This window comes from Eschrichtius robustus, chromosome X (assembly GCF_028021215.1).
Source record: "Eschrichtius robustus isolate mEscRob2 chromosome X, mEscRob2.pri, whole genome shotgun sequence".
NCBI lineage: Eukaryota > Metazoa > Chordata > Mammalia > Artiodactyla > Eschrichtiidae > Eschrichtius > Eschrichtius robustus.
In genome coordinates this window covers 46,556,065-46,844,422 of record NC_090845.1, presented here as the reverse complement: position 1 = coordinate 46,844,422, position 288,358 = coordinate 46,556,065, and the positions used below count along the sequence as shown (strand labels likewise).

Sequence of the window (288,358 nt, the reverse complement as noted above, 5' to 3'; positions counted from 1 at the left end):
AAGACCTATACCCTGAAAACTATAAAGCACTGATGAAGATATGAAACCATAAAACTCCTAGAAGAGAACATAGGCAGAACACTCTTTGACATAAATTGTAGCAATATTTTTTGATCAGTCTCCTCAAGCAAAATAAACAACAGCAAAAATAGACAAATGGGATCTAATTAAAAGTAGCACAGCAAAGGAAACCATTGAGAAAATGAAAAGACAGCCCACGGAATGGGAGAATATAATTTGTAAATGATATGACCAATAGGGGTTAATGTCCAAAATATATAACCAGCTCATACAAATATCAAAAGTATTAAAATATCAAAAAACCCAGACAACCTGATTAAAAGATGGGCAAAAGACCTGAATAGGCATTTCCCCAAAGAAGACATACAGGTGGTCAACAGGCACATGAAAAAATGCTCAACATCGCTAACCATCAGAGAAATGCAAATCAATACCACAATGAGATATCACTTCACACCTGTCAAAATGGCTATCATCAGAAAGAACACAAATAGGTTGCTTCCATGTCCTGGCTATTGTAAATAAAGCTGCAATGAACATTTTGGTACATGACTCTTTTTGAATTATGGTTTTCTCAGGGTATATGCCCAGTAGTGGGATTGCTGGGTCATATGGTACTTCTATTTTTAGTTTTTCAAGGAACCTCCATACTGCTCTTCATAGTGGCTGTATCAATTTACATTCCCACCAACAGTGCAAGAGGGTTCCCTTTTCTCCACACCCTCTCCAGCATTTATTGTTTGTAGATTTTTTGATGATGGCCATTCTGACCGGTGTGAGATGATATCTCATTGTAGTTTTGATTTGCATTTCTCTAATGATTAATGATGTTGAGCATTCTTTCATGTGTTTGTTGGCAATCTGTATATCTTCTTTGGAGAAATGTCTATTTAGGTCTTCTGCCCATTTGTGTATTGGGTTGTTTGTTTTTTTGATATTGAGCTGCAAGGGCTGCTTGTAAATTTTGGAGATTAATCCTTTGTCCATTGCTTCATAGCAAATATTTTCTCCCATTCTGAGGGTTGTCTTTTTGTCTTGCTTATGGTTTCCTTTGCTGTGCAAAAGCTTTTAAGTTTCATTAGGTCTCATTTGTTTATTTTTGTTTTTTTTTTCCATTTCCTTAGGAGGTGGGTCAAAAAGGATGAATGGATAAAGAAGATGTGGCACATATATACAATGGAATATTACTCAGCCATAAAAAAATGAAATTGAGTTATTTGTAGTGAGGTGGATGGACCTAGAGTCTGTCATACAGAGTGAAGTAAGTCAGAAAGAGAAAAACAAATACAGTATGCTAACACATATATACGGAATCTAAGGGAAAAAAAAAAAAGGCCATGAAGAACCTAGTGGCAAGACGGGAATAAAGACACAGACCTACTAGAGAATGGACTTGAGGATATGGGGAGGGGGTGGGGTGAGATGTGACAGGGTAAGAGAGTGTCATGGACATATATACACTACCAAATGTAAAATAGATAACTAGTGGGAAGCAGCCGCATAGCACAGGGAGATCAGCTCGGTGCTTTGTGACCACCTAGAGGGGTGGGATGGGGAGGGTGGGAGGGAGGGAGATGCAAGAGGGAAGAGAAATGGGAACATATTGTATATGTATAACTGATTCACTTTGTTATAAAGCAGAAGCTAACACACCATTGTAAGGCAATTATACTTCAATAAAGATGTTTAAAAAAAAAAAAAAAAGACACAGACCTACTAGAGAATGAACTTGAGGATACGGGGAGGGGGAAGGGTAAGCTGGGACAAAGTGAGAGAGTGGCATGGACATATATACACTACCAAATGTAAAATAGATAGCTAGTGGAAAGCAGCTGCATAGCACAGGGAGATCAGCTCAGTGCTTTGTGACCACCTAGAGGGGTGGGATAGGGAGGGTGGGAGAGAGGGAGATACAAGAGGGAAGAGACATGGGGACATATGTATATGTATAACTGATTCACTTTGTTATAAAGCAGAAACTAACACACCATTGTAAAGCAATTATACTCCAATAAAGATGTTAAAAAAAAAGATGTTAAAAAAACAAAAAAGAAAGAAAGAACACAAATAACAAATGTTGGCGAGGATGTGAAGAAAAGGGAACCTTTGTACACTGTTAATGGGAGTGTAAATTGGTGCAGCCACTATGGAAAACAGTATGGAGGTTCCGCAAAAAAGTAAAAATAGGACTGCCATATGACCCAGCAATTCCACTCCTGCGTATAATATATCTGAAGAAAACAAAAACACTAATACATGCACTCCAATGTTCATAGCAGCACTATTTACAGTTGCTAAGATATGGAAGCAACCTAAGTGTCCATCAATGGGTGAATGGATAAAGAAGATGTGGCACATATATACAATGGAATATTACTCAGCCATGAAAAGAATGGAATTCTGCCATTTACAACAATGTGGATGGACCTAGAGAGTGTTGTGCTTAGTGAAATAAGTCAGACAGAGAAAGACAAATACTCTGTGATCACTTATATGTAGACTCTAAAAGATAAAACAAACGAATGTATATAACAAAACAGAAACAGAGTCACAAGACATAGAGAACAAGCTAGCGGTTAACAGTGGGGAAAGGGAAGGGGGAGGGGCAATATAGGGGTAGGAGATTAAGAGACAAACTATTTAAAATAAATAAGCAACAAGGGTATATTGTACAGCACAGGGAAATATAACCTTTATTTTGTAACAACTTTAAATGGAATATAATCTATAAAAATATTGTACACCTGAAACTAAAATAATACTGTAAATCAAGTATGCTTCAATTAAGAAAAGAAAAGCTGGTAAAAATCCCCAGGGAGAGATCTTGGGGCAAAAAAAGAATAAGGGAGTATAATAGCCAGATCCAACTTGGGAAATGATTATAAAAATGTTTGGGAACTTTGTTGAGAACTGCAGTGGGTTGTCAAAAACAGATGTCAATCTTTCAGACTATCCACTCATCAGATCCTGAAGTAGGCCCCCCAAACTCAGAAGGCCTTTCTTCTTTAGTAGGAGGGTGTATGCTCTTTGAGAAAAACCTGTACTCATTCACTCATTCATACCTATATTCACTGAATGAATATTTATTAACTACCTGATATGTGTCAGTTCTCAGTGTGGAGGACATAAAAGAGAACAATACTGATAGTGTCCCTGTCCTCGTGAAGTTTACAGTCAAGTAGGGGAGATAGATAGTGTGTAGACATCTTCAAAATATGAATAAATATTTCAAATTGTAATGGAGTGCTAAGAAGAAAAATTATGGGCCCCGGGAGTGTAATTCAGGGAGAGATGAAGGTGTGATGGAAGAGCCAATTTAGTCAGATGGGTCCAGGAAGGTTCATGCAAGGAAGCGACATTCAAGTTGAGACATAAAGGTTAAGTAGGAGCTCACCAGGTAAAAATTTGCGGAAAGAATGTTCCAGGAAGAAGATTCATCAATATAAAGAGTTTGAGGCAAAAACAAAACAAAACAAAACAAAAACCACCCGGGTGTCCTCAAGGAATGAAAGAAGGCAAGTTTGGCATGAGCATAGAACATAAAATGAGGCTGGAGAATTCAGCAGTGGCCAAACCATGCAGTCGCCATTTAGACTATATCAATTATTTTGTATTTGGGAAAGGAAGGTATCAAGAATAGTTGAATTCTGGTATGCTTCACTGGAGGAATGGTGTTCTTTTTACTGAGTTACAGAGCACTGGAAAATGAGCAAGTTTGAACAAGAGGGAAGATAATGAGTTTGATTTTGGATATTAATGATTTCGGATGCATGTCAAGTAAGTGATTGAATATACTATTTTGAAGTTTAGAAGAGAAATCTAGAAATACTGGGAGTTGTTGGCATATATGTTATTATTGAAGACATGGGGCTGGTTGAGCTCATCTGGAGGAGAAAGTACAGAGTGAGAAAAGGAGAGGGTCTAGGGTGAAACTTAGACGATTCCAACATTTTAAGATTAAGTAGAAGTTAAGAGGTCCGAAGAGGCAGGAAGAGAGCCAGGAAAAGGCTGAACCCAGAAGCTAAAGAAAGATAATATTTCAAGAAGGAAATAATGAACTGTATTGAATTATGCACAGAAGTAAAGAATATGAGAACAAACAAGTGATCATCAGATTTAGCATCAAGGTCATTGACAACCTTAGTGAGAGCTGTGTTTGGTGAAGTAATGGTAGCACTAATCTGATTGTATTGGGTTGGGGAGTGAACAGGAGGTGAGACAATAAAAATGTGAGACTAGAAATTCTTTTCAGAAGTGTGGTTGTAAAGGAGAAAAAAGAAATAAAGTGATAGCTAGAGGAATGTGTGGGATCCAGGAAGTTTTTTTAATGGGAGAAACTCATAAGTGCTGATGGGAAAGTATCATGTACCAACTCTATTTTTCAGGCTCCAAGGACCATAAATTAGTCAAGGTCAGACCATAGATAGAATGCTTGGGCCCACTGCCAACAAAAGCAGATTCCCTTGGGGTGTCCTGAGCAGACACAACTGCACTGCTCTCAGCTGCTTTTAAATAAGCTATACTTTAATTTTTCTGATGACACCTATAAAGGAAGAAGGGTTTTCCTGTAACTTTTATAGGCTAAGGACCTATTTTTCACTTGGATGATATCTTGAAGCTGTCTTTCTCCACTATCTTCAAGACAAAGTCCCAAACTCCTCAGAATGACAAGCAAGTCCCTTTCTGATCTGACCTGTAACTATTTCTCAGGTCTCATCTATATTCACATGCACATTTGCATCTTGCACTTCATTTAAGCTCAAGAACTTACAGTTCTTGGAATCAGGCAAGCTCTCCCTTAATTCCCCCATCTTTTCTCATGTTGTTCCCCTTGCCTAGAATGCCTTCAGCTGAGGTGCTCAACAAAAATTGTTAAATAAATGAATAAGTGAATGAATGAATGAATGTGTTTATCTCAGTTTCCTTGGCCATTTTTGAGAGCGGCTACATGGCTGTGCATGATCATGAGTGGGGTATTTATTTGGGGAAGTTGGAGGATATTTACATGGTAGGATTTCAGGGAATCATTGAGATCCTCACTGCATTAAACCATCACTCCTGTTAGCTTATCACTGGACCTTATCCCATGAGCTTTATTTCCCTGAACAAAGGCTTAGTGTTACTGGAAGTCTCTGAGGGAGGGAGGAGTGCTAAAAAAGAAAGAGGGGGCCAGACAGAGAAATTGGAAGTGGGAAGCAGCTGATGGGAAAAGCTAACAGTACCACTTTGCCCAGAACAGATATTGTTGTGATGACACTGGAGCAGAAACAAGCCAATCTGAAATATAACAAAGTGCAAGGGGAAAAAATTGACTTAGAGCCTAAAATATACTGTGGGCAATTTTAATCATCCTGTTGTTGACCTAAAAGGCAGATTAAAATCACGTATACTCCTAATCCCAGATACCTAAGGTAGAGAGCTAGGTGGAATGCAGCAGGGTTTTGGGCCATTTCCGGAGACAGATCATTTTCAGTAGAGCCCTTTGGGCTTGAGAAGGAACGGCATGGGGCATGGGTGGGTTAGGATCCCCTAGCAAAGCCAAGTCCATTAGACAAACAGCTCTAAAAAACCACAGGCTTTTCATAGTCCCTGTGGAGGGACAGGAGAGGCCTGGATCGCAGATATCAAAAACCTGGTGAAAGACCAAGATATGTCCTCTTCTGGTCACTTTCAGGCCTACCCAAAAGAAGATCAAACTCATCTAGTCTACTAGGCTTTTCTGGGATGGCTAGGATTGATGTTTATGGGAGTCCAGTATCCCAGGTCAAAAGATTTCTACCCTTTTCCAAGAGTCTGGACTGGAATAGTAGGTGAGAAATGAGAGAATCAAATCAAGCTCCATTGTACTTTCCCTCTATACTCTGCTCCCTGTCAACTACTAAGCATAACTTCCTTCCATTGGTGAATTTTATTAGTTCTTTGAAGAAACAGGAAATTGGAGAATTGAATAGGAGATAACACTTGGGAAAACATAGGATACAAATGAGCATTCCGGGCCTGGTTAAATAAAGGTCCCATAGAAGTTGTCCCATAGAGGGGTAGTGGAAAGCATACAGACCTTGGACTCATTTTGTTCAAATTCCCCTTTGCCAACTTATTTGGTACATAATCTTAGAAAAGCCCCTCATTGAGCCTCAGTTTCTCACCTGTAAAATGAAACTAATAGTACCAACTTTGCCCATATGAAGGTTGAATGCCTGGCACCTAGGTTGTAGTCAATCAATGTTAGTTAATTTTCCCCTATTTGTGGAAAATCGTGGAGTGGTAGGTGAATCTGGTCCTGAGAGACAAGAATTTTGAAATCCTGAGGTCTGGGTTGAGCAGAAAGGGCTTGGCTAAGCACTCAGATCTTATAGATTTGGTATGTAGAGGGGAAGGTCATTGGATGGATGAAGTACAACTCTAGCTGGGAACTATTGTCTGGGTACTTTCTATATGGGTAAGCTGAGTTTGAGGGGTAATATGTAAGTGGATGATGTAATAGGGCGTGTGATACCATAAAATCTGGGCTTCTCATCCTGTCTGGCTCAGCTTTGCACTTGTTGTGTTATCTTGCATAAGCCACTATGTTTTCCCAATTCTAATCACTTTCTCTCCTCTCCTGCCCTCGCTCCCACAGTCAAATCAAGATGTTATATAGAGTAATTATTATTTACAACTATGAAGCTCTGAATTCTCTGTGGAGAAGGATAAAGGAGAAAGGAGGGTAAAAACTGAGAGAGAACAGAAAAAGAGAGAGAGGCAGGGTGTCATCAGTGGAAGAAGGACGTTTAGAGAGGTGCTCTGGAAAGACGTTTTGCGTAAGAAGGAATATGGTTTGGCATTTAACATATGGAATTTGAGACCAGAAGTCATAACTATCTTCATCAAGAGTGGAATTTGATTGATTGGCCCAATTGGAGGGACTTGCTTTGAGCCATGTAAGAAAGAATTTGAGAACATGAATTTATATTGTATGACATGTACATTTTTACAGGATTGGTAAGGGTTTGTGGTGTGAGTAGAGGTGGGGAGGACTGGAAAATAATATTTGCCATGCAATCAATTGGGTGATTTTTAAAAATTGCTCAATCACTTATGTAAGGAACTCTACAAGTAGCCATATTAAACAAGCTTGTCTCTCAATGTTTCTACTCCCTAGAGATATAGTCTGTCTCTTTCCCTCCTTTTGCCATCAAACTTCTGGCTTCATAATACATAATTGTATACTGACTTCTGGTCCTGCTATTCAACCAATACTATTATCTCAGATGTTTCAACAATCTTCACATAGTGTAAATCTCTGTCCTCCTTTTTCGTGATCCTCTAACGCTGCTGATTTCTTCCTCTTTGAAATTATTTTTTCTTCCCCCTAGGCTTCCATGAGCCAGCACACATCAGGTTCTCTTATTACCTTTCTGACAGCTCTTTCTTTGCCTCTCAAGGCTCCATTTTTCCTCTGGCCCACTCAGAGTAAATTTTCCTCATGATTCTCTTCCCAACTCTCTTCTCTTTCTGCAGATTCTTTCTTTGCCATCACATACCCACAACATCAGCTATCCTCTCTGAGTGATTTTGGTCTCCTTATTTCAATCTCAACCTCCAGTTAGTATTTCTAATTGCCAGCTGGGCACCTCTGCCTGAATTTCCTGCTGTCATCTGCTACTCTTGTCCTAACAACACATATCTACTTTCCCAAGCCAGTTCTCCATCATGTATTCCCTTCTCTTATTGCACTACCACTTTCTCTGCCAAAAAAACCCAGTCATCCTTGACTCGTTTCTCTCCTTCAGCCTTCATATTTGGTCCCCACATCCTATTGATTCTACCCCTCAAAAGTATCTTCTCCCCACAGAAATTACAATAACCTCTTTATACATTTCATTACTGTTACAACAACTCATTTCTTCAACAAACATATATTGAGTCAATTACAGGGTGCTGGGCACTGGGTATACCACTGTGTATCTGATCTCAAGGAACATGCAGTCCAGTAGGGAAGGCAGACAACTAAAAAGGAAATAAACACACAGTGATAAGTGTCAGAATAGATGTAAATATAGGAAACTGTGGGACACAGAAGGACAGTTCCTAAGCCATATTGCAGGGTTAAGGAGAGCTTCACAGAGAATTATAAGAGTTTATCTGGCACAGGAGGATTAATGGAACATTCTAAGCAGAGGGGTAAGCACGAGCAAAAGCATGGAAGAGAGAGCACACTTTTGGGAAATGTAACTTATTAGAGATGACTAGAGTGCAGGAAGAGAAGCGGGGCAGGACACTAGACTGATTGGCAGGGGTCAGATCATGAAAGGTCTAGTATCCCTGCTGAGGAGTTTAGAGAGTTTGGGAAACTCAAAATATTTTAATCAAGAGAAGAACAGCATCTGTTTTGTACTTGAAGTTTGTCCTGGCAGTAGTGTGGAGGCTGAATTGGATGAAGGCAATTCCAATGAAAATCCTAATAATAATAATTAGAATCCAGAAAAATACAATTGGAAAAGTAAACCGCAAAATAATTAAGAAAGTTGTACGAAGGGCCAATTAATAAGTGTCAAGGAGGGTGGGCACTAGTAAAATAGTCCCATGGTTAAACCCCCTGTGATGGCTAATTTTGTGTTAACTTGATTGAGCCAAGGGGTACCCAGACACTTGGTCAAACATTATTCTAGGTGTGTTTGTGAGGGTATTTCTGGATACGATTAACATTTGACTTGGTAGACTGAGTAAAGGAGATTGTTTTCCCTAATATGGGTTGGCCTCGTCCAATCTGTTGAAGGCCTGAATAGAACAAAAACGTTGACTATTCTGTGAATAAGAGGGAACTCTTCCTGCCTGAGTGCTTGAGCTAGGACATAGGTCTTTTCCTGCCTTTGGACTCAAATTGAAAAATCAGTTCTTTTGGTGTCTTGAGCCTGCTGGCTCTCAAACTGGAACTTACACCACTGGCTCTCCTGGTTCTCAGGCCTTTGGACCCAGGCTGGAACTACACCATCAGCTCTCCTGGGTCTCCAGCTTGCCTACTGCAGACCTTGGGATATCTCAGCCTCCACAAGCATGTGAGCCAATTCCTTATAATAAATTATATATAAATATAAATATCCTGTTAGTTCTGTTTCTCTGGAGAATGCTGATTAATACAGATTTTGGTAACTAGAAGTAGGGTGCTGATATAACAAGTACCTAAGAATGTGGAAGTGGCTTCAAAATTGGGTAATGGGTAGAGGCTGGAAGAGTTTTGAGGAACATGCTAGAAATATGGATATTAAAGGTGATTCTGGTGAGATCTCAGACAGAAATGAAGAATAGGTTATTGGAAACTGGAGGAAAGGCGATCTTGTTATAATGTGGCAGTGAACTTGGCTGAATTGTGTTCTACTGTTTTGTGGAAGGTAGAAGTTGAGAGTGATGAAATTGAATATTTAGCCAAGGAGATATCTAAGCAAAATATTGAAGATGCAGCTTGGGTCCTCCTTACTTTTTATAGTAAAATGTGAGAGAAGAGAGATGAATTTAAGTAGGAATTGTTAGGTAAAAAGGAAGTAGAACTTGGAGATTTTGAAAATTCTTAGTTTAGCCATATTGCAAAAAAATGAGAAAGGTTGTTCTGAAGAGAACAGAAAGGGTGTGGCTGAACAATCATTTGATAAGGAGATCATGGGCGCAACTCATAAATTTGATCAGTCATCTCAGCAGAAGCTAGGAATAGAGATGGGATTACACCAACAGAAACGCTGCCAGTTGGGTCTAAAGAGGACAGAAAAAATGAAATGAAGGAATTTTGCCTCAGGATAAATTGTACCTCAAGTCTCACCCATATCTTATTTAGATGATATTTAGATGAGACTTTGGACTTTAGACTTTAGAGTGATGCTGGAATGTATTAAGTCTTTTGGGGGCTATTGGAATGGAATGAATGTATTGTGCATGCAATAAGAACAGAAATTTGGGGGGGCAAGTGACAGAATGCCATGAACTGATTTGTGTCCCCCTAGATTCATATGTGGAAGCCCTAATCCCCTGTGTGACTGTATTGGAGATAGAATCTTTAAGGAGATGATTAAGGCAACATGAGTTCGTAAGTGTGAGGCCCTGATCTGATAGAATTGGTATCCTTAGAAAAGAGACTGAATCACCAGAGATATCTCTCTCCACTATGCAAGGACACTGTGAGAAGGCTGCTGTCTGAAGCTCAGGAAGAGAGCTCTCACCAGAAACTGAACTCTGCCAGAACCTTGATCTTTGACTTTTCTGTCTCCAGAACCATAAGAAAATATATTGCTGTTGTTTAAGCCACCCTGTCTATGGTATTTTGTTATAGCAGAGTGAGCAGACTAAGACACCCACAGACTCTGCTGCATTGCTTGAGTTCAAGTCCCAGCTTTATCATTTACTGACTGAGTGAACTTGGAGAACTGACTTGGCTTTCCTGTGTTTTAGTTTCTTCACCTCTAACACATAGTTTCATGTTTCTGCACAGTTTTCGTAACTATCATTTAAAATTTGAATTGCCTTTACCGTGTTGTTGGGTTTTAGGTGTTTTCTGTACTCTTACTATTATAAAAAATATTCATACATTTAGCTTTTTTGTTTTCTATTGAATTTTCCCCTTAGGATTGACTCTCAGGAGTAAAATTACTAGGTCAAAAAATATTTTTATTGCTGCAGATCCATATTGCCAAATTGCTTTCCAAAAGGACCAAACCATTATGGACCGATTTAATAGATATAAAAAACTTCCTATTTATTATTTCACTTCACATTTCCTTTGTTATTAGTGACCTTGAACTTGCCCCCAAATGTTTGTTTACTCTTTATATTTCTTATTTTGTGAATTATCTTCATGTTCTTTGTCTATTTATCCATTCTCAATACCCCATACATGTAGGTAATAATCTTTTACTATCATACTTTATGTACATATTTCCTTAACTATTTATTCCTTACTTTTTAGTTTTGTTCCTTTTCTCTAAACAGAAGATTTAAAATATATAGTAAATTCTACTGAGCTCTACCTTTATAATTTTTAAAAGCAGAATTAAAATGTTAAAACAATTCCAAAGGATATCTAAAAATTATTCCAATCCTCCTTTTTCAAAGTTTCTTATGATTGAGTTTTAAAATGTATTCTTTAATCTACCTTGAATTTACCTTTGTGTACATCATAAGGTTTAAATCTAAATTTTCTATTCCTGATTGTTAAATAATAATTCTAATATCTATAATTAAATATCCTGGGGCTTCCCTGGTGGCACAGTGGTTGAGAATCTGCCTGCCAATGCAGGGGACACGGGTTCGAGCCCTGGTCTGGGAGGATCCCACGTGCCACGGAGCAACTGGGCCCGTGGGCCACAATTGCTGAGCCTGCGCGTCTGGAGCCTGTGCTCCGCAACAGGAGAGGCCGCGATAGTGAGGGGCCCACGCACCGCGATGAAGAGTGGCCCCCGCTTGCCACAACTAGAGAAAGCCCTGGCACAGAAGCGAAGACCCAACACAGCCATAAATAAATAAAATAAAATAAGTTAAAAATAATAAATAATAATAAATAAATATCCTTTCCACACCCCCATTGGTGTATATTTTTTACTTCATCGTATAGGCAATTATGTTAATAATAATTAATATAATAATAATTATATATATTTATGTTCTAGTGATCTGTATTCGGCTAAGAACCACCATATTTGCACAATGGTTACTTTCTTTTTTCATTCCAGTATTATTTATTTAATTTTGATAGTTCTCATATGGTTATTATTTTTTTAACATCTTTATTGCAGTATAATTGATTTACAATGGTGTGTTAGTTTCTGCTGTATAACAAAGTGAATCAGCTATACATATTTCCCCATATCTCCTCCCTCTTGCGTCTCCCTCCCACCCTCCCTATCTCACCCCTCTACGTGGACACAAAGCACCGAGCTGATCTCCCTGTGCTATGCGGCTGCTTCCCACTAGCTATCTATTTTACATTTGGTAGTGTATATATATTTTTGCCACTCTCTCACTTCGTCCCAGCTTAACCTTCCCCTTCCCCGTGTCCTCAAGTCCATTCTCTATGTCTGCATCTTTACTCCTGTCCTGCTCCTAGGTTCTTCGGAACCACTTTTTTTTTTTTTTTAGATTCCATATATATGTGTTAGCATACAGTATTTGTTTTCCTCTTTCTGACTTAATTCACTCTGTATGACAGACCACCTCACTACAAATAATTCAGTTTCGTTTCTTTTTATGGCTGAGTAATAATCCATTGTATATATGTGCCACATTTTCTTTATCCATTCATCTGGTGATGGACACTAAGGTTGCTTCCATGTCTTGGCTATTGTAAATAGAGCTGCAATGAACATTGTAGTACATGACTCTTTGAATTCTGGTTTTCTCAGGGTATATGCCCGGTTGTGGGATTGGTGGGTCGTGTGGTAGTTCTACTTTTAGATTTTTGAGGAACCTCTATACTGTTCTCCATAGTGCTTGTATCAATTTACATTCCCACCAACAGTGCAAGAGGGTTCCCTTTCCTCCACACCCTCTCCAGCATTTATTGTTTGTAGATATTTTGATGATGGCCATTCTGACCGGTTTGAGGTGATACCTCATTGTAGTTTTGATTTGCATTTCTCTAATGTTTAGTGATGTTGAGCATCCTTCCACGTGTTTGTTGACAGTCTGTATGTCTTCTTTGGAGAAATGTCTGTTTAGGTCTTCTGCCCATTTTTGGATTGGGTTGATTGCTTTTTTGATATTGAGCTGCATGAGCTGCTTGTATATTTTGGAGATTAATCCTTTGTCCGTTACTTCATTGGCAAATATTTTCTCCCATTCTGAGGGTTGTCTTTTCGTCTTGTTTATGGTTTCCTTTGCTGTGCAAAAGCTTTTAAGTTTCATTAGGTCCCATTGGTTTATTTTTGCTTTTATTTTCATTTCTCTAGGAGGTGGGTCAAAAAGGATCTTGCTGTGATTTATGTCATAGAGTGTTCTGCCTATGTTTTCCTCTAAGAGTTTTATAGTGTCCAGTCTTACATTTAAGTCTCTAATCCATTTTGAGTTTATTTTTGTGTATATTGTTAGGGAGTGTTCTAATTTCATTCTTTTACATGTAGCTCTCCAGTTTTCCCAGCACCACTTATTGAAGAGACTGTGTTTTCTCCATTGTATAGCCTTGCCTCCTTTTTCATATATTAGTTGACCATATGTGCGTGGGTTTATCTCTGGGCTTTCTATCCTGTTCCATTGATCTATATTTCTGTTTTTGTGCCAGTACCATACTGTCTTGATTACTGTAGCTTTGTAGTATGGTCTGAAGCCAGGGAGTCTGATTCCTCCATCTCCATTTTTCTTTCTCAAGATTGCTTTGGCTATTTGGGGTCTTTTCTGTTTCCATACAAATTGTGAAATTTCTTGTTCTAGTTCAATGAAAAATGCCATTGGTAGTTTGATAGGGATTCCATTGAATCTGTAGATTGCTTTGCGTATTAGAGTCATTTTCACAATGTTGATTCTTCCAATCCAAGAACATGGTATACCTCTCCATCTGTTTGTATCATCTTTAATTTCTTTCATCAGTTTCTTATAGTTTCCTGCATATAGGTCTTTTGTCTCCTTAGGTAGGTTTATTCCTAGGCATTTTATTCTTTTTGTTGCAATGGTAAATGGGAGTGTTTCCTTAATTTCTCTTTCAGATTTTTCATCATTAGTGTATAGGAATGCAAGAGATTTCTGTGCATTCATTTTGTATCCTGCTATTTTACCAAATTCATTGATTATGTCTAGTAGTTTTCTGGTAGAGTCTTTAGGATTCTCTATGTATAGTATCATGTCATCTGCAAACAGTGACAGCTTTACCTCTTCTTTTCCAATTTGGATTCCTTTTATTTCTTTATCTTCTCTGATTGCTGTGGCTAAAACTTCCAAAACTTTGTTGAATAGTAGTGGTGAGAGTGGGCAACCTTGTCTTGTTCCTGATCTTAGTGGAAATGGTTTCAGTTTTTCACCATTAAGGACCATGTTGGCTGTGGGTTTGTCATATATGGCTTTTATTATGTTGAGGTAAGTTCCCTCTATGCCTACTTTCTGAAGAGTTTTTTTCATAAATGGGTGTTGAATTTTGTTGAAAGCTCTTTCTGCATCTATTGAGATGATCATATGGTTTTTATTCTTCAATTTGTTAATATGGTGTATCACATTTATTGATTTGTGTATATTGAAGAGTCCTTGCATTCCTGGTGTAAACCCCACTTGATCGTGGTGTACGATCCTTTTAATGTGCTGTTGGATTCTGTTTGCTAGTATTTTGTTGAGGATTTTTGCATCAATGTTCATCAGTGATATTAGCCTGTAGTTTTCTTTCTTTGTGACATCTTTGTCTGGTTTTGGTATCAGGGTGATGGTGGCCTCGTAGAATGAGTTTGGGAGTGTTCCTCCCTCTGCTATATTTTGGAAGACTTTGAGAAGGATAGGTGTTAGCTCTTCTCTAAATGTTTGATAGAATTTGCCTGTGAAGCCATCAGGTCCTGGGCTTTTGTTTGATGGAAAATTTTTAATCACAGTCTGAATTTCAGTGCTTGTGATTGGTCTGTTTATATTTTCTATTTCTTCCTGCTTCAGTCTCGGAAGGTTGTGCTTTTCTAAGAATTTGTCCATTTCTTCCAGGTTGTCCATTTTATTGGCATATAGTTGCTTGTAGTAATCTGTCATGATCCTTTGTATTTCTGCAGTGTCAGTTGTTACTTCTCCTTTTTCATTTCTAATTCTATTGATTTGAGTCTTCTCCCTTTTTTTTTGATAAATCTGGCTAATGGTTGATCAATTTTGTTTATCTTCCCAAAGAACCAGCTTTTAGTTATTTGATCTTTGCTATCGTTTCCTCCATTTGTTTTTCATTTATTTCTGATCTGATCTTTATGATTTCTTCTCTTCTGCTAACTTTGGGGGTTTTTTGTTCTTCTTTCTCTAATTGCTTTAGGTGTAAGGTTAGGTTGTTTACTTGAGATGGTTCTTGTTTCTTGAGGTAGGATTATATTGCTATAAACGTCCTTCTTATAACTGCTTTTGCTGCATCCCGTACGTTTTGGGTTGTCGTGTTTTCACTGTCATTTGTTTCTAGGTATTTTTTGATTTCCTCTTTGATTTCTTCAGTGATCTCTTGGTTATTTACTAGTGTATTGTGTAGCCTCTATGTGTTTGTATTTTTTACAGAATTTTTCCTGTAATTGATATCTAGTCTGATAGCCTTGTGGTCGGAAAAGATACTTGATATGATTTCAATTTTCTTAAATTTACCAAGGCTTGATTTGTGACCCAAGATATGATCTATCCTGGAGAATGTTCCATGAACACTTGAGAAGAAAGTGTATTCTGTTGTTTTTGGATGGAATGTCCTATAAATATCAATTAAGTCCATCTTGTTTAATGTGTCATTTAAAGCTTGTGTTTCCTTATTTATTTTCATTTTGGATGATCTGTCCATTGGTGAAAGTGGGGTGTTAAAGTCTCTTACTATGATTGTGTTACTGTCGATTTCCACTTTGATGACTGTTAACACTTGCCTTATGTATTGAGGTGCTCCTGTGTTGGGTGCATAAATATTTTCAATTGTTTTATCTTCTTCTTCAATTGATCCCTTGATAATTATATAGTGTCCTTCTTTGTCTCCTGTAAGAGTCTTTATTTTTATGTCTATTTTGTGTGATGTGAATATTGCTACTCCATCTTTCTTTTGATTTCCATTTGCATGGAATATACTTTTCCGTCCCCTCACTTTCAGTCTGTATGTGTCCCTAGGTCTGAAGTGGGTCTCTTGTAGACAGCATGTATATGGGTCTTGTTTTTGTATCTATTCAGCCAGTCTATGTCTTTTGGTGGGAGCATTTAAACCATTTACATTCAAGGTAGTTATCAATATGTATGTTCCTGTCACCACTTTCTTAATTGTTTTGCATTTGTTTTTCTAGGTCTTTTCCTTCTCTTGTGTTTCCTGCCTAGAGAAGTTCCTTTAGCATTTCTTGTAGAGCTGGTTTGGTGGTGCTGAATTCTCTTAGCTTTTGCTTGTCAGTAAAGGTTTTAATTTCTCCATCGAATCTGAATGAGATCCTTGCTGGGTACAGTAATCTTGGTTGTAGTTTTTTCCCTTTCATCACTTTAAATATGTTGTGCCATTCCCTTCTGTCTTGCAGAGTTTCTGCTGAAAGATCAGCTGTTAACCTTATGGGGATTCCTTTGTATGTTATTTGTTGCTTTTCCCTTGCTGCTTTTACTATTTTTTTCTTTGTATTTAATTTTTGATAGTTTGATTAATATGTGTCTTGGCGTGTTTCTCCTTGGATTTATCCTGTATGGGACTCTCTGCGCTTCCTGGACTTGATTATTTTCTTTCCCATATTAGGGAAGTTTTGAACTATAATCTCTTCAAATATTTTCTCAGTCCCTTTTTTTTCTCTTCTTCTTCTGAGACCCCTATAATTTGGATGTTAGTGTGTTTAATGTTGTCCCAGAGGTCTCTGAGATTGTCCTCAATTCTTTTCATTCGTTTTTCTTTATTCTGCTCTGTGGTAGTTATTTCCACTATTTTTTCTTCCAGGTCAGTTTTCTATTCTTCTGCCTCAGTTATTTTGCCATTGATTCCTTCTAGCGAATTTTTAATTTCATTTATTGTGTTTTTCATCATTGTTTGTTTGTTCTTTATTTCCTCTAGTTCCTTGTTAAACACTTCTTATATTTTCTCCACTCTATTTCTAAGATTTTGGATCATCTTTAGTATCATTACTCTGAATTCCTTTTCAGCTTGACTGCCTATTTCCTCTTCATTTGTTTGGTCTGGTGGGTTTTTACTTTGCTCCTTCATCTGCTTTTTATTTCTCTGTCTTCTCATTTTGCTTAAATTACTGTGTTTGGTGTCTCCTTTTCACTGGCTGCACTTTCATAGGTCCCGTTGTTTTTGGCATCTGCTCCCAGTGGGTAAGGTTTGTTCAGTGGGTTGTGTAGGCTTCCTGGTAGCAGGGACTCGTGCCTGTGTTCTGGTGGATGAGGCTGGATCTTGTCTTTCTGGTGGGTAGGACCACGTCTGGTGGTTTGTTTTAGGGTGTCTGTGAACTTGGTATGGTTTTAGGCAGCCTCTCTGCTAATGGGTGGGGTTGTGTTCCTGTCTTGCTAGTTGTTTGGCATAGGGTGTCCAGCACTGTAACTTGCTGGTCTTTGAGTGGAGCTGGGTCTTAGCGTTGAGATGGAGATCTCTGGGAGAGCTTTCGCTGTTTGATATTATGTGGGGCCAGGAGGTCTCTGGTGGACCAATGTCCTGAACTTGGTTCTCCCACCTCAGAGGCTCAGGCCTGACACCTAGGCAGAGCACCAAGACTCTGTCAGCCACACGGCTCAGACGAAAAGGGAGAAGAAAGAAAGAAAGAAAGAAAGCAAGAAAGAAAGAAAGAAAAAATTAAAAAATTAAAAAGTAATAAAAAAAAGAATGAGAGAAAGAAAGAAGAGAGCAACCAAACCAAAAAACAAATCCACCAATGATAACCAGTGCTAAAAACTATACTAAAAAAGAAAAAAAATAAACGGACAGTCAGAACCCTAGGACAAATGGCAAAAGCAAAACTATACAGACAAAATCACACAAAGAAGCATACACATACACACTCACAAAAAGAGAAAAAGGAAAAAAATATATTTATATATATAAAAGGAAGAGAGCAACCAAATCAATAAACAAATCTACCAATGATAATAAGCTCTAAATACTAAACTAAGATAAACCTAAAACCAGAAAGAAATTGGATGCAGAAAGCAAACCCCAAGTCTACAGTTGCTCCCAACGTCCCCTGCCTCAATTTTGGGATGATTCGTTTTCTATTCAGGTATTCCAGAGATGCAGGGTACAACAAGTTGATTGTGGAGATTTAATCCGCTGCTCCTGAGACTGCTGGGAGAAATTTCCCTTTCTCTTCTTTGTTTGCACAGCTCCTGGGGTTCAGCTTTGGATTTGGTCCTGCCTCTGCGTGTAGGTCTGTTCCCTGCCCAGAAAGGACAGGGTTAAAGGAGCAGCTAATTATGGGGCTCTGGCTCACTCAGGCCAGGGGGAGGGAGGGGTACAGAATGTGGGGCGAGCCTGTGGTGGCAGAGGCCAGCATGATGTTGCAACAGCCTGAGGCGTGCCGTGTGTTCTCCTGGGGAAGTTGTCCCTGGATCACGGGACCCTGGCAGTGGCAGGCTGTACAGGCTCCCGGGAGGGGAGGTGTGGATGGTGACCTGTACTTGCACACAGGCTTCTTGGTGGCTGCAGCAGCAGCTTTAACATCTCATGCTCGTCTCTGGTGTCCGTGCTGATAGCCGTGGCTCATGCCTGTCTCTGGAGCTCGTTTAGGCGGTGCTCTGAATCCCCTCTCTTCACGCACCCTGAAACAATGGTCTCTTGCCTCTAGGCAGTTCTAGACTTTTTCCCGGATTCCCTTCCAGCTAGCTGTTGCGCACTAGCCCACTTCGGGCTGTGTTCACGCAGCCAACCCCAGTCCTCTCCCTGGGATCTGACCTCCGAAGCTGGAGCCTCAGCTCCCAGCCCCCACCCACCCCAGCGGGTGAGCAGACAAGCCTCTCGGGCTGGTGAGTGCTGGTCGGCACCGATCCTCTGTGAGGGAGTCTCTCCCCTTTGCCCTCTGCACTCCTGTGGCTGAGCTTTCCTCCATGGCTCTGATGTTTCCCCCCCACCCACCCTCCATCTTTGCCAGTGAAGGGGCTCCCTAGTGTGTGGAAACTTTTCCTCCTTCACAGCTCCCTCCCACTGGTGCAGGTCCCGTCCCTATTCTTTGTCTCTGTTTTTTCTTTTTTCTTTTGCCCTACCCAGGTACGTGGGGAGTTTCTTGCCTTTTTGGAAGTCTGAGGTCTTCTGCCAGCGTTCAGTAGGTGTTCCGTAGGAGTTGTTCCACATGTAGATGTATTTCTGATGTATTTGTGGGGAGGAAGGTGATCTCCACGTCTTACTCCTTGGCCATCTTGAAGGCCCATTATTGTTACTTTATAAGAGGTTTTAATATCTTTTTGGGAGCCTACCTCTCCCCATTATTGCCCTGCCTTTTCCAAACCTTCTTTGATAATATTTCCTGTTTATTTCTCAGTTATATTTTAGAAGTCATCCAGAAGCATAAAGACTGGATCATGGTCCCAGTGCTTTCTTCTATATTCTTCTTCCTCTATGCACTCAATAAACATTTGTGGAATTAATAAAAGATAGAAGAAAGTATACAGCATGGTGTTTGCTGAAGGATGCCAAGGTAAAAACAAGTTTACATCTGCTTCCCGAAAGCCTGACACTTCCAAAAGACACTTGGACTCTAGGATGTGTATTTGAGAAACTCTACTCTGCTGTTGGAGGATTACTGTTTGCTCATGCATGCAACAAATATTTATTAAGCACCTACTTTATCCCCAACATTGTTCTAGATACTGGGGATAGAGCAAATGAACAAAAGAGACAAATAAAATAAACAAATGAATATATTATATAAACCATTTATATATAGTTTATGAATATACTTATATAAGTAAATAAATACACATGCACAAATAAAGTATAAAATAAATATATAATCCAAAGTAAATAACTATATAAAATAAATATTAAATAAAAAATATAACCTCAAGTTGATATAAATGCTCTAAAGTAAAATAAATCAGGGTGAGGACATAGGGAGCGACTGAGTTGGGGATAACATTAGAAGGGACAAAGAAGGTTTCTCAAGAGGTGCCTTTGGGCTAAGACCTGAATAAGAGGAAGGCATGGGAAGACCTGTGGGAAGAGCATTCTAGTCAGAGGGAACAGCAAGCATAAACATTCTTAGTCAGAAATAAACTTTATGATCAAGGAAGGAAAAGATAACTATTGTGGTTAGAGTCTCATAGACAAGAGAAAGACTCTCAGCAGATGTTGCTCAGGTCTGGGTTCCTCTTTGGCCCATAGACTCCCTAGTCCTGAGCTTCTCTTTTGATGGCAAGCTTGCTGGGCTTGAATGAGGAAAGTCCTGGGGAAGGGTTGTTTTTTTCCCATGGTTATAAACCATTCAAGCCACGCTACATGACAAATGTCATGGCTGGCTCTTTCAGGCTGATGTTTGCAAGTCAGCATCTGTTGAGTTATTGGTTTGGAACTATCAGGCCTAGGATCACCAGCCTTTCCCCTGTTCCAGGAGAGGCAAAATCAAAAGTTGCTTTCTGTCATCAAAAAGTCTACAAATAATAAATGCTGACGAGGTTGTGGAGGAAAGGGAACTCTTGTACACTGCTAGTGGGAGTGTAAATTGGTGCAGCCATAGTAGAAAACAGTATGGAGGTTCCTCAAAAAACTAAAACTAGAACTACCATATGACCCAGCAATTCCATTCCTGGGTATATATCCAAAAATAAAACCCCACTAATTCGAAAAGATACATGCACCCCAATGGTCATGGCAGCATTATTTACAATAGCCAAGATATGGAAGCAACCTAAGTATCCACCAATAGATGAAGGGATAAAGATGATGTGATATGTATATCACACACACACACACACCCACCCACACACACTATATATATATGTATAGTGTGTGTGTGTGTGTGATATATATAATGGAATCTAATTCAGTCATAAAAAAGAATGGAATTCTGCCATTTGCAACACGTAGATAGACCTAGAGAGTATTATGCTTAGTGAAATAAGTCAGAAAGAGAAAGATACTCTGTTATCACTTATATGTGGAATCTAAAAAATAAAACAAACCGATGTACATAACAAAACAGAAACAGACTCTTAGATACATAGAACAAACTAGTGGTTACCAAAGTGGAGAGGGAAGGGGGGAGGGGCAATTTAGGGATATTTGATTAAGAGGTACAGACTACTATGTGTAAAACAGAGAAACAACAATGATATATGGTACAGCACAGGGAAATATAACCATTGTTTTGTAATAACTTTAAATGGAGTATAATCTATAAAAATACTGAATCACTATGTTGTATACCTGAAACTAATATAATATTGTAAATCAACTATACTTCAATTAAAAACATGAGTTGTTATTTGGGAGAAGATGGGTTCCCCCTCTCCCCAGTTGTTTCTTTGAGCCTAGATAGAAAAATCAGTGGAACTAGTTTTAACTGTTTTGCTCAGAGTGACTAGTTATCAGCTACCCATAGTCTTTGAGAAATCAACTTCAGATCTCAGAGTTGGTTCTCTCCCTATGGATAAAAGGGAAGCTCCCACCCAGGAGTGCTATGTAAACAAGTAAATATCTGTCTATAATGTAAAAAGACACAATGTAAGTGTCTACAAAAATCCTATTTGTAGAGTGGAAATTCCATTAGAACGTTGCTCAATAGGACTTGCATTCAGATATATCACTTGGCAAGTAATAATGGATGGCATGGGCACACAGCCTAAGAGTTTATAAAGCACTTCCACTCCCATTATTTCATTAAACTTCACAACAAATCCACAAGATGGAGGGCATTTACCTCTGTATTGGTCAGAATATAATAGGTTATGCTGTGGTAACAAACAACCCCAGAATTTAAATCAGTGAAAGCATTTTTTTTTACTCAGTATAGGGGCAGGACAGGAATAAAGACGCAGACGTAGAGAATGGACTTGAGGACATGGGGAGGGGGAAGGGTAAGCTGGGACGAAGTGAGAGAGTGGCATGGACTTATATATACTACCAAATGTAAAATAGATAGGTAGTGGGAAGCAGCCGCATAGCACAGGGAGATCAGCTCAGTGCTTTGTGACCACCTCGAGGGGTGGGATAGGGAGGGTGGGAGGGAGACGCAAGAGGGAGGAGATATGGGGATATATGTATATGTATAGCTGATTCACTTTGTTATAAAGCAGAAACTAACACACCATTGTAAAGCAATTATACTCCAATAAAGATGTTAAAAAATTTTTTTTTAAATAAATATAGAGTGTTTACTCATTCTATATTGCTGTTCAGTGGAGGATTCTGGTCCATGTCATCTTCACACAGAAACCCAGGCCAAAGGAAGCACTACCATTTTGAATGTTGTCCAAGGGGAAGAGAAGACAGCGAATCATGTGATCTCTGAAATGCTTCCACCCTAAAGTGACACACATCACTTCTGCTCCTATTTAATTGGTCAGAGCAAGTCAATGGCCACATTTAACTTAAAGGGGGCAAAGAAGTATAATAACCCCATATTCCTGAAAGTAGAAAGGAAGTGAATAGTGATGACAGTAGTAATTTCCACCACAGCCTCATTTTACAGCCGAGAAATCCAAGACTCAGAGGTATGACATGTTGAGGGAAAGAGTTTGGAATTGTTGACCGAGCTTACAATAAAGGATGTTTAGGTATTGTTACTAAGAGATAGTATGATTTCATTTGAAAGAAGGTTCTCAAAAGTTGAGAATATGAGAACATAGGCTTTGGAGCCTAGGTTCAAACCCCAAATTGTGCCACTCACTAACAGAGTTCCTTAAGCAGGTGATACCACTTCTCTGAACTTCCATTTCCTCATCTATAATATGAGGCTAAAAAATTGAAAAGAAAAGCTTGCAGGGTTGATCGATAATTGGAGTTAATTGGAATTAATGTGGATAAAGTGCCTGAGCCCAAACTCAGTTATTCTAACCCCAAATTTAACCCCCTTGACTCTGCTAGGTGTGCCAGAACATGGAAATCTCATGGAGCAAGTCTTAGTCCAATTCTTCTCTGGCTTTCTATTTCCCATTGTGACATGTGAATAGGTGAGAGGATAGAAATGAAAAGGAAAACGTGAGACAAGAAGGAAGGTCAAAAAATAAAAATTAAAAAAAGAAGGAATATCATTTTTACCAAGAGTTCAGAAATACCGTTTTATACCCCATTCCTTCTCTTTACAATGCCCTCTCCTGTCTCCTTCTTCCAGTCAACCCCTACTTATCCTTCAAGACTTAGGTCAATCCAATCATTTTTCTGGGAGGTGCTCCCAGACTCCCTCATGCTGAATTTGATGCCCCTTGTCCAAACCCCCAAATCACCTTTTGTCTAAGTCTATCTCAGCACTTAGCACACGATGCATAAGTGTTTGGCATATAGCAAGCACTTAATAAACACCTAACTAAGGAATGAATCATATCATTGTGTGGCATAGAAGTATCCTGTTGATTTTTCTGTCTAGTCTCATTTCTCTCTATCCATCTCCTTACCCTGCCTCACCTATTCCTCCCACCAGCACCCCAAACACACACTTGCTATTCCAGAAATACTACACCGTTTACAGACCCTGAATTCCCTCAGAATCCCCAGCCCTCCATCTTTGCACATCCTGCTTCCTTTGCATGGCATGCTCTCTCACCACCTTTCAAACCCTTAATCATCTTTTGGCAGCAGCTGAGGACACGGTAGTTTCTGAAACTAGGCCACCTGTGTTTAAGTTCCAGCTCTGGTTATTAGCTGTGTGACTTCAGGCAAATTATCTAACTTCTCTGGGTCTCTGTTCCCCCATCTATAAAATAGGGCTAATAAAAGTACCTACCTAATAGGCTTGTTATGGAGATTAGATGAGTTACTACATTTGAATTGTTTATAAGCATACCTGGTACACAGTAACCTCTATAGAAGAGCTTACTATTATAATTTAAATCTTAGTATCAATACTACCTCTGTCTATGCTGGGGTCACAAATGGGCAGGTTGCAGGCTATATTTTATTAGGATCACATGGTGTTTACATTTTATATTGCAATGCCCTCCAATTAAGTAGAAACTCTACCACTCCCTGTATCCACCTGTTTGATTCATTTGCCTGGTCTTGGAAGATTTGGGTTTGCAATCTTGAGTAATCACATCTCTTTTCTGACCCCCTTGGACAAACTCCCACAGGTTCAGTGCATACCTCCATTAAAGCAGTTCTACAAATAAGTTCATTTGTATCATTTTTTTTAGATTCCACATATAAGTGATATCATATGATATTTGTCTTTCTCTGTCTGACTTACTTCACTTAATGTGATAATGTTTAGGTTCATCCATATTGCTGCAAATGGCATTATTTCATTCTTTTTTTATGGCTGAGTAATATTCCAATGTATATGTATACCACATCTTCTTTATCCATTCATCTGTTGATGGACATTTAGGTTACTTCCATATCTTAGCCATTTACCAAAGGGGAAATGTTGGGGGAGGGATAAATGAGGAGTTTGGGATTAACATGTACATACTACTATATATAAAATAGATAAACAACAAAGACCTACTGTAAAGCACAGGGAACTCTACTCAATATTCTGTAATAACGTATATGGGAAAAGAATTTGAAAAAGAATGGATATATGTATATGTATAACTGAATCACTTAACTGTACACCTGAAACTAATACAACATTATAAATCGACTATACTCCAATGTAAAATAAAAATTAAATTAAAAAATAAATAAATTACATGTGCCATAAATGAATGTCTGACTTGCACAAAATTATGATAGGTTATACTAATTTTGTGTGGCATATTTGTATTTAGTGATTCTTAAACACAGCATGTAAATGCATATATAGTGGGAAAACTGTGAAAGCATGAGTACTATTCTTTTCAAATAACTCTGTGACACTGATTTCCAATTATTAAAAATGTAGGATATCAAATTAATAGTAGTTAGAGAGAAGTTTTACACTGCTGACTAAGTTGGGAATCTTCATCTACACCTTATTTTTAATCTCACAAATTATTAATTACCTAGAGTATAGTTTAGATGCATTCTTTCTGTAAGACTGTTTAAAAGAACCGCATGACTGTAAATAGGGTCTGACACAATCATCACTGTGCAATAAGCCAGACAGTGTAATAAACTTACCTTGTCATTTCAAACAAACAAACAAAAAAGCAGTTCTACAGCCTTCTGATTATTTTCTTGTCTCAGTCTTCACTCCACTGTGATCTTCTTGAGCAGAGGGATGGTGATCTCAGTATTGCTAGTACCTAGAATTTTGCCTTACACAAAGAATTGCTCAATAGACACTTATTGAATGACTGACTGAATGAATGAAATGAAATGAATAGTTGACGTAGCCCCTATTGTCACTTAAGAACAGGCTTCTGGAGAGAGTTATGGGGTTTCTTTGCAGGCAAACCTAAACTTTAGAAGCCATCTGCAGAGAGCTTTCTGGTCCTGCCTGGCTGATTTAAAGAGCTCTCTTTAACTCCTTTCCTCCAAGGCCTCATCTTCTCTGACAGTCATTAATGGGATCAAACTAATGAGACTTAGCCACAAAGGCAAAAGAGGCACAACACAGCACAACTCCCTTTGGCTTTGTAAATAACTTGGAATTTGTCAGGATAAGAGCTGAGGTCTCCTAAAATGAAAAGACATGCATCCTTTTTTTTTTGGAAGATAACAAGCTCAGGGTTTGCACAAAATTGTCCCTAAACAGCATTCCATCTTTAGAAGTGGTGAATTGTTTTTTCTAAGTTAAGAAAGTGGGGATGTGTCCATATGTCATTTGGCTAGGACCCTAGGCTGTGTGACCCAGGCCACAGGTTTACAGGCAGAGCAGCCTTCATGGATTTACTCTACTCTGTGCTTGGGAAATGCACCTTTAATAGGTGTACATACATTTGGGAGTAGTAGGACTGGATGTCATGCATCCCTAGTGGCTACAGTGTGATCCAGTGGAAAGATCACTGGATTTGGAATCAGACAAAGCTGGATTGGAGTCTATGGCAAACAGACATTAATGTGGCAACCATAACCTCCACTTCTGGCACTGATATGCCTGTGTAATGCCCTCCCCTTGAGTAGGGGTGTAACCTGTGATTTGCTCCTAACCAATAGAATATGGCAAAGGTGATGAAATATCTCTCTCATGATTATATTATGTTACACAGTCGTCCCTCAGTATCTGTGGGGGATTGGTTCCAGGACTGCCTGCAGACACCAAAATCTGGATGCTCAAGGCCCTTATACAAAACGGTGTAGTTTTGGCATAAAACCTATGTAATCTTCTTGTATACTTTAAATCATCTGTAGATTACTTATAATACCTAATAAAATGTAAATGCTATGTAAATAGTTGTAAATACAATGTAAATAGTTGCCAGAGCACAGCAAATTCAAGTTTTGCTTTTTGGAATTTTCTGGAATTTTTTTTCTAATAGTTTTGATCCATGGTTGGTTGAATCCATGGATGTGGAACCCACGGATACGGAGGGCCGACTGTTAATGACACCATCTTGCTAGCCAACTCATTCTCCCCTTGCTGGCTTTGAAAAACAAGCCGCCGTAAATCCTACAAGGAACTGAATGCTGACAACAACCACATAAGTGGGGAAGCAGATTGTTCCTTAGTTGAATCTCCAGACGAGAACCCAGCCCTGGCCAGCACTTTGATTGTGGCCTTGCAAGACCCTAAGCAGAGAACTCATCTAAGCCATTCCCAGAGTTCTAACAAAATAAATTATGAGACAATAAATGTTTGGTGTTTTAAGCTGCTAAGTTTGTGGTAATTTGTTACACAGTACAGCAAACCAATACAGAGTTGTACCCCTACCACTCCACCACATGACTCTGGGCATGTGCCTTCCCCTTTCTTGGCCTCTATTTGCTCATCTGTAAAATAGGAAATGATAACCATGCAAATGCTTACCCTGCCCCCTCTCCAGGGGACTTTAGAATCCAATGAATGTGGGAGCTCTTTGTAAATCATAAAGCCTGATACAAATGTGAGGCATGCCTGTTATTTTTCTTTGCAGACTCTCCAGGGCATAGCAGCTCAAGTAGGTGACCTTGAAAAAAGAGAAAATGGGAAACAAATAACAAAAAAACTGCCCTGGCCTTAAAATTGACACTGGCTTATCTGGCCCATGTTGGAATATATGATTTTATGAAAAACAATCCCTGTGGGTAGACTGAAACATCTCAAACTGTTTGGAAGACATCCTAGCTAGATCCTTAAGGTGTCTGGCTCCTTTGGCTTCAGACTACCCAGCAGCCAGGTGCAATGTCCCATCTGTTTTCTCTCCATCCACCCCACTCCCAGATCCTCACTTTACAGACATCAGCTCCAAAAGCTGTCGTCCAATAGCCTCATTACTTCTAGGTCACTGCCTGAGGCCATGGAGGTTATATGGGGATGCGACAGCCTGAAGCTCTTGCCAGATGGAGCAGAAAGCTGCTGACAACCGAGGGAGGGTTGAGTTCCTTTCTTTTTTTTTTTAATAAATTTATTTTTTTTATTTTTGGCTGCATTGGGTCTTCATTGCTGTGCATGGGCTTTCTCTAGTTGCGGTGAGTGTTGCGCAGGCTTCTCATTGCGGTGACTTCTCTTGTTGCGGAGCACGGGCTCTAGGCGCGCGGGCTTCAGTAGCTGTGGCACTCGGGCTCAGTAGTTGTGGCTCGCAGGCTCTAGAGCGCAGGCTCAGTAGTTGTGGCGCACGGGCTTAGTTGCTCCGCGGCATGTGGGATCTTCCCGGACCAGGGCTTGAACCCGTGTCCCCTGCACTGGCAGGCGGATTCTTAACCACTGCGCCACCAGGGAAGTCCCTGAGTTCCTTTCAAAACAGACCAGCAGTTCATAAGGCCACTCACAGCCATTCAATCTTGTGAACCTGAGCTAGGGAAAAAGGTTTGCTGCATGCTGGGGGCACTAGACCACATGTACAGGTTGATCACCCGGCCTGCTCTTCCTTGAAATAGCAGAAATGTAGGTGTTGGTCAACCACTTCTTCAGAGACCCTGCTCCAAACCCATTCTGCCACATCGCTTGGCATAATGCATGGCATTCAAGGCACTGAATGATCTGGCCCCTGCCTGTCTCTTCTTGGTCCTCCTTCCAGACATCCTCTGGCTCTTTCTCAAACACTGGTTTAGGGCCTTCTCTTAGCCATTGGGACTCTGCCATAGAACAGAGAAAGCACCCCCTCTGCCACCACCACCACCAGTAATAATAACAATAATAGCATCTAACATTCATGTGCTTCGTAAGTTTATTGCATATATTAATCCATTCATCACCACAACAATCCTGTGAGGAATATGCTGATATTACCATCTCCATTTTATGGATGAGGATATCAAGGTGTAGGCCCTACTGCTAATATGTAGTGGTGCGATTTGAACCCAGATACATTGAGCAGGAAAGTATGTTCTTAATCATCATGCTATGCTTTGCTTTTGTTTACTTGACTATCTCTCCCACCAGACTGTGTGCTCCTTATGAGCAGCAATTTTGTGCCCAGTTCCCAGTACATTGTCTGTCACACAGTAGTGTTTAAAAAAATGTTTATTGGATGAGTGGATAAATGAATACACAGTGAAAAGAGCACAGAATTTGGAGTCAGAAAGCCTAGTGTCCAGCCTAGTAATCTATCTTCTAATGATTTTTGTGGCTTTGAGCAAGTGGGTTAACCTTTCTAAATCCAAATAGCATAGTGTTCACACATGTGGGCTCTGGAGCCAGGATGCCTATGTTCAAAATGAGGCACCACCACTTACCGGCTGTGTGACCTTGAGCAAGTCCCTTAGCCTTTCTGAGCCTCAGTTTCCTAAACTTTAAAATTAGATAATTGTAATAATGAGGTCATGGGTTGTTGTGAGGGAAATATGAGTTAATACATACACAGTGCCTAGAACACTACCTGGGATGTAGCAAGTGCTTGATGCATGTTGGTCATTAATGTTATTATCACTCTTTAATAGTTTCACATATGAAAATGGGGATGAGAATATTTGTCTCACCAGGTTGTCGTGAGGATCATATGAGGCAAAAGACGTGGAAATGCCCTGTCATCTTAATAGCACAGTGTAGATACTACAACTAAACTTAGAAAACATCCCAAATCAGTTCAGGACCTGAAGCTCAGATTCTGTGTAGCTTAATTTCACACTCACAGGTGAATGGCAACCCCCCAAAAGTTTGGATAAAGACACTAGTGTTGGTCTTGCCAGTGGCCTACAACTCCCAGATTATGTGTGAGCATGGTGTTATATAAATAGAGACCTTCCCTCGTGTAAATCGTGGGCCAGAAAGTCTTCCAGATATGTGGCATTTACCCCTATAAGAGGCCAGGAGGTGGTCAGAGTTTGGCAGGAAGAGTGACATGACAAGAAGAAAGGACCTGTGAAGCCTTAGAAAAGTTTCCACCCTCTGCACCATCTCCACTGAGAGAGGGGAATGACCAAGGCACAGAGCCAATGAGGGGCTTGGGTTAGATCAATGTGTCTCAGTCCAGGCTACACACCGTCTACCGTGGACACCATGAGTGAGAGAGAGAAGTTGTCAAGAGGACAAGGAGTCAAGCAGTGGTCCAGCAACCCTGGTTCCCAAGAAGAAAAGGAGCAGGGAGGGAAATAACCACACATTGCTCTAAAACATCCTGGGCTAGTGCGTAAGAAGGGCCCAAGAAGATGATTACAGTTTCCACGTGTTAAGATTCCCAGAGACAAGGGTGGCTAGATGTTGCTCAGGCTGTGACCCTCTTTGGTCTGCCTAAGACAAGGGCCTCATCCACCCAGCCTCACTGAGGGCAAGAGGGATCTAATAACTTCAAGTGAGCAAAACACATTTTTCAACAATGAGGCAAAGGTGAAGTGTCTGGAAAAAATCCCCATTTGGGTTCTCAAAGCCCCTTACTGCTGGCAGCTGCCGATTGAGATTTGAGTGGGAGGGTACAAAGGAGAGGGAAAGGAGTGAGAGATTTATGCCCAGACTAGACTGAGGGACTGATCTAAAGGAGGCTGCGTTAAGTATAAGAAAGTATAGACACAATGCTTGGACTGGAACCAGAGGGACAACAGTGAGTGAAGGTTGCAGACATTTTTCCTGCGTGGAGGCTGGAGCAGATCTTGTAGTATTTTCCTCTTGCTTTGTAATGCCTGCACTGACTAGAATAGGAAAGAACACACAAACAGCTGACTGACTGTTTAATAGAAGAGGGGCTGCTGAGGGGGGCCTTAGTGAGGTTTGGAAAGCATAGGAGACCTCAGACTGGATGTGAGTGTTCTGCTATACATCTACAATTTTAATGTGGTTTCCACAAAAACATACAGCTCCAACTATGTGGCTACCTGCTTGACTGGCTTGTACTACATCCACTGCTCAGCAACTGGATTTTAATCTGGATTTCCTGAGCACTTCATTGGGGCCTAGTCTCAGGAGAAGGGGATTATAGTAGATACAAAAAGGCTAAGACTTAGTCTTTGCTATCTAGTTGGGAAGATAAAACAAACCCTTGGGTTCCATTATAAAATATACCAAAGGGTCAAATGAGTGAGCTCAGAGACCCCTGGAAGGCAAAATCGACTGAGCTGCTGGATCTTGAAGAATGGTTAGATTTGTGAAAGGAGAAAAGGGAAAAGACAAGAAGGGAAGGGAAGAGAAACTCCCGGCAAGGTAACAACTTGAGTAAAGACTTGGAGGTTGGAATGAGCATAGTCTGTTCCAGATACACAATCTTCATGTGATATAACACGACTCATATTCAAGACACTTCCTCCACTCTTTGATCAAACACAGCTTTGGCTATGTAGATAGATAGATAGATGTTAGATATAGATAGATGATAGATAGATAGTTAGATAGATAGATAGATAGATAGATAGGTAGGTAGTCCGGGGCCAAGAAACAGAACCATGTTTAAATATTCTGGGTTTATCATCAATTCACTATATACTAATTCAATAATTCACCATGACTTTGGACACGTCATTTATTCTCTGTGACCTCTGCTCTCCTCTCTGCAACAGAATGGGGGCAGGCACCCAGAGTCTTATCCTGAAGGAGATTCACCCTCTAACTAGCCTCTCCATCATCCACACACTCTTTACAATGCTCCCAGGAACTCCCAGGAACCCAGAGAATAACTGTGAAGTGAACAGTGTTTCCCAGATCTAATCAGAGGCAATGACACCAAGAGCCAAAACCCATGAGAGCCTGAGTCCTTTCTATTCTCCTGTTCCCAGGGTTAAACTTTATTTATTTATTTATTTTTTTTTTTAAACTTTAGATTCAGGGTGCTGGGCGGGAGAAGGGACCCCAGTGTGGACGTGGGGCCTGCATGGCTGCAGAAGAAACAGCCCTGTGTCTTTGGGAGGCAGAAGTTTCAGTCTCCCATCTTGAACCTCAAAGGCTCCCCCTTGGTCACCCTGAAAACAGGTGGGGTTGAAACTGGGCAGACAAGAGACAGAGCTGAAGCAAGGCACCCGAGTGTCAGGTACAGAAGGGGCCTGGGGTCCATCTGTCCCACTTCATCAGTCCTCCTCCCTCCAGGCCCTCATCAGACTCGGGCTAGAAACTCTTTCAGCTCACCTGCTCCCACCCTCTCTACCTGGCGGAGGACTCCTCTCCTCAGCCTTCCTGCCAAGCGTCCCCACCCAGTTTCCAAGTGACCCGGGACAGACCTGGAAGCTCCCTGCCTCGGCGGGCACAGGATTCCACTTGACAGAATGTTCTTCCTGCTGGTGAGCCAATCCTGCTCCCCTGTAACTTCCTTCCACACACCCACGTTCTGCCCTCAGGACAACCAACCAGACAGGACAGCGCCTTAATTCTCAGGAATGTCTTTCACATATTTGAACACAGCTACCTCTGCCATTCTTCCTCCCTAGCCAGGCTTCTCTTTCCCAAGGTAAATACCCCCATCTCTTTCAGTCACTCCTTATTGATGCCAAAGGAGGTGATGCTTATCTTGATGCCTGAGTGAGGCAGCTAAATGCCCAATTTGTGCAAATTGGGTTTGATTTACATTTGTGAAACTTTGGGTAAGTCACTTTGCCTCTCTAAGACTCATTTCCCCCATATGTATATTGGTTTTCTTTGTGGTAATGGAATGTATTTACATTCCATGCCAGAGCTTGTGGGACATAATGGCCGGATTACACCTGACTAATCATATTTTTTTCCCTAGGTATCTCAATGTGGTGTTAATAGGTGAGGCTGCCCATATACTAAAAGAAATTCAGTGATTGGTTCATCTTGGCTAACATTTAGCTAACAAGGTGTTCGTGTCGTGTCATTTGTCATGTCATTGGCTATAGTCTTAATTTTGCATGTTTCATGGTTACCATTTTGCATTTTCTCTCTAATCCTCCAAATTATTAATGGCTCAAAAGTGGTTTATTCAAGTACAAAATCAGTGATGAAAAACCACAGTAGCTCAAGGTAACTTTAAAAACATAAATAATGAACTTGACTTTGGGATAAATATAGAATGTGAAAATATGTGCATTAGGACAAGTAATGTGAAAATATGATGATTTGATGTAGCAGGCAAAAAAACTTTTAATTTACAATGCTACTTTTCATAATTAATAAGATTAATATGTGGCTTCTCTATGATAAAAAAAAAACAATTTCTGCTAATATAGCAACAGAAATTTGGAAACACTGGCTTTTGTGGAGATCATAGTGTTAGGAAACTTGATCCAATGATGCCACCAAAGCCTTCATAACATTTTCATAGAAAGCACAGTGACCATTCTGGTAACCAGTCATATGTTTCCAGAAAAAGCAGAAAATAATACTTTCTAATACTAGATTGATGAATATTATTACTAACAAGAAATAAGAGGCCCAAACTACAATGGCATCAACAAAAATTGCACTGCTTAGAGTATATGCACTACTTTTAACAGTTTTTCTAAGAAACTTATAATACTAACCACAGAGTTTGTGGCAACTATTATATTCATAAACATTCAGAATGAATATTTGGCACAGTTGGCCCGTTACTATCATATGTTGCATAATATTATTGGATGACATAGTGGAAGAACAATTTCTAATTTGTGAACATATTACAAGACATTTTCAGTTGGCATATTGATATACATATTCAAGAAAAGTGCTGGTTAACTTTTGTTCCATTAATCACTGAAAAATAAGCCTTCAAGAGAAGATAATATTCATTTACTTAAAGATCATTTTGTGATGTATGATTAAGAACTGAAAACAATAGAGCTAAAATCAAAATTGACAAAGCAGCAGTTATGCATGCAACAAGGAAGGACCCCGCGGCCACATGAATAAAAGAACTTGCACCTGAATGTCAATTCACACTTAGAAGTATTCAAAGAAAATTAGTGGTCAACAATATACCTCTTGATTTTGATTCAGTGTTGAAGAAAACAGTCAAGATTGGGATTATGATAACATACCTCCCATTGAGTGTTCATCTTTTCACGATGCTAAGTGAAGAAATGGGCAGTAAGTACACAAGTCTATCTTTCCACAGTGATTTATGAGGACTATCAAGGGGAAAAATATTCTCCCAAGTTTTTTGAGGAATGAAACATAAAGCATTTCTTCATGACAGTGATAACACCAAAGAAAATCTGTATTATTTCAATAGAATTGTTCAGGTGGTATATCTCAGCAATATATTTTGCATTTTGAACAGCCTGAGGCTTATCACTTCAGGGCTTAGATATTACCATTTTATGGTATCAGGATTTCTTTAGATGACTTAAATGTGATACAAATGGTTCAATCACCAAGAGTTTGACTTGGTGATTTTCTTCACTCATCGGAGAAAGAAATTCAGCGTATATTAAAACCACATCCACATGCTGTAATGAAATGTGAAAAAGTACCTTTCAGAGATGAATACAACCAAAGAAAGGATTAAATCCATTTGCTACTATCTTCCAAGTTGAAACATTCACCTTTTCAGCTTTTAAGTGTAAATGCTTATCATCTCCCTGTCTGTCTGATGGAGTGTTGAATGTAGCCCGTAGTGAGAAATTATTTCATAATTTCTAGGTTAATGTTCTATCTGAACATGAATATCCAAAACAATCTGCCAGGGCCACCAAATACTTACTGCCATTCCTAACAACTTTAATTTGTGAATTGTGTTTTTTCTTTTAATCAAAATAAAGGTAAGCAAAGAAACCAAAGAGATGTAGAACCTGACCTATAACTCGAGTCATTATTTATCTGGATATAAGTGTCTTGGTGAAATACTGCAAATAAATTACCATTATTCTCACTATAATAAAATTATTGTCATTGAATTTTAGAATTCAGTTTTCCTGTTTTTAGTTAAGGTTTGTAATGGATATTTGTGTGTGTGTGAGAGAGAGAGAAAAACATGGAGAACCCTAACCTATATAATTTGAATTGGAGGCTGGGAAACATTTCCAACCCAAATATTTCCCCTATGCCTAAATATAGCCCATCAGAGTGTTTTCTTTTTATTTTTTTTCATAATCAAAATGAAAAATCCCACTGGCAGCTAGCACGTTAAGCTTCTATCAGTTATCAATGCCTTATTGCAGAAGAATTTATTAGATCTTTTCCCAATTGATAGATGAGAACAAATTTTGATAGGGAAAAAGGTGAGGCAGGGAAGACAGGCTCAGAGAATAGGATTAGAATCATCATCTAGGAAGCTACGAAACAATACTGATGCCCAAGCTCCACCCTCGACAATTGAATAATAATAATTTTAAAAGTTCCCAGATGATTCCATCATTCAACCAGGGTTGAGAACCACTAGTCCACATGCTTCCAGCCAGTTTTGTTTCATTGGTGGTTGGGGGAAGGGAGTAGATCTTGGGCTCCTGAAAGGGCTGCAAAAAGGGAGATGCTGGGAAGAATCGAGAACATGAACGAAAAGGAAGATAGGATGGGCCCTTTAATAAAACTGGTTTAATTTTCAGTTCAAATTTTATTCAAATTATTTAGTTAAGATGGAATCCATATGGTGTCTTTCAATTTTCTGGAGCACTTTGTAAATAAGGCCATTGTTAAGGGGTTTCTAAAGGGAACCAGCTAGCAAATTTAGCAGTAGCCTCAGCAATGTATGTAAGCAACTCTCTGCTTGAGGCACTCTTGCAGAAGGATGGAATGTGAAGTGAACGCTAATAGGGAAGGAGGAAACACACACACACACACACACACACACACACACAAACTGCCCAAGCAAAATGGCTATAAAACTGTAGGACTGGGGTAAACCTGGTAAGTAAGTGGGGCATTTGGTGTTACTCATGGAAAGAAAGGAAGGAGAAATGTTAGAGGAGAGAGATCACTATTAGTCTTTCTCTCCTACCCCTTTGCCTCCACTTAAGGTGTTCTTTCAGGCTGAGAGAGGGAGAGACAAAATAGGAAGGCAAGTTGGTCTGACAGCTCAGATGAAGGCTAAAGAGATTTTTATGCCAAACAGAGGTGCAGGCTAAACCGCCAGGATAAGCTTTCCTTTCCAAAATGGCAAGGGAAAAAAAATAAAAACAAGAGGAAGGGAACAAAGATGTCTAATTTTATCTAATAACTTTCTTTACAAGCTGCCCTGAAGTACCAACTTTCAAAAGGAAATATTGGTTTCAGTTAATTGTGCTTTTAATTCTTATGGCCTGAGTTCAGAATTCCCATGTAACTCTCCAGAAAGACACATGCCTTTCTACTTACCTTTTGACACTGTGCACAGACCACCCTCGCTCTCTCACTAGCTTCTCCAATGGAGAGACAGCGCTTCAGGCAGCGTGGTATAGCGGATAGCCCATGAGACTTGGGCATCAGACACACCTGCCTTCAGATCCCAGGACTGCTCTCATGAGCTATATGACCTTGGGCAAGGTACTTTGACTTACTGATTTGCAATTTCCTCATTTGTAAAATAAGAAAATAATAGTATCCACTTGTTGGGTTTTTTTGAAGATTAAATGAGATGATGTATATAGTGTGCTAAGCACATAGTACGTGCTTTTATAATTACAATGCCAGGTGTTGAGCTGTATTTTGTCCTTGTTCTTTTTAAAGGTATTGCAAATGTCCTGTGAAAATGGAGCCCAAGGTTAAGGAAGACCAAAAATACAATGTTGAAGTGAGGAACCACAAATATGCCCAATTCACTGCCAAGAGACGAGTTTGCGAAGGTGAGACTTTCTTGGCAGACTATAATTGGTACCACCTTTTTCTTGCATGCATAAAATCTGAACCTAGGCATTCCAAATACATTTTCCTTATTTGAGTAAAAGGGGATTCTTTATGAACTGGATGCTTTAGAAAGAAGGCCAAACTGTTGGTTGCACAAATTTCAGAGAGCATAGCTCTCAACATAGCTCTGTAAGTACCATCTCAGTCCAGGGATATTCAACAGATGGTCTCAACAGAACAAGTTGTTTTGCTCACTGGCTCCATTTCAATTATAAAGACAAATTTCAGCAATAAGGCAGATTATGCAATGAATTGGAAGTATTCCATTTTGAAGCTGTGTTGTTTTTGGAACTACCAAGTGTAGTTTCTCCTCTGGGTACCAGGAAACCATGATGTTTATATATTTGCTGCCTCAGTGTCCAGCACTCATCCTTTTCGACCTAGCAGGCTAGATCCTGTCCATCATACTACAGTGATAGTTAACCAACAATCATTATCTCACTTCGGTATACCTCTATCTATTCGGGCTTCTCTGAGTTCCAGGTAGCCAGCCCAAGGATAGTGTTACCTACAGTTCTGTGCTACTACTTCACACCTGTTCATTAGAGCTGACAGTTAAACTTTCAGGAAGTTTGCAAGTTTGACTGTTAAACACAGTCATCGTTAAAAATTAAATTATATAGACTTACATTTAAAGTAATAAATACTCATTATTCACTAATTATTTTACTACATTTTATTATGATCTATGATTTCAAAGTTATTTATATCTGTTGTATCTATATGGTGGAAATATGATACCATGGTGTGCTACAGAGCATCTCTTCTCAAGTCTGCATTCAATCATGCCACATTGATAGCTTGAACTTGGCCATGGTGGGAGTAGTTACAAGAAGGAAACTGGCAAATGTTACAAATTAAGGTATTTTTTTCCCAGAGAGCTAGTTGTTAAATATTTACCAGCATACCGTTGGACTTACCTCCCTTAAATCTCTAGAGAATCTGATGGCCATCATCTCAAGTGGAACACTAAGACCTCTCTCAATATCTCTGAACCCCAAACAGAATTTCCTTGTACAGTCTTGTAATTGGCTGTTACTCCTCACTGCCTTCTTCTCATTCTCATTCTTCTCCCTCCCTCTCCCCACCTCCCTCTCCCTCTCTCTCTCTCTCTGTCTGTCTGTCTCTCTCTCTGTCTCTCCCCCTCTCTTCTGTCTCCTGTCTTTATAAAAGTATTCTTTTATATCTCTTCTTGGGAACGTACATTGAAATAATTTCTCCCCTTTAAGCCCTTAAAGCCATGAGTTCCAAACCCTTTTAAATGAAAAGAAGGAAAGAACTCTGGTTTCCACTGTAATCAGTGGAGATATGCTGGCAACTTTATCCATTCACTTATTCATACATTCAAGAAACTTTCATCAAGCATTTACTATGTGCCAAGCAGCTAGGTACTGAGACTCCTGAGATAAAATAAGATATGGTTCTGCTCTTAAGGAACTGACAGTCTAGAAGGGAAACAGACAAGTAAATATGGAATAATCAGATAATATGATAAGTGCTGAAACAGAGATGTGTATAGAATATAATGGGAACCTACTGTATAGCACAGGGAACTCTACTCAGTGCTCTGTGGTGACCTAAATGGGAAGGAAATCCAAAAAAGAGGGGATATATGTATACATATAGCTGATTCACTTTGCTGTACAGCAGAAATTAACAAAACATTGTAAAGTAACTATACTCCAATAAAAATTAATAAAAAAAAAAGAATGTTATGGGAAATGAGAAGAGTAAGCAACTAAAGTTTTCTGGTGCGAATGGAGACTGGGGAAGTTTTCACAGAAGAAGAAACATTTGAATTGGGTATTAAAGGATGAGTAGACGTCCTTAAGACCAAGGAGGTCATGGAAGGGCATTCTGAGGATTGGAAACAAGGACTTGATGTAAAGGGGAATGGCAAGCATCATAGTTAAAAATTGTCAGACTTAAGCAAATGGGAACAAATAAAGGAGTTTAATGGAAGATTTGATAAAGGCTTTGGGAGGAAATAAAACAAAATACACATTAGAGTGTTTCTGGGGATCTAGGTAGACAAGAATGGATGTGTGGCCTTTTCAAGGTACCACCATATGGCTGAAGCAGTTCCAACTATTTTCTGTCCTTGAGCTCAAGATTACAATTTCTGAGAGAGGATGTGTTTGGTATACCATGTATCATATACCCATCCATGCCCTGGATAGAGTTGGGCAGAGCACCATGTATGACAGTATCACCAAGACTGCAACAAATGGGAGAGAAGCAGTTCAACAAAAGGTATCCAGCACAGTGTTCTCTAATTCAAGTGGCATCTTGGCTGTAGCTGCGTCTCTTCCTAAGTTCTAGTTTCTGCTGAGGAACCTTCCCTCAATTGTTATAGCTTCTACCTGGCAGCCTCTACAATGAACTTGGCACCTAGGCTATAGTAGAACTGCCTCCTCCCTGTCTTCTTGCAGTCCTCGGGATGATAGGCAGGTTTCTACTATGGCTAACCTCTGGGTTGCCTCACTTTCTCCTGGTTGGTCTCTCAGCTCTCCCACTTCATTCCCCCATTAAATTTCATCTATTGGACACTTGATATAGGCTCTGTTTTCCCGACTAGATTCTTACTGTTGTAGTTTTATTTCTTTTGGCAGGGTAAAAACTGACAACAATCAACACAGGGGACCACTGGGCTCAGAAGAGCCCACATATCAAAGCTGAAAATAAGGCTATTCACATACCTGGACTTTAATCTTTGAATCACTAGTGTTGAGCAAGATTAGCAGAGGAAGCTGAAAAATCACAGCAGTATATCAAGGGCAAAAGAAGTAATAGCTATAAACTGTAACCAAACATTCACTAAGCTGTTGTTTTGTCCTAAACCTCCATGGGGGGTATTTTTAAATGAGTTTTCCATTGACTTAGTTAATTATTATAGGCTTTTTCTTGTGACCTTGTCCCTTTTTTGGAAATAAGTGCTTTGCTGTTGTTGCTTTAGAGTAGAATCATGCTGTGTCTCGGCTCACAGCATGTGTGCAGGGTGTGGTATGTGGACTCTTAGGGGAGCACGTGAGTACAGGGGACTGGGTGTGCATGCCTTCAAGTCTGGTGACTCCAGCTAAGGCTTTTCATCTATACTCTTATAGAGGAGGAAGACACTGACCCTAGACAGTGAGGCTGGAGATTTTTGCTGTCTCATAGGACTGGTCCTTTCCTCCACACTCTCAAGTCCATTTCTGCAAATGATTAGTCATTACTGGTCAAGAAAACTTCGCCTGGCTTGGCATCAAGACAGAGGTAAGGCTTTAAACTCATAATCTCCACTAGTCACTCCTAAAGCTCCCAGAAGAAACATACACTCTAATTCAAAATAGTATTCAAATGCAGTTTCAGAACAAATTTCCTAGATTTTACTTACCCTGCCCATTTACAAACAGAACAATTATTCAAGCTTTTCCTACATGGAAATTCAGGAGCCTCCACTGCCCCAGAACATCTTTTATTTGAGATTCACTTGAATTTCCTTCAGTATCTGAGTTTTGGGTCTATGGCCTTTTGCATGGCTATTAAAACCAGTAGTAACCTTGCCTCTATAGAGTGGGATTAGGCCAAGGTCAGGTCCTAGATTTCATGTGTCCATCCATACATGGTCTGGCTTTACTCAGACTTTGATTCACCTAGGTAAAAGTGCACTAGTATAAGGGCTGTAGAGCCAATGTTGAGTGGCCATGACTGTCTGTCCTCTTTGGGAGCAGTAGAAAAGGGAGACATGAGTGGAGGTCAACTCACCACTGAACTCCTGGTCTGGATTTCTCAAAGAATCCTGACATAGAGATGCCAGAGAGTACCACACATGCTCCAGTTATTGTGCCCCAGGAAATCTTTTAGACCTTACAAGATAAGTTCTCAAAATTGATCTTGCATCAGAATCACCTGGAGGGTTTGTAGGAGCTCTATGCTCCCACAGAAACATCCAAAAGCAAGCAAATCAGACCCAACTTTGTCAGAACTCTGGTAAATAATGAAGGGTTTACAGCCACCAATCGAATGCCTAATCAAGAAAAATGGTGGAAAAGCTTTGCAGCACTTTTACTTGCCTTCTCTCACCTCCTCCTCAGGGCAGCAGCAGACTTAGCCCATATTCCCAGTGTGGGATCCTGGTCCCTGGTTCCAGAGGAAGAAGAGACCTTACTTACATATTATTGAGTATGTCTGTTTTAACCTGTCTGGAGTTACCTGAAGGACTGACACAAGATGCTCATCTCTGTCTAACTAATTTGGAACTCAGGTCGGAAAAGCCTTGGGCACTGCTTGAAAACACAGCCAGCTGAACTAAGAACCCACAGACGCCTGGGGCAAAAGATAACTTTCAAAATAGACAATAGACTGGTCTAAAGCTTGGCAACATAAGCTGACGAGAGTTTCTTTGGGAAATTAGGACATTCAAAAGCACCATGCATACAGGGGAATCTAGAAGGCCACATGCATGCCTAGGGCAAGACACATGCTCAGAAAAGACTTGAGAAAACCCTAAACTTTCACTTCAGGCTGATCCCTAGGCTCTGTGCAAGCTTGGCTAAGAACCAGTTTGCAAAGATTGAAAGAGGTATCTGTCTATTTGTTTTAATCTGTGTTTATTCAAGGAAATCTCTGTCAAAATACTAGCTGAAAACAAGCTAAGGAACAGACACTTCAGTGAACACACGCAACATACCAGAACTTATGGGATACAGCAAAGGCAGTGCTTAGGGGAGAAATTTATAGCTGTAAATACCTATAATTAAAAAGAATAAATATCTAAAATCAATAACCTACTTTACACCTTGAGGAACTAGAAAAAGAAAAGCAAACTAAACCCAAAGCTAGCAGAAGGAAGGACATAATAATGACTAGAGTGGAGAAAAATAAAATAGAGTACAGAAAAGCAATAGAGAGAATCAATGAAATCAAAAGCTGGTTCTTTGAAAAGATCAACAAAATTAACAAATCTTTAGCTATTCTGACAAAGAAAAGAAGAAAAATAAATACATAAAATAAAAATGAAAGTGGGGATTACACTTTACATAAATAAACTAGGATTGTAAAAGAATACTATGAATAATTCTACACAAAAATATTAGATAACCTAGATGAAATGGAATCCTCAAAGTACACAAACTACCTAAGCTGACTCAAGAAGACGAGGAATATTTCAACAGAAATATCAAAAGTAAAGAGATTGAATCAGTAATCAAAAACCTCCCAACAAAGAAAAGTCAAGGACCAGATTTCTTCAATAGTGAATTCTAGCAAATATTTAAAGAATAATGAACACCAATCCTTCTCAAACTCTTCATAAATAGAAGAGGAGGGGACACTTTATAACTCATTCTATGAGTCCAGCATTACCCTGATTCTAAAGCCAGGCAAGACATCACAAGAAAATAACAGATTAATATCCCTTATGAATGTAGAAGCAAAATTGTCAACAAAATACTGGCAAACTGAATCCAACAGCATAGTGAAAGGATTATACACCATGGCCAGGTAGGAATACGAGAGTGATTCAACATAAGAAAATCAATCAATGTAATACACCACATCAATAGCTGGAAGGAAAAATCCACATGATTAACTCCATTGATGCAGAAAAGGCATTTGACAAAATCCAACACCATTTCATGATAAAAGCACTCAGAAAACTAGGAATAGAAGGTAATTTCTTAAACATAATACAGGGCATTTGTGAAAAACCCACAGCTAATAACATCTTCAATGGCTAAAGACTGAAAGCTGTCCCCTTAAGATCAGGAGACAAGACAAGTATGCCCACTCTTACCACTGCTATTCAACATTGCACTGGAAGTTCTAGCCAGGGCAATTAGATAAGAAAAAAAAGGCACCCAAATTTAAAAGAAAGAAGTAAAACTATCTCTACTTGCAGATGATATGTTCCTATACATAGAAAATGCCAAAGAATCCAGAAGAAAGCTACTAGAGCTAATAAAAGATTTCAAGTTGCTGGGTACGAGATCAACACACAAAAATCAGTTGTGTTTCTATACACCTGCAGTGAACAATCTGAAAAAGAAATTTCAAAAGCAATTCCACTTACAATAATGTCTAAAAGAATAAAATAACTAGGAATACAGTTAACCAGAGAGATGAAAAACTTGTACACTGACAACTACAAAACATGGCTGAAAGAAATTAAGGACCTAAATAAAGGGAAAGCCATTCCATGTTCATGTGTAGGAAGACTTAATATTGTTAAAATGTCAATAATACCCAAAATGATCTACAAATTCAACACAATCCCCATCAAAATTCCAACAGCCTTTTTTTTTTCAGAAACGGAAAAGCAGATCACCAAACTCATATAGAATTGTTAAGGGGACTTAAATAGCCAAAACAATATTTAAAAATAAGAAAATAGTTGGAGGACTCACACTTCCAGAGTTCAAATCTTACTAAAAGCCTGCAGTAATCAAAACAGTGTGGTACTGGCATAGGATAGACATATAGACCAATGGAATAGAATTGAGAGTCCAGAAATAAACCCATACATCTATATTCAATTGATTTTTTGACGAGGGTACCAAGCCCGTTCAGTGGGGAAAGAAGAGTCTCCTCAACAAATGATGCTGGGACCACTGGATTTCTACAAGCAAAAGAATGAATTTGAACCCCTATCTCATACCATGTTCAAAAATTCATCAATGACCTAAATATAAGAGTTAGAACTGTAACACTGTTAGAAGAAAACATAAGTGTAAAACTTCATGACCCTGAATTTGGCTATGGATTCTTCAATATGACAACAAAAGTATGAGAAACAAAAGAAAAACTAGCTAAATTTGACTTAAAATTGAAAACATTTTTGCATTAAAGGACATTATTTAGAATGTGAAAAGACAACCTACAGAATGAGAGAAAGCATTTGAAAATCATACATCTGATAAGGGTTTAACATCTAGAATATATAAAGATCTCTTACAATTCAACAACATATAAAGACAAACAACTCAAGTGAAAAATGTGAAAAGGACTTGAGTAGTTTCTTCAAAGAAGACATAAAAATGGCAATAAGCACATAAAAAATGCTTGACATCAGTAGTAATTAGGAAAATACAAATGAAAAACACAATAAGATACCTCTTCATACCTACTGGGATGGCTATAGTGTTTTTAATGAAAAATATTAAGTATTGGCAAGGATATGGTGAAATTGGAACCCACATACATTGCTGGTGGGAATGTAAAATGGTTCAGTCACTGTGAAAAACAGTTTGGCAGTTCCCCAAAAAGCTAAACATAGGATTCCTATTCCTATTCAAAAGAACTGAAAACTAGTTCCAAACAGATACTTGTACACCAATGTTTATTGCAGCATTATTCACAATAGTCAAAAGGTGGAAGCAACCCTGGTGTTCATCAACAGGCTAATGTATAAAAAATGCTGTATATCCATATGATGAAATATTATTCAGCCATGAAAAGGACTGAAGTTCTGACATACGCTACAACTTGGATGCACATAGAAAACAATATGCTAAGTAAAATAAGCCAGACACAAAGAACAAATATTTTATGAAATATCTAAAAGAGGTAAATTCATAGAAACAGAAAGTAGATTAGTAGTTACCTGAGTCTTAGGGGAAAAAAAAATGGAGAATTATTGCTTAATGTTTACAGAGTTTCTGTCTGCAGTGATGAAAAAGTTTTGGAAATAGATACTGGTGATGGTTGCATAACATTTTGAATGTAATTAATGCCACTGAATTGTACATTTAAAAATTGTTAAAATGGCAAATTTTATGCTGTACTATATATTTTACCACAATTAAAAAAAAGAGGGGAGAGGAGGTGGTGAATTGGATGAGAAAAATAACAACAGTAAAAATAACTTCCTAGTTGTGAAAAATAAAAAATAAAAACTTGAAAATTCAAATTAACCTATTGTGTCAGAATTCAGGTTAGTGATTGCCTGGGAAGGAAAATATTACAAAGGGGCAAGAGGAAATTTTGGGGGTGATGGATATAAGCATCATGTTGATTGCAATGATGTTTTCATGATATATACATACATCAGAATTCATTAAATTGTACATTTTTAATATGTGCAGTTTATTGTATGCCAATTATACCTCAACAAAGTAGTTTTTTAAAAATGAAAACTTATTAAGTAACCAGTTTTATTAAAGACTGGATCTGTATAATCAACAAGACAGGCCCAGTCTCTATTGTCATGAAGTTTACACCCTAGTAAGAAGGATAGGTTTTAATCAAATAATCACACAAACCACTGCTTAATTAGAAACTGGGACATATTCTAGGAAGGAAAATTATGGGGAGTTCTGAAAGTGTATTAATATGGGACCTATTCTAGTCTGGGAATGACTAGGGAAGCCTTTCCAAAACAAATGGCCTTTGAGTTGAACGTTGATGGATAAACAGCCATTAATTAAGCATGGATTAATGGAGATGGAGGGATGAGGAGGAGGCAGATTTTTAGTACAGGGGACATCTTATGCAAAGGTCCTGGCATATAAAAGAGCTTGGCATGTTTGAAGAACTAAAAGGCCAGTGTGGTTCAGGCATAGTGAGTAGGAAGAAAGTGGTGGGAGAAAAGACTAAAAAGATAGGCAGGATCAGATCATGCAGCATGATAGAAGCCATAGTAAGGATCTGGATCTTTATCTTAAGAAAAGCGTGAAGTTATTGAACGGTTTTAATTAGAAGGGTAACATGATTGAATTTAAAGGAACACTCTGGCTGCTATGTAAAGAATGAACTGTAGGAGGACAAGAGTAGAATCAGAGAAATCAATCAGGAGGCTCCTATAGTGAATGGTCCAGGGAAGAGATGACAGTGGCTTGGTCCAGGGTGGAAGTAGTGGAGTTTGCAAGAAGTGAACAGATTTGAGATATTTTTTATGAATTGGATAAGAGGATGGGTTTTGAGTAAAAAGGAATGCTCTGCAATAATTCTTATCATCAAACTACAGCCTGCAGGCCATATCTGGCCCACTGCCTGTGTTTGTAAATAAAGTATTATTGGAACACATCCACACTGATTGGTTTATGTATTGTCTAAGGCTGCTTTTGTAATACAATGGCAGAGTTGAGTAGTCGTGACAGAGACTATATGTAGCCCTTGCAGCTTAAAATGTTTACTATCTGGCTCTTTACAGAAAAAGTTTTCTGACTCTTGATCTAGTATGATGCCCTTAGATATCTGGCTTGTATGACTAGATGGATGAATGGATGTAGGGGAAGAAGAAGGCAGAGAGGAATGGAGGAAAGATAGAAGGAGCAACCTCCTGGGGGAAGAAGTCTGTGGTAATATAGGAGAATAGAGGATGTGAGGAGTGGTCCTAGAACAGTACAGCAGAGGTGAGAGGTGAGACCACAGTAACTGCAGGATATATACATGTATGTGCCAGAAGTACATATCCAGATCTGTCAGAGAACTGAATGGAAGGCTGATAAGAAGGAAAAGGGAGATCCCTCTTTGTGCCAACATCATGTTTTCAGTGGCTTCGTTAGGGACATTTACAGAAGACGCAAAGCAGGAAGGGCTATGACTAAATCAGATCATGAGTCAGAATCCAAATCATAACATATATTGAGTTATTACTACATGATAAGCTCTGCTCTAAGTGTGTGACCTACAATGTGATTCCTCACAATAATGCTAAGAGGTAGATTCTCTCATTATAACCATTCTACAGATGAGGAAACTGAGTCGCAGAGAGGTGAAGTTAACAGTAAGTGTCAGGGCTAGAATCTGATCCCAGGCGAGACTCTGCTTTTTTTTTTTTTTATCTTTTTTTTTTTTTAACATCTTTATTGGAGTATAATTGCTTTACAATGGTGTGTTAGTTTCTGCTTTATAACAAAGTGAATCAGCTATACATATACATATATCCCCATATCTCCTCCTTCTTGTGTCTCCCTCCCACCCTCCCTATCCCACCCCTCTAGGTGGTCACCAAGCACCGAGCTAATCTCCCTGTGCTATGCGGCTGCTTCCCACTAGCTATCTATTTTACGTTTGGTAGTGTATATATGTCCCTGCCACTCTCTCACCCTGTCACATCTTACCCCTCCCCCTCCCCATATCCTCAAGTCCATGCTCTAGTAGGTCTGTGTCTTTATTCCCGTCTTGCCCCTAGGTTCTTCATGACCATCTTTTTGTTTGTTTGTTTTTTAGATTCCATATATATGTGTTAGGATACGGTATTTGTTTCTCTTTCTGACTTACTTCACTCTGTATGACAGACTCTAGGTCCATCCACCTCACTACAAATAATTCAATCTCGTTTCTTTTTATGGCTGAGTAATATTCCATTGTATATATGTGCCACATCTTCTTTATCCATTCATCTGTCAATGGACACTTAGGTTGCTTCCATGTCATGGCTATTATAAATAGAGCTGCAATGAACATTTTGGTACATGACTCTTTTTGAATGATGGTTTTCTCAGGGTATATGCCCAGTAGTGGGATTGCTGTGTCGTATGGTAGTTCTATTGTTAGTTTTTTAAGGAACCTCCATACTGTTCTCCATAGTGGCTGTATCAATTTACATTCCCACCAACAGTGCAAGAGTGTTCCCTTTTCTCCACACCCTCTCCAGCATTTATTGTTTCTAGGAGATTCTGCTCTTAATCACATTTTGAAAGCAGATGAAATGGAAGAGAGACCTAGCCTTGGGGAAGGAGACACCTAGTCCTGTCTCCTGTAGAAAAATATCCAATCTACATTTGGGGGTTTCACATTGGAAAGACACCCTTACCTTGTTAGATAGGTCAGGGTTTTCATTAGCAAGTATTCCTAACACAGTGTTCAAGAATTTTGTGAGTAGGCATCAGCATCAGTGAGCATCCGTTCAGAGGTCCGTACAGAGCATCTTATGGTCTCTTGAATACCTGCTCCCAACCCCTCAACACTCAGCCACCAGAGTTGAGCAAGAAGTGAAGCTGCAATACTACCCTCTCTCTTCTCCTTCCAAGCTGCTCCACTGCCTTCTGAGGAGTTATGTTTTTTCTTTGAGTCCCCAGATGCCAGTCATCCTCCTCAGCACACCTGCTGCCTAGCTCGAAAAAGCCTCTGCCTTCCTAACCAGACAGGCTGCCCTCATCACCACATTGGACCCTTAGGTTATCTGCCCTCAGCCTAGGTAGAGCTATGCCCCAGCTGTTTGCACCAGCTGCCTTCTTTCTGCCCACTTTCAGCACAAATGGGAGGTCAGTCAGACAAACGGCAAAAACCCCAACCTTTCAAATAACAAGATTGGAAATACCTTGCTAGTCTGGGTTCCAGGGAAGAAATTCCAGATACCACCTCTGCCCCCATTTACCTGTCCCTGATGCCCACTACTTCACACAATACCATTGGACCAGAAGCCCATTTGCTGTCCTCATTTCAGGGTCATTTTTCTATTTGCCTTCCTCTTCTTCTCAGTTAGATTTCCTGGAATGTGTCTACTTGGCCTGAGGCTCTTTCGGTCCACTTCTGAAGCCTCCTTCCTGGCTGCTGCTCCCAGATCAGCCTCCACCTGGAGAACTGCTTGGAACTAAAATTGGTCTGGCATTGCCACATCTCTGTTCAGATTGAAAGTTTGATCCTTTTTATAGTCTTTCCATCTCCTTCTGTTTCTTCAGGCTATCTCTTCTTCTCTCAATGTGTAGTATATTCTAATTTCATGGTCAAGGGCAAGGCTTAACAGAGCCCCTTCCATTTCTGAGGAGCCAAGGAACAAATGTGGGGGCCAGGTGTCATTGCTGCCATTGCCAGCCCTGCCTGCCTGGCAGCCTTGAAGCCCCTCTAGAATGTCTGGTATGAAGCACACACCCTAATTCAAGGAGCTTAATGATCAACGTGAATCACATTTGTAAATCTAAGATTCTGAACTTAGATTCAAAACACGACCTAGTAGAGGTTATTAAAGGATGATGGAGCTTAACAGCAGCCTGAATAGAAAAGGTTTAAGAGCTTCAATCTCAATCCTCAGCGCAGTGTGGGGTGGTTACTAAAATCAGTGAGGATATAGTCTGCATAACCAGAAGTGCAGTTTCCATAGCAAGGAAGATGACGTTCCTGCTCAGGCCCAACCTCAAGCCAGTACACAATGGGATAGCCATAGTGGTTGTTAAAATATTGAAATCCTTCCATTCTGATTGGTAAATAGCAGTAGCCCGGAAGCCTCCAAGTGCCTCTTCTGTTACCCTAATGATTCCCTGTACCCTTGACCTCTTCGTAGTTCCGAAATTAGTGAGTTATTGCCCAGCCCAACAGAGAGCCTATATATAGGACCTGCTTCAGTGCGGAGGCCACTCTGATGGGTCATGCTTTAATGGGCTACTAAATATATTGAATATCACCTAAAGACTTACATTATCACCCCAGGTCCTGCTCTGCTCCATTCCAATGAGAACATATCAGTTGAAGGTGAGAGCAATGATCAGGAAAATCACTTTGTAAAAAGCAGTAATAAAAGCAAACCCTCTACTAAGTGTTTTATATTCATTAGCTCATTAAAGCCTCATTATTAATCTGTGAAGTTGAAACCAATATTACTATCTTGTATGCTGGGGAAATTGAGTCATAGAGAGGTCAAGTGACTTACACAAATTTCCACAGAGTGTGAATCAAACCCATGTTTCCAACTCCATTTATAAGAAATTTCCAGAATAGACAAATCGATAAAGACATGAAGTAGATTAGTGGCTGCCTAGGCCTCAGGTGCTGGGGAGAAATGGGTTGATAGTAAGTACAAGATTTCTTTTTGATTCTAGTGATGGTTGCCCAACTCTGTGAATAAACTAAAAAGTGTTCAATTGTACACTTTAAATGGATAAAAAATCGTATGGTATGTTATGTTAATTATATATCAATAAAATTGTGTGTGTGAGAGAGAGAGAGAGAGAGAGAAAGGGTCTGGCTAGGGAGGAAGAATGGCAGAGGTAGCTGTGTTCAAATATGTGAAAGACATTCCTGAGAATAAGGAGCTGTCCTGTCTGGTTGGTTGTCCTGAGGGCAGAACGTGGGTGTGTGGAAGGAAGTTACAGGGGAGCAGGATTGGCTCACCAGCAGGAAGAACATTCTGTCAAGTGGAATCCTGTGCCCGCCGAGGCAGGGAGCTTCCAGGTCTGTCCCGGGTCACTTGGAAACTGGGTGGGGACGCTTGGCAGGAAGGCTGAGGAGAGGAGTCCTCCGCCAGGTAGAGAGGGTGGGAGCAGGTGAGCTGAAAGAGTTTCTAGCCCGAGTCTGATGAGGGCCTGGAGGGAGGAGGACTGATGAAGTGGGACAGATGGACCCCAGGCCCCTTCTGTACCTGACACTCGGGTGCCTTGCTTCAGCTCTGTCTCTTGTCTGCCCAGTTTCAACCCCACCTGTTTTCAGGGTGACCAAGGGGGAGCCTTTGAGGTTCAAGATGGGAGACTGAAACTTCTGCCTCCCAAAGACACAGGGCTGTTTCTTCTGCAGCCATGCAGGCCCCACGTCCACACTGGGGTCTCTTCTCCCGCCCAGCACCCTGAATCTAAAGTTTAACCCTGGGAACAGGAGAACAGAAGGGACTCAGAGCACTATCTACACTTGGCAGCCAACACTGGAGAAATGTGAACAGCTGAGCGGACTCACCTTAACCCTTGGCCATTCTCAAACCACAAGACACTTTCTACTTGAAAACCTTCTAGCTTAACTCTACCACATAAGCAAATTTCAATCCCCATATCCAGTGAGCTCTTTGGCTTTAAGTATAAATGCAGCAGCAATAGAACAGCATGACTTAGGATGAGGCCAAGAAGACAGGTATTGCCCGGTTTGCAATTTGGTCAAGACTCTAGTATTAGTGGTGTCATCAGCACACTTTTCCACAGTAGATAGTAGAAGATTTTAGAGACTTATTTAAACCATCTCTTTGTAATACTGTGGTATTGTCTGTATGCCTAATTATAGCTGACAAGAGGATCTCAAGGAATTCAAGAATTCTCTATGTCAGTGCTAAGGGTGGACACTGGATAGATGGCTAAGAATGCTCTCATACAGCTGGTATGCACTGTGATTAAAATTCTCAGGGGTTGGGACTCTCCTGGTGGTCCAATGGTTAAGAATCTGCGCTTCCAGTGGAGGGGGCGCAGGTTCAATCCCTGGTCAGGGAACTAGGATCCCACATGCCACGGGGCACAGCCAAAAAATTTAAAAAATTAAAAAAATTATCTGTGGTTAAAATATTAACATACTTCTGTACTGGTTTGTAAATAGCACTGCCCCAAGCCTCCCAAGTACTCCTTTGGCCCTGACCACTTGAGCCTCCCCCTCCCCAGGCTCCTGCCATGCCTCAACTACGGGGAAATGACTGACATGCAGGGAGCCTTCCAGATCCAGCTCCTGATGAGACCAAAGATAGTTCAACATTTTAAAATATTACCTCTGATTAAGTCTTAGGTCTTTTGTCTGGGAGAGGGGACATGAGACTTGGGGTCAACCACTTCAATGTTGAGAAACCAAATTTGGAAGAATTTTATTGTACTATATATAAAGAGGAAATACAGAGCAACTTAGGTGCTGAAGAAGAGTCATTGAAGGACTGGGTTCTAATTCTCAACATTATGACCTGAGGTCAGACACTTAAGCTCTTTGTAACAAAGTAGATTTAGTGTCATAAAGCTTAATAATATGTTCCAAGAGCTTCTGATGAAGGGCAAGAAAGATTTTCTTTAAATCTAAGTTGGGATTTGTTAATTACTGTCATTGTTCCTCTGATAGTTCTGAGTACAGAAGAGTACACTATTTTTTTTCATAATACAATGATCGTCCTTGAAATATCTGTCACATTTAATAATATCAGCTAACATTTACTAAGCACTTACTCACCCAGACACTATTCTAAGCATTTTATGTGTAGTGTCTAATTTAATACAACTATTCAGGTAGACATCACTATCGTCACTATTTGATGCTGAAGAAACTGAAATCCAGGGATTATTTAACGTGCCCAAGTCACTCAGCTGGTAAGTGGCTGAGCAAGGTTTTGAACTGAGGCAGTCTGACTTCTGAGCCCACATGCCTACCTGCTATGCTATATTGTATATCAACCAAGTCCACTACACCTCATTTAATCCTTGAACATCTATCTTAAGGTAGGCATCATCACCCTCATTTTATAGGCAAGGCAACTAAAGCTCAGAGATGAAACCACTTGCCTAAGTTCACCCAATCAATAATCATCAGAACTGCAGCTCCAACCCAAGCCTTTTATGCCAAAGGCTGTGCTTTCTTGCTTCATGTGCTTTCCCATCTCCCAAATAACTTCCCTTCCTCTAGTACATTTATTCTTCCCTGGCTTTATGTTCTCATGGTCATCTTCAACTTACCAGATTGGTAATTCCCTTCCTGAGACCCCTGGTAACATTCAGCCTTTAACATTGACCCTATAACTAGTCTGTAACCTACTCCTCATTAAAATGTCCCCCAGATTTAGTGTCCATTCATCTTCACCTGAACCAATCTTTACTGTGATGGTTGCAAAATGATGATTTTTCCAACTCTAGCACTCCCATTTTCCAAATCCTGCACAACAGAAATCACAAAGCTGACCCTCTAACTACTTCTTGAGCCAGTCAAGCAAACTTTTTTAATGACTTCTGTTTCAGTTACAGTGCTTTGGGCTGCAACTACAGATATCTGACTAATTCATACTTAGACAATAAAGACTTTTCATGAGCTCACATAATAGGAAGTATGGAACAAAGTAAATTCCCAGATTGCTTAATTCAGCAATTCAGTGATGTCATCAAAGACCCAGGCTCTTTCCATCTTTATGCTCTACCATCCTAGGAGTGTAGTAATGTCTCTCCTTTCTTCAATACCACATATTGTCTAAAACGGAAACAATACAGAGAAGATTACATGGCCCTATATGAAGATACCTGAATTCATGAAGCATGTCATTTTTTTCTCAAATAACTCCTTTTTTTTAACATCTTTATTGGAGTATAATTGCTTTACAATGGTATGTTAGTCTCTGCTTTATAACAAAGTGAATCAGCTATACATAAACATATATTCCCATATGTCCTCCCATTTGCATCTCCCTCCCACCTTCCCTGTCCCACCCCTCTAGGTGCTCACAAGGCACTGTCAAATAACTCCTTTTTAATTGGGCTGTCCTCAAAATCCCTATAAAAAATTACAACCCCATCTCTACATTCCCTCTCTTCTTTCCCTGCTTCACTTTTTCCATATCACTTATCACCATCCAGCATATATTTTATTTATTTTGTTTCCTCTCTCGCACATTAGAATGTAAACTCCATGAAGGCAGAGACTTTTGTTCACTCTTGTATCCCCAGTACCAAGAACATTGCCTGGCACACAGGATGCACTCAATAAATATTTATTGAATTAATGAATGACCACAAGATGACTGCTACAGCATTAACATCACATCCTCAAACAGCAACATTCTAAGGAGCAAACAAGAGTCATGAGACAAAGAGGGTGTTTTCTTTCAAGGCTCACAGTTTTTATTAGAGAGGATATTCTTTCCTAGAAACCCCACAACAGACTTTCCCTAAGGTCTCATTAACCAGAACTGGTCATATGCTCACTAGTAGGTTTCACCAGGCAAATGGGAATGGGATTGCCATGATTGGCTTAATCCAATAATGACACATCTCCTAGGCTGAACAAAGAATGACTCTGGGTTCTTCCTTGAGCATATGGGGTGAGCATGTAAGGCTGTCATTTGAGCAACCTACAATGTTTGCCATAGTAGCTGCACATACTCTTGAGAACATCATCTAATCTCTGTTTTCCTCTCCTTCCCCCATAGCTAAGAAAGCTCTCTTCTATCTGGCCAGCTCCTATTGGACCTTTCTGTCATTCAATTCAACACCTAATGTCCAGATCTTGATCTCTAATACCATTCCCCACTAAAAGAATCAGAGGTCCTTGGAGAAATGGGTGGTCCCAGAGTTGGAACAGAGTAGGTACAAGATGAGCCTGGAACATCTCATTATGCCAGAAAGTAAGGAAGTGCTGGGACTTCTCTGGTGGTCCACTGGTAAAGAATCCACCTTCCAATGTAGGGGACGTGGGTTCGATCCCTGGTCGGGGAACAAAGATCCCACATGCTGCAGGGCAACTAAGCCCACGCGCCACAACTACTGAGCCCACGTGCCTTAACTAGAGAGTCTGTGTGACACAAACTACAGAGCCCACACACCCTGGAGTCTGCACGCCACAACTAGAGAAGAGAAAAACCTACACGCCACACCTAGAGAGAAGCCCGCACGCCGCTGTGAAGAGCTCGCGCGCCACAACGAAAAGATCCCGCATGCCACAACGAAAAGATCCCGCATGCCACAACGAAGATCCCGTGTGCTGCAACTAAGACCCGACGCAGCCAAATAAATAAATAAATAAATAAATAAATATTTTAAAAAAAGAAAGTAAGGAAGTGCTCAAGAAAATAATGGGCACATATCGCAAGGACACAGGAACCAGATATTGAAAGGGTTCCCACTGTCCAAACATAGAACAATTTGGGCACCAAAATAATTAAGAACAGTAATGAATTATAAGCCATTGATGAAAAATAGGAATCCATGAGTTCATAGTGGTAACAGGAAGATAAATAAAGGGGGAGAAGGGAGGGTTCATGCTTATAGTAGAATACTGAGAATTGACTGGTAAATGTGGAGGGAGTGCTAGAGGTGGAAAATAATCATCATTTTGCAACCATCATGCTAAAGATTGGTTCAGGCAGGGATCAATAGATACTAAATATGGGACATTTTAATGAGAAGCAGTTTATTTGCAGGCTATTAATGTGTTTTCCCACAGATGCAAGAGATAAAATAGTAACTATACAATGAAATGATTGGGCAACATCTTGACATGGGTGCCACCTTGTACAATTCCCTAAGAAGGACATAGCATCACCTATGTGATATTCCTGCCTGGAATACATAACCTGAATCTAACCACAAGGAAACATCAGGCAACTAAAATGAAGGACATTACATATTTTTAAAAAGCATAGGGTGGAGAGGACGATATTCTTCAAAAATGTCAATGTCATAAAATATGTACAAAGAAATGCTGTGGAAATGTTCTAAATCAAAAGAGAGTAAAGATACAGGACAGCTAAATTCAATACCTGATCTTAGACTGGATCCTATACTGGCAGAAGCAAACAAAAAATGCTATCAACAGCGGCCAGTTGCCACAACTGGAATATGGAATATCTTACATAAGAAATATGGAAAGTAGATGATATTAAAGTATCATATTGATGTCAAATTTAGTGGTGATAACTGTGCTGTGGTTATGTAAGAGAGTATTGAAGTATTTATGAGGAAAAGGGCCATGATATGTGCAGCATACTCTCAAATGGTTCAGGAAAAATCAACTATGACATACGTATAGATAGATAAATAGATGGTAGATGATAGAGCAAGCAAATGATAAAGCAAATGGGCAAAATGTTGGAAATAGGTGAATCTGAATAAAGGGTACTTGAGTCTTCTTGGTATAATTCTTATTCTTACAACTTTTCTATAACTTTGAAAACATATCCAAATAAAACATTAAAAAATAAAACATTACAGCTCATGATCCATTCCATCTTCTTTCGAAGTCTTCCCTGCTTAGTTTTGTGGGGGCTCTCAGGGCTCCAGGATAGTGAAGGTTGTCACCTGTGGATTTGTGTGTTTGGGAAAATATGAACTCATCCCAGTTATTTGTGGGAAATCTTCCAGAAGAATGATTACTCAAAAAACATTTACTGTGTGCCAAGCACTGTGTTATATATATGCTGGGATAAAAGGTGACTAAAGTCAGCTTCTTGCCCTCAAGAAGTTCATGAATAGACACATAAGGTATGTGTCAAGTACTATAATTAGAGGAATGCACAGGTTCTAGGAGAAGCCAGAAGAGAGATCGCTTATTCAGCTGGGGGCAGGGATCAGAGTTAGCATAGGAATGTGGAGAGGTCAGGGAACTTTTCCCAGAGAAGATTCCTGAGTTAAGCCTTAAAGGGTTTAGCCTGTGGACAATGAGAAGGAGGGAAGGACATTCTTGGCACACAGACAGGAATGAAAGAGGTAGGGTAGTAGTTAAGAACACAGACTCTGGAACCAAAGTGCCTGGGCTCAAATCCCGAATCTGTCACTTATTAACTGCATGACCTTGGGTAAATTAGTTAGCCTCTCTGTCTCAGTTTCTTCATCTGTCACATGGGGATAATGACATTATCTACCACAAAGGATAGTTGCTAATGATTAAATTTTAAAAGATGATATGTCTGGGCCACAACCTGGCACATAATAGGTGCCCAATAAATATGAGCTCAGTTTATGTCCCTTTCAGGAAACTAGAAAGTTTCAGTCAGTAGACTGCAGAGTTCATGTCAGGGAAGGTGGGGAAAAAGGAGGAAGAATGTGATGCCAAGCTAAGAAATTCATAGTTTAGCCTAAAATGGAAAGTTATTGAAGAGTTTTAATAACTTGATCTAATTTGTGGTTTAGAAAGGTCCTTCTGGCTTGGAGAATGAAGCAGGGTAAGAATGGAGGCAAGAAAGCCAGTGGAAAGGTCATTGCATCAGTTCAGATGACAGGAGATGAGAATCTCGGATAGTGTAGTGAGGCAGCGTTATTGAGGAGGGAACATTCAAGAGACTCCATGGGAGTAGAAGTCAAGGTTAACTCCCAGGTGCCTGATTGAACACCAGGATGGATAAAGGCTCCATCCTCTGTGATAGAGAAGAGAGAAAGAGAGCAAGTTTTGGGAGGTAGGGGACAAAGACGATGAGTTCAGTTTTCACCACAGTAAGCTTGAAGGGCCTGTGGGACATCCAAGTGAGAAATCTAATCAAAGGTAAGATATAAAGGCTGGGATTCACTATCACTTAAGACTAGCAAAGCAAATTCTACCCTTTTCTACCTGTGTGGCCTTGGACTAGCTATATGTCTTTGCTGAGCCACCCTTTCCTCCATTATAAAATGACTGTAATGATTAAACTGCCCTATTATAAGTGAAAAGCACGGTATTGAATTATAAAGTATGATACAAATGCCAGATATTTTTCTCTGGGGGAGAGCTAACACACAGAAAAAAAAAAACTTACTTTTTAGATCATCTTTTAGGAAACTTTTCCCTTCTGGGGCAATAAAAAGAGTTTCAAGAAAATACAGGAACAGCCCTGTCTTTCCTAAGCCTGGGTTTTTTCTCCCCTCCTAGTTTATCTAGACTAAAAATGGGCAGGAAATTTGAAAATAAGTCTTCAATGGGCTGGAAGGAACCAAAGTTGAAATGAGGGACTACAGAGGCCAAAACTTGAGATAGAATTCGAGCATTCTGGAGCTAATGTCATCTGTATTGAGATCTGGCCAACTTCCAGACACAATGGCAACATCCAAGACCCTGACTAGAGACAGCCTTGCAAGGCCTTTTGCAAAGAGCTTGGTTCTCATCTACCCTTATGGCGGTAGGTGTGGTTTGGAACTACAGGGACCACACATCAGGTACCCTAATTCTCTGTACCACAAACTAAATTTTGTCTGCAAATCCTTAGGGACTTGTCTGCCAAAATGTACCCTTGGTTCAATGGCCTTGCCTCATAATTTTCCTATGGAAGTCCTCATAAGCCCCCAGATTCTTTTAGAACAGAAGATATAATATTAGCTATTCAGGCTGTGAAACTGACTTCATTTGTAGAATGTGGGAGTATACAGTCTCTCTCTGGGAAGAGAGTATACAGTCTTTCTATTAAGTTCAGCTTGTTCACTTATTAATAGGTATTTTATTGGGCTGGTATTTTTGTTGCATCCCCAGATCTTGTGGCCCTGATCTTTGAGTCAATCATCTTTGAACCTATAGGCCCAATAAATATACCAATTTCTCAAAATCTCTGTTATTCTCTGTGTGGGATAATGAGGAACTTTATTTTCCTCACCTTTAAAATAGAAACATTAATACTTACCTTGCAGGGTTGTTGTGGGGACTAAATGAGATTATACATTGAAAGTGCCTACCCTCCACATTCATTCAAAAATATTTACTGAGAACCTACTATATGCCAGACACTGCTATATGCATTGAGGATAAAGCAATGAACAAAGACAAACATTACTAGCCTCATGGAGATTATATTATACTGAAGGAAGTCTAACAAACACTTAAATAAGTAAAATATATAATATGACAGATTGTGATAAGAGCTATGAAGAAAAATAAGACAGGATAGAGGGCTAGTGAGTGCCAGTCACAGTTGGAGATCGTCACACACAGAAGGTACTTCATCACACACAGAAGGTACTTCATAAATGGTAGATATTTCTAAGTCTCTTTGGTCTCTATACCTCAAGCATTACTTGCATACAGAACCTAAGTGCCTGCAACAGTTCAAAGACACAGATCAAAACCTAACTATGGACCAGGGACTCGCTAGATTTTAGGGGTATAAAGATGAACAAGGCATGATCCATAGCCACACAGATCATTTCAATATACTATAGTAAGTGACTAGACATGGGGCGAGGGGGACAAAGGGTAGAGGAGAGTCAGTTAGCACAGTCAAGGGTCAGGAGAGGCTTTCTGGAGGTGTTGATGCCTAGGCTGAGACTTAAAGGTTGAGAGGAAAGGAATTTAAAAGGGTGAACTTGGTGGAAGAAATGACACCAGCAAAAGTCATGAGGCCCATGGACTAGTGAGGTGAATAAGAAGGAGCTACATTGAAGTTCAGGGGATAGAGAGTGAAAGGAGATGAAGCCAGAGAAGTAGGTACAAGTCAGGAGAACATGGAGAGTCAAGTCACGGACATCACTCAGAGCACAATTATGGAACAACCGGAAGTTCTTGGGTAGAGAAATGATATGGTCAGATTTGCATGTTAGTGGGATTATTTTGTAGAAAAAAAAAGAAAGTAGAAGAAAAGGGATCATGTTGCCTGCAGTTTGTAAGTTAGATTACAAGGAAGTCAAAACTAAAGGCAGAGAATCCAGATAGGACACTACTAGAATAGCCCATGTTGGAGAGAATGAGAGCTTGAATTGCAGGAGACAGAGAGGAAATGATGGATTTCAAAAATATTTAGGAAGGCCTTAGTGGCTGATTCAATTAAGAATGAAAAATCAAGGTGACTCCCAAGTTTCTGGCTTGGGTCGATGGTAGTGCTCTGATGGGAAGTACAGAATGAAGGATGGATTCCCTGGGAAAAGATGACGAATTCTGTTTTGGATCATCCAAACCTTATTCAATAGCTTATTTTCAAAAGATACTCTTTTGGGACCTGGTATACTTTAAGGTTTTGTAGTCAGGCATAGCTGGGTCCAGAATATAATATGGGAGAAATAATAAAAATTTACCTCGTAGCATGATAAGGAAGACAAAATGATATAATGCATATGAATTGCTTAGCACAATGCTGACACATAGTATAGATTTGGTACTAGCTATTATTATCAGCCTCTTTCTTTTCTGGGCTCAGATCCCACCTCCCACTTCTACTCAACTCCGCTAAGTTTGCTTTTAAGGTTTTCTAGCTGACTTGCCTCTGACCTCTTAGCATACTCCTTTGGGGACTGCCCCATGAATTTCTACAATCTGCATTAATCATCCTGTTTACTTTCTAGTTTCTTCACGGTTTTGAAAAGAGCTTCGTCTTTATTCTGCACATGTTTTCCCTGCTGAGTCACCATCTCAGGTTCCCCTTGACCTTCAGATTCATACTGCTTGCTTAGAAGGAATTTTTAACAGGTATGTCTCTCCAGGCACCAATCTACTTGGTATCAGCATGAGCATTAAATGACCCCTTTATCATCTAAATAATTTTGTTACTAGACGAGACTACCCAGTACAGCAATTTTTCTGACAGCTACCATACATTTAACACCTATTAGGCAAGGAGCTTGAAATTTATTCTCCCATTTCATCTCTATGAACCTTCTGAGGTAGGTGCTAGTACTATTCCAATTTTGTAGCCAGAAACTAAGATTTATTTTGCATTTACATGATACCTGGTACAGTGTTAAGCACTTTGCATATGTTAACATATTTAATTCTCACACCATCCCAAAATGTAAGTACCATTATTAGCCCCATTATTCAAATGAACAAACTAAGCCAAAGACAAGTTAAAGTAACACACTTAGGGCCACACAGCTGATGGTGGCAGCTTGGGGATGGAAATATGAATGTGTTTGCTCCTGTGCCCTGCTGCATGCCACAATGGGACAAGAAAAGGAAGGGCTGGGGAGTGGGAGCCAGACTGAGTATGCATATCTGATAGGATGAGTAAGTATGGCTACTGTATATCTTTGTATTGAAAGACAAAATTAAGTCTTTTTCTTAGTTGGCTTTACTTGTAAGGTAATGATTAAGAAATGGAGTTAAGGGGGCTGGCGTTTGAAATTCCTTCTCCAACTCCTTCACACTCCTCACCTCCTACTCAAACACACATTAAAACTTCTAAAGTCAATAATCAAAGACATCGAAGTGGAGAGGAAGAGACTATCATTTGACCCACTGTCCTAATGCAATAATTTTCATTTTCTATAGTCCTTTCTAGGTTGTGTCCATATAAAGACAGTTTGACCTGGTTGTAACTACTTTGTATTTTGCTTTATTCATTTAATATTATAAAGTGAACCTTTTATCTTTCCTATTTCATTTACTGACAGGTCCTAATATACATCAAGTTGTTCAACATTAACATTATTTCCAGCTTCTCATTAGTAAAAATTATACTCATTGACAATCTTTGTGCCTATAGGCTTGTATTTTCCTTCTGCTGAAGTCTGTCCTTAGGATAGAGTCCCCAGGGGGATTGCAGTGTCAAAGGCCAAGAACATAATTATGGCTCTTAATGCAAATTACCAAATTGCTTTCCCAAAGGATCAGACCTATTTGCATTGCAGTTGTGAGAGTGCAAGCTTGTCATTGGTGGATGGGGTTTTTTAGTTGCTATTTTTCTTTCCATGTTTTTAGTTGAGTCTTAAACTTTATTGTTTCAATGATTACATATATACTCAAAATAGTGGGAAGGTGACAGGAAAATAAAAATTACCAATGAGGAATGAAACAACTGGCCACAATTTAATATCCCTTTCAGATGTATTTGTGCCCATGAGGATCTGCTAGCAGGCTGGTGTTTCAGTCATTTTCAGATCCATTTTTTCCATAATGAGATGACAGGTAGAAATATGGCCAACTTGGCAGGAGCCCCAGTTGGGAAGGTTAGATGGAGAGTGGGAGGGACATCAGCCAGTGTTGAGGGGCCTGGTGAGTGGCACATGTAACCAGGACACAGAAGGCAGAATCACAGTTTAAGGATTAACTAAAAATCATCATTGGCATCAAAGTTCTCTCCATTGTGTAATTAACCTGGTAGTGTCTCCCTCATACGGAAACTCATTTGTAGTCATACTAATTAGAATCAAGAAGCAGTGCTGGCAACAAAGAAGGAAAGTCCAGACCAGCTGCCCCTAGGAACAATGCAGAGACAGAATGATAACAACTCTTATTCAGAGCTCCTTCCTTGTGTTCAGTATTGTATGAAATGCTTCCCCCAGCTTAGCTCTAATCATCATAACAACCCTATGAGGTGGGTATAATTAAGCTGATTTTACTGATGAGGAATCTGAGGCTCAGAGAGGTTGAGTTGGCAGGCAGCATGAAGAGGTAGTTAATAGCATGAGTTCTAGAGTGAGAGTGTCTAGGTCGGAATCCTGGCTTCCCCATTTACTAGTTATGTGATCTTAGACGCATTACTTAACTTCTCTGCCCTTCAGTTTCTTCTACTTGTAGAAGAAGATAATAATAGAAGAACCTACCTTGTTTGCAAGGATTGAAGGAAACAATATATGCAAAGTGCTTTGAACAGTGATTGGCACATAGTAAGCACCCAAAAAGTCTGAACTGTGATCATTATTATTACCCAAGATGCCACAGTCTGTAAAGAGGAGAGCTTGGATTCTGGCCCAGATTTGCTGGCCTCCAAATGGCATCCCCTCTTCATTAAATCAAAGAGCCCACTTAGAACTAGTGTATGTTGTTAGCAAACCCTGTTTAGCCACCCAAATTATTTGCTTGTACTCTGATTCTCCTAGGAGCCACATGAGGTGGCAATGCAGGGATTTGAGTCATCTCCTAGCTCTTGTGGAACAACACCTCTTCCCCAAGGGAAAAGACCACTTCTTCCTTCTCTGTATCTATGAGGCTTGGACTAGTGGCTCATTAGGAAATGGTAATTTCCCACTAAGAGAGCCAAGGTCCTAGGTTTTATGTCCAAATACAACTCTGCCAGGGCTAAAAGAAGCTTCTATTCTGTTCTATTTTCTTTTTTTGAAAACCCAGAAGTTGTATTCAGGCTCAATTTTAAACCCCTAACCCAAGGGCATTGCCTCAGGCCAAGTATAATGGTTAAAGTGAAATTTAAGTAGAGAGGAGCTTCTGTGAATAGCTAATCATAAGAGTTAACACTTATTAAGGACTTTAAAATGTTCTAGGTACTATTCTCAGTTCTTTACCATTTTTGTATTTAATCCTCACAACAACCCTCTATGGTAGGTACTATTCTCACTTAACAGAAGAAACTAGACACAGTGGTTAAGTAAACTGGCAGAAGGTCACTTAACTAGTAAATGCAAGTGCTAAGATTTTAATCTAGCGCCCTAGAACCCACACCTACAATCACTATACTCTACTGACTCTCATTAATGGTAAAGGGCTAATTAATAGACAGAGGCTAATCTTAGTCTCTAGCATAGTGCCTGACACAGAGAAGGCATTTATTACATAATTTTGAATGAACCATTCATTATTTATATCTCCTTACCATGCAACATAGTAATAATTGTGCATTTAATTAAATAAATTAGAGTCATGTTATTAATTTGTCTAATTAGCAAATTAAACTATGTGCCTGGATTAGCCTTAGTATGGCTCCATGTAATTTAATCATCCATTCAAAATGCACAGCAAAGTCATTCATCCTTCACTGGTTGAGAATACCTACTAGAAGCCAAGCCCCCATACTGTCTCCTGGGATACAGAGATAAATAGACATAGGAACTCACAGTCTAGTGCAGGAGACAGACATATATGCAAATGCAAATGATACCGTCTGATCAGAGCATTGAAATGGAGAGGAACATGGGAGGACAGAAGAGGAAAACCAAGTGTGAACATATAGTGCTTTTGCTGTCCAACATGTCTTCTTCTGGTAACATATCTCATCCTACTTAGATGGGTGTATCACCCAACTCTGGTGTGATGATTAATTTTAAATGTCAGTTTGACTGGGCTGAGGAATGCCCAGATAGCTGTTAAAACATTATTTCTGGATATGTCTGTGAGTGTGTCTCTGGAAGACATTATCATTTGAATCAGTAGACTGAATAGAGATCACCTTCACCAATGCCAGTGGACATCATCCAAACTGTTGAGGGCCTGAATGGAACAAAAAGGCAGAGGAAGAGCAAATTTGCTGTTTGCTTGATCTGGAATATCCTTGGATATTGGCACTCCTGGTTCTTAGACCATCAGAGTCAGACTGAATCATACCACCAGCTTTCCTGGTTCTCCAACTTGCAGGTGGCAGATCAGGGAACTTCTTAGCCTCCGTAATTGCATGATTCCTATAGTAAACAAACAAATGAATAAACAAACAATTGGTTCTGTTTTTCTGGAGAGCCCTGACTAATACATCTGGTCATTGTTATTAGTTTGGGGATAGACTCAATTCAGAAACTTTTGCTGGGACTATTGAGAAAGTGGGTCTGTGTTTCCACTGGGGTTGCTGAGTGGTAAGATGCAAATCTCTAGCTCTTGGTGGCTATCTTGGCCACCATGAAGAGAGAGCCTACTTGAGAACTGAATCAACATAGAAGAGGTCAGAGCCAAGAGATAGAAACAAATTGCAGATGACATCATTTAAGCACCTGGATCAAGCTATGCCTAAAATTACCTCTGTGCTTTTCCATTACTATCAATAACCCCTTTCTTTTGGCTAAAGCTTATTTGTGCTGTATTTCTGTCACTTTCAAGCAAAAGAGTCGTGATTTATACAACCGTCTATCTATACTCTGTGTGTGTGTGCACATGCCAGCGTATGCACACATATACACTGGTGTGTTGGTTAGTTAGGGAAGGCTTCCTGGAAGAAGTATGGCCTGAGCTAAATCTTATGTTGGTAGGAGTTACCTAAAGCAAAGGGAAATGTATTCAAGGCAGAGAGACAGCATGAGGGGGGTTGGGAGTAAACAGTTTGGTGTGGTGGGAGGGTAAAGTGAGAGTCAGAGGACGAAGAGACAAAGCTAGAGAGCAAGGCAGGGGCCAATTTGTGGAGCATTTGGAATGTCGTGTTAAGGAGATGGCAATTTGTATTTCTTATATGCCTTTTCTACAGCCTAGCCAAATTTTTACATTGCTTCTCTTTGTAATTTTTCTCCAGTAACATGTACCAACAAATAGTATCAAAGTAGAAAGCTCTCTAGGCTTGGAGTTTGGTCAAACTCAGGATCCACTGTGGATTCTGAATCACTAGAGGAGCCTCTTTGTGATGTCCTATTTGTTGGCTGCTCTAGGGGAGGCAATATTTATCTTCCATTCCATGATTAAGAGATATATCAAGACACCAACCAGAATGTTCCTTCCATATGACAAAAAATGCCTTTGGTCTTCCAGGCTCAGCGTCATGTGTTCAGTGATGACTGAGCATCAACCATGTCCATGCCCTGTGCTAGACATTGGGGAGCATATTGAAGAATCAGACATGGTTCCTGCCCTCAAAGAATATCCAGCCCAAGGGAGGAAACAATTACAATAAAATATGATCAGGGCCACAGTAGAGTAATATAAAGGGGGCAATGGGTATATCAAGAAAGAATACCTTACAGGTATCAAGGAAGATTTCTTCTACCAGTGTGATCTTTGAACTGACTTGAAGAAGGAGTAGGGGTTTGCCAGATGGACAAGGATAAAGTGGAGGGTATTCTAAGCAGGAAGAAAAGTTTGTGCAAAGGCCTAGAGGTACAAGAGAACAGATTGTGCTTAGGGTGACTGCCCATAATTTGGTACATCTAGAGATCCAAGTGTGTGTTGTAGGGGGAGGTTGGAAGAGGGTTGTGGGTGGCAGGGGGAATAGTACTATGTAAGCAGGAGCCACAAAATAAGGATCTTAGTCAAGGGACTTAGATTTTATTCAGTAAACAATGGGGAACCACTGAAAAAAAAATTGAACAGAGGAGTGACATACAGTTTGTGTTTTAGAAAGAGCATCCTGGCTACAAAGCGCTGCAAAGTGGAGAATGGATTTGCGGCATCAGGAAGCCCAGTTAGGAATCTGTTCCAATGGTCTAGGTGTGAGATGATGATGAAGAGGCGGTGGGCATGGAGAGAAATGGATGGATTTGAGAACTATTTTAGGACTGTAAATGGCAAACCTTGGTGGCTGAGTGGATGTCAGTGGTTGGGAAGAAAAAGGGAGAAGTTAAGTATGATATCCAGATTTCTGAAGTTTAATCTGAAATTAAAACACTGAAAGAAAGAAAAAAGAAATAAAATAAATAATAATAATAAAAACACTGAAAGAAAAAACACTGAAAGTGCCCTAGATATTAAAACATCAAGTAATTGTCAGGTGCCTGACAGTTGTTCCAGAATTTAGGAACCTCTTTCTTTAGCAATCTGAGCTGCCAGACTCTCAGAGAAAGGAGCCAGGCGTTCCCAAATTTGAACATGAGGCCTTATGTGTGGCTTTGTTCATGTATCTATATGGGTGAAGGGGTGGATGTATACACATCTAGGCACACGTACACATACCTGGGACCACCTCCGCAAAGAAAATATTTGGAGAAAGTCATATTTTTCTGAAGTCCATCTGACACTCCTGGACAAAGGCAACAGGTTATTCTTTCCTCTTTGGGCTAGGTCATTCTAGATTCAAGCCAAAGCAAAACAGTTTCCTCTTTTGCCAATATTTCATAGATAGGGTTCATTTCTACTTACTTTAGAGTAAAAGTAAACTATCAAAGAAAAAAAGGATATTTATATCTATATTTTGACTGTCAACTGTGTACTTCTCCAGAGCTTCATCAAAACCACAGTGGGGACTTTGTTTTGCTCAAATGCTCAGTGCATTGGTGTACCTTCTCTGCCACTTCTCTGCAGGGCAAAATGATGGAAACTTTTTGAAAGTAAAAGGGCTGGATTTTGTGTGTATATGAACGTGTGATTTTTTTCTTTCCATGGCTGAAGTAATTGAGGTAAGAGCTTAATATGCACCAAAATTTTATTTTATTAATGACTAAGGCGAAAGGAATGACTCGCAGAAAACAGAATTTGAGAAGTAGAATGGACTGGCTAACACACAGCTCAAAGCAAGGGGTGGCCCCTGTCCAAGCTGGGTACCATAAAAGGCCATCGTCAAGCCCACATTTTGGATCTCAGCAATTCATCTGATTTTCACATCTTTGATATGGAGTCAATCCCTGGCTGAAACTCCTGTAGAGCAATGGTAAACATTCTTCACAGCCCAGCTGAACCTGTACCAGATGACTGATTTCCCCAAGGGCAAATTGAAGGTTTCCAGTTGGGCTGACATTAGTGTGAGCTTAGAACACAAACAAACCAACTCCTGCTCCAACAAGCCATCCTGGAGAACACCAACCACAACAGATGGCAGCCTCTTGCACATACACACACACACACACACACACACACACACACACACAAAAGCTGTCTAGATTTGTCTACTAAGGAAGGAAGAAGTTCTAAATCTACAGTCTCAAACATAATACCAAGCCAAGATCCTGAGATTCCATGAGACAATTGGTGTTTTTCTGAGTGGATAAAAGCATAGGTTGACCCAAATGGCAATAGAAGGAAGGATTCTTTATAAAAGTTACCTAAGGAGAAACTGAAACTCCATATTTCTCCAGCAGCATGTCCTTATGATTTATTTAACAAAAGTACTGTCCCAGCTACAGTATTTTGTATGCTAATGTTATACTAGCTTTAATTCAAAAGAAACAGGCCTGTATCCGTTGTGTCTTTCCCTAGCCCCAGGCAAAATTCCCCAGGAATCAGACTCTTTAGTAGGTTAGTCTGCTTAGATTTGCCCTTTGTTGCAACCCTCACCTCCCACCTCCCCCCAACAACACACACGCCTTTAGGTGTATACTAGGTGGGAGCGAGGAGCTTGCTATTATTTTCTTGTAATCTGTATATGAAAAATACCTGCCACACTAGACTTTTATCGCTCTCCACTGATAATTATCATTGCCCCAGATCTCTCCTCTGTGAGAAACATTCAGAAGAGCCAGGGTAATTGTTGGGCAGGGTGGGGATAAATGGAGAAACAAGGGCCTTAGAAATCCAAGTAGAATAGTCCAATGGATCCAATTGATGAGATTAAAAATGAACACTTTTTGATATCATTTATGACATAATCTGTTCCATTAAAAAATGCTTTGGGTCCCCCTTTGCCTATGAGTCAACTGGCCCAGGAATATTCTGGGTCCACCAATACTTGATTTTCCAAGAAAGCATGGAGGGATGATTAGTAAAGCAATGAATCTATTCTGCCTTTGGTTTCACCTGTAAAATGGTGACTCTAATTCTGACTCTTACCTTATTTTTCCCAATGGAGTGATGAAATTAAGAAGATGACTTGAGTATCTTAGAAGTATGTGCCATAGTACACAAGATAACAATCACAAAACACAGGTTAGACTTCTCTAATAGGATCATTTGCCTATGACAAATGAGAACTTCCCTAGTCTGTAAATAATCTTCAAACAATCTGTGAGACAGCACAGAAAGGGTTTCTGAAATAGTGACTGCTAGCACACAGACAGGAAGTAGGAAGTCTGTGACTCCAGAATGGAAGGAAAGGGAAAGAAATGAAATTAAGCAGTCTTTTGAGGTAGAGCCTGCTTCTAAGGGAGAAGGTAGAGCCTGCTTCAAGAATCAGTATGATCACTGTGGGAAGGTGGCCCTCAAAGCTAAGTTCAAGGAACACATCTTCATTCTCTCTCCCTCTCTCCCCCGCACATACTCAGATCAACCTCCCTTGAGGACTGCATGGAGCTTGGGCCTAACACCCACATACACTTCCTGTTACACAGATGTACAGACACAGAGGCACCTAGGCAATCAGAGCTGCATTCAGAAACAGGCCCATATAGACATTCAGAAGACAATAGGAATAGAAAGCAGACAGAGGACACACAAATTGCATAAAATGGATTGGGTAGATATATTTGGGGGGTAGTAGTGAATATTAATACTCTCATCCACACACAAGTTCAGAACCAATTGAGAGACATGGAAAGCAGAGAGGCAGAGATTTAAAATATCTGTTTATTACTGTTAAAATCTGGATTGGAGAAAAAGGAATATGTAGATGTCCATAATAGGCTTATTAATACCCTTCCCACTTAGCTAGACAGAATTGCCAACTCGCCCAAAGGTGGGGAAAGAGGTCAAGAGAGTTATTCTAACAGAAGTACTCCCAAATGGAAACATGAAGAGAGCAGAATGGAGCATTCCAAACCCTTCCCTCCCCTGCAAAAGAGGAGAATATGACAGAGACACGATTAATAAAGTCATCGCAGGATGCTTCTGCAGCCTCCCTGCCTTGAAATCCTGGTTTTACCATTTCCTGACTTAGTTTCCTCACTTGGAAAACAGTTACTAATACCTACTTTGCAGGGTCATTGTAATCATTGCCAATAATACATGAAAAATGTGTTGCATAGTGCCTAGCATTTAGCAATTGTCTTCTGAATGTAGGGCAAATTAAGCCCACTGAATGAATACTAAATTTTCTGTTGAAACATTGTTTCAGTAAATATGTAAGCCCTTTAAAAGAACTGCTATGGCCATACTACACAAAGTGATCTACAGATTCAATGCAATCCCTATCAAAATTCTGATGGCATTTTTCAAAGAAATAGAAAAAAATTCCTAAAATTTGTATGGAACCACAAAAGACCCCAAATAGCTACAACAATCTTGGGAAAGAAGAACAAAGCTAGAAGCGTTACTAGTGCCTGGTTTTGAAATATATTAGAAAGCTATAGTAATCAAAACAACAGGATATTGGCATAAAAAACAGACATATAAACCAGCAGAACAGAATAGACAGCCCAGAAATAAACCCCCGCACAGACATTCAGCTAATATTTGACAAGGGAGCCAAGAACATCCAATGGGCAAAGGGTAGTTTCTTCAACAAATGATCTTGAGAAGACTGGATATCCACATGCAAAAGAATGAAACTGGACCTCTATCTTACCATTCGCAAAAATTAACTTAAAATGGATTAAAGACTTAAATATAAGACCTGAAATTGTAAAACTCAGAGAAGAAAACATAGGGGGAAATCTTTGTGACGTTGGTCTCAGCAACAATTTCTTGGATATAACACCAAAATCATAGGAAGCAAGCATAAGTATATGGGACTACATCAAAATAAAAAGCTTCTGCACAGAAAACACAAAACCCAACAAAACAAACAGTAGATAAGGCAACCTATAGAATGGGAGAAAATATGTGCAAACCATATATCTGATAAGGAGTTAATATTTAAAATCTATAAGGAACTCATACAACTCAATAGCAAAAAAGAGAAAGAAAAAAAGAAAAAAGAAAAAAGCAAATAACTTGACTAAAAAATGGGCAAAGGATTTGAATGGACTTTTTTCCAAAGAATACATACAAATGTCCAACAGGTATATGAAAAGATGCACAACTCACTAATCATCAGGGAAATGCAATGTCTATCACATCATACCTGTTCGGGATGGCCATTATTTAAAAAAACCAGAAATTCATATTAACCATTGTTGGCAAGGGGGTTGAAAAATTGGAATCCTTGTGCATTGTTGATGACAATGTAAAACGGTGCAGCCAGCATGGAAAACAGTACAGAGGTTCTTCAAAAAATTAAAAATAGAACAACCATATGATCTAGAAATCTCACAACTGGGTATTTGTCCAGAAGAATTTAAATCAGGATCTTGAAGAGATATTTGCACTCCCAAGTTTATTGCATCATTATTCACAAGAGCCAAGAGGTGGAAACACCTAAATGCCCATTGACTGATGAATAGATAAAGAAAGTGTGAGATATATGCATATATATATATATATGTATATAATGGAATATTATTCAGCCCTAAAAAAGGAAATACTGTCATGCTACAACATGGATGGGCATTGAGAACATTGCTAAGTGAAATAGGCGAGTCACAAAAAGACAAACACTGCATGATTCCACTTATATGAGAAATGTAAAATAGTCAGATTCATAGAATCAGAGTGAAATGATGGTTGCCAGGGGCTGAGGAGAGGAAGGAATGGATGTTGCTATTCAATGGGTACAAAGTTTCAGTCAAGCAAGATGAAAATGTTCTAGAAATCTGCTGTACAACATTGTGCATGTAGTTAATGATATTGTACTCTACACTTGAAAATTTGTTCAGAGGGTAGATTTCATGTCATATACTTTTGCCACAGTAAAAAAAATCTGATCTTTTACTAGAGCAAGGATTCTGAAGCTAGGGTCTATAAGCCTCAGCCCAAACTATATGCAACATGGGGTGATAATGCATAGCTTTCTAGGAGTTTCTAGGGGAGAGAGTGCATAGCTTTCACTAGACTCTCAAAAGAGTCCTTAATTCAGAAAGGAGCTAGAGGTGCTACTATGAGGAAAATTGTATTCAAATTTGTGTTAAAAAATAAAAAAGTTCAAAGAAGGACTGCTATTTCAATCTCCTTCCTACCAATAAAGGTAAACTGGTCAATAGATTTCTAATGAGAAAAGACTCCTGTGAGGATTTTTTTTTTATGAGGTGGAAGTAAACAACCTGTTTTTAATTTCTCTCTCCCTGTTTCGCTGATGGACCTTTTGCCCACCTCCCCTGTTGGCTCCTTTTTAGATCCTTTGTGATCCTTCTTGACTTTTAAATACTAGCATAATATTTTAAATATTAGCATAATCCAAGGTTTCATCTAAATCTCCATTTTCTTATCATTCTGATATCCCTGCATGAGATTATCCACTCCAAATGGCTTCAACTATAATCCAAATGTGTATTATCAATCACCATTCCTCTCTTGATATGCGGTTTCCTATTTCTACCTGCCTACTGGACTTTCCACCTTTTTACCCACAGGCAATTTAACATACTTTAGAGTGAATTTATCATCTGTCCATTGGCTGCACACACACACACACACACACACACACACACACACACACACAAACAGAGAGAGAGAGAGAGAGAGAGAGAGAGAGAGAGAGAGAGATAGAGAGAGAGAGAGGAGGAGAGAAATAGACCCCTGGACTCTTCTCCATTGCTTTATTTTCACATGGTTCATCTCCATCATTAAGGCTTTGTTTGCACATATAACTATGTTTAGCCACTTGCCAGGAAGTAGTCCCAGAATTTTCAAACTGTAGAGGAACTTAAGAAATCAAGTAGCTCAATCTTTTCCATTAACAGAGAGGGGCAATGATCTGCTTAATATCACACAGCAATTTAATGGCAGAACCAGCTTAAAATCCAGGCATCTCACATCCTACCCAGTACCCTTTCCATTACATAATCATGCTCCCACTAACTATACTTCCAAGGAAGAATGAGATCCCTGCCACTAGCAGTAATTTTTATCAGTAAAGAAGCAAGATTATCCAGCCATCCGATGTTCAAAATGGCTACTTATGTGCTGTTTGCACCAGGGGCTAGGTAATTTATGTTCTTTTGCTGTAATAATGGAAAGGATAAACTGAAGAGTGCAACAAGACATCAGTGTGGAGTAAGTCTTGGAATGAAAATAGATTGTTTAAAGGCTAGCTCAGTGCTTGCTTTCATAATAAGGTTGTGAGGATTTTGACTCTTTCCTTACCAAAGTGTTTTCATATGTATTATTTCATTTTAGTCTTCAACAGGCCTGGGAGGGAGGGAGGTCAGGGCTTATTAGCTGAAGTTTACAGATGAAAAAAAATGAGACTGAAAACAGTTCAGTGATTTGCCCAAGGTCACCCATCTAGTTAGTGACAAGGCCAGGGCTCACATATGTGTCTCCTGCTTCCCAATCTCTTTTCTCTAGTCTAGACACATAATTCTAGTAGACCTTGAGTGATGACCACAGATCCTGTGAACTCCACTTTATAGATTTCGATACGCTGAAACTGAAACATGCTAAGTTTTACCAAGTGACAATCATGGAGATAGAAGTCTTATGTCAAAAAGAAGACGAAGAAAAAAAATAAAAGCTCAGTTTCAAGGTGGGACAGAACAAATGAGTGTTATGTCATAGGTTGACATGCAATCAAGAAACTCAGCTGCCATTTTCTCAAATTTTCTGCTTTCTAGTAGGAGAAATGCAAACAAAAAATGAACATGATTGAAAGGGTTTTTGCAGGTCTAAAAATCTAAAAGACTGAAGGTGGTTCCCCACATGAATCATCTCTAAAGACTTTTTTCCTTTTTTTTGTTTTTTTAAAAATATTTCTATTGGAGTATAGTTGATTTACAATGTTGTGTTAGTTTCTACTGTACAGCAAAGTGAATCAGTTATACATATCTAAGGACTTTTAAAAAGCAGGTTATAAACACCAAAACTGCAGTTTTATTAAAGAAAAGTCAGGTCAGCATCATATAATGCAGACAGTCCAGGAGGCGGAGAAGAAAGGATTGGGGGAGGGAGGAGAGCCTGTGAGAGAAGTTTCAGTGGCCTGAAGGGGCACACACAGGCTGAAGTGTGTTGAAGAGGCTGTGACAGGTGAGGAAATGGAAGCAAAGACTGACAACCTTGTCCGCAGAAAGCTGACTGTGGAAGTAAGGGTGTCATGGTGTGTGTTCTTGGCGATGAAGAAGAAACTGCACAAGAAGAAGGCAAGAGATGGAACAGGCAATAGAGCATTGAGGGGTCGTGTGGAGTCACCACTGAGTTGTCAAAACTTTCCCTGCTACTGCGAAGCTCTTTAAAAACTCACTGCCTCAATGTGGCTCCAGAGACACCACCTCAGAGAGGAGTGGTAACCGTGCCCAGGTCAAGACTGAGAAATCAGCCCAAGATTTCGTAACAAATTCACTTTTGGGGACTGTTAGTGTGGGTATTTGTTTGGTCTGTCCTAAAAGCTCAGCTCAGACACTACAGCCTCAAGCATGAACAGATGAGCAGAGACGTTCTGGCCCCTGTCTAAAAGCCGATTCTTCCAAAAGGCACCACATTGTTAATTGGCCAGCTTATCAATGGATGCTCCTTCCTGTAGGTTTGTTTAGGAGTGAAAACAATACTGCTAGTCATAAAGTTTGCTGATTCCTGGCTTGGTCATCTCAGTGGGGCAAGTGCAAGGCCGTGCCAGGAACTCCAGATGACTGGAACATACATGAGCACAGTGCTACCCATAGACGCCAGCACTGAGCCAGGGTGCGGCTGAGCCTGGGCAGGGGGCATCCTCAAAGTGCTTCTTTATTTAAACTATGCTCCGGGGCGATGTTTCATAATGACCCCACACACCTAGCTCATACACACAGAGCAGCCTACACACACAGCCCCACTGTGTTCTCTGGCCTGCTTGCTTGACTTTCCATCCCTCTAGGCAAGGTCCACAAATTAGCAGCTTTGTAACCCTCCCAGGACCCGGTTCTCGGGACCTTCAGAAGAAAAAGGCAGTCAGAGAAACATGAACGCGCTAATCGGGAAAGCAGCATTTCAGCCCACTCAGCCACGCGGGCCATCCACACTAACGACTTTCACCTCCCCTCGCCTCGGCTGGTTGGAGGGGCGGGGAACTCTGCAGTAAGGAGGAGAACCAAAGAGGGGGGCCTGCTTGAATGAAACAATGTAACAATTGATGTGAAGCCTCGCCTTGCTCCCACTCCCCAGCGATCCTATAGGCGAGGTCCCAGTGACTGCCCCTCCCCATTGCTCCATTTTCTTGTCCATTACGCGCTATCCCTCCGCCTCTCCTTCTTTCTTTTCTTTTTTTTTTCCTCCTTTCTCCTTCCCCCCCCCTCCCCCTCTCTCCAGCTCCGTGTCATTTCCTCCTTGCGCTCGCTCGCTGCCCGAGCGTCTCCAGCCAGGAGAGTAGGCGGAGCAGGGCGGTGCGGGGTGGCGTAGCGCTGGAGGGCTATGGTGGTGGAGCCGCTGGGGGCGGAGGCAACGTAGCCCCCGCGGAAAAGGAGCCCCGCGGCCCTGAGCCGAGCGGAGGATGGAGAACCGGCCTGGGTCCTTCCAGTACGTCCCTGTGCAGCTGCAAGGGGGGGCGCCCTGGGGCTTCACCCTTAAGGGGGGTCTGGAACACTGCGAACCGCTCACAGTGTCTAAGGTAAGAACTGGCGGCTCTGTCCCAGCGGTGCCCAACTTTGAATGGGCGAGCGGGTACGCAGGCTGCCGCCGGACGCGGCCCTCAGACCAACTTTGAAACTTGTTCGGTGCTGGGGATGAAAGCCCCGACATGAAGCATTAGCTGCACTGGTGGGGGGGTCTGGCCACCAGCCCCGGCGCGGACACCCCTTCGGGGTGGCGGGAGCGCTGGATGAGAATGCGGCCGGCCCCGGGTTACAGCCCCGCGCGCAGACACCCTCGGGAGGGCTCGGGGGCCGATTCTGCTCCCCAGTGTCTGGGCGGCTGCTCCCCTCCGTTGGAGCTGGAGGAAGTGGTGGCTGTTGGGGGTTCCTCCTTGGAAGTTCCCGTGCCCCTGCGGGACAGCGAGGGGCTGAAGGGACAAGCAAGGCGCCTTGGCACATTTCTTCACGGCGTCGGTCCCTGGATCGACCGGCGGGCCATCTCGCCCGGGCAGGTTGCGGGGCGAGGGTCCGGTGTGGGAACGGAGATGAGGCATCGGTGGCTTTCGTCAGCCTCACTTCCCACGGCCGGACGCGCGCACATCCATTCAGCCGGTGGGGCGTTGCTGCTGCCGCTTGGGCTCGGCCTTTCCCTCCCGCCGGAGTCCTGCCCCAGCGCCGGCGAGATTTCCTGCACGTTGAGGAGAGTGGAGGAAACATTTGCGCCATGGAGCGCAGCTGTGCCGCCGCCGCCGCCGCCGCCGCCGCCGCCGCCGCCGCCGCCGCCGCCGCCGCCGCCGCCGCCGCCGCCGCCGCCGCCGCCGCCGCCGCCGCCGCCGCCGCCGCCGCCGCCGCCGCCGCCAGGGTTTGTTTGTTTTAGGAGGCTGTGGTCTGCAGGAAGCCAAGTTGCAGCTGAGGGCAGGGGAGAGGAGCTCTCTGGAGCGCTCCAGAATCCCTGAGCAAGCCATCCCCCGGTAGGGGTGAGTGTAGGGGGTGGGGGCCGCGGGGGCTGCAACTGGGAAGAGAGATTTGCAGGACGACTCACCTTGAGGCGCCAGATGGCCAAGGGAGCGAACTTCACGAACTTTATCCTGTTTTTTTTTTTATTTTTGTTTTTGTTTCTCTGAAATGCTCAAATCTGAAAAGCCCTTCCCCTTCCAACCCGCTCAAATTGCAGTTGAGGTGGAAGACGTGGGTTTGGGCTGCAGATAAAAAGATGTGGTTTCTCTGTGGGGAACAAATGTCACTTTATTGTTTTGGCTTCTTAACGTGGGTCATGTCTCAGCAGGGGGTGGCGAATGCCCCCGCCACACCCCCGCGTAACCTGTGCCCCTTTCGCCAGGCACCGGAGCTGCTGGTTAACTTGTAGGGGGTCCTTCAGGCCTTGGGGGCCACACTCTTAGAAATCCTGGGGTGTTGCCATGGGGTGTACCAATCATCTTGAGCGCCTGAGGCAAAACTTTGAGGGGCTGTCAGGGAAACCTCGTATCTTTAGCTTCCCCAAACACCAATAACCAGCCCAGATCTTCATCCAGCACCCCCTTTCCCCATACTAGTCATGTATTTCTAACCAGCCTAAGATTGCTTTGTCACCCACTGTCACGCCATTCCTTCCCCCCCCGCCCCCAAGGCACTATCCCTTTCCCTCCAGTATTATCCGGAGGGAGTAATAAGCTTTTTTTTTTTTTTTAAACACTCTCAAACAACCCCTTTGAGAAGGGGAATCCTGGCCTTCAGGAATTTCTTCTAATCAAACTCCTCCTCTCCCCGCTGTTTCCACCAAGGTCAGAACTGTCTATGCAGCCCTCCATGGTCTGGCAGTTCCCCCCTTTCTTTTTCTCCTGACACCACCCACAGACTTTCCAGTCTGCCCAGACAACCTGCCTTGGAGATGTCATTTTTCACCCCTGCCCAGGGCTGACCCATCCTGAGAAGCACCCCAGAGAGTGGTTGCTGCTGTGGTCCTGGATTGTTTTCTGAACCAGCAGGAGCATGGCAGGGGGGTGTTACTAAGTATGGGGCAGCCAACAATTTGTGGTCTGGCTGGGGGATTATTTGAGGGTAGATGAGGGTTTCCTTGGCCAAGCTGTTGAGGAAATGACTCGTGTGTTGAGAGGCAGGGTGCCTTTTAACGACTCCCTTTCTGCTGAATGTACAGTTGACCCCTATTATATATGAAGGCTTATTATTACACACATTTGGATATGCAGGGGGTAACATCATTTCTCCCATCTATCCCAGATAGCTTCATTCCTTCCAGTAAAAGCCAGCTATATTTAACCTGGTTAGCCCTATTATTATATAAAGGGGCCATGGCATTTTTGTAAGGTGCAATGGTTGCCTGTATTTTTTTTTTCTTGCCAAGACAGTATGTGGCATAGTTCATTAATCCCCTTTTAATTTTTCTACCTTAGTTTTGTTTCCCCTTATGCTTCAGAACAATACAGATTTCTTCTTGAAAATAGCTTCAGTCTGTACACATTGGTGGGGATGGGATGGAAGGGTGTAGAAAGAGAATTGTATTGACAGATTGAAAACTTGGGTTCTAATCCTTGCTCTGCCACTCACTAGCCCCAGGATCCTGGGTACATCACCTGCCCTCCCTGGGCTTAGGTGTCTCCACGTCTACTACGAGGTTCAAGTCTTTAAATAAGACTATGACAGTCTGGTAGCCAATCCTTTATGCCAGTGGTAGGCTCCAAATCTATCATATTTTCTACCACTTGGAGAGTTTCTTTTTTTTAATTATTATTTTTATTGAAGTATAGTTGATTTACAATTTTGTGTCAGTTTCAGGTGTACAGCATAGTGATTCTTTTTTATTCAGGTTATATTCCATTATAGATTATTACAAGATATTGGGTATAATTCTCTGTGCTATACAGTAAATCCTTGTTGCTTATCTGTTTTATGTATAGTAGTTTGTATCTGTTAATCTCATACTCCTAATTTGTCCCTCCCCCTCTCCCTATCCCCTTTGGTAACCATAAGTTTGTTTTCTGTGTCTGTCAGTCTGTTTCTGTTTTGTATATAGATTCATTTGTATTATTTTTTAGATTCCACATAAAAGTGATATCATACAGTATTTGTCTTTCTCTGTCTGACTTATTTCACTAAGCATTATACTGTCTAGGTCCATCCATGTAGCTGCAAATGGCAATATTTCATTCTTTTTTATGGCTGAGTAGTATTCCATTATATATATATGTGTGTGTGTGTATATATATATATATATATTTTTTTTTTACATCTTCTTTATCCATTCACCTGTTGATGGAAACTTGGGTTGTGTCTATGACTTGGCTATTGTAAATAGTGTTGCTAAGAACATTGGGGTGCATGTATCTTTTTGAATTAGAGTTTTTGTTTTTTCCAGCTATATACCCAGTAGTGGAATTGCTGGATCATATGGTAGTTCTATTTTGAGTTTTTAAAGGAATCTCCATACTGTTCTCCATAGTGGCTGTACCAATTTACATTCCCACCAGCAGTGCACAAGGGTTCCCTTTTCTCCACATCCTCTACTTGGAGAGTTTCTCAATTCTTCCAGTAGTACTGCAGTTTGTGAAGGGGCATGGGGCAATACCGTTGAGGGATGTATCCAGTCTTGGCGGCCTCCCACCCCAGTGACCTTTTGCACGCCAGCCTGTGTTTCCAGAGTAGGTGAGCACTGGGTTGTAGACACTCCCTGGTGGAGTCTGGGCTCAGGGAGTAGGAGAGGACTGTTTTGGTGACTCCAAATCACTTGTGATGATCTCAGGTCAGGCAGAGACAGAGGTAAGGTGCCAGAACCATGGTAAGAAATATCGGAGAACCTCCTTCGGTGTCATGGGGAAAAACACTAAAAACGATTTGGATCTGATGTGGTGTACATGCTTGGAGATAGCTTGTGGAACAGGTGGAGGCATCTTGGGAGTGGAGGAATTTGAGGAAAGATGATTAGTGGGAAGAGTGCATAGAGTGTGAAAGTGTATTTCATATTTGTTATGGGGGGCCCTTTGGATCAGGAAGTAATCAGGTTGGGGAAATCATCAGTTCCTATAGGCTTCTATGATTTCCCTGAAAGTAGGGAATTCAGCTGCCGAAGTTGTGGAGACTGGTATAGCCTTCTCTTAACAATTAAGTGACAAAAAAAGAAGAAATGTTTAAAAACAACTATTATTATTGATTATCCCAAGTGTTAAGGGATGGTTTATGATTGCCCCATACAGTGTGGTGTTCCCAAAGAAATGTGACCAACTAGAGAATTGGGCCCATGCCCTTGGCGTTATTGATTCCTTTGGTTAGCATCTACCTCGTTGACCCAGGGGGCCTGTCTGGATGAAGTGGAGATTTTCTTCTAATCAGACTTGGCTATTTGCTACCTAGGGGTCCCCCTCTACCCCCTCTACAGTGTAGACAGTCATCCATGAAGTTGGCTCCGTGCGCTGGAAAAGATCCACTTTGGAGGGTGGGTGACCTTTTCAAGGTTCTGGCGCCAATGATTATGCATCAGATAGGGCCTCTCAGAGGCCTCAGAGATTCAAATTGTATCCTCCTGTGGTGTGTGTGCGTGCGTGCGTGTGTGAGAGAGAGAGTTGCTAAGCTGTAGTGTAAGATTCCTATACTCATTTTGAGTTCTTGGAAATGTGCCCTGAGGTTGGCTGAGGGTGGAGAAAAGAAAGGGTGGAGACCAATGTGGGGATGCAGGAAAAGGAGAAGGAGGAAAATTGGGGAGAAGGACAAGACATTGCAGAAACAGGCTCACCCTACATATTTGCCCTTTTCCTGGCCCACTTTTGGTGGCAGTCTCTATCTGGCACACTGAAGGAAGTGGACACTAGTTACTGCCCTGGAACAAAGTAGGGTGGGGTGGGGCAGTAGCCTGGAGGAGGAAGAAGCTTCACCTCCTCCACTTAGTGTGCACTGATGTTGCTATATTATTTTATCCTCTTTGGACCCAAGATTCTATTTGCCAAATGGGGGTCGTTGGCCCATCTTTATTAGCACAGATGATGTGAAAATGAATTGGGCAAACCCTAATTCTGTGTGCCATCCTTAGCCTGGGAAAATGGCAGGACATGCTCTTTAAGTTGTTTTTATCCCCTCCCCCATCCCCACTGTGACTTTATTTCTAGAAGAAGCACACAAAGAGGCATTTGAGATTTCAAGAGGACATGGGTAAAGTCAGATTCAGGCTGTCTTGTGGCTGGCAGTAGATTTGGCTGTGACTTTGAGTTCTTGCTGGGTGCAGAGGTAGTGTTAATGCGAGAAATGGTAGTTCTGTGAAACCTTCTTAGTTATGTTATAGGCCGGGCCCACCCCCAGGCCAGGGCTTGGCATTCACAAGGGGACCCTTCATGGGGTGTGCTTCTTGAGAGCTTAGTCCAGCCTGGTTACTTAGATGAATCTCCTCCTCATCTCTGCTTCTAGAATCAGCAAAGATGTCTACTACCTCAGTTCCCCAAATGCTCCTCTCTCTCTGAAAGTAAGCTTTTGGGGACATGGGGTAGGAATCCATCCAGAGAAATACAAAGAAGGTTGGAGGGAGGTAGTAAGGCAAAGAGGGTGGGTGGTATGTCTGGTAACCCTTGGCTGAGCTTTGGGTACACACTACTTTGGGGCTTGCTGGGCTGTCACAATACACCTGGTAACCTATTGCAATCCACACATGTGCTCCCTGAAGCGAAAAAAGGCCAAGCCTATTAGAGGCTTTTCCTTCTCTAAAACCTCAAAAAAAAATAATTCAACTGCAGCTGGAAGACACTTGAATGTTGTCCCTTAAACAGAATTCAGATGATTTTGCCCCTTGCTCTCCTCCATCTCCTCCCAGGAATTTTTTTTTTTTTTTAAGAAAAAAGACTTAGATTTGAGATTGGTGTTTATGGAGTGATTATCTGGAGGGAACATCAGAATTTTTATAGTTAGGCTCCTTCAGACCCAGGGGACAAAAAGATGCTGACCTGTCTGAGAAAAGTTAATGAAGAACAGCAGAGATTAAGTGAAGGGCTGCTCTCACTAAGCACCCTCCTTCCCCGCCCCTCACCAAAGGGCAGACTCAACTCAGGCCTGCTAACGGAATGCTGTTCTTTGAGGTGGCTGGAATCACAGATTATCAGAGTGAGGAAGGCCTTGTGGAAGTCACCTGGTCTTAATCTTAACCGATCCATGTGCAGTAGCCCTGAGCTTGTTCTCCTGTGGTCATGGGGGAGCTCACTCCCTTCTTAGCCAGTCCATTTCAGTGTTGAAAAGTTTTCACTGTAGTAGACAGCTTTTTCTCAGGTTGAGTTGAAATCATTCTCCATCTACCTATTCTCTATGGGTCCTATAGCTCTGCCTTCTGGGACCACACAGAACAAGATGCTTTCTCTTACTTAGGACAACCTTTGGGAGGTCTGAAGACAAAGACTGTGTCTCTTTGTCTCATTTTTCTAGGTTAAAGAGCCTTAGCTCTTTCAGCTGTTCCTTACAGGATCTGAGATCCAGCCTCCTCCCACTCTGGATGCACTCCAGCCTAGCCATGTTCCTCTTGAGTTAGGGAGCCCACAGCTGAATGCAGTAACTGAGGAGAGTCTGACCAAAGTTAGGTAGGACCATTCTTTAAAAAAATACAGCTGAAGACCACTTTGGCTCTTTCTGGCATCCATGCCATAGGAAGACTCTGTGTCAAGCAAAGCCTTTTAGTGGAAGTATCTGGGACAACTACATAAGAGATTTAGGAGGGGCACATCCCATCACTCACTATGTATTTAGAATTGCCCCTAGCCCTGCCCCTAGCCCAGGTCAGCCTTGGAAAATGTGTTCTAAGGGAGATGATAGAGAAGACATAAGCCATGAATTCCAGGAGCATATATATTTCTACAAAGAGTTACAGACGAGGAATTTGTATAATAGAAGAAGGAAGTGGCATTTGGCGAATAGTGTCAAAATCAGACCTCTAGAACATCAGATTGATTTGATTTGATTTTTAACCAACTACTGGCGTGGAAATTGTAGGAATAACCTCTCTGAACTTACTTTTCCCCTTCTGGAACAAATAGGTGTCTCCAAGATTGAAGATGCTGACCCTATGTGACATACAAGCAGGCTCCAACTTACAGAACCCCTTGGTAGGAATTTAGACACAGCAGTCCCCAGCCCTGTCAGATATTTATTTCTGTGCACATTGCCGCTGGCACTGGCTGCAAATCTCCTATTGTTGCTGCCATTCCTGTGTTCTGAGGTCTTCTGTCTGTACCTGGAATACCCACAAGAGTCGTTCCTTCTGGAGGTCTTGCACTGACAGTCTCGCCCCTCCCCCACACCCTCACATCTACAAGTTTGTCACCTGAGTTGGGCAAATGCCTTTTCTTGCCCTGATCGGGGAGTGTATTGAAGTGGAGCTTAATCCTCATTATCACCGAAGGATGAGAGGCCTGGAGAAGAGAGAGTTAAAGTCTAGGAAATATGTCCCCCTGACACAGTTATTGATAGTGGCCACGTTCAGAACAGTTCTGGAGAGGCCTCTTTCATCCATAGTGTATCACTGATGAAATTACAGAACCTAACCACCATTTACAATATTCTGTCTATAGGGAACTGCATTCAAAGCTCCAAGCTGCTTATTTACGAAAGGTAATCTTGGAAAACAATCCATAAGTCAGGGACAACAAGTGCTCTAGATATCTCTGTTACATAGATGTAGGTGGGTTTGGGGTTTCTACTACTATCACTGCCCAGGTGCTCATATCCTTGATCCTGGGGCCAGATTTGTGTGTACATACAGTGTATGCATCATTAAATTTCTCTCTGAAACTGAACTCCAGGTTTACCTGATTTATCTTGTAATCAGCAAGTGACCCTTTTGTATTACTTATGTTGGTACCTAGATCACTTTCACTCAGTTTCTGTGAAGGCAATATTTTGTTTCCTGGTGCTCCCCTGAAATACCCGCTTCAGACAGACTTCAATTAAGTCATTAATGAACAAGTTGAGATATTATTTTTCCCTGCTAAAGACTGTGTTCCAAGGACTGGGATGGGATAGAGGTTTGTCTCCTTACACCCCTTCGCCCCATCCAGTGTAAACAGGCCAAGTGGAAAGATTGTCTTAGGCATTAGTTTTGCAAGGGATGATTTGTTCTTCCTCACGTCACACGGGCATGTTTACTTGGGCACATAGCCATCCTGGCTGGGCACTGAAATTGCAGAGATCCAGATGACTTCGTTTCTCAAAGAGACTAACTCCTCCCCATTGACTTCACCTCCACTCCCTCCTCTTTCAGTGCGAGTCTGTGACTACGCCATGCCATGGGATGAGCATTGCCTGGTAGCAACAGAGACACATTTTCCATGCATCTAGGCAACTTCTTTCATGTCCAGTCTTTGGTTCCCAGCCCCCACCCACCAGCACCAAGTTGCTTGAGGCCTACATTTGGGACTGTCTCATTCAAGTGTCACTACTTCTTGGTTCATTCATTGTCTTCCCTGCCTGCTGTCCAAAACCCAGCTTTTTTTGTTGTTTGTTTTTCTTTTTTGGTACAGTGGGCCCTTCTAGTCTGCTGTACCAGCTCTGTCCCTCTTGGCTCAGCCATACTTCCGGTGTGGGGAGGTGGGGAGAGAGAATTTCATAGAGTTAAGGTTAATAAAGTTTGAAAACTCTCAGCAAATTGGTAGCTGGATCAGGGGGAACTTTTCTCATACTGTGTCTCTCTCTGTCCTGTTTCAGTGGAGGACTGGACCTTTGTCACATTCCTGATATTCTCTTATCAACTCGCTGAGTAATCTTGGCATGTTATTTCACCTCTCCGTACCCTCCTGTTTCTTCTCATCCTCTCCGAGGGGCAAACTTCTGCTTTATTGACGGGATGCTAAGAGCTCCAGGATCTTCGCTCATGATCTAGGCTGTGGAAGTGTAAAGGCTGACTGACAGCAGGCAGTTCTTCCAGGGCTTAGCTTTTCTCCACACTCCTACTTCCTATGTTTCCAGAAGTGGCTGTTTCCTGGTATGTTCTCAGGGACGGCATGCCACATGGTCTGTTAACTTTCACTCAAGTCTTTTAATGTTACATCTGTGAGGAATGCGGGAGGTGGGACTAATTTGACAGGATCAAGGGTTAAGCCCAGTGATGGACAGACCCTTTGTGGTGTCTTCTGGCCCCCACCCTAATGCCACTCAGCAGATTCCCAGCTGTATGGTCTTCTCTCTTCCTGAGCCTCTGGCAGGGAAGTTTTGAATGGTTCTCCTATACTGCCTTTCACGGTCCATCAGAAATTGATTTTTCTTTTGGGGGAAGGGGTTGGGGGTGAGATGAGGTAGACCTGGGAGGAAAGCTCGTTCAACTAGTTATTCTGGAAAGGGGTTAGAGTCTCATGGCTGCTGCCCCATCTTTGCTTATGAGAACATGACAAGCTAAAGCCTTGTCTTTGTTGGGCTGCCTTGCTGCTTTCCATTTCTTTTTGTTTGTGTTTGATGTAAGTAAAACCTCCTCTGAAAACTTCTGCAGGTAGGCAGTTTTTGATGGCATCTTATCTCTGACTTAGAGGGTGAGGGATGATATCTTGGAGACTCAGGGGAGAGTAAGTATCAGTTCTTGACTCTCATGTTCTTTGAAGGACTTGACTGAGAGTTTGGAGCTCTGTGTTAATTTAAATTTGTAATCAGGGAGTAGCAAGGCAACAGGAGGAAAAGTGGACCAGGCAGGGACCTGGATACTCCACTTGTGTGGTTATGCCTCATTGGATGGAGGTAATGCTGTTTGGTTGGATCTCAGCAACCTCTTGAACTAAATGGATGATCCAGGCGTAGATATGGGGAGATAGTGGACCTGCTATGTGGTAAATACTGCTACTTCTAGGTGTTTTACATATATTCTTACTTAATTTTTACAGTAACTCTTTGAGGTAGATATTGGTCTCCCCATTGTGCAGATGAGGGGACTGAGGCTCAGGAGAAGTTAAGTAACAGACTCCATGTGGATGAGCTGGCATTCAAATTGACTTCTGTCTGACTCCACATCCCAGGCTGTTTCAACACTATCATGTTTACATAGGTGAAAGAAAGAAAGAGAGAGAGAGAAAAAGAACTGGATAAGAATATGACAGGGGGTGGGGAATGAGAGAAATTAGAGAAATGTAACGTACTGCAAAAATTGGTACTGTTACCAGTACATGCCTGTCAGGGGTCAGGGTCAAAGGAAAGGTTTTGTTTTGTTTTAAATCTCAAGTCAGGGTGAGAAGTATAAGCTTGGATTCAGAAGACCTGAAGTTCAGTCTTCGCTTTGCTGCTCAATATTTGTGTATGACTGGGCATGTCATTTTCCTCTCTGTGTCTCCATTTCCTCATTTGCAAAATGAAAATAATAAAACTCGCATTTTTTCCCCAGTAGGGAGGGAGATTGATTTTATCCTTTATCTCATATAAATACTAGATGTGTATGTGATTTAAGAAAGAAAGGAAAAGCATTCTACAGGTGTCCCTTATTCAGCAGAAATGCTCTTAAGGGAATTCTGAACTTAAAAAATTAAGTGTATGAAGTTACCAAATCTTTGGAAGTTGTATGAAATGGCAGGACATCTTTAATGTAACGTTTGCTCCTGGCAGAATTTGGAGGACCAGACATGATTTCTGGCTAATGTTTGAAGAGACAGCAATTTGAAAGGCTATGCTAAGCCTTGTTTGGCTCCTACCTAAGAGCTCTCAATTAAGCCTCCAATCAATCAATCAGTCCACCAGTCAACACGTATTTGTTGAACACTTTGTAAAGTGCCTTACCCTAAACTAGAGAGTACAAGAGATAGCCACCATGGAAGACCTGTTCCCTGGAAATGACAGTTTTGTTGAAGAGAGGCACTACTGCAAGCCTGGGGAACAAAAACCTTAATTTAAGTGCTGAAACCATGGGCTAGGATCTAAGAGCAACATTTTAAAAAATTTATTGAAGTATAGTTGATTTACAATGTGTAAATTTCTGCTGTACAGCAAAGTGATTCAGTTATACATATACATACATTCTTTTCATATTCTTTTCCATTATGGTCTATCACAGGATATTGAATGTAGTTCCCTGTGCTCTACAGTAGGACCTTGTTGTTTATCTATTTTATATATTGTAGTGCATATCTACTAATCCCATACTCCTAATTTATCCCTCCCCCACCCCCCCTTGGCAACCACAAGTCTGTTCTCTATGTCTGTGAGGAAGAGCAACATTTATTCAGTGAGAGGAGATTTCATTGCAGGCTGATGTGGTTAGGGAGCTTGGTGGAGAAAGGAAGAATTGAAGCTAGGCCTTGAGGGCTCTACAGGATTTAGGTAGGTTGGGGAGGAAGAAAGGCATTCATTCCAGTTAGTACAAGTGCTGCATGTCCTAAGGACTCAGGCGACAGGCCAGTTGGTTCACCCCCACAGTGAACTGAGTAAGAGTATGAGCTCCCCAAGGGCCAGGTATGTGTGGTTTCTTCATTTATTCACTTATTAATTCATGCATTAAATTTATTGAGTGCCATTCTAGGAGCTGAGCTATACTTCCTATGGCCTGTGAAACCAGCACAAAGCCCCATAAACGTCACTTTTATTTGCTTTCTAAAAATACTTTCATAGTGCATACCTTGGACTAGGCACTGGTTTTCTATTTTAACACATATTAGCTCCTTTATCAACCCCATTTTACAGATGAGGAAATTGAGGAATAGAGAGGTTAGGTAACTTGCCCAATGTGATACTGCTTGTGTGGCTGGATAAGTGGATCAGTGAAGATGTGCTTGAGTAATGAGACATAGGGTGAATGGGTTTGAGCCAGTTATTCTGAAGAACCCAGAACATTGGGCTATAGGATGGATTCAGGTTGGAAGTATGTAGCCATTTTGTTGTTTTTTGGAGGATTAGAGTTAAAGTATTAAAAATAAAGCATCTAACACAGTACCAGCCATATAACTGCTTCCACGAGGAAAGACCTGTACTGAACAATTGGAGATGGCATTATAAAGGAATCAGTCATCTTGGCAATGTGCTGACTGTTGTTAACACATTAGCAAGTTGCCAGAGGTAGTGGTAATATACACCATTTGGATCTGAAGAAATGAGGGAGAGGCAGGAGTTAGAGATGAATCCAGTATTTCTAATCTAGAAGGCTCTAGGTGGTGATGGAGATTGGGAGGGCTAACCAGGTTTAGTTCAGTTTTGGATCTTCTGAGACCATAGGACCATCAGGGAAAGGAGTTCCATAGGCAGTTCAGAGAAAGAAAAAGAATTTTATTTAAGGCCACTGGTCAGTTAAAACAACAAATCATTATTTTAGGAACATAATGGTTAACACAGATGATTTACTAATCTGCTGATTGTTGTGGAAATGACTTAATTGCCAGACAATCTCATGCCCCAACAGACATTGGAACAGGCCTGCATTGTTATTTAATGGGCTTTTCTGGTCATAGTTTGGTCTTGCTATCTCCTCCAGTCTGCAGGCTGCCTAGTCACCTGAGGTATTACTGGCTGAAGTTCTTTCTGCCTAACTTAGTACTTTCAAGTGATGGGGAAGTCCAAAAATCAAACAAACAAAAAATAGAAGAAGCTGTCAAAACGCCAAAGTTCAGGCATGAAGCTGGAAATGTTAAAAGATTCGAGGCTGTTAAAAAACATCAGTTGTCTTGCCAAGATATTTAAGGATTGTTTTCGCTATATGAAAAGTAAAATGTGGAGGCTTCGTAAGGCAAACTCCACTGGAGTTTCAAGTCTGGATTGCATTTTTGTTGTTAGTAGTTTTATGCTCTCTGCATGGGGGAGTATTATTAATCTGTGAATATCATTGTTCATATTTCTGCAGTAGCATTGGTTCTTAAAATGTGACCTTTGAAAAAGCATTGTTAAACTTGCAAATATGATTTAATTGTTTTCAGTGGTGTCCTCACCGTACTTTCATCCTGAGTTTTATATTAAAATAAAAAAGAAGCTAACACAACATTGTAAAGCAACTATACTCCAGTAAAAATTAATTAAAAAAAGGAAATAGGGATTTACTTCACAAATTCATTGGCTGCAAATCTGGCTGGAAAACATCACTTTATTATTAAGAGACTTCTGCACATTTGGAGTGATTATCTGACCCAAACCCCAGACTGGATGTCCTGTATACTTACAGAAAATTCTCAGGAAAGGTTAACTTTCCTACCTCCATCCTTCTTAGATTTGCTTTCTAGATCCGTTATTTTTTTGTACAGCATCACATGCTTTTCTGCATGGTGAAAAACTGAAATTCAGAATGTTGTAAAGATGCTTGTGCCATGGAACTTGGTCTCTTCACTCCCTCCCTCCTCGTAGACAAAACTCATTTCATGCTAAAAATCTAATGGGCACATGGGTTCCCTTTACCTAACTCTGACCAGGTGAAATAGCTTGTAAATTTATATTTGAAACTGATTTGAGTATCTAGCTGCTGGGGGTATTTTTGTGAAAAAGGCTACCCAAGTGCTCCGGCTTTTTTTTTTTTTTTAACATCTTTATTGGAGTATAATTGCTTTACAATGTTGTGTTAGTTTCTGCTTTATAACAAAGTGAATCAGCTATACATATACACATATCCCCATATCTCATCCCTCTTGCGTCTCCCTCCCGCCCCCCCATCCCACCCCTCTAGGTGGTCACAAAGCACCAAGTGCTGGGGCTTTTGCAAGAGCCAGCTTGCCAGTTTGTCTCTGCTGTGTGAGCGCTGGTGGGAGGATGATACTCTCCCTCTCTGGATGTAAAGGGTTAAATATGTAATTTTCATGTTTTCCCATGCCTTTGGCTGGAGAAATGTGCAGTGTTCTGAAACCTGCCCAGGCCCTGCACATATTGTATCTGCTTAAGGAAGGTTTTGGCTCTTAGCCCTTCTCAGCTGCATTAGGGTTCAGGTTTCATCCTTCTCCCCTTCCAGCCACTAATAAAAGCCAAAAGAATTAAGGATCAGGGAGAGTTAATTCCCACTGCCAAGACCCAGGTGGGGCCCTTCCACCTCTCATCCCGGCTTCTAGGTTAGAGCCCTAATTTAGGGCTGAGCTCTAGTCTAAGCCTGTAAGTGACAGTGATCTGGAACAGGCCCCAGAAAAGCACTTGACAATCAGGTTTTGACTTATGTTGGCACCTCTCTCTCTCCCCCCCACCCCCGCTCTCTCCCTCTCCCGCCTCACCCCCCTCCCTCTCTCTCCCTCCCTCTCTCTCCCTTCTCCCTCTTTCCCCTCCAGCTCCTCTGTTGGGATCTTAGAAGAGACCAGGGGCCAAGCCAACCGATGCTATTACAGAAATGGAAATGATGTATCATAGTTCCTTTCTTCTAAACTGGGAGTTTGGGATGAAGCTTCTACTTTTTTTTTAAGTCCCTGACCCAACTTCAGTACAACATTAGGAGTCTCATTCAGAATAAGAAATGTCATTGATATCTCACCCAACTTAAAAGAGATGCATAGTAATGAGCTCTGAAATTGTGAGCTCAGACAGAGAAGGCAGCTTTGAAGGAGGATCTTGCAAGAGCTGGGACAGGCAGGAAGAAGCCTCCTTCTGGAACAACTACACTATTGTAGTGGCCTCTTCAATGGTTTCCCTCCCTTTGATCATCCCCCCTCCCACTTAAAATTATTTAATATTTCCCTGCTACCTCCAAAATAGAGCCCAAACTGCTTTAGCCTGGTGTAGGGACCATTGTCCATTGGGCTCGAGTCTTACTTTCTAGCATTCCTTCCAGGACCCAGATTCTCAGGCAGAGTGTTTTCCTCTCTACTCCCCCCACCAACACACCTGGGAAGTTCTGGCCTCCAAATTTCCCATCGCGACGTTCCTTGAGTGGCTCGGCTTCATATTGCCGACTCAGAAGGCCTGCTCCCCTCTCCCCTCCCCTCCCACTTGGGCCTAATCTTCAAGCCCTACTCTATGCCCCAAGCGCATCATCTCAGTCTGCTCCTGGTGGATGTAATCTCCCTTTTTGGAATGCTGGACTTCTGATTTTCCGGTAGAAATGTTGGGGTACTTTCACTGCCCTGTGTCTGGTTTGCTGGACCAAAATCTTCTAGAGGACAATGGCTGTGTCTTCTGTACCTTTACTATCCTCAGCACAGAGCAGAGCAGATTCTCCGTAATGGTTTGCTGGAAGAGTAAGCAAAACTTTTGTACTCAGTAACTGGTCACGTCCCCCTTTCTTCTCCCCATTACAAATGAGAAAGCGAATATGACTTGAAGAGCTGGATATACTAGCCGAGTTTTCCAGTCTTTTGAGAAACCTAGTAAGTGGGGTGAGCCTTGAATGACAGACACATATGAGATTGGGACAGAGTGAACGAATAGAAGGAAGTAGTGGTACAGGTGGACATGGAAAGGGATCCCAGGTGCAACCCTGGATGAGAGGGGAGAGGGCGGCAGTGGAGGCTAGGGTCATCTACCTGCTTGTCCAAGAGCTGCCTCGAGTTGGGTTTGCAGTGGTTGGGTTTATTGCCGCTGCAACTCCTGGGCGTGAGCTGTGTTCCTGAGGCTTGCATGTGGGAGAGGCCTGCTGGCTGATGATTACAGCATTCCCTTGCTGTTGGGAAGTGTTGCTGCGAGACTCTTAAAACAGCAGCCACCCCTCTTGTTGCTATGTGTTCAGGGAGGGTAGAGTGTGAGGCTTCTGCCTGACTCAATTGTTTCATTGCTTCAGCTGAAGCAGTGTGAACCTACTCTGTGTGTGTGTGTGTGTGTGTGTGTGTGTATGTGTGTGTATGTTTTCACTTTTGCTTAAGCAAGCCCTAACGTGTTCTGTCTGACTAGCCTTGGATGTGAGTCACCGTCTGGTATTTATACCCAGTGCCTCAAGTGTCCTTATTATTTGACCATGACATTCCTTTTCTCACTGTTTTACTCAAAGCTGAGAATGCTGAAAAGGGCCAAAAGGAACCTTGTCCGTCCTCCTTCCTAATGGGGGTCTCATCTAATTGGCGGCTGTCTCTGTGGAAGTCAGTTAGGTTATGTCAGGGCACTAAAGGAAACACATCAAAACTCACACTGGCAGTACTGTGACAGTTTAAGATACACTGTGGGGTCTTCTCTTAATTTGTTCCTGCCCAGACTAGTGCTAGAGAGTTTGATCGCTGGAGCAAACTTTAGGAACAGGCCTCGAAAGAGACCCCAGGGAAATGTTTATCCTCATCAGGATCGCATAGTAAGTTTGCAAGGAGTACAGCAATCTGAGAAAGTCTTAGAGAAGATAATTCGGTCTTTGCAGGCGTTGGTGGAGAAACAGAATGTTAGCTTGCTCCTCACTGCTGTTCCCATTAAGGTCCTTCTAAAGTTGACAATTTTGTCTTGGGAGCGTGCTCGTAGAGTGTGTGAATGGCAACCCCATCAGGGGCACTGTTGTTATCAAAAGGACAGAGCCTCAGAGAGGAAGGACACGACTGCTAGCATGGTCATTTGGAGGCTAGGCAGGCGGTAAATCATTTGAGAATGAATTAAAAGTTCAAAGGGCAGGAGGGAATGCTTTGGCTGACCTCATAGGTGTGTGAAAAATCAAAGGGATAGCTGATGTGCTTTTATTTTTTGAGGGCTGGTTCGAAGGAGCGAGAGAATGGAAGCACACAGTAGGAAATTGGCGTCACTATTTTCATGTGCTTGGGAGTCAACTCTGGGATGGGGATGATCAAAGCTACCGTTGATTAACTGCCAATTACATTCTGGGAATTTTATGTGCATAATCTCTAATCTTATCACTACTGTGAATTAAGTGATAGGATTCCTGTTTTACAGATGAAAAAAAAAGAGGCTCAGAGAGGCCAAACAACATTCTCAAAGTAACAAAGCCAGTAAGTGGTAGAGCTCTGCTTTGAACCCAGCTCGGCCTGACCCCAAATCCTATGCTTGTCCCACTATACTTTGGAATTTTGTGTCAAATCCTCTTTTTGTGCCTCACGTTCTCTTTCTAATACCAGTATTAACTATTCCTCTGCCCACGTTCTGTGTGCCGTAGCATTGGAGAAGAGGCAGGTCACACAGACCAGTCATTCCCAAGCTTTCCTGGGAAGTTTTTAAATATGTGAATTGGACTCTCAGGATTAAACAATATGGTGTTTGATATGTACTTAGTAGTGTCCCTATTCTAAGAGGCAGAAATTGAGGCTGAGAGAGTTTCCAAAATCCATTGGACCTGTAAGTGGCAGAGCTGGTATTCAAAATTCAGATTTTAGAGTGCCTTTTCTTCCCAATGCCCATGATGCCACTCACACTGGGACAGGGGAAGCGATAAACAAAAAACTCTTCAACTGTCTGATGGACAGTGTCTACTTGAATAACTTTTCTCTTTTTTTATCTCAAACCCCAATATATCAAAAACGGAACTTGTTATCTTCCCCTTGCCAAACAGGCTCTGTCCTTGGCCTCCTGCCTCCCACTCAGCCAGCATTGAAATCTTGGAGTCACTGGTTATTCATCCTCTATATCCAATCAATCACCACATGCTGTCAGTCCTTCTTCCTTCAAAATAGCCCTCATATCTACTCCCTTCCTTTCAAATCCTGCTACTCCCACCTTCTTCCAAGGCCTTATTTATTTCTGGATTCCTGGCTGGCTTCCCCGCCTCTAGGCTCACCCCTTTAAAATTTACCCACTTCCTCTATCTGAGAATTTTAATTTCCCTGTCTGTACAGTGAAGAAGCTGAACTGGCTGGTTGATCTTTGCGGTTCTTTCCAGCTCTGATATTCTAGACCAGCAAACCCGCCATTGACTCTCTTGTACTGCCCTCTCTCACTTGAACAGTTGCTCTGGCTCCATGCTTAGTCTTGCATAAAGCTCTCCTCCATATTGTTCCTAGCGTCTTTATCTGAAATCAACTTAGAGTTGAAAAGAATCTTAGAGGCCTTTCAAGTTGGCCAACACTGACCCACTGCCTGACTACCATTTATGACACCCTTGACTTTGGTTGACCAGGCTGTGCTTGAACCCTTCCGTTGATGGTAAAAACTCTCTCACGAGCCAGCCCTTTGCACTGTCAGGCAGCTAGAGTTGTAAAAATCTCCTACCACAAATTGACAACAATTACTCTGCCTTTATGGCACTCTATTATTCAAAACTTTCTTCATTTTCATTTAAGTACCAACCCCTCAAGTTTGGCAACCCAAGTTCTCCATAATATGGCTTCTACCTTCTCTGCTAGCCTTAAATCCTGGATACTTCCTTTGCACTTCCTCCAAAAAAAAAAAAAAAAAAAAAGGCTGACATTCATTGCACACTTACTGGATGCCAGACACTGTTCTAAGTCATTTTACATGTATTATCTTATTTAATCCATACAGCAACCATATAAATTCCTATTGTTCTTCCCCATTGTGCAGAGGAGGAAAATGAAGCATATGGAATTCTAAATGATTTACACAAAGTCTCACAGCTAGTAACTGGTAGAGCTAGGATGTTAATCCAGAAAGGCTGTTTTGAGAACCCATGTCCATAACCCCTGCCATACACAGTAAGCCCCAAATGTGACAACTCACAATTTCCTAAACATACCCAGTGCTTTGTTCATCATCTTCTTTCAACACCTTCTTAGTCCTATCTACCTGACTAAACCTTGCCTATTCTTTGAGGCTCAACACAAATTATACTTCCTTCTGGTACCATTCTATTCTATCTTCCATCCCTCCATTCTTCTTCCATTTTTCTCCCATAAAATCCTTACAGTTTTCTTCACGTCTCTGCTAGAGCTCATCATGTTCTTTCTAATGAGCAGTGTGAACCTGTTTTATATTCCTCATGGAGATTTTTTTTTCATATTTTAAGTTTATATGAATCTTTGCTTTCTGAATCTGGTTTCTTTCTTCAGCACAAAATTTCATTTCTCTCATTGCCCTGTGGTTTGTACATTTGTTCCCAAGTACCATCAGTGACAGGGACAAAAACCAAACAGTTCAAGCATTGCCATCTGTAGTAATATTTTATAGTATATATTGCATAGTAATGTAATTTATATATTTATTACTTTTATATTACATTTATAAAATGTAATATGAATTTTATATATTATATTTATTAATTATATACTATAATATTAATTATATATTATATTAAATATTTATTTATTTAAACTGAGAGCTGAATGAAGAGCGACCTAAAAATAAGGAGGGATTTTCTTAGCACCTCTATTCCCAGTATGACTGCCTTAACATTTATTACTTCTCATTTTCCCTCTTCCTAGCCCTTAACATTTTTTGCTATGCTATCTACAAAGTGATATAAATTTTGCTTTTTTATATCAATGGATAGATGGATGGAAGGATAGATACTTTGCCACTTGATCTAGAGATTGTGAGTGCGTGTGTGTGAAGTGTGGGGGGAGTAGGTGGTGGTTGTTGGATGGTTGGAGGTAGATGCTAAGAAAAAAACCTTAATTTTCCCTCCAGCTTTATTGAGATATGATTGACAAGTAAAATTGTACATATTTAAAGTGTACAATGTGATGATTTGATACATGCATACTTTTTTGGTGAGAACCCTTAAGATCTACTCTCTCAGCGAATTTTAAGTATGCAATACAGTATTATTAACTATAGTCACAATGCTGTACATTAGATCCTCAGAACTCATTCATCTTATAACTGGAGGTTTGAACCCCTTGACCAACATTCCATTTCCCCCACCCCCTATCCTCTGTCAATGACCATTCTACTCTCTGTTTCTACGAGTTTGACTTTTATTTTTAGATTCCACATATAAATGATACCAGGCAGTATTTGTCTTTCTTTGTCTGGCTTGTTTCAATTAGCATAATGCCCTGCAGGTTCATCCATGTTGTCATGACACTTTCTTTATCCAATTATCTGTCAATGGACACTTAGGTTATTTCCATATCTTAGCTATTGTGGATAATGCTGCAATGAACATGGGAGTGCAGATATCTCTATGAAATACTGATTTCGTTTCCTTCAGATATATTCCCAGAAGTGGGATTGTTGGATCATATGGTAGTTCTGTTTTTACTGTTTTTGAGGAACCTCCATAATGTTTTCTATAATGGCTATACCAATTTATATTCCCACCAACAGTGTACAAGGGTTCCCATTTCTCCACATCATTGCCAACACTTGTTATCTCTTGTCACACCTTTTCATGTAACTACTGGTCCTTTGTATATTCAGGTCCTTTGCCCATTTTAAATTGGGTTATTTGTTTTTTGTTTTTTGGTTTTTTTTTTTTGCTATTAAGTTGTTTGAGTTCCTTATATATTTTAGATACTAACCCATTATTAAATATATGGTTTGCAAATATTTTTCTCCTACTCTGTAGTTTGCTTTTTTACCCTGTTGATTATTCCCTTTGCTGTGCAGAAGCTTTTTAGTTTGATGTAGTCCCACTTGTTTAGTTTTGCTTTTGTTGCCTGTGCTTTTCATGTCATTTCCATGAAATCACTGCCAAAACCAATGTCATGAAGCTTTATCCCTGTTTTCTTCTAGGAGTTTTATGGTTTCAGGACTGTACGTCTTTAATGCATTTTGAGTTTATTTTTGTGAGTGGTATAAGTGTTCAGTTTCATTCTTTTGCATGTGGATATTCAGTTTTCCCAACAGCATTTATCGAAGAGGCTATCCTTTCCCTGTTGTGTGTTCTTGGCACCCTTGTCAAAGATTAGTTGACTGCATGTGCTTGGATTTTTCTGGGCTCTCTATTTTTATTCTATTGGTCTGTGTTTTTATGCCAGCATCATACTGTTTGGACTACTATAGCTCTGTAATATAGTTTGAAATCAGGAAGTGCAATACCTCCAGTTTTGTTTTTCTTTCTCAAGATTGCTTTGTTATTTAGTGTCTTTTGTAGTTCCATATGAATTTTAGGATTTTTTTTTCTATTTCTGTGAAAGATGCCACTGGAATTTTGATAGGAGTTGCATTCAATTTGTAGATTGCTTTGGGTAGTATAAATGTTTTATCAATATTAATTCTTACAATCCAAGAACATGGTATATCTTTCTGTTTGTGTCTTCAACTTTGTTTTTTATTTTGTTCTTGGATATTCAGCTTAGTTATTCCTTTTTTTCTTAAAAAAAATTGAAGCATAGTTGATTTACACTATTGCGTTAGTTTCACGTGTATAGCAAAGTGATTGTTTATATATATATATATATATCTTTTTTCAGATTATTTTCCATTATACATTATTACAAGATATTGAATATAGTTCCCTGTGCTATGCAATAAATCCTTGTTGTTTACCTATTTTATATATAGTAGTGTGTATCTGTTAATCACATACTCCTAATTTATCCCTCCTCCCCTTTTCCCTTTTGTAACCGTAAGTTTGTTTTCTATGTCTGTGAGTCTGTTTCTGTTTTGTAAATAAGTTCATTTGTATTATTTTTTAGATTCCACGTATAAGTGATATCATATGATATTTGTCTTTCTCTGACTTATTTCACTTAGTATGATACTCTCTAGGTTCATCCGTGTTGCTGCAAATAGCAAGATTTCATTCTTTTTTATGGCTGAGTAATATTCCATTTTATATACATATATATATATGTGTATATATATATCTCACATCTTCTTTATCCATTCATCTGTTGATGGGAACTTGGGTTGCTTCCATGTCATGACTATTATAAATGGTGCTGCTATGAACATTGGGGTGCATGTATCTTTTTGAATTAGAGTTTTTGTCTTTTCTGGATATATACCCAGGAGTGGGATTGCTGGATCATATGGTAACTCTATTTTTAGTTTTTAAAGGACCCTCCATACTGTTTTCCATAGTGGCTTTACAATTTATATTTCCACCAACAGTATAGGAGGGTTCTCTTTTCTCCATTTGTGTCTTCAGTTTGTTTTATGGTTTTCAGTGCATAGGTCTTTCACTTCCTTGGTTAAATTTATTCTTTTTGATGCTATTGTAAATGGGATTGCTTTCTTAATTTCTTTTTTTTTTAACATCTTTATTGGAGTATAATTGCTTTACAATGGTGTGTTAGTTTCTGCTTTATAACAAAGTGAATCAGTTATACATATACATATGTCCCCATATCTCTTCCCTCTTGCATCTCCCTCCCTCCCACCCTCCCTATCCCACCCCTCTAGGTGGTCACAAAGCACTGAGCTGATCTCCCTGTGCTATGCGGCTGCTTCCCACTAGCTATCTATTTTACGTTTGGTAGTGTATATATGTCCATGCCACTCTCTCACTTTGTCCCAGCTTACCCTTCCCCCTCCCCGTATCCTCAAGTCCATTCTCTAGTAGGTCTGTGTCTTTATTCCTGTCTTGCCCCTAGGTTCTTCAGAACTTTTTTTTTTTTATATTCCATATATGTGTGTTAGCATACGGTATTTGTTTTTCTCTTTCTGACTTACTTCACTCTGTATGACAGACTCTAGGTCCATCCACCTCACCACAAATAACTCAATTTCGTTTCTTTTTATGGCTGAGTAATATTCCATTGTATATATGTGCCACATCTTCTTTATCCATTCATCTGTTGATGGACACTTAGGTTGCTTCCATGTCCTGGCTATTGTAAATAGAGCTGCAATGAACATTGTGGTACATGACTCTTTTTGAATTATGGTTTTCTCAGGGTATATGCCCAGTAGTGGGATTGCTGGGTCGTATGGTAGTTCTATTTTTAGTTTTTTAAGGAACCTCCATACTGTTCTCCATAGTGGCTGTATCAATTTACATTCCCACCAACAGTGCAAGAGGGTTCCCTTTTCTCCACACCCTCTCCAGCATTTATTGTTTGTAGATTTTTTGATGATGGCCATTCTGACCAGTGTGAGATGATATCTCATTGTAGTTTTGATTTGCATTTCTCTAATGATTAATGATATTGAGCATTCTTTCATGTGTTTGTTGGCCTTAATTCCTTTTTTAGATAGTTCATTGTTAATGTATAGAAACACAACTGATTTTTGTATGTTGATTTTGTTTCTTGCAGCTTTACTGAATTTGTTTTTCAGTTCTCACAGTGTTTTGGTACAGTCTTTAGGATTTTCTATATATAACGTCAGGTCATCTGCAAACAGAGACAGTCTTACTTTTTCCCATCCAACTTGGATGCCTTGTGTTTATTTTTCTTTCCCAGTTGCTCTGGCTAGGATTTCCAGTTCTATGTTGGGTAGAAGTCTTGAGAGTGAGGAACCTTGTCATGTTCCTGATCTTAGAGGATAAGCTTTTAGCTTAATATATACTACTTCTCATCTTCCCTCTCCCTTACCCTTAACATTTATTGCTATGCTATCTAGAAACTGATATGAATTTTGATTTTTCACATAGATGTATGGATAGATACTTCACCACTTGAACTTGTAAAATTTAGTGTGTGTGTGAGAGAGAGTGTGTGTGTAAAAAATAGAGACAGAGAGGAAGAGGGAGAGAATGGTGGTGGTGGTGGTGGTGGTGGTGGTGGTAGAGTGGTTGAGGGGGTGATTCTTTTTGGAATAGAAAGTTTCCATGTTTTCTGTGCTAATAAAGCCCCTTTAAAATGCTACTTTCTACAGAACTTCCTCCTTCCCCTCCCCTCCTCTCTTCTTTCTTCCCTCTTCTCTATTTCCTCCCTTCCTTTGGTAGTTATTGTGATTTCCCATTTGTATTTTGTAAATGATTTCCATCTGAAGTTTCTGAGTTCTCTGCTTGAGTGAGATATGCTTATCTAGCATGTTAGACAAGAACATGATTTACTACCCAGACGGACAGACTAATTAAATGGGTAACACATTGGTCTCTAAAGGATCAGGATACTTTTGCTAATTCCCTGTGTGTACCAATTTAATTACATTTCAGAAGTCAGAAAAATTTAAGTAGTTCCAGTTGCAGTGTTCCAGTTCACTAAGCATTAACTATAAATCACTAGTGGGCACTTCAAAAAAATCTGTTGATGGATTGGCTGGTATTTTACATGAGTATAAGCCACCTAACCTAAGGGTCTCTACGTTGGTTTTGCAAAGTTAAAAACGTGCTCTTGATATCTCTCTCTGGCCCCATAATATCTTTGTCAATCCCCACCCTATCCCTGTACACCTTTCATAGGGCCCCCTTTTTTTCTCCCTTCATATTTTTCAACAGACTGTTTAGGGAGTCATAGACTGGTTGTGATTATTACTGAACCATATAGGAACCACACATCTTCTTTTTTTCTTCTTCTACTTTCTTGAATTATGGTTATGTCTTCCTAAATGAATATTTTTAAAAAACAACCAATACTAGTTTTTAACTATTGAAGAACTTATTAGCAAGTAGCCCAGTCTTAATTTCATCATCCAGTAAAGCCAAAGTTAATAACCCCTCTTTTTTTCTTTTCTTTCAGCTAACACCTGAAATCTGTTCTATAGGAGGGAGATACTAGTTATTGCAGTATATATTAGTGTGCAGCCTTCATGACCCCTTATTTTTTTTTGACTAACAATTCTTCTGGATTAGAAGGGTCTGGGAGTCATTATTTAGTCTCCTTTTCCAGAATGAACTATATATACTGTGTAAAGTTTGGCTACAAAATAAGCATACTTATTTTTATTTGTTTGGGAAATCAGTCCCTATTTTACAAGTATGTTAACTTGCGTTGAGGCAAATTTGACTTGATTTTATATTTTACACATTTATCGAACTATAATTGATGTATAAGAAATTATACATGTATAAATGCCTATACAATTTGATGAATTTTGACAATGCCCATGAAACTATCACCATAATAAAGGTAATAAACATATGATTCATCCCCAAATGTTTCTTTGTACCCCTTCATAATCCACCTCCATGACTCCCAGATAACTACTTTCTATCGCTATAGATTAGTTTGCATTTTCTAGAATTTTATATCAATAGAATCATTTAGTATATATTTTTTGTCCTCCTTCTTTCACTCAGTATAAATATTTTTACATTTTTCCATGTTCTTGCATGTATCAACAGTTTATTCCTTTTTATTGCTGAGTAATATTCCATTGCATGAATATACCACAGTTTGCTTATCCATTCGCTTGTTGTTGAACATTTGGCTTGTTTCTGGCTATAATGAATAAAACTGCTATGATCATTCATGTATAAGTCTTTGTGTAAACATATACTTTCATTTGTCTTGGTTAAATCTACAAGTAGAATGACTGTGTCATATGGTAGGTGTACCTTTATCATTTTTAAAAGCTGCCAAATTATTTTCCAACATGGTTGTAAATATCTTACACCAGTAGTGTAAGAGAGTTCCATTCCATACCGATACTTATTATGGTCATTTTAAAAAATTTAGCCATTCTAGAAGGTATGCATTGGTATTTCTTTGTAGTTTTAGTTTATGTTTTTATAATGATTAGCGATGTTAAGCATCTTTTTATGTGCTTATTTGCCATATGCATATCTTCTTTGGTGAAGTGTCTGTTTAAATCTTTTGCCTATTTTTATTAGTTTTTCTCTTCTGATATTGAGTTGTAAGAGTTCTTTATATTCTAGATACAAGTCCTTCGTTGGGTATATGTGATTCGCAAATATTTTCTCCCAGTCTATGGCTTGCCTATCCATTTCTTAACAGTGTCATTCGAAAAGTAAAAGGTTTTTTTTTTTTAAATGTCTGTGTCTCTATCTCCATCTCTGTCTAGATCTCTCTCTCTCCATCCTAGTGGGTGTGAAGTTATATCTCATTCTGGTTCTGATTTGCATTTCCCTTAATGACTAACGATATTGAGCAGCATATTTTCATGTGCTTATTGGCCATTTGTATATCTTCTTTGAAGAAATGTCTATTCAATCATCTAAATATTAAAAAAGAAAAGTAAAATGTTTTAATTTTGATAAAGTCCATTTAAATATTTTTAAACATTTTATAATTTCAGCTTTTTGTGTCCTAAGAAGTCTTTGCCTTACCCAAGGTAACTATGATTTCTCTCTTATATTTTCTTTTAGAAGTTATATAGTTTTAGCTCTTGCACTTGGGTCTAGGATCCATTTGGGGTTAATTTTTGTAAGTTGTGTGAGATAATAGCTGAGGGTTTTTTGGTTTGCTTTTTGTTTTTGTTTGTTTTGCATGTGAACATCCAGTTGTTCCAGCAACATTTGTTGAAAAGATTATCCTTCTTCTATTTAATTGCTTTGGTACCTTTGTCAAAAATCAATTGACTCTATACACATGGACACTGTAGTATGTACCTTTGACCTATATGTTTATCTTTATGCCAAAACCACATTGTTTTGATTAATGTATCTTTATAATGTCTTGTATTCAAATAGTGAAAACCCTCCAAATTTGTTCTTTTTCAGAAGTGTTTTGGCTATTCCCAGTTGTTTGAATTTCCATATAAAGTTTAGAATCAACTTGTCAATTTCTATTTTAAAAGCCTGCTGGGATTTTGATTGGGATTACACTGTATCTGTAGATAAATTTGGGGAGAATTAACACCTTAACAATACTGACTTTTCCAATGTAGGAACAGGGTATATCTCTCTATTTAAATGTTCTTTAATTTATTTCAGCCGTGTTTTGTAGTTTCAATCTACAGCTCTTGGATATCTTTTGTCAAAATTATCCCTGAGTATTTCATATTTTTGATGCTATTATAAATGGTTAGTATTTTATTTAATTTTATTTTTTAAAGGAATTCCTTTATTTTTATTATTTATTTATTTACTTATTTATTTTTGGCTGCGTTGGGTCCTCGTTTCTGCGCGAGGGCTCTCTCCAGTTGCGGCAAGCGGGGGCCACTCCTCATCGCGGTGCGCGGGCCTCTCACTATCGCGGCCTCTCTTGTTGCGGAGCACAAGCTCCAGACGCGCAGGCTCAGCAGCCGTGGCTCACGGGCCTAGTTGCTCCGCGGCATGTGGGATCCTCCCAGACCAGGGCTCGAACCCGTGTCCCCTGCATTAGCAAGCAGACTCTCAACCGCTGCGCCACCAGGGAAGTCCCAATGGGTAGTATTTTAAAATTTTACTTTCTGATTCTTGATTGCTAGTAATAGAAATGTGATTGATTTATGTATATTGATTTTGTGTTGTAACCGTACTAATCTCTTGTTAGTTTTAATAGCCCTTTTGTAGATTCCTTAGAATTTTCTACATCATCTCTACATAAAGATGATTTCACTTCCTTTCCTATCCATATCGAAACCTGGTTTTAACCAGCAGTGTGCGAGTTAGATGTGTTATGTAACTTCTCTTAAACCTCGGTTTCCTCATCACTAATATGGAGATCTAATAGTACCTACTCATAGGGTTATTGTGAGGATTAAATGAGATAACATAGGTAATGTTACTAGTGCAGGACCTGGCAGAATATATAACCCTTAAATCTTCATCTTTGGGCCCTCCTCCTAGTCAACATCTATAGTAAGTGATATTCTCCAAACATTAATTTCCTTTTTAAATATCTGTCAATGAATTTATCCAAATGTAAAAAAAAAACATTGTATTAGGCTGTTCTAAACTTTGGAGGGTATATGTTTTCTAAGTATACTAATTGATGAAGTTGGACTTTGTTTTATTGGCTATAAATTTACCATTTTAAGCCTTTTCCTGGACCTTCTCCAGCTTGATGGTATTGTCCCTGAGATGTGATTGACCAGACCTGCACACAGTATCCCAGATGAGGGCAAACCATGAAGGAAGGAATTGAGGGCAGGGTGAGGTGAGGGAGTGAGGGAAAGGAACATCTCATTTTCTTTTTCTATTCCTGACATGCGTAGACCAATACTTATTTTGGTTGGAAGAACAAATTAGGCTGGTGTCTTCATTAAACAGTCTACAGTGCTTTCCAGATTTCTTTTCTTATTTAGAGCTGATAGCTTGGAGCCCATATTCCCAGAGGCAGAACCTATACTACAAAAAAACCCCCACAAAAACATAAAAAACATTAATTACCTTATACTTGTCCCTTTTGAGACTGTTATCTGGAGTAGCTGGGAGGTCTCTTGGTCTCTCGGCATACAAGTATAAGTAGCCAGGGTGTCAGACAAAAGCCTCTTTGGAAGTGTCCAACCACCCCCACTCATTGCACTCCCATCTCTGTCCCTCTAACCAAGAGCACTCACTGGAAATATATGAATAGAGCTGCCTGCCAACTCTACCTGCTCCCCTTTAACCTGCAGTGGGCTTCAGCTCTATTTACATGACCTGTGTGGAGCAAAATAAGAATTTTGGATTAGGAAAATGGAGATAAGGTGCCTATACCAGATTGTCCTTTCATGTTAACCTCCTATTACCATCCTAGTCTAAATTAGAACCTAAAGATGTAGAATGAGGGAAAATTTGCAGCTTAACTCGATATAGTTTGATGAGCCTTGCACTGAAGAGAATATACCCCAGTGATTTCAAATTAACTCTAATAGTTGGAGGGATGGGTGGGGTGGGGGTAGGTGGGGATAAGGGGAAGGAGGATTGTGCCCAGGCATAAGTTCAATTTGGAACTTTACTGTGGGGAGGTTGAGAGAAGTCCTAGTATCCTGGCTGTTTAAGTTGCCCCCAGTGATTCTGCATATACGTAGGTCGGCCCCATCTGTCTTCTAACTTATTTTCCCCAAAACTGCCTATGCATTCAGTAAACCAAAGTTTGGCATCTCTTATGTGTAAGGTCCCATTTCTGAAACTTAGGTAATTTCCTTCTCTGCCTGTTTGTTTTGTTCTGTGTTGTTTTTTTTGGGGGGGAGGGGGGTTGTTTGTTTGTGGTTTAGCAAAGTGACTATTTGAGATGATTATTCATCTCAAGTATAGAATTAGAAATGGAAAACATGTATGGTCCCTGACTTCAGGGAACTTTACCCTGTCCCACTCCACCCTCACCAGATTTTTAGTTCATGTCAAGCAAAATACCCTACAGTCCACAGTTGAAATTGTTACTTACGTGGTCTGTTACCTTGAGCAAGTAACAACCATTCTTTAGGCCTCATTTCCCCTATCTGTAGTGAAGATTTAACCTAAGGACCCTGTCAGCCTCAAGAATTCTTATCCTAACCTTTGTTTTCCCTTTGTGAGTGTGATATGGGGCTTAATAAATTATTTATAATGGTGATGATGATGGTTTATTCTCAGATTAAAAATTTTTTTTAAACTACCCATTTGAATCTTAACTCTGTTGGGAGTTTTAGCTTTGCAGGCAATCAAATAAAACTCTTATAATATCCAGCTATATGTTCTTGAAAAGAGATCAAGTGAGTTAGAGATGAAATAGCTGGATCTATTTGGGGTCAACACTTTAATATTTGTCTCTATAGTCATGGTTTTTATTAATATGAAACCCTCTGAGGACACAGACTCCTGAGTTGCCACTAGCCCGTATGGTGCTTTTATGCCAATTACAAAAAGGTCCTCCTTTCTTCAGGGGGCATTCAGCCCTGTGTAGAGCACCAGGCTTACCAAGTGGAGCCCAGGTTCCGATTTATTCCCTTAGCTTGGGGACCTTATACAGTGCTTGGATGCAATGTGATTTCATTAATAGCGCTTTTCATAATGTCCTTTTCAGATAGGACTCATTTTTTCTTGTTTTTCTAACTCTTTAAAATTGAGTTTTCCAATAAGATCTTATCACTGCTCTCACGGACTCACTTTCAGCTGCAGCATCCTTTGAGGTTGCAATGCAATCTTTGTTTCTTCTTCCTCACTTTCTTTCCCTTTGCCTGGAGGACTCCCAAAGGCCCTCACTTGCCCCATCCCCCTTCCAGTTTTTTCAGCAGAAAGGGAACATTATACTGCTTTCCTAGTTTTGGCTCTAATCCCAGGCATTATCTCCCTCTGACTTCTCTTAAGAACAGTGTGGCGGTTTGCCTTAAGTAGTGGTGGTGGTGATGATGGTGACCAGGTGAATCTCTAGGACAGGAAAGAAGAACCAGAGGTAGCAATGTCCAGGACAGGAGTGTTGCAGGCCATTGTGGGCCTCTCCTTCCTGTGTGTTTCATGTTCTCTGATTGCCACTTAGAAATATCTGCACCTAATTCCTGTCCAGGGACAGTCCAGGTAGCTGGGGATACAGACAAGTTTCCATTATCCATTTCTTGGCCTGGAATACTGAGGGAGAAATCCCAGAGCCACAGATGGTTGCCTTTGGCTTACCCTCCACAAACTGTTTGCTTCATGTTTAGCTCACTGAGTGCAATATCCACAATACTATTTTAATTATTCGTATCAGTGAGCTTGTGAGCTCTTACAAAGTTAGATCTTGCTTTTCCAAAATCTGGGTACCCCCAATAGTCAAGCCATCAACTTTTACCTCATTCTTTATTATTTCTTAAAACCATAAACTATTTCTTTTCTCTATTGCCTTTAAAGCCCCCTGTTTATACACGTTAGAGAACATGGACTCTGAAGTCCTTCAGGCTTGAATTCAAGTTTAGCTGTGTAAACTCTGTCTTCTGTAAAATAAGACGACTGTCAATCTCATTGAAGAGTTGTGAGAATTCAGAATGACTATCCGTGCTAAATTCCCAGCACACACTCCATCTTGGAAATAATTCTGTAGTTATGATTGTTAATGGCCTAAATTTTGAAATAGTTATCATAATGCTCTTCTAAGGCAACATTTGTAATACCTAAAACTTATATAGTGGTAACTGTGGCAGATGGTGTTTAAGAGCTTCCCATTGCTTCACTCATTTAATTCTCACAACAATCTTTTGAATATGTATTAATATCTCCATTTCACAGATGAGTAAATTGAGGCACATAGAGGTTAAGTGCCCAAGGTCACTCAGCTGGAAAGTAGTGGAGCCAGGTTTTTGATCTCAGGCTGGCAACTCCAGATTCCATGTTCTTAACTACTGTGCCATATTAAATAAATTTGATCATGATTACTTTTAAATATGGCCTTTAAAGCTATTTTGAGTTGATGATCAGTTACTGAGAGCCTCCTGGATGATAGGAGTTGGGACAAAGGAAGAGAAAAGTGTAAGTTACTTTTTTTTTTGCTGAGAAGATTTTTTTCTAGAAAAATTAAATATAGTTTGTCCTCTGTCAAAATTAATTTAATTGAAGAATAGAAAACATTACTGTTCAATTCCACTTTGCTTTTTAAAAAATTTTATTGGAGTATAGTTGATTTACAATGTTGTATTAGTTTCAGGTGTATAGCAAAGTGATTCAGTTATACATATACATATATTCATTCTTTTGCAGATTCTTTTCCCATATAGGTTATGTAAGTTACAACTTTTTAAACAGTCTTACCATCCAAAAAAGGAGATGGACAAACACACGAGAGAAGCAATAAGGACAGCTTGGAAAGAGTTAATAAATCTGTCAATTAATTACCGCTGTCAATGCTTCGCTTTACCTTGACAGCTTTAGGGCCTCCTAGGCCAGTGCATTTCAAACATTACTGTGCATGCAAATCACTTGGATACTCTTAAATGCAGACTTTGATTCGATAGGTCTGGCTGCAGCCAGAGATTCTACCTGTCTGAAAACTCCCAGGTGAGGCCACACTTAGAATAGAAGGGTATGACACATCGAGGGTCTACTATGTAATATGGTGCTTTCTAGTTAAGCAAAGACATGTTGAAGACTTTTAAGCTGATTATATGGGGACTAGGGTGATAGTTGGAGAATGCTGTAGAAGAATTGATTTAAAAATTGGTGTGGTATGTGAAGAGTACTTGGGAGTCTGTGGGAGTCTGAGCAAAGGATTAATATGGTCATAAAGGTGATTCTTGGTGCTTTGTGGAGGGTGGATAGTGGGGGCCAGAGTCTGGAGGAGATCCAGCTAGGAGACTAGTGTGGAAATTCAGGCAATGAGAGGGTAAATGCCTGGAGTGTGATTATGGCAGTGGAAATGGGCAGGAAGAGACAGAGATTGGCCCCAAGAGAGACTGGCTCCAAGAGAGATTGATTTCTGCAAACCACCAAAAATTTAGCACACTTAGGATCTCCTCAGTAATAACTTAGAAGTGAATAGTACTCTGTTTGAAAAATCACTTTCACATCCATTATCTCATTTCATCAATACAGCAACTATGGGAGATTAGTAGCTACTTTCACCCCTATTTTACAAATGAAACTGAGATAATGTAGCAGCAACTTAAACCATGTCTGAGAAAAGGCAAAGCTAATTGCAAGAGAAAAGACACTGTGGAAAGGGTCACAATTATTCATCTTGTTTTTATAAACTGATTTTTTTCTCATTAAGAGTAATATATTTTGATTATAAAAGTAATATATATTTGAGATCATACTACATGGCTATATTTTCTGTATCCTTCCCTCAAATTCTTCCACTTATTATGGCTCTTTTTCCTTGTCATTAGGAATTTTTTAAAACTTACTTTTAGATCACTGCATAATAATAGCCCCATATGGGTGCATTATAATTTAATTTACTACTTCCATGTAATTGGCCATTTAGGTTTCCAGGTTTTTTGCTATTATAAATAACATTGTGGAGAATATCTTTGTACATACATCTTAGTCCAAGCATCTGATAATTTACTTAAAGACGAATCAACTCTTTAAGAAGTTTTCTACTGATTTACAACTGGCTGACTTAATGCTTGATAAAAGATTGGGTCAGCCTAGGGCTTGAGGAGGTTACCCAAGCATCTCTCATTGTCTCAGATGACATAGTGAGCTCTTGCTGGGCTGCCAGATTCATGAAATCATGTCTTGGAAAATTCTGCTGCATTCTGGTATCATCATTGAGCTTGACTCTCCTCATAGTGGTCCATCGGCAACAGGTATGACTACCCATTGGGCTCTGTGCTGGGGCTGGAGTGAGACAGTGGGGAGAAACAAAATAGAAGGCCTAACTCCTGCCTGCAAGGGGCTTATCAGCTCTTTGGGGACAGACACATGTGGGATAATTAAGGAACAGATCAAATCAAAACACCGGGGTATGTAGCTTGAAGGTCTGTAGAGAAAAGCAGATATGTTTATGCTGTTATGGGTGATTTTGTTTTCTTTTTTTTGCTCATCTCTATTTTCTGAGGTATCTATATGGAAGAGTTAGGAAGGCAGTGTCGTATGGATCTGGAGGCTGAGTTGAACTGAAATTCTGTCATTTATTCCTTGTGTAACCTCAGACAAGTTATTGAACCTCTCCAAGCCTAATTTTTCATCTGTGGATTGTGGATAATAATAAGATTTATATGCAGATTTTCTGATGTGAGGAAACGATCTAAGCCACGAAGTGCTTAGTCCTGTATCTGGCACAAAGTAATGCTTATTACTAGGTAATAAGTACTACCTAGTATTATTATTATTAATATATAATATAACAATATAAAAATATATATTGATATTATTTAAATAAAAGGTTAAAATATATATGCCATTTTATATATATATGTATGTGTGTATGCATACATATATTCCTACCTATTCTGTTCTCTCTAAATATAACTATATATACACACACACACACACATCTATATTTATAGTTATATTTAGAAAGAATAGAATAGGTAGGAATTTAAAGAAGCCTAGAAATCTAATTTTGATTGGTCCTACTTCAGGAAAGAAGCTTTTCTTAGACTGCCAAGGTGAAGTTGCTGCTCCCCCCCCACCCCCTGCCACCACCGATGTTGGGGCCTTGGTTCCTTAGCTGTGCAGAACTGGCACTGTTCAGGGGGATGTGTTGAAAGACTACAAGTTGTGGAGCCACAGACATCTGGGTTCAAAGCCTGGAAGTTCTCTTTCCTAGCCAGGTAATTACCCTGAGTAATTTCTGTGAAGCAACTCCCTGTGTCTCATTTTCCTCATCTGTCAGAGGGCAATACTTCTTAGGTCACAGGATTGTTGGCAGGACAATTAAATTGAGTAATAATGATTGTGTTTAGTCAGTGGTTGAGTGCAAATTCTATTCTTTTCATTTCTTATTGGAATTTCTGCCTGGCTTTTGCGACACCACACCCTCCACCTCTTCTCTTAGCCTGGACTAGGACCACTTCCCTCACATCTCACACCTCGATGAGACTTTGCCTCCTAACAGTATCTCCTCTTACTTGTCAGCTGTTGGTCTCATAACGTAAGTAAAAATGTCCTTTTAACTAGCTATTCAGGATTTTACTTCCCAGACTCTGTTTCTTCAACCTCCCTTTTACCTTCCCTTGTCAGCATGCCATTTATTTCTCTTTACTTGCTTCAAACTTGCCCCACCTCCAGGTCAGTTGGGGTGGGGGTTGGGAGGTTTCCCATGATTAAAGCCAAACATTTTTTTCCAGCTTTGGAGTCCTTGCTCTGGCACTGTTCCTAAAAACTGAACTGTCTGCTGGTTAACACCCCCTCCCCCGGCCCCACTCTCTGTATTCACACCTAGAATTCTTTTCTCCTGAGTATGATCTTTAATACAAACTGGGCCTGCCTCTGGTCTGGCTTGCTTGGTGCTAATTTTTTTTTTTTCTTTTTTTGTGCTTCTGGTCCAACAGGCACATAAGCTGCAGTAGAAAGAGGCCCTTAGGTACCACTGACTCTCCTACTCAAAGCCTAGTGTCAGCTGTTTCTAAGGAACTAGGCTGCTAGTTAAGGCAGTCGACACCACATAGCCCTAAACATATTCTAGGCCAAAACTGGTATTTTCTCTGCTCTCTGGGCATAGTATTTTTTGAGATCCCAACCAAGTATCCAAGAACTTGGAGCAGATCCAAAGCTGCAGTTTCAGGGGGGCGTTGGCCCTGCTTGTTCACAGGTACCTCAGTAAGAGTACTGGGAAGCAAGTGAGGAAAAAGAAAAAGATTGTTCACATAGGGAGGGTGATTTAAGATGTGAGGGTCAATTTAAGAAATGATTATATGACAAAAGTACATTTTGCCAAAATGATGTTGAAGAGATCAGCCTTTGTGAGTTTTTTTCAATTGTCCCTTGTATAATTCGTATGTAGAATCCAGGGCCGACCAATAGTTTGCCTCCTGACAAGTTAGCTTGTTTCCTTTTATCAGACCAAAGTTTTAGAACCTATAGTGTTTGCCTTTATGCCTTGGCTGCTAGGAAGCTTGGAGCAAATTTGAATTTTCAACTGAAGCACATATGAACAAAAGGTTTTCTTCTTTTAAATAAAATCATCTCCCCCTCTGTTTTTTTAACCCTCTTTTAATTTTATGGTCCTGTGATGCAATAATTTTTATTGTAAGGTACTTCAAATCTTTTTGGATATAAGTAGGGTACCTGGTGGGTAGGGCTTGTCATCCTTGATTTTTTTGCTATCCTAGGAAATAGGCAAAAGTATAAGAGAAATTCTTCAGTCTTCCTTGGATGAGGCAACAGACCTTACAGGGAGAAGCACCCCTGCAAGCTTAGCTTAGGTAGAGAGAGGGAGCTGTGCATGGTCTTTGGTATTTTGCTTGGCAGGAGCTCTATTCTCCAGTCCCAAGCTGGTCTTTTGTGAAATTAGATGCAGATGGTTCAGGTGAAAAATAGCACATTTTAGACATTTTAATGGGTGCTGTTGCTACCTGACACCATTCTGAGACAGTAGGGAGGCTGAGGTGTCTTCTTCAGTGTGAACTTTGTAATATGCAATGACAGGGAACTGGGGTCCTAGCTTCCTATATCACCTCCAAGAATGTGGTTGCGAGTCCTCAGTTTGGGAATTCAAGGAGACAGGTGACCTTCAGATAGTACCTTGGAGTCCTGCACCAGAAAAGGGAGCTTGTTCTGTAGACTAGGCTTTCTTGTCTGTATTCTACCTCAAATGAGAGACAACATTGCCTCAGGGGACAGGTGTCACCACCATCAGGTTAATTTTCCTAAAGCCCAACTTTGATAGTGTCACTTTTTTTCTCACCACTCTTCCTTGGATCTGCCTCATGCTCTCCCTTCTAATCCATCTTGTTCATTGTGCCCTTGTCATTCCTTTTAGCTAAAACCTAATTCATTTATCAAAAAGGAAGTACCTCTCATGAAGCTGTGCAAGGAGCTTTGGTGTCAGTCAGACCTGGGTCTAAACTTTGGCTTTGTCACACTGAAATAGTGTGGGATGACCCTTTCTGAACCACATTTACTCACCTGTAAAATGAGATCAAGGGTACTTCTATGATAGGGTTATTGTGAAGCTTAGCATATTAAGGCAAGATCTATCATTTATTGGGCATATAATCTTCATATCATCATTATTATCTCATGCACCCTTTAAGTCAGGTACTAAAAATAGCACACAAGACAAAAAATCATGAATTACTGGAAATTCTCCCTGAAAATCCCTTGTATTACAATAAAGCGCTACATCTATATATAGAACCCTAGATAGTAGTGCTTTAAGTATGTGAGCCTCTGATCTGGACTAAAGAAGGGAACAGGATCCTTATTCCCCTACTGGCTTTGAAGAAGCAAGCTGACGTGAATGTGAGTTACCTATGAAGGAGGCCATGTGGCAAGCAAATGAAGGCAGTCTTTAGCTGACAAGCAGCAAGACTCCAAAAGCCTACGAGGAACTGAATCCTGTCAACAGTCACATGAGCATGGACGTGGATTCTTCCCCAGCTGAGCCTCAGATGAGACCCTAGCCCTGACCAACACCTTGATTAAAGCCTTACAAACGACCCAGCTAAGCCATTCTTGGACTCTTACCCACAGAAACTGAGAGATAATAAATGCCTGTTGTATCGAGCCAAAAGAAAAAAAGGAAAAAATGGAAAGTGTTTATAGAGTTGTCTGGATATTCAAACCATTTTACCTCTATGATGACCATTATATTTCTAGTGGTGAATAGGGGAATCTGTGGAGAACTCTACAGGTTTTGTTTGTTGGATTTGTTCCTTTTTGTTTTCATATTAAACCTCTACCTTAATCCAAGTTAACAGAATTGTGGTTGTGAACATATATGCTGTATGTAAAGCACTTAGCCCAGTTTCCACCACTACCATTAAGGACTTAATAAAATGTTAGCTGCTATTTTCCTTAGTAGTAGCGATAATAGTAATACTAGTAAGATATATGACAGCACACAGCACAGGGCCTGGTACATAGTCATTGCTCAATAATGTTGGATGGTTTTGGGTAATTGAATCCATGTATTTACTGTCCTTTTAAAGTATAGTAAAGAAGGATTTGGCCACCTGCTTCCTGTCTTTCCAAGTTTCCTGCTATGGCCCTTTGGCCATTGGTCACATTTCATCATGAAGTATGTTCTCAAATAATTCTGAAGGCCAGGAGTCTGCCTTGTTCATCTTTGCACTCCCACAGTTCCTGGCACATGATAGGTACTCAGGGAAGGAATAGATGGATGGAGGAAGCAAAGGTTTGAATCAAGCAAGGACTCTCCTTGCCTTTGTGAGATTTTAGGGACCAGACTTCAATTTGGGCTATTGCTGCTTTTTCTGGGCTTTTGGTACCAGGCCTTGATGGTTCTGTATATTCTTGAAACCTTGCTTTGAGCTGGCAACAGTTATACTCTTAATGGGGTCTCTCTGACATAAGTACTCAAAAATATAAAATCTGGCTTTGGTACATTGAGCACTTCAAGGGAGAAATGGCCCTTGAGAAGGGAGATGATAGAACAGCAAATAAGAGCATGAGATTTAGAGTGAAGAGGAAACCTTAGTTCAAATCCTAGTTTTGTCACTTCTAGGTATGTGACCTTGGGAAGTCCTTTAAACCTTCTGAGCCTCAGACTCCTCATACGTAAGATGGGGGACAATATTACATACCTCCTGCTATTGTTATGAGGGTTAAAATATGATGTGTGTTTGAAGCTGTGGTACATAATAGTTGCTCAATAAATGGTAGCTACTACTGTTGTTGCATACCATATTTCTTCTCCTGTTCAAAATGAATATAGCTTTATTTTCCATGTAATCAAAAACAATACTGTTTATTGTTTTAATATTAACTTAGAAGATACATAAACGTTTAAAGAAGAAAATGAAAATTACCTACATTCTATCACCTAGAGATAACCTGATTGATAATTAGGTGTATATATATTTTACGCTAATTTTTTTCTGTTTATACACACATATTAAAAATGAGGTCATAGAATATATATTGTTTTGTAGCCCACTTTTTTATACCTGACAATATGTTGCAGAAATCTTTTCCAATCTACATAATCATTTTAATGACTTTACAGTGTCACACTTTATGACTGTATGAATACTATAAATATTTTAACCAGAACCACATTAATTTAATTCACTTCTAATGTTTTGCTATTATAAACAGTGCTACAGTGGCCATTTGTGTACATACATCTTCACACACTTGTCTAATTATTTTATTTATTAAGAGATATTCATAGAAGAAGCAGAATTGCTAGGTCAGACAGAATACACTTTAAATATCATCCCCTTCATTAACTACAGCACATACTGGGTTAATTTGTATTAAATGGGATAATGAATGGGAGGAAGCTTTGTAAACTTGCAAGTGCTATATAAGTACGAGTTATTGCATGGCAGTTGTTATTGTTGGAGGCGTGGCAGAATGATGACCTTAAGGACTAGAAGAGGGGAGAAGGCTCAATTTCTCCCTGATTCCCATGAATCACACCTATAGGAACATGCATGCATAAGTGGGTGGTTACCGTTTATCCTAAAGGATCTATATGTTCACTCCCTCCCCCAGACTTCGAAGATGAAGAAAGCCTCTTGTAAACTTGAATTGAAAAATTGCTTTTAAATATGGCTCTTTTAACCAAATGTTCAGACCTATTTCTTTGCCAACCTTTAATTCTAGGACAGCACTGGAATAAAGAAGGTCTCCCAAGATAGTCCTGCCCTGAGTTGTTCTGCTATGCTCTTGCGCCCCAAGCCTGAGGTCCTGGCGACTTTATTTGTGTCTGGGGGGGGGGGCGGTGGGGGCTGCGGGGGGTATCGGGGAGAAATACTTTTTTAAAGGCAAGGCTGGCATAAAAAAAGAACGAAATAATGCCATTTGCAGCAACATGGATTGACCTAGAGATTATCATACTAAGTGAAGGAAGACAGAGAAAGACAAATATCATGATATCACTTATACGTGGAATCTAAAAAAAATTATATAAATGAACTTATTTACAAAACAGAAATAGATTCACAGACATAGAAAACTTATGGTTACCAAAGGGGAGAGTGGGGGGAGGGGAGAGATAAATTAGGAGTTCGGGATTAACATGTACACACTACTGTATATAAAATAGATAAACAACAAAGACCTACTGTATAGCACAGGGAACTATATTCAACATCGTGTAACAACCTATAATGCAAAAGCATCTGAAAAAGAAATATATATATATATATATATACACATATATACATATATATATATATATGACTGAATCACTTTGCTGTACAACTGAAACTAACACAACATTGTAAATTAACTATACTTCAATTTTAAAAAATGGTTAGAAAAAAAAATGCAAGGCTGGTTTGTCAGCACCCAGCTTAAGGATCCCTTGGTCACACCTTCAGTGGAGGGACTCAACTTTGCAGCGAGCCTGACATTCCACAGAGCTCAGACCAGCCTAGATACACTAACTTACCCACCCACTCCTGGCTTCCTGTTTTTCTAGCAGCCAGAGTACCTCTTGAGTGTAACTTTATTGTAAGCATTGTTGAGTAGGGGGAAGTGTGTGTTGAGAAGTCTTGAATCTGGATCTCCTCATCTAACAGCCTGAATTCTCTCTGACTTCAAAGGCTGGGCACTCATCCAGAAATGATGCTCTTGGCCCCTGCTAGAAGGTGGGGCCAGGTGTGGGAATGCAAACAGACTGTGGGGGCCTGTACGAGGGTAGAAGGCAGCAGGAGAATATGTGACCATGGTGGGGAGCAGATGCCTGTGTGCTTGGCCAGGCTCCACCTTATGAAGGGTGCTTCTTGCAGGAATGTTTTTAATGATGCCTGTCAGAGATCTTGGGCGCTTTGAAGCTCAGAGTCTGAATTGGGTGATGTTTGCCATAAGCAGTAATGAGCATGGAAATGATTTATTCTGGGACCTTGACTATATTACTATGAAATCACTGGCATACTGATGGGGCCTATTGATCCTCAAACCGTTTCCTGAGTTCTAGCTACAAATCCATTCTCTCCAGTCCCACCAAATCATTTGTCACTACTGGCTCTGTGTATGCTGCTGTCTTGAAAAGCAGCACTCTGTGGGTATTTTGGACTCATTCTTTCTCCTTCCTACCCAGGTCTCCAGCTCACTGAGCTGTGAACTTTCACCACCCCTCCCCAATCTGTTTACCTTCTCTTCTGACTGTAAGCAAACCTGTGTACATACCTTTTCGTATGTTCACATGCATTTCTGGGTATGCATGCTTGGCTCCCTGAGGCTATTTGTAAGTCTGTGTGGATGTGAGTAAGCCTTCTTGTGATTAAAGGGATATCATCTGTGTATACCTCATCAGGAACCTTGACTGTGTGTTCAGTAGAGGCAGGATGGCAGGCAGGAGAGCTATTGCACTGGAGGGGAGTGGTTGGCCATTCTTTTGGACAAGCAGCCTTGAGTCCTTAATTGAATTATGAACAGGGAACTTATCTCCCATTGTTGGGGAAAAGATGGAAGATTACACTGACTCTGGAAGAGAATGTCTTCATTTTTTCTAGAGCTTGTGGGGGTAGACTCAGATGACTAATGCAGGGTCTAGAGTCAAAAGGCCTCTTCTGTTCAGGAAAAATGTGGGTTTTGAGATGTGCAGGTGGGCTTAAGACAAGTGAAGGTTTTGAATGGTTCTTATGTTCCCCATCCCCTCTAGACTCAGCCCTTTGAAGGTACAGTCTTTCCTTATTTTTGCATTTCCTCTCTGGGTCTTATACAACACAGACACTTAATAGTGAATTGATTATTAAGGCAGAAGAAGAGACTACTAGGCTTACTGAGACTGTCGATGGCTCTACAGAGTCCCACATAACTCCCCAGGAAGGAAGGCTTGAACCAGTCTTTTTTTCCAGAGCTGGCCTTAGACAAGGGTCCTGCCCTCCTCATTTATGAAGTAATCAGCAGAATGGCTAGAACAAGTGAATGATTGTGCCATAATTAGTTTATGACCTGAGGGCATGCCAGTTTGTAGCGCTGCCAGTCTGCTAGCTGCCACCAGCACAGATATGCCTCATAAAAGTGCAAGTGAAAAAGCTATGGTACTATTCCCTGAGCCGGCTAAACCGAATGACTCAGTCCTATGAACTGAGAGTAACTGAGCTAGTACGTTAACATTTCCTGAACACTGACCTTTTATATTTCCATTTTATGCAAAAGTAACCTTTATTTCTTACAGTTGTTAATCCTTGCTTTAGCTTAATTGTAATATTCCTCCCTCTCTCCCTCCTTCTCCCCTTCCCTCTCCCTTCCTCCCCCCTTCCTTCCCTTTCTACTTTCCTTCCTCCTCTTTGTTTTGGAAGGGGGAGCATAGTGAGGCTAGGGCAGGACAGAGCATCTGGCCTATCCTGTGACAAGAATTGAAATAATTTCCTTCTGATATGCTTAGGAAATGGCTCAGTCAGTATCTCCTGCAGGTCTCACCTTCCTGGCCTGCTGCTGGTATGATTGTTGTCTAAATATTCTCTCCCAGTGTCCTAAGAGTTCAAGAAACCCAACTTTGGTCATGAGAAATCTATCAACCTGCCAGTCTAATTCATATAAATGTGTATCAGAGTGTCGGCGCCAGACATCAGCAGATCTAGGTTCTGAAAGTGGGTTTTGATTCTGCGATTCCATGAGCTCTTCTTTCCTTTCCTGCCCATCAACCTGCATTGTCTTTTTATTTCAGATGCTCAACATATGGGAAGCTTTGGATCCATTAAAGTTGAATTAAGAGTGTACACTGTATTTGTTGCTGGCCAAAGCACTAAGCAGCTCATGTTCATAGGCAGAGAAAAAGACTTACAGATAAAGCAATTTGCAGAAAGAGCAAAATTAAGGAATGGCTCCCATTCGCGGATTTCTTGCAGAATTATTAGGATGGTTGTTTCTATCACACAAGCAGAATTAACACCCCTGGCCCCATCCAGGGAACAGACCCAAGGTGGGAAATTCTTCACTTTTTTTATCTTCTTGTCATCACGGCCAAGTTTTCACAGCTTAAATTTCTTCTGAGTATTTTGCTTTGTTGGTTGTACTGGTCAAAATGAAGATATCATCCTCTTTTAACATTGCCAGCAATCACTTTTTCCACCTAAAATGTTCTTATTTCTATTTATTTTGAATTGCCTTTAATGTGTCTGTTCACTTCTTTGGTAGGACTGGTGTCTAGATCTTTCACAAAAAGGCTCTAATATGTTTATGTTAGGGTTTGTATTTGGTCCCTGCATTGATGTCAGATTTGAAGGCTAATCATATATGGCCTTAAATAAAACCTATGACTCACAGAGAACTGACATTTTGTTTTTTACAAATTAGTTTGAGATTGGGTCCTTGATGCGAAATGTTTGCAATTGGGTCTTTGATGATAAATATAAGACTGTAATTTTCATATGTTTGTGAAATTCAAGCACATTATCTATTATTTCAAAGCAGTAGTAAGCTGTAATAAACCAAATAAACCTAAGTTTAAATAAATGTATTTTAGTTGATAATAGGCATATGAGCATGACTCTTAATAAATGAATTTGCTATTACTTGTTCCCAAGTTTCTCTTTAATCATAACATGGCCACATGTATTCTCAAGACTTATAATTTATAGAGTTTAAGGCTATCTTTCCTGATCCGAGGTGTTTCCATATGAAAATATTTCTAGTATGAACTGAAAGAGTTTTGTTCAAAAACATAGTGTTCATGAAATGCAAACAGTTTTACTAAAGGCCTGTAATTAAGGCAAAACCATTTGCAGTAATGCCTCACTTATCCGGGAGCTCAGAACATAGCCTGGACCCCAGTAATAAGTTAAAAAAAAAAAAAAAAGAAGGCTTTGAGGTCTTGATACAGCTGTCACAAAGCCCATGGTACAGGGGAAGAGGCCCTCATGCCTTGACTTCAGAAACACCCACTGATCCTTAATTTAATGGGAACCTGTCATTCCCTCAGTTATAGCAGAACACAAGCAGTAAATTAGAATTGGGGGTGGCAGGCTGCATAGGTTTCAGGAGGTAGTTTACCCTAGAAATTGGCACAGTGACAGTTGAGTGAGTACCGAACGACTGGGATGGAGAGAACACAAAAAGGAAAAATGTGGCAATATGGAATAGGGAGATAGCCTTCCACACAAAAATATAAGATTGTGGTATACTGTTGTGTTGATATGCCAGATTTTGCTTAGCCATTCTATTATTACTGGGGATTTAAGTTATTTAAAATTTTTCACTCTTATAAAAAGTGATATAGTAAACGGTTTCTGTACAAATTGCATTTCTTCTATTCAGAGTTATTGCTTTCTGATATGTTACTAAACATATAATAACCAGGTCAAAAGGTATGAATTGTTTTATAGCTGTTGCATGTTGCCAGATTGTACTCCCAAAAGATTAAACTGTGTAAGTATTCCTATTTTCTCACAGCCCTGCAGCACTGAATGTTATCATTTTTATTTTTTTAATAAATGTATTTATTTTTGACTGCGTTGGGTCTTCGTTGCTGCACGCGGGCATTCTCTAGTTGTGGCGATCGGGGGCCACTCTTCGTTGTGGTGCACAGGCTTCTCATTGCAGTGGCTTCTCTTGTTGTGGAGCACGGGCTCTAGGTGCACGGGCCTCATCAGTTGTAGCATGCGGGCCTCAGGAGTTGTAGCTCGTGGGCTCTAGGGCACAGGCTCAGTAGTTGTGGCACACGGGCTTAGTTGCTCCGCGGCATGTGGGACCTTCCCGGACCAGGGCTCGAACCCGTGTCCTCTGTATTGGCAGGCAGATTCTTAACCACTGCGCCACCAGGGAAGCCGCTATCATTTTTAATATTTTTGCTAGCTTAATAGGTATGTATATATACTCTCCATTTGTTTTAATTTTTATTTATTTAATGAAGCTTTACATTTCTTAATGTCATAATTTGCCATCTGTTTCCTTATTCATTTTCTTTGAACACTTATCAAGTAAAATCTATTGACCTTCTATATTTTTATCCATTCCTTATATTTTGGATAGTTCAACTTTATCATTTATATTTGTCACATATTTTTCCAATTTTGTTGCTTTCATTTTTATGTGTGCTTTATTATATTTCACTATGCAAAAGTGTTCTTTTTCACATTTATGTATTCAGATCCATTCATCCTGTCTCTGATGTTCCTTTCATTTTTCAATATTCAGAAATTTACCACTCCTCCACAGCTGGGACAAATATGTGATTCTGTCCTCCCACTCCCCCAGGGTGTTTTTTCTTTTTTGTGTTTAATTCTTGGACCCATCTGGAATTTATTGAAGTGTATGGTATGAGGTATGGATCTAAAGTAAAATCTCCATACTGATATCCAAATGTTTTAGCAATTCAATTTGGCAAATATTTCTTGAACTCCTATGTGCTAAACATTGTGCTAAGTACCACAAGGAAGTTTTTTAAAAATGAGGCAAAGTCCATGCTTTCCAAGTATGTTATCCTTTGTCTGTGTCTGTCTGCCTCTTGCTCTCCCTGTTTCTGTGAAGAACAGAAGGGTGGCAGTGGCAGTAATTAGTTAGATATTTAAATAATTATAACAAAGCACAAGGAAGACTATGACATAGGTATTATTAGAGAGGTTAAAAGCAAGAAGCCATGGGAATTTAAAGGAGTGAGACATTCCACCCGAGCCAAGGAAAGGCCTCAAAGTAGAGGTGACATTTAAGAAGGGCTCAGATGGCAGGATTTCATTCATTAATAAAACAGGTACTGAATGTCTATTCTGCTGTGCCTCTTGCTGGTGCTAGGGCTAGAGATGAACAAGATGTAATCCCTGACCTCAAGGAGCTCTCAGACTAGCAAAACAGCATGTGGATAAAGGAAACATACTAGGAGGAGGTAGTAGAAAGGGAAGTGGAAGTGGTAGGAGAAAGTTACAAGTTGGGGAATAATGGAGATTGAGACTGGAAAGGAAGGTTGGGGCCTCAAATGTCAAGAAGAGGCATTGATTCTTCCTTTGTTTTGGCATTGAAAAGGTTTAGAGATATGAAAGTGCCATGATCAGAGTGGATTTCTAGGCCAGTCCATTTCATTAGGAAGGCTGTTATCTCTTTGGACTGTTCTCTGAAATGTGAGTACAGTAAACGTGTGCACCATTTTGATATTTGGGTTCATTGGCAGTATCACGTCTACCCTTTACAGTGTCTATCAGTATGTCTGATACCGCTATACAATTGACAGGGTTTGTGATATCTTTCTGATACATTGCAGCTGGTTCCTTTTTAGTAATCCTTCATTCTCTGTTTCAAGTAGTTAGGATCACCTACCTTTTGCTTAAGTTATTTAGGAGACATTTTAGAGTGAGTACATCAAGATGGCTAAAATGAAGTGTCTGTGCTTAAAGGAATGAAGTTCAGGTATCAAGAAGATTTGGTTATGGGAAAATATTTCCTTCCCACCTTCTGCTGGAAGAATGAGGGGCCAGTATTCATGAAACACAAAATTAACTTGAATGTGGCTGCTTACATGAACATACACCTAATTAATTTGAGAAATGTTTTATTTCTTGTTGTGGGCATGAAGACTACAGTGTAGAAATTAAACCATTGGTAAGTGGAGCCAAGCCACCTGCAAATTTGAAAATGGGTTGTTTTCCAGAGGCTAAGAAAAGCTTAGTCGGAGGCTTGAAAATTAGTGGTTTGGGAGCAGAACTTCCAGAGAGGCTGTGTGAGGAGTTTGACAGACCCTCTTCCCAGTGAAACAACCACTTAACTGATGAAATTATCAAAAACAACATTTAAAGTCTCTGGAAGTTGACCTATATATATTGACCTCAATATATTGAGGAACATTTATTCAAGGAAATCTACTAAGTCTCAGTGAAAACAATGGGAGCCTAGTTGTCACATCTCTCCCACCCAGCTCCATGCTATGGATGCTTTACTCTGGACAGTTGTAGCCAAAATATGGGGCTCCCTTTAGCCCCAGCTCCCAGTCACAGGGCAGTGGTTTCACCTCAGTGGGGACAGGCTGCCAACATCTCTCTTCCCACACTCTCAGCTTCATGTTGTGGAAGCTCTATTTTGGGCTGGCATGGGCAAGGAGACTGGGGTCCTCCCACCCTAGTTCCCATGTGTAGGGCAGAGGTTCCATGCTAGAAGAGGCAACCATAGAAGACCATGGGCTACCAACCTCCCACAGGTCCTGTGCTTGTAGGGTGGAGATTCCATACCAAGAAGGGCATACCAAGAAGATGGGGGCTCCCATCTCCCCCTTCCAGCTCTTGCTTATAGGGTAGAGATATCACTCAGGGAGAATCGGGCCCTCACCACACCCTCACTCCAGTGAAACAGTATAGAAATTCTGTGCAGGGGCTTAGGCAAGACTGGAGGGTCAGCAGCTCCAGCTCTGTTAAGGGGCCTGGTTTTATTTGGAGCAGAGCATGGATGCACTCCTTCCTGTATTGTCAAAAACAATACAGATCTTTGTGTTGAGCAACTAGTAGAAGGCTAATAGTTCCGTGAAACAAGGAGCAACAAATTAAATGGCAGACCAGCCAGAAGTTTAACAGAACCAGAGAGAGAGAGAGAGACAGCTTAAAAAGAGCCCTGTTAAAATCATACTTATCCCTGGGGGTGGGGAAGGCTGTGCACATATGCTACATTGCATTCCTTCAAAAACAACCTGAGTGGGCACTTGAGAGCTACTAGCCACTTCTTGAACGTGGAGCTGACTTAAAAGCATTTCCCAAGCCACACAGAGATCCATCATCAAGTTTGAAGCCTTACTGGCTCAAGGGGCATAAGCAACCTCTGACCAGTCACTAGCTGAACATTAAGTTATGCTGACCCAGGAGCAACTCTGAGGTAGTTAAAAACAAGGAAACAAACAAGGAGAAAAAACTGAGCAGTAACATTAGAGGTTGTACAATGCAAAGGAATTAGACTTAACAAACTTAATTCAGGAAAGCCACCAGACAACAAGGCCAGTAGTGGTGGTGATGGTGGGACTAATCAGAATCTAGAATTGCTACAATATATTATGTAAAATGCACAGTTTTCAACAAAACATTACAACAGATACAAAGAAACAGTGTGACCATTGTACAGGGAAAAAGTAGGCAACAGAGACTACCTTTGTGGGGGGCGGCACATGATGTACTTAGCAGACAAACACTTCAAAATAGCTATTATAAATATTTTTAAAGAACTAAAGGAGTCATTTTAAAAAATGATGAAAGGAAGATATAACAATGAATCATCAAAGAGAGAATATTAGTAAAGTGATAAAAGTTATATTTTAGGGCTTCCCTGGTGTCGCAGTGGTTGAGAATCTGCCTGCCAATGCAGGGGACACGGGTTCGAGCCCTGGTCTGGGAAGATCCCACATGCCGCGGAGCAACTAGGCCCGTGAGCCACAACTACTGAGCCTGCGCGTCTGGAGCCTGAGCTCCGCAACGGGAGGGGCCGCGGTGGTGAGAGGCCCGCGCACCGCGATGAAGAGTGGCCCCCGCTTGCCGCAACTGGAGAAAGCCCTCGCACAGAAACGAAGACCCAACACAGCCAATAAATAAATAAATAAATAAATAATTAAAATAACTTAAGAAAAAAATTAAAAAAAAAGTTATATTTTAAAAAACAGTGACAGGAAACTTCTGGAGTTGAAAAGTACAATAACTGAGATGAAAAATTTACCAGAAGGGCTCAGCACTAGAATTAGGCTAGAAGAAGACAGAATCAGTGAACTTGAAGTTAAATAATTAGAGAGTGTACAGTTTGAATAACAGAAAAAAAAAGTGAAAAAAATGAACAGAGCCCCAGAAACCTCTGGGACATTATTAAGTGCACCAACATACACATGATGGGAGTACAAGAAGGAGAGGAGAGGGCGAATGGAGTAGGAAAAAAATTGAAGATATAGTGGGTGAAAACTTCCAAAACATTGTAAAAAACAGTCTACACCTGCAAAAACTACCAAGGTCTACACCTAGGCATATCATAGTTAAAATGTTGAAAGCCAAAGGAAAAATCATGGGAGCAGAAAGAGAAAAAATGACTCATCATGTATAAGTGAACCTCAATAAGATCAGTAGCTGACTTTTCATCAGAAAAAAATAGAGACCAGAGGCAGAGGGGTGACATATTCAAAGTGCTTAAAGGGGGAAAAAAAGAAAGAAAACAAGAATCCTATATCCAGCAAAACTTTAAAAAATGTAGGCAAAATAAAGACATTCTCTGATAAACAAAGGTAGAGAGAATTCATTGATAACAGACTTGCCTTACAAGAAATATTAAAGGAAGTTCTTCAGGCAGAAAGGAAACCACATCACACAGTAATTCAAATCCACATGAAAAAAACAGAGTGCTAGTAAAGGTAATTGTGTAGTAACTGTAAAATACAGTATAATTGCATATTTCTTCACATCTTTCTTTAATTGATTTAAAAAACAATAGCATTTAAGGTATCTGTGTAATTGAATCTTGGGGCCCGTAGCATATGGAAATATACTTAACAATGACAGCACAAAGTAGCAGGGAGGGAAGGAAGTGATAGTAGAGCAAGAAGGTGACACCAGAGAGTACCTCAAATCCACAGGAAGAAACAAAGAGTACCATAAATGGTAAATAAGAAGCTCAATTAAAAAAAAACTTTATATAGTTTTCCCTTTCTTTTCCTAGTTCATTCAAAGAGCATATGATTATTTAAAGAAACAATTATAACACTGATGTTGGGTTTGTAAAGTATATAGCCATATATGGCATTAGTAATACAAAGGAGGAGGTAGGGGATAGAGCTATAGTGAAGCGAACTTTTTATATTTTATTGGAATTAAGTTAGTATAAAACTAGAGTATGATAAGTTACGGTGTATATTGTAATCCCCAGAGCAACAAATAAGAAAATAACTTTAAGAAATAGAGTGAAAAATTAAAGTAGTTTAAATGATTCATTAGAAAATATCCATTTTCTATTGGTAGCATAAATGACAGAAATTTATCTCACAGTTCTGAAGGCTAGAGGTCGAAGATCAAGGTGTCAACAGGTTTGTTTTCTCTTGAGACTTCTCTCTTTGGCTTTCAGATGGCCCCCTTTTTACTGTTCTCACATGGTCTTTCCTCTGTACACATGCATGCTTTTGTTGTCTCTTTTGTCCAAATTTCATACTCTTATATGGACACCAGTCACATTGGATCAGGGCCCAACCCAATGGCATCATTTTAACCTAATTACCTCTTTTAAAGGCCTTATCTCCAAATTCAGTCATATTCTGAGATACTGGGAGTTAGGGCTTCAACATATGGATTTTGTGTTGACACAATTCATCCCATAACAATTGACAAACCTTTAAATATATTGATTGAGAAAAAGAAGAATGAAATTACTGATATCAAGAATGGTGAGGGAATATCACTACTGAACTTACAGAAAAGTGAATAAAAATGGTAAGAGAAAACTATGAACAGCTGTATGCCAACAAATTTGATAACTTAGATGAAATGGAAAAATTATTGGAAAAATTAAAATTGTCACAACGGCTCAAGAAGAAATAGAAAATCTGAATAGTCTTATAACAAAAAAAGAGACTGGATTAGTATTTTAAAATCTTCCCACAAAGAAAAGCCCAGGCCCAGATAGCTTCACTGGTGAAGTCTACCAAACATGTAAAGAAGAGTTAATACCAATCCTTCACACACTCTTCCAGAAAATAGAAGAGGGAACAATCCAATGCATTTTACAAGTATTGCCTTGATTCCAAAGCCAAAGATATCACAAGAAAATAAAACTAGAGACCAATATCCCTTATGTAAAAATCCAGGACAAAATACTTGCAAACTGAACCCAACAGCATATAAAAAGGATTATACATCATGAGCAAGTGGGATTTATCCTAGGAATACAAGGGTGTTTAGCATCCAAAAATCAGTCGATGTAAACATTGCATTAGTAGAATAAAGTACAAAAAGAACATGATCAATTCAATAGATACAGAAAAAGCATTTGACAAAAATCAACACCTATTCGTGATAAAAACCCTCAACAAATTGGGAAGAGAAAGGAACTCCTCAAGCTGATAAAGGGCATCTATCAAAATCCTACAGGTAACATCATATTTAATAGAGAAAGACTATATGTTTTCCGCTTAAGATGAGAAGAAGATGAGATGTCTGCTCTCACCAGTTATATTCAACATTTTACTGGAGCTTCTAGCCAGGGCAACCAGACAAGAAAAAGTAAATCTGTCTTCATTTGTAGATGACATGACCTTATACATAGAAAACCCTAAGGAATCCACTAAAAAAACTACTATAACTAATAAAGAAATTCATCATGTTTGCAGAATACAATATCAACATTAAAAGGCACTTGTATTTCTGTACAGTAACAATGAACGATCTGAAAATGAAATTTAAAAAAAATTTCCATTTGTAATAGCACCAAAAGTAAAATAATTAGGAATATATTTGACAAAAAGTGCAAGACTTGTACACTGAAAACTATAAAACATTAGTGAAAGCAATGAAATAAGACCTAAATAAATAGACATCCCATGTTCGTGAATTAGAAGATGATATTGTTAAGATGTCAGTACTCACCAAATGGGTCTGCTGATTCAACACAATCCCTATCAAAATCCCAGGTGACTTTTTTTTTTTTTTTCCGGAAAATGGCAAGCAGACAGATCTTAAAATTCACATAAAAATACAAGGGACCCAGAATAGCCAAAAGCAATTTTGAAAAAGATAAAACTTGGAGGACCTACAATTGCTCATTTCAAAACTTACTACAAAGCCACAGTAGTCAAGTCAGTGTGGTACTGGCATAAGGACAGACATATAGATTAATGGAGATCGGTTGAGATCCCAGAAATAAGCCCTTACATTTTTGATCAATTGATTCATGACAAAATTGCCAAGAAATTTCAAAGGGAAGAAATGATGTTTAGCTAATAGGATTTAACCAATAGTATTGACTAAAATTGGTATTTAGCCAATAGGCTATCCGCATGCAAAATAATGAATTTGGTCCTCGACCTCACACCATACACAAAAAATTAACTCAAAATGTATAATAGGCCTAAGTATAACACCTTAAACTATAAAACTCTTTGAAGAAAACATAGGAGTAAATCTTCATGATCTTGGGTTCCACAGATTTTTAGACATGACAAAAAAGCACAAGTGATAAAAGAAAAAATGATAAACTGGACTTAATCAAAATTAAAAATTTTCACTTTTTAAAAGATGCCATCATGAAACTGAAATGTCACCCCAAAGTCTGGGAGAATATACCTCTAAATGATATATCTTCTAAAGTATTTGAATTCAGAATATATAAAGACCTCTTACAACTTTAGTACTGACTAAAAAGACAAATTACCCATTAAAAATCAGGATAAGAATTTGAATAAGTATTTTTTCCAAAGAATATATACAAATGGCCACTAGCACATGAATAGATACTCAGTATCTTTAGACATTAGGGAAATGAAAATCAAAACCACAATGAGATAATATTTCTCACTCTTAGAATGGCCATAATAATTATTTAAAAAGACAATAACAACTGTTGGTGAGGATGTGGAGAAATTGGAACTCTCTCATACATTGCTGTTGGGAATGTAAAATGATGCAGCTCTTTGGAAAATGGTTTAGCAGTTCCACAAAATGTTACACGTGGAATTTCCATATGAATCAACAATTCTACTCCTAGATACCTATTTACCTAAGAGAAATGAAAACATGTTCACATCAAAACTTGTATGTGAATGTTCATAATATCGTTATTCACACTTGTCCCAAAGCAGAAGCACCCCAAATGTCCATCAAATGATGAATGGATAAAGTGTGGTATATCCATACAATGGAATATTGTTCAGTAATGAAAAGAAATGAAGCACTGTTACATACCACTATATGAATGAACCTCCAACACATTATGCTTAATGAAAGAAGTCAGACACATAAGGTCAAATTGTATGATTCCATTTATATGGAGTGTTTTTTTTTTAAAGCAAATCTATAGAGACAAAGTAATTGGTGGTTGCCTGGGGCTGGTTATGGGAATGGGGACTGACTGTAAATGGCACAAGGGTTTTTAGGATGATGGACATATTCTAAAATTAGATTGGGTGATAGTTGCAAAACTATAAATATGGTAAAATTCATTAAATTGTACATTTTAAATGGGTGAATTTTGTCACATGTAAATTATATGTCAACAAAGCTGTTAAATGCAGTAGTTTGAGAAAGTAATAATAATTGTGATGATTTTTATAAAGAATAAGATCACTAAAACAAATTATAAAATCTATTCCCAGATAAAGTGTAACTCCCAAATTTCTATTCCTATTACCTTTTCAGGATCTTGTTCCATTTGTCAATTTCCTCCATGTACCCCTTCTGTACCCTACCATGGACCTCTTCCTTTCGATTCTGTGTCCCACCTTTTCCCTTGCCTTGAGCCTATTTACCCTTCCAGAACTTCTTTCTCTCCCAGCATTATGGTTTGTGCTCTCATCTCTCTCCTAAAGTCCTTTTCTCCTGAGGTTTTATTTCATTTCCAAATCATGAGTGTTTTTCTCAAACTGCTGGTTCTATTTCTTTGACTAAAAGTGGCACATACTTTCTCCTGGGTTTAGGCATTTGACATAAGCACCTGCTGTGTACTTGACCCTGTGATGATACTTGTGGTGGCCTATGTTGCTGATCTTTATATTTGGGGAACAATAAGAATTTTTAATGTGGCATATAAAATATTCTGTGTAGAAGTTCTAAAGAGCTATATTTCATGGCAGTGTTTGTTCAACCTATAGAAAGGTCTCTATTTCAAAATGGCAAGTGTGTAATTGCCTTCTCTTAGTCCCTGAGCTGTCCCTCTGTTTGGGGTTTAAGCCAGTGGTGTGCTGGTAAACAGGACCTCCAGGGAAATTAAATAAATAAAACCTGATTTGTTGAATTTGTGATTTCCATAGTGGGTATACTCCCACCATAGTCAGTTTCAAGTTATTAACATGATATTAATGAATGCAGAGGTGGGAAGCTATCCAGTTTCAGCCTTCTGGGAGGTAATTGCTTAGTCCTAATCCCACCAAAAATAGCTTTCACACTGTCTCTGAAATACTACCCAACTTAGTTGGAAGGACTTTGGGGAGAAGAGAATGAATGGTTCTGGAATACCAGTTCTGTGCTAGGCACTGTGCCCTTTAAGTACTCCTCATAAACCTGTGAGGGAGATACCCATTTCACAGGTGAGTAGATGGAGGCTCAAAGAGTTAAAATGGTCTGCCCAAAGCCCCACAGTATACTGCAGAGCTAGGATTTGAATCCTGATCAGGGCTTCCCGGGTGGCGCAGTGGTTGAGAATCTGCCTGCCAATGCAGGGGACACGGGTTTGAGCCCTGGTCTGGGAAGATCCCACGTGCCGCGGAGCAACTGGGCCCGTGAGCCACAACTACTGAGCCTGCGCGTCTGGAGCCTGTGCTCCGCAACAAGAGAGGCCGTGACAGTGAGAGGCCCGCGCATCACGATGAAGGGTGGCCCCCGCTTGCTGCAACTAGAGAAAGCCCTCGCACAGAAACGAAGACCCAACACAGCCAAATGTATCTCCTACGGCAAAGCTAGCAACAGAGAGAATGAGACAATGTACTTTTCCAGTGGTACTGCCCTAGATATTGTTCACCTTCTGGGGATTGGACATAAGCACATCACTTGAGGTGCATTTCACTTGCTAGAGGATGTTAGGGTAATCTCTCTGTGGGCAGCAGGAAGGGAAGGTGGTGAAGACCTTGGTGTGGGGCAGGGGACTTCTAAACCCTTTGATTAATTTGAGCTAAGGAGGGACTGAATTGAATAGCCAGGAGTTCCTGACTATTCCAGAGGAGTGGCAGAGGTGCTGAAGCAGCACACAATCCTTTTGGGCCTCAGGTGAGGCCTAGAATTGTCCATTTGAGGTCATTACTGTCCCTGGAGGTAGTGGTTTTCAAATCAAGTTAGGGAACATAAATGATTGAAGCAATTTTCTGAAAACAAATCTATGCCTTTTTTGTTTTTTTTTTGGCTGCGTCGAGTCTTAGTTGTGGCACGTGGGCTCAGTAGTTGAGGCACGTGGGCTCAGTAGTTGCAGTGCGCAGGATTAGTTGTGGCATGGGGGATCTTAGTTCCCCGACCAGGGATTGAACCCGCATCCCCTGCATTGGAAGGCGGATTCTTAACCAATGGACCACCAGGGAAGTCCCCTATTTTTTTTTTGTATTAGAAATAAAACTCCATAACAACAGGAATCTTTGTCTGTTTTGTGTATTGCTAGATCCCTGTTGTCTAGAACAGTGCTTGACACTCAACATGTTGGATGGATGAATGGATGAATGGATGATTTGCCTCCAGGCCTGTAGCTCTTTTCCAGACCTGGCTACTACTTGAAAGCAAGTTTTTTTTCAGAGATCTCTAAGAGACCAACACTGAAGCTCCTCACTTTTTGCCAGCAAGCGATTTCATTAGCAATTATGTAAAAACAAATGATGTTACTTGGTGATGAGATGTGTAACGTTGCTTTAGGAAGTCCTCTTCACTGTCTTTGGGTAGAATAGCTACCAATTATTGAGTGTTTACGGTATGTTAGGTAGAGAGATAAGTGTTTTTCATGCATTAACATGTTAAATCCTCATAATGACCTTATGAAAGAGACACTTAATTAGGTCCATTTTATGGATGAGGAAATGGAGGCCTGGGGAGTTTAAATAGATTGCACCACAAGGCTGTACTCCTAGTATGAAGAAGAGCCAGTAATCAACCCCAGTTTCCCCCAACTATTAATCGTATACTTGCTCTAATATGGTACATTGCCTCTTTTTCTGTGCTACTAATCATTCATTGATTCAGGGAACATTTATTAAGTCCTAAGCTCTGTTGTATGTCAGACACTTAGACTTTCTGAAGGGAAAGGGAATCTTGCTCTGCTGAAATGTCATTAAAAACACTTATATTTTCTAACACCATTTCTCCCTATTTCCCATAACTATGATGCCTAGTAATTTGGAGCTACCAAGAGACATCAAATAACTTTACCTCTCCTCTTCCCAAATGCTTCAGCAAGTTCCCTGGGGTAAGAGTATCTTATCTAGTCCCAGAAGATGAATGAAATCTCAAGCAATGGTTTTACAAACTCCATCATATCCAACTCCCAAAGGTTTTCTTTTGGCTTTCAGTACTTGAGATGCTCCCCCCAAAATGCTTAACCTTATATCAGATGAGTCAGAGCCATATGAATACAGCCTTTCCTTTCAAGAATGTTCTTTCAAAAATCCTAAATCTATTTAAAGCTAGTTAAAGGGGCTTTAAAGGGTCACATAAGGAGTCCCAGCAATACAATTCGCCCCTCTTGGGCTTGGGGACTCAGAAGGAGGTGGAAAGGGATTGGATTAAACCCAGGGCTGAACCAACCATTCCTTGATACCTCCGTTAAAGTTCTTGTCCCTTTTGTTGTTGTTGTTCTTTTGTTCCTTCAACAAACATTTATAGGATGTCAACTATGTGGCAGGCCTGGTTCTAGGCTGGTGCTGTCCAATATAAATATAATGAGAGCTATGTATATGCCATTGTAAGTGATCAAGTAGTCACATTAAAAAAGTAAAAAGAAATAGGCGAGGGAATTCCCTGGTGGTCCAGTGGTTAGTACTCGGTGCTTTCACTGCCAGGGCCCGGGTTCTATCCCTGGTCGGGGAACTGAGATCCCACAAGCTGCACAGTGTGGCAAAAAAAAAAAAAAAAAAAAAAAAGAGGCGACATAAATTTTAATAATGGATGGACCTAGAGATTATCACACTAAGTGAAGTAAGACAGAGAAAGACAAATATCATATGATATCACTTATATGTAGAATCTAAAAAAAATGATGCAAAGGAACTTATTTAACAAAACAGAAACAGACTCACAGACATAGAAAACAAATTTAGGGTTACCAAAGGGTAAAGGGGGGGAGGGTTAAATTAGGAGTTTGGGATTAACAGATACACACTACTGTATATAAAATAGGTAAATGACAAGGACCTACTGTATAGCACAGGGAACTATAGTCAATATCTTGTAATAACCTATAATGGAAAATCTGAAAAAGAATATACGTATTCTTTTTCACTGAATCACTTTGCTGTACACCTGAAACATTGTAAATCAACTATACTTCAGTTAAAAAATTGGAAGAAATTTTAATCTATATTTAACCTAATATATCCAAAATGTTTACATTTCAACATGTAATCAATATAAAATGTTATTAATGAGACGTTTTACATTCTTGTTTTCATATTTAGTCTTTGAAGTCTGGTGTGTATAATAAACTTACAAACACATCTCAGTTTAGACTAGTCACATTTAAGTGCTCAGTACTCACATGTGGCTAGTAGGTAGGTAGTAGACAGGACAGCTCAGTGCTAGGCCTTGTTCTCAGGAACACTGGAATGTATTAGATACCTTTCTGTGAGGTGATGAGGAAAGGCACATTAGTGGGAATGAGCCTGATAATAATTTGTTCAGCAGAAAGCTGTTCTTTCAATTATTACCCACATGGGCTGCACATCATGAGGTTAGAACCCCATGTAACGTTAACAGTCCTTTAAGCTCCTTCAAAGTCTCCTCCACTGCTTTTGGGAGAGCAACTCTCTTAAAGCACGACATCATTTTGATTCTGCAAATATTCTCCAAGGCAGGGAGGTCATAGACCTCTGGAGAGTGGCCATGAACTGAGGCAGGAAGTGATTTAAGGTGGGAACATCAGAGTCATCAAAGAAGAGGCCCCTGGTGTTCAAGTCCTTCAAGTGATCCAGGGGAAGTGCCAACAAAGAACTACCTACTAGCCTGGGAATTCTCTCTCTTTTCTATCCTCTACCCTTCCCCATACTCAATCTCTTTTCCCAGGACAGTCCATCTCTCAGGGGCTCCCTGTCTCACCTCTGCGCTCTGGAGGATATGTAACTGTATGTGTGAGCGTGTGCAGTCATGTGTGTGGCTGTGTGAAAGCGTGTGGCTGTCTGTGGGACTGTGTGCTGTCATAACTCAGCTGTGTAAGGGATGGATGGGTGAATTTACAGCCCCAAAAGTATATCTAGGAATAATCAAGTAAAAGAAATCTTCCTAGTTTGTGTCCTCTCAGAAGGAGACACAAATTAGTGTAGCCTGAATTTAGGCCCTGAGCTCGCCTGACAATTTCTAGCGACAGACTCTCCCTGTCGTTGCAGGGGCTATCTGGCACAAAGGAGGATTCAAAACTGGAATCGGTTTTTCTCCTTTGGAAGACAATATTTTAAATCTATTTTCTCACATAAAGGGCTTTCAGAGTTATCTTAGGTTTTAGGCAATCTTCCTTGATTGGTGACTTAGCAATGTGTTTTAAAAGAGAGCCCTTAGAGAAGGCAGGTTTCTTTTTTTAACCTTTCAGGGTAGAAAGGAAAGAAGGGATGAGAGAGTAGTACTTTTCAGGGAGCCCTTCCCAGCAGGCCTTAAGCCACATCAGGGGTTCCCTCATACTGCTTGTAAAGGCAATCTGGATAATGGGGTTAATCATCTGAAAAGTAAGACAGGTGGCCATCTTCCTGCTCTGAAACAGACACAGTCACAGATTGTCTGTTGTCTGCTTTCCCCAGGGAGAAGATGTGGCTCTAAGCCAGTGCATCAAAAGAGAAGAAAAAAGGCACATTCCTTAGGATTAAGGTGTGGGTGAGACTTACCCTGTCTGCTCTATCAGAATAGGAGGTGCTTACAGACCACATTTCCCGGAGGGCTTAGTCTGCTATTGAAGAACCATGTGCAGCCAGGAGTGACTAAACCTGGGTTAAAGCTAGAGGGAGATCAGGAAAAGGAATCCTTGTAAATATTGGGAACAAAAAGCATGGAGTAAAATGTTTATCCTCTGTTTAGTCAAGATTTATTGAACACCTGATTAGAACATCCTGTGTTATCTTCCCAGATGTAGGAATCGTAGAGACAAAAGGGGGAGGTAACTTTCACTTACAGAAATGTGCCAAGCACTTTACATATTCTTAGGGCCATCCTATGGGGTAGATGGCATCTTCCCTACTTTATCGATGAGGGGACTAATAATATCTATAGGACTTTTGTGACTTATAGCTAGTGAGGGGGAATTCAAACTTGGATATGCCTTATTCCAAAGCCCATTCTTCCCACTGCCCTATGCTGCTGTCTTAAGTCTTACTGTTTAGCTAAGGAGACATGACATCTATTCTCAAGAAACAATCAGAGAAAAGAAAGTTCTATGTTAACAATAATTAAACACTAATAATGTAAAGTAGAGACAGCATGTATTTGACATGATCAGGAACAGTTCTAAGGTCAGAGCAGACTTTGTATTTCCCTGATGGAGTTGGTTAGTTTCATGTTGGGTAGTAGGAAAATTGGACAAAGAGCTGTCAACAATACAGTTCAATGTTACCAAAGAAAATGACTATGGTTACCCTCCCCCAAACCATCTCAAAAACAAACCTGGACCAAAATTTAACAATGAACCCCAGCTCTGCTTGGTATGCAAAATATCATTAGCTCCTTAGCTAACATTATTTTGCCATAGTGATAGAGAAGCACCCTTTTGGCAAGGCTAGGTCTGAGTTATACCAGTGGGTGAAGAAATACTAGTTCGTTATTGTTCCCCTAGGAGACATAGCTGAGGATTCAATGCCTGATATTTCTTGAAGATAAAAGTTCCAATATTGTTTTGTCCCACTGTCACATCACCCTAGAAGCAACAATTTCACAGTTAATCAAAGCAGTGGTACCACATGGGTCCATCTGTATTCTGAACTATGTTTAGCATAGACTCCATGATTTCAATTAGAATGATAGAATTCTCTCATTGCCTCATAAGTCTTAACAAAACCAATTGTCTTGTTATAAATGAATAAAGATGGGTTCAATTAACAGTGCTTCGAAAAATACATTCTTCTATATGTATGTCTTTATGAAACCTTGGGTGAAGATAACGAAGACAAGTCTGAAAATTTCATCCCCTTTTTATTGAGCAAGAAAGACATATGGAGTGATATATTAAATGATGTTGTAATGGCTTGGCAAGTCTTAATGGCCAACCTCTTCTAGTAACCCATTTCAGAACAATCTTAACCAAGCTGTGGTTGGAGAGCTTTTTTTTTTTTTTTTAAATTTATTTATTTATTTATTTATGGCTGTGTTGGGTCTTCGTTTCTGAGCGAGGGCTTTCTCTAGTTGCTGCAAGCGGGGGCCGCTCTTCATCATGGTGCGCGGGCCTCTCATTATCGCGGCCTCTCTTGTTGCGGAGCACAGGCTCCAGACGCGCAGGCTCAGTAGTTGTGGCTCACGGGCCCAGTTGCTCCGCGGCATGTGGGATCTTCCCAGACCAGGGCTCGAACCCGTGTCCCCTGCATTGGCAGGCGGATTCTCAACCACTGCACCACCAGGGAAGCCCTGGTTGGAGAGCTTTTATTAAATGCCCAGCACTGTACTACTACTGTCTACCATTTTCCAACCTGATCATTTGCTTGAGGGTGATGAAGGATGATGATGAACATTATAAGGTTTCTTTCCTTATAGTCCTTAAAATCAACTGAGGTAAATGCAGTTAGAAATAATTCAGAGACTTGACTGCTTCAGAAGAGATATAGCTATAGAAATAGGACCTCTTGGAACCATTTTAAGAAGAAAGCTACTGACAAATTCAGAAGTTCATCCCTTTAGGAAGGGCCTGTAATAACAGCAATAAGGATTCCTGACTGAAGCCCTTTGGACACTTTTCTCTGGAAAAGCATGGGCCTTTAGTAGCTGATCTTGGCCAGGTGGGCTGGCACATATGGCACTCCTTTCTGGTCTCTCAGTATTAGAGTCTCATTGCCTAGATTCTAGCAAAGACCTCCATAATAATCCTTCCCTTCCTGGAAGTGTTGCCTGGAGGAGGCCAAAATAATGAGGTGGCTTCCCACTTTTGTTGGTGGCTTATGACCAGCTCCAAGTCCCCAAGAAGTGTCTCTGTTGTCCAAGACCAGTTCACTGTGCCTTTGACAATCCTCAAGAGATAGATGATGGAGGTTTTCTAACAACCAGATTTCTAGTGGCAAGGGCACAGCCCAGTCTGGGGTCAGCAGTGGAAGCCAGTTCAGGGTATCAGCGATTGGTAAGCTTGCTGAAACTCTAGTTTTATTTTTTTAATTTAATTTTTATTTTATACTGGAGTATAGTTGATTTACAATGTTGTTTTAGTTTCAGGTATACAGCAAAGTGGTTCACTTATATATATACTCATTCTTTTTCAGATTCTTTTCCCATATAGTTTATTACAGAATATTGAGTAGAGTTCCCTGTGCTATACAGTAGATCCTTGTTGATTATCTATTTTATATATAGTAGTGTGTATATGTTAATCCCAAAAGTCTAGTTTTAGAGAGAATCTCCCCGTAGCAAGAATATCAAGAAGTTGATTCACCACTTCCTCACACATCCTATGCCCTAACCAATCCATACCTGACAAACTATATTCTTCAAGTACACCAAGATCTTTCCCACCGCTTTGTCTTTGCACATGTTGTACCTTTTCTAGAATATCCCCATCTCCTTTTTACAGAACTATTCTAGCATTGCTCATACTGGGGAGTAAATCATCTATGAGGAGATCTCTCTGTTACATTGTGATCTTTTCAAAGGTGGGAATTGTATCTTATTATCTCTGTTATCTCCATTAGCCAGAACAGAGACTGACATACAGCATGCTGAACCAGGTAAATGCTGATTAAGTAACTGAATTATTTATCCAGATGTGGCTGGGGTTGCATATTTCTGAATTCCATTATCAGTAGGCTTTATTTGGTATCATACCCTGTGTGTGTGTATTTCAGGGACCTCTTGTTTAATGGAATGATTAAACTTTTTGACCTTTTTTGTTTGTTTCTTTGAGCAAAAGGTACATTTGTAGCCTTCAAGTGAATTGGTCCAATTCCCAGATTCCAATGGAACACCACTGGCTCCCTCTTGTGAGGCAGTCTCAGAATTTCTCCTATAATTAATTTCTTAGGAGGTCTGTGGACAAGTACATCTTAGTAGAGTTGTTCTGGGTCTGAATGCTTTGGCTTCTAAGTGTTGTGAACCAACAAGTTACTTCTTGGAAAACATTAAGACCTTCACTTGACAAGGGTAAAGAAGCCATTCTAGGAATCTTGACCAGCTCAAAAATCTGAGCACCCTGGAGTTAAAAGTCTTCCTGAAGGTCATGTTTATAACCTAATCTCACAAAGCAACTCGTACCAGTTTTGAGTTGCTCCCCCTTCTAGAGGTTTCTCTGTCTTTTAGAAGATTATTCCTTTTAAGGAACTAAAATCTGCCTCCAACTGGTCCATACAAAATGATCTGTACCTTCTTAAAAACTAACTGCCTTTTGAGTAGTTAATGACAGTGTTGGATTCCTCATGACATATTTTCTAAATTCAGTTTTTTCAGTATTTTTGAGCACCTTCCTAGTGCCAGGCACCCTGGTCTAATCTTCTTCAGGTCCCTCAACTGTTTCCCATGTATCAGGTTCCTCTGAACCACGTCTATAGATAATTTCCACCTTGTCACTGGCTCCAAAGTTTGGAACTTGTTACATGATATTCTTGTTAAATGCTTCCCATTATTCCAGCCAGTCCAGATCTTTAAGATCCCATCATATGTGAAACCTGCCATGTTCTAGGTGAGTCTGCTCTTTTAGTTAATCAGTATAAGTACCCAGTTATGGGACTTTGGAATAGTACCTCCCTGAAACAGTATGGTATAGTTGAATTGGAGGGCACCAGATCTGTTTTCAATTTATTTAACCTCTTTGGGACTCTTTGAGTGCAAATTATCCTTCCTTCATAGGGTCATTGTCAGGATTCACGAGATACTATCTATAAAACATTAAGCACTGTGCCTGAGCACTTAGTGGGTACACAATAGAAGTTAATGTCCCTCTCTTCCTGCCAGTTGGTCCTGCCTACCACTGCCCTCTACTGAGGAGAGTCAGTAACTGCTTTGAACTTGCATTTCTGGTTTGAGCCAAGTAGCTCTGTTCCATTCACTCTCTTTTTAGCCCTTTAAAGAATGGCAGTCTTATATGAGATATAACATAAACTGGTGGACTGGACTCAATTTTGTGAAAAGAGTTCTTGTAAAAATATTACAGTAGATATCTTTGCCAATTTCTGACACAGCACAACTGAATTAGAGTTCTATATTGCATGGATAGCTATTGGTGAGACTTTTTTTTTTAAGTATTATAAGATCCCAAGGTGCTAATCATTGATGTTTGGAATATAATCCAATTTCTGTTGTTCATTGTCATGTAAACAGTAAAAATCACAGCCTGAATATGAATTTCATTCACAGGTCTTCTGGATAATATGATTCCTGTGTTCTTTCTGAGAAGGAACATTTATATGAATTGGTGTTTTAATTCCTCTGACAGGATGATGTAGGTTTGCATAAGAGCAATAAAAATACAGGGACCCAAGTGGTTCTTAGTGCCACACTGGTGAAAGGTCACATCGTTAGAATTATCTTCTATGAGAGGATTTTGGGGTGTGGAGGGAAATCCCTAAGCCTGGCAATCAGACATTATAGTAGAGTGAACAGAGGGTAGTCTTGGTGTCAGATCTGAGTTTGAATTCCACCTCGGCCATTCACTAGCTGTATGATCTAGGACAGGTCCTTTGACCTCACCTTACCTCAGCTTTATCTCGTATAATATGGGGAACAATTATACCAAGGATTTATTGTGAGTATTATAAATGAGGTTAACAATTCTGTACCACTTAGCACAGTGCTTGGCATATGGTAAGCAAGCAATAAATCATTGCTCTTAGGATCGATTCCAGTTAATAGCAGTTAAGCCCCTTGGAGCTGCAGTATCATTTCCCTATTGGAGAGTGAAAGGAGCAATATCATGTACATGATTTGGAGATTCAATTCCTGGGTTCACGTAGAAACTAAGCCACCCTGAGTCCTTCAGATTTTGCTAGAAGTTTATAATCATTCACCTGAAGGGCAATGGGAATACACTGGGTTGTTTAATAGCCCTTGGCGGCATGTGGGCAAAAACAGTGAGAAGAACCCTGGGGAGTAATATATTGCTTGTTCTCTTGCCCACAATTCTTTAAATGCAAGTACTTGGATTTACCAACCCAAGCAGGAGTCAAAGGCTGCTGCCATTTTGGGGTTCTATAAACGTATATTCATGAATCTGGTGAACCAGTCACCAAAGCTCCCTTTAGGGAGGAGGGAGGTTACTGGAATCTTTGTTTCCTGTTGAGGAATCTTGCCCTAGAGACAAAAAGAAAATCCCTAAAATATTCTGCTCAAAAGAAAAGAGCAATCTGGCTGAGGTGGGTTACTTAGTAAAGGATAAACTTCACCACCAACCAGCTTTATAAATTAAAAATAGGCACAAAAATTAATCTATAGTGACAGAAAGATGATCGAGCCTGTGGAGGGGGCCAGGGAAGGGTGGGTGGCAGTTCAAAGGGCAGAAAGAAACTTTTGGTGTTAATGAGCTTTGACATATGTTCACCATCTTGATTATGGTGATGGTACATACATATGTCAAAGCTCATCAAATAATATATTTTAAACATGTGCGATTTAATGTATTTCAACTGTACCTTGATAAAGCTCTTACTTAAACCCAGTGCCTATAACACCTGGCATGTAGTAAGTGCTCGCTAAGTATGTTCTTGAATTTAGATAAATAATTGTGACAGACCAACTTCTGGAATGGCTGTGTGAGAAGCTCAGCAGACACCCTCACTAGTGAAATAACCATTAAACTGGTAAAATTTTTATCAGAAACAACTGTTTAAAGTGTCAGGAAATTGGTTTAAGGGCATGCAACAAATTGAGAAGCATTTATTTAAGAACATTTATTGAATCTTGGTAAGAACAATTGTCATATGTGGCATTTGATCCAGGACTTGCTCCTACTTCTCCTCCTAGCTTTATATTGCAGAAAATTTATTCTAGGTGGGCACAGCCAAAAGGGAAACAAACAAACAAAAAATACAAGGGCTCTCTTCTCACTAACTCCTGGTTATAGGGTATAGTTTCACTCCAGGATGGGCAGGCTGCTAGTGACTCTAATTCTGCCCTCTAGTTTTATGTTGTGGAAGATTTATTCTGGGCGAAAATGGCCAAGAAGATGGAGGGCTCTCATCCCCGGCCCAGCTCCCACTCTTAAGATGAAGTCTGTTTCCTAGGCAGGTACAGCAAACTATGAGAGGCAGTTGGAGAAGACTGGCAACTCCTATTTTCTCCCTCCCAGGTCCAGGGCCAGGACCCAGATGTTGTACTTGTCAGACAAGGACTTCAAGGGCTCATAGGGCAGAGGTGTCACTCCAGAAAAAACAGGCTGCCATATCACACTTTCCTCACCTAGCTCCAGCATAGTTGCACAGCCTATGGAGGCTGACTTTCTTTAGAACAGAGCATGAAGGAACTCATTCCTAAAGGTGTTGTTGAAAACCATAGAGATCATAGTAGTGAAAATTAGAAAATCACTTATATATTAGCAGCAGGCAGAAAAGAGCAGACCAGCCAGACATTTTGCAGAGAGACCTAGGGAAAGAAACCATCAAAATGGGCCCTGCTAAGATCAAACTTATCCCTAGTTTGGGCTGTACACATGCTGTAGGTAGGAGCAACCCATGCAGGGGCAACCAGAAATGTTATTTGTGAACTGCTGAATTCTGTTTGAATGCAGGGTAGAATCAAAACCTCCCTGAACTATGAAGGCATTCCACAAGCCATACAAAGATACATTGGCAAAGGGTAGAAGATTTACTGGATCTGGGTGCCTAAGAAAAACCTTTGACCACTTGATCACAGGCTAAAACTAACTATGCTGAACCAGAGGTGACTCCCAGAAAGCCAGGTTTAAAAATAAAACAAAGGGAAAAATGAGCATGATGTCAGAGGTTGCACACTGCAGAGAAAATAGACTTCAGTGAGAATTAGTCCAGGCAAGTGATTAAACAAATAGAGAAAAACAAAACAAAATAGAGACAGAAATAAGACCCAAGAAGGGGAGGTAAACAGAATCCAGGGTTACTACAATGTATTATTTATTTATTTTTTAACTTTTTATTTTATATCGGAGTATAGCTGATTAACAATGTTGTGATAGTTTCAGGTGCACAACAAAGGGACTCAGCCATACATATACATGTATCCATTCTCCCCCAAACTCCCCTCCCATCCAGGCTGCCACATAACACTGAGCACAGTTCCCTGTGCTATACAGTAGGTCCTTGTTGGTTATCCATTTTAAATATAGTGGTGTGTACCTGTCAATCCAAAACTCCCTGATTATCCCTTCCCCCCGTCCTGTCCCCCTGGTAACCATAAGTTCGATCTCTAAGTCTGTGAGTCTGTTTCTGTTTTGTAAGTTCATTTGTATCATTTCTTTTTAGATTCTGCATATAAGGGATATAATACGATATTTCTTTTTCTCTGTCTGACTTACTTCACTCAGTATGACAATCTCTAGGTCCATCCATGTTGCTTCAAATGGCATTATTTCATTCTTTTTAATGGCTGAGTACTATTCCATTGTATATATATACCACATCTTCTTTATCCATTCCTCTGTCGATGGACATTTAGGTTGCTTCCATGTCTTGGGTATTGTAAACAGTGCTGCAACGAACATTGGGGTGCATGTATCCTTTCAGACCATGTTTTTCTCCAGATATATGCCTAGCAGTGGGATTGCAGGGTCATATGGTAGCTCTATTTTTAGCTCTATTATTTAAAATATCTAGTTTGCAATAAAAATTATGAGCCCCCCCCGCCCCCCCAAAAAAACCCAGGAAAGTGTAACCATGGAAAGGAAATAAGTCAGGTAATAGAAATTACTTTTGAGGGAGCCCAGATGTTATATTTGTCAGATAAGTACTTCAAAGTTGCTATTATAAATATATTCAAAGAAGTAAAGGAAAACATGTTTTATGATCTAAAGGATATATAATGGCAATGACTAATCAAATAAAGAATATCAATGAAAAGATAGAACACATTTAAGAAAAGAACCACATGGAAATTCTGGATTGTAAAAGTACAATAACCTAAGTGAAAAATTCATAAAAGAGGATCAACAATATATTTTACATGGTAGAAGAGAGAATTAGTGAACTGGAAAACAGATCAATAGAAAGTACACATTCTGAAGAAAATAAAAAGAATAAAAAAATTGAACAGACACATGTAGAATACAAGCACACCAACATAAGTGCAATGGGAGTACCAGAAGGAGAGGAGAGAAGGGGCAGAAAAATTATTCATAGAAAGGATGGCTTAAAAGTTTCCAAATATGATGAAAGACATTTATCTAAACATCCAAGAAGTTCATGAACTCCAAGTAGGATAAACTAAACAGATCCACACCTAGAGATATCATAGTCAAGATGTTGAAATTCAAAGCCAAAGAGGAAAATCTTGAAAGTAGCAAGTGAAAAAAGACCCATCACAAAAAGGAACTCCAGTAAGTTTGACAATTGACTTCTCATCAGAAACAATGGCTATCATGGGATGGGGGGATGACATATTCAGCATGATCAAAATCAACCAATAATGCTATATCTGGAAAAACTAACTTTAAATTTGTAGATTAAATAAAGATGTTCCCAGAAAACTAAATATGAGGAGAATTTGTTGCTAGCAGACCTGCCTTACAAGAAAAAGTAAAAGAAATCCTTTAGGCTGAAGAAAAAGCAATAATGGACAGTAATTTGAATCCATACGGAAAAAAAAGAGTGCTTATAAAGTAATTATGTAGTAACTATAAAGACAGTATAATTACATATTTCTTCTCCATATTTCCTTAGTTTATTTAAAAAACAATAGCATACTGAAACAGCAATGAGCACACTTAGCACCAAGATTTTAGATTTTAGTGCCATTCTCCAATAAAAGGAACCAGGGATCTTTGGAGGAATGGCTGATTCTAGGACTGGGCTAAAAAATATACAAGATGAGCCTGGAGAATCTTGTAGTGCCAGAAAGTAAGGAAGTGCTCAAAACAAGACAAAAAAATAACCACACACACATACACACCCACACACCCACACCCACACACACACATACACAATGAAGGGGGTATGTGAAAGGGACACTGGAGTCAACTGAAAGAGGTCCTAATGGCCAAAGCTGAAACAACTTGAGCAGAAAAAAACCCAATAAATTAGTAATGGACTGTGTCTCAAGGTATAAAATAAATATCCATGAGTCTATATGGGTATAAATAAATGATTGAATAAATATATAAATGGGGAGAATAGACAACTCTTTCATGCAGAATAATCCCAAATAATTTATGTTGATAATCTTCTCTCAGGTACATGGAATATAACTCTCCACTCTTTAAGTCAGGCCTGTGTATAGTGACTTCCTTGAAAGAGTACTGTATGGAAAAGGAAAAAAGAGTAATATATAATGAAGAAAGCTGACAAACACTACCTCAGCCAGGTGATAAAGGTTAACATCAACAGTATTAAGTCATTTTGATAGTATGCCCCTTGATATGATGTGATGAAAAGGGCATTGCACTTTTGTGATCTTCCCCTCAAAAACCCATAGCCCCAGTCTAATCGTGAGAAAAACGTCAGACAAATACCGATGGAGGAACATTCTACAAAATACCTAACCAGTACTCCTCAAAAATGTCAAGGTTGTCAGAAACAAGGAGAGTATGAAAAACTGTCAAAGGAAAGAAGAGCCTAAAGAGATGTACCAACTAAATGTAATGTTGTATCCTGGATGGCATCCTGGAACAGAAAAAGGACATTAGGTAAAAACTAATGAAATTTTGAATAGTATGGACTTTAGTTACTAATAATGTACCAATATTGGTTAACTAGTTATTACAAATGTACCATATTAATGTCATACATTAATAGTAGGGGACATTGTGTGTGGGGTGTATGGGAAATCTCTGTACTATCTTTGCAATTTGTATATCTAAAACTATTCTAAAATAAAAGTTTATTTTAAAAGCAATAGCACTAACATCATACTTAATGATGATAAGCTTTCTCATTAAGATCAGAAACAAGGAAAAGATGTTCCCTTTCACCACTCCTTTTCAACATTGTACTGGAAGTACTATATAATGCAGTAAAATAATGAAAGGTGTACAGTTTGGGATGGAATAAAGAAAACTGCTTGTAGGTGACATGATGGTATATATAAAAAATCTGAAAGAATGGACACAAAAAATTGGAACGAATAAGCAGTTACAGCAAGGTTGTAGGATACAAGGTTAATATAGAAAAGTAAATCACTTTCCTATATATCAGCAATGAACAAGTGAAACTTGAAATTAAAAACATAGTACCATTTACATTAGCACCCCCCAAAATGAAATACTTAGGTATAAATCAAACAAAATATGTACAAGAACTATATGAGGAAAATTACAGAAAGTCTGATGGTACTAAAAAAGAACTAAATAAATGGATAGATATTCCATGTTCATGGATAGAAAGACTCAATATTGTTGAGTCATTTCTTCTCAAATTGATATATAGATTCAATGCAATCCCAATCAAAATCCCACCAAATTATTTAGTGGATATCGATGAACTAATTCTAAAGTTTATTTGGAGAGGCAATAGACCCAGAAAAACCAACGCAGTATTGAAGGAGAACAAAGTTGGAGGACTGACACTACTTGACATTAAGATTTTTTAAAAAATAAATTTATTTATTTATTTGTTTGTTTTATTTTAGGCTGTGTTGGGTCTTTGTTCTGTGCGCAGGCTTTCTCTAGTTGCAGCGAGTGGTGTGCGGGCTTCTCATTGTTGTGGCTTCTCTTGTTGCAGAGCACGGGCTCTAGAGTGCAGGCTCAGTAGTCGTGGCACACGGGCTTAGTTGCTCCGCGGCATGTGGGAATCTTCCCGGGTCAGGGATCGAACCCGTGTCACCTGCATTGGCAGGCAGATTCCCACCCACTGTGCCACCAGGGAAGCCCGACATTAAGATTTACTATAAAGATACAGTAATCAAGAAGGTGTGGTATTTGCAAAAGAATAGAAAAATAGATCAGTGGAGCAGAATGGAGAGCCCAGAAATAGACCCACATAAATATAGCTCACTGATTCTTTTTTTTTTTTTTTAACATCTTTATTGGACTACAATTGCTTTACAATGGTGTGTTAGTTTCTGCTTTATAACAGAGTGAATCAGTTATACATATACATATGTCCCCATATCTCTTCCCTCTTGCATCTCCTTCCCTCCCACCCTCCCTATCCCACCCCTTTAGGTGGTCACAAAGCACTGAACTGATCTCCCTGTGCTATGCAGCTGCTTCCCACTAGCTATCTATTTTACATTTGGTAGTGTATATATGTCCATGCCACTGTCTCACTTTGTCCCAGCTTACCCTTCCCCCTCCCCGTATCCTCAAGTCCATTCTCTAGTAGGTCTGTGTCTTTATTCCCGTCTTGCCACTAGGTTCTTTTTTTTTTTTTTTTTTTAGGTTCCACATATATGTGTTAGCATACGGTATTTGTTTTTCTCTTTCTGACTTACTTCACTCTGTATGACAGACTCTAGGTCCCTCCACCTCACTACAAATAACTCAATTTCGTTTCTTTTTATGGCTGAGTACTATTCCATTGTATATATGTGCCACATCTTCTTTATCCATTCATCTGTTGATGGACACTTAGGTTGCTTCCATGTCCTGGCTATTGTAAATAGAGCTGCAATGAACATTTTGGTACATGACTCTTTTTGCATGATGGTTTTCTCAGGGTATATGCCCAGTAGTGGGATTGCTGTGTCGTATGGTAGTTCTATTTTTAGTTTTTTAAGCAACCTCCATACTGTTCTCCATAGTGGCTGTATCAATTTACATTCCCACCAACAGTGCAAGAGGGTTCCCTTTTCTCCACACCCTCTCCAGCATTTATTGTTTCTAGATTTTTTGATGATGGCCATTCTGACCAGTGTGAGATGATATCTCATTGTAGTTTTGATTTGCATTTCTCTAATGATTAATGACGTTGAGTATTCTTTCATGTGTTTGTTGGCAATCTGTATATCTTCTTTGGAGAAATGTCTATTTAGGTCTTCTGCCCATTTTTGGATTGAGTTGTTTGTTTTTTTGATATTGTAGCTCACTGATTCTTGACAAAGGAGCAAAGGCAATACAGTGGAGCAAAGATAGTCCTTTCAACAAATGGTGTTGGAACAACTGGACATCCACATGCAAAAAAAAAAAATCAAGACAAAGACTTTATACCCTTCACAAAAATTAACTCAAAATGGATCATAGACTTAATGTGGAATGTAAAACTATAAAACTCCTAGAAGATAATATAGAAGAAAACCTAAATGACTTTGGGTAAGGTGATGAATTTTTAGATAAAACACCAAAGGCATGATCCATCAAAGAAATAATTTATAAGCTGGGCTTCATTCAAAATTAAAAACTTCTGCTATGCAAAAGAGATTGTCAAGAGAATGAGAAGACAAGCCACCAGACTGGGAGAAAATGTTTGCAAAAGCATCTTCTTTATCCCTTAATCTATCAATGGACACTTACAATATCTTGGTTATTGTAAATAATGCTGCAGTGAACATGGGGTGGGGTGCACATATCTTTTCAAATTAGTATCTCCAATTTCTTTGAATAAATATCCACAAGTGGAACGGCTGGATCATATGATAGTTTTATTTTTAATATTTTGAGGAACCTCCATATGGTTTTTCATAGTGGCCAAACAAATTTACATTCATACCAACAGTGCACAAGGGTTCCCTTTTCTCCACATCTCCTCCAGCACTTCTGTTTTCTTTCCTTTTTGATAATAGCCATTTTGACAGGTGTGAGGTAATATCTCATTGTGGTTTTGATTTGCATTTTGATTTGATTGGTTATGTTAAGCATCTTTCATGTGCCTGTTGGCCATATGTCATCCTTGGAAAAATGTCTATTCAGATCCCCTGCTCATTTTTTAATCAGCTTTTTTTTTATTGGCTTGTGTGAGTTCTTTATATATTTTGAATATTAACCCCTTGTGGGATATTTCATTTATAAATATCTCCTCCCATTCAGTACGCTGCCTATTTGTTTTGTTGGTGGTTTCCTTCACTGTGCAAAAGCTTTTTAGTTTGATATGGGTCCATTTGTTTATTTTTGCTTTGTTGCCTTTGCCTGAAGAGACAGATCCAAAAAAAAAATAGTTCTGAGACTGATAACAAAGAGCATAAGTATATGATTTCTTCTATAACTTAGGTGGTTTCAGGTCTTAAATTTAAGTCTTTAATCCATTTTCAGTTTATTTTTGTATTTTGTAAAAAAGTGCCCCATTTTCATTCTTTTGCATATAGCTGTCCAGTTTTCACAACATCATTTATCGAAGAGACTTTTTCCCACTGTATGTTCTTGCCTCCTTTGTCATAACTTAATTGCCCATTTAAGTGTGGGTTCATTTCTGGGCTCTATTCAGTTCCAATGATCTCTTTGTTTTTGTGCCGGTACCATACTCTTTTGATTACTGTAGCTCTGTAATATAGTTTGAAATCAGGGAGTGTGATACCTCCTGTTCGGTTCTTCTTTCTTAAGATTGTTTTGCCTATTAGGGGTCTTTTGTGTTTACGTACAAAGTTTAGAATTACTTGTTCTAGGTCTGTGAGAAATGCCATTGGTATTTTGATAAGGAATGCATTGAGTCTGTAGATTGCCTTGGGTAGTATGGTCATTTGAACAATACTAATTCTTCCAATCCACAAGCATGGTATATCTTTCCATGTATTTATGTCATCTTAAATCTCTTTCCTCAGTGCCTTGTCATTTTCTGAATATAGGTCTTTTACCTCCTTAGTTGGATTTACTCCTAGGTATTTTATTCTTCTGGATGCAATTATGAATGGGATTGTTTTCTTAATTTCTATTTCTGCTAGTTTATGTTAGTGTATAGAAAACCAGCAGAGTCCTGGGTATTAATTTTGTATCCTGCAAATTTACCCAGTTCATTAATGAGTTCTAGTCGTTTTTTAGTGGTATCTTTACAATTTTCTATGTATAGTATCATGTCATCTGCAAACAGTGACAATTTTACTTCTTCCTTTCCAATTTGGATCCTTTTTATTACTTTTTCTTGTCTGATTGCTATGGCTATAACTTCCAATACTATATTGAATAAAAGCGGCAAGGGTGGGCATCCTTATCTTGTTCCTGATCTTAGAGGAAGTGCTTTCAGCTTTTCACCATCGAGTATGATGTTAGCTGTGGGCTTGTCATATATGACCTTTATTATGTTGAGGTATGTTTCTTCTATACCTACTTTCTTGAGAGTTTTTATCATAAATGGATGTTGGATTTTGTCAAAAGAATTTTCTGCATTTACTGAGATGATCATATGATTTTTACTCTTCAATTTGTTAATGTGGTGTTTCATATTGATTGATTTGCAGATATTGCAGAAATGGACAAGCTGAATATTCATTTCATGCATTCATATCCATTTAATGTTAATTCTAAAATACATATTGAATTGCACGTACCCTGTCTAGCCAAAATAATCTTGAAAAAGAAGAACAAAGTTGGAGGACTCACACCTCTTAAATTCAAACTTAGTACAAAGCTACAGTAATCAAGACAATGTGGTACTGTCATAAGGAAAGACATATATAGATAAATGGAATAGAATTGAGTGTCCAGCAATAAAATCATACATCTATGGTCAATTACCATATGATCCAGCAATTCTACTCTTAGATATCTACCCAAAAGAAATGGAAACATATGTCTACACAAAAACTTGTACATGAATATTCTTAGCAGCATCATTCCTCATAGTCAAAACACAGAAATGCCCCAAATGTCCATTAATGGTGACTGGATAAACAAACTATTATACATCCATATAATGGCATACTATTTGGCAATAAAGAGAACTGAAGCACTGATACATGCCACAATATGGATGAACCTCAAAAACATGCTAAGTGAAAGAAACCAGGCACAAAAGACCATACATTTTATCATTCCATTTATAAGAAAGGCAAATCTATAGAGACACAAAGTGATTAGTGGTTGCCTAGGACTGGGGGTAGGAACATGGACTGACTGAATATGAGCTCAAAGTTTCTTTCTTGGGGGTATGAACATGTTCTAAAATTAGATGTGGTGGTGATGGTTGCATAACTCTATAAGTGTGCTAAAAACCTTTGAAATATACTTAAAATGGATGGATTTTATGGTATGATAATTTTATGGTATATAAATTGTATCTCAACAAAGCTATTCATTAAAAATTATAAATAATTGTTCCCCTAAATGCTACACATTGTCAGAAGACTTCAGCTGTACTTTCTCATTATATCTTAAGGGAAATGATAGAAAGGGAGTGAGATGGAAAATAAAATAAAACCTGTTCCACTAGTCTTTTTTTAATTGAAGTATAGTTGATTTACAATGTTGTGTTATTTTCAGGTGTACAGCAAAGTGATTCAGATATATATTTATATATATATATGTATATATATGTGTGTATATACATATATATATAAGTATATATATATATATTCTATGTATATGTATATATATTCTTTTTCAGATTCTTTTCCCTTATAGGTTATTACAAAATACTGAGTATAGTCCTCAGTGCTATACAGTAGGTCCTTGTTAGTTATCTATTTTCCCCTAGTCTTTTTTATGCAATTGGAATTTCAAGAATAAAGTTGTCCATGAGTAGGAATCTACTGTTCTCAGACTGGGAGAGACGTACACATGACCTGGCTTCTCATCTAGGCTCTATTTCAGAATTGTACAGTTATATATAGAGGGAAGCCTGGGAGGTTTTTGTAAGATCCTCCAGTTCTTGGGGAGCATGGGCTTCTGAGGAGTGCATTGTTGGCTGCCTTTAACTGTAAAGTGCTTTTGGTTCATTTTAGTGCTTTAATTTCCATGGTTAACAGGGAGAGCCCACACCTTGTGGGCTGTGCTGGTGCTATACAGCTGCTGATGACCAGAGCAAAATCAATCTGAGTGCTGATTGCAGAGGAGCCAAGGGCTGCAACTAGCCTGCATGTCAGGGGCCATGTCCCTTAGGTAGGCGTTTGCCTGACTTCTATACACTTGCCCTAGCTGAAACCCCACTGCCACCCCTCCACAGCCACATTCTCTGGCCTTCTCTGAACATTGCTGTGAGCCCCCACACTGGATTTCCTTCCCTCCTCTGGACTTTTCCAGAAACATCTTTTCTGCATTGCTGCAAATTTTCATTTTCTCTCACCCTCTGCTATTACTTAACTCAAGGACAGAGGAAATAATTGCAGTCCAGAAACACACATAATAAAAAAAGAAGAAAAAGAAAGAAAGAGAAGAAGCCCCAAACCCATCCCAAATCTTTAAGAAAACAATCCCATAGGGTTTGGTTTTGAATTGCCATGCAATGTGGGGAATGTGAAACATGTGTTCATCAGGGCCCTTTCTGCTTGGAGCCTACCTGACTTCTCTCCTCCCTCCCCAGCCTGCTGGGCTAGGCTAGGCTCAGGGGAGCTACAAAGCCGCCAGCTTAGAAGATGGAGACAAATGGCAAGGCCCCAAGGGACAAAACAAGACTTGTAACTAGTTTTGAGGCCAAAGCAACACACGCAGTGTTTAAGGGCTGTGGGGGTAGATGCTGCAAAGCCTGGAATCCAAGCTTTGAAGTTAGACTGAGGCTGACTTGCAATGACCGTTCTGGAGGCAGCATTTTATGAGCTGGGCCTCCATTTGTTTCACCACCCTGACTCTCGCCTTGACTGTTACCACACGTTCCTGACTTGGTCTCCCTGCAGCCAGTCAGTGCCTCTTCTGAACTGTCTGCCCACATGGCTGCCTCGGTGCTCTTTCTAAAACAGAGGTGTGATCTCTACTCCCTCTCTTCTAGTATTTTTCATCTCCTCCGAGAGAAAACCACATTCCTTAACATGATAGATGAGACGCTTCATAAACTGGCCTCAACTGCTCTAGCCTCGTGTTTCATCACCTGTACTCACTCTCAAGTAACCCCACAAAACTATTTACCATTTTCCCAAATGTGTTTTTTTCTTTCCTTCATCAGCCCCTTTGCATCTGCTATTCCTTCAGCCAGGAATGCATACCCTTTTCCTCTTTTTCTCCATTAGACGATGTCTCACTCATCATTTAAGACCAAGTGCTCACTGGGAGTGGTTTTCAGCTTTTTTTTTGTTGCCAGAGCTCACTGAATATACCTGAGGAAGGCAGAGTGGGGCAATGGAAAGAACCCAGAATATGCAGTCAGCCAGACTGTGTGATGACAGGTAAATGACTTAATTTCTCTCTGAGCTTCAGTTTCCTCACCTGTAAAATCGGAATGTGAATCCCAACAGTACAAAGTAGTTGATGTTTATAAGTGCCAAGCACAGTACCTGGTACATGGTAGGTACTTGGGCAATGTTACACGTTGTAAAAGAGATAGAAAAATTATTCCTTCATCCTCAGTTGGGACTCTATGGAGGCATTTCCCCTCCAGGCAAACTAGTGGGTGGTGTTCTCTGGGACCTGCTTTACCTAGTTGTCTTCTTGAGGTTCACCTGCCTTTGGCTACCCTCATATCTAAAGGGCGTTTTGCAAGTATCCTGCCTTCTTGGGAGCAGCCGTCAGCTGCCTTCCCATTCATGTCCCTTAGAAATCTAAATGGGCAGGTATGAGAGGGGAGGGTAACATTTTAGTGCCTCTTTCTTTTCTTCCTCATGCCCTGCTCTTGTCCTCAAGCCTCAAAGAGATTGTCAAGCAGTCACTCCATGTTGGCCTCGTTCTTTCCTGCAACCTGCTCCCTAGGCTTTTTTCTGCAATTGGGATTTCAGAAATGAAATTGTCCATGAATAGGAATCTACTGTTCTCCAGTTGAGATGGACATACACGAGCTCATTTCTCATCTGGACTCTATTTCAGAAATGTACACAAGATGTCAAAAATATACCACTTGGAACCAGAGCAATATTTATTTTTTAAAAAATTAGAGGGAAAAAAGTTGCCTTGCTTCAATTCCTACTGGAATGTACAATAACTATGTGCTGATGCTGCACTTTGAAGGCATTGATTTAGTTATCCTCAGGGTCACTGGATGAGTGGTGCATGGATACACACACACACACACACACACACACACACACATACACACATACACACATACATATATTCAGAGTGCTTTGTTGTGAACTGGGAATTTCAGGCATTACAATGCCAGAGTAAGGCTCTATTGGATCCAGCTATTCATTAACAATGCTTTATTAAGTGTTCCCTTGTGTGCCAAGCCTTGTGCTAGGCAGGGAGATAAAAAAGAAGCCAGGGAACCAGAAGTCACAGATGGAGAAATCAGAACACAATAGGAGAGAATAAAGAAAGCACTAAGGCAATAATACAAAGTAAATATTAAAGGAGAAGGGGTTGAGGTTACTGAACTGGAGTCCCAGGGCAGATTTCCTGGAGGGGATGGTAAGACTTGAGCAGGGCCGTGGAGGATAGGGTTGGAGACTCTGAGTCATCCACAGTACTCTCTTAGCAATGTGCATTAGAATTAGTATTTGTTTGCAGGACGTGGGAGCAAGAATGATCAGGAATTATTCTGAAGGAGGCCGCCACATGGAAGGTTGAGAGAAACAGGAGACAGAGGCAGAAAAACAAAACAGAAACAAGAGGCAGAAGGCATCTTAGTCCTAGTGATACCACTGACCCATTACGAGTGACCTTCTCTCCGAACCTCAGTTTCCCTATCTATACATTGGAACTAAATAATACCAGTCCTACCCACCTCCCAGGACCATTGTTAAGAAAACAAATGAGATAATTGTGTGTCTATGCTTGGAAAATTAGAGAGGTAGATGTTTATCTGCAGCCACTCTCCTGCAGCTGGGAATAGGATGACCTCAGTATTTAAATGAATTTTTCTTGGCAGGCCTCTTACTTGCCATAATTATAGCCTGCCAGCCACTAGTTGAGTGTGTATACTTAAACAGGACCTGTCACACAAGTATACATGTGTATGTATTTGTGTATATATGTGTTTGTATGTATAAGCTTGCATTGGGCTAGGATATTGGAGCCATGACAGCAAAAAGACTGGAGAACTCTTAGGATCAAAGGTGGTATATAGAGATGGGGATTTGTGCAAACATCTTTGAGCATGCTTACAGAAATACATGCCCTGTTGCCACTGCAGTAAGCCCTGTTATCTATCTTCCTTGGTGTATTGCAAAGCATTTCTACTTGTCTCCCTGGCTGCGTGCTGCCCCAATCCAGTCCATCCTCCATACTGCTGCTAAAGTGCCCTTTCCAACCCACATGGAATTCCTGGGCTCCTGGATGCCCACAAGATAACATACATGTTCCTTCACGTGACATTGAAGCAGGGCACTGATATAGCCACACCTCTTGTTAAAATTGTGGAATATTTTAATACGAGCTGCTCCTCTTTGTCCCCTCAAGACCCCTCCTTCTGCCCTGTTCCCCACTCCTGGACCCATTTTTAACCTCTGCAAGACCCAGCAACTAAAGGGATAGTGCCCAGCACAGCACGGAGCCTAGGGACACTGTTTCATGTGTTCATCTGCATCTTTTCTGCTTGGTCAGTGCTCCTGATGTTCTGGTTTTTAAATATTTTGAGGATTATCTCTGCATTCATGGTTCATCTCATCCCAGATCATCTTTCTGGCCTCATGTCTCACAAGTTCTCCCCACAGATGGCAATAACACTGAAATTCTCATATTCCATGTCTGGATTGATACACCTGTCTCTCTCACTATATTGGAAATTTCTTGCAGGCAGAGACAGTGACTCCGTCATGTAGTCCCATAGCCCAGCTCAGAACCCAGCACATAGTAGACACTCAATACATGCTTGTGTCTTAACATAGAGAATGCTGGTAGATGGAACTGTTCTGTTTGTAATCCTCTAAACTACTCCAGGGTCCAGACCTGAAGCTGATGCAAGGCACTTTCCTGGTCTTACTACATACATCCTGAATGTTATTCACATTTCCAATATCCTTGAGTTGGAGGGAAAGAGCAAATACTATTTCCATTTTCTTACTGCGAAATGGAAATATTTCAAGAGTGTGTCTCAACCACACAATGAATGCTTAATAGAATTGAGACATACAGTCATGTCTCTGGAACTTTCCCTTACCCACAGTGCTGTAAAGCCCTTTGGGATTTGGGGGTGAAAACTGCTGTCCTAACGTGAGTAATTGTAGACCACTGACTTCTGGGGAGATGCTGGCTTGCAGTCTCTCTAAGGGGGGCCTGAGGCCTATCTGTTGGAAGTGATGTAAATGTTCTTGCCCCTTCTCCTCCAGCACTGCCAGGGAAGACACCAGTTTGTGGGGTTGGGGTGGAGAATACATTACATCTCTCTTGATTTCGTTGCCAGCTTCTGCTTCATTAACATGGCTTCATAACTGGTGGTCCCTTGAGCAAGAAGCTAACTTTTGTTTCAGGAACCTCTCTGGCAACCTTTCTTCCCCACCCCCACAAGAATAGTCCATCGTAGCCAGCCAAGCTGTAAGGACTGTAGAGAAGACCAGGCTGGGAGAATGGCTGGGCCCCATCTTCAAAGAACTTAGTCAAGAAGCCTCATCCATCAGGTATGACTTAGGCTGCAAGTAACTGAAACTGACTCTAACTGGAAATTATCTCACATAACAGGAAGTCCAGGGAAAGGGTAGGCTTCAAGATGGGTTGATTCAGCTGCTCATAATGACTGTCAACATGTACCAGGGTTACCTTGTTCTTGTCCAGCAGGAGAGAGAAGAATCTAATAACTAGGAAGTCCAGGAAACCATGTTGGTGTCCAACATTCTCAGTTCCATCTTTATAGATAGTAGAGAAACATGGGCACTGTAGAGCAGTAGGGCAGATTCAGAGTGCCCAATGAGTTCACATTAGCTGTGTGGCCTTGCACAAGTCCATTAGCTGCTGTGAGGCAGTTCCCTTACATGTCAAATGACAATTGTTATATCTGACTTGGTTCCTAACAAGCTCATGGTGGGGATCATGTGACATAATGCGAAAGCATTTGGTAAGCCAAATAAAGTACCATATATCTTTTTTTTTTAACATCTTTATTGGAGTATAATTGCTTTACAATGGTGTGTTAGTTTCTGCTGTATAACAAAGTGAATCAGCTATACATACACATATACCCCCATATCTCCTCCCTCTTGTGTCTCCCTCCCACCCTCCCTATCCCACCCCTCTAGGTGGTCACAAAGCACCGAGCTGATCTCCCTGTGCTATGCGGCTGCTTCCCACTATCTATTTTACATTTGGTAGTGTATATATGTCCATGCCACTCTCTCACTTCGTCCCAGCTTGCCCTTCCCCTTCCCCGTGTCCTCAAGTCCATTCTCTACATCTGCATCTTTATACCTGTCCTGCCCCTAGGTTCTTCAGAACCATTTTTTTTTTAGATTCCATATATATGTGTTAGCATACGGTATTTGTTTTTCTCTTTCTGACTTACTTCACTCTGTATGACAATACCATATATCTTTAAGCCCTTTAAAAATTACTTTTATCAGAGAAGATATACATAGAACACCTACTGTGTATAAGGTACTGTTAGATTACAAGGTTAAAATAAAACTCAGTTAATACCCTCAAGTTTCCCCAAACTGTCCAACAAACATCTACTAAGCACCCATAGGTGCTGGGGAAACAGAATGAGAAAGACCTAGTCTCTGTCTTCGGGGAGTTCCCAGTAGAGCAGAGGAGACAGACCCATGAACAGACAACTTCAGTACAATGTGGTAAGTGCATGGAACAGTAGAGGTGAGTGTAGAGAGCTCTGGGAGTACATAGGAGTTACTAACCTACCCAGGCTACACAGGGAAGGGATAGGAGTAGTGTTGGGAGCTTATGAAGCAATAAGAAGATAAGAAGAGAACCGTCTGGCATAGATACATATATAACAATGCCCCCAAACAGCCTTCTTACTTTATACTTGAGGAGCAAACTAAGTAGTAGAGCCTGTAGAAAACAATGAGTAAACAATGGGGTGACGAATTCTTTCTTCCCTCGTCTCCATATGTTGTGGTTAACCCACCACATATGCTCCCTAGAGGTTCCAATCCACATCTACAGTCTGAAACCTAAGCATCTCCATGCATAATGGGGCCTCAAAAAATGTCATGGAACACTGACTCTCATTGACGGAACAATATCCTCCTAAGTCGCTTCATGATCTGCTATAGCATATCCTCTGGGAGTTGCAGAGATTGGACCTCTAATAACTGGTTGGGGCATGTGTATCAGCTTTTTCAGGAAAGATTATTTGGCTCAAGAGCCTCACATATCCTATCATTAAAATTTACAATTCTCTATCCTATGTTGCTATCTTAACATACCTTAAACTAAAACTGTATTCATAAAGGGTTTATATACATTTTTAAAACAACAAAATATTCTTTAAATATAAGGCAATCTTTCAGTTTTTTTCACGTGCTGTTTTCATCAACCTTATCAGTTCCCTGAACCTGCTGGTTGTGCTGTGGAGAGAGGGTATATAAAGCCTGTAGAACCTAATCCTTGTCTTTCTGTGTCTGACTTACTACACTTAGTATGTTAACCTCTAGGTCCATCCATGTTGCTGAAAATGGCATTATTTCATTCTTTTTTATGAGAAAGACAAATGTCATATATCGCTTATATGTGGAATCTAAAAAAATGATACAAAGGAACTTATTTCCAAAACAGAAACAGACTCACAGACAGAAAACAAACTTATGGTTACCAAAGGGGAAAGGTGGGGAGGGATAAATTAGGAGTATGGGATTAAGAGATACACACTACTATATATAAAATAGATAAACAACAAAGACCTACTGTATAGTACAGGGAACTATATTCAATATCTTGTAATAACGTATAATGGAAAAGAATCTGAAAAAGAAGTGTATATACAGATATATATATATATCTGAATCACTTTGCTGTACACCTGAAACTAACACAACATTGTAAATCAACTATACTTCAATAAAAATAAAAGTTAAAAAAAGAATCTAATCCTTGAACCAGACTTCAGGGTTAGATGTTGAGTCTCGGTGACAAAGCCTTACTTCTCACCACTTTCTTGTGTAGAGATATTTGCTACCCAAGGCTTTTGTCTCCTAAAACGCCTTAATTAGAGCCTGATTGGATTTGACCACTAGAAAGTCTGCTGCACTTCTGGTGCGTGGTTTCCTGTGCTCCAGAGAGCTCTGCTGTTCAGAGGCTCATAAAGCACCCTCCTGGACAGCTTCTCAGGCCCGGGTTTCTGCTCCTTGGCTGGCTCTGTGCTTTATTACCTCCTGAGGTACTTACCCACTTGCCTGTTCTCAAGTTACTTCCCCAGGCCCACAGTTTGACAGTGCTTTCCTAGGGGACACAGCCAGCCTCCCTGTTGCCCCAAACCAGCTGGAGGACTTGCAAAAGCCAGAAGCAACCACTTGCATGGGCCTGGCCTTGAAAATGGAATGCCTCACCTTTCTCACACCAGTTAGTGAAGTTATTATTCTCCCTACTGAACAGATAAGAAGGCAAGTTTCAGGGAGGTGAAGTGACTTGCCTGAGTTCAAACCTTTACTGAATGGCAGAGCCAGGATTTGAACTCATGCCTAACACACAGTAGAGTCTCAGCTCATGCATATTGTTTATGGAATGAATAAATGAATGAACAGTCTTTTTGACAGCTATATCCAGGAGCAATTTTTGGGCCTGTTGGTATGTGTTTCTGACATTTTATAACTGAATTTTTCAAACATACAGAACAATGGAAAGAATTTACATTGAACATTCATATACCCATCATTTAGATTCTATTATTAATGTTATACTGTTATATTTATTTGATCACATATCTGTTCATTTATTGATTCCCTCTTTCCATCCGTCAATCCCTGTTATTTTCTGATGCACTTCAAAGTACACTGAAGACATCAGTACAGGTCTCTATAAACATTTCAGCATGCATATCATTTCTCCTTGTTCATAGTTCTTTCTTTTTTTTGAATTTTATTTATTTTTTTATAGAGCAGGTTCTTATTAGTTATCTATTTAATACATATTAGTGTATATATGTCAATCCCAATCTCCCAATTCATCCCACCACCCCCCACCCGCCCCCGCCACTTACCCCCCTTGGTGTCCATACGTTTGTTCTCTACATCTATGTCTCTATTTCTGCCCTGCAAACTGGTTCATCTATACCATTTTTCTAGGTTCCACATATATGCGTTAATATATGATATTTGTTTTTCTCTTTCTGACTTACTTCACTCTGTATGACAGTCTCTAGATCCATCCACGTCTCTACAAATGAGCCAATTTCGTTCCTTTTTATGGCTGAGTAATATTCCATTGTATATATGTACCACATCTTATTTATTCATTCGTCTGTCGATGGGCATTTAGGTTGCTTCCGTGACCTGGCTATTGTAAATAGTGCTGCAATGAACATTGGGGTGCCATGTGTCTTTTTGAGTTATGGTTTTCTCTGGGTATATGCCCAGTAGTGGAATTGCTGGGTCATATGGTAATTCTATTTTTAGTTTTTTAAGAACCCTCCATACTGTTCTCCATAGTGGCTGTATCAATTTACATTCCCACCAACAGTGCAAGAGGGTTCCCTTTTCTCCACACCCTCTCCAGCATTTGCTGTTTGTAGATTTTCTGGTGATGCCCATTCTAACTGGTGTGAGGTGATACCTCATTGTAGTTTTGATTTGCATTTCTCTAATAATTAGTGATGTTGAGCAGGTTTTCATGTGCCTCTTGGCCATCTGTATGTCTTCTTTGGAGAAATGTCTATTTAGGTCTTCTGCCCATTTTTGGATTGGGTTGTTTGTGTTTTTAATATTGAGCTGCATGAGCTGTTTATATATTTTGGAGATTAATCCTTTGTCCGTTGATTCGTTTGCTAATATTTTCTCCCATTCTGAGGGTTGTCTTTTCGTCTTGTTTGTAGTTTCCTTTGCTGTGCAAAAGCTTTTAAGTTTAATTAGGTCCCATTTGTTTATTTTTGTTTTTATTTCCATTACTCTAGGAGGTGGGTCAAAAAGGATCTTGCTGTGATGTATGTCATAGAGTGTTCTGCCTATGTTTTCCTCTAAGAGTCATACAGTGTCTGGCCTTACATTTAGGTCCTTAATCCATTTTGAGTTTATTTTTGTGTATGGTGTTAGGGAGTGTTCTCATTTCATCCTTTTACATGTAGCTGTCCAGTTTTCCCAGCACCACTTATTGAAGAGACTGTCTTTTCTCCATTGTATATCCTTGCCTCCTTTGTCATAGATTAGTTGACCATAGGTGCGTGGGTTTATCTCTGGGCTTTCTGTCCTGTTCCATTGATCTATGTTTCTGTTTTTGTGCCAGTACCATATTGTCTTGATTACTGTAGCTTTATAGTATAGTCTGAAGTCAGGGAGTCTGATTCCTCCAGCTCTGTTTCTTTCCCTTAAGACTGCTTTGGCTATTCAGGGTCTTTTGTGTCTCCATACAAATTTTAAGATTTTTTGTTCTAGTTCTGTAAAAAATGCCATTGGTAATTTGATAGGAACTGCATTGAATCTGTAGATTGCTTTGGGTAGTATAGTCATTTTCACAATGTTGATTCTTCCAATCCAGGAACATGGTATATTTCTCCATCTGTTTGTATCATCTTTAATTTCTTTCATCAGTGTCTTATAATTTTCTGCATACAAGTCTTTTGTCTCCCTAAGTAGGTTTACTCCTAGGTATTTTATTCTTTTTGTTGCCATGGTAAATGGGAGTGTTTCCTTAATTTCACTTTCAGATTTTTCATCATTAGTGTATGGGAATGCAACAGATTTCTGTGCATTAATTTTGCATCCTGCAACTTTACCAAATTCATTGATTAGCTCTAGTAGTTTTCTGGTGGCATTTTTAGAATTCTCTATGTATAGTATCATGTCATCAGCAAACAGTGACAGTTTTACTTCTTCTTTTCCAATTTGGATTCCTTTTATTTCTTTTTCTTCTCTGATTGCCGTGGCTAGGACTTCCAAAACTATGTTGAATAATAGTGGCAACAGTGGACATTCTTGTCTTGTTCCTGATCTTAGAGGAAATGTTTTGAGTTTTTCACCATTGAAAATGATGTTTGCTGTGGGTTTGTCATATATGGCCTTTATTGTGTTGAGGTAGGTTCCCTGTATGCCCACTTTCTGGAGAGTTTTTCTCATAAATGGGTGTTGAATTTTGTCGAAAGCTTTTTCTGCATCTATTGAGATGATCATATGGTTTTTCTTCTTCAGTTTGTTAATATGGTGTATCACATTGATTGATTTGTATATATTGAAGCATCCTTGCATCCCTGGGATAAATCCCACTTGATCGTGGTGTATGATCCTTTTAATGTGCTGTTGGACTCTGTTTGCTAGTATTTTGTTGAGGATTTTTGCATCTATGTTCATCAGTGATATTGGCCTGTAGTTTTCTTTTTTTGTAGTGTCTTTGTCTGGTTTTGGTGTCAGGGTGATGGTGGCCTCGTGTAATGAGTTTGGGAGTGTTCCTTCCTCTGCAATTTTTTGGAAGAGTTTGAGAAGGATGGGTGTTAGCTCTTCTCTAAATGTTTGATAGAATTCACCTGTGAAGCCATCTGGTCCTGCACTTTTGTTTGTTGGAAGATTTTTAAACCAGTTTCAATTTCATTACTTGTGATTGGTCTGTTCATATTTTCTATTTCTTCCTGGTTCAGTCGTGGAAGGTTATACCTTTCTAAGAATTTGTCCATTTCTTCCAGGTTGTCCATTTTATTGGCATAGGGTTGCTTGTAGTAGTCTCTTAGGATGCTTTGTATTTCTGCCGTGTCTGTTGTAACTTCTCCTTTTTCATTTCTAATTCTATTGATTTGAGTCTTCTCCCTCTTTTTCTTGATGAGTCTGGCTAATGGTTTATCAATTTTGTTTATCTTCTCAAAGAACCAGCTTTTAGTTTTATTGATCTTTGCTATTGTTTTCTTTGTTTCTATTCCATTTATTTCTGCTCTGATCTTTATGATTTCTTTCCTTCTACTAACTTTGGGTTTTGTTTATTCTTCTTTCTGTAGGTCCTTTAGGTGTAAGGTTAGATTCTTTTTTTTTTATAATGACAGAGGCCAAAGCTGGCTTTTCATATCAACAATTTCATTTTTTAAAAATTAATTAATTTATTTATTTTTGGCTGTGTTGGGTCTTCGTTTCTGTGCGAGGGCTTTCTCCAGTTGCGGCAAGCGGGGGCCACTCTTCATCGCGGTGCGTGGGCCCCTCACTATCACGGCCTCTCTTGTTGTGGAGCGCACGCTCCAGACGCGCAGGCTCAGTAGTTGTGGCTCACGGGCCTAGTCGCTCCGCGGCACGTGGGATCTTCCCAGACCAGGGCTCGAATCCGTGTCCCCTATATTGGCAGGCAGATTCTCAACCACTGCGCCACCAGTGAAGCCCAAGGTTAGATTATTTATTTGAGATTTTCCTTGTTTCTTGAGGTAGGCTTGTATTGCTATAAACTTCCCTCTTAGCACTGCTTTTGCTGCATCCCAGAGGTTTTGGGTCGTCGTGTTTTCATTGTCATTTGTCTCTAGGTATTTTTTGATTTCCTCTTTGATTTCTTCAGTGATCTCTTGGTTATTTACTAACATATTGTTTAGCCTCCATGTATTTGTGTTTTTTACGTTTTTTTCCCTGTAATTCATTTCTAATCTCATAGCATTGTGGTCAGAAAAGATGCTTGATATGATTTCAATTTTCTTAAATTTACTGAGGCTTGATTTGTGACCCAGGATGTGACCTATCCTGGAGAATGTTCCGTGTGCAGTTGAGAAGAAAGTGTAATCTGCTGTTTTTGGATGGAATGTCCTATAAATATCAATTAAATATCTCTGGTCTGTTGTGTCATTTAAAGCTTCTGTTTCCTTATTAATTTTCTGTTTGGATGATCTGTCCATTGGTGTAAGTGAGGTGTTAAAGTCCCCCACTATCACTGTGTTACTGTCGATTTCCTCTTTTATAGCTGTTAGCAGTTGCCTTATGTATTGAGGTGCTCCTATGTTGGGTGCATAAATATTTATATTTGGTATATCTTCTTCTTAGTTTGATCCCTTGATCATTATGTAGTCCTTCCTTGTCTCTTGTAACATTCTTTATTTTAAACTCTATTTTATCTCATATGAGTATTGCTACTCCAGCTTTCTTTTGATTTCCATTTGCATGGAATATCTTTTTCCATCCCCTCACTTTCAGTCTATGTCTGAAGTGGGTCTCTTGTAGACAGCATATATATGGATCTTGTTTTTGTATCCATTCAGCGAGCCTGTGTCTTTTGGTTGGAGCATTTAATCCATTCTCGTTTAAGGTAATTATCCATATGTATGTTCCTATTACCATTTTCTTAATTGTTATGGGTTTGTTTTTGTAGGTCCTTTTCTTCTCTTGTGTTTCCACTTAGAGCAGTTCCTTTACCATTTGTTGTAGAGCTGGTTTGGTGGTGCTGAATTCTCTTAGCTTTTGCTTGTCTGTAAAGGTTTTAATTTCTCCATCAAATCTGAATGAGATACTTGCTGGGTAGTGTAATCTTGATTGTAGGTTCTTCCCTTTCATCACTTTAAATATATCATGCCACTCCCTTCTGGCTTGTAGAGTTTCTGCTGTGAAATCAGCTCTTAACCTTATGGAAGTTCTGTTGTATGTTATTTGTCGTTTTTCCCTTGTTGCTTTCAGTAAGTTTTCTTTGTCTTTAATTTTTGTCAATTTGATTACTATATGTCTCGGCGTGTTTCTCCTTGGGTTTATCCTGCCTGGGACTCTCTGCACTTCCTGGACTTGGGTGGCTATTTCCTTTCCCATGATAGGGAAGTTTTCGACTATCATCTCTTCAAATATTTTCCTGTGTCCTTTCTCTCTCTCTTCTCCTTCTGGGACCCCTATAATGTGAATGTTGTCGCATTTAATGTTGTCCCAGAGGTCTCTTAGGCTGTCTTCATTTCTTTTCATTCTTTTTACTTTATTCTCATCTGTGGCAGTGAATTCCACCATTCTGTCTTCCAGGTCACTTATCCATTCTTCTGCCTCAGTTATTCTGCTATTGATTCCTTCTAGTGTAGTTTTCATTTCAGTTATTGTATTGTTCATCTCTGTTTGTTCTTTAATTCTTCTAGGTCTTTGTTAAACATTCCTTGAATCTTCTCGATCTTTGCCTCCATTGTTTTTCCGAGGTCCTGGATCATCTTCACTATCATTATTCTGAATTCTTTTTCTGGAAGGTTGCCTATCTCCACTTCATTTAGTTTATCTGGGGTTATATCTTTTTCTTTCATCTGGTACATGGCCCTCTGCCTTTTCATGTTTTCTGTCTTTCTGTGAATGTGGTTTTCGTTCCACAGGCTGCAGGATTGTAGTTCTTCTTGCTTCTGCTGTCTGCCCTCTGGTGGATGAGGCTATCTAAGAGGCTTGTGCATGTTTCCTGATGGGTGGGACTGGTGGTGGGTAGAGCTGACTGTTGCTCTGGTGGGCAGAGCTCAGTAAAACTTTAATCCACTTGTCTGCTGATGAGTGGGGCTGGGTTCCCTCCCTGTTGGTGTTTGGCCTGAGGCGACCCAACACTGGAGCCTACCCGGCTCTTTGGTGGGGCTAATGGTGGACTCCGGGAGGGCTCACGCCAAGGAGTATTCCCCAGAATTTCTGCCGCCAGTGTCCTTGTCCTCACGGTGAGCCACAGCCACCCCCGCCTCTGCAGGAGACCCTCCAACACTAGCAGGTAGGTCTGGTTCAGTCTCCTATGGGGTCTCTGCTCCTTCCCCTGGGCCCTGATGTGCACACTACTTTGTGTGTGCCCTCCAAGAGTGGAGTCCCAGTCCTGTCAAAGTCCTGCAATCAAATCCCGCTAGCCTGCAAAGTCTGATTCTCTAGGAATTCCTCCTCCTGTTGCTGGACCCCCAGGTTGGGAAGCCTAATGTGGGGCTCAGAACCTTCACTCCAGTGTGTGGACCTCTGTGGTATAAGTGTTCTCCAGTCTGTGAGTCACCCAGTCAGCAGTTATGGGATTTGATTTTATTGTGATTGCGCCCCTCCTACCATCTCATTGTGGCTTCTCCTTTGTCTTTGGATGTGGAGTATCTTTTTTGGTGAGTTCCAGTGTCTTCCTGTCAATGATTGTTCAGCAGTTAGTTGTGATTCTGGTGCTCTCCCAAGAGGGAGTTAGCGCACGTCCTTCTACTCTGCCATCTTGAACCAATCTCCTCTTTTTTTCTTTTGAGGTAACATTTACATACAATGAGATATACACATCTCTAGTGTACCATTGGGTGAGTTTTGACACACTTTGCACCTGTGTATCCCAAACCCCTATCAATATATAGAACGTTATCATCAACACAGAAATTTTCTTCACGTATGTTGCTTTTAACTGTGCTGTACAGCTTCCTTAACTGAACCAGCAACTCCACTGAAAGGCAGACGTCAATGATTCTAACTGGGAGGATGTGTTGCGATTGCTTTCCCTTCATTGACTGATGCTCTGGGAGTGAACCAGGTGGCACTTAACAGGATTTGGTCCTCAGGTCCCTTCACTTTGATAAATTTCACCTGGAAGCACTTCTTCTCCTTTCAAGCAAACATTTGTGAAAGGTTGCCCGTTGATTATGGCAATTAACTTTATCAGTTTAAACTGAAGTGAAACAATGAATAATTTGTTTTATTTTATTGTAATTTAATGTCAGTAATGTATAAGGGCCTGCTCTTTTCAGCAGGGACTCTTTCATCTGTGTTTTTTTTAAAGTAAAAGTAATGCTGCTAAAGATAAAACGTTCCCGGCTTGGACGTCAAAGTGAATTCTAGTCAGTTCATTGAAACTCAGATCAGGGCTAAGAGTTGAAATATACATAGAACACCCAAAGGAGTGTGTGTGCCTGAGTAGGATCTAAATGAGAAACCCAAAGGTCCTTTGCCCTATTTGAAACAGGCCTATTGGAACAGATAAGCAGGGTTACCTCCTTGAAACCCAGGCTTCGAGTAATTTGGTATGTAGTAAGAGTCAGGCTATTCTATGATCTGGGGATTGTGAAAGGCATTTAGGCTGAATTGGCAGAGATATTGATGGGCCTACCAAACATGCCTGTGGCTTTGGTCCTTTTGGTTAATGGTACTGTTGCTGGTGGGCAATGGGATCATCACCACTAGGACTTCTGATCCAGGAATTTTCACAATTTAGAGTTTATCAGAATCACCCTGAGGAATTGAAACACAAATGGCTGGGGCCCACCCTCAGAGTTTGTGATTCAGTACACCTACGGTGGGTTCGGAAAATTGGCATTTTTAACAAGCTCCCAGGAGACCCTGCTTCTGCTGGTTCAGGGACCACACTTTGAGGACCACTGCTTGAACGAATGAATGAATGAATGAATAGGATCTCTTGTACAAGACTGCATTTTTCCCCTCTATAACCTTATGGTATTTTTTATAGTTGGACACAGTAAATAGGAACAGGCACACCCTACACTACACTACCATATAGGGTGTGCCTGTTTCTACTAAGTTTTAGCATTGGCAGGGGATACTGGAGAAGACATACACACTTCTTTCTCCAACCTCCACAGCAGGGATTTCAGTTTGTACTGGGCTTATTATGACCCTGGCTTTTTCACACTCTTAACTGATCTTGCTGCAGACAAGGAAAGAACCCAGGCCTTAAACCACATGGCACAGTTTTCACTCCCTCCTGTGTTGGGACCCTTAGAGATAATATGTGGCTACGGAGACCATACATACCAGATTTCCTAGGACAGCTCTGATTTCACATATTCTATCCTCTTGTCCCCATAAATATAATTGGCAGACCATGTCCCGCTTTGGGTTCAAAAAATATTGTTCCCATATGCATGGCTTAGGTGCCCTGGGGAGCCAAAAGCAAGTCTTCCCCTTCTTTCTTGAGATTGTGGCGGCCAGGGCATAAAGCTTAGCTCATAGAAAGGGCTAAAGAATTAGGGTAAATCTAAACATCTGAGATCAGCAACAAGCTGCTTGTTGCTCCTTTTTTGACAAGCGTCTCTCAGTGATCCCTGTTACAGATCCTTGAATGTTATGAATATGAGATTCTGAGTGCTGAGAGGGACTGAATTGGACCTCTGGCTACCTCTCTCTCCTCCTTCCCCCGCCCTCTGGAAGGACCACACAGAAATAGCCCAGACAGAAGAGCCACTCCAAAGAAGGAAATTCCACATCCTTCATTGACCAACCACTCAGTCTAATATTTACCTACTTTCTCTGGCAGGAAGTTCTTCCTTCTTGCTAACATCACTCCCTCTCATTGTGATTTCAGTTTCTTTTCCCTTGTTCTGCTTTCAATCAAAATTGAGAACAGCTGGTCCTCACCCTCTACATTCTTTATGGCTTAAAAGTCATTAAACCATCCTTCCTGGGCCCAGGTTTAACCATCCTTGGAGCTCCTTTATCCTTCCTGCATGTATCTGACTTGCCAACCGTTTAATCATCTTTGCCATGGGGAAGCAGCTTAGGCAGTTTGGACCAACAGTGCAGCAAAGCCTAAAGCTTTATGACTTGTGCTAATGGCCATGCTAAATGTTTAGTAGAGACTATTTTCGAGCACACAATTGTGAACAATTTAAAGTGGACTGTACATGGAACCCATTTCCTCTCCCAGCTCCCCCAACAGGGCCTCCCCTTAGCAGCTGAAATGAGTTAGTGGCAATCAGCACAGAGTAGGAATCCTGTGGTTTCTGCCCTTCCCTCCTGCTGGTTCTATGGCAGCTAGTCTCTTAAAATAAGCTTTCTCTTTAGTATGGCCAGTAAATGTGACTTTGGAATCAGTTGGGCAAAGGGTCTAGGAATCACATTAGCCAAAGAGCAGGCGGTGCTAGTGCCGAAGCTCCACGTGAGGTTTAGGAGAGGCTGGGGGGACAGAGGTGAACAGGGATCTGTGAGAGAGATTGGATCTGGAATGTTTGCTATCTACCGGATGATTGCACCTCAGAGTTGGACATGCCTTTTTTTTCAAGTTTGTGGAGGACTTGTCTGGCCTCTGTTTGTGTACTTGGCCTTTGTCCACCGCACCAACTCTGTGAAAGTGATGCCAGATCTGTGGCAGAATCCCAGCCTCAGGGCCAGTTTGGTTCTTAGAGAGAGGAGGGTAACTTGCCACATGAAACGACTCTCTTTGTCAGGGGGGTTGCATGCCTTCGGTGGGATGCATTACTGAGCTGTGCATGTGATGTTTTAGGTCACGCTGTAGGGTGGGTTCAGGGCCTCTGCTGATCAGAATGAAATAGATCTAGCTGATGGCGCTGCACAGGAAAAGCATAGGGCCAACCGGTACTTGTCCTGTTCTCATCTTCTCACTCTTGGCTCCTCCTTTTTAATAAAACCTTAAAAGCTCTCCTTTTCATAAATGCTAGCCAGGCAGTTTGTTGCAGCAAAGCTATAGGAGCAGTTAATATACCCAGCCATAAAGAAGGAAGAGAAAGTGACAGAGGAAAAAAAAAAGAAGTTGGCATTTGTATGAGGGTGTCATTGAAGGCTTCATCACAGATACACTAAAGACTTAGGAACAGAAATTGTCTTGGGGTGGGGGTGGAGAGAACAGCTTGATTGAAGCATTAGCTGCCTTGGCGCTGAGCCAAGGCAAATTGCCAGAGAACCATTAAACTCTTTGTAATTCCATATAATTCACAGCAGCCACAGGTAATCTGAATCAGACCTGACAAAACTTCCCTATCACTTATTATCCATTAGTGCTGAATGCATACTACAGATATTTAAACTTTTTAAAAGTCATATCATGATGGCCATATTTTCTAAAACCCAAATCAGGAATCCTGGCTTCACAAAGGATTTTTTTCAGACTTGTGAATATATTTATATGAAAAACCTCACAAAAGTATAAACACTAAATCACACTTAGTTAAACAGTGAACAAATGGCCTTTAAGGAGGGAACTATAGTCACATGAAATTGGGTCAGGGCTAACTTACATTCAAACATTGGTGAGGGTCCCATACACACACCTTTTTAGGGGTCTGAGGGAATTGGTTAACTAAGCACTAAATCAAATTAGAATTTGGTTTATGCCCATCGTCTGGATTTGCTCTTAAAATTTCCAGGGATGGTAGACTGAAAGAGCCTGTTGTAATTTCTGTACACAGGAAGGTGGAGTAGATGTTACTTTGAATTCCCAGATGCTGGGAGCAGTTAAATCTCTCAGTGTTCACGTCTGTTTGTGAGGGCTTGTGTGTGTTTTAAATTAACTTCCTAAGGCTGGGAATGTTACAAACTAAGCAGAATCATATATGGATACAAGGTATTGTTCCCATGCACCTAAATTTACTTAAAAGTTTCATTCTTCCCACCAAATTAAGAGTCTAGCATTCACCTCTGGGCACTCACCAAGAAGAGGAGATGGTACTGATGAACCTAGTGGCAGGGCAGGAATAAAGAGGTAGACATAGAGTATGGACTTGAGGACACGGGGTGGGAGGGGGAAGCTGGGGCGAAGTGAGAGTAGCATCGACATATGTACACTACCGAATGTAAAATAGTTAGCTAGTGGGAAGCAGCAGCATAGCACAGGGAGATCAGCTCGGTGCTTTGCAATGACCCAGAGGGGTGGGATAGGGAGGATGTGAGGGAGGCTCAAGAGGGAGGGGATATGGGGACATATGTATGCATATGACTGATTCGCTTTGGTGTACAACAGATACTAACACAGTATTGTGAAGCAATTATACTCCAATAAAGATCTATTTACAAAAAAAGGAGGAGATGTTTAGCTCAAAGGATAATAATTCTGAGCCAATAATAACAATGCTTTTTAAAAGGCTTGGAAACCTAAAGTGCCTCTTTAACCAGAACTCTTTGCGTTTCTAGTTAAGGATCATGACTAGCAATATACCCATGGAGAACAAAACTGCTTTGTCACAACCTTGCAGAAGAAAATATCTGAAGCCTAACAGATTTTCTATCTTGGGCAAGTCACGTAACATCCCTGAACCTCAGTTACATGATCGGAAAAGTGAAAGTAATGTTACTTGTCCAGAATCAGGCAAATGAGTGGGGCGATATCCTGAGGTCCCTTCTAATTCTAATTTCAACAGAGTTATTGAACAAATACTATGTACTCAGTACAGACGTTCGTTTTCCTAGGTCCAGTGATAGAACTGTAAAAAGACATTGTCTGACTGTCTCTCCCACTATAATGCAAGTATCCTGACAGAAAGTAAACACATATAGGAATAAATAAAATAATGCAAAATGATAAATTCTGTGAAGAAAATAAAACAAGGTAACGTGATGGAGAATGATGGGGATTGAGGTGGGGGAAACAGAGAAGGAATCTACTTGATATTGGTGGTCAGGAAAGGCCTCTCTGAGGAGGTGGCATTTGAGCTGATAACTGAATGATGAAAGGAGCTACATAAAGATCTAAAAAAGAATGTTCTCAACCGAGAGAACAGCAAGTGCAAAGGTCCTGAGGTGAGGATTGGCTTGACCTCTCTGAAGAACAGAAAGTTTGGTATGACTGCAGTACATGTAGGAAATGAGACCAGAAAGGCAGACATAGCCAGATTCTGTAGGGCTTCTAATCTGCTGCTATTTACACTGTAAAAATCATTCCTTGGTCTCTCTGATTCAATTAGTAAACATAAGTGCCAGATGTTAATGATAGGGGTGCTTGATATTTACCCATAAGAAACCCAGGAAGAGGCACTGGCGGAGGGGGGTGGATGTGGGGGTTAAAACAGAGAATGAAAGCTCAAATTCTTGGGGGAGAGAGAGGTGGGGATGGAAGAGTGAGTGTGTACACAGGGGAAATGGTTAGGGAGGGCTGGATAAAGTTTGGAGGGAGGAGGAAAAGCACCAGAGTGACCTTGGCTATGAGAAACAGCCTCAGTGCCTAGGTTTGTGGAGTCCACTGTCAGAAGGGTCAACCATTATAGGGGAAGGGGCAGGGCTTTGCCTTTGTGTTCAAAATCTTAAGTGGGGGAGTGAGTAGGGCAGGAGGCAAAAGTTTGGTTCTTTCTTTTCATTGAGCCTTAACCTGAAAAGCAAGCCTGCTAATCAGGAGAAAGGCTTCTGTACTGCTTTACCCTTATTGATTCCTCAGACCTTGAACTCAAATGCCCATCATTTCCTCCCTATTTTCTTCCCCAACAAATCCTGGCATTGCAAAGGGAAATGCGCTCTGATGTAAGAGCCCCTATCCAACACTAACACACGAACAATTGAGTACATTTTCTCTCCCTTTTGGTTTTTTCATTTGTGGAAACTCAGTTTTGTTTTCTGTTATTGACGCATCTCACTGAGCGGAAAAGAGATGGTATGTCACTTCTCAGCCATCACGTGAACAGGACAGTAGCTTGGAACACAACAGTATGATGGCTTACTTGTTCCCAGATTTGCAGCACTATGTGAAAGCAGCGGCAAGTGTGCCGGTTTAATTTAAAATTGGATCTGTCCTAGGGTCAGTAAGGAATGGTATTGTTATTCCCTTTGCAACATGTATATATACCTTGGTAGGTTATTTCTGTGGGAGTTGTTTGCTTTGGTAGCAGTTATGCAGAAGGATGAGAGGAAATTAAATGCCTCTTTTCCCCCCTCTTTATCTAATACTGTTCCAAGGGCTAAGTGAAGACCAAAGATTCAAATCACTGCTGGGGGAAGGGGACCTGGGCAGAGGCAAACAATGTTCTGGGAGCAGAATGCAGGGGCCCAGCTGTGGGCAATAGGAAGCAAGCCCTCCCCGCCCCCCCCCCCCCCCCCCGCCGCTGCAACCCCTTGGTCCACATCTGGTAGAGGGCACACGGGTGCCTAGGAAGCTGGACAAGTGGGTTCCAGGCGATAGAGCTGGCCTAGTGGTTTCCAGAGGCAGCCTTTTGTCCCTTCCCTGAAGGGTATTAGTCTTTTGGTCTTTTTCTAGTCAGAAATGACTAATGTGGGGTATGTGCACTCTTTAGAAACTGTCTTTAGCTTTTTGCATAATGGGTTATAAATAAATGGCTTCAGGGAACCAGAAATGAGTTATTGAGTGAACTTGGCTATGGGATGGTTCAGATTCCAGATAGTTAATCACATTCTCTTGGGCTGGAAGGCTGTATCTAACCCATTCACATTCAGCTGGAAAGTTAAAAAGACACTTTTGATCAACTTGAAGAATAGTTTTTACATCAAAAATAGGTTGGTACTAGAGAAAGAAAGATTATATTAATCCAAGAAGAATAATTTCCATCTCTGTGTAGTAATCTGGTGATAAAAGTAACAACCACTTTTATTTTTAATTTGGGCATTTCTTACAAGCATTCATGCACAGTTCATAAAGGCCAATAGGTTAATGTGTCCTATTTACAGTGTTTTTATATTAGGTGGTATACAAAAGACTGTTTTGTCTTTTCAGCCCCCTGGGCTCAGCTGCTAGATCTGCACACTATACTCTCTTAATGCTGGGTGGCATCATGGACTTTCTGGTTTGTTTTAGACTGTTTTAACCCTATACAAGGGAGCTTATATCATGGTTGTATACAGTGAACTCTTGCTGATAACTGCTTCTAGAAGTCAGGAGCAAAGTCCTTAACATGCTACCATATCCTTTCGTCAAGTTTCTTCCACCCCGGTCCTCCCTGAACTCTACCACATCAGCTTTGCAAGGTTCTTTGCTCACTTGTACCACTGAAATTCATAGCTTATTAGACAGCTAAGAAGCATAGGTAATCCAGTAGGAGGCAGTAATGATACCTGAAGAAGAGATTGTTGCCTCTGTGACAATGGCCTGACCTAAAGTTCTGCTTCTCAGAGTGGGTAGCAGGAACCCTAGGGACCATGACAAAGAGAGGTATCTGGGAGAGACAGGAGGAACAGAAGTGGATGGCTCCAAGATTAGATAAGGGATTGATTCCGGTTTTATGATATGTCAAGATAGAAACTGGCTGGTGATTTAAAAAAACACTTCATCTTTACCAGTTGGCAGGTAAGGAAAACAAAATGTTTGTCTTCATTTTCATTTCCTACGGAAATCATCCACCTTATTGGAAGGCTGGGTATGGAAAGAAGAGCAGATGAATACTGTCTCAAAGCCCAGAGGAACAATGGGCAAACTCGTAAATTATAGGCCTATTGTAAAGACTTACCCTTTAAGTGAGATGTTTTTGCCTTGATTAAAGCTATGAGTATGTGAAAATAGTGCCCAATCCTTGGGCCCTACCTCAGAAATATAATCTGTATATCTGTATAGTGTGGAGTTCTTAATTTTTAAAATTCTTTCTTAAATTAAGGAAAAGTTTTATATATATATATATATATATATATATATATATATATATATTATACATATATATAAAAAACACATATCTCAGTGAATTTTTAGATGTGTATATTTCCATGTAATCAGTTCCCAGATTAACATGTAAAACATTTCCAGCACCCCTGAAAATTATGCTCATGTGCCTTCACAGTCAGTACACCCTTTCAAGGTAACTACTAGTCTGAGTTTTATCACCATAGATGAGTTTTGTCTGTTCTTGTCCTTTAAATAAAATGGAATCATACAGTATATATTGTTTTAGTCTGGTCTCTTTCACTCAGTGTAATATTTTGACAGGCATCCATTTCGTTGCATGTATCAGTAGTTTGTTCTTTCTTTATTGTTATGAAGTGTGCTACTTTGTTTGTAGGTATGTCTTGATGGATTATTCCTAGTTTTTGTCTATTGTGAATAAAGCTGCTATGAATAATCAAGTCCTTTTTTTTGTGGACACATATGGTACTTTCTCTTGGGGATACGTAGGTGTGGAATTTCTAGGTGCTAGATTAGGTACACAGATTTCCAAAGTGGTTGTACAATTTTACACTCCCACCAGAAATGTGGAGTTCATATTGCTGTACATATCTTTTTTAGTGAAGTTCCTGTTCAAGTCTTTTGCCAATTGGTTATGTTTTTCTAATTGATTTGTATTTCTTTTTATATTCTGAATGTAAGTCCTTTGTCAGATATACGTATTATGAATATGTTTCCAATCTGTGGCTTGGCTTTTCACTTTTTCAGTGACATTTTAAATGAACTTTTTTTTAATTTGATGAACTCCAATATAACACTATATCTTTTAGGATTATTGCTTTTTGTATCCTGCCCATAAAACTTTGCCCACCTCAAGGTCATAAAGATGTTCTCCTATGTTTTCTTCTGAAAGCTTTATGGTTTTAGCCCTCTCATTGAAGTCTATGATCTGGCCAAAAATTTTTTAGTAAAAATTTATATCAGTAAAAATGTTTTGAGCATGTGTCCCCAATATACATAATTTTATTTATGGATGATACAATCTACCACCACCAATATTAAATACTGATAAAGCTTGGTTTTTTAAAAATTAGATAAATATAAACAGAACTTCCATTATCACCCTTTCCAGTAGATCATTTGTGCATAGCCTGGGATATATAAATCCACCCTGGAGACTACTGTTCTAAACCACCAAAGGCTAAATAACATTTTTGACAAACACTGATAACATTAATGTCCGCAAAAGACTTCAGTGTTAACAAATGGCTAGAGTTGACAAAGTGGGAAGAGGACCCCAATGAGCATATTTGCTGATAATGTAAGAAACTCTGAGTTTGCTCTTGCACAGTGATATTTGTTCTCCCTTACCTGACTTACGGAGACAGCAAGAATGTTCTGACTTGGTAGGAGAAAAGACAGACTTGCTTTTGGTCGCTGATGTAGGGTACAGTGCTCTTGACTCCCTATCCCTTTTCTCATTACCAAGTTCCTAGAGCTGAGCTTGGCTCTGGACTGACTTTTTGGCAAAGATAGTTAGAATTTGACTTGGGGTAATCCCCGGGGAAATCTAATGAGTTGGAGCTTAGAGAGCTTTCCTTGTGAGGATTAGTAAAATAGATGGTAATTAAGCAGCTGGGGAGGAAGGAGCTGTCTGTAAGGATAGGTCATACTGTGGGGCACAGCATAGCTCCCTTGGTCCAAGGTCAAGAGAGCCGATGGGTGTGATCCACAGAACTGAACATTCTGGGGCAGCCCCTTGTAGGATTCTTAGCTGGTAAGGTAAAGAATATCTTTTCCTTTGGTGTCCACCTCCTCAGTCTAGTTCCATATAGGACTTACTACTTAGAACCATGCCTACTTACATCTTTTTAATTGGGTGATGTTTTTGAATTCTCATTTATTTGAAAGAGGTTTTTGTTTTCTGTTTTGCCTTTTGGGAAGCTGGGGTAAGGTAAGGAAGATGAAATTAGGAACAGCAGTTTCTTATTTTTCAAATCTAGACTACTTTGGAATTTGGGAGGGATTTTGAAGGGAGAAAGTTGCTAAAAGAAACAAGTTAGGGCAGGCAGTTTGTCTGCAACCTGGGATCAGACCGTTGAAAGTCATGGCAAAGAGATCGCAGAGGTTTCAAAGCCTGTATCTCCCTCGTCCAGGTCACTCTGATTGATCTCTCCTAACATGATCAGATTCTAAGGGATACCAATGGGGTAAGAGAGGGCAGATCAGAAACAGCCCCCAACTTGTGGTCTGCTCAAGTCAAACTGAGTTTCAGAATAAGCACAGACTTTATTATTTGATGATCCTACTTCCTAATAGTTAAACTTCTCAAAGACAGATTATCTCCATCTCTACATTTTCTCTCTATTGATTCCCCAGAAAAGGCCAAATTGCTGTCTGGAGTGTTACTAAAAACTTGAAAATCTTTCAAAAAGTGATAAAAAGACACTCAGAGGATATACTTATTTTAAAAAAGCAATATAACTATTGTATTCTGGGTGGACCTTTTCCATTTATGTAGTAAAAAAATCAATTCATACAATTAACTATGTTATTTGCCTTCTTAGACAATGGGCAAGCTGGTGGAGGTAGGAGAACGGGCGGGTACAGTGGTCCCTAGGTATCCGTGAGAGATTGGCTCTAGGACCCCCACGTGGATACCAAAATCCATGGAAGCTCAAGTACCTTACAGGTGGCCCCCCCATGCATGGGATTTTGCATCTGTGGATTCAGCCAACCAGATGAACCCGTGGAATGCCGGAACATCCTGCGGAACATGCGCCGTGGCGTAATTTGGCCAGAAGCTCCTAGAACTGGCCAAGAAAGTTTCAGTTAGTGCCTAGTTTTTCCAATAAATTTCTTGTAGCAAGCAGAGGTATTCACAATCATGCCATTGACTTTTAATACTGCTCTTACACTATTGTAATACGCATTCAATACCTGCTGGTTATTGTTGCAGATGGTATGTCTCCTGCTGATGCATTTTTCCCGCAAGATAAACCTGGCTTAACTTTTCTTTCCTTCACTTTCTCATATTTCCTAGTTTAGTCAAAAGACCCAAGCAAGTATCTGCTAGTATCTTTTATTTAGTATAAAAGCTACTAGAAAGCCAGTAAGTACTGTTAAGTCCATTTTCCTTTGCCTTTACTCTCAAGCGACCAACTTGTCACTTTGTTGACAGTTATTAGAGCACTTCATGCTTCATTGAAGATCCATCAAAAATTTCCAATTCATCAGCTCATTAGCACAAAATGGGCTTCAGGAATCTCTTTCTCTCGGTGTCCCAACTGTGCTTTTATAAGTGTTCAAACCTTGATGGACCACTCTGAAACAATGGATAAAGACCACAGGGAAATGAGAGATGGATGTTGATTAGTTTCGAAGGAGTGAAACATAGGTGAAGGCAAAGCACAGTGGGATTATCTGTGTCAGCAGAATGGTAATGCATGACTTTGCTAACTGTACACAGGTCACTGAATGTCAGAGCTCCACAGGTCCTCAGAGACCATCTAGTCAGACCCCCACGTTTTACCAGTAAGGGTAAAAGAGGCCAAAAGAGGGGAAAGGGACTTGTCCAAGGTCAATCAGCTCTTCCCAACTTTCCAGACAACAGCTGGCTTTTGGCTATATGACCTTTATGCAATCAATTTTCAATTACTTGGACCACTCACTGCTAGCCCAGCGATCACTTGGATAATCCAAAATGACACATAAGTTAACCATCGTTTACATTGGGCTTTGTAGTGTGTGTTTATACTGACATTCCAATGCGTCTGGGTCCAATCTGAGAATTCACAACACTTCAAATGAAACAAGAAAGCCACCCTGAAGGGCTGATTCAGGAAGAGCTGGAAAGTTGACCAGCCTTACTGAATGGACAGCATCAAATGATGCTATACAGCCCTCTCAAGAAGGACATGTTATTCTCAACATGTTTGTTGATTCACACCTCTTCTGTGCCCCAGCCAGAGTTACGAGTGGCACAGTGGGAAGGGAAAAACAAAATCTTTTATAGGAGAATATGCATATTGTTTCCCCTCCCTTCTTCCTTTCCCCTCCCCTCCCTTCCCTTCCCTTTCCTTTCCTTTTCATTCCTTTTCCTTGCTAGAAAAATGAACAGCTGCTTTATCTTCTATATAAACAAATATGTGGTTGAGCCATCGACCTGGAGAACTGGCTGTCAGGATGCCAAACAATAAATGGAAGACATGCTGGATCCCAGGAATCTAGAGGTGGAGGGGGGAGGAGGAAGACCCGCGAAGCAATACTTTTTAAAAGAGTCCAAAAGTTAGGAGGAATAAGAAGCAATCTGTTGTATAGCTCAGTAAATGCCGTGGGTTTGGGAAAGGGCTAGTTTGGGGTATAGTCCAAGGGCTCTTCAACCAAATGGAGTTTCATTTCCTGATCTGGACCTGTCTGTACTTTGGAATTTGGTGCCATAATTTGCTGGTTTGTTGTCTGCGAACCCTCACACTTGTGCTAAAATGGAGTTATTATTATTCATGTTCTGAAGGTGATGCTGCTGGTGACTGAGAAAGGGCATGGAACAGAAAAAGGGGCATGGACAATTGGCTTGAGGCTATAGTCCAAGAAAGAGTCCCTGCAAGGATTCAGATAGTGGCAAACAAAGTGGCAGTAGGGAATGCAAAATGCCTGATCTTTTGCTGCAGCCATAATTAAGCATTTTAGTTTAAAAGGTACCCCTCTTTCATTTTCTGGTAGAATAAACAAATCTTATTGATGTAACAAAGGGCTTAATTAACCCGAGGTGGTACTTAATATCAATACATATTGAAGGAAAGACTTGCTATGGTTAACAGTAATATGGATAATTGAGTTATATGAATTTAAAAATGGGTAGAGTGAATTAAGACTAATGTACATCAACAGGAAAAATCTATTAGCATTCATTAGTTAGACTCTTGTTTGTGGTTCTTTGTTAGCCTAAGGAAGCCCTTTCAAATGGCTGATGATGCCTGTTGAAAGTCCTGCCTGATGCTGAGGGCCTTCCATGGATGCCAAAGGAATGAATCATTCAAACAGAACTTCTGAAATTCAAGTACAGCACTTTGCTTCTTCTTCTTTTTCTTTTTTCTTTCTTTTGGCAGCAGTGACTGTGAAGTAATAATGATAATGAGAATGGAAATAAGAGTGTGATCCTACTTAATTTGCTGAGAGTTGTTCCCCATTTACCAATATTGGCTTGTTTTGTCTTGAGTGGTGGCCCAGGTATTGGAACAAAGGTATATATATATATTCAATGTCACTTGGCTAACCTATGATTTGTCAGACAAAGGTTAATTAAAAAAAATTGTTGGGTTAGCAGCAATAAATTTAATAACAGTCTGTGATTTAACTCAGAATTTCAATTTATTTGATGGGATTTTTTAAATCCTGAATTAACATTTTTTTCTGAACTCAGGAGGTCTCATCTGCCAAATTGCACATGAGCTGGCCAACCTAAAGCTCAGCAATATTCTAACTTACATGGTGTGGGGATAGATTGGAGGGATGCTATAAAGGACTGAAAGAAAGATTGGAACAAGAGTAGAAGTAAATGTAAAAACACCTGCAGCAAAGACCAGCCCTTAGCTGCGCCATTTAGAACCTGCCTTCCCCTAAGAATTGTATGGTTTAATCATCCTCAACTCTTTTGCTTCTGAGAGAAACAAACACCTCTTCCTGATTCCATTAGTGGGTTGGACCTTTTTTCATCTGCCCATCTCCATGGACATATGAACTTTAGATGGTAACCCACCCCTGAATCTGGGAGCTATGTGTACTTTGTTCATTTCTGTATCTCTAGCACTAAGCATGTTGTCCCCTGCATACTAGAAATTAACCAAAAACTTGAGGATGGGTTAATGGATGGATGAGATGACTCCTACCACCATGGATGGAATTGATGTTCCAATAGGTGGAACTCACCTTTGTAGTGGAAATGTCACATACAAAAGTAGCCGTAAGTAGGGATCCTTGGGGGAACATTCTGCTTTGCTTTGCTTTTGCCTACCCTAGTGGCTATTATTTCTTCCTTTGCTTTCAATGCCCACGCCCCAGCCTGACTACATTCCTGCCAAGATTGCCCTTGACCAATGGAAATTCTGTAGGCTATGGTGGAACAGTGAACACCCATGTTCCCAGCACTTGGTCAGTGCCCACTGTCAACAACATACTTGTTGAAGAGATATAGATAAATGATCAGTTACTTTGTATCTTTTGGATTTGCAATTCCACTCACAGAAGGTTGAGCTGGAAGCCACCTTCAAGGTCTTCAGAGTCAACCCCTTGCTCCCAGATACTTCACATACTAACAACCCTGTGAGGTAGGGATGCTTATTATCTGTATTTCACATATGGGGCCATTGAGACATGGAGATGTTAGGTAACTTGCTTGGGGTCACAGAGCTAGGAAGTACAAGAGCCAAGATTCACACTCAAGTTTGTCAGACTTCAGAGCCTGCCCAAAGAGAGAAGGACTTGCCAAAGGTCATTTTGCTGAATCCTAGTTCTTCTGGCTCTAATTTGTGTGCACAATTTGCTATTCCATGCCCACACTGTGGAGTTCCTTCGAACATCGTTTTCTTATTTAGAAGCACTTGTCTCCCCAAATGGACTGTTGATTCCTCCAGTGCAAAGATTGCATTATGTCTGTGTTGTTTTCTTCCTCAAGGGCTTGCCCAAGCTTTACCTTCAGTAAATAATGGCCTGTAATCAGCTTCTTAGCTGCTCCCTGGAGCGTCTTGGTGCCATCCCCCAGGACTATTTGTGGCTCAGAAGTTGGGAGGAGCCAGGAAGTAGAATTTGGGGGAAGGAATCTCCTCACCACCTGCTTTCTTTTTTGTCCTCTGCAACACAGATTGAAGATGGAGGCAAGGCAGCCTTGTCCCAGAAGATGAGGACTGGTGATGAGCTGGTGAATATCAATGGCACTCCATTGTATGGCTCCCGCCAAGAGGCCCTCATCCTCATCAAAGGCTCCTTCCGGATCCTCAAGCTGATTGTCAGGAGGTAAGGCACAGGGAGATTTGCTATAAGGTGCAGGGGCCGCTGAAACCACTTGGTTGGTAGTAAAGCCTCAATAGGGGCATGTCTCTATCAATATCAAGGAAAGAGGTGTTTCATGTGAACAGAATTTTGCAAACAACTGAAGCAGAATGGCATAAGAGAAAGGGCCTTTGGTTCAAATCCTGGCACTATCTCATACTACCCATGTCATCTTGCATAAATTTATTTTACCTCTGCAAGACTCACTCTCCTCATTTGCTTTTGAGAGAACTAAATGACTCAATACACACCAAGGGCCTACCTAACCCAGTGTTTCTCTGTCTCCTCCTTCATAAAAGGCTGCCACTGCTGAACCACATAGACTTTTTTTTTTATTTTTAAAAAATTTTTTTAAATTTTATTTATTTATTTATTTATTTATTTATTTATTTATTTATTTATTACCACATAGATTTAAAGAGCTCCTACTCCCAGCCATGGTAGGCACTCTGGAGGCTGTGGCAAACTCTAAGACAGGAAGCCTGCCCTTGAGGAGTGTACAGTCTAACAGGGGAGAAAAGACACACATAAGACAAATTAATTAGCAATACATTTTTTTAAAGAAAGCCATAAAGGAGATTCCACAGGGTGAAGGGTGATTGTCAAATGAATTGTTCAGACAGAAATTGCTCTTAGAGTTCAAGAGAAAGAGAAAGCACTTCAGAAGAGATGGTCAGGGTAAGACTTCATAGAGGAGGTGGAATCTAAGCTAAAAGACAGGTAGAATTTGACAAAGAAACCATCAGGAGGGGAAAGGCTTTCTAGGTAAGTAGAGTGGCACAAGCAGGAGGAAGATAAGGACATATTTGGAAGATAAGGACAGTCATTCTACTGCTGCCAAAGCATCCACCTATAGATGAGCTTACCATAGGTCTCCCTTTCATTTTGCTGCTGTATCTTTGTTCTCTACTCCTGGAGCTCATACTTCTCCCTTTCTGTTAGTTTGTTTCCTGTATCCTATACACATGCCTAAGTTTTTCCATCTTAATTATTTTTATTAGAAAAAATTTTGTGTCTTCCTGTAATCATACTTCCCCCTCTGGCTTCTGCCCCATCTTCTTCTTTTTGTTCATATCCAGTCTCTCAAAAGGAGAGTCTATACTCACTGTTTCTACTTCACCTACCTTTACCTACCGTTTAGCTTTCCACCCACTGCATTCTGAATTTGACCCCCAGAAGTCCACTGAAACTACTTTGTCAAAATATATGTATTACCTCCTAGTTGTCAGAGTCAATGGGTTATTTCTAGTCTTCATCATATATGACTTACATATGGCGTTTGACATTGTTGCTCTGGATTACACCCTTCTTTGTGAAACTCTCCTTTCTTGCTTTCAAGATACCCCATTTCCTTGTTCTTTTTCTATCTCTCTGTTCATTTTTTAAAATGAGGTTCCTCTACCCCCTGCTCTTCCTCTGCCCATCCCTTAAATGTTGGTGTTTCCCCTAGTTCTACCCTTTCTAATTTCATCAATATACCATGGAAAATCTCACCTGGTCCCCGAGTTTCAATTATCATCTGTATGTGGATGACTAGATCTCTTACGCCCCAGACCCCTATAACCAACTTCTACTAGACATTTATACTTAGATGTCTCAGAAGCATTTCACACACAACATGCTCAAAACCTAATGCATCATCTTCTTCTCCTCGCAAGCTCCTTACCTCAGTGACTGGGACCACCATGCCCTTAGTCAACCAAGCCAGAAACACAGAAGCCATCTTTAATTCTTCCATTGTTCTCCTGCTCTATATGCAAATGATTTATCCTGAGGAGAGAATACTTAGGGGGAAAGATTTTGAGTTAGTAAGGGTGAAGTTATATAGGATCCCATTGATTTATTATATTACCTCCCATTGATTTATTATATTACCTGCATAAGACTAAGCCATGCCTGCCCATGTACCTAGGTAAGAGGTGACATGTTAAATAATGTCTTATACAATAGACACATTGTCACTGACTCAGTATTGGATAGGTCATAATTTAGGTTTCAAATAAGGCTTCTTAAAGGGGCAGCTTGGTGAATTTAGAAGTTTTTGTTTTAGAATCAGATAGACACATGTATGCTACTTCCTGGTTCTGTCACATGGGAAATAATAGTTCCTATATAATAGCATGATGATTAAGTGAGGCAATTTATGTAAAATGCCTTTAACATAATAGGTTCTCAGTGAATTTCAGTCCCATTCCTTTCCCTAGGGTATAAAAGGAGCATAATTGGAGTAACCAACCACCATTATGAAATAAGGAGATCATCAAACTGTATTGTGCTTTGCAACCTAACCTTCAGAGACAAGATTTGCTGGGAAACCATTAGGGGTGAAAAAGATCTGACAGGAAATAAAGCCCCTTGAGAAATACTGGTTCTACAGAGATACCAGCACTTAGAAGGAATGTAGACATGATCCGCATTGGCTTCTGATCCAGTCATAAGAATGAGAGTGTTCAGGTGTGTCACTCACTCATCCTCCCTTGGTGAGCTCCATGTCTTCTTTCTCCCTGCTGTGGTGACATCTGCCACTACCAGTCACTTAAGAGTGGCTATAATTATGGCCTTGGAGATAGCCGGGCCCTTTGGTTTTCATGGTGTGGCAGGTCCTATGGCTCCCAGAACCTACGTTGTCTACCCTTTCAGCTTCCCCATCGCAACCCCTATTGGAGGAGGCGTTCAATGACATAATTTATTAGGTGATGCTGCCCTCTTGTGGAAAACTTAACCTTCACCTATGGACTACCCTGGGGATGGTGTAGGACATTTATTCCTTCTTTCTTAGTTCAAGTTATTCTTCTAATTAATGAAAGAGCTCTCAGCACATAAAAGAAATGTGATCTCCATGAAATTTAATATTTAGCCTAGTGTTTTATACTAAGGTAGAAAGTCTTTGGTTTGAGTAAAGCAATCAACTGACAAAGATTCAACACTGAGCTTTAGGTCTGAGCTTGAGTGTTTGGGGATGAATGTAAAGAAGGAACTTCAGAAAATGGCTTATTCTGAAAAGCCAGCCCAGCTCTTCCTCCTATATTGCTCTTTAGATAATGGTTAACTAAGTCAGAAATCTAGGTGTTGCCCTCAACTCTTCTCACTTGCCTCAAGCCACTTCAATCCAAGTTATTCCAAGTCTTGATTATTCTCCTTGCTAAAAACCTCTCTGTAGCCCTTGTCTTAATCCAATTGTTCATTATTTCTTACCTGGACCATTGTAATAGTCTTCTCACTGGCTTCTAATCTTGTAGTCTCACCTCCTTCCAATCAATCCATTCTCCAAATAGGCATCTAATCATGTCACTTATCTATTTGAAAAAAAGAAAACAAAACAGGACCAATAACCATACAATCACATTGGTCCCAAGAAATAGAAGATACAGACTATGTTCAGGATTTGTATTCATGAAACCATTGTTTGAGGAAAAAAAAAGGATCTAAATATGTAAAGAAAAAACCTGCAATAAAAGAAGAAAAATTATATATATGTCTATATGGGAAACATTAACATAATTTAACTATATCAGATAAAGTAGACCTAAATATGTACTTCAAAGGTTTGAAAACCATAATTCATAGGGTCTAATTAATAAATGTCAAAAATTATATTCTATAGACAGCAAATACACTATCTTTTCAAATATTCTGGTAACATTTAAAAAAATGATCATTGATATGCCACAAAGAAAACCTTCGCAAACTCTTGCAAGTAGACGCACTTTCTCTGTTCTCTGATGATAATGTAAAACTTTTATAAACTTGAAAACAAATTTAAACAAAAGTCTTCAACTGCATGAATATTTCAGAACATATTTATATGCAAGTATTAGCTCAAAGAAACACTGGCAGACTAATAAAAAATAACAAAAACGAGATCACGACTTATCAAATCTTTGAGAGCAATATTCAGGAGTACATTTATAGCCTTAAATATTTCATTATTAAATATGAAGAATGAAATTATGTGACTAAGAATCCAATATAATATGAAGCCGACGGGTAGGGTTTTTTTAATGGGGGGATGAATTAAGTAGATAAGCCTCTAGCAAATTTAATCAAGAAAACAATGATGAATTATAAATAAAATTTAAATGATAAATGGAATATAAGAGCAAATACAAAGGTTTCTTAAATTATAGGATACTACTAAATTGTACCTTAATAAATTTGAAAATCTCAGAGAAATTTAAAATATCTAATAAAATATTAAATGGCAAGCATTATTGAGAAGTTGCAAACTAAATGGACCTGTAATTGTAGAAACATTGGAAACAATCATCAAAGAGAAACTTCTACAAATACTTTAAGGTCAGATGTATTTATCAGCGAGTTCCTTCAAACTTTCTAGGAATAGACAAATTCAATTCTATAGCAATGTTATACAATTGAACATCTTGAAGAGTTATTCACATTGGTTTTGAAGGTAGCATCACTCTGATACCAACACCTGACAAACTGCTCCAAAAAGAACATTCTATCCAATTTCTGAACTTAGATGGAAAACCTATAAATGAAATTCTATCAAATCTACTTCAGTAATGTTGCACAATAACAATTCATTGCAAATGTTAAAAGATAATTTTTAAAAAGGTAAAATCTTAACTCATAGCGATAGAAAAATGAATGTGTTAAAGATTTTTATTTAACATTAATAAGGAAATTGTAAGGTGTTACAACCAGTTCAAAGGATAAGTCAAAGAAGCACAAATTTAATTTAAAACTAGACCACATTAACCAATGAGGAGCTATAAGGAGAAATATATCCCATTCACAATAGCAACCAAACACATACAATTCTTAGAAATGACCTTAGTAGGAAATATGTATGAAAGAAAGAAGTTGTTTATGCTGGAAATTACAAAACTGTCCAGAAAGAGAAAATGTGTAGACGCTATTTTTTATCACGTGGGTAAAGTCTCAGGGCACTGTTGTAATGATAAAATTAAGACACAATTTGATGGATAGTATATACACATGCCCTGGTTTAGGCATGCTTTCCACAGACAACTTCTAAACCATTATTCCTCTACCCTCACACAAAAATCCCTTTTGAAATTCAAACAAGCAGGCTTTATCATTTTCATTTCCTTATCAATGTCATCTGTCAGCCTGCAGGTCATTCTCCCACTTCCGTTTTATACTTTGGCACCTGCTTCACCATCATCTTCTCTACCCTAGTTCCTGCTGTCATACTGAAAGATTTCATTGTTCTTGTAAAGAATCACAAACTTTAGTCTTATGGGTCCTTGATCTCAACTTCAGAGATAAACCCTTCTATATCAGCAGCTCACTCCCCCGACTGTACCATGGACTGTGCCAACCTTTCAGTCAACAAATATTTATTGAATGTCTAACCTAGGCTAGAGTCTGGTGACTCAGTCATGGAACCCTGACACCTTCCAGTCTTTCTCCATTGGAGTTCCTTATCTGAATCACAGAAGAAAGAAAATAAGTTGAGTGACCATTATCTCAATTTTCCCAAGGATGGCACATAACTAGGAGTGTGCTAGATGCAGAAGAGAGAAGTTAATTCATTATATACAATGGATTCTTCAGGGCTGTGTTTCTTACTGGCGAGCATCACTTAGAAACTTGTTAGAAATGCAAATTATTGGGCATTACCATAGACCTACTGAATCAAAACTCTGAGGGTGGTACTCAGCAATATGTTTTAACAAGCTTTCCAGGTGTAAAGCTTACAGTTTGAGAACCACTGTCTTGAGGCCTTAGGGCTTAATTCTCAGGAATCAGCTGAGAAAGACTAAATTCAACTCTCTGATAACAACCTTACCTCCTTCTAGCTTTCACATACCCCATTCTCTTTACAGCTGCTCTTCAATATCATCAAGCCCTCAAATATCATTTTCGCCTATTCTGTGCTCACGACTATATCTCTAGTTCTGATCTCTCCCCAAAGCTCATATGCACAGCAGCCTGGTAAACATCTCTACAGGAAAACCCAGCAGAAACTGAAAGGCAACGTGTGTAAATCTGAACTCATTATCTGGCTTATAAAGCTCTCTCCCTTTCCAATAGCAGTTGGTGGTACTTTCATCCATCTAGCCATCCAAGTGAGAAATCTGAGTCATTTTTGACTCCTTGTTCTCCCTCACTAAGCCATGTTGGTTTAACCTCTTAGACACTTCCGGAATTTATCCTCCTCCCTCCATTTTCACCACTATTGCCCTTATCATCTCTCCCCTGGACTATTTCAGTAGCCTCTTGGCTGTCTCAGATATGTCTGCCAAGGTGTTGCCACAGAAGTAAATCTAAAATACAGATTCAATTATATTAATCCCCTACTGGAAACTTGTAAGTGGCCTTCATTGCCCAGAGGCATGGTAAATAAGGCATTGTATATCTTCATCCCTACCCATACCTGCAACTTCATCTGACACTTGTCTTTTGTGCTAGAGCAATACCATTCCCCAAGAATTTCATGCTGTTTGTCACCTCTGACTCTGATCATTCTCTGCTTTCTATTGGAGCATACTTTCCTCTTTCTTTCCTTAGTTAATGCCTTCATATTAACCTTTAAGATTCAGCTCTGGGGATGTTTCTAGGGTACTTTCTTTGATGCCTTGGGTTGAGTTAGGTGAACTTTCTCTGGCTCCCATAGAACTCTAGTAGGTTTTATCACATTGTGTTGAAATAATCTGTTTCTACGTTTATCTTCCCCATTACACCAGACCAGGAGTTGGCAACTACAGCCCATGGGCTAAATCCAACCCATCACATTTTTGGGGATGGCCTGCTACTAAGAGTGTTTTTTAAAATGTATTTTTAAATGGTTGGGGAAAAGAAAGAATAGGATTTTATGACATGTGAAAATTATATGAAACTCAAATTTCAGTGTCCATAAATAAAGTTTTATTGGAACAGAGCCATGCCTATTCATTTACATATTGTCTATAGCTGCTTTCACACTATGATGGCAAAACTCAGTAGTTGTGACAGAAACTGTCACAACTGAAAAGGCAAAAAAATATTATTTTGCCCTTTACAGAAAAAAATGTGCTGACCCCTGGACTAGAAGAACCATAAGGGGATCGGCTGCTTCATATTCATTGTTGTGTCCTCAGCACCTAGTACACCTTATGGCACATAAGAAAGACTCACAATTGTTTTCTTTTAACATCTTTATTGGAGTATAATTGCTTTACAATGGTATGTTAGTTTCTGCTTTATAACAAAGTGAATCAGTTATACATATACATATGTTCCCATATCTCTTCCCTCTTGCATCTCCCTCCCTCCCACCCTCCCTATCCCACCCCTCTAGGTGGTCACAAAGCACCGAGCTGATCTCCCTGTGCTATGCGGCTGCTTCCCACTAGCTATCTATTTTACGTTTGGTAGTGTATATATGTCCATGCCACTCTCTCACTTTGTCCCAGCTTACCCTTCCCCCTCCCCATATCCTCAAGTCCATTCTGTAGTAGGTCTGCATCTTTATTCCCGTCTTGCCCCTAGGTTCTTCATGACCATCTTTTTGTTTGTTTGTTTTTTAGATTCCATATATATGTGTTAGGATACGGTATTTGTTTCTCTCTTTCTGACTTACTTCACTCTGTATGACAGACTCTAGGTCCATCCACCTCACTACAAATAATTCAATCTCGTTTCTTTTTATGGCTGAGTAATATTCCATTGTATATATGTGCCACATCTTCTTTATCCATTCATCTGTCAATGGACACTTAGGTTGCTTCCATGTCATGGCTATTATAAATAGAGCTGCAATGAACATTTTGGTACATGACTCTTTTTGAATTATGGTTTTCTCAGGGTATATGCCCAATAGTGGGATTGCTGGGTCGTATGGTAGTTCTATTGTTAGTTTTTTAAGGAACCTCCATACTGTTCTCCATAGTGGCTGTATCAATTTACATTCCCACCAACAGTGCAACAGGGTTCCCTTTTCTACACACCCTCTCCAGCATTTATTGTTTGTAGATTTTTTGATGATGGCCATTCTGACCGGTGTGAGATGATATCTCATTGTAGCTTTGATTTGCATTTCTCTAATGATTAATGATGTTGAGCATTCTTTCATGTGTTTGTTGGCAATCTATATATCTTCTTTGCAGAAATGTCTGTTTAGGTCTTCTGCCCATTTTTGGATTGGGTTGTTTGTTTTTTTGATATGGAGCTGCATGAGCTGCTTGTAAATTTTGGAGATTAATCCTTTGTCAGTTGCTTCATTTGCAAATATTTTCTCCCATTCTGAGGGTTGTCTTTTCGTCTTCTTTATGGTTTCCATTGCTGTGCAAAAGCTTTTAAGTTTCATTAGGTCCCATTTGTTTATTTGTGTTCTTATTTCCATTTCTCTGGGAGCTGGGTCAAAAAGGATCTTGCTGTGATTTATGTCATAGAGTGTTCTGCCTATGTTTTCCTCTAAGAGTTTGATAGCGTCTGGCCTTACACTTAGGTCGTTAATCCATTTTGAGTTTATTTTTGTGTATGGTGTTAGGGAGTGTTCTAATTTCATTCTTTTACATGTAGCTGTCCAGTTTTCCCAGCACCACTTATTGAAGAGGCTGTCTTTTCTCCACTGTATACTCTTGCCTCCTTTATCAAAGATAAGGTGACCATATGTGCGTGGGTTTATCTCTGGGCTTTCTGTCCTGTTCCATTCGGGGTCTTTTGTGTTTCCATACAAATTGTGAAATTTGCCAGTGGTAGTTTGATAGTGATTGCATTGAATCTGTAGATTGCTTTGGGTAGTAGAGTCATTTTCACAATGTTGATTCTTCCAATCCAAGAACATGGTATATCTCTCCATCTATTTGTATCATCTTTAATTTCTTTCATCAGTGTCTTATAATTTTCTGCATACAGGCCTTTTGTCTCCTTAGGTAGGTTTATTCCTAGATATTTTATTCTTTTTGTTGCAATGGTAAACGGGAGTGTTTTCTTAATTTCACTTTCAGATTTTTCATCATTAGTATATAGGAATGCAAGAGATTTCTGTGCATTAATTTTGTATCCTGCTACTTTACCAAATTCATTGATTAGCTCTAGTAGTTTTCTGGTAGCATCTTTAGGATTCTCTATGTATAGTATCATGTCATCTGCAAACAGTGACAGCTTTACTTCTTCTTTTCCGATTTGGATTCCTTTTATTTCTTTTTCTTCTCTGATTGCTGTGGCTAACACTTCCAAAACTATGTTGAATAATAGTGGTGAGAGTGGGCAACCTTGTCTTGTTCCTGATCTTAGTGGAAATGGTTTCAGTTTTTCACCATTGAGGACGATGTTGGCTGTGGGTTTGTCATATATGGCCTTTATTATGTTGAGGAAAGTTCCCTCTATGCCTACTCTCTGGAGGGTTTTTATCATAAATGGGTGTTGAATTTTGTCGAAAGCTTTCTCTGCAGGTATTGAGATGATCATATGGTTTTTCTCCTTCAATCTGTTAATATGGTGTATCACATTGATTGATTTGTGTATATTGAAGAATCCTTGCATTCCTGTGATAAACCCCAGTTGATCATGGTGTATGATCCCTTTAATGTGCTGTTGGATTCTGTTTGCTAGTATTGTGTTGAGGATTTTTGCATCTATGTTCATCCGTGATATTGGCCTTTAGTTTTCTTTCTTTGTGACATCTTTGTCTGGTTTTGGTATCAGGGTGATGGTGGCCTCGTAGAATGAGTTTGGGAGTGTTCCTCCCTCTGCAATATTTTGGAAGAGTTTTAGAAGGATAGGTGTTAGCTCTTCTCTAAATATTTGATAGAATTCGCCTGTGAAGCCATCTGGTCCTGGGCTTTTGTTTGTTGGAAGATTTTTAATCACAGTTTCAATTTCAGTGCTTGTAATTGGTCTATTCATATTTTGTATTTCTTCCTGGTTCTGTCTCGGCATGTTGTGCATTTCTAAGAATTTGTCCATTTCTTCCAGGTTGTCCATTTTATTGGCATATAGTTGCTTGTAGTAATCTCTCATGATCCTTTGTATTTCTGCAGTGTCAGTGGTTACTTCTCCTTTTTCATTTCTAATTCTATTGATTTGAGTCTTCTCTGTTTTATTCTTGATGAAGACTCAGGATTTTTTTTTACATATCCTGATGTAGGGAAGTAGGGAAGTAGAGAATATGAGTAATTGGTCCACTTGATAGTTTTCATGGTCACCTAAATTGGCGTATGAGATTGCATTCAGTTTCTTATGGGTATGGTTATTTGTGAGCCTGTTTTTAACTGATCAACTCTAGGTTCACTGATCAAAAAAAGCCAAAAAATCTAGTTTTTGTCCCTGCAAACCTGATGTCCAGATCTTCTACCAACATGATTAGGAGAAGGAACCATATTTTGAGGCTTTGTCCAGGCTACCTGCCAACCTCTCTAGCTGATCTTTCTCTGTCATGATTATGCCTCTGCCATCTACAATTATTAAATGGAAGGGGTTTAACTGTTACAACGCATTAAAACCGTATTTGTCCTGTCATGTATTAATATACCAAGGATAGGAGGAGCTTCACAGTTGACACAGTGTTAGAGAAGTCCTGGAAAGGCAAGAAATGGAAGAATTGAAGTACTGTTATAAAACAGGGATAGGTAAACTATGGTCTGTGGCAAAATCTGGCCTGCTACCTGTTTTTGTAAATAATATTTTATTGGAATACAGGCATGTTCATTCATCTACATGTTGCTTTTATACCACAATGGCAGAGTTGAGTATTTCCATCAGAGAACATATGGCCCTCAAAGCCTAAAATATTTACTACCTGGCTCTTTATAGAAAAAGTTTAAAGCATCCTCCAAAAAGAAGCATCCTCCAAAAAGAAGGTATAAAGCATCCTCCAAAAAGAAGACCTTGAGACTATCTAAAGGTTAAAAGGACTGAAAGAGAACCACCACTGTCTACAAGTGAGACTGCATAAAAAAAAATCACAGAATGTTTGAACCAACAAACATGTGAGGCCAACTGATGAAGTCTTGAGATTCAATTATTCTTTTGAGTTTGGGTGATGATGTCGTTGGTATAAGGCAAAATGAATTGTATTTGTGTTCATACAAGTATGTGTTTGCTTGCTTGCTTCCTCCTATTCAAAAGATATACACACTACTATGTATTAAAAAACAAACAAACAAGGACCTACTATATAGCACAGGACCTATATTCAATATCTTGTAATAACCTATAATGGAAAAGAATCTGAAAAAGAATATATATGTATGTATATATGTATGTTTATATATATGTATACATACACACACACACATATATATATCTGATTCACTTTGCTGTACACCAGAAACTAACACAACATTGTAAGTCAACTATACTTCAATAAAAAAGATATATATTTTAAAATTTTTATTAGAGTATAGTTACTTCACAATGTTGTGTTAGTTTCAGGTGTATAGCAAAGTGAATCAGTTATACATATACATTAAGAAAGATATTTATTGAGTGCTTCTATAATCTAGATAATGAGCTAACTGCTGGGGATACCATAAAGAATAAAACAGACACATTCCCTGCCCATATATAGCTTATAGTCTATTGTGTTTGACCCTGGCATGACTTTGAACAAGTTTACATAACTTCTTTTAGCCATTCTTTTCCCTCCTGTATAATGAGAATGCTAATGCCTCTTTTGCAAGTTTGTTGTAAGGATTAAATGAGATTTTATATATATATTTTTCCCCAAGTCAGTCAAAGAATATTTATCGAGTGCCAACTATATTCTAGGCACTATTCCAGGTATTGGTGATACAGCAGTTAATACAGTAGATTTAAAGAGAAAATCTTGCCCTCATGGAAATTGCATTTTAGTCAAATATATGAAAGTACCTGAGGCAAAGTAGGATTTAATGATTGTTCTTTTCCTTTTCCCGAATAAATAAAAAGATGGCAGTCCTTATCCTTCTGACTTTATACTCCCTGCTAAAGTACTGACTTTAGCAGGGAGTACAATACTAGTTAAAACTATGTTACACAAATTTCCTTTTAATGGCTAGCACTTTTAACAACATAGATGAGGTGTTATTATCAATCGTGATAATAATTGTCAACCAGATTAATCATTAGGTTGGATAGCACAAGTTGTGAAAAACAGCTAGTTCCAAATTGGTTTACTTCTCGTTCCTTGAGTGTGCCTCTTTGCCTTTTCTATGTTGTTCCTTGACCTAGGAAGTTTTTCACCTTTCTCTGCTGAACCAAAGACTGGCCATCCACTAAAGTCAAGCTGCAATCAAAGGAAAATGTACTGTCAGAGCTAAAAGGGGTCTCTCTAATCACTGTATTTAGCAACCCCATTTTATACGTGAAAAAAATGCCCAGGACAGGAAAAGACTCTAAGTTCACATAGCTTAGAAGTGACAGAGGTACGACTAAACAAGCAGCTTCTGCTTACCAGTTAAGCATTCTTTTCACCATTTCTGGGATGTCTCACATTTGCTACCTCCTCTAAGAAGCCTTCCTGCACTTGAGGGAGACATCATCTTCCTACACCCAAAGTACCTTCACTGTCCTAACCTTTACCTTATCTTTTCCCTCTGCCAACTCTTTTATGAATTGATCCACGTCCAAGTGTTTCACCTCTCTCCTAGATGCAGGAGACTGCCAGATAGCTCTGTCCAACTTTACCTTCTTTCTGACCTGCAGATTTCCATTCCAAAGTGTGTATTACCCCTCAGCCAACTTCCCCACCTAATATCTCTATTTCTGACCATGGCATATTTCCCACCCCTGTAAGTCAAGCTCACAACTGTAGAATCCTCTTCCATTCCCTTTTTAATCCCCAACAGTCCCCAAGCCCTTTCTGAGCTTCTTCTGCAGTGTTTCTAATATCCAACTCATCTATCTCCTTTGCCTTCTTCCTGCTACTGCCAGGGACTCATTACCTCTTGTCTGGATGCCCTCTAACCCATTCTCTGCAATTCTGCCAAATGAATCTCCCTAAAGCACATCTCTGTATTCATTTCAATCAGCAGTAATTGTGCTCTGGGTAAACCTCATGAATTATGAGATCTCAATTGTGCTTAGCCTGGGTCATGTCATTCCCTTTCTCAAAAAAGGCTGCAATTGCCTCCAGAATTAAGTCCAGCCATTTCATTCCAGCATTGAAGACCCTGTATAGATGGGTCTAAAGGACTTTTTTTCTATCCTCATCTCCCTGAAACTCAAGGGATATGCATTTAAAACGTTTATCTCCTCACTTGGACGTACCCAATTCTTTCACTTGTGGCCTGGTCCTCATTCCCCTCTACTTCCTGGAGAAATTTTGCACTTTTGATTTCCACTCTCCTTTTTTCACATATTATCAGCCTGTTATCCTTCTCTTTGCCCTGAGTCCACCCTCTATGTCTGAAAACCAGCTCAGATCTTTCCCATCTTGAAAATAACCTTTGTCAGACCTATGTTTATCTTTAGATATTACCCTTTTTTTCTTTCATAGCTAAATTACCTTGTCTACACTCACTATTCCTACTCTTCCACTTTCCATTCACAACACAACTCATAAGAATATAATTCTGTCCCTCACCATGTTCCTCAAGTGACTCTGGCCAATATTACCAGTGACCTGTTAATTATTTAAAGCAATGAACTTTTTCCTATTCTTATCTTACTTCACCTCTGCATTACTATGCTAGAGCTGCCATAAAGAAATACCACAAACTGGATACCTTAAAACAACAGAAATTCTTTCACAGTTCTGGGAGCTAGAAATCTGAAATCAAGGTGTTAACAGGGCCATGCTCTTTCTGAAGACTCTAGGAAAGAATCCTTCCTTGCCTCTTCCTAGCTTCTGGTGGTCGCCAGCAACTCTTGGTGTTCCTTGGCTTATAGGCACATCACTCTAATCTCTGCCTCCTTCTGTGCATAGCATTTCTCTCTTTGTGTCTGCGTCTGCATGGCCTTCTTATAAGGACACCATTTATTGGATTTATGGCTTACCTTAATCTTGTATGACCTCATCTTAACTAGTTACATCTGCAAAGACCCTATTTCCAAATATGCTTGCATTTTGAAGTTCTGAGTGGACATTAATTTGGGGGGGGGGACACCATTCAACCCAGTACAGCCTTTCCTCAGTACTTAACACTGTTGAACACTGCTTCCTTCTCAAAATTTCCTCTTCCTTTGGCTCCAGTAACACTATATTTCCCCTAGTTTTTCTTTGTTTTTTTCTTTTCTATTCCTCCACTCCCCTTAAGTATATATTCTCCAGAATTCTACACAAGGTCCTCTACTCTTCTCACACTGTACAATCTGGGTGATTTTAATTCATTCTCATGATTTTACTTAGCAAGTAAGACTTCTAAATATCTCATTCTACCCCATACTACTCTCTCATATATCCCACTGCTTTCTGGATATTTGTATGCCCCCACAGATATCTCAAAAACCCCACATGTATGTGTTAAATTTATTAACCTCCACCTCCAACACCTGATGAAATCTGCTTCTCCTCCTGTGTACCTCTATATAAGTAAATAGTTCCCAGTGAACTCAGTTTTCTCAACTACTCAGTTCTGTATCTAATTGACCAAGTCTTGGCAATTTTTACCTACTGAAAATGTCTCACATTTCTCCTCACTTATGTGTTCACTGCAATAGTCCTTCAACTAGTTTATCTACCTCTAGTCTTTCCATGTTCTCCACCTCCTGAATTGAATCTGTTCTCCACACTACAACCAGAGTCTTCTTTTTAAACTTGAATCTGGTCATGAAACCCTTACTCACCACAACCCTTCAAGGTTCCCTATTGTGTTGAAGATAAAATCCAAACTCCTTAATTTGGTTGAACAAGGCCCTTTAGAATATAACCGTATTTATCTCCACACAAGCTTCCAATCTATGCTATGCCCATGTTCAACTGCATGTACTCCCCAACTATAACATCATCTCCCATATCTCTGTGTCTTTTCACATTCTGCTCCTTCTTCCTGGCATGATGACTGCTCCCTCCTCTTGTTTGCTTAGCTAACTCAAGACTTGACCAAGGCTTTGCCACTTGTAAGACTCTTTCCTTAGCTCTTTCATCCCTGGACTGTATTAAGTTTTCCTCCCATAAACAACACCCGCTGATTTCCTCTATCTAGAACTGCTTATTCTATATTGTAACAGCCTGTTTACTCATCCGTTTCCGCCTATAAATTTTGGGTGGTGTCCATGTGTTATTTATCCTTGTATCTTTGACATAACCATCATAGTGCCTAGCAGGGATACAAGTTCAATACTCATCGAATAGCTAATTGAATTGAATGAACGTGTGCCAGGCAAGGGCAATCAGGGTTACCAGAGTGAGGATTAAAAGCTGAGAATCCCAGGGGTGTTGGGTTGTCAGACTTCCAAATACTTGAAAATTGAGGTGGTGGGTTCAAGAAAATAAATATGAGTCAAAGATGAGTCCAGAGTCTCTTGCTTAATAGGCTAGATGGAGTTACAAGAACTAGGATTTATTGAGTCCCTACTAGACGCTGTGCATTTGACTCAGTATTTTATATACATTATATCAGAAGGAAGTAAAATAATGAGCTCAGTTTTAGACATGCAGAGATTGAAGTATCTATTAAGACCTCTTAGTAGAAATGTCCAGCAGTCAATTGTAACTATAAGTCTTGGGTATAGAAAAGAAACAAAGACACAATAATTAGATTGAGAGTTAGTTGGGTAGATTGTAATTGAAACCTTGGGGGAGGTGGAAGGGATCTTCCAAAAAGGGCAGTATAAAGGGGAAGGGAAGAGGGATGGACAAAATCCTGGGGGACATATACTTAAGAGCTAAGCACAGGGAGAGAAACTCTTCCTTCCTTCCTCCCTCCTTCCCTTCCTTCCTTCCTTCCTTCCTTCCTTCCTTCCTTCCTTCCTTCCTTCCTTCCTTCCTTCCTTCCTTCCCTCCCTCCCTCCCTCCCTCCCTCCCTTTCTTCCTTCATCAGACAAATATCTACTAGGGCCATACTCTGTGCCAGGTACTCTTATAGGAACTGAGGATATACCACGGGACAAAATAGTTCTTTTTCTCATGAAGCTGATATTCTAGTGGGGATAGAGGAAGTACACAATAATCACAAACAAGTAAACATTATATAATATCAGTTTGTGAGAAGTGCTATAAAGGAAAACAAATAAGTGTAAGAGCATATAAAATGACTGAGTGTGGATATAATGGGGACAGAGGAGGCTTTAGCTAGTTCAGGGAAGGCTTCTCTGAAGATATTTGAACTAAGAATTAAATGATGAGAGACAGGCAGCCATATAAAGATCTGGGGAGAAGAGCATTCCAGGCAGAAGGATAGCAAGTATAAAAGTCCTTAAATGGAAAAATACATGATGTATTCAGGGATCAGAAAGAAAGCTACTGAAACTAGAGTGTAGTAAGCAAAAAGGAGCATGAAAGGAGATGAAATTGAAAAGGTAGCCAGGAACACAGTCACATAGGGCCTTGTAAGCTCTGGTAAGGAGTTCAGATTTATTCTAATTGCAGAGCAAACCCATTCTAAGCAGGACAGCACTATGATTTGTTTTGCACTTGGAGATGAACACCCTGGCTGCTGTATGGAGAACAGACTGTAGGGGGCAGAGAGGAAGCAGGGAAATTTGTTAGGAGGCTAATTAATTCAGGCAAGAGGTGGTTATGGCTTGGCTTGGATTTTAGTAGTGGAAATAGTGAAAAGTAGTTGAATGTGGAATTTGTTTTGGAGGGCTTGTTAATGGATTAGGTTTGAGTTGGGCAGCGTTGTGGTATGGAGTGGGTAGGTAAGGAATAAAAGGTTCCTTGGTTTTGGCCTGAAAACCAAGGTGGGAAAACTGAAGTGGGAAAGACTGGAAGAGGAACAAGTTTGGTGAGTGGTAAGAAGGAATAGGAAATAAATAGCTTGGTTTTATACGTGTTAAGTTTAAGATGTCCATTTGACAGCTACATGCTAATATTTACTAAGAAATGAGATAGATGTCAGGAAATAAGTCAGTGTTAACTATTTAAATTTTAGAATCACCCTCTGATAAAGCTTTGAGACTAGATGAAATCTCTAATGGGTTAAGTGTAGACAGCAAAGAGGGGAGGTCCTTGGACTGAGCCTTGGGGTACTCCAATATTTAGAGGTAGGGCAAATGAGCAACCAAAGAAAAAAAAAAAGCTGAGAAATGGCCAGTGTGGTAGGAAAAAACCAGAAGAGAATGGTGTCTACAACCCAAGTGAAGAAACTGATTAAAGAAAGAGGGAGTAGTCAACTGTGTCAAATGTTGATGAGACATTGATTCTGAGAATTGACTATTGATTTTGGCAACATGGAAGCGATTGGTAACCTTGACAATGGAATGTTGGAGATAAAAGCCTGAATGGATTATTTCATTAAAGAATGGGTAGTGAAGATAATGTCTTCCTAGGAGTTTAGCCGTGAAGGGGTACGGAAAAGTGGAGTATTAGCTGGAAGGGATTTGGGATCAAGAAAGGGAGATTTAATATTAAATATCTGACTATTTAATATGAAATATCTGACTGCTAATGGGATAATCCAGTAGTGAGGGAGAAATAGATGGTGTAGAAAATAAGGGATAATTTCAGCAGCAAAGTCCTTGGGAGGTCTGAGCAGAAATAGGGGCTTGAACTTTGATTTTTAAAAATAAGCATAATGATCTATATTAAGAAGAGGTAAAGCAAGGTAGGTTGGTAATGAAGTGATGGAAAGATGAGGATGTTCCCTTTTCAATACATCTCTTTTTAAATCAAACATAAGAGGAAGCCATCAGCTAAGAGTGAGAGGAGAAAAGGGGTGTAAAAGAGAAAGAAAGGACAATCAGAGATGTAGGAGGAGACATATGGGAGAGTGGAAACCAAGGGCAGGGGGAGGATTTCAAGAAGGAGCAGGCCATTGATCAATAATGTTAAATGCTCTTGCATTGAAGTTGTATGAATATTGAAAAGAGGCTATTGGGTTTGCTAATTAGATGACTGGTTGACGTTGGCAGAAAAGACTTCATTGAAATATTAGAGGCAGAGGCCCAATTTCAGTGAAGGGTAAACGGGATATAAGGAACTGTATTTGTAAACAATATTCTTTAGAAAAGGAGGTAGGCTCCTAGAGTAATGAAAATAAAAACAAAAATAAACAAATGGGACCTAATTAAACTTAAAAGCTTTTGCACAGCAAAGGAAACTACAAACAAAATGAAAAGCCAACCCTCAGAATGGGAGAAAATATTTGCAAACAAAGCAACAGACAAAGGATTAATCTCCAAAATATACAAACAGCTCATGCAGCTCAATATCAAAAAACCCCCCAAAAACAAAAAAACAACCCAATCAAAAAATGGGCAGAAGACCTAAATAGACATTTCTCCAAAGAAGACATACAGATGGCCAACAAACACATGAAGAGATGCTCAACATGACTAATTATTAGAGAAATGCAAATCAAAACTACGAGGTATCACCTCACACCAGTTAGAATGGGCATCATCAGAAAATCTACAAACAACAAATGCTGGAGAGGGTGTGGAGAAAATGGAACGCTCTTGCACTGTTGGTGGGAATGTAAATTGATATAGCCACTATGGAAAACAGTATGGAGGTTCCTTAAAAAACTAAAAATAGAATTACCATATGACCCAGCAATCCCACTCCTGGGCATATATACAGAGAAAACCATAATTCAAAAAGACACATGCACCCCAATGTTCATTGCAGCACTATTTACAATAGCCAGGTCATGGACGCAACCTAAATGCCCATCGAAAGACGAATGGATAAAGAAGATGTGGTACATATATACAATGGAATATTACTCAGCCATAAAAAGGAATGAAATTGGGTCATTTGTAGAGGCGTGGATGGACCTAGAGACTGTCATACAGAGTGAAGTAAGTCAGAAAAAGAAAAACAAATATCGTATATTAATGCATATATGTGGAATCTAGAAAAATTGTATAGATGATCTTATTTGCAAAGCAGAAATATGGACACAGACGTAGAGAACAAACGTATGGATACCAAAGGGGAAAGGGGAGTGGTGGGATGATTTGGGAGATTGAGATTGACATATATACACTATTGATTCTATGTATAAAATAGATAACTAATGAGAACCTACCGTATAGCACAGGAAACTCTACTCAGTGCTCTGTGGTGACCTAAATGGGAAGGAAATACAGAAGAGAGGGGAGATACATATACGTGTAGCTGATTCACTTTGCTGTACAGTAGAAACTAACACAACATTGTAAATCAACTATACTCCAATACAAATTAAAAAAAAAAAGAAAAGGAGGTAGGGGATAATAAGTTGGAGAGAACATTCTATTTATCTTTATTAGACTGTGAATTCCTTGAGGAAGAGGAATATGTCAGATTCACATGGTATACCTAGTAACTTGTACAGGATATGACACTGCTGGTTTTCAATAAAAGTTGAGTATGTGAGTGAATGAATGGAGATGACAAAGGAGGAAGTTCAAATGCAATCTGTGGTGTCTGGACACCCACACCACTGCCCAGTGTATAGGTGGAGACCTGGAAGGTCTGACCCCAGAACTGCAAGAACTTAGATGGTGTTTTCTGCATAGGGTAGGAAATACTGAGGTGGCTAGAAGTTGTGACGGGGCTGCAGAGTTTCCTTTGCCGATGTTAGCTTAAGAGTCAGCCAATTGACTCTTGGGGAGGGGAGGGAATAGGGTGTGATACCCATATAGTTATATTTGAAGGGTATAAATACAGCAACAAATGAGGAATTGCAGAGATTGGGATCAGGGTTGATCAGAGCATAATTAGATGAAATCAAGACAAGGGATATTTTGGCTGACTATCAGAGAAACCATCTTGACACTGAAAATTACTGGATTGTGGGCTAACCTTTGAGAGGAAATAGTGGAAACCCTGCCACTGAGTCATTTATAATTATTTACAATTAGGCAGGACAATGTAGTTGAGAAATAATGTAGCATAATACAAGGAGTGGTTTTGCTCTGTTCCCAGAGGGATGGACTGGATATGACCTAATAGCTTTTTCCTACACTAATTTGGTTGATTGTGTCAGAGAAAAAACTGGTTGATCATTTTGTTTTCCTGCTGTTGAGTGACTCATACCTGAGTTGACCACAGGGTTATAACAAAGAGAATGTCCATTGATTAGGCAGGGACAGAATATGGCTGATGACAGAATATGGAATGGGGGGCCAAGAGGTTGGAAGAGAAGACAAACTTCTTCAAAACTTGAAGAGTTGGTTAGGAACAGGTAAAGCTCCCTAAAATTAAGGCCTTGTGTTGTTTACCATTGATTTCAGGACATGGATCCAGAGCCTGGAATATAGTATTTGAGGAATAAATAGCTGATGAATTAATGAATGGCACCTTGGGAAGAACACTTAGGAACACCAGTATAATACAAGCAGTGGACTGATAGATTGAACATGTTCCTTAACATATTTGAATCAGCTTTCTCATTTCCTTTTCAATGCGTGCTTCTGAGGATGAAATAAGAGCATGTAGATAAGATGCTTGGCATTTAGCACCTTAAAAAATATTAGCTCTAGTTCCTCTTTATTTTTCCAGACTCAGTCTCTCCCAACAAGTCAAACTTTCTGTTTATGTTTTACCACGTTGGGAATAAAGAAAATTATACCTTTTCTCTTAAAAAATCATAGATAATGATGTTAAAACAGCTTAGCTTAACATTAACCAACACAGCAGGCAATTTTAGAGCAATTTTTAAAAACAATAAACAGCTAAGGCACTATCGGGTATGATACTCCTTCACTTCGCTTTTATCAACTCAACCCCAAATCTTAATGCAAACAAAATAAAAAAGCTCTCTGGCAACATGTCCTCATCCTTGGGACTCGGTCAGTATCCAAAACACCCGGGGCTGCCGCTCTCAGTGATTAACTGTAATTCACACTATGTTGGCCACAGATAAGCTGCTCCGCTGGCCTTAGCTGTTGGAGCTAACCAGTGGAAGAAATTCTAAGTTTACCTTTTCCACCTCCTTGCTTCCAGATTTCCTTCTATCGTTATTTTGGTCCTTCCACACCAGACAGAATTTATAAATAAAAGAATAGCTTCATTAAAGAAGTAATACCACTAAATGTATAAAAATCTCTTTTCTCTCTTGTCCTTAAGCAGGAGGTTATTTTCTCTTTTTCTCTTTTGTATTTCTTCTCTTCCCTCCACTTTGCTGCTTTTTGAGCTGGAGTTAGGGGACACTGGTTTAATTTGGATACAATAACTGGGCTTAATTAATATCCCAGGGCAGGTCATTTCCTTTAGCAACACTGCCCGACACTTTTTTTTCTCTGAAATGTTTATTCCAAGGGCTTATATCCCTTGCACAGAACAGAATGTTTTGGACAATATTTAAACATAGTTTTTTATCAGAGAGTTAAAGTGATCCTATCATAACAGCTAAAGATGGGTGCAGAGAATTTGGTGAGCAATCAAGGAAGTGCGGTAAAATGATTCATGGATTGAAAAGTCATTCAAGTGAAGGCTTTGTAAAAGAAGCAAGATTATTCAACCCAGAGAAGATAAAATTTTCAGACCCTGAGAAATAGCCACTTACCATGGATGGTTTAAAAAACAAAACAAAACAAAAAAATGCCGACTTAACTCATTCCACAACCAATTTAATGTTCATGGAGGAGTTTTGCCTTGTAAAGTAAATAAGCCTTGTGTTGGATTCTTTATATATTTGTTTTGCAAGACAGGAAGACATGATTTAATAATTGCTTTTAAGTATTGAAAAGTATTCTCTAGGAAAAAAAATCCACGTTTCTAGAATGCTAGGAATTGAGTCCCATGGTCTCCTCTATCCACCCCCTTTTCCCTGTCAACCCTAAGACTTCCCGTCAGCCACTTTATTTTTCTTAAAAAAATCTACTTTCCCATGCTGTCCATACCAGAAAATACATTCTGTGACACACACAACAGGATGTCTGTTTTCTTTTTCCGTTAAGGACAGCACAAGAGGAAATGGCATCATTTGTAGCAGAAGGGATTTTAGCTAGGTCTTCTAGAGGACTTCCAAATCACTTTCTGTAGTCAGTGATAATTTACCAAAGAAAGCTATGGAATTTTCTTTACTGACCTCAGCAGATCCTTACCTCCCCAGAGATGCCATGCTGAGACAGAACAGGAGAAGGGAGTTGGCAGCAATGGCTGAGAAATGGATGAACTACAGCCTTTCATCTCTTTATTTTATTCAAGCCAGAGTTCTCAAAATGCATTGAGGGGAATCTGAACTACTTTTGTGAAGACTGAATGGCAAGCAGTCAGAAAAGAACATTTGGACTTTGCTCCATCAGTTTCTTTTTGTCCCTCACATGTACACACACACCCAGCTTCCCAGTCTGTCCTTTCAACATGTAATGTAATTTATTACCATGGCTTCAACTACCTGAATCCTGATTACTCTCCCATTTACATCTCTAGCCCAGAACTATTTTCTGAATACTAGCTTCATATTTCCAGTTGTCAAAGGACATTTCTGTCTAAAAACAGTTACCTCAACCTCAACATTTCTTGATATTCCCCCTCCAAAAACAAGAACCCCTCTTCCTTTCCTGTTCCTTATTTCATTTAATAGTCCTAGTCACCTAACGTAGGACGTAGAGGAACATCTTGATCCCTCCTTTCTCTTAGCTACCCATTTCACTTTTATCTAATCAGTTACCAAATCCTGTTGATTCTACCTCAAATATGTCTTCTTTCACATCTCATGCTTTCAGCCTCTTTGAACATCTTAATCATTCCCTGAATATACAGTATCTTCTTTTTTTTAAAATTTGATTTAATTTTTATTTTTTATTGGCGTATAGGTGATTTGCAATGTTGTGTTAGTTTCAGGTGTACAGCAAAGTGATTCAGATATATAGATAGATAGATAGATAGATAGATAGATAGATAGATAGATAGATAGATAGATAGATAGATAGATCTAACTATCTATCTATCTATCTATCTATCTATCTATCTATCTATCTATCATCTATCTATTCTTTTTCAGATTCTTTTCCCATATAGGTTATTACAGAATATTGAATAGAGCTCCCTGTGCTATGCAGTAGGTCCTTGTTGATTATCTATTTTATATATATTAGTGCATATATGTTAATCCAAAGCCCCTAATTTATCCCTCCCCCTGCCCCATGTTTCCCCTTTGGTAACCATAAGTTTGTTTTCGAAGTCTGTGAGTCTGGTTCTGTTTTGTAAATAAGTTCACTTGTATCATTTTTTTAAGATTCCACATATAAGTGATATCATATGATATTTGTCTTTCTCTAACTTACTTTAGTATCTTCTAATGACTCTTTGCCATTTGCAGATACATTTCTCTCTGCTTGGAATAGTCTCCCATCCCTTCTTTACCTGGTAAGCCCCTACTCATTGTAAAGGGCCCCACTATATATTACAAGCCGTTCCTCATTCCCACAGGAGAGCTCATGGTTCTCTCCTCTGTGCACTTACCGTATCTCATCATACCTGTCAGTTTAGGTATCTCTTTTCCTACTAAACTATGAGCACCTTGAAAGCAGGGACTGCATCTTAATCGTCTTTAAAATCCCAGCATTTAATGATCTGTGATAACAATAAAGAATGAATTATGTAACCTAAATCCAATTTATCAATTTTTCTTTTAATGGATCAGTCCTTTTGGTGTCAAGTTTAAGAATTATTTGCATAACCCTAGATTCCAAAAATTTTCTCCTTTTTTTTCTAAATTTATGGGGTTTTTTTACATTAAATCCATGATCCATTTTGAGTTTTTTGTGTGTAAGTGTAAGACTTATGTCAAGGTTCACAAGTCTGATTGCTTCAACACCATTTGTTGAAAAGGCTATCTTTCCTCCATTAAATTGTTTTTGCAACTTTGTCAGAAATAAGTTGGGCATATCTGTTTGGGTCTTTTTCTGGATTTTCTATTTTGTTCTTAGGTCCCTGTGTTTCTAGAATAATTGTGTCTATACCTACAAAAAAAATCTTGGTGAGATTCTGACAGGAACTGCATTAAATCTGTATATGAATTTTGGGAGAACTGACATTTTTACTTTGTTGAGTCTTCTAATCCATGAATACAGTGTGTCTGTTTACTTAGATCTTTGATTTCTTTTATCAGCATTGTTGTCGTTCTCAACATACACATCCTATACATGTTCTATTAGATTTACACCTAAGTATTTCATTTCCTTTGCAGCAATTGTAAATGATACTTTAAAAAATTTGTTTCCTCATGTCTGTTGTTAACGTATAGAAATGCAATTGCTTTTTGTGTTGATCTTGTATGTCTCAAACTTGTTGAACTTGGAAGTTCTAGGAATTTCCTTTATTTGTTTTTGTTTTTAGATTCCTTGAATTTTCTATGTATGTCATCTATAAATAGGGATAGTTTTATTTCTTCCTTTCCAATTTGAATGCCTTTTTATCGCTTTTACTTGCCTTATTGTGCTGGCTATAAATTCCAGTGCTATTTTGAATAAGAGTGGGGAGAGTGGATATCCTTCCCTTGTTTCTTATCTTGGGGGGAAAGCATTGTCTTTCATTATTAAGTATGATGTTAGCAGTAGGATTTTTGTAGATGCTCTTTATCAAGTTGATGGAGTTCTCCTTTATTCCATGTTTGCTGAAAATTATCATGAATGGATGTTGGATTTTGTCAAATGCTTTTTCTGTGTGAATATATGATTGCATGAGTTTTCTTCTTTAGCCTGTTGATGTGATATATCACATTGACTGATTTTTGAAAATAGAACCAGCTTTACATCAGAGGAATAAACCCCACTTGGCCACGTTGTATTATTCTTTTTATATATTGCCAAATTCTATTTTCTGATATTTTGTTAAGGATTTTTTATTACCTGTGTCATTATTCATGCAGTCTGTAGTTTTATAAATCTGTCTTTGTCAGGTTTTTATATCAGGGTAATACTAGCTTCATAAAATAAATTGGGATTTATTTTATCTGGAGGATACTGTGTAGAATTGGTGCTAATTCTTCTTTAAGCATTTGGTAGAATTCTCTAGGGAAACCATCTGGGTTTGGGGATTTCTTTAAGGAGAATTTTTTATTTACAAGTTAAATGTCCTTAATAATTATGGGACTATTCAAATGATCTATTTCACATTGGGTAAGTTGTGGTAGTTTGTAGTATTCAAGGAATTTGTGCATTTCATCTAAGTTGTCATATTGATGTGTATAAAGTTGTTCATAGTATTCCCTTGTTGTCTTTTTTATATCTGCAAAGTCTATAGTGAGAGCCTTTGTTTCAGTCCTGATATTGGTAATTTGTATCTTGTCTCTTTTTTCCTTTGTCAGTCTTGCTAGAGGTTTGTCAATTATATTATCCTTTTCAAAAAATCACCTTTTTTTACGCATTGATTTTCTCTATTTTTTTACTTTAAATTTCACTGAATTTTGCTCTTATCTTTACTACTTCCTGTCTTCTGCTTGCTTTGGGTTTTTCACTTTTCTTTTTCTAGCTTTTTGACATGGGAGCCTAGATGATTGATTTGAGCCTTTTTTCCTTTACAAATATAAGCATTTAGTGCTATAAATTTTCCTCAACACTACTTCATCTGTGTCACACAAATTTTGATATGTTGTATTTTCATTTTCATTTAGTTAATGTAATTTGTATTTCTCTGGAGATTTCCTCTTTGATCCATAGATTCCTTAGAAGTATATTGTTTAGCTTCCATTTGTTTTCTACAATATTATTCATTCCTAGTTTAATTTCACTGTGGTCAGAGAATATGCTGTGTATGACTTCAGTTCTTTTAAATCTGTTCAGGTTTGTTTTATATCCCAGGATATAGTCTATCTTGGTATATGTTCCATGAGCACTTGAAAATAATGTACATCCTACTGTTGTTGGGTGAGGTAGTCTGTAAATGTAGATTGGATCTTGTTGGTTTATGGTAATGTTGAATTCTTCAGTATCCTTGATTATCTTCTGTCTAGTTGTTCTATTAATTGCTGAAAGAGGAGTGTTGAAGTCTCCAAGTATAATTGTGGATTTGTCTGTTTTTCCTTCTAGTTCTATCAGTTTTTGCTCATGCATTTTGCAGTTCTGTTGTTTGATGCATACACATTTAGGGTTGTTATTTTGTCTTGGTGGGTTGACCCTTTTATCATTTTGCAATGTCCTTCCCTTTCTCCAGTAATTTTCTTTTCTCTGAAACCTGCTTTACCTGTTATTAATATAGCCATTCCTTCTTTGTTTTGATTAGTATTCACATAATATATTTTCCTATCCTTTTGCTTTCAACCTGCCTATATTGTTTTATTTGAAGTGAGTTTCTTTTGATGGTATATCATTGGGTCATGTGTTTTTATGCACTCTGCCAATCTCTTATCTTTTAATTGGTGTACTTAGACCATTTGCATTTAATATAATTATTGATAAGTTAGGGCTTAAGTAAAATATTTTATTTTTCTTTCTCTTTGTACTCTTTGTTTTTCTTACCTTACTGTGGGTTACTTAAACATTTATTAGAATTCCATTTTTATTTATCTCTAGTTTTGGGGCATATCTCTTCATATAGCCTTTTTAGTTGCTGCTATAGGTATTATATTATATATACATAAATTATCCCAGTCTATTGGTATTGTCATTTTACCATTTTGAGTAAAGTACAGAAAACTTATCTCCCTTTACAACGCTTTATCTCCCAACATTTATAATAAAATTGTCTTCAATATTTATGCTACATACATTTACAACTGTATCAGACATTGCTATAATTTTTGTTTCCACCATCAAACATAACTTAGAAAACTAGAGGAAAAGGAAGTCTATTGTTTTTACCCATTTTTTTGCCTTGTTTTCTTCCTTTCTGAAATTCCAGGATTTCTTCTTTTGTCATTTCCTTTCTTTTAGAGAACTTCCTTTAGCCATTATTTTAGAGTAGGTCTGCCAGTGATGAATTCTCTTAATTTTCCTTCATCTGGGAATGTCTTGATTTCCCCTTCATTCCTGAAGGATATTTTCTCTGGATATAGGATTCTGGGTTGATAGTTCTTTTCTTCCAGCAGTTGAAAAATATTGTGCCAGCTTCTTTCTGGCTGCAATGCTTTATGATGAGAAATCATATGGCTTTCAAATTATTTTTCTTATACAGGTAAGGTATTATTTCTCTCTCTCTGCTTTTAAGATTTTCTTTTGTCTTTAGCTCAGACTTTTGGCTAAGATGTGTCTTGGTATGAATTTCTTTGGGTTTATCCTGTTGGAGTTTGCTTAGATTCTTGAGTTTCCAGGTTTAGGTCTTTTGCAAAATTTGGGGAGTTTTCAGGCGTTATTTGTTCAAGTACTTTTTTTTAGTCCTGTCATCTTTCTTTTCTTTTTCTAGGACTCCAGTGCCATTAATGTTAGATATTTCATTATAGTCCCACAGGTCCCTAAGGTTCTCTTTATTTTTCTCAGTCTATTTTCTTCCTGTTGTTAATACTGAGTAATTTTTATTATTCTGTCCTCAAGTTCACTGATTCTTTTGTTCCCTTCATTATGTTATTGAGACTATTCATCTAGTTTTTTATTTTGAATATTGTATTTTTAAGTTCTCAAATTTCCATTTGGTTCTTCTTTATAGCTTCTATTTCTTTGCAAAGAATTTCTGTTTTTTCATTTGTTTCATGTATGTATATATTTGATCACTGAAGCATTTTTATTATGGTCACTTTGTCATATGATTCTAACATTTTTGTCATCTTGATGTTGTCGTCTATTGATTATCTTTTTAACTTCAGTTTGAGATCTTCCTGTGTTCTTTGTATGACAGGTGATTTGCAGTTGAAATCTAGACATTTTGAGTATTATGTTATGAAACTTTGGGTCATATTTAAACTTTCTGTTTTAGCTGGCTTCTTCTGACACCATTCTGGCAGGGGAAAGGGGTTGCTGCCTCCTTGCTGCCACATGGAGGTAGAAGTCCAGGTTCCTTATTGGAATTTACTAATACCCAAGGAGGGAGGCTCCTTTCTCTTGCTAAATCTGTCCTTGGTGCTCCCCATGTGGTCTCCTCTGACACCACCTCAATAGGGAGAGGGAGTGCCTCCTTGTTACCACAGGTGGGATTACATGCCCATGTTCCTTACATGGTCTCCATGACAATGGAGACAGGAGTGGATAGTGGAGGGCTTGTTACCACCCAGCATGGATGAAAGTCCTATCCCAGAATTCAGCCTTTTCTGCCACCACCTTGGCCGTGATGATGTCAGAAAAGACCTTATTATAGCATGGCCAGGGTGGAAATCTAGGCTCTCCATTCAGCCTTTGTTGGCATGAGTAGAGATGGGGCCACAGTTTTTCTGTGGTATTTGGCTGGAATAGAGAAGTTATATCTAAAAGTTTTCTGTCTTGCTAGTCTACCCCTCTCCTGGTTCTCTGGCTAGGAAGAGCAGGCTTCTGTTGGGACTTATTTTGTCTGTGCCCATTTAGCATTTCCAGTTTGTTGCCTCTCAGATCGAAGCTTTGGCTATATAAGGCAAAAAGAAAGCCCAGGGAACTTACAACCATATTGTTCCTTGGAAAGGAAGGTCCTTTGTCAGTCAGCTTTTTTAATGTAGTAGATGTCTTCTTCATTACCTTAAGACTCTTCTAACTGGATTGTTTGTTTTTTACTATTGGGTTTTAATATTTCTCCATATAGGCTAGATACTAGTCCTTCGTCGGATGTATGTTTTGCAAATATTTTCTCCTAGTGAGTGGTATCAGAGGAAAACATATGAGAGTGTTCTTATGTTTGTTTTAGTGTCCAAGATTTTTAGTTGTACTTCGTGGAAGGAATAAGGAAAAGTCCATCTACTACATTTTCACAGAAGTGGAAGTCTCAATAATGTTTAAATCCCTCATCCTGAGATTTTTAAGCCTTACCTCCCCATATCTTCAATTAATTCAAAATTAAATAAATGTCTAAATTGAATAAATGTCTTTATTAAAAATCAATATCTTGCAAAAAATGAATCTAGAAACAGACCTTACACCCTTCACAAAAATTATCTGAAAATGGACCATAGACCTAAATGCAAAATGTAAAACTATAAAACTCCTAGGAAATAACATAGGAGAAAACCTAGATGACTTTGGGTATGGTGATGACTTTTTAGATACAACACCAAAGTCAGGATCCATGAAATAAATAATTGATAAGCTAGGCTTCATTAAGATTATAAACTTCTGCTCTGGGAAAGACATTGTCAAGACAATGAGGAGGCAAGCCACAAACTGAGAGAAAATAGTTTAAAAAAATACATCTGTTATCCAAAATATGCAAAGGGCTCTTCAAACACAACAATAAAAATAACAAACAACCTCATTTAAAAATGGGCCAAAGACCTGAACAAACAACTCATCAAAGAAGATATACAGATGGCTAATAAGCATATGAAAAGATGCTCCACGTCATATGTCATCAGGGAAATGCAAATTATAACAACGAGATACCACTACATACCTGTTAGAATGGTCAAAATCTGGAATACTGACAATACCAAATGCTGACAAGGATGTGGAGCAACAGGAACTCTCATTCATTGCTAGTAGGAATGCAAAATGGTACAGCCGGCTTTGGAAGATTGTTCGGCAGTTTCTCACAAAACTAAATAAACTCTTACCATAAGATCCAGCCAGTGCACTCCTTGGTATTTACCCAGATGAGATGAAAACTTATGTCCACACAAAAACATGCACATGGATGTTTATATAAGCTTTATTCATACTTGCCAAAACTTGGAAGCACCAAGATATCCTTCAGTAGATGAATGGATAAATAAACCATGGTACATCCACACAATGTAATATTATTCAGCGTTATATATATATGAGTTATCAAGCCATGAAAAGACATGGAAAAATCTTAAATGCATATTATTAAGTGAAAGAAGCTGATCTGAAAAGGCTATATAATGTATGATTCCAGCTATATGACATTCTTGAAAAGGCAAAACTATAGAGACAGCGAAAATATCAGTGGTTGCCCAGGGTTAGAGGGAAGGAAGGGAGGGATGAAAAGGCAGAACACAGGATTTTCAGGGCAGTGAAACTATTCTGATGATACTCTAATGGTGGATACATGTCATTATGCATTTATCCAAACCCATAGAATGTACAACACTGAGAGTAAACTATGTAAACTATGGACTTTGGGTGATAATGTTGTATCAAGGTAAGTTTATCAGTTGTAACAAAAGTACCACTTTGGTGGAGGACATAGATAATGAGGAAGGTTATGCATGTGTAGGGGCAAGGGGTATATGGGAAATCTCTGTACCTTCTTAATTTTGCTGTGAATCTAAATCTATACTAAAAAATAGTCTTTTTACATTTTCTTTTTTAAAAAATTTTTATTGGAGTATAGTTGATTTACAGTGTTGTGTTAGTTTCAGGTGTACAGCAAAGTGATTCAGTTATACATATAAAAATCCAATGTCTTTTTTACAACAGCTAAACTAAGCAAACCTTAAGCACCAAAAGTGTTCCTTTTAGCTGATGAAAGAAACATATGAATCCTGAAGGCAGTCAGTATTTTATTTTTCACCAGTCCTTATTACTTCGCTTCTTCAAGCCCCAGTCTTAAACTTGGATCCTAATGAGTATGCCAACCCTGGATCTTATTGCAAGTGTCAAGATCCCTTCTGGGGATTTGTCTCTAAACTGCCAGCTCTGGACTTCAGGCCAGTTTCTATTTTGAGTGAAAGCTTCAATCTAGCAAGAGTGCATTGATTGCTTTCCAGCTAATCAAAGGGAAAGCATTGGTTGGCCGTTCTGGCATCCTTGTTCAGCTAAAAATGATTATGTCTCTGGCTCCTAATGCAAAGATATATTCTTCCTTTTTTTTTCCTGTGATGAGGGTGCAGAATATCCTTCAATTTTGTTAAGTATAAAGTTAATGTATGCCTTTGAATAGTCTTTGAGAAGTTATGAAGGGTAGTTTTTCTCTCTAGGGGAAGGAGCAGAACATCACCTGCCCCTCTCTTTCTCTCAGTCATAAAATTTGTGTGATTTAAATTTACATACAGTTGGTCTTCCCTGGTGGCGCAGTGGTTAAGAATCCGCCTGCCAATGCAGGGGACATGGGTTTGAGCCCTGGTCCGGGAAGATCCCACATGCCACGGAGCAACTAAGCCCGTGCGCCACAACTACTGAGCCTGTGCTCTAGAGCCCCTGAGCCACAACTACTGAAGCCCGCGAGCCACAACTACGGAAGCCCATGAGCCACAATTACTGAAGCCCGGGTGCCTAGAGCCCGTGCTCCACAACAAGAGAAGCCACCACAATGAGAAGCCTGCGCACCGCAAAGAAGAGTAGCCCCCACTCGCCGCAACTAGAGAAAAGCCAGTGCGCAGCAAAGAAGACCCAACACAGCCAAAATAAATAAATAAATAAATTTATATAAATAAATAAATTTACATACAGTGAAAGTTACTTACCTGAGGTTATCCCTCTTTGCACTTCAGGAATAGATTTCTTAAAGTACTAATGGCCCTTCCAACAGAATGGAACATTTGAAACAAAAATTCAAAACTAGTCTTGGTACATGAATTTTGTATGAAATTAGGAAAATTTTCTCTTGTGATATCCTTCCTTCTCTCTCTGTTTGTGTGTGTATGTGTGTGTGAGAGAGAGAGAGAGAGAGAGAGAGAGAGAGAGAGGGAGTGAGAGATTCTTTGCTACTCTGTACTTCTTGGGAGAAGCTTGGGGTTTAATAAAGAAAAGTTTAAGGATGAGTGGAGTGAACTCCCTGGTGGTCCAGTGGTTAGGACTCCACGCTTCCATTGCAGGGAGCCTAGGTTCAGTCTCTGGTTGGGGAATTTAGATCATGCAAGCTGCACAGCCAGAAAAAAAGGATGAGTGGAGAAGGGCACTCATGAAGTGATGGAGAGTATGGCTGATCTCTTAGATGTGATTCAGGATCATGATTATGATGAATCCTTCCGAACACAAAGAATGAAGAATTGCTAGAAGCTCTTTGTCATGCCACAGTAAAAAGAATTTCTTCTTTCCTTCCTCATGCTTATCAGGGTAAACACTTGCAATAGCCATTGGTTTGCCATAACTGGACAGGGAAAGTAGCTCTGTGTTGCCTGTGTATTATATCCGAGGATCTAAGTGGCTTGCTTGGCCTGAGACCTCGTGTGATCATGAGAACCTAATTAGTGATAGCACCCTTACATCAATTGAATCCTTACCAGAGTTCTACAAAGTACGTATTATGTGAGGAAACCAAGGCTCAGAATGGACACGTCAGTTGTCTTAAGCCACACAGCTAATAAGTGTCAGAGCTGGGACTTGAATCCAGTCTCTGTGTGTGACTCCAGAATCCATCTCTTTTTCCTGTATTAACATTGCTGTGAATTCCAGTCATAGGGACTATCATAGTTCTACAGCTCACTGAGATAGTGCTGTATCAGTTCTCTACCAAGTAGTTCGTTTGAAAATGTTAAGACCAGTAAGGGATGAACTGAGTTCTCCATAGGGCTTTGGATTCAGGCCGAAGGGTTTCTCCAAGGTGCCTTCCCACCTAAGTCTGAAGCAGTACAGCCAGAACCATGATTACTTTCAGATTTAATAGACATTCTGTAAATGTTAGTTCTGTCCCCCTATCCCAGCACTTACTGTGGGTCAGATGCAGTGCTTGGAGCTCTCAACTGCATCATGTCATTTAATCATCACAGCTCTCTTATGAGGTATAGGGATGAATGTATCCCTATATTACAGATGAGGAGACGGAGGTACAAAGAAATGAAATAGCTGACATGTCCACTATCTCATAGCCAGGTCCATCTGACTCCACAGTATATAGTTTGCTGTCTGTAATACCTCATTGGTTCCTACCTACCTGCTTACCTACTATTTTGCTTCTGTCTCTGTAACATTTTCTGAGGCTTTAAATTGAATATATTAGTTGAGATCTTCAAGAAATCCTTATATGACTTTAAAATCCTTAGGCTGTGCATGCTTTCTCCCTTGCCTCACCCTGTTAGTATTATTCTCAGCAGTAACCTTGCACCCCAGTAGAGCCCAGAGCAAAAGAAAGTGTAAGAAGTGGTCTGAGAGGACAAATGAATCTTTCTCAGTCATCCAGGCTTAAGCTTTGCCTTGACCTGGGATGCTTGCTAATCTTGACAGAAGAATAATCTGAGTTAATTGGCTCTTAGATAGGGTGAGAGTTAAGGTTCTAGGAATGGGTCTGTTTGCAGCTGAACTGATGGGTTTTGGCACCTTAATAAAGACATCCAATAGCCGTCTGCTGGGTGAAGGCATCTTCCTTTCTCACCTGAAGCTGGGTCAGTCTCAGTCAGTGGGAAAATGTTGTCATTTGTATTCTGCATTCCTCCTGTTTCTTTGGGTTGTGCTATGTTTAATAAAGCATGCATTAGGAGATATTGAAAAAAGAGTTTTTAATCTAGTCTTTTTCTCCCAGAAAGTTTAAATTGCCCCCAAAGTGCATGTGTGTGTGTGTGTATGTGTGTGTGTGTGTTTTAGACCAAATATCACTGAAGAAGTTGACACCTTATTACATGTAGGTTATTGCATTTGTAGAACAAAATCTCCCTTAAGTGATATATCTACTATGTGTCATAAAAATTAATTCACTTGATGTGAGTGTGTTTTCATTTCGGGTGTCCTTAATAGGGAAATATATTCTGGTAGATTACAATGTTTCTAAATAATAAATCATAAGCACCAATAAAAGAAAATAGCTAAAATGTGCATATTTGAGAGTCGATTATATGTTGATTAACCTTATATGCTTTTGCCATAATTCTTACTATTGCCATTTTCCTTTGCTGGCAAACAATTCATTTTTGGAACATAAGATGCATAATTATGAATGTTAATATAGCACCCTGCTGCATCTCATCTCTATTTGCATTATGGCACAAGTTTACTTCGGGGACACACAGGTACTTTCTCTCATTATTCATAGTAACTGTAATTAGACACTAAACTTGAGATATAAGTATATTTATTATTTACCTGTTTTGTTAGTCACAATTTTTTCTTACATCAAGACTATAGAAAAACCATGTTTATAATTCAACTAAGAACCATAGGAGCCTGTTTAAAAATTAAAAATGAAAGAAAGGAATCTGTGTCATGGAGGATAGAGCAGTGGACTTGGGGGTTTTCATTGTAGGCTCTGAGTACTCAGTAGAAATACTGGACAAGTCTTTAACCATCTCATAGTCTTGTATTTATGAGTAATTCAGGGCAGTAATTCCCACCTGACAGGGATCTGGTAAGGATTAAATAGGTATTTCATGAGATTGTGCCTACAATAGTACTTGATACTGGGTAATAACTAGTGAATGTGTACTGTTTTTAATATGACATTTGAAAGTGAAAAAGAAAGTAGGCATTTTCTAAACATCAATTCACCAAATATCTCTTTAAATACCAAGTTCTCATGATACGATTTCATTGATTTAATAAGTGTTTTTGAGTTTGAGTGCTTAGCATGTACATAGCAATATGTTAAACAATGTAGTGGGGCTCACAGCAGGAGTATGTTCCACCCCTGAACTCTAGTGGATGGAGATAAGACATATATAGGTAAACTGGTTGAGAAAGGAAGTAGGTGATTGACAAAATGAGTGATACCAGCAGCAAGTGGTTGTGAAAATTGGAAGAAGAACATCACAAGGAACTTGAACAAAAGAAGGGGAGGTTGGCTCAATTCCTAAATGGTATGTGGGAAGGCATGAAGAGAGGATGGAGAGAAATGTAGATGCAGGTTTGAGGACTATTAAGGAAGCCCATCCAAATTTACCCATCAGTGAGAGGTAAATTTGAACTAATAGAAGGCCCAGTAAAGCAAAGTTTATCTAGTAGCCAGTGAGGAGTCGTTGCAGGATTGTGAATAGGTGAATAAGAATGAAATTAGTATTTGTGGGAAATTGGTGTGGGTTGGACTGGCTGTAGGGAGGCCATGTGACATGCCTGCTTATGTAAAGTAGTGACAGTAGGAATGGACAGGACAAGTTAATGGGGGAGATATTTCAAAGCCAGGACTTGGTGAGTGATTCAATATAAAGGCCAAAGAAGAGAAGAAAACAATGATTACAAGGTTTGAGCCAGTAAGACCTTTAAGGATTTAAGACAAAATAAAAAGATAAATTAGGAAGAGCTAGGCTTGATGTCAGTGTTTGTTTGGTTTTTGTTTTGTTTTGTCTTTAGTTTGAGGGGATTGATGGGATATGTAGAGATTCAACTGGCAGTTGTAGAGCATAGGTAGAACTGGTGTGTTGTTTAGGTCCAGATCAGGACCAGAGATTGTCCTAGGCCCATCGAATGTTACTCCTAATCTAAAGTGATCTCAATTACACATAAATATCTTCTGGTGGTCACTTCATCCTAAAAATATCAGCTCTCCTTAACTTTCATCCTCCATTTTCTTCTTCTCATTTTCTCACTGAAGTGTGGCTTCTTCCACTACATGACAGTCTTCTCTATAGTTCCAGATGAATTAGTATCCTCCAGATTGAGAAAAAACCATCAGGGAGGATCTTTTTTTTCTCCTTTTCCAGTGGGCAATTTTTCAATAGCAGTTTTTCAGCAGTACAGTGGAAGGAGTACAATGGAAGGCACATAGCCATTGGTATATAACAGCACTGGTGTCAAATCACATATCAGCTGGCTGACCTTTAGCAAGTTAGTTAACCAAAATTTTCTCATCTGCAAGATGGGAATAATGGTATCTACCTTATAGAGTTATATGAGTAAATGAGGTAATATGTATAAAGCCCTTTGAAAATAGTTGTTGCTTAATTAATATTGGCCCTATTGAACTTTTATTTCTGGAAATTTCTTCTCTTTGATTATTAAGTATATCTTTCTCCTGGTTTTCTTACTACTACTTATTTTCAGCTCTCTTTCCTTAATTTGTCTGTTAACTACAGTATACCTTAGAAGAGTGGTCCTCAAACTTGAGTGTGCATTAGAATCCTCTGGAGGGTTTGTTAAGGAACATATTGCTCCCCCACCCCAAGTTTCTGATCCAGTCAGGGTCCAAGAAGTTCTCAGGTAATGCTGGTGCTGCTGGTCTGAGGACTGAACTTTGAGAACCACACTAACCTAGAGTTCAGCCTCAGACCCTCTTTTTCATTCTATGGACTTTTCTTGAGAGGCTTTAGGTATCACTGATGACTCTCAGATTTCTATATCCAGAGAAGACCACGCTACTAGACGCCAGATTATCATTTTCAACGGCATGTTACACTGTGCCACCAAGTTGTCTCCCAAACATATCATAATTCAACATGCCCAAGCTGATTATAAAGTACATATGGAAATATAAATCTGTAAGATTAGTCAGGAAAGGTCTGAAAAAGAAGAGTAATAAGGGAGAAAGGAACCAGTCCTGTTGAAACATATTATAAAACTACAGTTATTAAAATAGTTTGGTACTACCACATGAATACAGATCAATGGACCATAATTGAGCCTAGGAATTGATCCAAAGGCATAATTTAGATTTTTTAATATATGATTTTATTATTAAATATTAAAGGTCTCTCTAAGCAGGACACAAAGGAAGCCATAAAGGAGAAAATTGTTAAATTTGACTACATGAAAGTTAAAATTTACAGCACCACAAAAATACAGAAACAGAATCCAAAGACAAAAAACTGGGAAGAAGGATTTGCATCTGATATGGGAAAGGGCTGGTTCCCTGTATATATAAAGAGCTCTATGAGATTGAGAATCACTTAGAAAAATACCAATAAACCATTATTAAAAAAGAGGAAAAATGGACCTAAACAGCCAGTCCAGGGAAAAAGAAAATTGGCTTATAAAAATAAACAGAAAGATGCTCAACAACACTCATAATTAAAGAAATATAGGTTAATTTAAGCAACAACTCTCACCTTAAGATACAACTTTCACCAGTCAGAATGGCAAAAATCAGAGCATGAAATATACAATTTTTGGCAAGCGTGTGGAGAAATGCGCACTCTTACACCCTGCTATATACCTTGCTACTCAAAGCATGATCCTTGAACAAGCAGGATCTGCATAAACTGAGAGCTTGTTACAAATGCAGCCCCATCCCAGACCTACTAAATCAGAATCTGCATTTTAACGAGATCCCTAGGTGATTTGTTTGCACATGAAAGTTTGAAAAGCACTGCTCTAATACATTGTTGGTGGAAATGCAAATTAGCATAACCTCTTTGGATTTCAGGAGACTTTATCACAATTAAACATTCATATGCTCTGAACCAGAATTCCAGTTGCAGGAATTTATCTAACAGATATAATCATATATGTGTGTGAAGAGATGTTCAAAGATATTCATTGCAGCATTATTTGTATTAACAAAAAATTAGAAACAACCTTAATATTCATTAATTGGGTAAAGGTTAAATGAACTATGAAAAAGTCACACAAGTGCAACACTAGGCGGTTATTAAAAATTTGTGAAAAAGTACATGCAGATACAAAATTATCTCCAAGATATATTGTTAAACACTAACAGCAAGGTTCTGAACAGTATTCTAGTACGCTTTTTTTTTTTTGTATTCTGTTGTTATAATTCCGATTTTACAGATAATGTAAGTGAGGCAGAGGTGTTAAATAACTAGCCCAAGGCCACGCAGCCAGCAGTGGCAGATTCAAATCTAGACAGTCTGGTTCCAGAGCTTATGTTCTTAACACTATGCCGTACTGCTGCTCTGGGATAAACAAGAACCTGTTAATGATGGTCTCCCCCAGAGTATGGGGAACTCATTTTTCATTGTATATGCTTTTGTACTGTTTGAATGGTTTACCTTTTGCAAGTATTGCTTTAAAAAATAAAAACTTAAAAATCGACTTGTCCAAAATTGGACTAATTTCCCTCCCCCCTCTTCTTGGTGACAGGCTCAATTATTTGTTGAAGTGAGAAATCTGGCAGACACTCTGGGCTCCTTCCTCTACCCCTCACATTTTGTCCAACTGGGAACCAAGATTTATTGGTTCTACCTCCTAGACCATTCTCAGACAAGCCTCAAATCTGCCTTGCCACTCTATCCCTGAATCATAGATCACTTTGGACTATAACATTCATTTCCTAACTGGTCCACCTGCTTCTTTTCTCCCTAAAAATGTTAGCAGATACATATTTCCAAAATGCAGATCTGATTCTGCCATTGTCATGCTTACAGTTTTTCACTGGCTCCCCAGTGCCTGTGGGAGAAGTCCAAACTCATTAGCACGGCAACCTGGGTCTTCTGTGTTCTGGCCCAGCCTGCCTCTCTAGCCTTACCTCCCACCACCCCTCCTCATACACCCTACCTTCAGGACACTATTTTTTCCTCACATTTCCATGATTTTTACATACTACTCCTTCTATAGAAGTATGTTTTATCTTGGTCAATTCCTACCCTTCCTTCAAGACCAGACCTCAAGCATGACCTCCTTTATGTGGGTTTTTCTGGCTGCCGGTTATTAGACATTATGTATTCTGTACTAGGCAGGTTAGGATACCCTAAAGTCCCATGGCCTCTCAGTTTCCCACAGGAAATGTCTCCACTATCAAAGCAATCCTGTCTGAATGCTGTGCATTCACACTCCTCGTGGACTCCCAACATGGATGCAGTATCCTGCAGCCTGTTTCTCTAGCTCTCTCCCCAGCTAGTTCAGTCTTCTCCCCAGGTCTCCCATAGGCCCCAGAACTCTTCTTGGTCACCCAGGACATCTGGGAGACTTTTCCTTTTATTCTCAATTGTAGATTCATCATGCCCCCCTTCCCATCCTTCTATCTCTACCTGTAGGTGAGGCAGGTTAGAATAGTGGTTAAGAACATGGGCTTTGGAGCCAGGCTGCCTGTGTTCGAATACGATCTCTGTGACTTTGTAGTTCTGTGATCTTGGGCAAGTTACTCAACCTCTCCAAACCTCTGATTTTCCTCTCTGCACAATGGAGGTGAGTAGCACCTGCTTCATAGGGTTGTTATGAGTATTAAATGTTTTAATATTTGTAATACATAGTGAACACTATAAGTGCTTTTGATATAAAAATGCCTAAAGTATGGCGTGGAAGAATCTTTTCAAATTGGCGTAGGAGACAGGCCTTTTTCTCCTTTGGAGCTCTTTTCTACTAAAGATGGCTCGTTAGTATTAGGAACAAGTATACATGAGTCAGCAAGAATCCCCACCCCTTTTCAAGTCTCCTGTAATTCTGGCTTGTTTCCCCAAATGGATGACAGATTGAAGCTTCTTGAGGGCAAGGATCATAGTGTAGACTTTTTAAGACTCCTTGGCACCTGTTAAACACATGATAGACACATTTATTCCCATCAGTCTTACAATTAAATCCAAGTCCTTACAATGACCCACTCACCTGGCCCTTGGCTCCTTCCCCAACCTCATTTCCTACCCTTCTTTGTCTTGTTCATTCTGCTCCAGCCACACTGGCTTTCATGGTTCTTGGACCATGGCAAGCTGATCCTATCTTGGGACCACTGTCCTGGCTGATGCCTCTGCCTAGAACATTCTTCCCTCAGATATTCGCCTGGCTCCTTCCCTGACTTTAAGTTGCTGCTCAGATATCACCTCCTAATAGAGGCCTTCCCTGACCACACTCTAAAATAGGATCGGCCCTCACATAGCCCTGTCTGACAGTTTACCCCTTACCCTGCTTTCTCTGTCTTCATAGCACTTAGCACTACCTGTCATATTATATATTTACTGAGTTGAGCCCCATGAGGTCCGTCTAGTCTGTTTTATTCATTGGTTTGTCCCCAGCACCTTGAACAGTGCTTTCTTGGCTCTCAATAACTAATGAATGAAAGAATCAATGAATGAATAAGTAAAGGAATGAATTCAATGCAAGTACCTGTGTAGAAGGGGAAATACAACAAATTCTGTTCACTCCTAGAATTTTGAAAACTTTATAATTTTCAGTCCATGATCCTGTCTTTCAGCTTTAGCATTTTCAAATTAAATCCATATCCATGCATGGGTTTTGTTTCAATTTTATAAATATGACCTTGACAAAAGTTAAAATCCAATATAAATCAAGTCCAATTTTACAAAAAATTGCTGATTTGTTTGTTCTCCATCCCATGGGGAAGGAATGTGTATGATTGTGTGTGTGTGTGTGTGTGAGTGTGAGAGAGAGAGAGAACAGTTACCTGCAGTGAGGAAATTGGGTAGGGAGTAGGTTGGGGAGGCGGGAGTAGGGAGTCCAGGTTCCCCAGAAGGAAAATAATTTTGTTCAAATTGCTGTCTATTTTTTTCTAAATTGTTGCTTCCAAATCCATTAGAAAACCAAACTGAAATCCAAAGAAATGAAAAGCTTGATTAACTAGAGGTTCGTAAACGTAAATACATCAGATCAGGGAATTTCTCAGCGGCTCATGCAGAGCATTGCGAGACCATGTGAAAGCTTTATGAAGAGAAACTTCAGCAAGGGGGACAGATATATGGCAGCTGCTTGCCAGCTCATATCTCCACTCAACACGGGAAGTTGTGATGTGGGAACTGCCCTCTTGGTTCTGGGATGCGCCTCACCATGAGGTAGAATGTTCCTGGCCCTGGCGCCCAAATTCTATTCAAGCAGCTGCCCTCTATTGTGTACATAGCCACTGGAAGTTGAAGGAAGGTTCCCAGGCTCCCTTGGAAGACAAGACCCCGCATAAGTCAAAGCAGCAGCAGCCAGTATTTTAAAGAAGCCATTTGAAAATCTGTTTTCAAATGTATGATAGCATTCTTTAGAGTGATGTGCCTCAAACTTGAGCGTGCATCAGAATCACTTGGCGGGCTTGTTAAAATTCAGATGGCTGGGCTCTACTCTCAGAGTTTCTGATTCAAAAGGTCTGGAGTGGGGCCCCAGAATTTCATTTCTTACAAATTTCCCAGGTGATGCTGATGCTGATCTATTCGACAGACTGTTTAGGAAAAAAAACACAGGAATTTGGAAGCAAAGAACTTGGATTCAAGCCTTGTATGATTTACTTCACCTCTGAACTTGAGTTTCTTCTTTTCTAACATGGAGTTTATAAGGTTGTTGGAAGGATTAAATAGAACGGTGTCTATGAAAGTTCTTTGTGAACTGTAAATATTAGCGGTTAAACGGCTTCACAAATAGTACTTGCTGCTACCCCCCAGCAGATTTTCCTGTGCTTTGTCCCCTCTCCACACAACTTTGTCCCACCAAGTCCATCAGGCGCCTAGGAAAAACTAAAGCCAAGCAGGCCCTGAGTAGTAAAAAAATTTTTAACCCACTGGGCATGGCCATAATGCTGACCTTGACTTGACCTCCCGTTTCCTCTGACTGGCCTCTTCTCAACTTGCTCCTCGTTCTTCCAGCCCTGGCCACCTCTCACAGCAAAGAATAGCAACTAGTGCTGACATTGGGGTAAAAAACTGTCAGATGGAATTTTTTTTAATTAGTAGCATAAACAGAGGAATCCACCGCCAAGCAGGAAAGCATTTGTTGGGGAAACCATTTTGCTAGGTTGGTGGGCTCTGAGCTGATTTCCCTGAGGGCAAAATCCAGATGTTTGAAAGAGTTAAGTGGAATCATAAGTATAATTGCAGATTTCTAACTTAGGAATGTGTCAGACAGTTGTATTAGACAGTTGCCAGGGTAAATGATATGTCTGTGTAGAAGGGTGTCCTTTTTCTTTGGAAACCTTTTCTCATTCAAAACTAATACATGTGTAGTGTAGAAAATTTTAAAATTTTCTAAAGGTATAAAGAATTAAAATGACCCTTAATTCTGCCACACAGAGGTAAATACTTAGTGGTAAGATACTGGTACATTTTCATCCAGCCTTTTAATAAGTGTATGCTTATACATGAATATATGTGTATGGATATATATTTTTTGAATTGGGCTGGTACTACATACAGGTTTGTATACTGTTTTTTCACTTTTGTAATGGCAGACTATTATTCCTTCATGTAGATATACAGTACTTCACCTAACTTCCTAAATGTTGAACAGTTAGGATATTCCTAATTTTACATTATAAATAACGCTGCAGTCGATGACACTTCATGTGCATAAATCAATGCGTGCATCTCTAATTGCTCCCTTAGGATAGAATCCTTGGAACGGAAAGATTAGATTAAAGGGTAGGAACATTTTTAAAAACAGGTATAATTCACCTACCATAAAATTCATTACTTTTAAGTGTGAGATTCAGTGGTTTTTAGTATATTTACAAGGTTGTATGACCACCACCACTGTCTAATTCCGGAAAAAATAAGCAGTGCTTCACAAATTTGCATGTCATCCTTGTGCAGGGGCCATGCTGATATTCTCTGTATTGTTCCAATTTTAGTATATGTCAGCTAAAGCAAGCACAGTAGGAACATTTTTATGCCTCTTGATGATATATGGCAAGTTTCCCTCTAGCAAATGTATACCCAATCCATTCCCATTCAGCAGTGTATAAGAATGCCTCTTTCTCTGCAACTTTGCTGACACTTAGTTAAAAAAATATATTGCCAATATCATTGAAAATGGCATTTTATTATTTTGTCTTTTTGATTAGCTCTTCTTCCTCTGTAGCTGTTCTGTAGAGATATGTCATCCACCCTCTTTCCTTTGCACGCATTTACCGTGGGCAGTCACATCCACTGCGACAGCCTCGGCTGCCTCCTCTCTGTGGATAATGACCACATGTCCATACCCTGCCCTAACCTCTTTCTAGCACTGCAGCCCAGATGTCAGGCTGCTTGCTGGGCGTGACTATCTACATTATTTGACAGCATATCAAACACGCTCATGTCTCAAATCAAACTCATGACTCCTGAAGCCGGCTCTGGCTCTCAACTTCCCTATCTGGATTAGTGATACCACCATTCTCCTAGGTGTTTCATGGTCACCTTAACTACTCTCTCTACTCCATATTTAATTAGTAGTCCAAGCTTCTTGATTCTGTCTCTTATGTCCTTTCTCACATCCTTCCCTTCTGCTCCACCCTCACTGTCATTGCTCTACTTCTACCTTTTATTATGTCTATTACACTAGCCTACTCACTTCACTGTGCTTTCAGTATTTATCCATATAATTAATTCTACATGTGGCTATGAGAATAACCTTCCTAACATATGCTTTTACCATGTTGCTTTCCTATCCTGGAACCTCGAAAGCCTCTCTCTCGCCTATTGGTAAAGTAAATGCTTTATCCTGACACTTAAGGCCCACCGTGTTGTTGCATCATTCTAATTTTACTTCCTGTGTGCCTTACAGAAACTGTGTTCTTCCTTCAGCATGTTCCTGCTTTATCCACTCTTGTTTTTGCAAAACCTGGCATGACGTCTTCCCCAGTCTCCTCCAGCTGAAATTGTCCTGAGTCTTCAAAATCAGAGGCTCTGTGAAGTCTTCCTTGATTCAATCAGCTGTACTTTCCCCTTTTTTCCCTCATTGTCTGGTTTTAGACAGCAATTTTATAGTGTTTTCAACAAAAAATTAAGGAAGCTTACTTGCTTAATAATGTTTTTATTACATGAGTGGCTTTAAATTTTTATTGAAGTATAGTTGATTTACAATGTTGTGGTGTTAGTTTCAGGTGTACAGCAAAGTGCTTTGGATATGTATGTATGTATGTGTGTATATATATATGTGTGTGTTCTTTTTTTGGATTCTTTTCCATTATAGGTTATACAAGATATTGAATATAGTTCCCTGTACAGTAAATCCTTGTTGTTCTCCTTTTTTAAACTCTCATTTTGTTAGCACTTCCTTTATGACACGATATTCTGCCCTGTTTAGTTACTTAGCTATTTTTATTCACCCCCTACCACACTATAAATTTCTTGAGCACAGGAAGTATATCTTCTTCATTTTGGCATGTTCCATAGTACCTCTCCAAGCACGTTAAATGTAGATAGGAGCTCCATAAAAGCTTGAATAAAAGAATGGTAAAGACTGCCAACTTTTTTTTTTTTTAAGAACTACTAATGACTCAGTTTCGGGAATGAATTCTGTGCTAAGAAGGTACAGATGCCAGACAACCCAAATGTCATGGCTTATTCTTCTTTTTCCCTCACTATCCACAGCCAATCCATCAACAAATACTGTAAGCTCTACCTCTTCAAGATACCTCTAATCAAACCTCTGTTCTCTACCCCTACTGCTTCTTCCCTAGAACAAATCACCATTATCTCTTACCTATAAGAGCCTTTTTAAACTAGTTCCTTGGCTTCTACTCTTGTCCTGCCTAAATCTATCAGCCAAGTGAGATTTTTATAAAACTTAGATCATGGTAGTCCTCTGCTTAACAACCTCCAGTGACTTACTTCCCACTACACTGAGAATAAAACACAAACTTCCTATCTTGGCCTTTGGAAACGCCATGATGTGGCCTTGGCACTTCCCCAACTTCATGTCCCTGTACTGTCTACCTTGCTCACTGTGCTCCAGCCTCTGCTGAGCATTGGCCATTCCTCATTGTCATGTTTGCTCAAAGCAGAGTGAGTAGGTTCTCTTGGTTGTATTTAGGTCCTCACTGTTGTTGGACGTTGTCTTTGGGCTTCATGCCTTTAGTAGTGGAGATGACTCAGGGAGTGGCCAGAAGCAATTCTAAAGGTTTTGAGACTTGACTTTAGGCAAAATTTTTGTGGAGTCCATCATTTTGCTGAAAATTGGTACTCCGATACTGAGTTTGAGCTGAGGGAGGTATTTGGCTGAAAGGGAAAAGAAAGGAAATCTTATATTATTCCTGTAACCTTCTTCCCAAGGGATGCTATAAATATTACTGATAGAAATCGGAGCTGGAGGACAAACATCCTCCACCTTCTTTATCACTCTGGGTGTTGATTTAGGAAATTGGGCATCACAGCAGAAGCTGACTCAACAGATGGGATTCTGTGAACCTATTGTCATTTTCCCTATGTGCTCCTCTGAAGTCTCCCTCAGGCCTCTGGTGTTGCACCCTTAGCTTCTGTATATAAGGGAAGAGAGAAAAGCCCTCTTTGCTATTCAGATTCTTGACTTGCTCCCCTTGCTTCTAGAAGCTGTGAAATATGCACCATCCACCTCTTTGCCTTTGGGACCATTGACAAGAAATAGTCTGTGATGGGTATTTGTTATCAGACTAGACATAGAAAAACTAGAGTTTCTAAACTACTAAGCATTTTTCTAGCCCCTAATATTTGCAGAGCTCTCCCACATCATTCATATGGTTGCTTCGTGCCAACCTTCTTTAGAAAAAGAGGTGTCCCTGTGTTTTAAAGATTCCAATGTGAAAAAGTGGAGAAATGAAAGCAAAAGGTCAAGTGTAAAGGCCCTAACCAGATGAGGGTATTGCTCTTTACTTGGAAAGCCAAAAGACACCCCTTGACACGCAGCACAGCATTTCAGGGAGTCTTTGCTCCCACCCCAACATCCCTTTCCTTTCTTATTCACTACCCTGGGTTTCCTTTAAGCCATGAATGGATCCTGAGGTGGAGGCTGGAGAGGGGGATCCAGCAGGTTTACATGAAAGAACTTGACCTGGCTATTCCGAGAGGTGAGGGGAGGTAGTCCCTTCTATGTAAAGTACCTGTATCTCAGATGACCCAAATTATAGCTCCCCAACTGACAAGAAAGGCCTTGTCCTAAAAGTTCTCTTTTAAATTATACATACATATATACACCCACATACACATAGATGTACACACAGATACATACATACCCATACATGTACACAGACATATACATTCACACATTTACATACACATACATGTTCTCCCTTGGTTGGGTCTGTATAAGGAAGGTCTCCAGATCACCAGGTTGCAGGGTCCCCCAGCTAACAGTGTGAGGGTGTGAGGAGGCCTTCAGAGCTCTATATCCCTCTACAGTGATCAGGCGGCTTTTGCCTCCTTCTGTCAGATAAACAAGCCATGCATTGTTCTGTCCACCAGCTGTGTGCGGGCTTCCCTTCCTGCTGAGCGGGCCAGAATGAGCATGGATTCCTTCATGTGGGGCAGGTGGAATGTGCTGTTTTGGGGTGGGGGAAGCTGGAAGAGCCACAGAAAGTAAACGGAGCTAATCAAGGACACTCTTTTGCGCTTCTCCTTATCTAAACACTTTCAGAAAAGGAAAGAGCCTGCAGTAGGTTATGGGCCAGACCTCAGGCTAAGCATAACCCCAAGCAACAGGGGCCATAGTTTTCTTCTTGCCCTGGGTTGGATCAGAGCCCCGGTTCCCTTTCTGCTTGCCCTCTACCTTCCTCCCTCCAAGTAGCTCTTGAGGGGTCTGCTGGGAGCCAGGCTCAGAGACTGGTAGTGCTGTCGGAAGGTATTGGGGTGACACCCCACTACAGCAGCCAGAGGTTGACTCCTTCTAGAATTGGTCCACCTCCCTCCCCTCACCTTTCACAACAGCCTTTATGAGGCCTCTTCTGGGAGCCAGCTGCTGACAGATCTGCCACTTCTGCCTGCATGTGCTCACCCTCCTTGCACCCACGCCAAGTTCTTATCCTCTGAGTGCTTGGAAAAGAAGCAGTCATCTTTTCCTTCCCCTGAACATCGGAGGTGATACTTGCTCGTGTTGTCTGGAACTTAGCTCTGCTAAGGGAGAGGGTACCTCTTTTACCCCCACCCCATCTCCCAGCCTCCTTTCTAAATCCCAAACTGGCCAAACTGCTCACGTTCCTCTCTAATCATCCTCTGCCCAAGGATTTCTTCCGTATATGCTATCCGTGCCCATCTGCCCATCATATCACCTCCTCTGGTGACTACCCAACTGTCATGCTCCCACCCTGCCTCCCTACCTGAGCCAGTCCCAAGAACATGCTTGCACCTTTAATCAAAACTTCCTCAGCCCACCTGGCCACTGACAGGGCCAGACTGCTATCAAATTTGTTATTCTTTATTTTGTTAGGAAATGGGGGGGTCAGGGAAGCATTTTTATGGACTGGGTTACTGAGTGGAGGCTGGGTACCCAGGCCTCAATAGTGACATTAAAAGGGACTGTTTATTCTGATGCTGTTTCAGACCAGGGGTTATTCCCTAGTGTACTGCTGACACTAAAGGTATTATATTCCCCAGTGTATCGTCAGAATGTGGTTATCACACTGGCAGCATCACCATCACTCTAGAGCTTGTTAGAAAGTCAGAATCTGGAGCCCAGTCTAGAGCTACTGAATCAGAATCTGATTCAAGATGGACAGGTGATTAGTCTGGCCACTGAGGTTTAAGGAGTGCTACTCTAGAGAACTAGGCTTGGCTTTTGAACCTTCTCTTAATTAGTCCTTTTGCTCTCCTCTTCATTGGGCTTGAAGACATTCTTTTTCTAGCCACTAACAATACCTTGCCCATTATTATTTGGGGTAGAGGACAATATTAATAACGGATATCATTTATTGAATGCCTATCACGTGCCAGGCATGCACTGCAGGTGAGGCAATTGAGGCTCTGTGACACGCCCAAGGCCAAACAACTAGTGGGTGGGAAAGCTGAGACTCCGAGCCAGATTCACATGCACATAAAATCCCCAAACTTCCCCCTTACAGTGCTTCTAACTACCAAAGGAGGGCTTTGGCACCTGCCTTTTGTGGAACAGACAAAAGTCCACCCAAACCTCCCTAGGAGGTACAGAGGGAAGAGAGGGGAAGGTGCCTCCCGGCATGATTTCCCTAGAAAGTGAAGGCCCTGGCATCCTTCTTGTCCCGAGGAAGCTCACATAAACCCTCTCAGGGGCCAGAAATGGCTGGAATTGGGACCAGAGGCCGAGGGAAACTGGAGTGGGGATCCAGGAATATTATGAAGGGAAAACCCTAACTCTAAATCCCCAGGAGAAATCAAATTCTGATGCCTGAGCTTGGGCTTCGTGTGTGCAACGAACTCCTGTGGGGCTGCTCGGGGTTCTGGCTGTTGCGTAGGTCATTGAGGACATCATGTGGACCCCCAGGCTCGGGCCTGGGACTATTACGTCAGAGCATGCCATAGTCGGACGGGTTGTTTGTGACAGTGGACTTTAATGTTTTATTTTGCAGAGAGGAAACAGAAGCCCATAGAGGGGGAGTAAATTGCCAGAGGTCAGAGCAAAATCATGGCAGAGGCAGGGGTGCTTACTCCAAGCAGCACTATTCTGGAGTTGGAGTGTCTGGTGTGCAATGCAGTTTCCTTTGGGTCTGCTCAGGTGCCTGTAGGACGTGCAGACCCTGAAAATACAGCCCGGAATGGCTTGTGAATCTTTCTGTCTCAGCAGGACGTTCATCTTGGGAGATCGCTAGGTTACTTGCCCCCATCTATGTAAAATCAGCTGTAGTGCTACTTGCTTTTCTGGACCTGGAGGCTGCTGGGCCTGGCTGATCTGGGCTTTCCTTTTCTGGGGCCCAGAGGACCTGCGGAGATGGCTGGGCGGGGTCAACCCAGTCCAGGAAGCACAGGAATTCTTTTAAGTGTATGTGTCTGGGGTATTTTTCTCTCTCACTTACGTGTATTTTTAAACATTCTTTTTAGACGCCCGCTTTATCTTTCCCAAACATCATTTCCTTGCTCCTTTCCTGAGTTCTAGCAGTGGCTGGGGGCCCAGCTGCCTTATTGGCCTCTGAGCTGTGGGAGGGGGCGGGCCAGGGCTCAGAGGAGGCTGGCGTAGGGAACAGGGGGGCTGTTTATGCTGCTGGAACTGCCTTTCATCCTTCCACTCAGGGGCTTGGGCTGATGGCCCCTCTTGTCAAGAGGACTTGAAGGAAGGCAGATGGGTTTCTGCTAAAGGAGGATCCAGCCTGCAGAAAGAAGCCCAGGGGGCTGGCTGGAGGCGTTGTTGAGGAGCATCTGAGCTGGCTGGATAACCAGCTCCCTCCTAAGCCATCTCCCCATCCTGGGCAACTTCCATGGTAGGTACTACTGGTAGCCATGGCCCTCATGGCTGCTTCTCCCTCTTCCCCCTTCGGCTTTCTTTCTTCAATATCCCGTTTTGCTTCCTAAGAAAGGAATTTGGGGGTAATGAATGATAGGGTGTGTGTTTAATGATAGTGCCTTAGGAGAAAGAGGTTGTTGCCTCCACAGCTGGGCCTGGAGCTACATGGTTGGTGGTTGGCATTTTCTTACCTCTGTGCTTATTTCTCCTCATCCTCTTTCCCCACTGCCTGAGGAGGGGATGGTTTAAACTTTAGGACTACTGAGACTTCCCTTTTCTGACTGCTTCTTGAAGGAATGGCTAGGAGAAGCCTTAGGTGTATAAGCTTTTTGAGATAGATCCCTCTTTGAGGAGGCGGGGTCGTGTGGTATCCTAAAAAGAGTTGGAGGACCTGAGCCTCATTCTCAACTGCTGGTTACTAGCTGTGTGTTCTTGGCAAAGCAGTTCAGCTCTCTGTGTCTCTGTTTCTGCATCTGTAAAGGGACCATAATAATAGCGCTTACTGATAAGGCTGGAGTGAGGATTGAATCAGCTAATGCATGCAAAGTGTGCAGTGCCAGGTACATCTTAAGTATCCAATAAATGGTCCCTGTTGTTATTTTTTTAAGTTAATAGTGTTATGTTTTTTTAAGTTAATAGTACGTCAGACACGATGCTGAGTGATTTCACACGTGGGACTGCATTTAATCCAGACTTTAACTCATGAATAAGGGATGGTGATCATCTCCATTTTACAGATAAAGAATCTACAACTCAGAGAAGTGACTTGCCCCAGGTCACACTGCTAGGACTGGAATGTGAGTGTGGACTGACTCCAAGTCTAGGGCTCTTCAGGAATAATAATAGGCCAGGTATTAGACCCTATAGATAGTTTCCTCTCCTTTCCTAATCTAGGGCTAGAAGGCTCCAGCTCTGGCTACAGTTCCTCCACTGGGATTTTCCTCCCTGCAGCTTGTGCTTTTCTCCCAGTGGTCCCAAAGCCCCCACTGCCTCGCTTCCGTCTCCGTTAGGGTTGCTTCCCACTCCTGGAGAAACCCTAGAGAGAGTAGGAGCCTTTGTAAGCTATCTTTCAAAGCGTGGCAAGGGAGGGAGTGATGCTAGTGGAACCTTGACAGTGGATGGACAAATCTGGGTGGAAGTACTCTTAAACCATCGAGGAGGACAAGCCTGAGCTGACAACCCTTACTATAGTACCTACTACATATTGACCACTTGTTATGCATCAGTATGTGTCCCAGATGCTTTGAGAATATTCTCTCTCTTCCTCACAATAACCTAGCTAGGTAAGGATTATTGTTTTGTTTTGTTTTGTTTTTTAGATAAGAAAACTGACTAAAGCTCAGATAGGTTAAGTGACTTACACAGAATCACACGTCCAAAATTGTAGTTAGGCTATGAACCTAGTAGATCTGTCTCACTTGTTTTTGTCTCGTTGCCTGCTGGCTTGGTATAGTTGGTAGGATGAGACTAACGTACATGAAATGATGATGAGCAATATCAAACATTATCTTATGATGGGCTAAATTGTGGGGACTAGATTACTAAGGACAAGCTCCCTGGAGTATACGTTACTCGAGCAGTACCTTGAATAACAGGTGGGATTTAGAGTAACAAAATGAGAGGGGGCGTGCCAGGCAGAGGGAACACTCACAGTAACAGCTGAAACCCTATTCTAGGCAGTTGACATTCATGGTCTCATTTGATTTTTTTACAACTCCATTAATTAGGTACTGTTATCCCCATTTTACTATCATGGAAGCTAGAGCTCTGAGAAGTGAAGGCACCTGTCTAAAGCAACAGAGCTTTTAAGTGGTGGATTCCAACCAAGGTCCAATTCCAGAGCCCGTGCTAGATTCTACTAGAAAACCAAAAGCAGAGCCACAAAGCTGGTTGCAGGGTGTGATTGGAACAGAGACATGAGAGGTTGGGCTGGGTGGGTAAAGATAGCTTATAAAGGGCTTTGAAAGTCTGATCCAGTTTACATTTGCTGCAGGACAGGTTACGAAATAGGGAGCCAGTGAAGATTCTTGAATAGGAAAGTGCCACAATCCAATTGGTGTTTGATATGATATGATCTAAAAGCAGTGACTGGAGGTGGAACAAGGTGAGGCTGGCTGGCAGACTAACACAGCATTTTGGACACAAAGTGTTAAAGGCTAGAACAGGAGCTGTGGGTGGCAGGCTCTGTGGAGGAGAAAAATGATTATGTGGAATAGCCTCAATGGAAATAGTGGTGGGGGGCGGGGGGAGAGATAGAAAGAGGAAAAGCCAAAGAGATACTGTAAAAGAAGGCTCAGTAGAATTCAGTAAGAGACTGGATGGCTGGGGAGAAGGTGGTATCAAGGCTGACTGCCCAGGTTTTAAACTCTGCACTCAACTTCAGGAATGCTGGATGTGGAAGAAGGGCCCAAAATAAGAGAGGTGCCGTGCTCTCCACTGTATCCTCAGTGCCTAGAAATGTGGTACGTAGTAGATACACATGGTACCTAGCACGTACTAGTACATAGTACATCTGTGAGATGCTTTATAAATCGTTGTTAATGGATGACTTCTGGGTAACAGCCGCTGGAGAGGTTTCTAGCGTCATGGTTTTGTGTGTGAAACTCTGGAGCAGGTGCCTCCCCACAAGGTCTTCTAGTGCCTTGAGCCTCCCTGCTGGGCACTCTGAATCCATAATAGAACAGTGTGGTTAAATGTGGGGGCCTCACCTCCTTTCCTTCCCATAAGTTTTGGCCACTGCTACTGACCTGTGGCTCTGGTTCCTGACCTTTGGTAGGCAGCTTCCCCTGCCCTTCCTCTTACACCTCCTTCTCTGTGTCTGGCCTGTTACCGCTCAACACATGTTTTCCCCAGCAAGGTCATTCTCCTCAGGACTACCTTTTTAGGCCTTAGCCCTCTAGAGCTCTGCACAGCTGGGATATTCTGTGTTTCCGCTGGGGTGAGGGGCATTCCCAGCTAGGATGGAATCAGCTTGAGTCTGTCTACTACTGCTCCTGGGAGGTAGAGAGCTGATTTATCCCCCTCTATAACAAGAGTGTTGAAAACACGGGCCCTTATCTTAGTCAACTCTGCTCCCTCAGTGTGTCTAGTATGGAATCTGCCACAGTAAATGAATGAATAAATTAGTAAATAAGCTATCATCTATTTATCTCTCCATCATCTCCTCTATTTATCGTCTGTTTCTCTTACTCTGTCATTATCTTGTTCTCTATCATCCATTTCTCTCTGTGTAGTTCCTTATAGTCTTTCTCAGACTTTTCTCCCTTTCTGTCACTTATTTTTCTCTGTACCATCTCTCCCTCTTATCTCTGTCATCTGTCTGGCCCTTCTGACATCTGTCTTTCTCTCCTTGTTTCCTCTCCCCTCCCCTTCTCTCCCCTCCCCTCCCCTCCCTTCCCCTCTCTCTCTCTCTCCTTCCCCCTTCCCTCCTCCCTTTCCCCTCTCTCTTATTCTCCCCCCTCCCCTCATTCTCTCTCGTATCAATCATCTCTTTATCTTCTGGCACTACCCATGCCCCATACATGCTCTTCCCCATCCCATTCTTCCCCACTTGCAAGGGTGGCATCTATTCATGTGAAATATACCAGAGCACAGGGATGGGTCCTGCAGAAGCCAGTCAATGCAAGAGTTGTGGCTGCAGCCTCCAGCACCAGGCAGACGCTGTGGTTGTATCCAGAGCCTTGGCCTCAGGCCCATTTCCCTTTATTCACCCCTGTCCTGCTGAACAGCCGGTCTCCCCTGTCAGCCTAGCACACCATCCATCATCTCGTTCTATTCTCCCTGGCAGGAGTTGGGGCTCCTTGCCACCCTTTTGCCTACAAACTTGGGGACCTCACCTCTGTGCCCATGTTATCCTTCACTCTCTGAATGCCTTTACCATGCTTTATTTGAATTAGGTCTTTCTCTCTCACTAATCTGTAAGTTCTCAAGGGCAAAGCCATATTTGATTGATCTCTGTATCCCCAGAGCTATGTACAGATGGTACACAAGACACATACAACAAATGCTGATCAAATGAATAAGCCAAAAATTGGCAGCCAATTAGTGTTGACTTGCTCAAACTTCTCAGTCATTTACCTATCCCTTTCTTAGAGAAAAATGGGAAGATTGGCCAGAATGAATTTTTTCTCAGAGAAAACTTAGGGCGGGCGCACTGTTCATTGGGCAGCAGCACTCACTTATTCCACAAATATTTATTGAGCATCTACTATGCGTCCGGCACTGCTGTACACGCTTGGGATACACCCATGAGCAAAAGAGCCCTGTGACGCTAACATTCTGTATCTCCAGGGATTGTCCTTGGGGTGAAGGAGATTTGAGTACTGAGAGCTGAGGGGGTGGCCAGTAAGATTCCTACACCCGCTCCTTGCAAGATGTTCTACTTCATTTAAGGGAAAGAGGGGGTGGGGGCGGAAGCTGCCTGGGAAGTGATTTCACCTCTGGTTCCCTAAGTTGACTTCCTGCCCCTTTCTTACTGTAGGAGGAACGCCCCCGTCAGTAGGCCACATTCATGGCATGTGGCCAAGCTGCTGGAAGGATGCCCTGAAGCGGCCACCAACATGCATTTCCCTTCTGAAGCCTTCAGCTTGTCCTGGCATTCCGGCTGCAACACGAGGTAAGTCTAGAACCCTCCCCTCAAGACGGGGTAGAGGCTAGATCACTCAGCCACTCCTTCTCCTCTGCTCTAGTCCCCGTTGGAGGCTTTAGAGCCCAGAGTGCTATCCCGGAAAACGGGGTGGGGTTCCAGAGTGCCTGGCTTCTGGTCCTCGTCTACTGAGAACTGTCTGTGACTTCGGGACAGTCGCTTTCCTTTCAGAAAATGTTTCCTTGAAATACTGACCTCACTTGACTTGCAAAACACCACTCTCTCCTCCTTTTCACCTTGTTTCCTTTGCAGTCTCTTTCCCTGGCTCCTCTGCATCGTCCTGGTCTCTGATATCAGTGGCCCTGGGACTGGGTTCTGGTCCTCTTCTCTAGCTACAGTGACTCATGGTGACCTCATCCATTGTTCCTCTCATCCCAGCTCTGTCACAGAACCAAAGCTTTCAGAATGGGAACCTCCCTGAATAACAGGGTCCACCTGCAATGAGGATCTCTCAATTTAGGGTGCTTGGCATGGTCTGTGGTTGAAACAGCTGCCCAGCAGACTCAGAGAACTTTCTCAGCTAGCCCAGAGCCGGCAAAGCTGCTGGCCTCAGCTGCCTTTTCCCTTCCACAACAAGATCTTCCCTCTGAGAAGGGATTTCTGTTGAGGAGGCTCAGGGAAGCTAAGGGTTGAGTTTGCCCTGACTCGGTGTCTTTATCTGGCATCGGAAGCCAGGGGGTCAGGGAAGAGGCGGAGGCAGTTTTGTTCTGGGAGAATACACAGAAATATATTCTGAGCTTGGCTTCTGTTTGAGTGGGGGCGTGGCGGTTTTCAGCAGGAAGGGTGGTGGGTTGGGTAGCAGATCTCCTTGCCAAGGAGTAATTGATGGATTCCTAGCCCAGAGGTCAAGTAAGTGGAGTGGCTAAGGGGCAAGGCAGGGAGCAAGAATTAGGAAAGGCTGACCTGGGGGATCTTGTGGGCTCCCGCCACCGCTCAGCTCTGGTGTTTGGAGCTGTGGCCTTTCTGAGGGCAGCCTGCAACCTCCTGGGCTTCTAGTCACAGGGTGTTACTGGCATGACTTGGCTCAGTTTGGCTTTGTGTGTGGGAAATGGTACTTAAAATTCAAGATTGTGTCTGGTCCTAGTCGCTTCTTTGTTCTCCCCGGTTTGGCTTTGCCATGGGGGATGAGGGCGGCCTGGGTGGGCAGGGACCACTGTAGTATCAAAAGTCGTAGTAGAGAGGATGCTGATAACAATAGCCATGAAAACAACAACCAAGAGCGCAGCAGCTCCAGGTATTGAACCTTCGCTAGGTGCCCAGGCTGCGACAAGAGCTTCACTTTTATTATCTGATTTCACCCACAAAGCAACCCTCTGATACAGATATTACTATTATTTACATTTAACAGACAGTGTAGCAGAAGACCTAGGACATTAGACTCATAGAGGCCTGGGTTCAAATTCCAGGTCTGCTTCTTTAGCTGCTGTGTGAGCTTGTCAGTTTACTTTCCCTCTCTCAGCTTCAGTTTTCTCATTTGTCAAGTGGAGATAATAATCTCTTCCCTTCAGTTTGAAATGAGACATTGTAAAGTGCCTGGCACATTGTAGGTCCTCAGTAAATGGTGAGGATTACTATTGCCAAGAAAAGAACAGGGGGACGCCTAAATTCTGGCCCTGTCTGGGCCATGAGCTAGAGCTGGGCGATCTTGAGAAAATCACATCCTCACAATCACTTCCCTTTGCAGGGCTTGCTTGACACCAATGATTCTCAAAAGCATGGTCCCTGAACCAAGAGCACCAGCATCAGCCAGGAACTTGTCAGAAGTAAAATTCTCAGGATCCACCCAGACCTAAAACTCTGGGCATGAGACCTAGTCACCTGTGTTCTGATGAGCCCTCTGGGTGATTCTGATACATGCTCGAATTTGAGGACCACTGATTTACAAAATGGGCTGGCTGAAATTAAATCAGCCTTTTCGGGCCCCTCTCAAATGCTAATAGTCTGTGCTTGTTTCTCCTAGCAGAGAGCTATAGCTGACTCCCTGGGGACAGCAATAGTCCAGAAGCAATTCTAGACTCACTGAAGGCAGAGAAACAGAGCACAGCCCTCAGTGGAGTTCTCACACTGTTAGTCTTTGGGATCTTGCCCTATCCTTCTTCCACATATCATCTTGTCTCCCATTTTACCACATTTCTGTGGTACCCCCAGTGTCCATCTGTTCCCCTGTTTCCCTTCCTTCCTCTTTTGCCTTATCTCTCTCTCACTTGTGACATGGGTGCCTCTCCCATGGCAGGGCTGGCCAAGGTGGGAAAGGGATCTGGTGACGTAACTAACTGGTGTGTCCTGTGTCTTGCAGTGACGTGTGTGTGCAGTGGTGTCCACTCTCCCGGCACTGCAGCACTGAGAAAAGCAGCTCCATTGGCAGCATGGAGAGCCTGGAGCAACCAGGCCAAGCCACCTATGAGGGCCACCTCTTGCCCATTGACCAGAGCACATACCCCAATCAGCGTGACTCAGCCTATAGCTCCTTCTCGGCCAGCTCAAATGCCTCTGACTGCGCCCTTTCCCTCAGGCCAGAGGAGCCAGGCTCTGTGGACTGCATCATGCAAGGCCCAGGGCCAACTAAGGCCCCTAATGGCCAGCTTAATGTGGCCGAGACCTCAGGAGGTGGCCGGTGTACCAGTGGGGGCCACCTGACTCCTAGCTCCCAGATATCATCCCGTCCACAGGAGGTCCACCACTCAGGGCCTGCCAAGGCTGCCAGGGGTCCACCACAACCTCCAGTGAGGCGAGACAGTCTTCAGGCCTCCAGAGCCCAACTCCTCAATGGAGAGCAGAGCAGGGCTTCTGAGCTTGTGGACTCCTTGCAACAGGAGAAACCTAGCTTGGACACCATGCTATCCCCAAGGAACCCTAACAGGTTCTGCTGCCTCAGCGGGCAAGACCAAGTGACAAATGAGGGCCATCGGAACTGTGAGCTCAGCCAACTTCCTGAATCCAGCCAGAAGGGCTCTGAGCATCTACTGATGGAGGCCTCGGCCAAAGCTGTTGGATTCCCAAAAGCATATGACAAAGCTTCCAGCACAGATTCCAGCCCACTCAACCAGGCTTCAGCAGAACTAGCTAAGGCTTCTTCTTTTGGCAGCCCTCCACACCTCACAGGACATCGCCATAGTGCCCCTGAACAGCTACTGGTGTCCCACTTGCAGCATGTGCTTGATACTAGGGACAGCAAGGGGACGGAGCTTCCAGCTGGGCAGGATGGGCAGGAGTGGACTCTATCCCCTTTGCACAGTAGCCACACAGGCAAGAAAAGCCCATGTCCCCCTGCAGGAGGAACCCAGGACCAGCCCAGCAAAGAGAGAAAGACCAGGCCAGTGGATGATAGACTTCTGGGTTCGGGGCATCAGAGCCCAAGCAGTTCCCCACATGGAGAAGCTGATGGACACCCTCCAGAAAGAAGTTTCCAGGACCCAAACAGAGCAAGCAGAGCAGACAGTGAATTGGCCAGCCAGCAGTCCTCTGCCTCTGGCTCCCTTGTTCAACAAACCACTAAAGTAGCTGGCCGCACAGAGGCAACTGAAGAAGGGGACAGCGAGCCCAAGGAGTGTGGCCGGGTGGGTGGTAGGCGAAATGGAGGGACCCGGGGCCGCTCAATACAAAACCGGCGGAAGAGCGAGCGTTTTGCTACCAATCTACGTAATGAAATTCAGAGGAGGAAGGCCCAGCTCCAGAAAGGCAAGAGTCCCTTGTCACAGCTGTGTGACACCAAGGAGCCAGTGGAAGAGACCGAGGAGCGCCTAGAAAGTCCTCCACTTCCTGCCTCTAACTCATCTCTTCTGTCTTCGTATAAAAAACCACCTAGCCCCAGAGACAAGCTCTTCAACAAGAGCATGATACTCAGGGCTAGGTCTTCAGAGTGCCTCAGCCAAGCCCCTGAGGGCCATGAATCTAGGACGGGCTTGGAGGGACGAATGAGCCCTAGCCAGAGACCTGGCCAGTCCTCTTTGAGCCTGAACACCTGGTGGAAGGCATCTGACCCATCCTCCTCAGACTCTGAAAAAACAAATGTTCACCGCAGAGTCCGTGGAGGTCACTGGAGATGGTCGCCAGAGCACAACCTGCAGCCACATGGGGGACTAGCCGTGGAAAACTCTTCCAACCCAGGTGACAAGGAATTGAAGGCTTCTACTGCCCAAGCTGGGGAGGAAGCCATCCTCTTGCCCTTTGCAGACAGAAGAAAGTTCTTTGAAGAGAGTAGCAAATCTACATCTCATTTGCCAGGTTTAACCACTCATAGCAAGACTTTTACTCAGAGACCAAAACCTGTTGACCAAAACTTCCAGCCAATGAGCTCCAGCTATAGGGAATTGAGGCGCCATCCCATGGACCAATCATATCACTCCACAGACCAACCCTATCATGCCACAGACCAATCATATCATTCCATGTCACCCCTTCAGTCAGAAACTACCACTTACAAAGAATGTTTTGCAAGCAAAGGTCTAGAACAATCCATGTGTTGTAAGCCACTACACTGTGGTGATTTTGATTACCGCAGGACGTGCTCTTACTCCTGCAGTGTCCAGGGAGCTGTAGTCCATGACCCTTGCATTTATTGTTCTGGGGAAGTCTGCCCTGCTTTGCGAAAGAGAAATATGATGCCAAACTGCTACAACTGCCGGTGCCACCACCACCAGTGCATCCGGTGTTCAGCTTGCTATCATAATCCCCAGCACGGTACCCTTGAGGACAGCAGCTTGGCACCTGGCAACACTTGGAAACCCAGGAATCCAACAGTGCAGGTGAGGACTTGGCTCTTGGATGGGTGAGCTTCATTATTCTCTTTGTGAGGAGAAAGCTAGGTAAATCATTCGAAAACATAACAATTATAATATCTTAAAATTATATAGTGCTGGGTCCACCAGGTGGTAGCTTACTAACCTTGGGCAAGACATTCAGTGATCAAAATTGCACTTACCTCATCTTGAGAGGTAGAATAAAATAACTTTTTTTAAAATTTTTATTTATTTATTTATTTATTTATTTCTTTATTTATTTATTTATTTATGGCTGTGCTGGGTCTTCGTTTCTGTGCGAGGGCTTTCTCTAGTTGTGGCAAGCGGGGGCCACCCTTCATCGCGGTGCGCGGGCCTCTCACTGTCGCGGCCTCTCTTGTCGCGGAGCACAGGCTCCAGACGCGCAGGCTCAGGAGTTGTGGCTCACGGGCCCAGTTGCTCCGCGGCATGTGAGATCTTCCCAGACCAGGGCTCGAACCCGTGTCCCCTGCATTGGCAGGCAGATTCTCAACCACTGTGCCACCAGGGAAGCCCAATAAAATAACTTTTGCCTCACAAAATGAACAGAACTGGGCTTTATATCCTGACTGTATAATTGGTATCTGAGTGACCTTAAGCAAGTCATCCAGCCACTAAAAGTTGTAGTTATGTGATTTTTTTTAAAGGGAAAAAGAAAAGAATTTTTACCTCATAAAATGGCCAGTACTAAATAAAGTCTTATTACCTCATCTCTAAAGTGGAGGAAAGTAATGACTGCCTCATGAATTAGTTGGGTGGATCAAATGAGATTGTGTAACACAGAGCGCCAGGCTCAGTGCCTGATCCAAAACAGCATGTATTCCCTTCCATTTCCTGCTTTAAAATATATTTGGAGCTGAAAAACTTGCAGATGTCTCCCAGGCTTTGTTTGCAGAGACCCAGGTCTAAACTGGCTGTTGCTATACCCTGGTTATGACCTACAACTCTAATACAAGCCACCACCATCCTTCAGGGTATTTGTGGGAGGACTCCCTATGCTGTTGCCAGCTTACCGCCAGATTCCTTCCCCATGTCTTTCCTAGTGCCACCTTTTGGCTGGTGCATTCAAACCAGAAGTTAGTTCCTGTGTTGAACTGTTTTTGCATAGGCCTAGACTTCTGAAAGACTTACTGTATGAAATTGCTCAATACATATGCTTTGAAGAAACGAAACTTAGGGGTAAAAGAAGCCTTACACAGAAGAGTACATACTCTACTATTCCTTTATATAAAGTTCTAAAACAGCTATTCTATGGGAAAAATTTTCAAAACAGTGGTTGCCTGTGGCAGGCAGCACAGAGATTGACTAGGAAAAGGCATGAGGGAACTTTGTTGGGTGATGATGTATATCTTGATAAGAGTTTGAGTTACACAGGTGTATACATTTGCCAAACCTTAACAGATGTGTACTCAATGTTTGTGCATTTCACTGGAAGTACATTTTGCCTAAAATACTGTAAACAAATATCGAACTTTAAATGATATGTATGCTTGAGTTTTTGAAGTATATTGATTTACGCAACTTATTTTCTAGTTTTCAGCATACAGATGTTGCACATATTTTGTTATATTTATCCTTAAGATTTCATGTTTTCACTGCCATTGTAGATACTATTGTTTTCTTAAGGTCAAGTTAAAATTCTTTACTATTATGTAGAAATGCAATTTAATTTTGTATATTTTCCTTGTATCCTGCAGCCTTGCCAAACTCACTTTTCTTGGTAGATTTTAAAACATTTTCTACGTAGACAATCGTGTCATCTGTAAATATAAATAATTTTGTCTTCATTTCCACTGTGTATGGCTTTATTAGGAGAGGAGGCCCCTATTGCACTGTCTAGGACCTCCAATACAGTGTTCAGTAGAAGTGGTGAGAGCAGATATTGTTACTTTGTTCCCAGTTTTTCCACTATTAAGTTTGATGTTAGCTGTAGATTTTTTTGTAGATGCCTTATAACAGGTTGAAGAAATTCCCTTTTGCTCCTAGTTTGTTGGGAGAGCTTTTATCAAGAGTGGATATTGAATTTTTTTTCAAGTGCTTTTTCTGTGTGTATTAAGATGGTCATACAGTTTTTCTCTTTTAGTCTATTGATGTGGTGAATTACATTAATTGATTTTTGAAATAAGAACCAGCCTAGCATTGCCAGAATAAATCCCACTTGGTCATGACGTCTTATCCTTTTTATATATTACCAGATTTGATTTGCTAGTATTTTGTTAAGGATTTTTGTCTATGTATATCAGGGATTTCAGTCTGTAGTTTTCTCGTGATGTCCGAGTCTGGTTTTCATATCAAGATACTGGCCTCACCAAATGAGTTGGGAATTGTTCTCTTCTCTCCTATTTTCCAGAAGAGTTTGCATAGAACTGGTATTACTTTTTGCTTGAATGTTTGGTAGAATTCATCATTGAAGCCATCTGGGCCTAGAGTTTTCTTTGTGGAAAGATTTTTGACAACAAATTCAATTTCTTTAATAGACATAGGGTTATCTGGGTTATCTATTTCTTCTTGAGTGAGCTTTGGTAGTTTGCCTTTCAAGGAATTTGTCCATTCCATTTAAGTTTTCAAATGTATGGGGATAAAGTCGTACTTTGAAATGCATCAAGAATTTAAGATGGATTTGTGGATGGATAGAGGAGTGAATAGATACGTGATAAGGCAAATGTAGTAAAATACTAACTGTAGAAACTATACAATGGTGGATATATAGGTGTTCATTTTAAACTTGTTCAACTTTTCTAAGTGTTTGAAAATATTCATAATAAAATGTAGGGGGGAAAAAAGGAGAGGAAATATAAAATAATGGTTTAAGGGCATGATGCTGAAACCAGACTACCTGGGTTTGAATTCCTAAGCATTCCCATCTAAAAAAAAATGGGAATGATAACAGTACCTACTTCATAAGTTGGTTGAGAGGATTAAATGATGTAACATGTGCAAGGCACTTAGAACGGTGACTACCAGATAGTAATCATTTTTTAAAGGTGAGTTATTATCTTTTGGAATAAAGGGAGATTTGGGCTTACCTTGAGAAACTTTTGCTGAAAGAAGGACCTGCAAGTAGACAATGGAGAAAAGGGGCTAAAGTAGGGGGTGGGGGTGGGGTAAGCAGATGACTGCAGAACGGTCATCCTAGGGCTAGTAACTCCATAAGGGAAGGAGGTGAAATTTGCAGGTTGCAGCAGCTGACAGCAGCAATGCAGGTGTGCCTGTGCCCATACCATGCCTCTCCTTTTGTGCTCTGAGGGAAGGACACATTGGGTTCCTAATGTCTGTTAGATTAGATAAGTAGGCTTGCTTAGATGCTAGGCTTTCAGACATGTGAACAGCCGTCCAGAAGCCACTTCATGCCCATTTCTACCCCTGCCACCTGAGCTCACCCTCCCCCCAGACATGGGGAAAACTTGTAGCATGGGTTAGGATACCCCAGCTCAGGTGGCTAAGGTACTTGCGATGGTGGCTCTCTGAAGTAGGGTTGAGATCCTGCTCTTTATGGCCCCTGGAAGAGGTTGCGGAGCCAATTGGCTCCTCTTTGGTGCTGTTAAGAGAGCTAAAATCAGCACACACCTAAATGCCTCATGCTTCATGCCAGTTAGTTCTGCATATATTATCAAAGTATTTCATTTAACAACTATATGGGATACATTATAATAGGATCCCCATTTTACAGCTGAGAAAGCTGAGGCTCAGTGAGATCACACATCTTGCAAGTGGTGAAGCTAGGATTTGAACAACATAATGATAATTAACATTTGAGTGTCTACGGCGTACCATGTGCTGTTCCAGGCGCTTTACGTGTATCAACTCATGTCGTCCTCAGAGCAATCAAGAAATAGTTACTGTGATTATTATGATCACTATTAAATAGCTGGGGGAAATGAGCTAAGAGAAACTCGGTAGTTGGCCTGAGGTCACACTCAGTGTGGGATTTGAATCCATGTAGTGTGGCCTCAGAGGCCAAGCTCCTAGTTGTGCTACACTGCCTCTCCAAAAGCTGATTGCAAAGCCCAGGCCCTCCCCACTCTGGCAGGATGCCTTCTAGCAGTATAACTTCCACTAGGGCAACAAGTTCCTACCACAATCAATCTCCATCTGCAACAAGCCGTGGGGATATCTGCCTCTTTGATTCAAAGAGTGCAGACAATTTACAGCAACCTAAGTGGCTCAGTGAAAAAAAAAAAAAAGTAATGTGATACTGGGGACTTGAGGAGATTGAGAGTTGGGACAGGACTTTGGTTGGGCCACTTCTATTTACTGAGCCCTTTCCACAGAGTTAGACAGGGCATGGACAGGAAATCCTGGCTCCCACTGTGGCAAAACGAGTAATAGTGTCTTTGAAAGCAGGGACATCTTACAAGGGCATCAAGGCAGAATCTAAGTTGAACAAGTGGTTTTTGCTGCTCTCACATGACAGGTACAGGCAGGGACTGCTCTGGTCTTGTGAAAGCTGTGAAACCTCATCGTTTCCATGGCTACTAACATCCAGAGCCTCCTATGTGCCGAGTGCTGTGCTAAGCATTCTCTGTACACATCCCATTTTATCCTCACTCCTGGGAATCCAGCAAGGCTAGATAGCCTAGTCCTTATTTGCCAGACAGGAAGCTGAGGTTCAGGGAGGTGACATAACTACCCTCAAATAACAAGTATCTTAGCCAGAATGACTGACAACCAGGTGTCTTACCCCCAAAAGGTAGTAAAATTTTTTTTTTTTTTACTGAGGCAAAGTTAATAAAACTTTGAATGGGACCAGTAATAGCATTGGAGAAAGCAGGACTTTGGAAGATCAGTGAGGTTTAGGGAAAACTGTGCATTCCCGTTGGGCTAGGTTCTGAGTCACTAGGTAGAGGGTACGGAATGCTGAAATCAGGGAGAATGTCAAAGGCAAATTTGCATTAGGCTTGGAGCTAGAATAGGAAGGCAGGGACATTTTTTACAAATGGCATATGTGGCTTGGGCTGCAGCGAAAAGAATGCTTGGGCAAAGCCCTTAAGGACAATATGCCCAGCGTGAAGAGTCTCCTCCTGTAATATGGGGGATGAGTGCTCCCCAGAAATAAGCCCACCTCAGCCACTGTCAGCGGATCTGGAACGAGGAGGAAGGGCCCCTGCAGTACAGGGTGGGCTGGGATAGGGTTGCAGCAGCAGGAGCTTTAGGCCTCCAAGCCCCCCTCAAGGGCTGCGGCTTCCAAGAAGATGCTTTCTATGGTGGAAGAGGCAAGAGGAACGAGCGGGTTCACTGGGAAGAACGAACAAAGAGAGTTTCTTTACAAGAGCCAGAACAAACAGCGAACATGCTAAACTGGTTTTTAACGTGGTTTGGGAGGGGAGGGGAGTGGAGAAAGAGAGGGAAACTCAGAGCTTCTAGACCACATTGTCCAGGTCCTTGAGTGCTGTCTTAGACTCTGCATGCCCCCAGCAGCCCAGCAGGCCTCCTGACAGAAAGGCAGCCCTCTAGGTACATAGTTCTGTAGCCTGTATGGGAGAGTAGAAGGAACCAGCTGCAGGGGCGGGGAAGAGGGGGTGGGCCTGGCTCAGGACAGGCTCCTGACCTCTTTACCTTTCTGAAGCCATCTATATACCTGGCTGCCCAGAGCTCCCTAACTTATCAGGATTTTGCTTTGCAGGACTTTCCTGGGGACAAATGGAAACCAGTAACAGGAAACAGGAAGACCAGCCAGTCAGGGAGGTAAGTGACCACTCTGGGAGTTGGGGTGAGTTAGTACCTCTGAGGCTTCTGTGGAAACTGGTAAGGTTTTCTATTTGCTCTGTTTCCTTTGAGGAACCTTGTCTGGTGTCAGTACAAAGGCCTTGATGCTGTAAGATGTAATCCAGCCTGCCCACTAGGCAGCTGGGCTATAGACCAAACTGATGGGTAGCACATTTTGGAATACGTAGTCAGGAGTATTGTGGGACATTGTGCCCATCAGCTCAGAGGCCTGAGGCAGGTGCCCAGGCACAAGGACATGGGGACCAGACCATGCTAAAACACAGATGGAAGGCATAAACTATGCTTGCCTTCCCAGCAGCCACTGGGTGGTTGGAGGGGCCAGAGAGGAGGTAAGACTGTCCAGCTACTGCTGTGCCTTTGCCTCAGAGTGTTTCTTGGGTTCTGCCACCTTTCTTTTTATAGGGCTTGTTGAGAGCTTAAGGTCTGTTCATTAAAAACCCAAGGCAGATCATGCTAACAATAGGGTAGAATTCCTAAAAGAAGTCAGGGACATTTTTACAAATGGTATGTATGGCTTGGGCTAGAGGGGAAAGAGTTGCTTCTGCAGAGCCCTTAAGGAAAAAAGAATGCCCAGAGTGGAGAATCTGTTCCTGTAATGTGGGGAACATGGCACCTGGCACTTATGCTCCAAAGACATGAGCCCACCTGTCATAGGTGACCATGCGGAGGAGACAGTTACCTCCTCCAGGTTGCTCTCCATCAGTCTGGTTGGAACCCCTCTTTTGTGAAATTGTTTGATATACTCTTTCAGCCAGTTCTTCTCCAGGACAAGAGGCCCGTAAATTATATTGATTCTTTAACTCAAACTCCAGGAATAAAGGAGGGACAGGGCAGATGGCTCTTAGCTGTGCCTCTGTGGGGGCACCTAGGGAGAGGGCTAGAATCTGGATCCCCTGACCTCTGAAAAGCCCAGGGTTCTTTCCAGGGGCCTATATTATCCCCTGTGATTTGGTGGTATAGTCAGGAATAATTTGGGCTTTCTTTTGACTCCAAAGTCTGGGAAACCTATCGGTTTTCTAGTTGGCAACGGAAAGAGAGGAAGCCAACATTTACTGATCACTAACTAAGTGTCAGTCACTGGGTTGGATCTTTTTATACCCATAATCTCATTTATTCTCCACAAGAGTTAATTTTACTACCTATTTTATAGATGAGGTCCAGAGAGGTTATATAACTTAGTTGAGGTCGCACAGCTAGTAAGTGATGGAGCCAGGACTCAGACCCAGGTTTGTCTGGCCCCAAAGTTCATGCTTTTTCCATTATAACTGCTTCAATTAGGATCCCTAAGGAAACCCTTCAAATGGACCCCTCAGTATCATGTCTCAGGAACCTAAGGCCTGGGTGGGGATACTGTGGGATTCTATGGCTGGCCTTGATTCCCCACTGTTCTTGGAGAAATCATCTCAGTCTAGTGGGTCTGCTCAGTTTCCCCTAATAGACTGAGACTGTCGAGAAAGGAGACCACACCTTGGTCATGGATGTATTCTCCATGCCTAGCACGGTGCCTGACACAGAGAAGTTGCTCAAGATGTATTTGTCATTTGCTTGCCAAATGAAGAAACAGAGCCTCCTCCACCACTAGAATAGGTGAAATGACACAAAAATTATAATGCCAACTAACATTTCTTGAGCACGGTACTCTATTCTAGGCACCATTCAAAGCGCTTTACAAATATTTATTTACCACCATAACCTTAAGGGGTAGGTACCGTTAGTTTCTTCATTTGACCGAGAGAAGAAAGTGAAACACAGATAGATAAATTCAGTTGCCTAAAGTCCCACAGCTAGTAAGTTGACTAGACCCAGGTAGTCTAGCTTCAGAGACACTATACTATGCTATGGTGCTTCTCCAAAATGGCTGTCTTACTAATCAGCCAGTCAAGGAAGAGGACTTTATTTAAAACCTAGTATATGTACTGCCTGTTTCTAGGCAAGCAGGGAAATATTAGAGGAAGAGCATCAGGAAGCATAATGCCTGCCCATCCCCAGCTTGAGCAAGGAAGACTAATCCACACAAAGTTAAGTAGCAGTAATAATAAATTACCACTTGCAAAACAACCTATGTGCCACTAGCTAGGTTACACATATCCTGTTTTATCTTCCCCCAAACTGTCAGGAAGGCATTATTATAACTAGGGCAGTGATTCTTGAACTTGAATGTGCATTAGAAATACCTGGAGGGCTTGTTAAAAAAAAAAAAACAAACCCAGACACATGGTAGCTCCCACCCCGCCCCCAGGGAGTGTGATCCAGTAGGTGTGGAGTGGGGCTCAAAATGTCTAACAAGCTCCCCAGGTGATGCTGATGCAGCTGGTCCTGGGATCACACTGTGAGAACTGATGACTCAAAGAATCTGAGGTTCAGAGGAGCTAAGTAACATACTCAAGGTCTCACAGATACTAAAGGGACAAGCCAGGTTTTCAACTCAGGCTAGTTGCTATAAGATGAAAAAGTGTCAAATACATGGTTTAAACAAGAAAAGCCTGGCACATGGTAAGGGGCCAACACATGATAAGTATCACTGTGCCCTATTTAAGTTCACTGGAGGGTAAGAAAACTAAAGGCTGGGGCCTACAGGAGGAAAGGCCCAGAGGGGAAACTAAGCAGGCTGTATTGGAGGAATAAACCCTGCTGGTTGTTAAGAGTTCTGGCCTTATCATTAAAAAGTCTACAAATAACAAATGCTGGAGAGGGTGTGGAGAAAAGGGAACCCTCCTACACTGTTGGTGGGAATGTAAATTGATACAGCCACTATGGAGAACAGTATGGAGGTTCCTTAAAAAACTAAAAGTAGAATTACCATATGACCCAGCAATCCCACTACTGGGCATATACCCTGAGAAAACCATAATTCAGAAAGGGTCATGTACCAAAATGTTCATTGCAGCTCTATTTACAATAGCCAGGACATGGAAGCAACCTAAGTGTCCATCAACAGATGAATGGATAAAGAAGATGTGGCACATATATACAATGGGATATTACTCAGCCATAAAAAAGAATGAAATAATGCCATTTGCAGCAACATGGATGCAACTAGAGATTATCATACTAAGTGAAGGAAGTCAGACAGAGAAAGACAAATACCATATAATATCACTTATATGTGGAATCTAAAATACGGCACAAATGAACCTCTCTACAAAACAAAAGCAGACTCAAAGACATAGAGAACAGACTTGTGTTTGCCAAGGGGGAGGTGAGGAGGGAGAGGGATGGAGTGGGAGTTTGGGGTTGGTAGATGCAAACTATTACATTTAGAATGGATAAACAAGGTCCTACTGTATAGCAAAGGGAACTATACCCAGTCTCATGGGATAAACCATAATGGAAAAGAATATTAAAAAAGAATGTATATATGTGCATAATTGAGTCAGTTTGCTGTACAGCAGAGATTGGCACAACATTGTAAATCAACTGTACTTCAATAAAAAAAAAAAGTTCTGGCCTTGAAGTCAGTCTGCCTGGGTTCAAATCCAGGTTCTTCTGTGCTCTAGCTGTGTGAATTTGGCAAGTGGCTTTCTCTCCCCCCGCCCCCCGCGCAGCTCCTCTCTTTCACCCCACCCCATTGGTATCCTTATTTGTGAAATGGGGTAAGAGTGCTTACCTCCTGTGACTGTTGTGTGGAATAATTGAGTTAATATATGTAAAGCATTTAGGACAAAATCTGGCACCATAAACCCTCAGTAAATGTTAGTTGTAATAAAGGAGGAGGAGGAAGAGGAGCAGCAGCAGCAACCCTAACAGTAGAGAAAAAGGGTAAAGAGTGAAGTATTGCACCAGGATAGTTAGGCCTTGAAAACTAGGTAGGATGGCAAATATGGAAGCAATTGAAGGTTATTGATCAGGTAAGTGACATGGTAAGTATGGCACTTTAGATAATTTGGCAGCATTTGCAGTCTAGATGGGTTGAAAAGAGACCAATTAGGGGCAGTGATCCAGGCATGAATGAGTGTGGCCTTGGATTGGGAAGGTGGGGGTGCAATGGGAATGTAACAGAAGGGATAGATAAATATGTGGATATTTTGGGGGAAATGTTTGTTGCAAAAGCAATATTACAGGAAATTAAAAACAGAAGAAAAAGTATCTTTTTTTTAACACCTTTATTGGAGTATAATTGCTTTACAATGTTGTGTTAGTTTCTGCTGTATAACAAAGTGAATCAGCTATACGTATACATATATCCCCATATCCCCTCCCTCTTGCGTCTCCCTCCCACCCTCCCTATCCCACCCCTCTAGGTGGTCACAAAGCACCGAGCTGATCTCCCTGCGCTATGCGGCTGCTTCCCACTAGCTATCTATTTTACCTTTGGTAATATATGTAAATCCATGCCACTCTCTCACGTTGTCCCAGCTTACCCTTCCCCCTTCCCGTGTCCTCAAGTCCATTCTCTACATCTGCGTCTTTATTCCTGTCCTGCCCCTAGGTTCTTCAGAACCATAGAAAAAGTATCCTTACTCTTACCACCCTAACACCCTGATTGTTTTCATTTCCCTGCCAGCCTTTATCTATAGGTGTAGAGATTTGCGGGTGTGGGGGTGGGTCATGATTATAATAACTATGTAGATGTGATTTTGTGTGTCCTGCTTCTTTTTTCCCCACTAAGCATTACTTGGTGAACAATTTTTCCTGTTGCTATAAAGGCTTCCTCAATAGTTATAAATTTTAATGGCTGCATAATATTTCACCAGCTTAATGTGCCCTAATTTGCTTAATCATTCCCAAATTGGTGGATAATTAGGTTGTTTCCAATTTCTTGCTATTATAAAGTAATGCTGCTGAAACATTTTGAGCAGCTATAACCTTTTTCTCATTTTGAATTATCTCATTAAAAACAATTATACAGAGTTGGGATTAGTTGTTGAAAGAAAATTAGCATTCTTATTGTTCTTGATATATTTCACCAAACTGCTTTCCCTGGAGGTGTTTTACTCTGCCATTAACAATATATGAGAATACCAGTTTCCCCTAAAATTTGCCATCATGGAAAGTTTTCTTTTTCTAATGCAATAGGTATAAATGGTACATATTATAATTTTAATTTGCTTACTTTGATTATTCTGGTTTGAACATTTTTCATGTATTTATTTAATATTTGCATTGATTCCCATATGAATTGTTGGTTCAGATAATTTGCTCACAAATACGTGACAACTTTTGAGAGAAAAGTAGAAAGAACTTGGGAATGAAAGGAGTTAAGCCAAAAATAATTTTCTGCCCCAGTGACTTTAGAAAGAGAAAATTATTGACGTAGTGGGGGCAGGTGACAAGGGGACCTGGTGTGGTGGAGATAATAAGTTTGAGTTGGGATATGTTGAATTTAAAGTTAGTGAGGAAGACAAGGGGATGCTTTTGAGGAGCCCTGTTGATCACCCAGCCAGCGGGGGTAGGATGAAGAAGAATAGCCAGCAAAGGGGATTGAAGGGGCAAGCATCTGGAGTGGTAAGAAGGAGAAGTATGCCAGTGTACCATCACAGACGATAAGGAGAGGACTGATATTGGCTTTGACGGTTTGGACGCACAAATGACCTTCGAGAAAGCAAACTTAGTAAAATGGTGGGCATAGAAAGTAGATGGCATGATGGTCTGTAAAGGGGATGCATAAAGAAGAAATGCACACAGTTTTACACATCCTAAATTTACCTTTTAAGTGAGTTTTGGTAAATTTGCATGCTATGCAATCATCACCACAATCCAATTTTAGAACATGTCCATCTCCCTAAAAAGATCCCTTTTGCTTATTTCCAGTCACTCTCTATTCCACACTCAGCCTCAAGCAACCACTAATCTACTTTCTGTCTCTATGGATTTGCCTATTCTGTACCTTTCATATAAATGGAATCATACAATATGTGGGCTTTTGTGTCTGGCTTCTTTTACTTAGCAAGCTTTAGCAGTTCATCTTTGTTGTAGCATATATCAGTATTTCATTCCATTTTTTGCCAAGTAATATTCCATTGTATGGACATACCACTTTTTATTTATCCATTCATCCATTAATGGACATTTGGGTTGTTTCCACTCTTTTTGTGAATAATGCTGCTATGACCATTCACATACAAATTTCTATGTGGACATATGTTTTCAGTTCTCTTGGGTATATATTTAGGAGTAGAATTTCTGGGCCATATGATAACTCTGTTAACTTTTTAAGGAACTGCCTAACTGTTTTCCAAAGTAGCTGTACCGTTTTACAATTCCACCAGCAAAGTAGGAGGGTTCCAGTTTCTTTTCATTAATTTTAATACAATGATTATGTGTTACTGTGTGATTTGGAAAAGGGTTTAAAAGAAGAGTGCTTGAAAAGACATTTATACATTTTAAAATGTTTAAAAAGAAGTTGGCTAGGAAAAGGAAGGGGAGAAATGGGGTGGTAGTTAGAGGGGGAGATAAGGTTTAAGTTAGTGGTTCTCAAAATGTGGTCCTAGGACCAGCTACCTCAGTATCACCTAAGAACTGAAGTAGAAGTGCAAATTATTGGACCACACCCAGACCTACTGAATCAGAAACTGGGACATGGCCCAGAGATGTGTGTTTTAAGAAGCCCTTCAGGCAATTCTGATGCAAGCTAAATATGAGAACCTCTGGTTTAAGTGATGGTTTGATCAGGATTTGGGAAACTGGTTTAAGTTTAAAAACAGAAAGGAGAGGTCAAAGGAAAGGGAAAGAATATTTATGCTGAATATGGAGGCAGCAGATCATAGTTTATGATCTCAAGGAAGATGAGAAGGCCTAGGAAAGGTCAAGGGCAGAGACGATATTTAAAGAGGAGAAATCCTGATGGAGCTTCCGCTCACCTTCCTCCCACTATACACACATTTTTAACATTTCTTACGTCATTTCTGTCACAACTGGAATGATGGGTGTAGGTGGGAAAATCAAATGTATATTCTTGAGCCACTCTCTGCCTGGAAGCCTGCAACGAATTTTAATTCCAGGTAGTTACACTCTTGGTTGTCTCCCTCCACAGTTATTTAGTTTGCATGCAGAGAATGCAAACGCATTTTGATATTAGCAGGAGGGAGAAAAACACTGGTGAGTAGATCTGCTGGGAGAAAAAGCTACATAAATGTGAAGCACTTAAAAGCCCAAAGAAATTATTTTCTAGATTATCTCATTTGGTTTTCCATACTTATAATTGCCTTCTGCGATCGTTTCCATTTTTCTACTTTGCACAGACCTTTAGAATGTGTAGAGTGTTTATATATATATATATATATGACCACAGTTAATCCTCACAGAAACTCTGTGAAGCCTTATTTTTCCCATTTGACTGATAAGGAAGCTGAGACTCAGGAAAGGTATTATTATACTATTATTAACAACAACAACAACAAAAGGTATAATAGCTAACATTTATTAAGTGTTTACTGGGTGTCAGGCACTGCCCTAAGCATTTCACATGAATTAATTTATTTATTACTAATCATGACCCTATGAAATAGTTACCATTTATTGACCCAGTTTTACAGATGAGGAAACGTACTCACAGATAGATTAAAGTCACTTGCCCAAGGTCAAACAGGCATCTGACTCCAGAGCCCATTACTTCTGGGATTATACAGCAAGTACGTGACAAAACTAGGCTACTACCCAGGTTTTTCACTTCGCAGCCTAGGGCTCTCTTCCTTCTTTTTATCATACCACATCATGAGCAGAGTGTGGAATATCCAGTACACATTTCCTATTTGCCAATTGGGTAAAAGAAAACGGATAATTCAGAATTGAATCTCATTTTATTAGGAATAGTACACTTTTCAGGAAGGCTTTACCAGCTAAGAAGAACGCAACCTTCAGAGGCATGAAAGGATTTGTCAAAGAGTGTGACAAAGTGAATTTAAATACTTGGATATTAATTTAATCCTGGGTACACAAAACCTATTCAAGGAAAATTATAAAACGCTAATGGGAGAAATAAAGACATGAAGAAATGCATAGCTATACTCTGCTTCAATTTGGGAAGACTAATATAGTAATGATTACAATACTCCCTAAGTTAATAATATATAGATGTAATGCACTACCAATTAGAGTCACTGTGGTATACTTTGTAGAACTTATCAAATTCACCATGACATTTATCTGAAAGAATAAGTGGGCAGGAAGACCAAAGAATACATTTATTTAAAAAGGTAATGGTGGTTCAGCCAACATCGTTCTCAATGCTGAAAAACTGAAACAATTTCCACTAAGATCAGGAACAAGACAAGGTTGCCCACCCTCACCACTATTATTCAACATAGCTTTGGAAGTTTTAGCCACAGCAATCAGAGAAGAAAAAGAAAAAAGGAATCCAAATCGGAAAAGGAGAAGTAAAACTGTCACTGTTTGCAGATGACATGATACGATACATACAGAATCCCAAAGATGCTACCAGAAAACTACTAGAGCCAATCAATGAATTTGGTAAAGTAGCAGGATATAAAATTAATGCACAGAAATCTCTTGCATTCCTATACACTAATGATGAAAAATCTGAAAGAGAAATTAAGGAAACACTCCCATTTACCATTGCAACAAAAAAAATAAAATACCTAGGAATAAACCTACCTAAGGAGACAAAAGACCTGTATGCAGAAAACTATAAGACACTGATGAAAGAAATTAAAGATGATACAAACAGAGGGAGAGATATGCCATGTTCTTGGGCTGGAAGAATCAACATTGTGAAAATGACTATACTACCCAAAGCAATCTAAAGATTCAATGCAACCCCTATCAAACTATCACTGGCGATTTTTACAGAACTAGAACAAAAAATCTTAAAATTTGTATGGAGACACAAAAGACCCCGAATAGCCAAAGCAGTCTTGAGGGAAACAAACGGAGCTGGAGGAACCAGACTCCCTGACTTCAGCCTATACTACAAAGCTACAGTAATCAAGACAATATGGTACTGGCACAAAAACAGAAACATAGATCAATGTAACAGGATAGAAAGCCCAGAGATAAACCCACGCACCTATGGTCAACTAATCTATGACAAAGGAGGCAAGGATATACAGTGGAGAAAAGACATTCTCTTCAATAAGTTGTGCTGGGTAAACTGGACAGCTACATGTAAAAGAATGAAATGAGAACACTCGCTAACACCATACACAAAAATAAACTCAAAATGGATTAAGGACCTAAATGTAAGGCCAGACACTGTATGACTCTTAGAGGAAAACATAGGAAGAACATTCTATGACATACATCACAGCAAGATCCTTTTTGACCCACCTCCTAGAGTAATGGAAATAAAAACAAAAATAAACAAATGGGACCGAATGAAACTTAAAAGCTTTTGCACAGCAAAGGAAACTACAAACAAAATGAAAAGACAACCCTCAGAATGGGAGAAAATATTAGCAAACGAATCAACGGACAAAGGATTAATCTCCAAAATATGTAAACAGCTCATGCAGCTCAATATTAAAAAAAACAAACAACCCAATCCAAAAATAGGCAGAAGACCTAAACAGACATTTCTCCAAAGAAGACATACAGATGGCCAAGAGGCACATGAAAACCTGCTTAACATCACTAATTATTAGAGAAATGCAAATCAAAACTACAATGAGGTATCACCTCACACCAGTCAGAATGGGCATCATCAGAAAATCTACAAACAACAAATGCTGGAGAGGGTGTGGAGAAAAGCGAACCCTCTTGCACTGCTGGTGGGAATGTAAATTGATACAGCCACTATGGAGAACAGTATGGAGGTTCCTTAAAAAACTAAAAATAGAACTACCATATGACCCAGCAATCCCACTACTGGGCATATACCCTGGGAAAACCATAATTCAAAAAGAGTCATATAGCACAATATTCATTGCAGCTCTATTTACAATAGCCAGGACATGGAAGCAATCTAAGTGTCCATTGACAGATGAACGGATAAAGAAGATGTGACACATATATACAGTGGAATATTACTCAGCCATAAAAAGAAACACAATTGAGTTATTTGTAGTGAGGTGGATGGACCTAGAGACTGTCATACACAGTGAAGTAAGTCAGAAGGAGAAAAACAAATACCGTATGCTAACACATATATATGGAATCTAAAAAAAAAAAAAATGGTTCTGAAGAACCTAGGGGCAGGACAGGTATAAAGACCCAGACGTAGAGAATGGACTTGAGGGCACGGGGAGGAGGAAGGGCAAGCTGGGACTAAGTGAGAGAGTGGCATGGACATATATACACTACCAAACGTCAAATAGATAGCTAGTGGGAAGCAGCCGCATAGCACAGGGAGATCAGCTCGGTGCTTTGTGTCCACCTAGAGGGGTGGGATAGGGAGGGTGGGAGGGAGACGCAAGAGGGAGGAGATATGGGGATATATGTTTATGTACAGCTGATTCACTTTGTTATACAGCAGAAACTAACACACCATTGTAAAGCAATTATACTCTAATAAAGATGTTAAAAAAAAAGGGTAATGGTGGTAGACTTACCCTATCAGATTTTAAAGTCTGTCATAAAGTGACAGTCATTAAAACCATATGATAGTGGGTTGAAAAAAAGTCAAACAGTGAAATTAAATAAAAAAGAGAGATTCTAGGAACAGATAGTAAGACTATAGAGCACACTGGATGCAACCGTGAACTGTGGAAAGCAATCATCTGTCTTCAATAAATGTTGGGAACTGTAGGTATCAATATGGAGAATAATTAACTTAGAGCCACAGTGCATACAGTACTCTGTAGTAAATTTCAGAAAGCAGACCAATGGACCAGCATATTCATTCCAGCTATGGATGGAAGATAAATTTGTGCCTGTTAAACGGAGGATATCATCAGAGACAAGATGGATGGTTTCAAATATTTAAAAGTTGGGGGAAGAAACCTTTGTACAACAAAATGTAATAAAAAGCTAAATAGCAGAATGAGGAAAATGTCTGGGGTCAGCATCACAGATAACAGTTGACTGTCCGAAAAATATAAAGAATGGATACAGATGTAGAAGGTCGGCTTTCAAATTCAGCTTCACAAAAGGGCAAGGAAAATGAACAGCCAATTTACACATGAGGAAATAAAGGCAGTAAAATCACTTCCTGGAAAAGTACAACCTCTCTACCAATTAAAGAAGTGCAAATAAAAACAACATCAAGGTATCACAACCTGCTTATTAAATTATCAACAATTAATGGAAATTATAAATAGAAATTACACAACCCTATCTTGACAAGACTTAAGGAAACAGTATGTGTTTTGGGGAGCAGTATAAATTGGTTCAGTTTTCCTAAAAGACAGTCTAGAAATATGTGACAAGAGTTGCAAAACTGTTTGTACATACTCCTTGATCTAGCATACCCCCAAGGAAATAACCTAAAAAGGAAAAAGTAATTTTTTTTAAAGATATTTAAAGTAGTGCTATTTATAATCATGGAAAATATTTACCAATCTAATATATCATCATGATGGAATAGAATATAGCCATTAACAGTGACAGTTATACAAATATTGGGTCTTACACAGAAATGGGTATTTGTAATAATACTAACAACAAAAAAGGATAAATTCTAAACTCACATGTTGAATCTGATAGTAGCCTTGCACAAAGAAGATTCAGAAAGGCATCTGGTAAAATGTAAATAGTTGGAGTTGAATGCACATGGTGTTCTTTGGGTACATGTCAAGTTGCTGGAATTCATAATAAAAAAGAAAATCTGAAGAAGAGGCAGCCCACATTGGTTTGATTTAGGCCCGCAAAGTTAAAAAGATCAAGGGCTTTAGAAAAATCCCCATACCAATGACAGACAGTGTCACTTACCAGACATGCTTGATCTCTCTGTTAGCTAGAATTTGTTTTGCTAGAATTCTCCATCAACCGGCACTTCTGCTTATCTAAATCTGTGAGAACTTGACACTTCTGAGGGGGTACATCACCAGACATTTGTGAATCTTCAAATTTGTTACCATTACTACAACATAGAACCTCTCCACCCCCACTAATGAACATTTTATTATCTGACTCAGAACCATTACTTTCTCAAGACCGTTACATTTCTCTTCACTTCCATCATCGGCACTAGTTTGCAAATAGTTTGCATTTCAGTGCCATTATTCACAGAGAAGCACATATTCTCTCTACCATGGTTACTGCACACCTATGTACCTTGTTAACAAATAGAGACCTATCAAGCCACATTGAGATGGGAATGCCAAGTGGTTGACTAGGCTCCCTCCTTTGCTTGGTGACTTGCCCTACAAACCAGTATTGTGAGGCCTTGCAAGTCAAATTCATACCCTTTGCAAAATGACCAGTTATTACACTTCATGGATCTTTAGGGCTACTCTCAAAGGGTTAAAACCTCAAATGTTAAATACGTGCATGCCAAAGAACTACTCTATGATGATAATTGTCATTCATAATTGAGCGCCCAGAATGCCTTTTAAACTGAGATAAAATCATGTTCTTTATAACTTTGGTATTAAGTCTATTCCACTGTATTTTAGGTCTTCGAAATTTAGTACATTAACACCTGGTATATATGAGGACTCAAATATACAAAAATTGCTCTCTTCCTATGGCACATCCATTGTTTAATGATGGCGGGGCACCGAATTTCATTAAATAGCATCAGGATTCCCAGAGCTTTATGGACCTCCCATTATTTTATTTTGTAAATCTTCATCGCACTTGTTACATGGGGTGGTATGTATATAGTTAATTAAAATGCATTTAGTTTTGAGAGTTGTTGTTTTTTTTTTTTTTTTGGCTGCATTGGGTCTTTGTTGCTGTGCATGGGCTTTCTCTAGTTGCAGTGAGCGGGGGCTACTCTTCCTTGCGGTGCACGGGCTTCTCATTCTTCTCATTGCAGTGGCTTCTCTTGTTGCAGAGCACGGGCTCTAGGCACACAGCCTCCAGTAGTTGCAGCACACGGGCTCAGTAGTTGTGGCTCACGGGCTCTAGAGCGCAGGCTCAGTAGTTGTGGCGCACAGGCTTAGTTGCTCTGCGGCATGTGGGATCTTCCCGGACCAGGGCTCGAACCCGTATCCCCTGCACTGGCAGGTGGATTCTTAACCACTGCGCCACCAGGGAAGCCCTTGAGAGTCTTTTTTTAATGGCTTTATACCTCTTAAGATACCCTGATGAGTTGGGAACCTGGTAGATAATGACTGTTTAGAGCAGTGGATCTCAAAGTGTGATCTGGGACCAGCAATACCATCATCATCCTGGGAATTGTTAGAAATAAAAATTCTCCACCCTGCCCCAGACCTACCAAATTAGAAATTCTGGGGGTAGGACTAAGCCAACTGTGTTTTAATAAGCCTTCCAGGTGATTCTGATGCATGTTCAAGTTTCAGAACCACTGCCTATTAGAGAATAGAGCCTCAATAACCTCGGCCAGCCTGATCCTCCATTAAATTGTTCTCATGGATATCAAACCCTCCAGACCCCTCCACAATGTGTTACGTGCCCCTAAAATGTCTTTTATTAAATCTCTTGAGAAGGTTATGAGAATGCTGAAGGGGCAGCATGTTGTGCTGGCAAAAGCATGGGCATTGGAGTCAGGTGGACCTTAGTTGTAACTTCTCCTGGCTGCTTATTCTCTTTATGTTCCCTCAGTTGTTTAACCTCCCTGAGTCTCATTTCTAACGTGGGCAAGAGAATACTCAGGCTGGAAGATTGTCTTCAGGGTGAAACGAGATGGAGTCTGTTAACTGTCCAGTGCTGTGCCTGACACATGGTGGACTCTGAGTAAACAAGAGTGGTCATTACCATCCCTTAGCACCATGTCTGTGACACTATGCAGGGTTCAGAGGAGTAATGGGAAGACCTTGGAAACTCCAAGTTGGAGTCATTGGAGAGAGGAATCTAAGCTTCACCCAGGACAGCCCCAATATAGCAAGGACTTCTCTGATCTCTTCAAAGGACACTTTGCAGCAGGCTCCTGGGGGCTGTAGAAGGCTCAGAGTGAGTCCTGCCACTTGTATTTTGCTGTTGCCAGACTAATTGTTCCTTGCTTGAAGTTCTGTGGCCCCAGAGACGGAGAAGGGTGGCAACAACAAGCTCTCTGGGCCCTTCTCCCCTCCCTGTGTAGCCTCCTTGTATCTCACTTCCTGGATCTTGCAAGTATTTCCTTCAGCAATAAGCTGGGAGTGGCTGTTTCTCTTGGAGCAGTCTTATCTTTTGGCTGCCGAGGAAAGGGGAAGGGGAGAGGGGCTGGGACTGTGCACTCTTGCTGCTGAGATCCTGGAATGCCAAGCTATTGTGGTGAGGTTAAAAATAAAAATTCCAAACAAGAAAACTTCAAAAGGCCTAAGGAGGAGGCGGGAGGAGATTTTTCAGTCTCTGAAAATACTGGTTTTCATTTTCAATTACTATGAGCCCCTCCCCCCCCCAAAAAAGATTGTAACAAAAGGGGAAAATCTATTCATCAGAAGAACAGGCAACCTGTGCCAAGAGGAAAAGAGAAGAACAGCCCAGGACTTGGCACACGATTTGCTTTTGTTTTTGAGATGTAGGCTCCTTGCTGGTGTCAACAAAGCCCTTTCTCAGTCTTAGCTTTCATGCTTCCTCCCCTCTCTTCAGCAAGGAGCTAAAGTCTTTGAGAACACCTTGGGGATGAATGTAGTGCAAGTACCTTTTGCCTTAACTCAGGAGTCCTTGCTTCAGTGGGATTTCCCTTGGAGCCAGATAAGGCAAGTTCTAGTCTGGACACTACTACTTCTTACTAGCTGGGAAAATTAATGACCCTCTCTAAGCCTCAGGATCCTCACCTGCAAACTGGCAATAATGGTAATTACTTCAATGAGCTGGTGTGAAGATTAATAGAAATACCTACATGAAAGTGCCTACAACAGTGCGTGACACATAGTAAGTAAGAAGTAAGAAACCATAGTTCTTTTCCCTTAATTTAGCTCCTTATCCTCCACTGTAGGGAAGAATCCTTACTTCATCCCAAAGAAGAGTTGTAGATTTAAATTTCTGTGCATATAGGAGGCTTGAGCCCTTTGAAACTAGGGCCTCTAGAGACCAATATCCTTGGCTTGAGCCTGACACACTTCAATGGAAGCCTCCCATTCACCAGTCTGCTTCAGCTATTAGTGCCTGGAAAGCAAGGGCTACGGGTTTTGCTCCCCTGAGATCTGGTCACCTTGCCCAGTGTAATATTGAATTTCAGCTTGGATGACTTGTACACACATGGGCCCAGCTGGTCCCATCGAGGGCAGTCCTTCCCCTTTTCTGGAGTCTTGCCTAGTTCTGCTCCCCTGATGTAAATGACTCTGCAAGGTTCAGGCTGCCCTTACACAAGCTGTGTCGGTGGGAGAGCAGTGGTTTTGAAATTAGGATTGATGCAGAGAATAGCAATTTCCAGGTTGCCTTGCTAGAGCCTAGTGCCTCAGGATAGTGTCACAGTGCCATAAATCAGGGTACTGAATGTCCCTAGAAGGGTGTGCTCTTTTCTTCCAACTGGTTCTGGAGTTGGCTACTTAGAGGTAAATTCTGTAACGCTGACATAAGTGATTAGTACCTAAACGAGACAACATAGAATATCTAGTCTTGGTGATCGTCACACTGCTTTTAAGCCTAAACTTGCCTTTTATTCTCTCTCCCTTTTAGTAGATGAGAAGCGTGAGTGAATGAGCCTAGGATTAAAATCCTTGGTTATCTAGGACCTCCTGGCTCGGCAGCCATGTAGCTGAGCTGGGACCCCAGGTCTCTTGGTTTCTTGGCTATTGAGCAGGGCTGAACATTAACCAGGGGACAGTGCAGTTCAACGCCCTTGATGGGAACAAGGAGCAGGGCTGAAGCATACAGCAGTGAAGGCTGTACACTGCACAGTTTGCACAACCATATGCAGTGGCCCTGAGTAAGGACTTCACTCTAATAATAAGCATAGTTCTGTCATTTATTAATCACTTTTCCATGTACCCAGCATCATTGCTAGGTCCTTTTTATTTTGTATGGTTAATCCTCACAGAAGCTTTGTTAAGATAGACATTTTACTGAAACTGAGGTAAATTAAATGCTTTCCTCAAGGTCATGCAGCTTTTGGCTCTGGAGGCAGATTTTTAAATTTTACTGAAATTCAGACCCAAGTCTTTCTAACACTGTGTTCTTTGCGCTCTGCTCTGTTGCCTTCCCTGTGCCCTGGAGCAGGGGTTTTCTCACCACAGCTGCAGGACATTGGCCCAACTTGAGGCTTTGGAGACGTTGCTTTCACCACCTGCATCTCATAAGATCTAGATTAGAGATGAAGGTGGGGAAGAACAGGAGAGGCAAGGACAGGAGGTAGGAATGTGTGTGCTGACGGGTGGGACACATACTGTGCAGATTGGAAACCAACCTAACTGGAACAAATAACTCTATCCCCAAACCTCTCCCTCCAAACCACAGCACTCCCATCTTTTTCACCCTGGACCTTTGTTTCCATAGTATGATCCCTGAATCACTGGTATTAGAATCCCTTGGGGAAATTGTTTAAAATGTAGATTCCTGGGCTCCACCACAGAGGTACTAAATCTCAATTTCTATTGATAGAAGTGGAGCCGAGGAATTTGCATTTTAAACAACATCTTCAGGTAATTCCAATTAAGAGCCACTTCGATTAGGAACAACTGCCTCAGACCAATGGTTTCCAACTTTTTGGATCCCGCACCCTTCTCAGAAAGAATTTTTTTGAGCATTCATCTTTAATATGTGTTGGTAGTTTATTAATAAATTACTTATATCTACTAATGTTCTAATATTTATGTTTTTAAATGCCAAAAACAGTGAGTTTTGCATTAGTATTCTTCGATGAGAATGGTCTCTGGTTTTCCTTTATGTATGTTCTAGTTGCTGGGTTTTGGTATTGATGTTATGCAGGATTCTTTTCTTCTCCCCCTATTCTCTAGATTCCAGAATCTAGAAAGCGTAAATAGCATTGAGGTTGTCTGTTCCTTGAAGGTTGGTAGAATTAACACAAGACCATGGGAGTGTGCTGTTTCTTTGGTCAAATTTATCAAATTTTTTCCTATGATAACTGGTGGTTTAGATATTCTCATTCTTCTGCAATTAGTTTTGGTAATTATTTTTTCCTAGAAAACTAAGTTTTCAAATCTGTTTTCATAGAGTAGAGCAAAGTGTTCTCTTACTCTTTTCATTTACTTTGCAACTGTGGTTATTTCTCCATTTCTAATTTTGTGCATTTAGGGTTTTTAATTAGATTAGCAAGTGGTTTATCTGTTTTATGGTTTTATATTTTCTTTTGAAGAAAGCTTTTGGCTTTAATTATTAGTTCTATCATTTGTTTTCTAGTGTATTAACTTCTGCCATTAGTTTTATTTCTGCTTTGCTTAGGTCTATTTTTGTGGCTCTTAACTTCTTTTGTTGAAAGCATAATTCATTTATTTTAATTTGTTTTTATGTATTAATATAAGTATTTAAGACTATCAATTTTCCTTTAACCATTGCTTTAATCAACCACATCCTCTTGCTTCTGATATTTTCATTGTTGTTATTTTCTAGGTAGTCTACAATTTTAGATTAGATCTCCTCTTTGACTTAGAGTGGGGGATATTTTCTCCCTTTTATTTTCTGTGTGCTAGAAGTATTTGTTTTTCATTTTGCTATTAATTTCTAGTGTTATTGTATTGTGACTAGATACAGTATTGTCATCAGCTGAAAAGGTCTTATATTTTGTTTCTGCTATTTCTACCTTTGCATTTTCTATATATTTGCTTTATGAATTTTGATGCTATGTTATTTGGTACATAAAGATTCAGGGTAATTAGATCTTAATTGTGTTTTCTAATCATTAATATTATAGTGCCCTTCTTTGTCTTGTTTATTGCTTTTTGCCTTTAATTCAACTTTTTTAATGATATGAGTATCATGGTCCTTGGGGGTTTTTTGGGAATTAGCTCAGTTATTAAATATTTATTGAATGCGTACTATGTGCCAGCCAGTAGGTACCAGATGAATGCGACACGCAAGATCTCTGCCCTTGTGGGGATGTATGCTCTGAGAAAGGCAAAATAGAAAAATGATAATTAAGGATAAGTTGTCTCTACTTTAGATAAGGTGGTCAGGAAAGGCCTCTCTGCCTGATAGCATTTATCATCCTATCACTTCCCACTCACCACCTTGTTTGTTTCCTGAGGGGGGAAATGCCAGGTGGAACAGTTTGTACACAAGGGATTATTATAATCTTAAGGAGCTATAGGTGGGCTAAGGTCCAAATGAGAAGAGAATGGGGATGTGTGGCTATGAATTTCTGATCCACATGAGGGATGAGCTAGCCAGGATGGGGACTGCAGATGAGGGGAATGAAGGAGATTTTGCTCTCCATTCTATCTGACCTGGGCCACCATTATGTGTATTATTATTTTTTGAGGAAATATTCTCAGTCTTCAACGTGACTACTGAATGGATATTCTGTCTGATGATTTAATTGAACTGCTGGAATTTCCTGTCACTAGGCAGTACTTAGCATGATGCTGATTGCTCACAGACTACAGCAGGAAACCAGATCTTCTGGCTTGGAGGGCTTAACTCTTTAAACTCAGAGATTAAAGAGATATCCTTTGCTTTGGTCCCTCTTTATTATACAGAAGTTTAACTTTTTATACATATTTAAATAAACCTGGACTTGTTTTCCTTGCATATACTTTTCTATTACTTATGAGATGAGTCTTATTTCACCTCACAAGCCATAGTTTTTAAGTTTTCTGATAGTTTTTTCTTATAAGTATATAATATATATATACATATATACACATATAACACATATTAAAATTTTATACACACACACACACACACACACACACACACACCCTTAACTCTTGAATCTGAAATTTATTTTGGTATATAATATATGGTGCAGCTCCAAATAACACTGCTCTGCAATTGTCTCAAAAATATCTATTAAGTAATCTTCATCTTCTTGTTATGGAAGGTGAATTATATATGACATTTTTATAAGTAGTTTGATATGTTTCTGGACTTTCAATTATGTTCTATGAGTCAGTAAAACAGTTTTAATTATAATTGCTTTATATTATGCTTTATGCCTTCCTTACCCCCCATTTATTCTGTAGCAAAATACGTTTTTTACTATACAGTAGTCCCCATGTATCTGTGGGAGATATATTCCAAGACCCCCAGTGGATGCCTGAAACCACAGATAGTACTGAACCCTATATATACTGTTTTTTTTTAAATACATACATACCGATGATAAAGTTTAATTTGTGAATTAGGTAGAGTAAGAGATTAACAGTAATAACTAATAATATAATAGAACATTATAACAATATACTATAATAAAAGTTACATGAATTCTGTCTCTCTCCTTGATCAACTTCCTCAACTCTGCCAGAAACGTGGCAGTGGCTTCTTCATTGACAGATGCAGCCTTTCCAGTAACTTTCCTGTTGTTCAGTCCGAACCTATTCCTAAATCTTTGTAACCATCCCTTACTTGGAGTAAATGGCCGCTGAAGTCACTTGTTTCAGGGGATCCCTTGCTGAAGTCTTCGTATAGGCTCCATGTTTTCTGGCGCAACACGTTGCTGTCAGTCGGAACATGCTTTCTGTTCATGTCTTCCATCCACAAATTTAATGCCTTTCCATCTTACCTAAGCCCATATCATGCACTCTGGCTGTAACTTTTGCAGTTTGAGGTATGACAGCAGGCACGAATTTCTTTTTCCTTCTTCATGATTTGATGGATAGAAGATTCGTTCTTACCATAGATCTTAGCAACCTCAGCATATGATTTTTTCCCTTTCCTTATTAAGTCAAGAACGTTCACCTTTTCACTTAAAGGAAGCACTTTACGGCTTCTCTTTGGCAGATCTAAATTGCCAGCATCTCTACTCTTAGGCCTTGGGGCCATTATTAAGTAAACTAAGGGTTACTTGAACACAAGCACTGTGACACTGTGACAGTCCATCTGATAACCTAGACAGCTACTAAGTGACTAATGGGTGGGATCCGCTGGACAAAGGGATGATTTAAGTCCTGGGCAGGATGGAGCAGGATGGCGGGAGATTTCATCACACTACTCAGAATAGTGTGCACTTTAAAACTTACGAATTGTTTATTTCGGGAATTTTTCATTTACTATTTTTTGGACTGTGGTTGACTACGGGTAGCTGAAACCTTGGAAAGTGAAACAGCGGACAAATGGGGACTACCATATCCTGCTTTATTTTGCAAGTTAACACAAAAATTCTATAAAAAGTTAAAAAGTCCTGGTGAGAATTCTGATTGGAATTGCATTAGAAGGGTATATTTTAAATCCAAAACAGCAGATATTTGTGAATGGCCTGCTCGATGTTTTTTGGTACAAGTATAAGAACATGGACAGAAAGTATACATGCCAAATTCATGATATAGCTTGCATGTAGAGAGGCAGCAGGGGAATAGAAGTGGGGAGTGAAACAAAGGATATTATTATTTTAGAAATTCATGAAGCATAGATGGTAAAGTATTAAAATGTGCTAATTGTGGGCAGTAGGTGGGAACATGAATATTTATTATAACAATCTCTGTATGTTTTTAAACATTTGAAATGTTTCATAATTAAAAACAAAACAAAAACAACAGATGTAGCAAGATAACCACACTTGCAAGCCCCAGAACACAGCACATTCAATCTGAGTGGGGTGGTGTGTATATCCAGACTTTGGAGCTAGACTCTCCATGTTCAAATCCTAGCTCTGCCACTTACCAGCTTTATGACCCTGAGCAATGACTTAACCTGCCCATGCCTCAGTTTCCCCAGCTATAAAATCAGGACAATAATAATAGCTACTTCCTAGGGTTATTGTGAGCATTAAATAAGTTAAGACATGGAAAGCACTTAAAACAGTGTCTGGCACTTAGTATGCACTCAGTAAGTGTTAGCTATCAATATTATATATCATACGTTATTATTACTACACTTACTACCGATATTATATTGTTTTGTGGCCATTTTAAATTTTATGTAAATGATGTTATCCAAAATTATGGGACCATCTGCAACGTGCTTGCTTTATACAACCTTTATCTGCTGTTTTGCAGGGAAATGGCTCATTGCAAGGCTAGCTTTTCATGGGCAACCCCCTTCCATCCTTGCTTTGAGAACCCAGCACTGGACTTGTCAAGCTACCGAGCAATCTCTTCTCTTGACCTCCTTGGAGACTTCAAGCACTCCTCAAAAAAACCAGAGGAAACCTCCGTTTATGAAGAGGAGAGCTCCCTAGCCTCCATGCCCCGCCCACTGCGCAGCCGGGCCTTCTCAGAGAGCCACATCAGCTTGGATCCTCAGAGCTCCCGGGCCTGGGGGCAGCATAGGAAGGAGCTCTTTACCAAAGTTGATGAGATCCAGCCAGATCCTCTGGGTGCCAGGAAGAAGGCCTTTCCTCCTCCTCGCCCTCCTCCTCCCAACTGGGAGAAGTACAGGCTCTTTCGTGCAGCCCAGCAGCAGCAGCAACAGCAGCAGAAGCAGCAAAAGCAGCAGCAAGAGGAGGAGGAAGAGGAGGAGGAAGAGGAAGAAGAGGAAGAGGGGGTGGAGGAGGAGGAGGAGGGGGAGGAGGAAGAGTTGCCACCCCAGTATTTCAGTTCAGAAACCACTGGTTCCAGTGCCCTCAATCCTGAGGAGGTCCTGGAGCAGCCCCAACCGCTGGGCTTTGGCCACCTGGAGGCTTCAAGGCAGAGCTCACAAAGCCTTCCAGCAGAGCAAGAGTCTTTTGCTCTCCATTCCAGCGATTTCCTGCCTCCAGTAAGGGGCCATTTGGGATCTCAAGCTGAGAAGGCTCTGCCCCCTTGCTATTATGGCATTGGTGGGCTTTGGAGAACATCAGAGCAGGAGACCACTGATTCCCCCAAGTAAGTGCTTATGAAAGATGTTAGGTCCCTGAAGAGGTAGCAGCATGAGTTTGAATTCCACCTTCACCATTTGCCAGCTGCGTGACCTTGGGCTGGTCAATTAAACTATTTCCAGCCTGAGTTTTCTCACTTGGAAAATGGGCATGATGATACATGGTTGTTGTGAATATGAGGATAACCCACGTAAAAGACATAGCCCCATATTTAGCACATAGTAGGTACTCAGTAAATGTCATTGATGTTCTTATCCCTAAATATCACTATCAAGGTACTATATTTATTTTTTTCTAGTTTGTCTTTAAGGTATGCATCAGTTTCTGGCCCCTGAGCAATAAGGCATTAAACCCTTATTGCCTTGTGGCCTTTTCCAGAAGCCTGGCTCAGGTCCTTTTCTGCCTTTTCTGCTGCTTGCTCTCTAGAACAAGAGGCCAGCTCACAACCTGACCTGCCTCTGCTCTAGGATCTGTCTGAGCTTCTAAACTCTTCCCCCACCCCCGGCATCAAAGGTGTTCCTGGGGTTGGATGCTTTATGCCCTGACCATTCCTTACAACAGCCAAAGGCATTCTTTTCATCTTCCACTTTCTCCATCACCCCCACCCTTGTTTCCTCTGCCTCTTTGCATTTGCTTCAGTGGGCAAATGGTAGTACCAAAAGTGGTAGTTGACAGGGTCAGCTGTCTGGGCAGAGAGGCCGAAGAAGGAGTGTACTCTGGCCACAGAACTGTTCCCTTCACTGTGCCAATGCTCATTGGTGTGCCCCACAATGTGTGGTTGTCCTCTTTGCTCCAAAACAAAAGAGCTTTGGCTTTCGGCTCTGCCAATCCTCCTGTAGAGAGCTCCACCCACTCTCTGCTGGGGATGGGGATGAGGGGCAGGTGTCTATCCTTTCAGTGCTTTCTTTAAATACCTTTACAGAAGGAACTTGTCTGAGACTTGTTGCTATTAGAAGTACCTTGTTATTGTGTCTTTTACTGACGGACAAATCCATTACTTGGCTATCTGGAGCTAGTTGACAAGTTTTCCAGCCTAAGGTGCCACAGGCACAGCACTTATAGGGCCTGGCTGCCAGACACTATGAGAATTTCTTGTCAGATCCCTAGTGGCTGCTTCTCAAGCTGCCCATCTAGCTGGGGAGTATTCTTATTGTAATTAGAAAACATTTGTGGAAAGTGACTGTGGATTGTTACCTATCACAGCAGAGAGAAGGGAAGGCAACCTAGCACATAGTAGGCACTTACTATTTCTGAAGAAAGAATGAATAAATGAATGAATGATCACGTATTAAGCATTTGATATGTGTCAGACACTGCTAGTCATTTTATATCTATTATTTCATTGAATTCTCCCAACGGCCCTATGGGCCATTATTATCCCCATTTGACAGATGCGGAAACTAAAGCTGAGTAAAATAAGGGACTACCTAACTCAGAATTACACAGAAAAGACTCAAAGCCAGATCTTACTCCAAAATCCATGCTTCTTTTGCCATCCTAGGCAGCCTCTCTCAGGGAGATCTGGTTCCTGCAGTAGCCAGGTCTTTACTTAGACCTCCTGCCCCCTAGAAGGCAATGTGTACCAGAGGTAGTAGTTACAGGCCCCAGGCTTACCCCTTTCAGCCTCCTAGTCCTTCCTTCTTAATGTACCTCCATTCATCTTGGCACCTTGTCCAGAGAGAAGGAAATTGCTATTACTAGAGATCTTGTAACTTGTTCCACAGATTTTTTTTTTTTTCTTAATGACTATGGGATGCAAGGGGAAACATTTGTTTGCACACAAGCCTGGCTTGTGGCTGCAAAAAATCAATTATAGATGCTTCTTTGAGTGATGGAGATTTAAGGGAAAACATCATTCCCGACATAGCTAATATTTTTTGCCTCTTTACTATGTGCCAAGTATTGTTCTAAGCACATTTGTGTATTGACTGATTTACTCTTTACAACAAGCCTATGAAATAGATACCATTAGTTTCCTACAGTTTTTAGATGAGAAAAGTGAGGCACAGGGATATAAATTAAGTTGCAGAAGATCACAGGTAGCCAGAACCCAGATAGTCTGGCTCACTGTGCCAACTACATCACCCCAGGATCTCTGGGCTCCTCAAGAAGATCCTATTCCAGACCCTCAGAGAGCACAGGGTTCTACCCAGCAGGAAGTGCCTTTAAGGTTTTGTAAGGGAAAGTAGTGTTAAGGGCAAGTAGATGTGTAATATTTTGAATCTAAAATGCAAAAAAAAAAAAAAAAAGACATCCTAATTTCAGCCACGTTAAACTAGAGTCTCTCTGTAACCCACATACTCTTTAGTTACAAAATGTCAGGATACATGTAGAAGCAGGTGAGTGAAATTATTGAGCATTGGTTAAATCTGATAACTCTGATTCAGTTACAGGTATAGTTTGCTTTATGGACTCTATGCATTTTCTCTCAGTGCTCTGGAGAAGGAATCTTATTTTTGCAACAAAGTTCATTATCAAGGTCAAATTATGTTCTCATGGATCTCCTATAACCTCCGCCCTATTAATGGAGAGTATGAGGAAAGGAGCCCTAGAACACAGTGCCTGATATGATACACTATAATATAGTACAGGGCCATGTCTGCTAGGGAACTGAGTCTCTAATTAGCACATCCTTTTTCAAAATTTTTCTCCAGTTTTATTGAGATATAATTGACAGATAGCCACATCCTTTTTTAAAAAAAAAAATTCTGTGCTTTCTTTCAGTACTTTCTTTCAACTCGCACACATGCCCCTAAATATTTTTCTTATAGGTAGGAATTCCCTAAATTCATACATTTATATTTCCTCCAGAATGTTCTCTCTTCTCTGCTAACATAGATACAGTCCAGCCAGAAAATTCCTTACACGCAGGGTTTTATGTGATGTCAAGTTGACCCTTTGGCAGTATAGTATAGTGGCGAAAACCACAGATTCTGGAGTTAGGTCACCTAGGTCTAAATCACAGGTCTGCCATTTACTGTCGTGATCCCGGGAAAGTCACTTTACCTCTCAGTGCCTCATGTTCCTTATCCATAAAATGGTTGTCATGAGCATTACATTTTATGTCTATATTTACACACACACACACACACACACACACACACACACACACACACATCTTAGGACAGCTCCTGGGCATAGTAAGCACTATGTGAATGTTAGCTAGTAGTGCTCTTTTATCAGTGCTATCAGCTTAAAAACCTCCATGTAAAATGAATACCTAGGATGAGCGATATTGGCATGCCCAAATTTCTTTTGTGTGATGAATTAGGAGACAGCATAGCATGAATCAGTAAATAGCTGTGGAGCCTTTTACCCATTATTTTTGACCTTTATCTTAGAGCTGCAAATAGCTGCAAAAATGACTAATGAGTTTCTCCTATTTTTCCTTTCAAACAGCTAGAGGTTAGTGAAGGGGCAGTGACACAGACAGGTGGAGGGTAGGGATGGCTGGGAGGCAACAAGAACATAGTGGGGGTGGGTCTCCCCCTTACATAAACCATAGGCGGAATTATTTGCCCCTCCATCACTGAACCCTAACATTGAAGCATTTCATTTCTTTCCTCACATTAGACCAGAAGCTTTGATGGCAGAAGAGTCCAAACCTAAGCCAGCATGGAGCCAGAGCTACTTCTTTCCTGAGGAGCAGTTCCCTTTCATGGGCTGGGGCTCCGAGAAGCAGCACCTCAACCCCGCAGGCTTCAGTGAACCCAAGACAACAGGGTCTGCTGTTACACTGGTCAAGCCCCTGGGCACCACTGGTTCCATTTCCCCCCATTTCATTCTGCAACCATGGAGGAGGCTGGGACCATTGGGGATATGCCAGAAGTTGAGAGATGTTATCCCTTCTCAGGCCAAAGGCCTGCCCCACCTCAGGCAATCTCAGAAGAGTTCATGAGAGATGTGGTGGGCCGTGACAGGTCTCTCTGGCAGGGGTGCTAAACTCAGCCTCCAACACGGTGGCCACTGCTGAGGTCATGGGTGACCTCTTTGCTGTGGGAGAGATGCAGTGGAGGGGTTATTTCAAGCAGGAGTGGCACCACCAGGAAAGGCGAAATGATGAGCGTGTCCAGGAAAGCCATGGGGTGCCTTTGTAAGCAAGCAGACTAGATAGAGCCAGGTCGGGCTGGCATCCAGGATGGGTAGGATGGAGCCCAACAGTCTTAGAGGACAAATAGCTAAGGTCTCAGACATGTCCCTACCACCTAACCCCTCCCGCGGGATCCATATACTGGAACCCTGAACCAAGGGGAATCATTGATGATCAGAAGCCTGGAACTTTAGGGGCCTGCTAGTTTTTTTGGATTTTATTGGGGTGTTAATGACCAAACCCATTGATCTCTAAAGAAGTCCCCCCAACTGTGGAAGTCAGGGATGTAGAAATAGCCTTCTAAGTTCTTAAAGTTGGCCTTGACTTGGTTTCTAGAGAGCCTTCACATGGCCTGTTTATGTTTGAACAGTGCCTCCCCGTCCATTATTTCCTTATTTTATAACTCCTTGGTGAAGCAGGGTCCCATTTTATAAATGGGGAAATTAAGAAGCAGAAAGGTCAGCAGGCTGTCAACAGAGGTGCTCAAATGGTCATTTTTTGTTTCCACAGACAAGAGTTTCAGCACTTCTCACCTCCTCAGGGTGCCCCAGGGATCCCTACCTCTTATTCAGCTTATTACAATATTTCTGTGGCCAAAGCAGAGCTGCTGAACAAGTTGAAAGACCAACCCGAGATGGCAGAGATGGGCCTGGGAGAGGAGGAAATTGACCACGAACTGGCTCAAAAAAAGGTGAAGTTTTTGGCATGCCTTAGAGATTTACTGCATTTAGCTTGAGTGTGTCTGGAGGTTGACCTGCCCTCTACACTCTCCAGAATGTCTTGGTACATTCCTGTATTTTCAATATGGAAATCAAATAGCCTGTCTGGGTTTCTCACAAATGCAACTCCAGTCTCTCTTTGATCCAGTCAATAATAGAAATAATAGTATAGTAATCATCATCATCATCACAGTGTCTCTCAAATCCTAAAACCAACTCTATAAGATAGACATTACTGTCTTCTTTTTACCAGTTGAGAGGACCAGATTGCCCAGGGTTACAGACTAAGTGTTGATCCAGGACTCAAAGTCAAGACTGTCTGACTCTCTACTCTGAAATAAGCCAGCCTTGTAAGTAACTCGCTACCCAAGGCACATCAGAGTTTTTGCCAGTGAGCTCTAACCAATGGCAGCCATTGATTTTATTCTGTGTAACTTTCAAAGAGAGAGCAGACTGGCCAAGAAAGAAAAGGAAAAATTATAGGCCAGTCAACTTTAATATTTATTTGCAAGGATAGTCAATCATCTCTTAAAAATACTAAAATAGATAAATGGAGATGATGTTGTTCTGAAGCCTCCCCTTTCTTCCTCTAAGTACCACTAGCCTGGGTTTCTAATCAAATTCCTGGAATCACTTTGCCCTCCCTGCACTTACCCCTTTTATTTCATAAGCAAATAGGGTTTCCATGGCAACCTCAAAGGCCCAATTTACCACTTTGTAGACATCTGAACTCAATGCAAATTGCTCTTCTGCCCATATTTCTTATTCAGGACATGACCTGTACAAAAGCTCAAGGCCATTTGCAAGAGACCCCCACCACTTTCCAATCTGAAGCAAAATGTCAGGGAAAGAATAGGAAGCATGGTGGCATCAAAGTTTTATTGATCCAGGTGCCTGCTTCCTTGGATTCCATGTTTCCTAAGTATGACAGGGCTGCTCCTGGCTCACTCAGGATTTTTTTTATTAGGAGCAAACCTAATAAATGTCTGATGAGGAGAAGAGAGACATGATCAGAAATGGCAAAGCACAGAACAGCAGATAGTGACTTGAAGTGATTGTGGGTGGGCTAAGACAGTTTTTGTCTCTGAGGAAAATAGGTGAGGAAGGTCACCAATTTGTAATATCCCAGAAAAGCCACTCAGCTCTAGCTGGGTCTGTGATGACTCTACAGCTCTATCCACTACCCTTTCCCCAGAGTTGAAGTTCAGGTTATAAAGCCCAAGTGCTGAGAAACAAAGGGCTCTGTCCACTTTCTTCCTTCCAGATCTATGGGACCTAAGAGCTGGGGGTAGGTAGGTGATTTTCCAAGTTGATCATTTGGCCCCCAGCCCTCCCTTGTCCCTGGCACTGAGTTTTGTTTGGGAAAGCAGAGGGTGCGGATATAACTTGGAGCTTCTTGGCATCTAATTGTGTTGCCTCGTTCATATCATTGATCCTTAATTTCCAGTGGGTTTTGGAAATTTCCCTAAATGTAAACCTATTACACTTTACACTAAGATCATGGTGAGCTCCTGACTTTTGACCAGTTCTGAATTATGACACCTGGCCCAGACCCAGAGCAGGCTCTCTTGTCCTTTGTCACCTCGGACAGCTCTAAATAAAGGACGAGAAAAAAACATACTCTACATAACTACAAGCTTATGCTCCCAGAGTGCCTGAGCAGGAATAGTAATAAAACACTGAAGCATACTTCCTATATAGAAGACACTATTCTAAGCATGTAGTATGTGTATTAACTCATTTCATTCTCATAACAACACTATGAGATAAGTAATATTGTTACCCCATCTTTTAGATGGTGAAATTGAGGCACAGAGAGGTTGAGTAACTTGCTCAGGTTTACACCATTACTTTGTGGCAGAGCCGGGGTTCAAACCCAGGTAGTCTGGCACTAGAGTCCATGCCATTGACCATAATGCAATACTGACTGCAAAGGCAGGGAGCAACCTGGGACAGGTCTATTCTTGTCAGGACCTTGCAGCTAGACAGGTATCCATTAGCTCAGAGTGCCAGGTGGTGGTGGTGGTGGTGGTGGTGGTAGTAGTAGTAATAGTAGTAGTAGTAGTAGTAGTAGTAGTAGTAGTAGTAGTAGTAGTAGTAGTAGTAGTAGTAGTAGTAACAGCATCAATATACATATATTGAGCACTTAATGTGCCAGGCACAATACTAAGTACTTCTATGATCTCATCTAACCCTCACAACAATGGAGGGTTGGTGGGGGGGCACTTCTCCAATTTACAGATGAGGAAACAGAAGTCTCAGTGGGATTGGGTATCTTGCCCAAGGTCACACAGTTTGGAGGAGGTGGAATTGGAATCCAGGCATCCCTGACTCTAAAACTGCACTCTACCACACTACCTTCCTGTGAGTGCAGTCCCACAACTGGCTACACCTATAGGGGAGACAAATCATAAGACACAAGCAGTCCTTCCCTTGAGAAACTCACAATCAGTGGTAGGAGAGGGATCAGATGCACACACAGGAAACAGAAAGTGAACAACCTCAAATTACACTCAAGGGTTCTCATTCTAAAAGACTGGAGAGTTTAGAAAGGAAAAAGATCATTGAGAGAGGAGTTATGGGGGCAGGGGCTTCCAGCAGGGAGGGTAGGGGCAAAGCTGGGCTCTGAAGAAAGAATGGGAATAGCCAAAGTGAAGGAAGAGATAAAGAGCTGGCAGAACTGCATAAGCAAATCAGGAATATAAGAATGAGGGTTGTGAACACAGCAGGAGGGGCTAATCCTCAGAGGTTCTGAGGAGTGGGATTAGAATGGTAGGGTGAGGCCAGACTGAATCATAATCATAGCAGCTGCTTTTATTGAGCACTTAGTCTGTGCTAAACCCTTGGCATGCATTATCTCATTGAACCCTTATTACAATTCAGTGAAGTAGGTACTGCAGTTACCCCATTCTGCAGATAAAGAAAGTAAAACTCCATAAAGAAATTCACCTAAGGTCACACAGCTAGGAAGTGGCAGAGCTAGCAGTCAAACCTAGTCATTGTGACTCCAGGACTCACACTTTTATCCAAAAGGCCTCAAAAGCCAAGCTGAGTGGGGGAAGATCTAGCACAGTGTCATCAACATCAGAGGTACTGAAATGGATTGAAGGAGAATGAATGAAGTAATAGGCAAACACTCGATGGCAGTGCTTTTCTTACCTATGCTCTCACAAGCATTCCTGTTTATTAAATAGCCTCAGCAAGTATTTAGTAAGTTACATTTGGCAAACGAGAACTAGCCAATGGGTACCACTCATCTAATGCCAAGAAGTTTGGTGGTGACAGAGATTCCTAGCAGATCTGAAGAGATGGGAAAGAAGGTGCCTGTCCAGAAAACTGGAACTGCTCACGACTTGCTCAGGTTTCCTTTGTTTCCAGTGACTAGCGTAGAGCCCGCCTTCGGTTATTTAGATCTCAAAACAGAGGTTCCAGGCACAGATCCGTTTCTGTCAGTCCCCATTCTCACCCTTTGCTTCTCCTGTTTATTTCTCCTAGATTCAGCTCATCGAAAGCATTGGCAGAAAACTTTCTGTCCTGCAGGAGGCCCAGCGAGGATTGCTGGAGGACATCACTGCCAATTCTGCCCTTGGGGAGGAGGTGGAGACCAACCTAAAAGCCGTCTGCAAATCCAATGAGTTTGAAAAATACCGTTTGTTTATTGGGGACCTGGACAAAGTAGTCAACCTGTTGCTGTCACTCTCTGGTCGACTGGCCCGTGTGGAAAATGCTCTCAACAGCATCGATTCAGAGGCCAACCAGGAGAAGGTAGGGTTGAGGTCTCCGGCGTGTGGATGGAGGGAAGTGCCATCTGCTTCTTCTCAGGGATCCCTCTTTCAAGTTTGGCTAGTCTGGAGGCAGCAGAGCATAGTGTGAATAGTGTGGGCACTGGCTTTTAAGTGGAAATTCTGGCTTTACCACTAAGTAACTGTGTGATTGTGGGCAATTCACTTAACCTCGCTCTGTCTCCATCCCTTCAAAAATAGGGTAAACACACTCCCTACCTCATGGGGTTGTGAAACTTAAATTGGATAATCCATGTTAATGACTTAAAACAGAGCCTGGAACAAGATAAACACTAAATCATTGCTAGCTGCCAGTAGTAGTAGTAGTAATAGTAGCAAGTAGTTGAGATTGGGAGTCTGTCAATTTCATAGGTTGGGACACTCTGAGTAATTCCTGAACCCAAATGGCATTACCTTTTTCTATCCAAGTGGTTCTTGGATACAAATTTGAACCCACAGTGAAAGGCACATATGCTTGTGCATACACACATGGATACACACACACACACACACACACACACACACACTCACACAGAGACACACACTGTTTTGGAAGCATCGTCACAGCGATGGTTTTTTTTTACCAGATGGAAGGTGTACGAGCTGGCTTTGTCAGAGCCTTCCCCCACCCCAATCCCAGTGGTGGTCCACAGATTAACAACAGTTTAGCGATAGAAAGAGGTGATTGCTCATCCCCCATCCAGAACTGCTGTCATGTTTATCCTCCCCTTGCTACAGGAAAGAAAGGCTTTTGCATGAAGGTGGACTTCAGGGCAAGAAACGTAGGACTGATCACTGAGCAGAGGGGCTAGTGGCTTTGTGGGAGCATCACTGGTGGAGCACTGGGTCGGGCAGATGACTGGTCATTGGGATATAGCCCTTATTGGTCTTCTGCTTCCCCAGTTGGTGCTGATAGAGAAGAAGCAGCAGCTGACAGGGCAGTTGGCAGATGCCAAGGAGCTGAAGGAGCACATGGAGCGCCGGGAGAAGCTGGTGTTTGGTATGGTCTCCCGCTATCTGCCTCAGGACCAGCTCCAAGATTACCAGCACTTTGTGAAGATGAAATCTGCTCTCATCATTGAACAGCGAGAGCTGGAAGAGAAGATCAAGCTCGGGGAAGAGCAACTCAAATGTCTCAGGGAGAGCCTACTCCTGGGGCCCAGTAATTTCTAATTCCACCAGCAGACTGCCTACACCATCCCTGCCCCGCCATAATGGGAAGCGCTTCCAATCCTTGTTAGCACTTTGTTAGCAAGTAGATAACAGTTAGTTAGTTAGCAGTTTGTTCCATATTCTCTACCCTGGACGTCTCTCACTGCCCCTTAACCTAGCAGTGTTCCCAACCAGCTAAGAGGACCTGGGGAGGCCCCAAGCTTCTACCCAAGGGAGTAGAAGCAAGAAGCAGGAGCTGCAGCAAAGTGTGATCATACAACCACACTTTCCTTCCCACAGTTTGCACGGCCAAGCATTCACCACACACAGGACCAACAAAGTTGCCTTCATTATTCTTTGTACTGGGACAGCAGGAACATCATGTACTCAGCCATCCACCCACACCATCATCAGCCTTTGAAGTCTCTCTCAGAGAGAAGTTGCCTGTGCAGCTCCACTCTTCCCCAGGGCTCGTGGCCCAGCCATTTCCCACAAAGATCTGGCTGTCTTGAGGGCATTCACCTACCACCAGCTTCAGCGCCTCACCCCAGCTTTGCAGTAGGAAGCACAGAAGGAGAAATGACATTTAACAGAATGTGAGCAAAGGTTGGGAATCGCCTGATACCCTGCTAGAAGGAGCTATGCTTAAACAAACTGGCTCTACCCCTGCCTTCCCCATTATCTAGTTGAGGGGGAGGAGGCCTATCTTCAGCCCCAGCTAGTGTGGCCCTCCTCCTGTCCTAAGACTTTGGCCTACCACTTCCTGTTTCATCTTGCCTTCTCACTGCTGGGAGTTACAGGTGCCTACCCTAAGGGCTTCCCACTATGGGCCGTGAATAGCTCTACTAAAGCTGACTTCTGGATACATGTTTTATTATTGGGGGGAGGGGGTTGTTGTTATATTTTAAATGGCCTTTTGATTTTATTTATTTTTATGTCTTGATGGTTTTTTTTTCTTTTTTAACTAATAAGGTAAGAAGAGGGGAGTTGGAGAGGGAAAAGTTAGCCCAGAAGGAAAGCATTGTCTGCAGATCAGCCTGAATTCACCATGGCTAGGTAAGCAAGTGCCAAGGCCTTGAATTCTTCCCACCATAGCTAACAAGTGTCTAAGGAAGGAGTTCTCACTTCAAACTCAGAGTTTCCCCACTGTGGCCTGGCCATATACTTCCCTTGAAGTCTGGATGACCATGAGCTTAGAGTTCCCCAACAGGCTTCAACTGCTTCTTATTTTTTCTTGAAACCAAGGAAATCTGAAAGGGACAAAGGTTCACCCATTTCTCTACCATTTCCAAGCTAAGGAAGGCGTAGAGGTGAGCTCAGGAAGAGCTCCTCTATCTAATTGTTTTCTTATCCTGTGGCCTGGCTCGAGGAACCGAAATTCATGGTAGCTGGAAGCTCCAGCCAGGGCCAGCCCCCCAGAGCAAGTTATAATCCAGCCGGGATCTTAGGCACACAAATAATGAATGCTGCTGCTGTGGCCACCGGTAGCCAGTTTCTATCCTGGAAAAGCCCTCAGGTGGGTGATGGCAGGAAGGGAGTTGTGGCCAAATGCTGCCCTGTTACCCAGCTCAGTCTTCTGTTCCTTGCTAACTGGGGCCCATGCTTGGTATTGCACAGCCCTGTGCAGCCAACCCGGCATTGGCATCGCTTCTAGTTACTGCTCAGTTCCTCAGGGTCTTTGGAGGTTAACTGTAGCAGCAGGGGTGCCTCATTCAACCAAAGAATTTGCCAAGGAACTTTGCTGCTGCTACAAATACTGGTTGCTAGCTTCCGTTTCCTCTTCATTGTATTTGGAAACAATGGAAGAATCTTGGCCAGCAGGGTGTCCTGTGGGGAGGGGTGCCCTGAGTATGCTCTTAGTACACTGCTGCTGTCAGAACCACTGTTAAAATGTCAACCTGCCATTCTCCCATCAAGTGGAGGATTCTGCTCTATTCAGGAAGGCTGATGGCTTATAAAGGGCTAGGTTTACCTAAGCCAAGGTTGCATGAGATGGGGGAATGCTTTGAATAGAGGCTGTGGTTGCCATCTTTTTTTTTTTTCTTTTTTTTTTGTAAACAGGCTCTTAAACAGTGAGCAGGCGGAGATGTCCTGTATTGGGGAGGATGAGGCCAATGTAGCCCATCATTCTAATGTATTTTTTTTTTTTTTTTTGCCAGAACAGCTTTTTGGGAATATAGCCCAGGGAAAAAAGTAGCCACTTACCTGGACACCATGACCATGCTCTGGGCTTTTCTAGTCAGCATTAGAATGATTGTATCTTAAGTTTATCAGACTAAAAGTACTATTGACTTTGTTATTTGTGTTCCTTATCCCACCTCCAATTATTTTAAAGTTGGGATCAGAGTACAAGAATGCTCATTTTCACACGGAGGGACAGTTTCCAAAGCACTTAATACTATATTGAGCAGTGAAGCTCGGCAAAGGTGAATGACCAGACAGGCACAGATGCCCCACAATGCTGACGTGGCAGGCCCATCATGAGTGATAGCACTGCAAAGCCACCGGTGTTACTTGAGATGCAGTATCTCTTGCCTGTTCTCATTTCCTGTGCTCAGCCCTCCACCAAGGCCTGCCAGGGAGTAGCAGTTTGGAAGGCAGGGCAAGGGATTTCCCCGTACAGGCCACAGTGGGTAATGTGTAAGCACAGTGGTTGAAATTTAGAGAGGAATCAGTGTAAGGGGCTTTGGGTAATTGAGTCTCCTTGAGTCCCACCAGCTGCAGGCTCAGCCAGGGTAGAGCAGTAAATGCTCAAGGGGAAGCCAAGAGAAAGGACAGAGACACTGAAAAAAAAAAAAAAAGCCCTAGAAAGTGAGAGACTGGAAGCTGAGGAACGGAGAGGGTGAAAAGATGAAAAGCCTCTTTCAAGGCCAGGTTCAGGTTCTGTTTTCCATTTCACCTCATGTGCCAAAAAGCTGCCGAGGGGCACCGGAGCCACAGCCTTAACCCCAGCCTCCCTAAAGGTGCTCCTCTGCCAGTAGCAGGCCCCAAATGGAGGAAGCTGGGCACATTTCTGGCCACTTCCTCCTGTCTGGAGCTTGATGTCTCCCTCTGTCTTTGCCAAAGGAGTTGTCTATGCCAATAATATTTCTGTAACAGCATATTGTATTCTTTGAAGATTAGTAGGTCTTTAGAGGGGGGTGGGGCAGGGGGCAATTTCTATAGAGAAAGAACCAGTGTTTGTTTGTTGTACAAATGTTGGGGGGGGGTCATCTATCCCATGTGAAGCTATTATTTTTCTGAATCTTATTGTTTCTGCATTTGTGTCCTCCACCGCTCCCTTCTTGGCTGACATTGATATGCCTGCCAGATTGTCATCAAGGGTCATACTTCAATAAAAGGTGCTAAGGACAAAAAAAATTATCTCACGTGTTTTGACTAAGGTCATGGAAATTCCCTAATAAATATTCTGCTGAAAAGCATTGGAAAGGAATTTGGTCACCTAGCCATAGTCCTTCATAAGTAACCGTATGATCAGAGCCTTACCCACATCCCTAAACCCTTATGCTGGCCACTCAGGGAAGAGTCAACAATAGGCATGATCTCAAGTGTAGACCTCAGCAGTATACAGAGTCCAGTTCTGGAGTCTATCCTGATCAGAGGTGAGGCACTTTCTAGACCTCCTCCAATCTTGAGTTCTCTCTACTAGTATCATCTGACTTCTACCTAATAGTTCAGTCTCACACATTTGCTCTTAGTCACTGATCAGCTTTCCAAGATAACCTTAAGAGTTAGACCCAAATATACTCCAGGCAGCTCCTCTGACCCTGAAAATCCTATTTGCTCCCCCATCCATACATTACTGATATCCCAACTGATCTCCTCCTATTCCAGATATCCAGTTCAGTAGAGTGGAAAGAGCCCAGCTTGCCAGCTTGGGTATTGGAGTGAACTGTGTTCAAATCCTGATTCTGCAACTTACTTCTTATTCTATGAATATGGCTTATTTGCTCAACTTCTGAGTTCATTTTCTTATCTGTAAAATGGAAACAATAATATGTATCTTACAAGACTGTTGTGGCTTAAAAATAATAAATGATAAATGCTGGAGAGGGTGTGGAGGAAAGGGAACACTCTTGCACTGTTGGTGGGAATGTAAATTGATACAGCCACTATGGAGAACAGTATGGAGGTTCCTGAAAAAACTAACAATAGAACTACCATACGACCCAGCAATCCCACTACTGGGCATATACCCTGAGAAAACCATAATTCAAAAAGAGTCATGTACCACAATGTTCATTGCAGCTCTGTTTACAATAGCCAGGACATGGAAGCAACCTAAGTGTCCATTGACAGATGAATGGATCAAGATGTGACACATATATATAATGGAATATTACTCAGCCATAAGAAGAAATGAAATTGAGTTATTTGTAGTGAGGTGGATGGACCTAGAGTCTGTCATACAGAGTGAAGTAAGTCAGAAAGAGAAACAAATACCGTATCCTAACACATATATATGGAATCTAAAAAACAAACAAACAAAAAGATGGTCATGAAGAACCTAGGGGCAAGACGGGAATAAAGACACAGACCTACTAGAGCATGGACTTGAGGATATGGGGAGGGGGAGGGGTGAGATGTGACAGGGTAAGAGAGTGTCATGGACATATATACACTACCAAATGTAAAATAGATAGCTAGTGGGAAGCAGCCGCATAGCACAGGGAGATCAGCTCGGTGCTTTGTGACCACCTAGACGGGTGGGATGGGGAGGGTGGGAGGGAGGGAGATGCAAGAGGGAAGAGAAATGGGAACATATTGTATATGTATAACTGATTCACTTTGTTATAAAGCAGAAGCTAACACACCATTGTAAGGCAATTATACTTCAATAAAGATGTTAAAAAATAAAAAATAAAAATAATAATAATAATAAATGATTGATAGCCACCAGCTATATACTAAGAGGTTGTTTGTTAGAAAGGCAGAATCCCAGGCTCCACTCGAAACCCAATGATAATAGTCTGCATTTTAACTAGACTCCCAGGAGATTCATGTGCATATTAAAAGTTGAGAAGCACCAGCTTATCACAAACAGGCTCAGTACATAGTAACCATCATTCGAGTCCTGATTTACTCAATTCATTCTTTTCCAACCCAGACACATTCTTGCTCTTCTCATATTGCTCACAACTACCTGCCTAAATGAGTTTAGCAAGGTCTCAGGACACAAGGCTGATATATAAAATCACTTCTGTTTCTATACACTAGCAATGAACAATCTGAAAACAATTTCATTTATAGTAGCATCAAAAAGAATAAAATACTTCTTAGGAATACATTTAACAAAAGTATAAGAATTTTATACTGAAACTGAAAACATTTTTGAAAGAAATTTTTTAAAATTAAATAAAGGTACTCTATGTTCATCGATTGGAAGAGTTAATATTGTTTAGATCACAATACTCCCCAATTGACCCACAGATTCAGTGCAATCCTTATGAGAATCCCAGCTGGTTTATTCGCATAAATGGAAAAGTCAAACCTAAAATTCATATGGAATTACAAGGGGCCCAGAATAGTCAAAACAATCTTTAAAAATAACATAATTGGAGGACTCACACTTCTTAATTTCAAAATCAAATCTCACTACAGAGCTACAGTAATCAAGACAGTATATGTACAAGGTTAGACATATAAATAAATGGAATAACATTGAGAGTACAGAAATAAACCCTCATATTTATGGTCACTTAATTTTCAGTAATGGTGCCAAGACAATAAAATGGAGAAAGAATAGTCTGTCAACAGATGATGCAGGGACAACTGGGTATCCACATGGAAAAGAATGAAGTTGGATCTCTTCCTTACACCACACAACAAAATTAACTTGAAATGGATTATAAAGCTAAATGTAAGCATTAAAATTACAAAAGTCTTAGAAGAAAACATAGGAATAAATCTTCCTGACATTGGGTTAGGCAATGATTACTTCAGTAGAACTCCAAAAGCACAAGTGACAAAAATATCAATAAATTGGAATACATCAAAACTTTAAACTTTCGTGCTGCAAACAATACCATCAAGAAAGTGAAAAGACAATCCACATAACTGGAAAAGTACCTAATATTGGGCTTTTATTCAGAACACATAAAGAACTCTTACAATGCAAAAATAACCAATTAAAAATGGGCAAAGACTTTTTCTTTTTATCAGAATAGACGTTTCTCTGAAGAATATATGCAAATGGCCAATAAGCACAGGGAAATATACTCAACACTAAGGAAATACAAATCAGAACCACAATGAGATACCAGTTCATACTGACTATGATGGCTATAATAGAAAAGGCAAACAATAACAAGTGTTGGTGAGGATATGGAGAAATTGAAACACATACATTGCTGGTGGGTAAAATGTAAAATGATGTGGCCATATTGGAAAACAATTTGGCAGTTTCTTTAAATGCTAAACAGAGAGTTTCCATATGACTTAGCAATACCACTCCTAGGCATATAGCCAAGAGAATTGAAAACAGGCATTCAAACAAAAACATGTACACAGATGTTCAAAGCTGCATTATTCATAACAGCCATAAAGTAGAAACAACCTAAATGTCCATCAGCTGAGGAAGGGATAAACAAACTTTGTTGGGATATTATTCAGCCATAAAAAGGAATGAGGTACTGATACCTGCCACAACATGGATGAACCTTGAAAATGTTATGCTAAGTGAAAGAAGCCAGTCACAAAAGATCACATATTGTATGATTCCATTTATATGAAATGTCTAGAATAGGCAAATCTACAGAGGCAGAAAGCAGATTAGTGGTTGCCAAAGGCTGGTGGGCTGGGAAAAATGAGGAATGATTGCTAATGGGCATGGGGTTTCTTTCTGGGGTGATGAAAATATTCTAAAATTAGATTGTCATCAAGGTTGCCCAACTCTGTGAATATACCATAAACCATTGAATTGTACACTTTAAATGAGTGAGCTGTATGGTATATGAATTATTTCTCAATAAAAGTGCTTTTTTAAAAAAGAAAAACACATTGGCCTATTTCTGTCAGTCTCATTCCTATTGACAAAAATCTGAATTGATGGTAAGCATGTAGTTCATGCCTGAGCCTGAAAGATACAATATTCACACCATTTGTGTTTTGGGAGGGAGCTTGTCATTACATCCTTCCCCTTGCAGACTTGGCAGACCCAGCAACACAAGGAGTAAGAGTAGTCTCAGCTCTATCTCATGACTTCAGCGGGAATAGTAGGGATGGGACCTATTGGGGAAGAGGGCAATCTTTCTAGGGAAGGAGTATGGTAGAGTAGGTAAGGACTTCAACTCTTTAGGCAAATAAATCAGGTTTTAGATCCTGAGTCCACCAACTTACTATGTCACCTATACAAGTTACTTGACCCCTCTCAAGCTTCATCTCTAAAAGGGGGCTAATAAAAAGCACTACCTCAAAGTGTTATGAAGATTAAATGAGATAATCCATATGAAGCACCTAAAATAATGCCTGCCATACAGTAAGCATTCAATAAATGTTAGCTGCTAGATTTATTATTTTTATTGAGGTGAAATTGAAGCAAAACCATATAAGGAAAAGTAAAGCACCCTCAGCTTTGGAATCAGACAGCTCTGTTAAGGTGACCTGGGGAAGTCACTTCATTTATGGAGCTTTAAGCTCCTCTGTAATAATGAGGATAATAATCCTTCTCTAGGGAGGCAGTTTAAAGCCTAGACACTGGAACCCACACCACCTGGTTTTGAATACTGTCTCCACCACTTACAAGTTGTGTGACCGTGAGCATATTTAACTTCTCTGTGTGTGGGTATCCTCTTCTGTCCATTGGAGGTAACAAAAATACTTACACCTCCTTGGGTTGGTGTGAAGAATTATTGAGTTAATCCGTGTAAAGCGCTTAGAACAGTGCCTAGCATACAGTAAGTACTCAATGAATATTAATGGTTGTTATAAACCTAAAGTAGGAAACAAATGAGATCCTTGGTAAAGCTAGGCATGTAGTAGGTCCTCAGTAAAAGGTGGTTCCCTTCCTCACCCATCCTGCTCTGTGAACCAGGTCAAGATTTCCTCGGACTTGCAGAGAAAATGTTTCAGACTAAGGAGGTCCTCATGGTAAGTAGAATTTTCTGGCAGGCTCAATACTACCATCTGATGGGAACAATGCCATCTATTAGCTGCCTGCAAGATGACCACCTATATTCCTAAGAATATACCCCATTCAGAGCCGTAGGGAAAGAATTATTTTGCCTGTGGACTACTTGGGCTCCAATTCGAGGATGGCTTAGGGAAATCTTCTACTTCTCCTCAAACTTCCTCTTTAGATTTGGTGTCAACTTAAATGTCATTGAGTTCCCTACCCTAGGTTAGGCACTTTTACATATGTGCCACTATTTTTTTCTAGCTAGGTATACAATTTTAAACAAAAATTCTCATTTAATCCTTACAACATCTCTGTGACTTTTAAACACTTTATTAAATAGAGATTCAGAAGTGAATAAAACAGGCAAATTGTCCACCTTCATGAGGCTTCCCATCCTAATGAGACAATTACATAATACTTTATTTATAGAAATATACACACATAATCATTTTTTACCCTAGTAGAGCAAGACAAAACAGACTTTTCCTTGATTCCACAGCTATTAGCAATAGGTTAAATTCATGACTCTCTTTGCTACTGTAATAACTAAAATATTTTTATGTTAATTTTTAGCAGTGATATTCTTATTTCCTGACTGAATGGAATTTGTAATGGGATTTTTAAAAAATGCCTAGCAAAAGGATGGCAAACCCCTGTCCCTGAAGAAGTTGGATTTAAAGATGGTTTAGACAGAAAGGTTGAATTCCACTATTAATAAAGACAACTAACTTATATCACATGGAACTAATGCCCAATTTGTGCATGGTTCAAACATAGCCACAGGCTAAAGGGTTCTGGCAAAAGCCTCTCTGCTACTGGGCAATGTAAATCTTAAAAGACCATGCTTTGTTTGTAAACTAAGTTTCTTAAATATGTCCCTTCATCCTGGATTTGCTCACTGCTGCTAACTGAGTGAAACAACATGGTTTGAATTTCCATTTTTCTCTCAGCTACTGATTTTCCATCTAAAAAGGATAATTAATGGAACTCACTTCTTTGGGTGCTGAGTTGGTCATATTTTTTACAGAGGAAATAATTTGGGAAAAGGCCATGAGTGACAAATCTTTCCAACTTGAAAATGCATTAGGTTAAATGTGAATAAGTCAAAGTGCTGGAAAAAATCATCTGTACCCTGATTTGTCCACATTTTTTAGTTTGAGAAAGGTAAAATAGCAGACCAAACCCATTAGTAGATACAATAAATGATAACTTCTATTTGACAGAAATCTCTTATTTTGGCTAAGCTTAAATAGCTACTGTTTAGAAGTCTCATACATGACTATATATTTAAACACCTTTTACAAATAGGAAAGCTTTATTTTTCTTTCAGAAAAGTAGGCAATGGTAAGAGTGAGGAGAGGCAGATAGAGAACAGTAATGAGACTGTGGGTAAATTAGATAATGCAATGCATTTAGAACATAATTTTGGTCACTTTCACACAGCCTGGTAGCTATTAAGTAAGCCTGTTGTAAGAATCAGACAAATCCGGTTTTGACAAACATAGCCTAAACCATGTCTGTTACTGAACAATCTGAAAATGAGGAAAATCACATGTCTTCTGGACCTTGCTGTAATGGAACTCAGACCCTTAGACCTAGAGCCATCTCTGCCCTCCCTCTGAGACCTAGAGCTCGACTGTCAGGTCTGTGAAGCGGATACTTTTGGGGTTATTAAAGAAGTAATACCCCTCCTGGCTCCAGGCTCTGAATATATGGTGCATGTAACACCACTCTCCACACCTGGCCCCCAAATGGCATACAAGGCCAGGTCCCTCTAATTGGCCTCACTGCCCACAGGATAAAGTCCTGACTCCTTGCATACAAGGCCATTTGTGATCTATCTCCTGTGGACCTCTCTCTTCTCCAGCTAGGACTCCTGACACCTCCTCACATTCATCCTCAGCTCTAGCCAGTTCTCCAAACATGTCATGCAGTCTCATCCCTCTGTGCTTGCAGAAAGACAGGTTCCTCGGCCTGAAAATCCCTCCCCTGACTTCACCCATTTAACTAATTCCAGCTTGTCCTTTGATGTCAACTCGGAATTCACCTCTTTCAGAAACATCCCTTTATTATACTTATAAGAGTATATGATATTTGGATAAGATAATTATTTATGCTTTCTCTCTCTTGCTTTAGGCTGTGGGCTTTTTGAGGGCAGAAAGTAATTTAGACCACCAACACTTTTCACAATGGACCTACCTCATTGTACACACTTCAGAAATAGAGGGTAGTAATATTTTATGAGAGGGATGCATTCATGAAGTCTTTACTGTGAGCCTCATATTCTGGAGATATTTTATGCTGGCTTCTCTGCCTCAACACAATTATTAAATATTGGAGAGTTTTTTTAACATCTTTATTGGAGTATAATTGCTTTACAATAGTGTGTTTCTGCTTTATAACAAAGTGAATCAGTTATACATATACATATGTTCCAATATCTCTTCCCTCTTGCGTCTCCCTCCCTCCCACCCTCCATATCCCACCCCCCTAGGTGGTCACAAAGCACCAAGCTGATCTCCCTGTGCTAGGTGGCTGCTTCCTACTAGCTATCTATTTTACGTTTGGCAGTGTATATATGTCCATGCCACTCTCTCACTTTGTCACAGCTTACCCTTCCCACTCCCCATATCCTCAAGTCCATTCTCTAGTAGGTCTGTGTCTTTATTCCCATCTTGCCCCTATGTTCTTCATGACCATTTTTTTTCTTACGTTCCATATATATGTGTTAGCATACAGTATTTGTTTTTCTCTTTCTGACTTACTACACTCTGTATGACAGACTCTAGGTCCATCCACCTCACTACAAATAACTCAATTTCGTTTCTTTTTATGGCTGAGTAATATTCCATTGTATATATGTACACATCTTCTTTATCCATTCATCTGTTGATGGACACTTAGGTTGCTTCCATGGTCTGGCTATTGTAAATAGAGCTGCAATGAACATTTTGGTACATGACTCTTTCTGAATTGTGGTTTTCTCAGGGTATATGCCCAGTAGTGGGAATGATGGGTCATATGGTAGTTCTATTTTTAGTTTTTTAAGGAACCTCCATAATGTTCTCCATAGTGGCTGTATCAATTTACATTCCCACCAAAAGTGCAAGAGGGTTCCCTTTTGTCCACACCCACTCCAGCATTTATTGTTTGTAGATTTTTTGATGATGGCCATTCTGACTGGTGTGAGAGGATATCTCATTGTAGTTTTGATTTGCATTTCTCTAATGATTAATGATGCTGTGCATTCTTTCATGTGTTTGTTGGCAATCTGTATATCTTCTTTGGAGAAATGTCTATTTAGGTCTTCTCCCCATTTTTGTAATGGGTTGTTTTTTAGATATTGAGCTGCATGAGCTGCTTGTAAATTTTGGAGATTAATCCTTTGTCCATTGCTTCATTGGCAAATATTTTCTCCCATTCTGAGGGTTGTCTTTTCGTCTTGTTTATGGTTTCCTTTGCTGTGCAAAAGCTTTTAAGTTTCATTAGGTCCCATTTGTTTATTTGTGTTTTTATTTCCATTTCTCTAGGAGCTGGGTCAAAAAGGATCTTGCTGTGATTTATGTCATAGACTGTTCTGCCTATGTTTTCCTCTAAGAGTTTGATAGTGTCTGGCCTTACATTTAGGTCTTTAATCCATTTTGAGTTTATTTTTGTATATGGTGTTAGGGAGTGTTCTAATTTCATACTTTTACATGTACCTGTCCAATTTTCCCAGAACCACATACTTAAGAGGCTGTCTTTTCTCCACTGTATATTCTTGCCTCCTTTATCAAAGATAAGGTGACCATATGTGCGTGGGTTTCTCTCTGGGCTTTCTATCCAGATCCATTGATCTATACTTCTGTTTTTGTGCCAGCACCAAACTGTCTTGATTACTGTAGCTTTGTAGTATAGTCTGAAGTCAGGGAGCCTGATTCTTCCAGCTCTGTTTTTCTTTTTCAAGATTGCTTTGGCTATTATGGGTCTTTTGTGTTTCCATACAAAGTGTGAAATTTTTTGTTCTAGTTCTGTGAAAAATGCCAGTGGTAGTTTGATAGGGATTGCATTGAATCTGTAGATGGCTTTGGGTAGTACAGTCATTTTCACAATGTTGATTCTTCCAATCCAAGAACATGGTATATCTCTCCATCTATTTGTATCATCTTTAATTTCTTTCATCGGTGTCTTATAATTTTCTGCATACAGGTCTTTTGTCTCCTTAGGTAGGTTTATTCCTAGGTATTTTATTCTTTTTGTTGCAATGGTAAATGGGAGTGTTTCCTTAATTTCACTTTCAGATTTTTCATCATTAGTCTATAGGAATGCTAGAGATTTCTGTGCATTAATTTTATATCCTGCTACTTTACCAAATTCATTGATTAGCTCTAGTTGTTTTCTGGTAGCATCTTTAGGATTCTCTATGTATAGTATCATGTCATCTGCAAACAGTGACAGTTTTACTTCTTTTCCGATTTGGATTCCTTTTATTTCTTTTTCTTCTCTGATTGCTGTGGCTGAAACTTCCAAAAACTGTGTTGAATAATAGTGGTGAGAGTGAGCAACCTTGTCTTGTTCCTGATCTTAGTGGAAATGGTTTCAGTATTTCACCACTGAGGATGATGTTGGCCGTGGGTTTGTCATATATGGCCTTTATTATGTTGAGGAAAGTTTCCTCTATGCCTACTTCCTGCAGGGTTTTAATGATAAATGGGTGTTGAATTTTGTCGAAAGCTTTCTCGGCATTGATTGAGATGATCATATATTTTTTCTCCTTCAATTTGTTAATATGGTGTATCACATTGATTGATTTGCGTATGTTGAAGAATCCTTGCATTCGTGGGATAAACACAACTTGATCATGGTGTATGATCCTTTTAATGTGCTGTTGGATTCTGTTTGCTAGTATTTTGTTGAGGATTTTTGCATCTATGTTCATCAGGGATATTGGCCTGTAGTTTTCTTTCTTTGTGACATCTTTGTCTGTTTTTGGTATCAGGGTGATACTGGCATCGTACAATGAATTTGGGAGTGTTCCTCCCTCTGCTATATTTTGGAAGAGTTTGAGAAGGATAGGTGTTAGCACTTCTCTAAATGTTTGATAGAATTCGCTTGTGAAGCCATCTGTTTCTGGGCTTTTGTTTGTTGGAAGATTTTTAATCACAGCGTCAATTTCAGTGCTTGTGACAGGTCTGTGCATATTTTCTATTTCTTCCTGATTCCGTCTCAGAAGGTTGTGCATTTCTAAGAATTTGTCCATTTCTTCCAGGTTGTCCATTGTATTGGCCTAGTGTTGCTTGTAGTAATCTCTCATGATCCTTTGTATTTCTGCAGTGTCAGTTGTTACTTCTCCTTTTTCATTTCTAATTCTATTGATTTGAGTCTTCTCCCTTTTTTTCTTGATGAGTCTGGTTAATGGTTTATCAATTTTGTTTATCTACTCAAAGAACCAGCTTTTAGTTTTATTGATCTTTGCTATCGTTTCCTTCATTTCTTTTTCATTTATTTCTGATCTGATCTTTATGATTTCTTTCCTTCTGCTAACTTTGGAGTTTTTTGTTCTTCTTTCTCTAATTGCTTTAGGTGTAAGGTTAGGTTGTTTATTTGAGTTGCTTCTTGTTTCTTAAGGTAGGATTGTATTGCTATAAACTTCCCTCTTAGAACTGCTTTTGCTGCATCCCATAGGTTTTGGGTCGTTGTGTTTTCATTGTCATTTTTTGTAGGTATTTTTTGATTTCCTCTTTGATTTCTTCAGTGATCTCTTGGTTATTTAGTAGTGTATTGTTTAGCCTGCATGTGTTTGTATTTTTTATAGATTTTTTCCTGTAATTTATATCTAGTCTCATAGCGTTGTGGTCGGAAAAGATACTTGATATGATTTCAATTTTCTTAAATTTACCAAGGCTTGATTTGTGAACCCAGGTATGATCTATCCTGGAGATTGTTCCATGAGCACTTGAGAAGAATGTGTATTCTGTTGTTTTTGGATGGAATGTCCTATAAATGTCAATTAAGTCCATCTTGTTTAATGTATCATTTAAAGCTTGTGTTTCCTTATTTATTTTCATTTTGGATAATCTGTCCATTGGTGAAAGTGGGGTGTTAAAGTCCCCTACTATCATTGTGTTACTGTCGATTTCCCCTTTTATGGCTGTTAGTATTTGCCTTATGTATTGAGGTGCTCCTATGTTGGGTGCATAAATATTTACAATTTTTATATCTTCTTCTTGGATCGATCCCTTGATCATTATGTAGCGTCCTTCTTTGTCTCTTGTAATAGTCTTTATTTTAAAGTCTATTTTGTCTGATATGAGAATTGCTACTCTAGCTTTCTTTTGAATTGCATTTGGATGGAATATCTTTTTCCATCCCCTCACCTTCAGTCTGTATGTGTCCCTAGGTCTGAAGTGGGTCTCTTTTGGACAGCATGTATATTGGTCTTGTGTTTGTATCCATTCAGCCAGTCTATGTCTTTTGGGTGGAGCATTTAATCCATTTACCTTTCAGGTAGTTATCAATATGTATGTTCCTATTACCGTTTTCTAAATTGTTTCAGGTTTGTTATTGTAGGTCTTTTCCTTCTCTTGTGTTTCCTGCCTAGAGAAGTTCCTTTAGCATTTGTTGTAAAGCTGGTTTGGTGGTGCTGAACTCTCTCAGCTTTTGCTTGTCTGTAAAGGTTTTAATTTCTCCATCGAATCTGAATGAGATCCTTGCTGGGTAGAGTAATCTTGGTTGCAGGTTTTTCTCCTTCATCACTTTAAATATATCCTGCCACTCCCTTCTGGCTTGCAGAGTTTCTGCTGTAAGATCAGGTGTTAACCTTATGGGGATTCCCTTGTGTGGTATTTGTTGTTTATCCCTTGCTGCTTTTAATATTTGTTCTTTGTATTTAATTTTTGATAGTTTGATTAATATGTGTCTTGGTGTGTTTCTCCTTGGATTTATCCTGTATGGGACTCTCTGTGCTTCCTGGACTTGATAAACTATTTCTTTTCCCATATTAGGGAAGTTTTCAACTATAACCTCTTCAAATATTTTCTCAGCCCCTTTCTTTTTTTCTTCTTCTAGGACCCCTATAATTTGAATGTTGGTGCATTTAATGTTGTCCCAGAGGTCTCTGAGACTGTCCTCAGTTCTTTTCATTCTTTTTTCTTTATTCTGCTCTGCAGTAGTTATTTCCACTATTTTTTCTTCCAGGTCACTTATCCGTTCTTCTGCCTCAGTTATTCTGCTATTGATCCCTTCTAGAGAATTTTTAATTTCATCTACTGTGTTGTTCATCATTGTTTGTTTGCTCTTTAGTTCTTCTAGGTCCTTGTTAAACGTTTCTTGCATTTTCTGTATTCTATTTCCAAGATTTTGGATCATCTTTTCTATCATTATTCTGCATTCTTTCTCAGGTAGCCTGCCTATTTCCTCTTCATTTTTTAGGTCTGGTGGGTTTTTTCCTTGCTCCTTCATCTGCTGTGTGTTTGTCTTCTCATTTTGCTTATCTTACTGTGTTTGGGGTCTCCTTTTCGCAGGCTGCACCTTCATAGTTCCCGTTTTTTTTTTGGTGTCTGCCCGCAGTGGCTATGGTTGGTTCAGTGGGTTGTGTAGGGTTCCTGGTGGAGGGGACTAGTGTCTGTGTTCTGGTGGATGAGCCTGGATCTTGTCTTTCTGGGGGCAGCTCCACGTCTGGTGGTGTGTTTTTGGGTGTCTGTGGCCTTATTATGATTTTAGACAGCCTCTCTGCTAATGGATGGGGTTGTGTTCCTGTCTTGCTAGTTGTTTGGCATAGGGTGTCCAGCACTGTAGCTTGCTCGTCTTTGAGTGAAGCTGGGTCTTGGTGTTGAGATGGAGATCTATGGGAGATTTTCGCCGTTTGATATTACGTGCAGCTGGGAGGTCTCTCGTGGACCAGTGTCCTGAAGTTGGCTCTCCCACCTCAGAGGCACAGCCCTGACGCCTGGCTGGAGAACCAAGAGCCTTTCATCCCCCCGATAAAAGAGGAGAAGGGAAAAAATATGTATCTTTGCTCCCAACGTCCACCTCCTTTATTTGGGATGATTCGTTGTCTATTCAGGTATTCCACAGATGCAGGGTACATCAAGTTGATGGTGGAGATTTAATCTCCTGCTCCTGAGGCTGCTGGAAGAAATTTCCCTTTCTCTTCTTTGTTCGCACAGCTCCCAGCGTTCAGCTTTGGGTTTGGACCTGCCTCTGCGTGTAGGTCGCCTGAGGGCGTCTGTTCTTTGCTCAGACAGGACGGGGTTAAAGGAGCAGCTGATTCGGGGGCTCTGGCTCACTCAGGCGGGGGGGGGAGGGGTACGGATGCGGGGCGAGCCTGCGGCGGCAGAGGCCAGTGTGACGTTGCACCAGCCTGAGGTGCGCCATGCGTTCTCTCGGGGAAGTTGTCCCTTGATCATGGGACCCTGGCAGTGGCGGGCTGCACAGGCTCTCGGTAGGGGCGGTGTGTATAGTGACCTGTGCTTGCACACAGGCTTCTTGGTGGCGGCAGCAGCAGCCTTAGCGTCCCATGCCCGTCTCTTTGGTCCGCGCTGATAGCCGCGGCTGGCGCCAGTCTCTGGAGCTCCTTTAAGTGGCGCTCTTAATCCCCCCTCCT

The 288,358-nt window shown here is 40.4% G+C and overlaps 1 protein-coding gene and 1 non-coding gene across 6 annotated transcripts; one reads left to right on the top strand and one right to left on the bottom strand.

Moving 5' to 3' along the window:
- Positions 1-72,963: 72,963 nt before the first annotated feature.
- SHROOM4 (shroom family member 4) lies at positions 72,964-275,593 on the top strand. Of its 5 annotated transcripts, XR_011072284.1 has the most exons (11): positions 72,964-73,203; positions 176,092-176,243; positions 229,474-229,608; positions 231,935-234,383; positions 240,019-240,080; positions 261,116-261,922; positions 265,489-265,638; positions 266,516-266,696; positions 270,220-270,489; positions 271,410-272,254; positions 272,631-272,667. XR_011072284.1 is itself a non-coding variant. In XM_068533554.1 (10 exons), the coding sequence occupies exons 1-10, from the start codon at positions 73,087-73,089 to the stop codon at positions 272,697-272,699; spliced, it is 4,392 nt and encodes a 1,463-aa protein (XP_068389655.1). In that variant the 5' UTR covers positions 72,964-73,086; the 3' UTR covers positions 272,700-275,593. The 5 variants fall into 5 exon arrangements, 4 of the variants coding, with proteins under 4 accessions (XP_068389655.1, XP_068389654.1, XP_068389657.1 ...); XM_068533554.1 differs by lacking the exon at positions 271,410-272,254 and having other exon boundaries at positions 272,631-275,593; XM_068533553.1 differs by having other exon boundaries at positions 271,410-275,593.
- Positions 218,399-218,502, bottom strand: LOC137757575 (U6 spliceosomal RNA). Its single transcript, XR_011072414.1, has one exon. It is a non-coding gene; the product is annotated as a U6 spliceosomal RNA (small nuclear RNA).
- Positions 275,594-288,358: the final 12,765 nt, after the last annotated feature.

What these genes read in the sequence shown, in the direction of transcription:
- SHROOM4 (XM_068533553.1), top strand. Translation starts at nt 73,087, where the DNA reads ATGGAGAACCGGCCTGGGTCCTTCCAGTACGTCCCTGTGCAGCTGCAA. An exon ending in CTCAAGCTGATTGTCAGGAG is followed by an intron (nt 176,244 to 229,473) that starts GTAAGGCACAGG and finishes TTCTTACTGTAG; the next exon opens with GAGGAACGCCCCCGTCAGTA. An exon ending in CCAGGAATCCAACAGTGCAG is followed by an intron (nt 234,384 to 240,018) that starts GTGAGGACTTGG and finishes TTTGCTTTGCAG; the next exon opens with GACTTTCCTGGGGACAAATG.